Source organism: Chlorocebus sabaeus, chromosome 14 (assembly GCF_047675955.1).
Source record: "Chlorocebus sabaeus isolate Y175 chromosome 14, mChlSab1.0.hap1, whole genome shotgun sequence".
NCBI classification, from domain to species: Eukaryota; Metazoa; Chordata; class Mammalia; order Primates; family Cercopithecidae; genus Chlorocebus; species Chlorocebus sabaeus.
This window is the reverse complement of record NC_132917.1, coordinates 61,322,035-61,610,392: the sequence shown is the minus strand read 5'-3', so window position 1 is coordinate 61,610,392 and position 288,358 is coordinate 61,322,035. Positions and strand designations below refer to the sequence as shown.

Genomic DNA, 288,358 nt, shown 5'->3' with positions numbered 1-288,358 from the left:
GTTTCACCATGTTGACTGGGCTGGTCTCAAACTTCTGACCTCAGGTGATCCACCCACCTCGGCCTCCCAAAGTGCTGGGATTGGAGGCAAAAGCCACTGTGCCTGACCAGACACCTTTTTCTACATCATAGTCTTTCTCCTCTCTGGGACTCTAATAATATACATGAGGCATTTTAGTACTATCCTACAGATCCTCAAGGCTCTGTTCTTCTCTATTTTTTAAATAATTTTTTCTCTCAGTTGTTCAGATCAGTAATTTCTATTATGTATCTTCTAGATCACTGACTCTTTCCTCTGCCATCTCCATTCTGTCCTGACCCCATCTAGTGGGTTTTAAATTTTGGCTATTGTATTTTTCAGTTCTCAAATGGAAAAACTAAATACAATAGGAATAGGAAATCGTGGCAGGGTGTGGTGGCTCACACCTGTAATCTCAGCACTTTGGGAGGCCAAGGTGGGCAACCTCACCTGAGGTCAGGAGTTTGAGACCAGCCTAACATGGTGAAACCCCATCTCTACTAAAATACAAAAATTAGCTGGGCATGGTGGCAGGTGCCTGTAATCCCAGCTACTTGGGAGGCTGAGTCAGGAGAATCACTTGAACCCGGGAGGCAGAGGTTGCAGTGAGCTGAGACTGCACCATTACACTCCAGCCTGGGCAACAAGAGTGAAACTCCATCTCAAAAAAAAAAAAAAAAAAAAAAAAAGAGGAAGTCTTTGCCAAGACTTTCTTTTTTATGTTTTCATTTATTTCAAGGATGTTCTTAGAATATTTTTATAATACCTACTTTAATGTCTTTGTCAGATAATGCCAACATCTGTGTCATCTTAGTGTTAGTGTCTATCAATTATCTTTTTCCAGTTTAGATTTTTCTGGTTTCTCAAATGCTGAGTAATTTTAGATTGTATCCTGGATATTTTGAATACTATGCTACAAGACTAGGTTTTGTTTAAATCCTGGAGTGAATGTTGGTATTTTTGTGTTAGCCATAATCAATCAGGTTGGGATTAGAGTGTAAACTCCAATTAGACTTCTCTAGGTTGTAATTTTAATATCAGTTCTGTTTTCAAAGGCTTTGCAGTGTTATTTGGATCAGTCCTGAATGTTCTCCACCCAGTGGTCAGTCAAGATCTGGGGCAGGAACTTCGTAGTTCAGTTCTCACAGCCTGTGGTAGTGTTGAGGATCAGATCCACACATGCACAGCCTGGGAGTTACCTCAGAAATGATAAACTTTTGCTCCTTCCTCTACTCAGTTTCCAGGTTTTATCCCAATTCCTTGGGGCTCCCTTTTATAGTTCTCTGATCAGAAAACTAGGGTTTTGTTTTTTATTTTTTGAGACAGAGACTCTCTCTGTTGCCCAAGCTGAGGTGTGCAATCTCAGCTCACTGCAGCCTTGACCTCCTGGGCTCAAGAGATCCTCCTACCTCAGCCTCCTGAGTAGCCAGGACTACAGGCATGCACCACCACACCCAACTAATTTTTGTATTTTATGTAGAGACGGTGTCTCACTGTGTTGCCCAGGCTGGTCTCGAACTCAAGGGCTCAGGTGATCCTCCCACCTCAGCCTCCCAAAGTGCTGGGATTATAGGAATGAGCTACTGTGCCCAGCCAAGTACATACACTACTTTGCTGTTCACTTCCCGTAACTATGCTTATGTCTGGAGTGAGGCAGTGGGAGGACAGAGATGAAAAAAGAAAGCAGTGGGGGTTTGCCATTTACCCTACTCTGATTTACCCTACTCTAATCAGAGGAACACAGCACCTCTGATTAGAGAGGAAAGTTCTTTTTTCTCAAAGGTTTTGGCACCTGCCTGCTCCTCTTACCATTTACTGTCACTTTCACTTCTGCTGTTATAGAATTACTTGAGGTTTGGGTGCTAGAGAATGGAGAAAAGAAAAAAAAAAAAAAGAGTGAAACAAATCAAAACAAAAAACAAAGCACATGAGATTTCCCCCACTTTGTCTGTATATTAGGAAACTTTTTTCCCACCCCTCAAGCCAGATCTAGAAGCCTTCTCCTGGAGCTCTTTCTGTCCACACTGATTTGGACCTCAGGCTTTTAGGCTGCACTGAGTCCAGACTGGCGATATCAGAGGGGAAAAAATGGTAAGTTCTCTGCATGTTCAGTGGTACTTCATATTCATGCCTTCTTCTCCAACCTTTCTGTTTCGATTTACTTTTCAGAGTCCTCAAGTTTGGGAGCCATGCATTCTTTCCAGGTTAATAGCTACATTCAGTAGGAAAGACAGGTTGGGATTTGCTCACTCCATCTTACTTGGAACTAGAAACTTCCTAAAGCAGTTATGTTACAAGAAGATAATTTGAATTACAGTTTTCTAGTTTTACAATATTTTAAAGCTGATCGAATATAAATAATTTAAAAAGATATTTCCAGGTCCAAATATTAACATTATAATTTAAACTATTGGATCCATCATTGACCCTTTTAATAATTGGAAGGTTTAAGACTCCCATACTCAATATACTAGAAAAAAAAAGTTCATGTTCATTCTCCCATTTTTTGTGTTTCCCTTGCAATACAGCACATTTACTACTAATGCTCATTTATCTCATCAAAAATGTCTCATAAAAATGGGACTAATTCAGAAATTTGGAGTGGGATTCATTTATGATTCATAAGTTACATGGTAGAATTTGACTTATAAGAAAGCACATTGTGAGGGCCGGACGCAGTGGCTCACACCTGTAATCCCAACACTTTGGGAGGCCAAAGCGGGCAGATCACCTGAGGTCGGGAGTTCGAGACCAGTCTGACCAACACGGAGAAACTCCGTCTCTACTAAAAATACAAAATTAGCTGGGCATGGTGGCACATGCCTGTAATTCCAACTACTCGGGAGGCTGAGGCAGGAGAATCGCTTGAACTTGGGAGGTGGAGGTTGCAGTGAGCCAAGATTACACCATTGGACCCCAGCCTGGACAACAAGACCGAAACTCCGTCTCAAAAAAAAAAACACTAAAACTAAAACAACAACAACAACAACAACAACAAACAGTACATCATGAGGCCAAGTGCAGTAGCTCATGTCTATAATCCCATAACTTTGGGAGGCTGAGGCAGGCAGATTGCTTGAGCTCAGGAGTTTGAGACCAGCCTGGGTAACATGGTGAAACCCTGTCTCTACAAACAAACAAACAAAAAAGAAAATTAACTGGGCATGGTGGTGTGCACTTGTAGTCCCAGCTACTTAGAAGACTGAGGCAAGAAGATCCCTTGAGCCTGGAAGGTCGAGGCTGCAGTGAGCCGTGATCATGCCACTGCACTCCAGGCAGGGTGACAAACTGAAACCCTGTCTAAAAAAATTTTTTTTAAATAAAGTACATAATGAAACATATACAAGTTTTAGTGTTAGCTAAGATTTGGCTCAGCTTTGAATGATGAAAAAAGAAAACCCCAGAATAACAGTAGCTTACATCATATATGTCTATTTTTCTGTAACATAAAGTAGTAAGTAAGTGCCCCAAGGTGGATATAGTGCTTCATTGTGTCAGAAACCCAGGTTCCTTCTTTCTGATGCTCTGCCATGCATGACCTTGATTTCTTCCTAATTCTCTGAAACCCAGGTTCCTTCTTTCTGATGCTCTGCCATGCATGACCTAGATTTCTTTGTAATTCTCTCATGATCTAAAATGGTTGTAACATAGCTCCAGCCATCTCAGGAAGAAGGAAGGGTAAAGGAGAAAGCACACAGTTCCTCTTTTAAGGACACTTCCTGAAAGCTGTACACAATATTTCTGCTTATATCTTTTTGGCCAGAACATACTCACAAGGCTACACCTTGCCACAAGAAAGGCTTGGAGATGTATTTATATTCTGGGCAGTTATACCCACTTAAAAATTGAGGATTATGTTACCATTGAAAGAGGAAGAGTGATTTTGAGGGTCAACCAGTACTCTCTGCCACAAGACTGTGTCCTTAAGCAATCCTTATGTTGTAAATAGCAGAAACTAAATTCAAGTAAGCATAAACAAAAAAGAATATATATATAGTATATATTACAATATATATTGTAAATATATATACATATATATGCTTATTTAACTGAAAAGACCAGAGGTAAAGGAAGCTTTAGAGCTAATTTGATTCAGGGGATTTTTTTTTTTTTTTTTTTGAGATGGAGTCTTGCTCTGTTGTCCAGGCTGGAGTGCAATGGTGTGATCTCAGCTCACTGCAACCTCCGCCTCCCAGGTTCAAGTGATTCTCCTGCCTCAGCCTCCCAAGTAGCTGGGATTATAGACACCTGCCACCATGCCCAGCTAATTTTTGTATTTTTAGTAGCCACAGGGTTTCACCACGTTGGCCAGGCTAGTCTTGAACTCCTGACCTCAGGTGATTGCCCACCTCAGCCTCCCCAAGTGCTGAGATTACAGGCGTGAGCCACCGCACCCGGCCTGATTCAGGGCATTTTTAATGCCATAATGTACTTGATATAGTTTGGGTATTTGTCCCCGTGCAAATCTCATGTTGAGATGTAACCCGTATGTTGGAGATGGGGCCTGGTGGGAGGGGAGGTGTTTGGTCACAGAAGTGGATTCCTCATGGCTTGGTGCTATCTTTGCAACAGTGAGTGAGAAGTCACAAGATCTGGTTGTTTAAGTATGTAGGACTCCCTACCCTGCCACTCCCTTTTGTTCCTGCTTTTGACGTGTGACATGCCTGCTCCCTCTTTACTTTTCACCATGAGTAAAAGCTCCCTGAGGCCTTCCCAGAAGCTGAGCAGATACTGGCACTATGCATCCTGTGAAACCTGCAGAACCATGAGCCAATTAAACTTCTTTTCTTCATAAATTACCCAGTCTCAGGTATTTCTTTATAGCAACACAAGAATGGCCTAATACTGTACGCAATTTCGTTTTTCTAGTAGCTTACTGCTCTGTCAACTTCATTGTAAGACTAGTTTCCTTCTTTATGGCAAAATGTCCTCAGAAGTCACAAGCTTTACATCTGCACATAACACTGCCCAGAAGGAAAGAAAGGGTTCACTTCTGGTAACTATTGGGACAAATTATCACAATTTGCCCAGACTGTCCTGGATTTTGCACTGAAATTTCTATGTTCAGAGAAACGTTGCAGTCCCAGGCAAACCATGATGGGTGGTTATCCACCTGCTGGCTCTCTCAGAGGGATTCAGAACCTTCTTTTTCAGAGTCCTCCAGGTAACCTCTCATATCTCATTGGCTCAATTTGGACATATTCCCCTTCAGCCAGGGGAAGAGTAGGCACTGATTTGCTTAGACCTGGCAATTACTGTGAGAAGAGCCATAGAATTGCCTGATTAAATAAGAAAATCAGAGGTAATCTCTGAAAATAAGAACTCCATCTCTCCTACCCTATAATCACATGGCTGCAACACAAGTGGGGAGACAGCCACAATGTCCATAAGACTGAACTAACATCATACTATAAATGTTTAGCATTTGTAAAGCAGAAGCCCCAGATGACACCAGATGACTTCCTATCTCAAAAGTCAATGAAATTCTATTAAGGGGAAATTGTTCAAGCTGTAGAAAAATGTGTTAATAGAGATTTTTGCTCATTTGTCTAAGCAAATCAGTGCTTAATATTCCCCTCAGTAAAGGGAACACGCTTCAAGTTGAGCCAATAAGACAGAATATCTTGAGGACAGGTTGGCACAAAACTGCCCTCTTATATTCATACAACAGTGGCAGCAGTAGTACTTGATATTATTTCACTTTCTTATGTCCAATGCCGAAGCTGGGGCAGCAAGTAATTTAGTCAAAGTAGTCATGCTGAAATAAGGTTAAATGTAATTTTAAATAATCCCATAAGACTGTAGTCTTTATGAGGTACTCTGTCTACTACTGACTCATATTTGGTACCCTTTCTGTGGTGCCTCTCCTAAACGCTGATTATATATCCCCTTCCTGAGGAAATCAGTCATGTAATTTGCTTTGACCAGTAAAATGCGAGTGAACAGGACATGTGTCAACTCCCTGGCAGGAGTTTGGAGAGCCAGTGGTTCGCTACGTTCTGCTTTCTCTCTGCCATGATGAGCAAGTGTCCCAGTGTAGCACAAGTGAGAAATAAATCTCTGTTCTAAGTCCTTGAGAATTGGAGGGCATTTTTTACTACAGAATCATTAGCCTACCCTGCACATGGTTTGCTTCCTTCAACATTCCTTTCTAGCCTCTTCTCTCTCCTGCTTTTGCTTTTTGTGTGTTTAGTTTCTCCCTTTGTATTTTACCACAGTCTTGCTCTTGAGAATTTGAGTCAATGCAAAGCAGAGAAACAGTTAACTAACCTGGAGCCTTGAAAGATTGTCTTGTCCTACACTGGCCAGACACTTTCAAAAAGAACCTTGGGCATATTATCTCCTAGACAGAAAACTAGAAACCAAAGCATTAAACAAATGCTTACATTTAACTAGCTTTTAATTACTGACTTCATAGTAAACTCTTCATATAAATTTATAAATGTAATTTTTTTTAAAAAACTATATTTATAAATTTAAAATAATTTAAATTTATATTACTCCAGCAATTGTTATTTCTATTCCATATAACAATAATACTAACATAAAATTGGAAATGAAGGCTTTCAAAAATTTTTAACACTCTGGTCACTTGAAGAGAGAGTATCAACAAGGCCGAGCGCAGTGGCTCAGGCCTGTAATCCCAGCACTTTGTGAGGCTGAGGTGGGTGGATTGCCTGAGGTCAGTAGTTCCAGCCAGGCCATACTACCTTGCATTTCTCTTCTGCTTTGCAGTGAACTAAGGGCAGCTAAGCTGCCCAAGCAGGAGGTGACAAATGATGACAAAGAAATAGGATTCTGAGTTTGGCCATGAGAACTGCGAAATGTGAAGAAAATTTAGTCGGCAGTGAGAGAAGCAGGGGAAAATGCCTCCAAGGGTAGTAGTGATCAAGAGAATAGCTGAATCATGTTAAAGTGGAATACCACTCTTAAAGAGTATCCAAACTGCAACTGAAGGATTACCAAAACAATGTAGTTTTAGAGATGGATCCTGTGATTTCTGTCTCCATGGGACTTGTCTGTGCTTTGATTACTGCTCTAGGATTTCTGTGGGATTCTTCTGTCTCTTATTGATTCACACAGTCTTGTAATAAATCTCCATTGAGATAGCCTGAATAAGTCACTATTGCTAACACACTCATATTGTCATTCATTAGGGCCTCCAATTTCTGTGGAACCTTACATTACTCTAAATCTGCAGTATTTCTCAAAGTGTTGTGTGAATCCCCTACTTCATAATGATTCATATTATCAGTAATTTAGAGTTCCAGACACCTCTGAATTATTGAATCCAGGGGAGAAGCACAAGAATACACATACTTTTAAATTAATAAACTTTATTTTTAAATTTTAAATAATTTTTTAAGAGACAGGTTTTCACTATGTTGTCCAGGCTGGCCTTGAACTCTTGGGCTCAAGTGATCCTCCCACCTCAGACTCCCAAGTAGCTGGGATGATAGGTGGGCACCACTATGCCTGGCTAGTAAATTTTATTATTTATTTATTATTATTTTTTGAGATGGAGTCTCACTCTGTCACCTAGGCTGGAGTGGAGTGGTGCGATCTTGCCTCACTACAACCTCCACCTCCTGAGTTCAAGCAATCCTCCTGCTGTAGCCTTCTGAGTAGCCGCCCTCTCGCTCCACTAATTTTTTAATTTTTAGTAGATACAGGGTTTCACCATGTTGGCCAGGCTGGTCTCAAATTCCTGACCTTAGGTGATCTGCCCAGCTTGGCCTCCCAAAGTGCTGGGAATACAGGCGTGAGCCACTGTAACCAGCCACACTTTATTTTTTAGACCAATTTTAGAATTACAGAAAAATTGAGCAGATAGTATAGTTCTCATATCCTTCCCTACCTACTACAGTTCCCCTTACTATTAACATCTTACATTAATGGAACATTCATTACAATTAACCAGTATTGATAAATTCTTATTGACTAAAGTTCATAGTTTATTCAGATTGCCTTTTTACCTAATAACCTTTTCATGTTCCAGGATCCTGTCCAGGGTACCACGTTTATATTTAGGTGGTTGTCTTAGGCTCCTTTGGATGATGCCATTATCTCAAACTTTCCTTGTTTTTGATGATACTGACAGTTTTGAAAAGCCCTGGTCAGGCAGGATTCTCCTTTACTGGAATTTGTCTTTCTCTTGTGATCAGATACGGGTTATAGGGAGGAGGTTCACAGAAATAAAGTGGAAGTATGTATTTTTACAGGCACCCAGGTGACTTACACGTATACACTGTAGTTAGAGGCCCTGTTGTTAACATGTGCATATGTAGGCATTGTGCCTTTGGGCAGCTTTGAGAATTATACTACTATACTGAAATTTTCAAGAACAGGAACCATGTCTTACTCATCTTTGAATCCTTAGGGTTCAGAACAGGGCTCATCATATAGTACATATTTCATAATGTTTAATCAAATGAAAGAAAGGTACAAAGCTAGAAATTTATCCTATGAATTTACTCCTATATCAAGTACTCCTATATCAAGTAGAAACACAGGAGTTTCTACCCTGGGAGTTTGGAAAAACAGTGGAGCAAGAGAAGCTCACTTTAGAGGCCACTTGTCTAACCCTGGATTAATCAATCTTGCTCATTCCCTCTGTAAAGCAAATTCACATAGAACATGCAGCACACTGCAGGCTATAGTAAAGTTGTAGGCTACTTCTTAATAGGACCATGCACTTCTGCTCTTACCAGCTGAGATTTTTGCTTACCAGGAAAGTTTGTTCCTAAATCTGTGTATGTCACTCATACTCGTTATTACAAATATGCAATTTTATTCATATCAGAAAAGTTAGCTAAGTATAAGTGAAAAAGAATGGTTTCTCTAAAAATGAAAATGGTAGGTCACCAAAAATAACTACTATGGATTGAATGTCTGTGCCCCCACCCCCCAATTCACATGCTGAATCCCAATACAGTTTGGATATTTCTCCTCTTCAAATCTCATGTTGAAACTTGATTCCCAACACTGGAGGTGAGGCTTAGTGGGAGTTGTTTGAGTAATGGGGGCAGATCTCTCATGAATGGCTTGGTGCTATCCTTGCAGTAATGAGTTCTCACTCTTAATCTCTGAGAACTGATTGTTAAAAAGAGCCTGGCACCTCCTTTCCTCTTGTTCCCCCTCTTTTCTGTGACACACTGGCTTCCCTTCACCTTTTACCATGAGTGGAAGCTTCCTGAGGTTCTCACCAGAAGCAGATGCCAGTGCTGCTGATGAATATACAGCCTGCAGGCCAGGCTTGGTGGTGCGGTGGCTCATGCCCGTAATCCCAGCACTTTGGGAGGCCGAGGCGGGTGGATCACCTGTGGTCAGGAGTTCAAGACAGCCTGGTCAACATGATGAAACCCTGTCTCTACTAAAAATACAAAAACATTTAGCTGGGCTTGGTGGCAGGTGCTTGTCATCCCAGCTACTTGGGAGGCTGAGGCAGGACAATCACTTGAAGCCAGGAGGTGGCGGTTGCAGCGAGCCGAGATCACGCCATTACACTCCAGCCTGGGCAACAAGAGCTAAACTCCGTCTGGGGGGCGGCGGGCGGGGGGGGGGGTGAGGGAGAAGGCTGGGGGCAGTGGTTCATGCCTGTAATCCCAGCAACTTTGGGAGGCCGAGCGGGTGGATCACCTGAGGTCAGGAGTTCGAGACCAGCCTGGCCAACATGGTGAAACCCCGTCTCTACTAAAAATACAAAAATCAGCCGGGCGTGGTGGCACGTGCCTGTAGTACCAACTACCCGGGAGGCTGAGGCAGGAGAATCGCTTGAACCCGGGAGGCGGAGGTTGGAATAAGCCGAGATCCCGCCACTACACTCCAACCTGGGAGACAGCGAGACTCCATCTCAAAAAATAAAAATAAAACATAAAAAACCTCGCATCAACACTCCTACGCAAATGTCTCTGCTATTCACTCAACAACTGGTCATCAACCTCCACTCCGCAAACACAACCGTCAGGTCTATCTGGTTCCCAAGTAGGCGGGTCGGTGACCCTCAGGAGGAAAGGGAGTGTGTGGGCCTGTCCGTCTCCAAGGCCTCTCCACCCAACAGTCCCTCAGCGGTTTCGCTGTTCTGCGAGGTCTTTACCCCAGGATGTTCCGGGAAGTCAATCCCTCCCCGCCCTAGGCTACAACTGGAGCGGCCAGCAGCTGACCCGAACTTTCTGCCGGGCCTCCTTTCTCATTCCTCGGGTTCGCCAGTGCCACACCCACCAAGGGCTTGGTCTCGTAAGAAGGCCTCGCTGGACTATCTACCGCGACTTGTTACTTATGGGGGAGAATTTACGCGCGTCCTTCCGGAAGCCACACATCACTTCCCTCGCTCCGCCCAGTTTAGAGACCTGCGCACCCGCAAGGGCGTGAGAGAGACTAGCCGGCGCGCGGGGACGCCCCTGCGCACGCCAGTACTTCCGCCCCGTCCAGCCCCATCGTTGCGGAGCCACGGGCCAATCAGATCGTGCCTCGCCTCTACGCCCCCGGCTCCCCCAAACTTCTGTCCTCCTTTGAGGACGACTTTGGGAACACAATAGTCCCCTCGCCGACGTCGCCTTAGACGCGTTGCCATACGTCGTCACCCATAGAAACGGCTTTCCGCGGGGCGGACTCCAAGCCTCTCTTGTGTGAGCGGGCGGGGGTAGCGGGAAAGGCTGTTTTTCATTTCCAAGAGAAAACCGTCACCCAGCCCACCTCGAACCTCCTCCCAACACCTCAGGATAGAAACGCCGCGCTCAGGGGAATGAGAAGTGTTCTGATACAGGAAAAAGGAGTTCGTGTTTCTTTCAGAAGGTGACCGTTTTCCTTCTTCTGAGGTCACGAGCTGTCCGTCCCATGCCCAGAATTCCTGAGGCCCGGCGTGGCGTGTTTCCGGTCGCTGGGCTCCTCCGAGAGCTGTGGGAAGAGGCGCGGGCGACGGGGGGCGTCAGCGAGCCCGGTCTTCACCTGCCTTCGCCGGCGTGGACTCTTCCCAGTGTCCGTCTTCCCCCGCGAAGTAATAGCGTCCTGTATTTCCTGATTGTAAGAATAGTGCGTTTAAAAAAATGCCTGCTCCCTGTAATAGCAGCAGTAGTTCAATAGTACATACATGTTTATAAAAGAAACTTAAACTCTCATTCTTGCCACCATGGATAATACTATTAACATATTGCTACATAAATTTAGAGTTTTCATACATACACGTAAAGATGTTTGGTTTTTTAAAATAGGAAAACGTAAGCGCGTTGTCTCCCAGTAATGTCTTTGCAGATAAATTAAAATAGATTTTATATATACATATATGTATACGTGTGTATACATTATATATAATGTATGTGTGTAATATAATATATGTATAATATATGTATAATATGTAATATATACACATTATATATGTATATGTAAAATCTCTTAAAAATATATATATACACACATGTGTATATATAATATATATATTTTTTATATATATATATATTTTTAAGAGATGGGGTCTTGCCCTGTTGCCCAGGCTGGTCTTGAACTCCTGGGCTCAAGTGATCCTCCCACCTCAGGCTTCCGAAGTGCTGGGATGGTGGGCATGAGCCACCGGTCCAGTCTACAGAATCATTTTTAATGGCTGTATGGATATGATTTGTTCAACCAGTCCCTAAGCTGTTGGACTTTTCAGGTATTGACAGCTTTTCAGGTCTACAATCCTAGATGAATATTCTTATATGTAAATCTGTATATGTCCTTGATTATTTTCTTACAATAAATTCATAGAAGTAAAATTACTGGATCAAGGAAAATGCACGTTTGTAAGATTCTAAATGATGTTACCAGACGCTCCCCTAGAAACCTATTTACTACTTTTCCATTAACAGTATGAGAACGAATATGCTGTCTGCATCTCCTTGCTAATCTTAGATATTGTCAATCTTCCTGATCTTTATCATCTCTTTAAAAAAGGCCTGTTTTAATTTGCATTTTGTTGCCTACGTGTAAAACTGAACATCTTTCATATCATTATTGGCTCTACTTTTGTGAATTGCTAGTTCATGACTTCTGCCTATTTTTAAAATGAAATATTCATATTTTAGAAATTGCAAGTGCTTTTTGTATATTAGAAATATTAACCTTTGAGATATTTACAGATATTTTTCCTGTTTTTTAAATTAATCTTTTAATATCACCTATGGTTTTTTAAATTTTGTTTTTACTGAGGAAAGTTTTTAATTTTTATGTAGTTATGTCTAATGAGTCATTTCCTTTGTTTCTAGCTTTGATGTCATGGTTACCTGTATTTTCTTCTAGCATTTTTAGAGTTTAAAAAAAATAATTTGCCAGGCGCAGTGGCTCACGCCTGTAATTCCAGCACAAATGCTACGCATTTACATTGCGTTTGGTATTATAAGTAATCTAGAGTGATTTGAAGTATACGGGAGGATGGATGTGGGTAGGTTATATGCAAATATTACATTTTATGTAATGGACTTATTATCCACAGGGGTTCCTGGAAACAGTCGCACATAGTTACCATGGGATGACTGTACTAAATGTCCATATGTACTTTTTCTGTTTCACTGATTTATCTGCTACTGGGCAGTAATACTGTTTTAACATACCTTTAGATTATTTAAAAATTTCTGATGGGATAAATCTCTGCTTACTAGTCTTTAAAAATATATTTAACACATGTAAAATATAATTTTGTGATATATGTAAGTTTAAAAGCATAATAATATGAAGCCAACCTCAACTTAACCTAGAACATTACCAATAGTGTATAAATCTGTGTGCTCTTCCCAGGATGGCAGAGGATATCCCTGCCATCCTCTCCAGAGATACATTATTTCTTCCATGGTAACTTTAAACTTTGTCAAATTAAAAAAGAATTGTGGCCGGGTGTGGTGGCTCATGCCTGTAATCCCAGCACTTTGGGAGGCCGAGGCAGGTGGATTACCTGAGGTCGGGAGTTCGAGACCAGCCTCACCAATATGGAGAAACCCCCATCTCTACTAAAAATACCAAATTAGCTGGGCGTGGTGGTGCATGCCTGTAATCCCACCTACTTGGGAGACGGAGGCAGGAGAATCGCTTGAACCCGAGAGTTGGAAGTTGCAGTGAGCCGAGATCACACCATTGCACTCCAGCCTGGGCAACAAGAGCAAAACTCTGTCAAAAAAAAAAAAAAAAAAAAAATTGTAACTTTGATTGCGATTGCAGTTACTTTTATTGATAAATTTAGGGGCAATGGATATCTTTATAAAAGTAATAAATACATAAACTACGAAGTGCCTTATTTGTGTTATGTAATCCACACAACTCTATTATCACCCTCATTTTACAGATGGGATAACCGAGGCATAAAGAAATTGAATAATTTGGCCACACGCGTTGACTCTTGCCTGTAATCCCAGCACTTTGGGAGGCCGAGGTGGGCGGATCAGGAGGTCAGGAGATCAAGACCATCCTGGCTAACATGGTGAAACCCTGTCTCTACTAAAAATACAAAAAATTAGCCAGATGTGGTGGCACCCGCCTGTAGTCCCAGTTACTCGGGAGGCTGAGGCAGGAGAATCGCTTGAACCTGGGAGGTGGAGGTTGCAGTGAGCCAAGACAGCGCCACTGCATTCCCGCCTGGGTGACAGACTCCATCTCAAAAAAAAAAAAAAAAAAAAAGATAAAAAGAAATTGAATAATTTGTCCAAAGTCAAGCTGCTAATAAGTGGCGAGGTCAAAAGTCAAAGCTAGGCAGTTTGACCCCAGAGCCTGTGCTCTTGTCCTGTTGCCTCTCCACAATATGAAACTGCTCATCTGTTTATAATGAACATGCCAGTCAGTTTGCCTCCACCACTCCCCCAGGTCCCAGTTGGCATCCTTATCCTTTATTAACCCGCTTCTCCCTTGCTGTAGCTGATTGGAATAGAGGCAGGTAGAAAACTGATTCAAGCTGGTCCAATCAGATTCTCTTTCCCGGAAATGTGGACTAGGGGTGGGTAGAAAACCGATTCAAGTTGGTCCAATCAGATTCTTTCCTGGAAATGTGCAGTTACATAGTTTTAACTGGTCTCTTGACCTAGAAAGTAAGGGAAAAGGAGGGAGAGATGTTTGATCCACATGTATGTATTACAGAGAAAGCAAGGCTGCAGAAAGAAGCAGATTCACAGAGAAGCAGTTTCGAAGTCCTGTGGCCCCAGAGGGAGATGATGGATTACCTGCCCTGGGTTCTGGGGCTTTCCAGGTCCTAGCTTGTCACTACTAAGTCTCTACTGCCCTATCCACTCTTAGGGATCTCCACAAGGTACCCCTCCTCCTTCAAATAGACCCCTTTTTGCCCAGACTTGGTGGCTCATACCTATAATCCCAGCATTTTGTGAGGCCAAGGCAGGGGATCATGAGGTCAGGAGTTCGAGACCAGCCTGGCCAACATGGTGAAACCCCATCTCTACTAAAAATACAAAAATTAGCCAGGCGTGGTGGCACATGCCTGTAATCCCAGCTACTCGGGAGGCTGAGGCAGAAGAGTCACTTGAACCTGGGAGGTGGAGGTTGCAGTCAGCCGAGATCATAATGTACTCCAGCCTGGGTGACAGAGCAAGACTCCATCTCAAAAACAAAAAAAACTAACCAACCAAACAAAAAAACACCAAAACAAATAGACCCCTCTTTCAATTTAAGCTCACCTGACTGTTCTTTGTTTTGAGACTAAATATGCCACCTGAAAACATGTGGTCCTCCATTTACCCAAGTTTTCTTTTAAAGTTTCCCAGTAGCATTTTCTTCACACAGATCCACACATTTCTTGTTTGGTTCATTCCTAAATATATTTTAGGTGGGTTTTTTTTTTTTCTCTTTGCAATAATTTCAGTTTGTCATTGCCCCCTTCACATCTTAATCTGCAAAAATTAGGCTTTCATCTGTTGAGACTGCCAAATGTCAATGGCTTATAAATGTGACATTAATCTTCCAAATGCATTCCAAAATAATGTTATCCACTAGATATATCTTTTAGTTCTATACTTTGAAATTGTTCTGGCGATGATTCATATGAGGATGACGATGATTCATCTGATGGAAGTGAGCCACAGGGATCCCAAAGAAGTAAAGAATTCCCTATAATCTGATTTAAAAAGAAAGTCTAACATATGAATGGGAACATTGAATTTCCAACACATTTAACTGATATTAAAATAGATAAAATGAAGAAAACTACTTTCAAGACAAATTTTCACATATGAAGCAATAAGATAACAGAGGGCATATTTGGATAAATATTTGGAATACAGTAGATAAATAACAGAGATTAAGAGAAATTCGTATCTCATTCTTAGCATAGGCACATAATCCTGTATCCAAATTCTTTCTTGCCAGATGTGTTTCAGAACTGAGAGTTGTCAGGATTTTAGACAGGACTATAATGCATATCCCATATATTCTGTAACAGCCCAGCAGGATCTGGAGCAGTATCTTTCTATCAAACCAAAATATGCATGCAAAAAATGCATTAGTATTAACCATACGTAGGATAAACAAAGGCTAGAAACATATACACATCTGTGTAGCTCAGATCTTGCTGCTAAATGAGTTTGCCACTAACTTATGAAAAACTTTAGGTTTCTAGAGTTTTTTTCTTTATTTTGAAATTTTAGACAATGGTTTGTAGACCTCTACAAGCAAATATGTTCAGATTTCAACATCTGGCCAGGTGTGAGTCAAAGAGTTGTTTTCAAGACTTGGTTGTGTTAGATACTCTTGTGGTTTGGGGTGTTTAGTCTGAAGGCAAAGAGTGCACTTTTTTTTTTTTTTCTTTTTTTTTGAGACAGAGTATTGCTCCGTTGCACAGGCTGGAGTGCAATGGCACAGTCTCAACTCACTGCAACCTCTGCCTCCCGGGTTTAAGCGATTCACCTGCCTCAGCCTCCCAAGTAGCTGGAATTACAAGCACCCGCCACCATGCCTGGAAAATTTTTGTATTTTTAGTAGAGACAGGGTTTTATCAGTTTGGCCGGGCTGGTCTCTAACTCCTGACCTCAGGTGATCCACCCACCTCAGCCTCCCAAAGTGCTGGGATTATAGCTGTGAGCCATCACGCCCAGCAAGACTGCACTTTTAGTAGAACAAAATACAGACTTTGAAGCAATTATTGAAAAAATAATAGGTCAAGTTTTTTTTTGTTTGTTTTTTGTTTTTTAATCAACTTGCATTCTTGACCTTTGTTGTCCATCATTATTTCAGTCTGGTGTTTTTGTTGAAATGAATTGCAACAAACACAAAAACTTCCCAGCAAATCTTAACTAAAAAAACCTTGATGTATTTTTCCTTAAACCTATCAATCAAGAGATCCTTGCCTTGATGTTTTCATTTTTTATTTCTAGTACATAGGAGCATTTTCTTCTAAATAATGTATGGCTGTACAGATATTGCTTCAGTTGAATCTATTAAAGTGTCAAAATTAAGGAATTTATTCAGTCATCATATAAATTGAGTGCCTGTTCTGTGCCAGACTCTGTGCTAGGTGTTGAGGATATAGTCTGGTGAGCAAGAAACACTTATTAATAAGATTTTACAGTAGAGTATGATAGATGATAAGGTAAGTACAGTGTGCCATGGAACACCATGTATTGAGCTGAGGGAAGGACTACAGGTTAAGTAATAAGTCAGGCAGGTGAAGATGAGGAGGGAAATTTTAAAATGTTCTAAGACAGTTATTTTCAAAGTGTGGTCCTTGAATCAGCAGCATCAGCATCATCAGGGAACTAGTCAGAAATTCAGATTCTCGACCCTTACCCCAGACCTACTGAATCCATAACTCTGGAGATGGAGCCCAGGAATCTGTGGTATTGTGGGTTTTTTTTGAGGCGGATCTTGCTCTGTCGCCCAGGCTAGAGTTCAGCGGTGTGATCTCTGCTCACTGCAACCTCCGCCTCCCGGGTTCAAGTGATTCTCCTACCTCAACCTCCCGAGTAGCTGGGATTATAGGCTCGTGGCCACTATGCCTGGCTAATTTTTGTATTTTTAGTAGAGATAGGGTTTCACCGTGTTGGCCAGGCTGGTCTTGAATTCCTGACCTCAAGTGATCCGCCCACCTCCGCCTCCCAAAGTGCTGTGATTACAAAAGTGAGCTACTGTGCCTGGGCTATATAACATTCTTTTTTTTTTTCTTTTCTTTTTTTTTTTTTTTTTTTGAGATGGGGTCTCACTCTGTCGCCCAGGCTGGAGTGCAGTCGCCGGATCTCAGCTCACTGCAAGCTCTGCCTCCCGGGTTCACGCCATTCTCCTGCCTCAGCCTCCCGAGTAGCTGGGACTACAGGCGCCCGCCACCGCGCCCGGCTAGTTTTTTGTATTTTTTAGTAGAGACGGGGTTTCACCGTGTTAGCCAGGATGGTCTCGATCTCCTGACCTCGTGATCCGCCCTTCTTGGCCTCCCAAAGTGCTGGGCTTACAGGCTTGAGCCACCGCACCCGGCCATAACATTCTTGAAGTAACAAAATGATAGAAATAGAGAACAGATTAGTGGTTGTCAGGGGTTAAGAAGGGGATGGGGGTTGAAGGGAAGTGGATGTGGCTATAAAAGGGCAGCACGAAGGATTCTGAGGTGGTGGAATTGTGGAAATACTCTGTATCTTGACTGTAGCAATGTCAATTTCTTAGTCGTGATAGTTCACTACAGTTTTGTAAAATGTGACCATTGTGGGAAACTGAATAAAGGGTACACAGAATCTTTGTATAATTTTTTACAACTACGTATGACTCTATAATTATTTAAAAATGAAACATTTTAAAATAATGCTATGAAGAATAATAAATTAAGATATTCGAAGATGTCCTGAGGCAGCTAATTAAAAAAAAAAAAATCAGGATAAGGGGACAGAGAGAGATGAGAAAATTTATTTTATATGGGGGTAGTTAGGAAAGGCCTAGCTATTAAGGAAGTTAGGGTATTACCTATGAATGTCTGGAGAATATTAAAAGTACAAAGATTTGGAGATGGGGTGTGCTTGGCGTAACTGAGGAATAGCAAGGATACCATTGTGGATAGAGTAGGGTGAACACTGGAGAGCTATAGGAAATGAGATAAGAGTGGGTGGAGATCCTGGTGGTAGACGCACATCATAGAAGAGCTTGTTTCACCCTGAGTAGAATGGGAAACCACAGGAGAGTTTCAAACAGAAAACGAACATGATCTAACTTGAATATTAAAAGTATCACTTCACTGGATAAAAAAATCGAGTGAGGGGGACGTGGATAGAAGTGGAGCACCAATTGTGAGGCTACCGCAATGATTCAGGCAAGCAATGATGGTGGTTTGGACTAAACTGGCAGAGCAGGAATAATAAGAAGCAGTCCGACTATGAGTAAGTTATGCAGGAATGGCTTACTGGGTATTCTAATGGAGTGCATGTGGGACGTGAGAGGAGGAGTAAGAGTCAAGATAGATTCCCAGATTTGGGCCTGAACAAGTGGAAGAATGAAGTTACTACTTTGATGAAATGGTGAGCTGAATGAAGAGCAATATGAGGCTCTTCAGAAGATCAGGAGTTTTGTTTTTGGCTTGTTTAGATGCCTGTAGACATCCAAATGGAGATGTCACATAGCCTGCTGGATAAATGCATATTTCTAGAATTTGGGTAAGAAGTTGGGCTAGTGCTATTGTTTGAATGTATGTGTCCCTCCAAAATTCATATGTGTGGAATTTAAACCCCAAGGAGATGGCATTAAGAGGTGGGGTCTTTGGGAGGTGATTAGGCCATGAGGGCTGTGCCCTCTTGAATGGGATTAATGCCTTTGTAAAAGCTGCCTGGCCCTTTCGTCTCTTCTTCCATGTAAAGACACAGCATTTGTCTCTTGTAAAGGACACAGCAACAAGACAGCATCTTGGAAGCAGATAGAGCCCTTTATCATACACTGAATCTTTCAGCACCTTGAGCTGGGACTTCCCAGCTCCCAAAATTGTGAGAAATAAATTTCTATTATTTATAAATTACCCAGTCAGTGCTATTTTGTTATAGCAGCCAAAACAGACGAAGACAGCTAGATATATGAATTTGGGAGGCAATAACATATAAATGGTCTGGTTGAGAACAGCGAGGAGTGAGGATATGTAGATAGAGAAGAGAAAAGGTCTGTGGAATGTGACCCAGGTACACCAGTTTTTAAAGGTTAGGAAAATAAAGAAGACCTCAACAAAGAATGCAGAGAAGGAATGCAATTGAGGTATGAGGAGAACCATGGAGGGTGGTGTCTTGGAGACAAGGTGAAGAAAGGGTCTCAAGTAGAAGAGACCAACCAGCTGGGCGTGGTGGCTCAAGCCTGTAATCCCAGCACTTTGGGAGGCCGAGGCGGGCTGATCACGAGGTCAGGAGATCGAGATCATCCTGGTTAACACGGTGAAACCCTGTCTCTACTAAAAATATAAAACAAAACAAAACAAAAATTAACCAGGTGTGGCGCCTGTAGTCCCAGCTACTTGAGAGGCTGAGACAGGAGAATGGCGTGAACCAGGGAGGTGGAGCTTGCAGTTAGCCGAGACCACAGCACTGCACTCCAGCCTGGACGACAGAGCGAGACTCTGTCTCAAAAAAAAAAGAAAAAGAAGAGACCAACTGGTAAGACAAATGCTACTGATAGGCAGAACAAGATAAGAACTGAGATTTGTCCTTTAGATTTGACTGCATGGAGGTCATTGGTGATTTTCATAAGTGCAGTTTCAGTGAAACAGTGGAAGGAAGACTTGATTGGAGTGGGTTCGAGAGAGGAGAGAAAACAGAAATTAAGTATAGACAAGGCCAGGTGCGGTGGTCACGCCTATAGTTCCAGCACTTTGGGAGGCCAAGGCTGGTGGATCACTTGAGGCCAGGAGTTCAAAACCAGCCTGGCCAACATGGTGAAACCCCATCTCTACTGAAAATACAAAAATTAGCTGGGCCTGGTGGCGGGCACCTGTAATCCCAGCTACTTGGGAGGCTGAGGCAGCAGAATTGCTTGAATTCTGGAGGCAGAGGTTGTAGTGAGCCAAGATCGTGCCACTGTACATCAGCCTGGGTGACAGAGCAAGACTCTGTCTCAAAAAAAAAAAAAAAAAATCTGAATATTATAACGAAAGATTCTCCTAGTGTCCCTATTGACAATGGTTTTAAGAGCTCTATGTCAGGACCTGGGGCAAAGACCAATATACATATTTCATATTATTTCATAGTTATTTATACCTTGATAAAGCTGTTTAGAATGTTTATAGAGTGACATAACTCTATATGGGCTGTCAACACTGGGCTAGGCATCCAGGTCACAAACAGGACATAGGCAGGACCAGCTCTCAAAGAGCTTCTAGCCCAGTGTGGGGCCCTGATGTAGACGCACGCAACTCACAGCACAACAGAGATTCCTCCATATAGAGATGCTGAACTGTGAGAATCCAATGTGGCCTTACCCTGGGGCAGTGACTGCCTCTCTCAGCACCTCAATTTCCTATTCTATAACATCTGCCTACCTACCTCAGAGGATGTGGTAAAAATCCAATGAAAACACTTTGTGACAAATGCTGTACAAACGTAATGGGGTGGTTTTCAAAACAAGATGGTTGCTGTTAAGCATCTGATTTAGAGTCCTTAATGAGCTAATTTCAGATAATGGTGATGTAAAATAATTATTGAGGGTGTTATATCTATTTACAAAGTGATGAAAAATTGTCAGCTTGGGTTTGAATCTGACTTTGCCATTATTATTACAACGATGTCATTTGTGTGACTTTGGGTTAATAACCTCTCTAAGACTCCTCTACAAAATGGAAATATTAAAACTGACTTCAAGGGTTGCTGTGAGGGTAACATGGTATAATGTATTTTAAGTGTTTTTTTTACAGAGTAATACCAAAAGGTGCAACTGATTTGAATTTTTTAAAAGCAGAAACTATTAATTCCTTTTGAATGAACTAGTTGACATCTGATATTTCCTCTTATCTCTTGTGCCATGGTTTAAATAGGTCCCCCAAAGTTCATGTGCTGGAAACTTAATTGCCATTATGATAGTATTAAATAAGAGTTGGAGCCTTTAAGAGGTGATTAAAGAGCCCTAATTAATGGATTAGTGCCATTATTTCAAGAGTAGGTTCATTGTCCTGGGAGTGGGCTCCTGCTAAAAGGATAAGTTTGGCCCCCATCTTGTCTCCCTGTCTAATGTGCTCACTTCCCCTTTCCACTCTTCTGCCATGGGATGACTCTTGTCAGATGCTTATGCTATGCTCTTGGACTTCCCAGTCTCTAGAACCACAAGTCAAATAAATGTCTGTTCTTTATAAATTACCCAGTCTATGGTATTCTGTTATAGAAACGGAAAATGAACTAAGACATCCTGTTTAAACTATTTTTACATATAGGAAGTTTTCAATTAAAATGTTAATCTCTATAGCAATTGTCACAATAATTCCAAATGGCATTCCTATTTTATTGCAGTTATATGTTTAGATTTTTATGATTTGAAGCATGGAAAAAGATGAAGGGTCAGATCAGATTGGTTGTCACCCTCCAGTCAGAGTAATTCAACTTACTTTTATCCCACTTTTATAGCCCCAAATCATTCTGGACTAATATTTTGACCTGCAGAGAAGGGCTTTATTTGTTCCCTTTTTTTGTTGCCTTTGCTAGTGGAAGAAATACAGATAGGGTCAATAGAGGTGAAGGAAAAAATGTATACTCAACCTATCCCAGTTCGTTCTTTTTCCTGTTTCAGTTTGTGTGTCCATAAACTAAGGTAGGGAATGCGATTTGGGGATATTTACAGAAGGTTATCTAAGTGGGTGGCTCTATGAAGTACCCCTAAAGACAATTAAAGAGAGAGTATTATTATTATTATTATTATTTGAGACAGAATCTTGCTCTCTCACCCAGGCTGGAGTGCAGTGGTGCAATATCTGCTCACTGCAAGCTCCACATCCCGGGTTCACACCATTCTCCTGCCTCAGCCTCCTGAGTAGCTGGGACTACAGACGCCTGCCACCATGCCTGGCTAATTTTTTGTATTTTTTAGTCAAGATGGGGTTTCACCGTGTTAGCCAGGATGGTCTTGATCTCCTGACCTCATGATCCGCCCGCCTTGGCCTTCCAAAGTCCTAGGGATTACAGGCGTGAGCCACCGTACCAGCCATTATTTTTGGGACGGAGTCTCACTCTGTCGCCAGGCTGGAATGCAGTGGCGTGATCTTGGCGCACTGCAACCTCCACCTCCCGGGTTCAAGCGATTCTCCTGCCTCAGCCTCCCAAGTAGCTGGGACTACAGGCTTATGCCACCACACCCAGCTAATTTTTGTATTTTTAGTAGAGATGGGTTTTCACCATGTTGGCCAGGATGGTCTCTATCTCTTGACCTTGTGATCTGCTCGCCTCGGCCTCCCAAAGTAATGAGATTACAGACATGAGCCACCGCGTGCAGTCTAGGTTTTTTTTTGGGGGACAGAGTGTCTCTCTGTCGCCCAGGCTGGAATTCAGTGGCATGATCTCAGCTCACTGCAACCTTCGCCTCCCGGGTTCCAGTGATTCTCCTGCCTCAGCCTCCTGAGTAACTGCAATTACAGGTGCTCACCACCACGCCAGGCTGATTTTTGTATTTTTAGTAGAGATGGGGTTTCACCATGTTGGTCAGGCTGGTCTTGAACTCCTGACCTCATGATCCTCCCACCTTGGCCTCCCAAAGTGCTGGGATTACAGGCATGAGCCACCGTGCCCAGCCAAGAGAGAATATTATTAATACTTTATTTCCACACCCCAAATCCTAAGGATCTTATCATATCTCGCTTTTGAATTGTGATAAAAGTTTAAATCTAGGCAGATATTGTGTGCTTTTCTAGTGCTGATGTGAATTTAACAAAGCGGCTTTAAGAATTTCTCAGAATAAAGCCTTGAGTTTTATTTCCATTTTAAGACCTACTAAGAACTGTGCTAACATGCCTGGAATTCCATCAAGTACATCTTCATAATCCTTCTCTTGTCAACTTCAGTCACGAGTCATAGAAATATACAGACAGTCCTCAACTTACAATGGTTCAACTTACGATTTTTTGACTTTCCAATGGTGCGAAAGCAATATGCATGCAGTTGAAACCATACTTCAAGTGCCCATGCAGCCATTCTGTTTTTCACTTTCAGTGCATTATTCAGTAAGTTATATGAGATATCCAACACTTTATTATAAAATAGGCTTTGTGTTAGATGATTTTGCCCAACTAATGTAACGTTGGGCTAATGTAAGTGTTCTGAGCATATTTAAGGTAGGCTAAACTAAGCTATGATGTTTGGTAGGTTAAGTGTATTAAATGCATTTTTGACTTACAGTATTTCCAACTTAAAATGTTTTTTTTTGTTTGTTTGTTTGTTTTGAGATGGATCTCACTCTGTCGCTCAGGCTGGAGTACAGTGGCACGATCTCAGTTTACTGCAAGCTCCACCTCCTGAGTTCACACCATTCTACTGTCTCAGCCTCCCGAGTAGCTGGGACTATAAGCGCCCACCACCGCGCCTGGCTAATTTTTTTTTTTTGTAGTTTTAGTAGAGACGGGGTTTCACCGTGTTAGCCAGGATGGTCTCGATCTCCTGACCTTGTGATCTGTCTGCCTTGGACTTCCAAAGTGCTGGGATTACAGGTATTAGCCACCGCACCTGGCCCCAATTTAAGATGGTTTTATTGGGACTTACGCCCATTGTAAATCAAGGAGCACCTGTATGAGAACACATGGACGCATAGAGGGGAACGACACACACTGGGGCCTATCAGAGGGTGGAGGGTGGGAGGAAGAAGAGGATCAGGGAAAGTAACTAATGGGTACTAGGCTTAATACCTGGGTGATGAAAAAACCTGTACAACAAACCCCCATGACACAAGTCTACCTATGTAACAAACCTGCACATGTACCCCTGAACTTAAAATAAAACTTAAAAAAAAGAAATGCCAAATCTGAGCCAGAATTGAAGGACAAATATTTTTATTTATTTTGCCCTGTCTTCAAATAAAGAGGTTGATTAACTTGAAAAAAAAAACAAAAGCATATGTAGTGTCTTGCTTAGGGAATATATTTCCCTTTAGTTACACCCATATTACTAGAATTATTCTGTTTATTTTTTTTTAAATTATATAAACTACAAACTCCTTATCATTGCTTCTGAGGCCCGGCATAATCTGGCTGAGTCCCTGTCAATTTTTCCAGCCTCATCTTTTCCGACTCTTGTCCCTCCTTGATCACTTTGCTCCAGCCACACTGATCTTTTTCAAGTCCTCAAACATTCCAAGTTCTTCTCCACTTCAGAGATTTTGTATGTGCTGTTTTCTCTGGCTGGAATGCTCTTCTCTTTGAATGGTTGCCAATCTTGGGTTTCAGCTTATGTGTTATCTCCTTACTCATATATTGAGTGCCTAGTGTTCCAGGCATGTTCTACGTGCCACTCACAGAGCAGTGATCCGGGATGATCCCTGCCCTTGAGACCTTCCCCAAGCACCCTGATGGAAGCTTCCTTGCTCCCGCCCCTGCTATTGTACATCTTTCTTCCTTTTTTGTGCCCCTTCTTGTACTCACGGTAGTTTGTAATTATTTTACTTCTTTGCCTTACCTTCCCCCAATGGAAATGTAAGCTCCGTGATGGCTGGGGCCTTATCTGTCTGTTTGCTATTATGTCCCCAGAATCTAGCAGAGTGACTGGGATAGAACAGATCTCAATATATATTGAATGAATGAATGAGTAATCAGCATCTGAAGAAATTTGAACATGTCATCTGTAAAGAACTAAAGCTAAAGAAGATGCAAATTATGTTCATTGCAGATTCAACATAGAAAATGAGTAGTTAATCTCTAGCAAAGTGCCTAGCTCATAATAGATGCTCATCAAAATAGATTTTGAATGTATAAAGAAGTGAATACATTTGAATTTATTTTCCTATGCCCTGTAAGGAAGATTTTTAATAACTAGTATACCAACCAGTATCTCAGCGGATTCTATCTCATTTAAAGTTAAAAGTCCTGGCCAAGGATTCAGAAAGTGAAATCATTTCCCTAAAAAGTCATACATTTATGTTTTATGTATTTTTTTTTTTTTTTTTGAGATGGAGTCTCGCTCTGTCACCTAGGCTGGAGTGCAGTGGTGTGATCTTGGCTCACTGCAACCTCCGTTTCCTGGGTTCAAGTGATTCTCCTGTCTCAGCCTACCGAGTAGCTGAGAATACAGGCATGCACCACCACGCCCGGCTAATTTTTTGTATATTTTTAGTAGAGACAGGGTTTTACCATGTTGGCCAGGCTGGTCTTGAACTCCTGGCCTTAGGTGATCCGCCCACCTTGGCCTCCCAAAGTGCTGAGATTACAGGCATGAGCCACCACGCCCAGGCTTTTATGTATTTTCTTAAAGCATTATTGTCATGATGCTAGCAGCTGACCTTACAAGCTCTACAAAGCTACTTTGTCATAGAATGCTTAAATGAATACATTATCCTTTATTTAAATAATATGAAAAATATTTATATAACTATAAACTTTAGCATTGGAAGGAAATCCATATTGACTGAACATGTACTACATCCCAGACACTTCCCTAAATTATTATCTTCTTTCATCCTCTCAATAATTGAGAGAGGTATTATTATTCTGATTTTACTGCTGCTGCAGGAAATGAGGATCAGGGAGGTTGATCAAATTGCTCCAGAAAAACTAGTAAGTAGGTGGTATAGTGAAGATTCGACCCGTATCTTTGTATTTCATGAACAGGGTACTTTCTGTCTCTTTGGGCCTATCAAGTCCCAGGCATTAGAAACATAAAGATGACTATGGCACAGTTCCTGTCCTCTAGAAGTTTAGAATTCAGCCCATCACTTAGAAATGTAAACCAATAATTGAAATAGGTTCTAAACTTCTTCGTGTATTGGAGAGGCAGTCATTCGGTCTCCCTGGAGTGGATACCACATTCCAGGTCTCTTCCTCACCTTAGGATATTTATTTTATCTTTTCAAGTACTTACATAATATTTACTATATTTTAATTCCTTTATAGGTTTTAACGTGTATAATTCTCATTTAACAACCCTATGAGGTAGTTACTATTATAGTCCCATTTTATAAATGAGAAAATAAGGAACAGATAGGTTAAATAACTTAACCCAAATTACGCAGCTAGTAGCAGAGCTGTGATTCAACTCCAAGCAGTCTGGCGCTAGAATCTATATTTTAACCACTAGATTATGTTGGCTCAAGGCCTTTCTAGGTTCAGAAAATTCAATATTAGCTAGCATTCACCAAAGTGATCTGATTTTAGAGCATTGACAACTTATTGCTTAACAATGAACAAAACAAGTATTGACTATACTGGATATTCTCGTTCATTACTTACTCTCTTTCTAGGCAATTCTACCTGGGTAGGCAATTTATAATCAGAGGCTCCTTGGTGCCCTAGGAATTAGATCAAGGGAAATTAGCTGGCTGATCTTAAAGACTTAGTGATTCCATTTCCACTACAGGATTATGTCTGCGACAGCCATTCTCCTGGACAATACTGAAGGTACACTGCTTTTCAGAGCTGTGAGATTACAATGCTGACCAATCCTCCTCAAAGTTGAAATAGTCTTCCTTTAGACATTGTATTAGTCAGGACTCTTCTAGTTGTACGTTATAGAGTCCCAGCTCAAATAAGCTTAAACACAAATGGCAATTGTTTGACCTGTGTCTCTGGAAAGTTCAAAGGTGAACTTGGCTGCCATATCTAGTGGTTCAAATGCAATTGCCCTCCAGGTTTCTCTTTGTCTATCTACATCCCTTATCCTCCACAAGTCTGGCTCAGCCTATTCGTGTGTTGACTTCTTTCACTCCTGCAGAAGGAGACTTATTGGACCATGTCGGGTTACCTATTCTTTTTTGTATCAGTAAATATGGCCATGAAAATAAGATATTACTGTTTGGTTAGGCTTGGGTCACCGGTCCCTACATGTGGTCTCAGGGCCTGGGTTTATTTGATAACCCTACCAGAAACACATGTGTTGGGGGGAAGAAGGATACGTTCTTCAAAAGACATAGGAATGGGCTGAGTACAGTAACTCATGCCTGTAATCCCAGCACTTTGAAAGGCCGAGGTGGGCGGATCGCTTGAGCCCAGGAGTTCAGGATCAGTCTGGGCAGTACAGTGAGACCTTGTCTCTACAAATAATTAAAAAATTAGCTGGGCATAGTGGCATGCACCTGTGGTCCCAGCTACTCTGGAGGCTGAGGCAGGAGGATCGCCTGAGCCCAGGAGGTAGAGGCTACAGTAAGCCATTATCACGCCACTGTGTTCCACCCTGGGTGAAAGAGTGAGACTTTGTCTCAAATAAATAAATAAATAAATAAATAAAAGAAATAGGAATGATGTACAGACAAGAAGAACAACAGAAAAAACATAACACTTACGCATTAATTCTTTTTTAAAATTTTACCATTTATTTATTTATTCATTTATTTATTTTTAACTTGTAAATTCAGGGGTACAAGTGCAGGTTTGTTACATAGGTAAACTTGTGTCATGGGTTGTGTGTGTGTGTGTGTATGTGTGTGTGTGTTTTTTGAGACGGTCTCACTCTGTCGCCCAGACTGGAGTGCAGTGTTGCCATCTCGGCTCACTGTAAACTCTGCCTCCTGGGTTCAAGCAATTCTTGTGCCTCAGCCTCCCTAATACCTGGGACTACAGGGGTGTGTCACCATGCCAAAGGAATTTATATTCCTTTGGGTATATACTCAGTAATGGGATTGCTGAGTTGAATGGTATTTCTGTTTTTACATCTTCGAGGAATTACCACACTGTCTTCCACAATGGTTGAACTAATTTACACTCCCACTAACAGGGTATAAGTGTTCCTTTTTCTTTGCAATCTCACGAGCATCAGTTATTTTTTGACTTTTTTTTTTTCGTGATGGATTCTTGCTCTGTTGCCCAGGCTGGAGTGCAATGGTGCGATCTCAGCTCACTGCAACCTCCACCTCCCCAGTTCAAGCGGTTCTCCTGCTTCAGCCTCTCAAATAGCTGAGATTACAGGGACCTGCCACGACGCCCAGCTAATTTTTCTATTTTTAGTAGAGATGGGGTTTCACCATGTTGGTCAGGCTGGTCTTGAACTCCTGACCTCAGGTGATCCACCCTCCTTGGCCTCCCAAAGTGCTGGGACTAGAGGCATGAACTACTGTGCCCAGCCTATTTTTTGACTTTTTGGTAATAGCCATTCTGACTGGGGAGAGATGGTATCTCATTATAGTTTTGATTTGCATTTCTCTAATGATCAGTGATGTTGAGCTTTTTTTATACGATTGATTGTTGGCTGCATGTATGTCTTCTTTTGAAAAGTGTTCATGTTCTTTGCCCACTTTTTAATGTTTTTTTTTGTAAATTTCTTTGTAAGTTCCTTATAGATGTCTTTTTCTCCTTTCTTCCCTCCTTCTTCCTCCTCCCTCTTTCCTCCCTCCTCCTCCTCCTCCTTCTTCTTCTTCTTCTTCTTCTTCTTTTTTCATAAAATAGGGATGTGGGGGTCTCATTATGTTGCCTAGGCTGCTCTCAAACTCCTGGGCTCAAGTGATCCTCCTGCCTCAGCCTCCCAAAGTGCTGAGATTTATAGGTGTGAGCCACTGTGTCCAGCCTATACATTCATTTTTTATGAATTCAAAATATACAGTACTTATTGAATACCTACTATATCCTCAGGACTGTTGACATTTCTACATGCTACACACACACACACACACACACACACACACACACACACACATAAATACAGATCCCAATTTATAACAGCTTAAAAAGCAAGAAAGGGCTTTACCAGAAATGTTGCAACGTGCCTGAGAGATAGATATCTAACAGGATCAGATATATAGGAACAGTACTGAAAGAAACTACAGTCCAAAACACTTGCAGAAGACAGCAATCCAGGTAGGAGCTCAGTGTCATCCCAACTCTAGAATCAACCAGTAAGAAAAGCGAGCGGGACGAGCCCTGGACATTTGTCATAGAGATTCATTGAGGGGTTAGATAAGAAGTAAAAATGGGACAGGCTCAATGGCTCACACCTATAATCCCAGCACTTTGGGAGGCCGAGGAGGGAGGATCACTTGAGGTCAGGAGTTTGAAGCCCACCTGGCCAACATGGTGAAAGCTCATTTCTACAAAAATACAAAAATTAGCCAGACATGGTGGCATGTGCCTGTAATCCTAGCTACTCGGGAGGCTGAGGCACAAGAATTGCTTGAACCTGGGAGGTGGAGTTTGCAGTGAGCCGAGTTCGCGCCACGGCACTCCAGCCTGGGCGACAGAGGGAGACTCCGTCTCAAAAAACAAAAAAAGAAAGAGAGAAAGGAGAGAATGTAGAGGAGAAATCATTAAAGCAATGATAGAAGTAAATTTCTCCAAATTTCAGAAAGATACAAAGTCTTCTTATTGGAAATGTTAACCAAGATGAATGAAATGGAAACCAACACCTGGACACGTCATGGTAAAATGTTAGAACACTGGGCACGAAGGTAAAATCCTAAAAGCTTCCAAGGAGATAAACAGGTTAAGCTCAAAGTAATGGGAATCAGTGTGGCATCAGGTTTCTCATTGGCAACACTGCTGGAAGACAACAATCTGAGGAAAAATCAGACTGAGAAAAACTATCTTTCAAATGAGAGTACAGAATATGGTTATTTTTGTATATTCAAAGATTCTGAAATTGTGCCATCCACAGATCTTTACTGAAATAATTTTTGGGATTGAACTAGCAATGGGAACAATGAATCCAAGAAAAAAGAAGATATGGGATTTTGGAACTAATGTGAGGGAGACATGAGGTAGACCTGAGGCCCTGTATTCTGTGTGACTTCTAATTACCTGGTATCCAGGAGATCCGAGGCTGTGTCCCACCAGGACCCATTCCAATCCCATAAGGTACTTAGGAATTTCCTCAATAAGCTTCTCTTCAATAGAGATCATCAGAAGTTTTGTTGGATACAAAGGACTCATCCAACTTAGAACTAAACTCTGGAATATGGCTTTATTCTATTGTTTCTCTTTTTTTATTTTTTATTTTATTATATTTTTGAAACAGGGTCCCACTCCTGTCATCCAGGCTGGAGTGCAGTGGCACCATCACGGCTCATTGCAGCCTGGAATTCCGGGCTCAGGTGATCCACCCACCTCAGCCTCCTGAGCAGCTGTGACTACAGGCCTGTCCCACCACTCCCAGCTAATTTTTTGCGTTTGTTGTAGAGACATAGAGATGGCGTTTTGCCATGTTGCCCAGGCTGGTCTCAAACTCCTGGACACAGTTGAGGTGTGAGCCACCTCTCCTGGCCTATTCTTTTGCTTCTTAAAGGATCAAAATTAAGGTCACATTGGCCATGAAAATTTCATGATATTTTGTTCATCACTGCATTTTGCCTTGGAATGAAAAAGTTTGTTCTTTCTCAGAGAGGCACATAAAGATTGGAACTGGTATAGCAAAGCAGCCTGTGAAGTCAACCTAGTGTGGGTTTGAATTATGACTCTGTGATTTCCTCTTGAGTAAAATCTTTAACCTCTCTGAGCCTCAGTTTATTCATATACTTGAATATGGATAAGAGGACCTATTTTCCAGGTTTGTGTAAGGCGTTAAGAAGCTAACATGTAAAGTAGCATTGTGCGCTGAGAGTTTCAACTCCAGTTGCATGTTAGAATCATCTGGGAGCTCTTAAAAACTACAGATACTCAAGCCCCACCCCTAGAGATTTGTCTTCGATTGGTCTTAGGTTGGTATATTTTAAAAAGCTTTCCATGTGTTTTTAATGTTGACAAAAACTATGCATATATGTGGTTGGCACAAAGCAGGACCCAATAAATAGTAATTTCAAAAAATGTAAAAAAATTACAATAGAAGGCTTCCAGACAGAGGCAGATTTTACTTGAAGCAAACAAGGCGTAAGCTTCAGGACCCTCACTTGCCTAGGATCCTTCGAAGGCTCAGTGAGTTCTCCTCCGGCCTGAGCAGAGGGCACCAGTGGCCCCTCCACCTGGGGTCCCCTGCCTGTGCTATCTAATCCTCTTTCACTTCACTATTTCTCCAGCTGCAAAAGGAACTTTAGATAATGGAAGAGATCAGCCAAATTTCAGAACAAGGATTCAAATTATTTCCATGGAAAATAATTACCCACAAATAGGTAATTCTTGTGATTCTCATTTTACTAGTGTTGAAACCAACCCCTAGAGATTATATGATCTGCCTCAAGTCACAAATCAGCAAATAGTAGCCACAGCAGCACCGTAATAGAATCCATGCGTCTTGTCTTACGCTCCTTGCCTGAGCACATGAGCCCATCTCCTGAGCGACGGGGCAGGTCTGTGTTGGTGATCATGCATAAACTGCAGAGGATGGTGCCACTGACCTTTCAAAACTTGCCCCGTTCCTTGTGTAATGGATACATCCTAGGGCCTCACTAGCTTGTGACCTCAGAACAAGGCCATGCAGCTTAATGTCCAAACTACAGCTCTGAGCCCCTGGAGCGGAGAAGTCCATTCCACTGCTGGGTCTATACCCTTATATCCCTTCCTCCTCCAAACCCAGGGAGTGCTTAAGAGGTCATCTGCATCGGTCCCGCACTCACACAGGCCTCCTCCAAGACCCTGGAAAAAGCCCTTGCTGTGTATACAAATGAGTGTATGTTTTTGTAAAATTTGTAAATATTTTCTCTTTTTTCCTTTCTTTCTCACTTTAGAGACTGGGTCTTGCTCTGTCGTCCAGGCTGGAGTGAGGTGGTGTAATCAAAGCTCATAGAAGCCTGGAACTCCTGGGCTCAAGTGATCCTCCTGCCTCAACCTCCCAAAGAGCTGAGACTACAGGCTCACCTGCACCTGCACTCAATTAATTTTGTTAAATTATTTTTTATAAAGACAGAGCCTGTTTGTGTTGCCCAGGCTGGCCTCGAACTCCTGGGCTAAGTGATCCTCTGGCCTTGGCTTCCCCCCAAAATTTTAATATTTAAAGAGCAATCAGTTAAGACTTCTGCTACTTTTACTTCTTCATACTCTCCCTGTCTCACTGGAGTGGCTGTGGGCCTTTTATAGGATCTGGTTAAGAGGAAAGTGAATACTGTATATGTTAGATCTAAACAAACAAACAAACAAAAAAACCTTAAAAAATTAAAAATATACATATTTTGTAGAGACAAGGTTTTGTTATGTTGCCCAGGCTAGTCTCAAACTCCTGGCCCTAACTGGTTCTCCTGCCTCAGCCTCCCAAAGTGCTGGGATTACAGGTATAAGCACCATGCCAGGCCAAAAACATTTTTTTAAGAGAAAGTAAAGTTGGAAATAGTCTACATAGTTTTTGTTTTGTTATTTTTTATTTTATTTTTATTTATTTATTTTTTTGAGATAGAGTCTTGCTCTGTCACCCAGGTTGGAGTACAGTGATGCAATCTCAGCTCACTGCAACCTCCACCTCCCAGGTTTAAGCGATTCTCCTGCCAGCCTACTGAGTAGCTGGGATTACAGGCACGTGCCATGACGCCCAGCTAATTTTCCTATTTTTAGTAGAGACAGGGTTTCGCCATGTTGGCCAGGCTGATCGTGAACTCCTGACCTCAGGTGATCCACCTGCCTTGGCCTCTCAAAGGGAAATACGGTATTTTTAACAGCTTTACTCGGATATTCTTTTTTGATTTTATTTATTTATTTATGAATCCCCAGTTCTTTTCCATCCAAACACTGTTGAAGTAAGAGACCGATCTGAACACGCTGCCTACTCAGGTATTATTGATACATAAAACGGCATTTTTTTTTTTTTTTTTGAAACAGGCTCTTGCTCTGTCACCCAGGCAGGAGTGCAGTGGCACAAACATTGCTCACGGCAGGCACCATCTCCGGAGCTCAAGTGATCCTCCTGCCTCAATCTCTCATGTAGACCATAGGTATGCACCAGGTATGCACCATGATGACTGGCTAATTTTTTGATGTTTTTGTAGGGACAGAGTCTCATTTTGTTGCCTAGGCTGGTCTTCAACTCCCGGGCCCAAGCAATTCTCCTACCTCAGCCTCCCAAAGTGCTGGGATTAGAGGCATGAGCCAGCCGGGCACGGTGGCCAGGCCACCAGCCTGGCCAACATGGTGAAACACCAGTCTCCACTAAAAATACAAAACTTAGCCAGGCATAGTCCCAGCTACTCGGGAGACTGAGGCAGGAGAATCACTTGAACCTGGGAGGCGGAGGTTGCAGTGAGCTGAGATCATGCCACTACACTCCAGCCTGGGTGACAGAACGAGATTCTGACTCTGTCTCAATAAATAAATAAATAAATAAATAAGGGCGTGAGCCACCATGCTTAGCCTTAAACACGCGTATATTTGAAGTGTACGGTTTGAGGCCGGGCACTGTGGCTCACGCCTGTAATCCCAGCACTGTGGGAGGCCGAGGCCGGCTGATCGCGAGGTCAGGAGATCGAGACCATCCTGGCTAACACGGTGAAACCTCATCTCTACTAAAAATACAAAAAAAAATTCGGGCGTCTTGGTGAGCGCCTGTAGTCCCAGCTACTCGGGAGGCTGAGGCAGGAGAATGGTGTGAACCCGGGAGGCGGAACTTGCAGTGAGCCGAGATTGTGCCACTGCACTCCAGCCTGGGTGACAGAGCGAGACTCTGTCCCCAAAAATAATAAAAATAAAAATAAAAAAATAAAGTGTACAGTTTGAAATATTTTGACTTATGTTCAGTGTAGCCTGAGATAACATTACTAAGTCAAGATAATGTACATATTCATCACCCTCAAAAGTTTTTTCATACTTCTTAGTAACCCCTCTCTCCTGCCCTCACCCCCATCCCCAGGCCACCACTGATCTGCTTTCTTTCAATATAGATTAATTTGCGTTTTGTATAATTTTCAATAAACAGAATGATATAATATATACTCCATGTTGTCTGTGTTTTTTCACTCAGCATAATTATTTTGAGATTCATTCATGTTATTACGTCTGTCAATAGTTCATTCCTGGCTGGGCATGGTGGCTCATGCCTGCACTCCCAGAACTTTGAGAGGCTGAGGCAAGAGGATCCCTTGAGGCCAGAAGTTTGCAACTAGCCTGGGCAATACAGGTAGATCTTGTCTCTAGAAAAAAATTTAAAAAATAGTTCATTTTTAAATAGTTCATTCCTTTTCATTGCTAACTAGCATCCGATTTTATGGATATGCCATAATTTGCTTATCTATTCAACTGTCAAGAGACATTTGAATTGTTTCCAGCCCTGGGTCATTACAAATGAACTGCTATGAACATGGTTGTATATGCCTGTATTATATGACTCGTGCTTTCATTTCTCTTGGGTGAATACATGGAAGAAGAATGGCTGGGTCATGTGGTAGATGTATATTTAATTTTTAAGAAACTTCCAGGTTTTCCAAAGTAGTTGTATCATTTTGCATTCCCACTAGCAATGTACAAAAGTACCGGTTAATCCATATCCTTCTTGATACTTAATATGGTCAGTTTTCATTTTAGCTATTCTAGTAAGTGTGGTAGAATTTTATTGTAATTTGAATTTACCTTTCCCTAATAACTAATGATGTAAAGTATCTTTTCATGTCCTTATTGGCTATCTCTATATTTTCTCTATAAAATGTTTTTTCAGACTGGGCGCAGTGGCTCACGCCTGTAATCTCAGCACTTTGGGAGGCCGAGACAGGTGGATTACAAGGTCAGGAGATCAAGACCATCCTGGCTAACACGGTGAAACCTCGTCTCTACTAAAAATACAAAAAATTAGCCAGGCGTGGTGGCGGGCGCCTGTAGTCCCAGCTACTCGGGAGGCTGAGGCAGGAGAATGGTGTGAACCCAGGAGGCAGAGCTTGCACTGACCCCAGATCGTCCCATTGCACTCCAGCCTGGGTGACAGAGCAAGACTCTGTCTCAAAAAAAAAAAAAAGTTTTTTGAAACATTTTGCCCATTTTTTAAAAATATTGGGTTGCTTATCTTCTTCTTATTGGGTTTTGAGAGTTCTTTATGTATTTAGGATACCATCAAACACAGTCTGGCTCCATATGGCCAAGATAATATTTCCAAAGCTGATTGCTCAGTCTCAAATAATGCCAAGTGTGGGATGCCGCACTCTCACCCCACGCTGCAATATATTCCATATAGTACCCGGCCAAATCAGTCTAAGTCCTTTTTGCTAGCATAGGAGGAAGGAGCTTTTCTCTTAGCGCAGGAGGAACACTAGTTCAGACCTACACATAATCCTGCCTACGGTCTAGTCTTACAATCTCCCATGAGCAAATGCTTTAACAAAAATACACCTACATCTTCCAAGAACCATCACTTTCAGAGACACTCCAGCCTACACTGGCAATTAGAAAAGCAAAAAAAAAAAAAAAAAAACAACTTTTTAAAGTCTCTCACTCTAAAAGCACATAGTCCTGCTAATGATACTCCTAACTTATATCCCTGAATGGAAGGCTGAACATTTTAAACCTTCAGATGCTTTACAACTGCCTGCGGTTGTCTTCACAGTTGTCTCCAAGAACAATTGATGGATTCCTGTGTGTGATTTGCATTTTGTGGATTTTGTTTTGGCAACTTTTCTCCGAAGCAGAGATTTTCATCTCTGTCTCACTCTGTCGCCCAGGCTGGAGTGCAATGTCAAGATCTCAGTTCAGTGCAACCTCCGCCTGCCGGGTTCAAGTGATTCTCATGCCTCAGCCACCCAAGTAGCTGGGATTACAGGTGTGCACCACCACGCCCAGCTAATTTTTGTATTTTTAGTAGAGATGGGATTTCACCACATTGACCAGACTGGTCTGGAACACCTGCTCTCAAGTGATCCACCCACTTCGGCCTACAGGAGTGAGCCACCGCACCAGACCACCTTATGATTTTGTTAATAACATTTTCTTTTCACTAGCTTACTTTATTGTAAGAAGATAGTATATAATGCATATAACATACAAAATCTGTGTTAATCGACTATGTTATAGATAAGGCTTCTGGTTAACAGTAGTCTATTAATAGTTAAATTTTGGGAGAGTCAAAAGTTATACACAGATTATCAACTGTGCTGGGGGTTGGTGTCTGAAGTCTCTCGTTGTTCAAGGGTCAACTGTAGCTATATTGCTGGATCCTGGGACTATGAAAATATTTCCTGAAGTTTTGCCATTTTTTTCTGCCTTGACTCTTTGTTTGTTTGTGGTACTTCTCTACTCAAAATAGAATATTTTTTAATGGGGGGGATAGGCAGGGCAGGCAGGGTCTTGCTCTGTTGCCCAGGCTGGAGTGCACTGGCTCACTGCAGCCTCAACTTCCAAGGCTAAGGTGATCCTCTCACCTCAGCCTCCAGAATAGCTGGGACTACAGGTGCACACCACCATACCTGGCTTTTTTTTTTATTTTTTATTTTTTAATAGGGACAAGGTCTTGCTATGTTGCCCAAGGCTATTCTTAAACTCCTGGCCTCAAGTGATCCTCCTGCCTTGGCCTCCCAAAGTGCTGGGATTACAGGTGTGAGCCACTGTACCCAGCCTAGAAACTTCTTTAAGTCATTTTTCTGCCAGATTTTATTGCAGAATCATGAAAATTTTGGAAACAAAAACCAAGTCAAAGGAACTCAAAAGTCACAGTTGTTTGGGAACATTATTATAGCATCAAAAACTATTCAACCCCTCAACAGCCCTTGAGAATTTATCATATTCGATACAGCACAGTCGTCATCATCATCTTCACATAAGTATTGCCCTTATTTTTAACACACTTTATATATTACATCTTTTAATAACTCAGAACAGCCCTATGTGATAAATATTATTATCCCCTTTTCACAGATTGAAAAACTGAGGCACAGAGAAAATAATTTGCTAATAGCTAGTAAATGGTGGAATTAAAAATAAAACACAGATTCATTTAACTCTGGAGCCGTACTCATGATTGCCTCACCGTATTCACTCCTTCATTCAATAAATGATATGTGTAGGAGCAGATTTACCATGAAGCTAGTAAAGCTCAGGCCTCTTGACTTGTCCAAGTTCCTTCCAAAGCTTGGGAGTGGGGCTCCCTCATGATGTGTTCATGCAGCCGTGTGTGTCTGTAAAACTGGCAATCAGTTAAGACTGTGGTCTCGTCACTCTGGCTCCTCCTCCATCACACGTACCCTCCCATCAAGTGGCACTGGAGTGACTGTGGACATTTTTGGGATAATGCTGAGTTGGGGATTGGGGGCTACATCTGATTTGGGTTAGTTCACAATCTCTCTTGTGTAAAGTTAAACTATCACTGCCTGTGTTGCTGTAGGAATGGCTTTTAGTAATATTCTTACCATTCACTGAGAGAACTCATCTGGTGGTGTTACAGTTCAACCAAAGGAGTTAACAAATGGTGGAGAAGAAAAGAAAATATTTGGGAGGCTGAGGCGAGTGGATCACTTGAGGTCAGGAGTTCGAGACCAGCCTGGCCAAAATGGCAAATCCCCGTCTCTACTAAAAACTCAAGAATTGGCCGGGCGCGGTGGCTCAAGCCTGTAATCCCAGCACTTTGGGAGGCCGAGACGGGCGGATCACGAGGTCAGGAGATCGAGACCATCCTGGCTAACACGGTGAAACCCCGTCTCTACTAAAAATACAAAAAACTAGCCGGGCGAGGTGGCGGGCGCCTGTAGTCCCAGCTACTCCGGAGGCTGAGGCAGGAGAATGGCGTAAACCCGGGAGGCGGAGCTTGCAGTGAGCTGAGATCCGGCCACTGCAGTCCAGCCCGGGCTACAGAGCAAGACTCCGTCTCAAAAAAAAAAAAAAAAAAAAAACTCAAGAATTAGCCGGGTGTGGTGGTGCATGCCCATAATCCCAGCTACTTGGGAGGCTGAAGCATAAGAATTGTGTGAACCCAGGAGGCGGAGGTTGCAGTGAGCCAAGATCACACCACTGCACTCCAGCCCGGGCGACAGAGCAAGACTCTGTACCCCACCGCCCCCACCTTGCAGAAAAGTAGAAGCAATTAGAGCAAAAATTACATTTTGGACATTTTAAATTAAACTTGCATAAGAATTCATAAAATTTAAATAAAAGTAGGCTCCTTTTAGAATTAATTAAACCATTAATGAAATTAGGTACAATATAGTATTTAAACATCTTAGAGAGATTTTTATTAAATGGTTTATATAAATGAACATAATTTTTCTGGGTAATGCGCTTATAGGAAGCAGTTTATTCCCCTGTGGTGAATGATGAATCATGAATTTGATGAAGAACCCTGGCATATGATGACATACAATGGGTGATAAATTTGGGACTCTCTCAGCTTGAATTGTCAGATGAGCAGTGACGGCCAGATCTCTACCTTCCTGGTACATAGTTACTGAAGCATTTGTCAAATTAATGATCAAATCAATGAGTGAATGAATCATCAGATTTATATACAATCCTCTAGATCAAGACCCCTTGGTTCAGAGAGGCTGGGTGATTTATCTCCCATTGATCAGTGGCAGGATGAGACAAGGACCTGGGTTGCCTCACTTTCAATCCTGCGTTCTTTAATAAGATTTCAAATTGCGAATATTTTCTAGAAGGCTTTAAATAAGTCTCCACAATTTCCAACAACAATAGTACTAAAAGTATATCGGACTGTTGTCCTATAGTTAAGGATGCCTCCTTAGAAAATCCAGGAAACAAGGCAGTGATTGCTTTACACATGCTTTCATATTATCCGATCTGGTTGATCAACAATATGCCAACAAAGTGTTGGGGGGAGGGAGGAATCTCTCTAGATCAAGTGTTTTTAAACTGAGGGTCTTGACCCCTTAGTGGTTAATGAAATCAATTTAGTAACTGACTTTTAAAAATAGAATAAAAAAGAAAATAATCAGATTGCATGGCCACATGGTAAGGGATTAAGTATTATTCAGGGAAAACTTTATACCTTGTCACAAAGTAAAATATATACATATATTTTACCGTGGATCATAGTCAAAACTTTTCTTAAAAAAAAAAAACTAGAGTTGGTGAGGCCGGGCGCGGTGGCTCATGCCTGTAATCCCAGCACTTGGGGATCAGATCACGAGGTCAGGAGATGGAGACCATCCTGCCTAACATGGTGAAACCCAGTCTCTACTGAAAATACAAAAAAATTAGCCGGGCGTGGTGGCAGGCGCCTGTAGTCCCAGCTACTCGGGAGGCTGAGGCGAGAATGGCGTGAACCCGGGAGGCGGAGCTTGCAGTGAGCTGAGATCCCGCCACTGCACTCCAGCCTGGGCATCAGAGCGAGACTCCGTCTCAAAAAAAAAAAAAAAAAAAACCCGCTAGAGTTGGTGATTGAGTGCCTAGCACAGAATAAGAGGGTAACGTTCAGCATAATATGTATTTAGGAAAAGTAATCCTAGGTATAAATGTAACTGGAGTTGAGGGGGAAAGGAGGAAGAACTACCACAGTTGGGTGGGCTCTTAAATCAAGCACAGAGGAGAAAAAGCTCAGGGCCCATGTGCTGAGGCCAGAGTTCAGGGTTAGAGGTTTCAGCAGACTGGGCTGGATCCTCTAACCTTCTCAGGATCCTGAGAAGCCTCTCACTAGGTGGAGATTCAGCCGAAGTTCAGGTCTGTGATGGAATCCAGCTGGAGTTCAATTGCGAGGGGCCAAGGCCAAGCTGAGGTGTCACTGGGCATGGACGAGGATTAAGGTGTTGACTTTAAGGTGCGTTGAGCCCAAGTTTCAGGTGTAGTTGGTTTTATTCAGTGCTGGGTTCTGAAGGAAAGACTTGAAGAATGGACTCTGGATGTGTTCAGCGTCCATTGGAAGTGTATGTAAGAGTACTGAGGAAACTGGAACTGGGAGCCTATTGAATTGTGTGGGATGCAGTAGCCAATGGGGAGGGGATAAGGCAAGGGTCATACAGTGGGCTTAGAAAATCCTATTACCTGTTTTTTTTTTCTTTCTCGGATTACTCAGTCCATAAAACAGCTATCTATGAATGATACTGTAATGCTGCTATATTAAATATTATCCAAGTAGAATAATGAGTATAAAAGTGCTATATGTGCCTTTTCATTAGCATTTTCCTACTGAATCTTTTTCCATTCCTTTATTTTTAACTTTTTCCTTGACTTTTTTTTTTTTTTTTTGGAAACCGAGTCTCGCTCTGTCACCCAGGCTGGAGTGCAATGGCACGACTGGCTCACTGCAACCTCTGCCTCCCGGGTTCAAGTGATTCTCCTGCCTCAGCCTCCCAAGCAGCTGAGATATTTTGGGCTCCCACCACCATGCCCGGCTAATTTTTTGTTTGTTTGTTTTGCTTTGTTTTTGAGACAGAGTCTCAGTCTGTCACTCCGACTGGAGTGCAATGGCGCTATCTCAGCCCACTGCAACCTCCACTTCCAGAGTTCAAGCAATTCTCCTGCCTCAGCCTCCTGGGTAGCTGGGATTTTGGGTGCCCGCCACCATGCCCGGCTAATTTTTTTTTTTGAGACAGAGTCTTGGTCTGTCACCCAGGCTGGAGTGCAATGGCGCTATCTCAGCCCACTGCAACCTCTGCTTCCAGAGTTCAAGCAATTCTCCTGCCTCACAGCCTCCCAAGTAGCTGGGGGTTATAGGCATGTGCCACTATGCCGGGCTAATTTTTGTATTTTCAGTAGAGACGGGGTTTCATCATGTTATCCAGGCTGGTCTCAAACTCCTGACCTCAAGTGATCCACCCGCCTTGGCCTCCCAAAGTGCTGGGATTACAGGCGTGAGCCACCGCCCCTGGCTGGCATTTTGTTTTATTTGTGTCTCTTGTAAATAGGATGTAGGTATTTTTAGTTAAAATATATCAAAATGTGAAACAGTTTTTTGCTAGGAAGGTAACTGTCAAGATCCAAAAAGTTTGAAGTAGCAATTACAAAAGAAAAATACTTTAAAATGCTAATTATCTAACTAGATGGATTAAAACGTGGATTAAAATGAATAATTTGCCAACTGGCGGCCGGGCGCGGTGGCTCAAGCCTGTAATCCCAGCACTTTGGGAGGCCGAGACGGGTGGATCACGAGGTCAGGAGATCGAGACCATCCTGGCTAACACGGTGAAACCCCGTCTCTACTAAAAATACAAAAAACTAGCCGGGCGAGGTGGCGGGCGCCTGTAGTCCCAGCTACTCCGGAGGCTGAGGCAGGAGAATGGCGTAAACCCGGGAGGTGGAGCTTGCAGTGAGCTGAGATCCGGCCACTGCAGTCCAGCCCGGGCTACAGAGCAAGACTCCGTCTCAAAAAAAAAAAAAAAAAAAAAAAAAAAAAAAAAAAAAAAAAAAAAATTTGCCAACTGGCTCAAAATACAACTCAGTAAATCTTAATCTATGAAATTATACTTTAGAGTAAGTGACCACAAAAAAAGGACTGTGGGGAGCAAATAGTGCTATCAGATCATATTAAACCAATTCCAGAGTACTGGCAATTTGACATCCACCAACTACAACCAGGAGGAAAAAAATGATTAAAAAAATATATTTTGTTGTATTTTATTTATTTTTCAAGACAGAGTCTTGCTCTGTTACCCAGGCTAGAGTGTAGTGCCGCCGTCTTGGCTCACTGCAACCTCTATCTCCCAGGCTCAAGCAATTCTCCTGCCTCAGCCTCCAGAGTAGCTGGGATTACATGCGCCCACCACCACGCCTAGTTAATTTTTGTATTTTTAGTAGAGATGGGGTTTCATCATGTTGGCCAGGCTGGTCTGAAACTCCTGACCTCAGGTGATCCACCCACCTCAGTCTCCCAAAGTGCTGGGATCACAGGCATGAGCCACCATACCTGGCCAAAACATATATTTTAAAATCCTATCTACTTTTAAAATCCTTTGAGACTTTAGAAAAGGGTCAGAATTTAACTTGAAATGTTTTATTTATTTTTTGAAGGAGTGTATAGGCTGTAATTGATGGATAGACTGTGGAATTAAACTGGGTACAGCCTCAAACCCCATCTTTACCTTGTGCAGTGACTCATGCCTGTAATCTCAGCACTTTCGCAGGCTGAGGTGGGCGGATTGTCTGAGCCAGGAATTTGAGACCAGCCAGGGCAAAATAGTGAGACTCCTGTCTCTACAAAAAGTAAAAAAAAAGAAGTAAGAAAACGATTTGGGTTTTTCCACTCTTTTAAATTTTACTTTTATTTATTTATTTTTTTCCACAAAACTAGTTCAGAAGGAATTTTTTATTATATATATTATATATAGCATATAATAAAATATATAATATACAATAAAGATATATATTACATATAATAAAAATACATTTTGTATATGTATCATTATATATATGATTGTATCATATATATATATTTGAGACAGGGTCTTCCTCTGTCTCCCAGGTTGGAGTGTAGTGATGCAATCATGGTTCATTGTAACTTTGACCTCCCCAGCTCAAACGATCCTCCCACCTCAACCTCCCAAAAAAGTGGCACTACAGGCACATACCACCATACCCAGCTAATGTTTTTTTTTGTTCTTTTTAGAGATGGGGACTCAGTCTGTTGCCTGGGCTGGTTTCAAATTTCTGGACTCAAGCAATCCTCCTGCCTTGGCCTCCCAAAGTGTGGAGATTACAGGCATAAGCCACTGCACCTAGCTACTCTTTTACTTCTCTAGAAGAAAAATTATGTTTTTAAATGACAGGTTACAAAAGAAGTGACTGATACTGCAATTAATATAACTGGCCTCTACCACAAATTGGGTTCATATCTTTGCACCAATTTTTGTGTATATATGTGTGGGCTAGAATGTTTATGATATATGGTAAGTTTGAGTGAATGTTTTTGGAAGTACATATCACAATGTAAATATAAATAGACATTCTTATTCCTTTTGAAAATGACAGGTGACCGTTGTCATTGAGGCTGATAGAGGGCAGCACGGTCTTGTCATTCTAGCAACAGATTCTGAGATATGGGCTGCGATCCCAGTTTTGCTAACTAAAAGAAGCAGACCAGCTCAGCCATTATTTAAGTGACAGTCATTAAGAGTTCAACACCTTACTGGAACAATGTGACATAATGGCTGGAATCCTGACTTTGTTATTTATCAGCTGTGTGACCTTGGGCAAATATTACGCAGCCAGGCTCAGTTTCCTCTTCTGTAAATGGGAACAAGAATACCTAGTTCAAAGAGCTGTTATAAGGATAAAATAATATATAGTTCATTAAATATCTAGGATGAAATACATTTCATTAAGTATTTAGAACAGCATCTGGCATGTGGCAGCATCTGGCATGTGGTATGTGCAATAAATGGTAGTGTTATTATTACTGTCTGCCCCAGTAAGCATAATAATACTGTCTCCAAAGTGGTAAGTAGACAATAGAAATATTCATAGCAATAAGTAGAATATAGAAATATTCACGGTGGTAAGTGAAATATAGAAATTGAATTTTTATCTTGCACTAGGCATCCCAAGCTAGCCATAAGCAAGACAACCTAACTCTTGACATGGGCAGCATTATCCAGATACGGTTTCCTTGGGCAGCATGTCAGGGTCCTTGACTTTTGAGGATCTAACATCTAAGATTCCCTTTGCCTCCTGGGGCTGGCATTTTGAGGACTTGAGCCAGTAGGAAGCTGGCCTGCCAAAGCCTGTGCTGTCCTCTCACCTGGCATCTCCACTGCTAGACTCCTCTTCCAGGTGCCCTTACTTCCAATTTGTCTGACTCCAGGGAGACCCCTGTCACCATGAAAATTGCCCAGAGTTCCCAAAGTCAGACGCTACCAGCCCTATCCTTTGCGTGCCATTGCCTGTGTGGAGTTTGGCCACTCTCCCTAGGACTGGGTGTGAAGACTTCTAGTCTTCCCAGCTAAGAGAGAGTCTACCTTTTCTAATGATGGCTTTCCCACTGCAGCCTTCTCCCAGGTTCTATGTCCTACCCACCCCCAACCTATCCTAGCATGCTGCATGAAAAGTGTAAGTATCTAGCATATAGAAGATAGTCTGTACATTTTGTTCAATAAATGATGTTTATGCTCATGATGATGAGGGTGGGAGGATATCATTTGGAAGGGACATGGCCGTGGGTGTGGAAACCACATAGTCAGAATGGACACCAGCCACAGGGCTGGAGAAAAGTCCTGAATGCCCCCCTACAGTACTATGTATTAATGTTTTAATGTGTGGGCTTCTTGAGGATCTCTAGAGAAGGGCTGGGCAGCAGCAGGGCCCTTAGGGGATCAGGTTAGAGGCCATTCCCAACCAGTATGAGAGATGGTATTTCAAGACAACAATCTAGATGCTAAGGATGCTTATTGCTTCTAGGGTGTTCAGTGTTTTTAGGCCTTTTCAGTAGACAGGCCTTGGAATTGTATATCTAGTTTTTAAAGATAAAGCATCTCAAAAATTCATGCAGACACACACTTCCAATTCAAATTAAGGACTCAGCGTTTTTACTTACCCTCTTCTATATCATATTTGCATCTTCTTTCTTTCACACCAAGAATCCTGATTCTCAAGAACACAAGGAATGATAGAATTAGAATAACTCATAGTTTCAATGCTATTAGCAACATTAACAGTACCACCACTGATGTGTTTACTGAAAACAGCTACATTTTTTTGCCTATGCTATCTCCATTTCCCCCACTTAAAAGCATCTGTTCTTTAACTTCACTAAACAGAGCATGTAGCCATTACATGCTATACTCTCTCTTTCTATGCTCATTTGTCTTAGTTCTATAAGTAATTGTATATTTAATGTTCACCCCCACCCCCCAGTCCTTATGTTGATGTCTTCCTAGTCATTTTGATGGACTGAAGCCCATTCTTTAACATATTCCTGAGGAAAGGCACAGGACAACATATTTCCTGAGAGTAGTTTGTTTGTGTCCTTTATATTTGAGTCCATTTTGCTAGATATAAAATCCTTGGCTTCACTCTCAAGCAGGCTTTCTATAGGTAGAGATAAGATGTCTATCAGTGGCTCCAGAATTATACCTTTCTAGCTTAATAACCCCAGAAGACAGAGAGTTTTGCTTTTTAAATAATTCCAGCAAGTCTTGGGATGAGTTCTGATTGCACTGTCTTGAGTCATGTTCTCATCTTGAAGCCAGTCACTATCGCCAAGTGGATGAAATGCAAAGATGAGCCAGGCATGAATTGCACACCCATTCTGGATCTAAGGAGTGGGATAGCCCCACCCAAGCTAAATGGACCAAGAGTGGGAAGGGATGGATTCCCAAAGGACTATCAGTGTGCTGTCAGTGGAAGAGGCAGGAATCAAGGTTAGATAGGCAAAAGCAATAGGTTGATGCCCACTATAGTTTCACATATATGGACAGATTTTCCTCAAATTATTTGCCAGTTATTTCAGGGACTTATCCTCCATCTGTCCAACTAGGAATGGAACAGGCCTACTTTTGTGATTGTGACAGCACCTAACAAGAAGCCAGATATTTACTTAGTTGGGCAAAGCTACCTCAACACCCCAATACTTAGATGAATCTGCTCTAACATTGTAATAGTATGAATCCTGTGGCCAGATGTATTGTCATGATCAGTTATTAGGATAAATACTTAACTGAAAAGACATTCAGACATATCAGTTGACAACAAATATGTGAAACAAAGAGACCAGCAAATAGAAAAACACATTAAGAGAAGGCTCTGACCTTTTGAAATATAATCAGAAATAGAATTTGCTTTTAATGCTGCAAATGGAAACTTCTAATGATAGAATTGGTTAAAATTACATATTAAATCTAAATAAAATTCCATTTCTAGTAGCAGAAGAAGAGAATGTTATGTGTCACTATCAAATGCAACAAATTAATTTGGCAAAAGAATCTTTTGAAGTCAGGGGCTTGAAAAAGTCCAGTTTCATGGACTGGGTTCCAATTGGGTATCAATATTTTAGATGACAGAAATGAAGCAGCAGTTACTCCATTAGATGGGGAGGGGGTAGGTCTTTTGTAGATAAAGCATTTAGATAACAGAATACAAAGTCATTTTTAAAAATTCTAACATTTGTCACATGCGTTTTCCCTTTTGATTTTCCATGTTGCTTGGGCTTGAGCTATGGAATGATTGAACCCTGCCTTTTTCCAGTGATTTCTTACTGCATCTCCCTTAGTACCCATGGGGAGCAGTTACATTAAAATTTAAACATTCCGTTAAAAAAATCTCCCAAATACAATTTACCTACATTGGTATCTCCTTTCATAAGTGCTTTAGCTATAAGATGTGTACTTCTAAAATAATTAAGGTAACACAAGAAAATGTGACCTAAGATTACTTCTGAAAAAATAATTAAATAAAACAAGTTCCTTATTGATAATGGTTTGGATTTATGTACCCGCCCAAGTCTCAGGTCAAATTGTAATCCCCAGTGTTGAAGGAGGGGGCTCCTGGGAGGTGATTGGATCATGGGGGCAGATTTCCTCCTTGCTGTTCTCATGATAGTGAGTGAGTTCTCACAAGATCTGGTTGTTCTTCTTCTTCTTCTTTTTTTTTTTTTTTTAATAGAGATGGGTTTTGCCATCTTGCCTAGGCTGGTCTTGAATTCCTGACCTCAAGCAATCCACCCACCTGGGCCTCCCAAAGTGCTGGGATTACAGGCATGAGCCACCACGCCGGAGATCTAGTTGTTTATAAGTATGTAGCACCTCCCTCTGCTCTCTCTCCTGCTCCAGCCATGTAAGACATACCTGCTTCCCCTTCGCCTTCTGCCAAGATTGTAAGTTTCCTGAGGCCTCCCCAGCCACGCTTCCTGTCAGCCTGAAGAACTGTGAGCCAATTAAACCACCTTTCTTTATAAATTACCCAGTCTCGGGTAGTTCTTTATGCAATGCGAGAACAGACTAATACAATCATCTTTTATATTGTCAGTAAAAGCTAAATATTGATTCTGTTTTTCTCTTTACCCCTTTTTAATCTTCATACCACTCATTTAAAAACAATCAGATAACTGGATTTCTCAATTTATGAAGCACAGTAGATTTTGTCAAGGGGACATAACTCCCCACAAACTCGGATAATGTATCTCCTCAAGATACAGTTGAATATGCCTAGAGTTTTAATTATAAGGCACTTTCAGACTTCTCGTCTCAAGTTCAGGTTAAATTGGAATTTGTTAGGATGTAAGAAGATGGAGTAATTTATATACACACACACCAATTTAGACATTCCAGATCCATTCTGATGGACCAAAAAAGTACTGAAAGATAATTTTGGCTTTATAAAATTGTTGCAGAATATATGATTATTATAATTTTGCTCTATTCCAATTTGTCCTTACGTTTGTGCCCTTCACACACGAATACACACTTCTTCAATTTTTTCCCATTTCTCAAAAATCCAAGGATTCTATACATGTGGTACAGTTTGTCCCTGGATTTTCTGACTTCATTTTTGCATAATACTTTAGTCTCCATGAATACATTTCTCTATCAGTTGAAGATCACTAAACTTTTCTTCCCTGAGCAGTATGGAGAAAAAACTCTTTTGTTCAACAGGAACATGGACAATTAGGCTTTTATTAGGTGGAGCATGGGAAATTCATTATGTTCAGTAAGTGTTTCATTCTATCAATTAGGTACTTTTAAAGACCTTTCATGATAGTCACTGGTCCACTAGGGAAATATAACAGTTCATATCATTATCATCATGGAAATGTCTGCTGCTAAATGTCTCAGTTCAAATGACTCATCACTCTCCACGCCAGTGATTTCCAACTTTAACTTCTCAAATCTCTGACCACCCCCTCTTACCCTCTCACTGGCAACAGCTAACCTCACCTCCTACGTTGTAGAGGAAATAGAAGCCACATCTTCTCAATATAAGACATATAAGCCTACCTTTCCTCCTTCCTGTTGTTACAATAGAGAATTTATACTGATTGCTCTTTAATGTTAATCCTTTCTTCCTGATTTAGAGTCCATTCCCTCCCTGCTTCTAAGGAGCACTACTTTATCAGTTATCCTTTTCTGCTCTTGTACATTCAATCTCTCCCCACCCATCTTGATTAGATCCTCCTAATGGAGCTCTAAATACATTTAAGTCATTCCCATTTTTATTTTCACTTATTTTATTTTATTTTGAGACAGAGTTTTGCTCTTGTTGCCCAGGCTGGAATGCAATGGCACAATCTCGGCTCAGTGCAACCTCCACCTCCCGGGTTCAAGTGATTCTCCTGCCTCAGCCTCCTGAGTACCTGAATACCTGGGATTACAGGTGCCCACCACCACGCCAGCTAATTTTGTATTTATAGTAGAGATGGGGTTTCACCATGTTGGCCAGCCTGGTCTCAAACTCCTGATCTCAGGTGATCTGCCTGCCTCGGCCTCCCAAAGTGCTGGGATTACAGGTGTGAACCACCACACCAGCCTCATTCCCGTTTTTAAAGAAGTCACTCAGTCCCACATCCCCTTCCAACTATAATCTCATCTTTCTCCTTCCCTTTATGGACACACTTTTTGAATGTGTGATTTGTACTTGCTGTTTAGCTGCTGTAGTTACCTTCCCCAAATCCACTTCCCCTTCTTTCTAACAAAAACTGATTTGTGGGAGGGGAGCAGCAATGGGTCCAGCTAAAGAACTACATTTCCCAGCCTCCTTTGCAGCTAGGAGTGGCCATGTGACACAGTTTTGGCCAATGATGTGTGAGCTGAAGTCAGCTGGGAATGTATAGCGAATGTTTGCTTTCCTGATATAGCACCAGACCTTTCCCCCTTGATGTTTCTTCCTTCTTCCTATCTGAAACACTGATTTGAGGATTAGCAGCCTTCTTGCATTCACAATGGAAAAAAAAAAAAAAGAAGAAGAAGCCACATACTGAGGATGACAGTGCAGAAAGACAGAAGGATTCTAGAACATTGATGACATTGTGTAATCACTGCACCAGCATGAACCGTCAACCTCTGTCATTCTTGTTATATGAGAGAAATAACCCAATATAGTAAAGCTATCGTCAGCAGATTCCATTACATGTGGCCAAGTGCAATTCCTAATCAATGCTCTTGATCTCTACATTTGCTCATCCTCCACTCACTCTCAAGCCATGTCATTCTGGCTTCTGGCCTGTCATTCCACTGAGCTCACCAATAACCTACATGTTGTGAAATCCAGGGGACATTTTTAGGTTCTCATATTAACCTCTCAGCAGCATTTGCCTCTGCTGTCCATGTCCTCCTTTTTGAAACCATCTCCTCCCATGGCCTCCATGTCCAGTCCTCTCTGGGTTTGCTCGTTCACCTCCAGCTGCTCCCTCTCTGTCTCCTCCATGGGTTCATCTTCCTCTTCTAGCCACACTAACCGTCTTGCAGCCTCTAGGACATACCATGGCCTTTGCCACATGCTGTTCCCTCTGTCCAGAATGCTCTCTTCTCCTTCCCTTTGCCTAACTAACTCTTCCTCATCCTTCAGTTCTCCATTGATTCTCCATGTCTTCAGGGAAGCCTCCCTTGACCTCCTTGTGAGATTTCATTTCCTTGTTGAATACTTCTTCATAGCTCTTAGCCTAGGTGCAACTTCACCTTCTCTAGCATGGCTCCTTGAGTAAATCATCTCTTCCTTCAGACAATAAACACTATGAAGAGAGGGGCCAGTCTATTTTTGCTCTTTATTGTATTCCCAAACCCACATAATATGTGCTCAATAATTATTTCGTGAATGAGTAGACGGATCAATGTGTAATTATATAGTGATCTACTTGCTTACTTGCTTATTATCTGTCCTTCTCCATGACAGCAGGAAACAAAACTGTTTAGTACATACAGTTCCTAGCACATCGCACATGGCACACAGCAGGAAACATTTTTGAATCAATGAATAAGGAGGACTCCAAAGGAGACATTCTAGTAGTTCTACCCATAGTATGTCAGTGTTTTGAGGTTTTTATTTTTATTTTTTTACTGTCTTTTGATATAGTTTCTGGTTACAATAGAGCACCAAATACCTTTATTGCCTGTAGAGAAGAGTTATTTGGAAAATGTTACCAAATAGTTTGTTCTCACAATATGTGATGTATAAAATAGACTGTCTATGAAGATCTTGAATCTATACACTTCTCCCTCTCTTCATGGCCACCACCTTACTTGAAATTACTATCATATTTCCCCTGGACTACATTGAACCACACACCTTTCCTTAAGTGTGATTTATTGAACTATATATAAACTTGGATGGCTCAGAGTTTTGATTGAATCTTAAAACCAAGAATCATATCTAATTATATTATCCCCAAAGAAAACTAGGCACATATGGGTGCATAAATAGTTTTTTATTTTGTTGCGGCAGATTATTTCCATTCTGCATTTGACAAAGTGTTTAATTCAGTTAAAGAAAATAAGTATTTTTAAACTAGCAGCAAATTTTTGTTTTCAAATGACCAAACTGAAAATATTCAGTTAAAATAAAACATCAGTCATCAGGTGTGGTGGCTCATGCCTGTAATCCCAGCACTTTGGGAGGGTGAGGTGGGAGGATCGCTTGAGGCCAGGAGTTCGAGACCAGCCTGGACAACATAGTGAGACCTTGTCTCTACAAAAAAAAAAAAAAAAAAAAAAATGTTTTTTAAATTGCCATGGTGCGACCCATGTCTGCAGTCCTAGCTACTCAGGAGGCTGATGCGAGAGAATTGCTTGAGCCCAGGCAGTTGAGGCTACAGTGAGCCATGATCACACCACTGTACTCCAGCATGGGTGACAGAGTGAGATGGTATCTCAAAAAAACAATAATAGGCCAGGCGCAGTGGCTCACACCTGTAATCCCAGCAATTTGGGAGGCCAAGGTGGACAGACCACTTGAGGTCGGGAGTTTGAGACCAGCCTGGCCAACATGGTGAAACCCAGTCCCCACTAAAAAATACAAAAAATTAGCAGGGCTTGGTGACATCTGCCTGTAATCCCTGCTATTTGGGAGGCTGAGGCATGAGAATCGCTTGAACCTGAGAGGCAGAGGTTGCGGTGAGCCGAGATTGCACCACTGCACTCCAGACTGGGCAAAAGAGCGAGACTCTGTCTCAAAATAAATAAATTAATTAAATAATAATAATAATAAAAAGAAAAAAATCAGTCAATGACTTTTTAAGTCCTCCCCCTCTTTCCTGCCCCATGAATTCTTAGCCATTAAGGTACCTGTGACGTTCAATGAAGCTGACCAGAAGAATCATTTATGCAACTATGACAGCCCTGAGCACGCCCTCTGCCTGTGGTCAGCTCATCTGGCTCCTGCTTCTCTTCTAAGGCCAAGCTCCTGTCTGTCTCCTTGACAGGCCTTCCTTGACTCCTCGTCCTCTCACACACGTGCCACGTCACTTATTACATGTTTACATAAACATACGTGTGGATATTTCCTTTCTCCCCAACCACCCAGGGAAGGGTGAAACAAGTATCTTATACATTGTTTGGCCACAGGGCCTATGACAGAAAATGTTCCACTCCTGCCAATGCTTGTTTTCTTTTTAGCTAATACAGTTTAACAATCATTTACTATCTGCTGGGCACTGTTACACTCAATAGGTGCTGCTGTTGTTCCCTTCCCACAGATGAGAGTCTAACCAACTTGCGCAAGCCTCACAGTTAGTGAGTAGTGTGCCCCAGACTGAAAACCCAGCTCACCAGATTCCAGAGCTAAGGCTCTAACCATCAGACTACCCTGCTCCTCATCGATATTCCAAGGTGCCAAACTCCAACCAGGCTGCACTTGCTCTAGACTAACTTTGAAGGCATCAGGTGACCAGTTTTGTTCACAACTAGTCGGAGACATTTCACATTGTTCTCAAATGAAATCCTAAGTCTGCAAATAATTAAGAAAGAAATCATTTTGGAAACAGCAGGAAGGGGTGATCTGTAGAAACCCACTTTGACGTTGGGATGTGCATTTAGACACACAGCTCAGGGCTATAAAAAACCATTATACTAAAATTGCAAAAGCATTAAAAATAAAATTGCCTTATAATTTTTTAGAGAACTGTAAATGGCACCATATCATCTCTGAGGAAATCTTTCCCTAAAGCTCCAATCCTCTTGGTCACTCAGATGAATAAATTGGCCTGCTTCCTTTTCACCTCTCCATTCTCTGCCCCATCAGGTCAAAAGGAAACCATCTCATTTTAAGACTTGTTGAAGTTTCTAGCTAGTTAAGCTGAAAGCAAGAAAAGTCACTTTGGCCAGGTGTGGTGGCTCCCACCTGTAATCCCAGCACTTTGGGAGGCTGAGGTGGGCGGACCACCTGAGGTTGGGAGTTCGAGACCTGATCAATGTGGAGAAATCCTGTCTCTACTAAAAATACAAAATTGGCCAGACATGGTGGTGCATGCCTGTAATCCCAGCTACTCGGGAGGCTGAGGCAGGAGAATCGCTTGAACCCGGGAGGCGGAGGTTGTGGTGAGCTAAGATGGAGCCATTGCACTCCAGCCTGGGCAACGGGAGCGAAACTCCGTCTCAAACCAAAAAATAAGAAAGAAAGAAAGAAAGAAAGAAAGAAAGAAAGAAAGAAAGAAAGAAAGAAAGAAAGAAAGAAAGAAAGAAAGAAAGAAAGAAAGAAAGAAAGAAAGAAAGGAAGGAAGAGAAAAGTCATTTCATGTTGGCATGATAGTAGAAAGCATTTAGCCACATTTTAATTTAATAATGGAAGATTATTAAGATTTAGCCTCCCCATTTAACTCATAAGGTCGGTTAATACCTTTTCTTTTAAGAAGAAGAAGAAGAAAAAAAAAAAGCTTTGCAATGTCTTAATTATAGATATTTTAACCAGATTACTCTTTTGTATTTTGAGTGTAAGGCACTATATCATGGACCACTGAGTTCCTCGAAAGCTCAAGAGACTTTAACATTTGGGGAAAAGTCCAGGGGTAAGATAAGTCAGAGGCATAAACCTGCAGCAAAACGGAATTTCTTCAAGTTAGGCATCAGGAGAAGCAACAGATAAAAGCAACTGGCAACTGGAGATATCCTTTTTATTCTCTGGGCTAGAAGCATGCTGGCAGAGGCTTTAACTAACTAAATTTACTTGCAAGTTCTCCGAAGGGAGCGATCATATTGCACGAGGGTAACTTTTCAGAACATTTTACTTTGCAAACAAGTTCCTAGGGCCTTGTAAAATACTCCATTCTGAACCTCAATATAAGTATAAAAATGCCAGCATGGGCCGGGCGCGGTGGCTCAAGCCTGTAATCCCAGCACTTTGGGAGGCCGAGACGGGCGGATCACGAGGTCAGGAGATCGAGACCATCCTGGCTAACCCGGTGAAACCCCGTCTCTACTAAAAAATACAAAAAACTAGCCGGGCGAGGTGGCGGGCGTCTGTGGTCCCAGCTACTCCGGAGGCTGAGGCAGGAGAATGGCGTAAACCCGGGAGGCGGAGCTTGCAGTGAGCTGAGATCCGGCCACTGCACTCCAACCTGGGTGACAGAACGAGACTCTGTCTCAAAAAAAAAAAAAAAAAAAAATGCCAGCATGTCCATTGCATATGCCAACTACAAAAAACATGAGTTTAACTCTTTGCTGAAAATGGAAACTTCAGTAATATTTATGATTTACTAGAGCATGCAATCTTCATTTTGAAAGACTTAAAGCATCAAGGAGGTATTTATCCAAAATTAGCATCCAGTAATAGCACCTTGGGATATCCCTGTTTGGCAGCATCTGTACCCAGATCTGGTTACAGCTCAATCAAATGCTGGAGCCACTGACCTCAGGAAGACAGGTGTCCTCTCCAATAGCAGGTCCACATTCTGGGCAATGAGAAATGTGCTTGATCTAATTGCCTGGAGGCCTGGCCTGTTTGCTCAGGTGTCTGGCCAGCACAGTAGCCCCTTCACAAAGAATGAAGTTTTCATCTCTTCCTCAAATTAATTGCTCTGTAATTAATTTAGCATTATATTCCCCCCCACCCCCCCCAAAAAAAGGTTTGCTTGACTGAATACAATACAATACAATACAATACAATACAATACAATACAATACCATTTATTGACTTATCTATTAATGAATCCAAAGTTTATTGAATGTCCATTATGTACCAAGCACTTGGCAGGCCATGGAGATAAAAATATTAAACGACAAGGAATTTCTTTCATTAACAAGCTCAACATAGTAGCTCAATAATTGTTCAAAGGACCCAGAATAGATTTTCTATCTATATTTTATCCTTCCAGCTCAATCTTTTTTTTTTTTTTTTGAGATGGAGTCTCGCTCTGTCACTCAGGCTGGAGTACAGTGGCGCCATCTCGGCTCACTGCAACCTCTGCCTCCCGGGTTCAAGCAGTTCTCCTGCCTCAGCCTCCTGAGTAGCTGGGATTATAGGTGCGCACCACCACACCTGGCTAATTTTTGGATTTTTAGTAGAGATGGGGTTTCACCATGTTGTTTAGGCTGGTCTCGAACTCCTGATCTTGTGATCTGCCCACCTCGGCCTCCCTAAGTGCTGGGAGTGAGCCACCTCATCCGCTCACTTCCATCTCAATCTTAAAGGCCCAGTTCAGGTCTTATCTCCTTGTTCATTTATTTAGGAAATCTCTATTATGTTCCCAAAACGGTGTTGGGCACTGGAACTGCAAAGATATGGAGATTGCAATCCCCATCACTAGGAGCTTTTAGCATTGCAGGCAGAAGGTAAATGAGGCAGACAGGATCGGATCATGGCAGGTATAAGCCAGGCTAACCAAGGAGTATGGGCTTTATCCTACAACAGTGAGGAGGTATTAGACAATCTAAGGAAGAGAAGCCTGATTACATTTTCATTTTGGAAAGATCAATTTGAGAATGATAATAAAGATGGGTGGTAAGGAAATGTGGCTGAAGGGAGGGAGACCAGAGGGGAGGAAAAATCAGATTCCAAAGCTATGGAAGATTTAGCTAACAAGATTTAGCAACAAATCGAATGTGAAGACAAAGGGAAAACATAAAATCTAGGATGACTCTTAAGATTCTGGCATGAGTAGCATTAGCAGAAGGAGAAGGAGGAACAGGCTAGTAGAAAAAATGAGTTCAAATGTGACTGTGTATTGTTGGGCCCCTTTGTAACATCCAGATGTCACCATCAAGTTTGCTGTTTAAAATATTTGCCTGAAACTCATGAAAGAGGTAAGGATTCATGAATCGTCGCCTTGTAAATGGCAGCTGAAACATGATTGCGAATGACATTGCCAGTTCTGTAGCCAGCCCATACCACTCCCTGGTTCCAAATACCTTGTACTCATCCCCACTGTGTAACAGGAGCCCTGCCTCCACCTGCTGATCAGGGACAATGACCTCTGCCAAGAGGTCTGCTTGCCTCCTGGCTCCTGGACACAAGGACTCCAAAGTATCCATAGGACACTCCAAGGACTCCAAAGGTGGCAGCCATAGCTTGTAGTTCACTGCATCCCCTGGCAGGAACGCACTCCCTTACCAGGCCCTTCAGCCATGCGGAGCCCAGAGTTGCAGGGGTGGAAAGAAAATCCTCCAGTGGGGTTTTCAGAGCGATGATAAGTCAAGGAAAAAAAAATGTTTTATGAAGTCTTGACTTGATATTTTAACCAGTTTACCCTGTTATATTTTAAGTGAAAGGCACTATATTACTTAAATACAAAAGGGTAAGCTAGTTAAAATATCAATAGTCATATCAATGACTCACCCAGCATTCATTTTTTCATTCATTTATTATTCATTAATTAATTCCTTTTTGGTCAACTAATACAAATGGAACTTCTATCTCATATCCTAGGTAATGTGAAAGACTATGGTGGACATGGATGAGTAAGCTTTGACTCCCTACCCTAAAATATCACGTAACCTGGTTTATGATGTTTAGGAAGTTAGGTGTCTTTTTTTTTTTTTGAGATGGAGTTTCACTCTGTCACCCAGTCTGGAGTACATTGACCTGGTCTTGGCTCACTGCAACCTCCACCTCCCAAGTTCAAGTGATTCTCATGCCTCAGCCTCCCAAGTAGTTGGGACTACAGGCGCCCACCACGACACCTGGCTAATTTTTGTATTTTTAATAGAGACAGGGTTTCACTATGTTGGCCAGGCTGGTCTCAAACTCCTGACCTCATGATCCGCCTCCCTCGGCCTCCTAAAGTGCTGGGATTACAGGCGTGAGCCACCGCGTCCAGCCTAGGTTAAGTGTCTTAAATGCATTTTCAACTTATTTTCAACATATGATGGGTTTTTCAGGTTATGACCCCATCATAAGTCAGAGAGCATCTGAATTAAATTATCATCATAAAAAAAGAAACATTAAATATTAAAAAGATAAAGAAAATAACAATCGTTTTAAATATACTGTCCAAAGATAAGCACTATTCATATTTTATGTAGAATACTCAGTCTTTCTTCTAACTATAAAAACATCTTTTTAAACATTTTTGGTAAAATGGATCATATTAAGCATATATTTGTGCTTTCTTTTCATTTATTCATGTTATATCATGAACATACTCCCATGTCATGAAATATAGATTCTCATCATTATTTTCAACTGTTTCACTGTATCCCACTGTATTGCATCCCATGATTCATTCAGCAGTTTCTGTACTGATGGAAACTTATGATATTTCCAAATGTTCACTACTATAAACAATGTAATAATGAACATCTTTGTACTTAAGACTTTATACATTGTGTGGCTTATTCCATATAATAAACTCATAGAAATTGGCTTATATATTTCTAAGACCCTTTGGGTACATCACCAATTTGTTTTGTTGTTGTTGCTTTGAGATGGAGTCTTGCTCTGTCACCCAGGCTGGAGTGCAATGGCACGATCTCGGCTCACTGCGACCTCTGCCTCCTGGGTTCAAGCGATTCTCCTACCTCAGCCTCTCCAGTAGCTGGGAATACAGGCATGTGCCACCTAATGGCCAGCTAATTTTTGTATTTTTAGTAGAAACAGGGTTTCACCATGTTGGCCAGGTGGGTCTTGAACTCCTGACCTCAGGTGATCCACCCTCCTCAGCCTCCCAGAGTGCTGGTATTACAGGAGTGAGCCACCACGCCTGGCCACAAATTTGTTTTTTCAATACAAGACTATCCCCACCTAGAGTCTGGGTTTCAAAATCCTAATTAAGGTTCTTTATTAAGGCTATTTGGAAGCCAAAGGCAGAGATTCATGACTTTTTTTAAAAAATGAAATATAGCATACATAAAGTTCACATGTCAAAAATGAGCTTGATAAAAATTTATAAAATAAACACACACATAAAACCCAGATTAAGAAACAGATCATTACTCTAAACCCTCTCCTGCCTCCATCTAGTCCCTACACACCATATCCATTTTCTTCCCAGAAAGCTCGCAGCCAGTGTCTGAGCACAGTCCAGCATGGCACTCCTCTAGGATTTTCTCAGAGCTACACCTTAGCCTGGGGCTCTTCCTGTTCAACCCTCTTTCCTTTCTCCTCTGCTTTCACAGGTGTCAGACCTGCACCATGGCCTAGAGACTTTCCCTGACTACTGCTGCTCCTTTTCCCTCTTGTCCTTTACCAGAAATTACCCACAACGAATCTCTTGCCCTTCTAACTTTGCCTTGATGTCTGCTTCCTAAGGACTCATCAGCACAGTTGGTCCTGAAGGCAGTCAGAAACAACAAGCTCTGTTTGGGAACTGGACTGCGTGCCTCCCAGCTGGCAAGGAGAACCACATCCCAAGTGGTATGTGGACAGGGATAGTCCCAGTCACAAGGGCTAGCCCAGTTGCTAAAAATACTATCGGTAGTGATAGTATTTTTGATAGTATTTTTGAGAGTGATATCCCAGTGGAGAAAACGCTGGCTGGTGATAGGATTCAAGCCCTGGAAAGCATGGGGGCCTGGGGGAGGGGAAGCACCTCACACAGGAGCCATGGAGTGAGCTGATTGCTCAAAAGCTGCATTGACATCCTACAGAACAGCAGTCCCCCACCTTTTTGGCACCAGTGACCAGTTTTGTGAAAGACCATTTTTCCACAGACTGGGGTGGGGTAGGGGAAGGTTTTGGGATGATTCAAGTGCATTACATTTATTGGGCACTTTATTTCTATTATTATTACATTGTAATATATAATGAAATAATTATACGACTCACCATAATGTAGAATCAGTGGGAGCCCTGAGCTTGTTTTCCTACAACTAGCTGTCCCATCTGGGGTGATGGGAGACAGTGATAGATCATCAGGCGTTAAATTCTCATAAGGAGTGCGCAACCTAGATCCCTCGCATGCATGGTTCACATTGGGATTTGCATTACTGTGAGTATCTAATCCTGCTGACCTGACAGGAGGCAGAACTGGTGGTAATGATAACTCGCCTGCCATTCACCTCCTTCTGTGCAGCCCACGGGTCCGTGGCCCAGGAGTTGGGGATCCCTGCTACAGAGGAAGCATTGCAAATAGAGGGCAGTCAACAGTTACGGCTAAGTGTGAGAACCAGAGTGTCTCTTCAGTAGTTTACAGGGTGAAAGAGCTACCACAACTAAGGAACAAACTCAGGATCTGAGAGTCAGGGACAAAGTTATCCAAAATGGCTGAATGCTCAGTCAAGACAGGTCTGTTGTGCCCCAGTCGGGAACTTCTGGGGCCCTGAAACATAGGATGGGAAAATCTGGGTGGATGACCTGAAAGATGGCGTATCTGCAGACTCCCTGGTACCCCCAGAATGTGCATAGGTGGCCCACCTCTCCCTGTGCAGAAATACACCGCAGAGGCCTCTTCCCTCCAGGCAACTGGTGTCCCCCTGAGAAGCTGTGCCCACTTCCTCTCCTGGCTGCCAGGTCGGTAATTCGGGGTAATCCCAGCATAACTTGACTGGGGACACCTGGGACTGACAAGGGCACTAGTGTCCCTACCTCAGCTCACACCCGTGGCCCTGGGGAACATCATGACCAACTGATGGAGGAAGAAACTCCTATGCTTGGTTTACCGGTGGGTCAGCTCAATGTACAGGTACAAGCTTTGTCATTGGAACGGGTACAATGGTCAGGTGAAGGGGTGGCCACAGTGGCAGAGACAGAGGCTACGTGTGGACCCAAAAGCATGGACTCCACTGACCAAATCTGACTTTGCCATTGCTGCCTCCAAATACCCAACCCGGCAGCGACAGAGAGCAACGTTCAGCCTCTGATGCAGCTCCATTCCTTGAGGATACCCCCTCGCAATACATTGACTAATTGGGCCCCTTCTGTCCTGGAGAGGCAGATGTCATTCTCAGATAAACAGACACTGATTTGAATACGGATTTGCTTTCTCTGTCCTCAGAGCTGCAGCCATTACCACTATCCAGGGGTTTACAGGGTGCTTGATCCACGGGCATGGAATCTCATACAATATAGCATCTGACCAGGGGATCCAGGTGCTGTGGGCTGAATGTTTGTGTTCTCCCAAATTCCTATGTTGAAACCCTAACCCCCAATGTGATGGTGTTAGGGGGTGGGGCCTTTGGGAGGTGGTTAGATCATGAGGGCAGAGCTCCCAGAGCTCTCATGAATGGGCACAAGGAGTGGCTCGTGGCAACCACAGAGAGGTGCACTGTTTGCATTTCCCTTCAAGAAAGAACTGAAGGGCCCCTAAACTGACAACTCACAAACCTGCACCTCCAGCTCCCACATCAGGCCCAATTCACAGCTCCCCACTAGTCTTGCCTCCTGCATGACCCACCTCTGAATTAATCCTTATTCCCTTCAAACCACTCAGGTCCTCACTTGCTGTAAGTGGGGGAAGAGAACACACAAGTAGCTACAAGTGCCTGTGTGCCCTTCCTTTGCCAAGAACTTCATTTAACCTTTGCAATGACTCTGAGAGGAAGGAATAACGGTCTCCAGTTTCCACCTGGAAAAGACAAGACTCAGAAGAGGAAGAAACCCAAATCCAGGTCCAAGCGTGTTGGCTCACACCTGTAATCCCAGCACTTTGGGAGGCCAAGGTGGGTGGATCACTTGATGTCAGTAGTTTGAGACCAGCCTGGCCAACATGGTGAAACCCCGTCTCTACTAAAAATACAAAAATTTGCTGGGCGTGGTGGCGCGTGCCTGTAATCCCAGCTACTTGGGAGGCTAAGGCAGGAGAATCGCTTGAACCCAGGAGGCAGAGGTTGCAGTGAGCCAAGATTGTGCCACTGCACTCCAGCCTGGGCAACAAGAGTGAGACTCTGTCTCAAAAATAAAGGAAAGAAAAAAAAAAGTAAAGAAAAGAAAGAAAATGAGTTTAGGAAGCTTTGAAAGGCAGCTCTCCTGAAAGCTTCTACCAGAAAAGCACCTGCTGCTGAAGTTCCAGCAAAAAAGATGATCACTGCAGGCAAGAAGGCTCCAGTCCAGAAGATTCCTGCCCAGAAAGCCACAGGCCAAAAGGCAGCACCTCTTCCGAAAGCTCAGAAGGGTCAAAAAGTGCTGGCCCAGGGGGCACCTGCTACAAAAGCATCTGGCAAGGAAGCATAAGAGGTTACTATCAAAGCAATAAAGGCTCTTTTTGACATGTTAAAAAACAGGGGAAAAACCCTTTAAAAATTTCATCAAAGAAATACATGCAAAGGGTTCAAAAAAGCAACAGTCCTGAGCCACCCTGAAGAGGCAAGCACTCTGAACTGCTTCTATGTTGTAGTAACCTCCAGATCACTAATTTACCCCTGGCCTAACTATTTCTTGATTTATCAGCCTTAGACATTCTCTATTAACTTCCTGATATGCTGGATGAGAATTTAGTTCACTTACACTCCTTTCGTTCCCTCTCCTCCAAAGTGGTTGCATCACCATTCTCAATCTCTCCACTGGCCCTCTTTGCAACCTTCTTACGATGGCTTTTTCATTCTATTTATCATGGATAGTGTCTCTTGACTCCCTACTTCTACGATAAGGACATTAATAGGCTATTCTTCCTCTAAAGAGAGAAGGTTTGTTTTGGTATGGTTTGGTTTGGTTTATTTTATTTCTAAAATGTGGAGATTCTTAAATAGGCTTAATGGGAAGGAATCAATGGCAGTAAATAATTGAAAATAGATGACAAAACAGTTGTTGGCGTGAGATCCCCGAAGAGGCATAAGAGGACGAGGTAGCGCCCAGTGTGGGACACCTCCTCCACAGCAGCACACAGTTTCCTAACACACATTGAGGAATCTTCTGAGACCTATGGAACTCCTTTCCATCCTGGATCCAATCAGCTATACAATTTCATAGATTTGCTTCTTCAATTTCTCTCTTTCTATTCACTTCTCTCCTGCTCATGGCTTTAGTTCAGGCTTTCATTATTTCTGACTTGGACAATGGCCTTGATTTTTTTTTTTTTTGAAGGCAAGTTTATTAGGAAAGTAAAGGAATAAAAGAATGGCTATTCCATAGGCAGAGCAGCTGACAAAAGACTTCTTTTTTGTTTGTTTGTTTTGAGACGGAGTCTTGCTCTGTAGCCCAGGCTGGAGTGCAATGGCGTCATCTTGGCTCACTGCAAACTTTGCCTCCTGGGTTCAAGTGATTCTCCTGCCTCAGCCTCCCGAGTAGCTGGGATTATAGATGCCTGCCACCTCACCCGGCTAATTTTTGTAATTTTAATAGAGACAGGGTTTCGCCATGTTGGCCAGGCTAGTCTTGAACTCCTGACCTCAGGTGATCCGCCCGCCTTGGCCTACCCAAAGTGCTGGGATTACAGGTGTGAACCATTGCACCCAGCCAACAAAAGACTTCTAACTGATCTCTTTCCCTACCCACTTTTCCCTGTCAAGTCTCTTACACTGATGCTGGGTTAATCTCTTACAGCAGAACTCTCATCATCCTACTCCCTTCTTCAACCTCCGCAGGCTGGCTTTCAAGGCCTTCCATAATGAGGTCCCAGCCCAGCATTGGGATAATAAAAGGTTCAATCTGGGAAGAGTGAGGCACACATCAGGGGCAAATGGAGCGTGTTCCTTAGGCACAAACACAGCTCCTCAGGCCCACATATTTCAATAAGAGCTTCAGGGCCAAAGGAGGTAGTGAATAGGCACCCAGATGTGTCTACTGCAAAGTCAAATGGCCATAGCATGGGCTCTGGTTCAGAAATGCTCTTAATATTTCCTTTGGAAATTCACAAAAGAAATACAAAAAGCCAATAAACATATTTAAAAGTTCAACATCACTGATCTAGAAGGGCAACCATGAGTGTGTCCCATTTTGTAAAGAGTTTCCTCTGTATCTGTTCTTAAATGAAATCAGTTGCTGGACATCTAAGCTGGCAGCTGCCTTCCCCTCCTTCTCTGAGTCATTTGGGAACTGGATATGCCTGACTTAGGGCACTAACTGTGGAGAGCATGTGAGGTATGTACCTCTGTGTCACAGAAGCTCTAACCCTGAGCAAGATTATTTTTAGAGGTGACCTTCTAGGTTCCACGGAAAAGTAAACAGACAGATGCACATGATTTCCTCTGAGAGACTCACAGTAAACAAACCAGCACACATGCAGTCACTATTATCCTGTGTCAGGTGAAAAGCTTTATTGAAAGCTGGAAATCAACCAGAATGAAGAGGGGATAACTGAGTGAAAGATCGCAGCATCCAGCTACTCAATCAGAACACTGCAGGTGGAACAACTTATCCATTCTAAATTCTTGGAAAACATGTTGTTTTCAATAAATTTTCAATACTTCCCCATGAAAATATTTGTAAAATGTATTATTTAATTTCTTGCCTTTCATTTTGTGTTATTCTTTTTGTTATTACCTTCATTATTTTTCTTGTGTAATGTGTTTATTACTTTTAAATGAACATTAAAAAAATAGAAAAGTCTCCATAATCCTGCCCCTTGTTAATAGTTTGTTGGCCACTGGGGTGGCTCACACCTGTCATCCCAGTACTGTAAGAGGCTGAGGCAGAGGGATCGTTTGAGTCCAGGAGTTTGAGGCCAGCCTGGGCAATATGGTAAAACCCCATCTCTACTAAAAATGCAAAAATTAGCCAGGCATGCACCTGTAATCCCAGCTACTTGGGAGACTGAGGTGGGAGGATCGCTTGAGCCCAGGAGGCAGAGGTTGCAGTGAGCTGAGATTGCACCACTGCACTCCAGCCCAGGCAACAAACCTGTCTCAAACAAAAGAAAAGAAAAAAAAAAGAAAAAAGAAAAAAATTGTATATGCCTCCAGATATTGTATACAAATACTCATATCTATATATATCAACAAAATAAAAAATACAGTCTTACAACTTTCTTCAGTCATGTAGCAGTATATGTTGGGCATCTTTTCATGTTAGTGTATATAGGTCTCATTCTTTTGTTGGATGTTTTGGTCATTTCCAGTGTTTCACTGTTACAAACCACGCAGAAGTAAGCATCTTTGAAAGATATCTTTGGGCACTTGCACTCATCCAGCAAAAACTTGGACAACTTCTGGGAGGGAGAATTCTGGATCAAAATATTTACATATTTTAACAGTTTTAATGTGGTTACTGCCAAATTGCTTTCCACCTGTCTCCTGAAACATATAAAAATAAATTTATTTCTCATGAAGACTTAGTACCTGATGCAGTGCCTGGCACACAAGAGCTGTTTATTAATTGCTGTTTAGATTAAATCATCATAAATATTCGTTATTGTTCTGGTTATGAAAAACGATGCCTCTGACACGATTGAAGTGCTTACCCTGTCTGCCTCACTCCTAATTGTCCCAGACATCGGAGGTATTTAAGTGCTGGTAAAGCACTAGAGTAGTAGTCGTGGTAGTAGCAAATATAATTTTCAAGAAATAGTACAAAGGCCAGGCTCAGTGGCTCATGCCTATAATCCCAACATTGTGAGAGAACTTGAGCGCAGGAGTTCAAGACCAGCCTGGGCAACATGGCAAGATCCTGTCTCTACAAAAAATTTTTAGAATTAGCCAGCCATGTTAAAAATTGGACCTGCAGTCCCATCTACCCAGGAAGCTGAGATGGGAGGATCGTCACCTGAGCCCAGGAGGTTGAGGCTGCAGTGAGCCGTGATCGCACCAGTGCACTCCAGCCTGGGCAACAGAATGAGACCCTGTCTCAAAAAAATAAAAGTCCATATCACAATACTCCTGATTGACTGCTTGCTGGCAAGCTATTTGTTGTCACCTAAAATCACAGAATTCTACAGTAAACAGGAGCCTAAACATTAAATTATCTAAATGTTTCTTTTTTTATATGAATAAGTAAAAGTCCAGAGAGGTAGTGGTTGGTCAAAGGTTTGAGAATTGTAGATTTTACTTAAAGTACCTCTTCTTTCCCACCTTCCTTTTTTGACTTAAATGCACAGATTTAGTATATGTTTATTGCACTTGACTATATCATATAAATAAGGCACATTATTGACTAGAAGATGTTTCCTCAAGTCTTTTTAGGTCTGTCAATTTATCTGCCTAGATCTTCCCTTCTTGGCTTCCTGATTTTCTACTTCAAGTCAGCCAAGGATTGAAAATCTGATAACCAAGCTTATTAGAACTGTATGTCAAGCGTGAAACTATTAGAACTACATGTGAAGAGGTGGAATCACTGTGTGGTCTAAGGTTTTCCTATGAGTGAAACACAGGATCTCAATACCTTTTTGTCAGCTGTTTTGGCCACTCAGGACAGCTCGTGTGTGTGCAGGCACATCCAAGGCTTTAGCAGTGTTGCCATGTTCTGGATTGTAGGGCAGATGCACCTGACAGTAATAACTTAACTTGCGCATACCCTGAGAATGACCCTTCTGGAAGATGCACCTGACAGCAATAATTTAACTTAAGCATACCCTGAATGGCAGATGCACCTGGCAGCAGCAATAACTTAAGAAATGAGCATTGCCGGCTGGGTGCAATGGTTCACGCCTATAATCCTGGCACTTTGGGAGGCCGAGGAGGGTAGATCACTTGAGGTCAAAAGTTCAAGACCAGCCTAACCAATATGGTGAAACCCCATCTCTACTAAAACTACAAAAATTAGCCAGGTGTTGTGGCAGGTGCTTGTTATCCCAGCTACTTGGGAGGCTGAGGCAGGAGAATTGCTTGAACCCAGGAAGCAGAGGTTGCAGTGAGCCGAGATCGTGCCACTGCACTCCAACCTGGGCAACAGAGGGAGACTCTATCTCAAAAAAAAAAAAAAAAAGGAAAGAAAGAAATGAGGTTTGGCACATGGAGGTTGCTGGGGGGAGGGTGCTGAGTGAGGGTGCTACATACACTGCATACCTTTTGCAAGTGGTTGCAGTTCTTCTGTCCAGCCAGCCACCGCTTGACTGTCCCTGTATGTAAGTTCCTCCAAATAAAACCCTATGTCTTGTTTGCTGGCGCTGGGTCTCTTCTTCAGCCTCTTGAACCTGGTGTGATCCTGGTTAAAGTTAATTGGCATCTAGCATAGCATAGATAGATGAGATTATGTATTATATAGGGTGAAATCTTAGAAGGTATTCAGAACCCTTTAGATTTCAAAACTTCCCAAATTCTAAGAAAACAAGTAGCTAAAGAGTTTGTCTTCAAATGCTGTTAGCTTTTGGCCAAGGTCTAAAGTACAGTGAAATAAGAATGCTTTCTCCATCCCTTTGCAGAGATATAATACCAACTTTGGTTTCATTATTAGGAATTTCAGAAATAGTGTCCACAACAGACAGAATAATGAGTGAAAATGATCATGTTCTAATTCTTGAAATCTGTGAATATGTCACCTTACATGGCAAAAGGGAGTTTGCAGATGGGATTAAGTTAAGGATCTTGAGATGGGGAAATGACCCTGGATCTTCCAGGTGGGCCCAATGTAATAACAAGCATTTTTAAAAGTGAAAGAGAGAGGCAGGAGAGTCAGAGTCCAGGGAGATATGACAACAAAAGCAGGGGTCAGGGTGGAGAGGAATGCCAGAGGAGAGACCCTGAGCCAAGGAATGGAGGCAGCCTCTGGAACCTGGGAAATGCAAGGAAATGGATTCACCCCCAGAGTCTCCTGAAAGGTATGCAGGCCGCTACTGACATCCTGATCTCAGCCTCACAAGACCACTTTGGGTTTCTGACTCCAGAACTGTAAGATGATACGCCTGTGTTGTGTTTAAGTCACTAAGTTTTTGGTAATTTGTTCTAGCAGCAATAGGAAACTAACACAGTGTTTTACCATAAAGCAGTTCAAATCTGCATTTTGACTGAAGGACAACTGTTCTTTTGCATATTAATCAGGGCAAACATCTCTTAAATATAAGTGGTAATTTAGGCCAACATATTTATCAGTATCCAGTGAGAATTTACTAGAATCCCCTGGTTTTATTTCCTTTCCAAAGAATCGCTGCTGATATCTGGTAAGTGTAAATTATCTGTAGAAATACAAAGCAGTGCTTTTTTTTTTTTTTTTTTTTTTGGAGCAACAGGGTTTCACTATGTTGGCTAGGCTGCTCTTGAACCCCTGGCCTCAAGCAATCCTACTCCCTCAGCCTCCCAAGTAGCTGGGATGACAGGCATGACACCATGCCCAGCTCTGCTTATTATTTTGAAGAACATGATCATGATTATTAATACTGCACCCCAAAAGTAATAAGAAATAAAACTGGCTGGGTGCGTTGGCTCATGCCTTTAATCCCAGCACTTCGGGAGACCGAGGCAGGTGGATCACCTGAGGTCAGGAGTTCGAGAACAGCCTCAACATGGAGAAACTCTGTCTCTACTAAAAATACAAAAATTGACATAGTGGTGGGCACCTGTAGTCCCAACTACTCAAGAGGGTGAGACAGGGAGAATCGCTTGAACCCGGGAGGCGGAGGTTGCAGTGAGCCAAGATCATGCCACTGTACTCCAGCCTGGGCAACGGAGCAAGACTCCCTCTTAAAAAAAAAAAAAAAAGAAATGAAATAAAATGTATATAACCTATGTTTATCATGTTTCACATTTTAATATACATTATGCCAAAAAACTATTAAATATGATTTTTATCATTTCAATTATGAACTTTATTACAAACTATCGCCATTTATTTATTTATAGCCTGCCACCCAGGCTGGAGTGCCACAGTGCAATCATAGCTCCCAGCTTCCAACTCCTTGGCTTAAGCAATCCTCTGGCTTCAGCCTATCAGCTAGCTAAGACTACAGGTGTGCACCACCACACCCAGCTAATTTTTTATAGAGACAGCATTTCACTTTGTGCCCCAGGCTTGTCCTCAGACAAACCATCTCAGGAGAGCAGAAAAATATTAAGCAACTAGCAAATTCACATAATTCTGTACCTTAGTTGAAGCTGGAAATGCTTTGATAAACTTTTTTTTCAGGATGCCCCACCTAACTGAACATAGCAGAAGCCTCATAACTTGCATGGACTTGGGTATAAAGCATTCTGGGGCCTCAGGCAGGAACAGGACTAGAGTGAGGTGAGAAAAGCACAAAATTTAAGGAGACACCCAAAATTTTAGTAATCAAGATAAGTGATATTTATTTATTTATTTATTTATTTATTTATTTATTTAGAGACAGGGTCAAATTCTGTCACCTAGGCTGGGGTGCAGTGGCACAATCTCAGCTCACTGCAGCCTCCGCCTCCTGGGCTCAGGCAATCCTCCCACCTCAGCCTCCTGAGTAGCTGGTCTACAGGTGCACACCACCACACCCAGCTAATTGTTGTACTTTTTGTACAGATGTGGTTTTGCCATGTTGCCCAGGCTGGTCTTGAACGCCTAGGCTCAAGTGATCCTCCCATCTTAGCCTCCCAAAGTGCTGAGATTACAGGCATGAGCCACTGAGCCCAGCCAAGATTAATGGTATATTAATGTAATATTCTGAAAAATCGAATCAACAAACCATGGCCTATGGGCCAACTGCCTGATTTTTTTGTAAGTAAATAAAGTTTTATCAGCAGCTTTAAGTGGGCCAGGAGAGGAGAAATAGGGGCCAAGAAAACTGAAGTTAGCTATAGTACCACCTAAAAGACAACCGAGAAAACAAATGCACCTACTGAAAAATGCATAGTAATGTGCCAGAAAGCAGCAGGAAAAGAGAACAATGACCACAACAACTTAGGAAACCATATCAGTCACAAATATATCAAAAAGGTAATATTCTTAATGTGTACATAGTTAACAGTCAATAAGAAAAATCGTACTACACAACTATACAACTGAGCTAAGAACAAATAGATAAAAAACAAATTGGCAATAAAGGCACCAAAAAAGTCCAACCTCATTAGTAAATAATACCTGCAAGTAAAATAGAGATGACATTTCAACTATCAAATTAATTTGCTTTTAAAAGATAGTGCAGGCAGACAAATCTCAAGGACAGTATAAATGGTAAAACTTTTTGGAGGGAAATTTCACGATCTGTATTAAGAGCCCAAAATGTTTTGTACTTTTAGACACAGTAATATCATCTCTGGGAATCCATTCTGAGAAAATATTGCACAGTGTTGTGAAGGAGTTCCATACAAGGTTGTTCCCCAAAGCATTAAATTTTCATTTATTAAATATTTATTGGTTGCTTATTTACTAGAAAAAAACCTATTTACTTTGGAGACTGAAATGAACTCAGTTATGAAAACATCTGTCTCTGACAAGCTGCAAGTCAAGATATTCATTTTCCCTATGGGTCTGTTGTGCAGTATTCTTTTAACATTCATAATGATTGGTCTTGAATGTGTGATCAAAGGATAGTAAATAGATGATACTCATTTGCTGAAAGTCCTACCATTCCTTGAAAGAAATGGAATTTGACATATGTTTCCAATTGAGTTTAACTTAATTACAAACTCACAGGGGAAATATGTATTCATACACTCTAGGCAGAAATATACAATGGTAAAACTTTATTAGAAGGCTTTTTAGTATCTGCTATATTTAAAAATACTCTTTCCCTTTGACCTAGTAATTCTACTTCTAGGAATACATTCTATGAAAACACTCACATCCACAGAAGTATAAAAAAATATATGCACAAAGATGTTCATTGAAGTACTCTTTGTAATTTTAGGCCAGGTACAGTGGCTCACACCTATAATCCCAGCACTTTGGGAGGCTGAGACGGGTGGATCACTGGAGGTCAGGAGTTCAAGAACAGCCTGGCAAATATGGTGAAACACTGTCCTACTAAAAACAAAAAAATTAGCTAGATGTGGTCGCGCATGCCTGTAATCCCAGCTACTTGAGAGGCTGAGGCAGGAGACTCTCTTGAACCAGGAGGTGGAAGTTGCAGTGAGCTGAGATTATGCCACTATACTCCAGCCTAGGCAATAGAGTGAGACTCTGTTTAAAAAAAAAAAAAAAATTATAATTAAAAAAAATTAGAGACAATTCAATTTTCCAATATGGGGGCTGGATAAATAAATTATGGTGCTCCCATTCAACAGAATAGTATTAATATTAACAATTAGCCAGTTGGGCATGGTGGCTCACACCTGTAATCCCTGCACTTTGGGAGGCCGAGGCGGGTGGATCACTGAGGTCAGGAGTTCGAGACCAGCCTGCCCAACATGATGAAACCACGTGTCTACTAAAAATACAAAAAATTAGCTGCGCGTGGTGGTGGGCGCCTGTAAACCCAGCTACTCTGGAACCTGAGATAGGAAAATCACTGAAGCCTGGGAGGTGTAGGTTGCAGTGAGCCGAGATCGTGCCACTGCCCTCCAGCCTCGGTGACAAGAGTGAAACTCCGTCTCAAAAATAAATAAATAATAATTAGCCAGTGGGAGTGCCGGTAAGTTGTCCAAAAACAAAACTTTGATTTATAGTGTTTTACAATTTTCAGGGTACATGTTCTCTCACCACGGCCCTATTTATTTACTTAAGAGACCATGTCTCACTATGCCCAGACTGTTTCAAGTGATCCTCCCACTTCAGCCTCCCAAAGTGTTGAGATTACAGGCATGAGCCATCATGCCTGGTGCCATGGTCCATTTTGAGCTACCAAGGTAAGGTGATGTTACTTGAAGTTTTAAAGAGATGTGCATATTTGGCTCTTTCAAGCCTGTACAAGAAGGTTCTAGCATACTACTGACTCAGTAGAAAGATAGTAGGGAGGAAGGAAGGAGAAAAAAAATGAGATAGATCTAATTATACTGACATAAAAAGATGTCCAAGATGTATGTTTAATTGAAAAAAAAAAGAAGTATTAGCATATGGTTTTGTAGAATAATTTTTATTTTTCTCTATTTATATAATTTTTGAGACAGTGTTTTACTCTGCTACCTGGGCTAGAGTGCAGTGGGACAATCACAGCTTACTATAGCCTTGACCTACCAGGCTCAAGCAATCCTCCCACCTCCGCCTCCCAGGTGGCTAGTACTACAGGCTCACACCACCATGCCCAGCTATTTTTTATTTTTTGCAGAGACTGGAATCTCGCTGTATGTCTCAGGCTGTTCCCAAACTCCTAGGCTCAAGCGATTCTCCTGCCTCGGCTTCCCAAAGTGCTAGGATTACAGGTGTGAGCCACCACGCCTAGCCATATATTTGTTAATATTTGAATTTGTATAATCCATGTGTTATTACTGTAATCAGAAAAATGAATACAGTATTTAAAATCTACAGCCAAAGGCCTTAAACTGTGAACAAGGGAACCATGTTTAAATAGCACAAATAGTGCTTTCTCACACTCTGTTGCTGACAGTATAAATTGGAGCAATCTGGCCAGGCGTGTGGTGTCTCACACCCGTAATCTCAGTACTTTGGGAGACTGAGGTGGGTGGATCACCTGAGGTCAGGAGTTCAAGACCAGCCTGCCCAACATGGTGAAACCTGTCTCTACTAAAAATATAAAAATTAGCCAGGCGTGGTGGCAGGCGCCTGTAATCCCAACTACTAGGGAGGCTGAGACAGGAGAATTGCTTGAACCCAGGAGGCGAAGGTTGCAGTGAGCCAAAATCATGCCATTGCACTCTAGGCTGGGCAACAAAAGTGAAACTCCATCTCCAAAAAAAAAAAAAAAAAAAAAAAGGAGCAATCTTTCTGGAGAGTAATTTGTAATATGAACCTAAGCTCTAAAAATGTATTTATCTGTTGACCCAGTGATTCCACTTCTGGGGATTTATCCTGGAAAAAATGGTTAAGGATGCAAGCAAAAATTCAGCTACAAGAATATTCTTTGTCTGTCAAATAATCTAAGTGTTCAATAATAAGGAACATTATTAAATGTTCCTCAAAAAGGAAAAAAAAAATTATTGTAGATTCATATAGAAGTATTCAGCCATTAACAACAATATAGAAGTCTACTGATGTAAAAAGGTGCTTACTTATTTAAAAATGTATAAAAATAAAAACGGATTACAGGTCGGGCGTGATGTGGCTCACACCTGTAATCCTAACACTTCGGGAGGCTGAGGTGGGCAGATCACTTGAGGTCAGGAGTTCGAGACCAGCCTGGCCAACATGGTGAAACCCATCTCTACCAAAAATACATAAAATTAGCCGGGTGTGGTGGCACACGCCTATAGTCTCAGCTACTAGGAGGCTGAGGCAGGAGAATTGTTTTAACCCAGGAGGAGGAGGTTGCAGTCATCTGAGATCATGCCACTGCACTCCAGCCTGGATGACAGAGCAAGACCCTATCTCAAAAAATAAATAATAAAAGCAGATCACAAAGCCATACGTACGGTATATTCCCCACTTTTATAAATCTAAAGCTACAGATCTTACGACTTCACTAAGTCCCTGGCTCACATTCAGGTATATGATTTGAGAGGGGAATGAGGCTAGATGTAAACTATGACTTTTCCCAAAGCAATTCAGTAACTTGGGTTGTATGATTTTCACTGCCTGGAATGGCCTTCTCTGCCCTGTGTGAGGAATTCTATTCAGGCTGTTTATCTCTTTAAATATTATTTATTATGCTCCTAACCAATGCCCTTTCAGTGCTCAGGAGGACTCCTACAGGAATACTCAGTCTGTAAGTGCTCAGGACTGGGCTGAGAATGGGGCAAGGTGATTTACAGAGTACAGTATCAATCTGCTTTGGTACAGGCATGAAGCACCTGGGACCATCAGTTACAGCAATGTGTGGATTTGACATATTTAAGGGAATTTAATAAATGAAGTTTATAAACTGTTTTAATATGTAAGAGAATTTGATTTGTTAAATCTGTATGCTTTTATAACTTTACAATGCTTAAGAAAATTCTATTATCTTTATAAATAGTGTTTAAATGGGAAATTTAATATGTCAAATTAATAAGCTCACTGAACATTAATCAAAGCACAAGTGAAAGTGTTTTGTTTTAAAATGAATTGACAGGCCAGGCGCCCTGGCTCACGCCTGTAATCCTAGCACTTTGGGAGCCAAGGCGGGTGGATCACCTGAAGTCAGGAGTTCGAGACCAGCCTGGCCAACATGGCAAATCCCTGTCTCTAAAATTAGGTGTGGTGGCGGGTGCCTGTAATCCCAGCTACTGGAGAGGCTGAGGCAGGAGAATCACTTGAACCCCGGGAGCGGAGGTTGCAATGAGCTGAGATTACACCACTTCACTCCAGCCTGGACAAAAGAGCAAAACTCGGTCTCAAAAAAATAAATAAATAAATTGATAGATTTACACGTAAATTTCAGAAATATGGTTAAACGTTTTAATACAATTAGGCTTAACATTTACTTCCGTAATAAATTAAATATCAACTGAGATGCAAGCAGCTTTATGAGTTCCTTCCCATGCACAAAAAGTACTCTCAGCCATTTAAAATCTCAATTGGCAATTGGTACAGACATGGTGCCATTTTGCAGAGGGGGAAACTGAGGTGAAGATAACCTCCCAAGGTGATGGAACTAGGAAGTGGTGGACCCTGCATTCCAGCTCAGGTGACACCAGATTGCTAGAGTCAGAACACTCCACCACTTTCCTCTACCACCTCCAGTATATGCAGAGAGATTCCATTTCTATAGAAAACAATGTTAGTTATGAATACATAACCTGGAAGAATATATGCCAATATGACAACATTGGTCTTTCCTGGAGTGGGAATTACAAAGGACTGGCTTTTTTTTTTTTTTTTTTTCCTGTAATGTTTATGATTTGAGTAAAAGGAATTCTCTACCTCTTCACCCCATTTTTCAACTAATCTCTTTGCTGCCAATTTAAAATTAAGGTAATGGCCAGGCACAGCAACTCATGCCTGTAATCCCAGCACTTTGGGAAACAGGAGGATCGCTTGAGCCCGGGAGTCGGAAACTAGCTTGGGTAACATATCCAGACCCCTCTCTAGAAATTTTTGTTTTTTTTTCTGAGAGGGAGTCTCGCTCTGTCTCCCAGGCTGGAGTGCAGTGGCGCAATCTCGGCTCACCGCAACCTCCGCCTCCCGGGTTCAAACAATTATCTTGCCTCAGCCTCCCCAGTAGCCGGGATTACAGGTGTGTGCCACCACACCCAGCTAATTTTTCGTATTTTTAGTAGAGACGGGGTTTCACCGTGTTAGCCAGGATAGTCACGATCTCCTGACTTCGTGACCCGCCCGCCTCAGCCTCCCAAAGTGCTGGGATTACAGGCGTGAGCCACTGCGCCCGGTCTAATTTTTAATTATTTTTATTTTTATTTTTTTGTCTGCTTTTGAGACGGAGTCTGGCTCTGTAGCCCAGGCTGGAGTGCAGTGGCGCGATCTCCTCTCACTGCAAGCTCCGCCTCCCGGGTTCCCGCCATTCTCCTGCCTCAGCCTCCTGAGTAGCTGGGACTACAGGCGCCCGCCACCACGCCCGGCTAATTTTTTCGTATTTTTAGTAGAGATGGCGTTTCACCACGTTAGCGAGGATGGTCTCCATCTCCTGACCTCGTGATCCGCCCGCCTCGGCCTCCCAAAGTACTGGGATTACAGGCGTGAGCCACCGCGCCCAGCCAGAAAAAAATTTTAAATTAGCCAGACGTGGTGGCCCACGCCTGTACACCCAGCTCCTAGGGAGGCTGAGGCAGGAAGATTGCTTGAGCCCTGGAGTTTAAGGCTGCAGGGAACTAAATGATAGTGCCACTACACTCCAACCTGGGTGATAGAACGGGACCTGTGGAAAGAGAAAGAAAGGGAGAAAAAGAAGAAAGATGAGAGAGAAAGAAACACAGAGAAAGAAAGAAAAACAAAGGGAATTCTGCACCTCCTTATGTTTCTTTTCTGTGTTGTCAATCAGCATTCTGTAGTCACTTAGTAGTATCTACTTCTTTTCTTTTTTTTTTGAGACAGAGTCTCGCTCTGTGGCCCAGGCTGGAGTGCAGTGGCGTGATTTCGGCTCACTGCAAGCTCTGCCTCCCGGGTTTACGCCATTCTCCTGCCTCAGCCTCCCGAGTGGCTGGGACTACAGGTGCCCGCCACCACGCCTGGCTAGTTTTTGTATTTTTAGTAGAGATGGGGTTTCACCATGTTGGCCAGGCTGATCTTCATCTCTTGACCTCGCAATCCACCTGCCTTGGCCTCCCGAAGTACTGGAATTACAGGTGTGAGCCACTGCGCCCGGCCAGGGGCTTTCTTTTATTACTTTCCTGTTGGTGCTTCAAACGCCCCCTCAGATGGGCCTCACTACGGGTTGAAACTTTTTGTTTGTTTCTTTGAGACAGAGTCTAGCTTCTTCACCCAGGCTGGAGTGCAATGGCTCGATCTCGACTCACTGCAACCTCCGCCTCCCGGGTTCAAGCAATTCTCCTGCCTTAGCCTCCCCAGTAGCTGGGACTACAGGCACGCCCCACCAACGGGGTTTCACCATGTTGGCCAGCCTGGTCTCGAACTCCTGACCTCAAGTCATCTGCCCACCTCGGCCTCCCAAAGTGCTGGGATTACAGGCGCTAGCCACCGCGCCCGGCCAAAATTTTTTCTTAGGCTCCCATTCCCCACATCTCATGAAATTAGTCACTCCCTCACCTATGGTACCTTTGTATCTACCATATGTTTTTGTTATTAAATGTATAATGCTGGAGTATAGTTACTTTTCTGTGTCATACGTCTTTGTTTTCCCACCGTGTAGCACAAAAGTTGGCTGGTTAAACTGAATACATAAAAATCAATTATATAGTTTTCTTTCTTTCCTCTAAAGGCTTACTCTCCTTTGGTCCTTTAGACTTAACATTGGGGTAGGTGACACAATCAAGACTTAAGCTAAAGTAAAGGAATTCAGTTAAGAGGGTGTCACAAAACTAGAGAAATGGAATAGCCTCTCTGAAAAAATCATGTGCAGGGAGCTGCTGAGAGAGGACCCATGTCACATATGAGCAATTGGGAGGGAGGGAGAACCTTGTCTTCGCTTCCCAGGATGTCTCATGTCCTGCTGCTCACAAGCTAGCCTGGCCGTACGTATTTCTCAGGGTCCAGTTTTCTACTTAAAGCAAAAAACAAAATACAAAAAAAACAAAACAAAACAAAACAAAAAATCAGGTAGGGGGGCAACTAACCCGTTAAGCTGGAAGAATATTTTTAGATAGCTGAGGCCTGGGAATACGTCTATTATTTATCATGACCCCAGCCAGTGTGCACTTTATTGTGGACTGTCTCAGGGGTGGGAACCTCCGTGAGGTTAGGGTGGCACTGCTGAGGGGTAGCCCTGAAGACGCCCTGCCCACACAGCGCAGAACCCCTGCCTGTGCCCCCGCGTGGGAGCCAGCCTGAGGGCGGAGGGGCGAAACGAGGGTCTGCCCTGCCCCTTTCTCCTCTCCAAGTCGGCAGCGGCACTGGAAAGTGAAAATGAAAGCAGAAACCATTCTGAGCACCCTCGCTCAGGCTGGCGACCCACACTGGTCATGTAGGCTGTGGGAGAGAAAGGGAAGCGCGGGGGACTTACAGGCAGGTGACCCTCTCAAGGGAAACCAGGAGGTGCTTTCTCTGGCCGCGGCCCCGCCCCGCCCCGCCCTGCCCTGTCTCCCTTGGACCCCGCCCCCATGAGTCTCCTCCCGCCACGAGGCACCCCCTGGTTCCTGCGCCTCAGCCCGGCCCTTGGCTTTCGTTTCTGAGGCCACGCCCCCTAGGACTTGACCAAGCCCCGTACTGAGGCTTCACAAGGCCTCGGCCTGTGTGGCCACTTCCTCTTCCTCCTGCCTCTCCTCTTTTTTGGGGGAGAGGGGCGCGCCCTGCCGCTGGCCCACAGACCTCGTGGATGCCGCATAGAATGGCCCGAAGTAAACACGGGTTCTTTCCCATAAGGGCCCCGTCCAGGGACGGGGGTTGAGTTACCTTCTCCCCTGTAGTCTTTGCGGTGAGACCTGTTGTGGGGTGCAGACGCTGAAAATCCCTTTGGGTTTCTTCCTCCTGGCTCACCGGCCGGACCCAAGTGATGAGAAGGGGAGTAGGGAGATGAATTGTGGAAAGAAAAGAATGCTGCTGAATTACTGAGTGCCTAACCGAAGAAAAATTGGGGAGCAAGGGCATGACGGGGCACTAAAATTTCTTGAGGAAGATTCGTTGTCAGAAAATAGAAATGGCTAGAATCATCATCAAAGTGTCAGTCATTTCAAACTGCCTTTTAATTACAGTCCTCAGGATTCCTGGTAATTACAGTAGACATCTGACCTCATACTCGCAAACCAAGTTCAGATGGAAATATTTAGAGAAATGCAGGCACAAAGCAGGAAATTGGGGTATTGGTGTTTTCAGAGTTCTCTTTGGGTATCTCTGGGTATTGGGGGGAAAAGCTCCAATGAAATATATCAGACGTGATCAAAAAAAAAAAAATGACATGAAACCACTGTCTGATTTTCCTTAGGCCCGACATCGGGTAGCATTCATAGCAAGTATTCATTGGCTGGTGGAAGCCCTTGTGATCAAAATGAAGTCAGGTGATTTAGCACATACAGTTGTTTGCCTGTGTTCTCCAAAACTGAAGAGCCTTGCATTCACTTTTCTTCTAGGGAGTTTAAAGGAAACAAACCACTCACCTGCTGCAAGTGCTTAGCATTGTGCTAGAATAATTACAGAAGCTATCTCAAGCTGGGCGTGGTGGTGCCGCCTGTAATCCCAGCTACTTCGGAGGCTGAGACGGGAGGATCGCTTGAGCCCAGGAGAGATCACAACACTGCACTCCAGCCTGGGTGACAAGGTGAGACTCTGTCCAAAAAAAAGGGCAAGAATAATTCAGCAGTAGTTGGTTACAGAGTGAAAAGTACTCCCACTTGATTTTTATTTTATTATCCTGGACTCGATTTTATTATCAAGTGGGATTTTTACCTGGGCTTTCAGAAGTTAAGGTAATTTGCCCAAGGTCACATGATTAGTAAACTATCAGTTTAGGATTGAACTCAGGTCACCTGTCTCCCCCAAAGCATACAGAATGCAGGTGTGTACATTTATCTAAGTGTGTCAAACTGTATAGTTAAAATGGGTACATTTAATGTAACTTATAACCCAGTTAAGTTGGTTTTTTTCAATCATGCAGAATGAGTGATGTTATAAAACTCGTCAAATAAACCACATTATGATTTCATACATGAAAGTGTAAAGGCTGGGTGCAGTGGCTCACGCCGGTAATCCCAGCACTTTGGGAAGCTGAGGCAAGTGGATCACCTGAGGCTAGGAGTTCAAGACCAGCCTGGCCAACATGGTGAAACCCCATTTCTACAAAAAATACAAAAATTAGCTGGTCATAGTGGCACATGCCTGTAATCCCAGTTACTCGGGAGGCTGAGGCATAAGAATTGCTTGAACCTGGGAGGCAGAGGTTGCAGTGAGCTGAGATTGTACCACTGCAGTCCATCCTGGGCAAGAGAGTAAGACTGTCTCAAAAAGAAAGTTTATGTATGAAGATATGCCTTTATTTATAATTAACATACATATTGAAAGGTTGGTGACACAACTGTCAAGCATTGTTTATTCAAGTGACCTTTCCAAACTTCAGTACAGATGTATATAAATATCAAGCAGGAAGCTACCATGGGTTAGGGTCATGAAAGTCTGTCTTGGAAATCAACCAAGCATACACAGAATTGGAAACAACATTGGAAGTGTGTGATACCACACCTATCTAACAAAAACATCTTCAAAGTGCAGGGCACTGAACGGATCAGACACTTTTGCTATTGGGTATGCACAAAAGTCACCTTTCATATGTATAATATACTATGTGTGGTACTAAGGATTGTATAATATACTATGTATGGTACTAAGGATGGTGATTACAAGCTGTGCAGCAGAACTTAGAAGTTTTTATTTTCAATTATACCAAGGCTGTGTTTGACTGTTTAAAGACAGTATACTGACGACTGTTTCATTTTATAATGTTCCACTTTGAAGTTTTACCAGTTTCAGAAACATCTTGAATTTAAGGCTTTAATGAAATTTTGTGAATCAAAAATTCATAAAATTGGTATTCTGAACAATCATGATTGTCCACACATATGTAGAAACAGGATACAGTATAACTCAGTTTTTCTCACAAGTGGTAAACTGGCTTTCATAGAATGGTTAAACTGATGCTAGTTGCCACCCCGGCCCAATACACGTATGTTTCTGTCGGTCAATTTAACAGCCCCTCTTATAATAATAAACTCCACAGTCCTCAAAATAGGATGTGACTGATTGGATTTCACTGTTAGGAATTCTGCACAACCTTGTGTTTTCCTAGAAAATATTTTCTTGGCCAGGCGCAGTGGTTCATGCCTGTAATCATTCTCTACGATTGGTCTTCCAGCACTTTGGGAGGCTGAGGCAGGAGGATGACCTGAACCCAGGAGTTTGAGACCAGCCTGGGCAACATGGCAAAACCCCGTCTCTACCAAAAACACAAAAAATTAGCCAGATTTGGTAGCGTGTGCCTATGGTTCAAGCTACTTGGGAGGCTGAGGTGGGAGGATCACTTGAACCTGGGAGGCTGAGGTTGCAGTAAGTGGAGATTGCACCACTGCACTCCAGCCTGGGTGATAGAGTGAGACCTCATCTCAAAAATAAGAAAAACTTAAAATGTAAAAAATTTAACCAAGGCCAGGCATGGTGTCTCACACCTGTAATCCCAGCATTTTGGGAGGCCAAGGCAGGCAAATCACTTGAGGTCAGGAGTTCAAGACCAGCCTGGCCAGCATGGCAAAACCCCCTCTCCACTAAATATACAAAAATTAGCTCGTGTGGTGGCAGGCACCTGTAGTCCCAGCTACTTGGGAGACTGAGAAAGGAGAAACACTTGGACCCGGGAGGCGGAGGTTGCAGTGAGCGAAGATCACACCACTGTACTCCAGCCTGGGCAACAGAGTCTGGGCAAGAGACTCAGTCTCAAAAAATTTCAACCAATATGTATATATAAAAGATATTCACTGCAGTGGCATATATAATGACGAAATTGGAAAACCTAATCTAAATCAACAATAGTAACATAGCATAGATAAGAGACTATAAACAACTACATCAAAATGTTAATTGTGGTTATTGCTCAATAGTAGGATTATGGGCCACTTAAATTTTCTTTATACTTCAACACTTTTTCACATTCTCTACGATTAGCATTTTTTAATAATCAGGTAAATAAATACTATTTTTTAAAAAAGAAAATCCTTGGAGGGCTTAAGAAGCACTTAACTTCTTGATCATAGCTAATAGAATAAAATATTAGTGCTTATACATGGTAAATAGCCAAGAAATAATCCTAAGCAATGACTACTTTAAAAACCAGTCTCACTCTACCACCTGCTTTCATTCTTATCCTCAACTAGTTGTCAGAACTGTTTCCTGTGGTTGAAAGCCTGTTTCTCCCAAAGTAGAATAGTATAAAATGAATATAGTCTAAAAGCTTACTCCTACATAGATCTAAAATGTTAACATTATTAAAAAACAATAACACAAACCCAAAAAATAATTTTATGTTTAATAATGCTTCCTTTTTCCCAAAAAGCCTAAGAGCCCCAGAGCCTGTGCTAAATACTGTTAAAGTGCGCAAAGTGAGGGTCTTTTCAACTAAAACACTCATCTACATATATAATATGTTTCATATGTCCTAGAAAAAGGTCTGGAAAGCTATACATCAAGTTATTAAGTCTCCAATGGTGAAATTATAAATGTTTTCAGAACATTTTTGCTTGTCAATATTTTCAGATTGTTGTATAATGGGCAAATATGGTCTTTTGTCAAAAGAAAAAGGTGTTTTAATGTCATTTTGACAAAAATAAATGCTACCTAGAGCTGTTAGAATTTGTGCCTTTTAAAAGACCTTTCTAACTTGCAAGTGGGAAAACAAGTTACTAATTACAGAATGGAGTTTTGACACACTAAGCAATATAGCTTTATATTTGGTGTCTGCCTAATACTTGGGAAGGAAAAAAAATAAGTCCTTTGAATATGTTTATGAAGCAATTTAGAAAATCTTCTTGGACAACTCAGTTGTGTCCCAACTATTTAAATAAGTAAAATGAATACCTTCCATTGGCAGTTGTATCAGTGGAGTCATACATCAATGAAAGATTTAAAACAAGACAAGTACTCTAGTAGAAAATTGAAGAAACAAAACACCATGTAGAAACGCCAAGTTTCCCAACAGAACAGCATCAAGTTAATAATTAGTCTTTAAATAAAAACAACTGAGACATTTTTGCATGTCACAGATTTCTAAGATGGAACATTACCTGTGGGTCGGTAACCTGGCCCATTTTACAAAGTCTACTGGCCCTCTGTTTTGTATAAAGTAGATGTTCAATATCTTTTTATTTAAAAAGTTTTTGATTCAAACTTATGCAATTGAAAAATGATTCCTAAGTTTAATTTACAAATGAAGATTAATTGCTTACTGGACAAAATTTAATACTAATTTTTTTCCTAAATTTGAGCATCTGGAGGAAAGTCTCAATTAATTTGAGTTCACATGTAATAAAATGAAACAAAACCATCTGACTGAGGCAACATGATGTAGGGAAAAGAGCTTGAACACTGGAATCTCCCAACATTGCAACTATTTTGTAACTTTGGGTTCATTTTCCCCTACTCTAAAAGCAGATGATTAAACCCATCATCTCCAAGATCTTTTCAGGTTTTAAGGGTCTGTGACTTGGGCTGGGAGCCATGGTTCATGCCTGTAATCCCAGCACTTTGGGAAGCTGAGGTGGGGAAGATAACTAGAGCCCAGGAGTTTGAGACCAGCCTGGACAATATCATGAGACCCTGTCTCAATTTTTAAATAAATATAAATAAAAAAGAATCTACCACTTGAAAACAAACATGAAGATTCTAACAGGTGGAGAGAAGGCAGACTGGCTAGGAAACTCAGGGCCTAAGGAACAGCAGTGCATCTTCTAGATCGTCTTTCTGTCTCATCTATACTGCACTTAGAGCTGAATAAGCTGGCAGCTCCCACAGAAGCCTGCTCTCCTTAGCCAAAGGACCTGAAAAAGAGAAGCCTAGTAAGACAGAAAACCTTTAGACAATAACTTCTACACTTGTGCCAAACATGGCAGAAAAAACTGTGGCCGCAACCCATCACCTGAGTGGAAGCCAAGTGGGAAACTTAGATTTCCACCTTTGCCAGACTATAATGAGGTGCCCCGTGCCACCCACCACCACCCTGCCACCACCAGTGTGGTGCCAGAGGAAGCCTAGTGAAGAGGCAGGACTTTGACAACCAATCAGAAAGTCATGAGGTAGAGGCGACACCTCTCTGTGATGTCAGAGCGGTCCACCTCAGGAGCAGACTGAGGCCCTCCCTGTCACGGAGACATTCGTGGAGGCTTAGTGAAGACCTGGAGCGCCCATCTCCACCCAGAAGTGATGAAGAGCACCTCCAACAGAGGCCAAGGAGGCCCGAAGAGTACAGCACCCAACTGGACTTCTACCCCCAGCCAGCAGTAACGTGCTGACCAGCCCCATGCCTCCACCCTCCTTGCTGGAGCATTATCAAAGAAACTAGCTAAAAAAGAATGTTTCAATAAGATCCATGTGCTGTCCTTTAAAGCACAAAAATTTTTTATTTTGGCCAGGCGTGGTGGCTCATGCCTGTAATCCCAGCACTTTGAGAGGCCAGGGTGGGAGGATTGCTTAAGCCCAGGAGTTTGAGACCAGCCTAGGCAACATGGTAAAACCCCATCTCTACAAAAAAAATAGAAAAATTAGCCAGGTGCAGTGGTGCGGGCCTGTAGTCCCAGCTACTCGGAAGGCTGAGGTGGAGCATCACTTGAGCCCTGGAGGCCGAGGCTGTAGTGAACCGAGATCACACCACTGTACTCCAGCCTGGGCAACAGAGTGAGACCTGGTCTCAAAGAAAAAAAAAAAAAAAAAAAGTTTTTTATTTTGAAGTCCAATTTGTCTATTTTTTCTTTTGTTGTTCATATTTTTGTTCTCATATCTGAGAACCCTTTGCCAAATCCAAGATCATGAAGATCCCTGTGTTTTCTTGTTTTCTTTGAAGAATTTTATAATTTTAGCTCTTACCTTTAGGCTTTTCATCCTTTTTAAGTTAATTTTTGTATATGGTGTGAGATGAGTTCAACTTAATTGTTTTGCCTGTAGTTATCCAGTCATCTCAGCACTATTTGTTGAAAAGAATATTCCTTCCCACTGAATGGTCTTGGTACCCTGTCAAAATCAACTGAATATTGACCAGGCACAATGGCTCACATCTGTAACCCCAGCACTTTAGGAAGCCGAGGAGAGCAGATCACCTGAGGTCAGGAGTTCAAGACCAGCCTAGCCAACATGACAAAACCCATCTCTACTAAAAATACAGAAATTAGCAGGGCATGGTGGTGGGCACCTGTAGTCCCAGCTAATCGGGAGGCTGAGGCAGGAGAAAGCACAAACCCAGGAGGCAGAGGTTGCAGTGAGCAGAGGTTGAGCCACTACACTCTAGCCTGGGCGACAGAGTTGACTACAGATGTAAGCGTTTATTTCTGGACTGTTAATTCCAGTCCCATTCATCTGTATGTCTGTCCTTGTGCCAGTATCACACTGTTTTGATTACTACTGATTTGTAGTAAATTTGAAATCAAGAATTGTGAGTTTCAAGTTTTATTCTCCTTTTTCAGGATTAATTCGAATATTCTGGGTCCCTTGCAATCCATATGAATTTTGGAATAAATCTGTCAATTTCTAGGAAGAAGTCAGTGGGGATTCTGGTAGGAATTGCATTAGATCTCTAGATCAGTTTCAAGAGTGTTGCCTTCTTAACAATGTTAAATCTTGTAATCCAAGAACATGGAATTTTTTTTTTGTTTGTTTCTGTAGATCTCCATTAATTCTGTTCAATGATGTTTTGTAGTTTTCAGAGCATAGGTTTTGTACTTTTTTTTTTTTTAACTTCAACCTTTATTTTAGGTTCAGGATGTTCCTGTGCAGGTTTGTTACATTAGTATATTACGTGATGCTGAAGTTTGGGGTACAACTGATCCCATCACCCAGATAGTGAGCATAGTACCCAGTAGGTAGTTTTCCAACCCTTGCCCCCTCTCTTCTTCCCCTTTCTAGTAGTCTGCAGTGCTTACTGTTCCTATCTTTATGTCGATGGGTACCCATGCTATGGGTGACTATTGATGAGAACAATAAGTGCCAGGAACTACTAGCAGGGAGGAGGGTGGGTGCAAGGGATGAAAAAGTGGGAGCTAAACTCTTATTTTTTTTTTTTTTTTTTGGAGATGGAGTTTCACTCTTGTTGCCCAGGCTGGAGTGCAATGGCGTGATCTCGGCTTACTGCACCTCCACTTCCCAGGTTCAAGTGATTCTCCTGCCTCAGCCTCCCAAGTAGCTGGGATTACAGGCACCTGCCACCACGCCTGGCTCATTTTTATATTTTTAGTAGAGATGTTGGGTAGGCTGGTCTTGAACTCCTGGCCTCAAGTGATCTGCCCACCTCAGCCTCCCAAAGTGCTGGGATTACAGACCTGAGCTACTGTGCCCACCTGGGAGCCAAACTCTTAAAAGCGAGAACATGTGGTATTTGGTTTTCCGTTTCTGTGTTAATTCGCTTAAGATAATGACCTCCAGCTGCCTCTATGTTGCTGCAAAGGACATTATTTCATTCTTTTTTATGGATGCATAGTATTGCATGTGTATATGTACCACATTTTCTTTCCTCAATCCACCATTGATGGGCACCTAGGTTGATTCCATGTCTTTGCTATTGTGAATAGTGCTGTGATTAACATATGAGTTGCACTTCTTTTGTTAAATTTATCCCTAAGTATTTTATTCTTTTTAATGCTATTGTGAATGAAATTGTCTTCTTAATTTCATTTTTGGATTGTTCATTGCAAAACTGCAACTGATTTTTGTATATCAATTGCATATTCTGCAACCTCACTGAAATGGGTTTCTATTTCTAGTAGACTTTTAGTGTATTCCTTAGGATTTTCTATATAAAAGATCATGTCATCTGTGAACAGAGATAGTTTTATTTCTTCATTTACAATGTGGATACCTTTTATTTTTCTTTACTAATTGCCTCAGCCAGGATCTCTAGTAAAAAAGGGAATAGAATATTCAAGTGGGGTTTATTCCAGGGATGCAAGGCTGGTTTAATATTCAAAAATCAATCAACATAATTCACCATATAAACAGCCCAAAGAAGAAAAATTACATGATCATATCAATCAATGTAGAAAATGCATTAGAAAAAATTCAGCATTCATTTATGATAAGAACTGTCAGATAACTACAAATAAAGGGGAACTTCCTCAACTTAATCACAAAAATCCCTACCACTAACATTATACTTCATAGTGAAAAACAATGTTTCTCCCCTACTATCGTGAACAAGGCAAGGTTGTTCAGTCTCATCACTCTCATTCAACATAGTGCTGGAAGTCCTAGCCAATGCAATAAGCAAGGAAAGAAAACATACAGATTGGAAGGGATGAAATAAAACTGTTCCTATTTGCAGATGACATGATTGTCTACATAGAAAATCCCAAGGACTCTACAGAAAAAAAAAAAAAAAAAAAAAAAAAACCCTCCTAGAAGTAATAAGTATGTTCAGCAAGATTATAGAATATAAGATAAACACAAAAATCAATTGCATTTCTATATGCTGGCAATAAACATGTGAACACTAAAATTAAAAATGATTTATGGCCTAGCACAGTGGCTCACATCTGTAATCCTAACACTTTGGGAGACCTAGGTGGGCAGATCACCTGAGGTCAGGGGTTCGAGACCAGCCTGGCCAACATGGTGAAACACTGTCTTCACTAAAAATACAAAAATTAGCCAGGCATGGTGGTGCGCACCTGTAATCCCAGCTACTCAGGAGGCTGAGGCAGGAGAATTGCTTGAACCTGGGAGGCAGAAGTTGCAGTGAGCCGAGATCGTGCCAGTGCACTCCAGCCTGGGCAACAAAAGTGAAACTCCATCTCAAAAAAAAAAAAAAGCAAAAAATTATGATTATCCACCAAAAAAATGAAATACTTAGGTGTAAGTCTACAAAACATATAGAAGACTTGTATGATGAAGACTTCAAAATGCTGATGAAAGAAATCAAGAAGATCTAAATCAATGGAGAAATGTACTGTGTTTCTAGGTTGGAAGACTCAGCTTAGTAAAGATGTCAGTTCTCACCCAAATTGATATACAAGTTTAATGCAAATCCTATCAAAATTCTAGTAAGATTTTCTGTAGATAGACAAGATTATTTTAAAATTTAGATTGAAATGCAAAGGACCTAGAATAGCCAAAATTATTCTGGAGAAGAAAAATAAGGTGGGAAGAATCAGTCTACTCAATTTCAAGATTTAATTATATAGCTACAGCAATCAATACCATGTGGCATTGGCAGAGGGATGGAGATATAGATGAATAGAATAGAATAGAATAGAATAGAATAGAATAGAATAGAATAGAATAGAATAGAATAGAAGAACCCAGAAATAGACACACACAATATACCTATCTAAATTTTGACAAATATGCAAAAAAATTCAATGGAGAAAAGACAGCATTTTCAACCAATGGTCCTGGAGTAAATTGAACATTCAAAGGCAAAATAATGAACCTGAGTCTCACACCTTACACAATATACAAAAATTAAAATGGACCATGGACTTAAATGCAAGGCATAAACCAGTAAAACTTTTTAGGAAAAATTATTAGGAGAAAATGTGCAAGATCTAAGGTGAGGGCTGGGCACAGTGGCTCGTGCATGTCATCTCAGCACTTTGGGAGGCCAGAGGGTAGATAACACGGACCCAGGAGTTCAAGACCAGCCTGGACAACGTGATGAAACCCAGTCTCTATAAAAAATACAAAAATTATCCAGGCATGGTGACATGTGCCTGTAGTCCCAGCTACTGGGGTGGCTGAAGTGGGAGGATTGCCTGAGCCCAGGAGGTCAAGGCTGCAGTGCACCAAGATCACGTCACTGCACTCCAACCTGGGTGACAGAGGAGACTCTGTCTCAAAAATAATAAATAAATAAAAATTTAAAAATCAAAAGTGAGGTAAAGAATCTTTTGTTTTTTGTTTTTCTTCATTTTAAGATAGGATCTTGCTCTGTTGCCCAGGCTGGAGTGACTTGACCTCCTGAAGTGCTGGGATTACAGGCCTGAGCCACCATGCCCAGCCTAGCTTTCTAAAGCCAACCTATAAAAGGAAAAATTGGTAAGTGGGACTTCATTAAAATGTAAAGCTTTTGCTCTGCAAAAAAACTCCTTAGAGAAGATGGAAAGGCAAGTTACAGACTGGAAAAAAATATTTGCAAACTACATATTCAACAAAGTACTAGTGTCTTGACTATATAAAGAACTCTCACATCACTGTACTCCAGCCTAGGTGACAGAGCAAAACTCTGTCTCTTAAAGAATAAAGAAAACAAAAACTACAAAGAGATATCACTACATACACATAACAGAATGGCTAAAATTTAAAAAATAGTGACAAGACAATACCAATGCTGACAAGGATGTAGAGAAAATATATCACTCATACATGATGCCACAAATGTAAAATGGTACAGCCACTTTGGAAAAACACTTTGGCAGTTTCTTGAAAAATGAAACATGCAACTACCACAGGACACAGCAATAGCACTCCTAGGCATTTATGTCAGAGAAATGAAAACTGAGCATCCACCCTAAACCCTAGACACAAATGTTTATAGCAGCTTTATGCATTGTCTTAGTCATTTGGGTTGCTATAACAAAATACCTTAGACTGGGTAATTTATAAACAACAGATATTCATTGTCCACAGTTCTGGAGGCTGGGAAGTCCAAAATTAAGGCACCAGCAGATTAGGAATCTGGTGAGGGCTCATTTTTCATTAATGATGCCTTTGTGTGTCCTCACATAGTGGCAGGGGAGAGGGGCTAACAAGCTCCCTAATACCCCTCCTTTTTTTTTCTTTTTTTTTCTCTTTTTGAGACAGGTTCTTGCTCTCTCGCCGAGGCTGGAGTTCAGCAGTGTGATCTCGGCTCACTACAACCTCTGCCTCCCGGGCTCAAGCCTACTAAAGTGGGTGTAGCTATAAAAAGGCAACGTGAGGGATCCTCGTGGTGATGGAAATATTCTATATCAATGTCAGTATCCTGGTTGTGATACTATAGTTTAATTTTGCAAGATATTAACACTTGGGGAGACTAGGTAAAAGGTACATAGGATCTCTGAATTATTTTTTAGAACACCATATGAATCTACAATGATCTCAAAATTAAAAGTTTATTTATTTATTTATTTATTTATTTATTTATTTATTTATTTTAAATAAGGTCTTGGCCGGGCACAGTGGCTCATACCTGTAATCCCAACACTTTGGGAGGCCAAGGTGGGTGGATCATTTGAGGTAAGGAGTTCAAAACCAGCCTGGCCAACATGGTGAAACCCTGTCTCTACTAAAAATACAAAAATTAGCTGGGCATAGTAGCGGGTGCCTGTAATCCCAGCTACTCGGGAGGCTGAGGCAGGAGAATCACTTGAACCCAGGAGACGGAGGTTGCAGTGAGCAGAGATTGTGCCATTGCAATCTAGCCTGGGTGACAGAGCGAGACTCTGTATCAAAACAAAACAAAACAAACAAAAAATGGCCAGGTGCAGTGGCTCATGCCTGTAATCCCAGCACTTTGAGAGGCTGAGTCGGGTGGGTCACCTGAGGTCAGGAGTTCGAGACCAGCCTGGCCAACCTGGTAAAACCCAGTCTCTACTAAAAATACAAAAATTAGTTGGGCATGATGGTGTGAGCCTGTAATCCCAGCTACTCCAGAGGCCGAGGCTGGAGAATCACTTGAACCCTGGAGGTGGAGGTTGCAGTGAGCCGAGATCGCGCTATTGCGTTCCAGCCTGGGCAACAAGAGCGAAACTCTGTCTCAAAAAAAAAAAGAAAAAAAAAGAAAAAAGGAAAAAAAAGAAACAAGGTCTCACTATGTTGCCAGTCTGGAATTCCTGGGCTCAAGTGATGCTCCTGCCTCAGGCTCCCAAGCAGTTGAGACTAGAGGTGTGCACCACCAAGCCCAGCAAAAGTTTAATTTTTAAAAAAAACCTAAAATTTGCTATTTAGGTAAGTGAGAGAAGCTGACAATATGATATCACTGTTGTTAAAAAAAAAAAAAAAAAAAAAAAAAAAAAAACAGTAACTATACCTTTCTAGCCCTCAAAAGCCTCATTTCCTAATACCAGCAACTTAGGGGTTAGGATTTAACATATGAATTTAGGGGGTAGGGGACACAAATGTTCAGATCATAGCACCCACCTTTCCTCCAACCTTATCTCCCACTAGGCACCCCTGGTATATTGAGCTGCATTCTGGCTTCCTTACTTTTTTTTCATACCTGAAGCACATTCACATCTCACAGTCTTTGTACTTGTGGTTCCCTCTGTCCAGAACACCCCTGCCCTAGATATTTGCAAAGCTTCTTCTTGCTTTCAGGTCTTTAATAAAATGTGATGGCTTCTGAGAAACCTGGTTGCCTCGCCACCCTATCTAAAGTAGCAGCGCTATCACTCTCTAGCCCTTGACTCTTTTTCTACAAAGCATCTACTGCCACTATTACATATCTATTTGCTCATTATCTGTCTCCTTCTCTAGAACATAGGTTCCATGAGGGCAGGACTTTGTTTACTGCCCAATCCCCAGAGCCTAGGTCAGCATTTGGAGCATAGAAAATGATCAATAGGCCGGGCGTGGTGACTCATGCCTGTAATCCCAGCACTTTGGGAGGCCAAGGCGGGCAGATTACCTGAGGTCAGGAGTTCGAGACCAGCATGGTGACCAACATGGTGAAACCCCATCTCTACTAAAAGTACAAAAAAATTGGCTAGGCATGATGGTATGTGCCTGTAATCCCAACTCCTCAGGAGGCTGAGGCAGAAGAATTGCTTGAACCCAGGAGACGGAGGTTGCAGTGAGCCAAGATCATGCCACTGCACTCTAGCCTGGCAACAGAGCAGGACTCCGTCTCAAAAAAAAAAAAAAAAAAAAAAGAAAATGATCAATAAATATTTGGCAAATGAATGAATTCCGATAGTAAGGGAAATGAAACATTATGTTGGCCACAGAGATTGCCGAACAGAAAGACAGAAGTGAGAAGAACGTGAAAGAAAAGTCATACTGATATTCATTGAAGGCCTCATAGTAAGCCGGCTCAGTATCCGAGGTCACATTCCTGTTTTACTGAAGATCAGGAATTGACATACAAACGGTGATAATATATTGAATAGAAGTCAGACAATGTGCAGAAGATATTTTGTGACACAAAGTATCTCTGTTCATATTTTAATCAATATTCCTATAGTATTAAAAATGGAGGCCAGGCGCCGTGGCTCATGCCTGTAATCCTAGCACTTTGGGAGGCTGAGGTGAGTGGATCACAAGGTCAGGAGTTCGAGACCAGTCTGGCCAACATAGTGAAACCCCATATCTACTAACAAAACAAAAAAATTAGCTGTGTGTGGTGTGTGTAGTAGCTGTAGTCCCAGTGACTCTGGAGGCTGAGGCAGGAGAATAGCATGAACCCAGGAGGCAGAGGTTGCAGTGAGCTGAGATCATGCCACTGCACTTTCAGCCTGGGCAACCTAAGTGAAACTCTGTCTCAAAAAACAAACAAACAAACAAACAATCAAAAAACAAAAAAAAGGAGAGGTATAGGGAGAAAACTCACTTGGGAATTTTGTAATATTTAATACAATTTTGGGTGATGGTTATGGCTATAGTTTGAGATGAGCTTTGGTCACATTTTTCTGAGAAGCTTTGATTCCTTACTAAAAATTATGAAAGCAAGCTTGGCCTGATTTAGCCAAAGTGACATCAATTTCCGGAAGCAACAGGTAGCTGCCCACTTTATACCAGCATAACCTACTTTCAGACTAATTTCTAGACAGGTGGGTGGTATTAAGGCCCTGTTGCTGGCGATCTGGGGACTTAGGATATTTATGACTATTTCTGATACCACATTCCTGCTCAGAACTGTGAGACTACTTCACATCCTTAAATTCCATGTCTGATCAAACAGTGCAAGTCACAGAACCTGTGTCCAGTACATCCAGAACCAACCTGGCCCAGCCCAGTTTAGGAGTATCAGTGATCCAGGCGGGTCAGCAGCATCTCTGTTTGGAAAGAGGAATTTGGCCTGCCCTGACTGTATCATTCTCCTCTTCTAACCTTTAGCAGTCCATTACTGATGGGTAAAGTACTCATTCCTCCATCCCCAGGCTTGATGGTACCTATTGTACCTTTATTTGTTAGAATTCAGTGGGGAAGCCATCTGGGCACAGGATTTTCTTGGTGATTGGTTTTTTTTGATTATTAATTAAATGTATTTACTTGTTATAGATCTATTCAAATTGTTTATATCTTCTTGAGTTAATTGTTGGTAGGTTTTGTCTTTCTAGGAGTAAATTAATTTGTTGGAACATAATTGTTTATAGGATTTCTCCTCCTCATTTATTGCCCCACTGAATAAATGTTCCTAAATATGACCCCTGCTTTCCTGCCCTTTCACTTTTGTACCTGGAATCCCTTCAACTTAGTCTCTGCTTGCTGAAGTGTATTGAATACCTACTAGAACCAAAATATTCTTTGGAGTTCTGTAGGGAATATATGAACAAATAGATATGGTAAGGTCTTGGCTCTCAAAGAGCTTATTGTCTAGTATAGTGTCTTTTGAAGTGTGTTCTTCAGAACAGAAGTCCTACAAAATGCAACTCAAAAATAAAGTTCTATGATCAAATACCTGAGGGGAATGTGGTACCGTATATCATTTCTTCTGTAGGTGATTCATAATTCTCATTAGCATGTTTATTACTCTGAGAAGTTCTGCCATAGAGAAGCTCAGAGTTTCCCAAAAGTATGTGATCACAAAACTCGTTTGTTATATAGCATCTATTAACAACCTAAAGACTTCTGTTCAATGGAAAATACTTCAGGAAACCATGGACTAGATAAAACACACAACCAAGTAGCTACAGTGCAAGTCAAATGTCCTGAGAGCTAGTCCTGTAGCCCTCATAGGTCCATTGCTCAATGTGCACCGAAAGTCAATACACCGATACTCTGTGTTGCAGCAGAGACAGGTGTTTACTTGTAGTGCTGCCTAACGAGGAAACAGGACAAAACCTCAAATCCATCTTCCTGAGGAGTCTGAGGCTAGGAATAGTAAGAGCTTTCGAGTGGGCTGAAGTGTGGAGATTGTTGATTGGCTGACAAGTACAGGGGAAGTCATGGAAAAGAAAGATGAAGAAATGATATTCTAATGCTGATTTGGTTTTTTTGTGGTGGGGGTGTTTAAGCTGATTGGCATCAGCTGGTCTACTGGAATTCAGGATCTACTTAAGCAATTCTTAAACAAAAGTCATGATTCTATCAGAGATCTTATCTAACTTCAGAAATCCTGTCTATAGGAACAGTGGGAATGCAAACAGTCAGTATCTAGTGTCATCAGTGTCTAGAGACTTTCACTTACAAGGACGTCAGTCAACGTGCAGGCTGATTAGTGCTTAATAATAACTATATTTCTGTCCAGAATTCTTGTTAACCCTGTGAGCATGGCTTTGGTCCTTGAAACATGAGTAGGAAGATGGAGGAAACAAATGAAGGAAAGGCAGAGAAGGAAACATAATAAAGCATCCAGGGAATAGAAAGCAGAGCAGAAGAGGTGGAGACAAGAGTTAAAGAAACTAAAGGAAAAGAGAGTGGATCAACAATGTCAACAAGGTCAACGAGACCAAGAAATGACTCTTGGATTTAATGATCTTGAAGTCAGCATCAACCTTCAGAATAAAAATTCCAGGAAAATGGTGGAAGTAAATAAAAGGAAATAAGGAGTAAGTAGAATAGTTTGTGAGTTCCAAGAAAGCAGAGATTGTTGCCTCTTTTATTTGCTGGTGCTCCCCAAACCCTAGAACCATAACTAGTGTTAAAAGAAAAACCTTTGACACTTAAATTTAATAGAATTTAATTGAGCAAAGAACCACTCATGAGTTGGGAAGCCCCCAAACCAGAATAGGTTCAAAGAGGGTTCGGTGCTACTGCTTGGACAAAGAAGTTTTATGGACAGAAAAAGGAAGGTGAGGTACAGATGAAGTACAGAAACAGATTGGTTACGGCTTGGTGTTTGCCTTATTTGAACCCAGTTTGAAGAGCTGGCCACCTTTGATTGGCCAACATTTGGTGATTGGCACCAGAGTAGGTTATGTAATCACTTGATGGATTCTTCCTACCCATCACACAGGCAAAATCAGTTCACTGAGGCCATGTATTGCTGTAGAGAAAGAGTTTAATTAATGCCAGGCCAGCCACATGGCAGACAGAGTTACTACTCAAATCGGTCTCCACAAAGACTTGGAGATTAGGGTTTTTCAAGGATAGATTGGTGCCCAAAGGACTAGGGAATGGGTGCTGCTGATTGGTTAGGAATGCAATCACAGGGTTGTGGAAAAGAGTCTTTGTGTGCTGAGTCCACCTCAGGGTAGGGGGCCACAGGACCGGTTGGGTCAGGAATCACAAGTCTGGGTGGGGCCAGTCAATTGCCAGAATGCAAAAGTCTGAAATACATCTCAAAAGACCAATCTTAGGTTCGCAATAGTAATGTTATTTCTAGAAGCAATTGGGGAAGTCACATTCCAGCCTAAGCAACAGAGTAAGACCCTATCTTAAACATAAATAAGTAAATAAATATACTAAATTATTTCCACGATTAGCTTGCCCTATGTCCAGGAATGAGCAGAGATAGCCAGCCTGAGGCTAGAAGCAAGATGAAGTCAGCCATGTTAGATTTCTCTCACTGATAATCTTTGCAAAGACAGTTTCAGTTACATTCTGTTTACACATCCAGTTAGATTACAGTTCACTATGTACAAAGAAACCTTTAATATATGTAAATGTGGCTGGGTGTGGTGGCTCATGCCTATAATCCCAGCATTTTGGGAGGTTGAGTTGGGTGGATCCATTGAGCCCAGGAGTGTGAGACCAGCCTGGGCAATATGGCAAAACCCCATCTCTACAAAAAATGAGCCAGGTACAGTGGCATGCACCTGTGGTCCCAGTTACCTGGGAGGCTGAGGTGGGAGGATTACCTAAGCCTAGCAGGTCAAAACTGCAGTGAGCCATGTTGCCACTACTGTACTCCAGTCTGGGTGACAGAGTGAGACCCTGTTTCAAAAAATAAATAAAATATGTAAAGAGACAGCTTTAGGCTAAGCTTAATTTGGTGCTAGCACATTGAAAGCTCTCCATAAATATTTTGTAAATAAGTGAATGAATTAATGTATGATAAGTGGTGGTTTAAAAAAAGTGAGATAGGGGCTGGGCACAGTGGCTCACGCCTGTAATCCCAGCACTTTGGGAGGCCGAGGCGGGCAGATCAAGAGGTCAGGAGATCAAGATCATCCTGGCTAAAATGGTGAAACCCCGTCTCTACTAAAAATACAAAAAATTAGCCAGGCGTGGTGGCAGGCACCTGTAGTCCCAGCTACTTGGGAGGCTGAGGCAGGAGAATGGCGTGAACCCAGGAGGCGGAGCTTGTAGTGAGCTGAAATGGTGCCACTGCACTCCAGCCTGGGTGACAGAGCAAAACTCCATCTCAAAAAAAAAAAAAAAAGTCAAGCAATGGGGGTAATGAAGGAAAGACTACAACAATAATGTAGTTGAGGAAAGGGGCAACTTGAACACACTTCTAGGTGGAGGACTCCAGTGGAAAAGTAAACATCAAAGATACAAAATAGGGAAACTGATGGGACATTATCATAATTAAAGCAAGAGGAAATGAGAACAATGTCACAAGTAGGAGGATAGGAGAAGGTAGGTCTCATTATGGGTTCCATATTTCCATTAACTATATCAAAATCAACTCAACCGGCCTAGCGTGGTGGCTCACACCTGTAATCTCTGCACTTTGGGAGGCCGAGGCAGGTGGATCACGAGGTCAGGAGATCGAGACCATCCTGACTAACACGGTGAAACTCCGTCTCTACTAAAAATACAAAAAATCAGCCGGGTGTGGTGGCGGGCACCTGTAGTCCCAGCTACTCAGGAGGCTGAGGCAGGAGAATGGTGTGAACTTGGGAGATGGAGCTTGCAGTGAGCTGGGATCATGCCACTGTACTTCAGCCTGGGCAACAGAGCCAGACTCCGTCTCCAAAAAAAAAAAAAAAAAAAAAAAAAAAATCCACTCAGCCACCCAAGCTAGTATAAATAAAAATTGCTGGAAGCTGTTGTTTTGGACTAAGCTCCTGTACTAAGCCCCAACAGACCAGGCTAAAAAAAATGGAGTCGCCCATGCTAAAGTTCTAAGTCATCAAACCCACACTAAGTTTTTATCTCACCTTCCTAGAAGGCAGGAGAAAGAGATAACAGCCAATTTCCTCGAACAGGCTAGTTTCAATCTTCAATCCACATGATAATGAAGTTCCCTCTGCTTTAATCTGTATACAAAAGAAATAGCCTGATGTAATCTGACATTAATAAGCTGTTTTTCTGTTGTTTTAGCCTCCTGTTCCCACCTTACAAGAAGAGTTGCTTTGAAATGACTAATATGCTCTGTTCTTTGCTTCTGCTTTCTTCAGCTTTCTTTAGCCCTTATCTGTCTATAAAGCCAACCTCTTCTGCTCAGCTCATCGTGCTACTAAATGCCAGAGGTTTGGTCTAGGTGCTGCTGCTTGGTGTGCAGACAGCCAATCATTGAGGCATTGAGTATTGTCAGGGAAGAAGATGTTAAATCAAGTCCTACAGCTGAGTAGATGGGAGATCAATCTTCAATCCATCTCCCTGACCAACTAAAATCAGGGGTTTCTGTAGCAGGGAAGAAATGTAACTATATGCAAAGCACAGGAATTAGGCAGAGGTAAGGAAAATAAGTTGGTCAACAGGAAGCAGGTGGTCAGTTAAGCAATCATGATGGGTAAGAAGTCTTGAGTCTCTTTGTCCAGATGCAATGATCTGGTAACTTTCAGCTCTCTGGTACTATATGGGAGGCCTGATGGTTGGTTTCCTCAGAAAGGAACTCAGATAAGACAAATGTAACTCTCAAGTTTTAAGACTGTGAGGGTCAATTTCTATGTTTATTCAAAATAAATCATAAACATCAGTTTTATGGAACAATTAGGCCAGTTTCAATCCAAACACCTACTATATTTTATGGAATAAAATATTGCCTGATTCTAGAATCTCAAACAAAGCCTACTGAGATCTTTAAATTTGTAATTTTGTTCCTTGATGCTAGAAACTCAGGTCTTCTTTAACACGTCTTTGACTTTCATCTTCTTGCCTGCTTAAATGGGCACTAAGCTTTCTCAATTCCATACCTGTCATGCTCCATAGCCATTCTCATTTTTTATCCCCATTGGTACTACCCTAAGTAAGGCATTTGCCATTTCTTTCCTGAAAAAATTTAACGATTTTCTGACTATGATAGATTAAATTTAGCCTAAAGCTCCTTAAGTATGTTAAGTTTGGCCAAAAGTTTTCACCATACAGTGAACTTTAACCTACCTAGATGTGTAAATAGACTGCAAATTACACTTGTAAAAAAGAGCCAAGTCTCAACCAATCACAGAAGCCATACTTCAGCCAATCACAGGTGGCCAGCTGTTCAAACAGTGCTCAAGTAAGACAAGCATCCGGCTGTAACCAATCCAGCTGTTTCTGTACCTCACTTCCGTTTTCTGTGTCACTTTCCTCTTTCTGTGCATAAATCCCATCTGAACATGTGGCACCCCAGAAGTCTCTCTAAACATGTTATAGTTGGACGTGGGATGGGCTGCCCAATTTGTGAATCATTTTTTGCTCAATTATACTCTATCAAATAGACTTTGCCTAAAGTTTTTCTTTCAACATTAAACCATGAACTCAGTGGTTTTCTGTTCTCAGCCCTTTCTCTATACTGTCATCAGCACTGCGGTCTAAATCACAGATGTGATCATGCCATTTTTTTCTTCAAAAGTACAGCAATAGATCATTCCTTCATTTATTGAGAGCTTCCTATGTGCTAGCTTCTGGGGATGCACTGGTGAGTTATGATAAAGGGAACATTTCCAACTAGGGGCAAAGAAATCAAATGGTCATCACAAAATGAAAAGATGCTCAATGTTATTTTTCTCCCATGATATTGGCAAAGAATTTTCTTTTTTCTTTTTTGAGAGGGAGCCTTGCTCTGTCGCCCAGGCTGGAGTGCAGTGGCGCAGTCTCAGCTCACTGCAACCTCCACCTCCCAGATTCGAGTGATTCTCCTGCCTCAGCCTCCTGAGTAGTTGGGACTATGGGTGTGAACCACCATGCCCAGCTAATTTTTGTATTTTTAGTGTAGATGGGGTTTCACTATGTTGATCAAGCTGGTCTTGAACACCTGACCTCAGGTGTGATCCACCCACCTCAGCCTCCCAAAGTGCTGAGATTACAGGCATGAGCCACTGCGCCTGGCCAGCAAAGATTTAAAAGAATGAAAATATCCAGTGTTGGCAAATATGTGGGAAAACAAGCAACCTCATCCACTTTTGGTGAGAGTATTAATAGATACAAACTTTTTAGAGGGAAATATAGCAATAATTATTAAAATTCTAAGGCCAGGCACAGTGGCTCATGCCTGTAATCTCAGCACTTTGGGAGGCTGAGGCAGGCAGATCACTTGAAACCAGGAGTTAGAGACGAGCCTGGCCAACATGGCGAAACCCCATCTTTACAAAAAAATACAAAAATTATCTGGGTGTGGTGGTGTGCCTGTAGGCCCAGCTGCTTGGGAGGATAAGATGGGAGAACGGCTTGAGCCCAGGAGGTGGAGGTTGCAGTGAGCCAATATAGTGGCACTGCACTCCGGCCTCAACGACAGAACCAGGCTTTGTCTAAAAAAATAAAATAAAATAAATTTTAGTAATACTCATTTGCCCTAACAATGGTTATCTCTGGAGTTGTGGAATTATATATATATATATATTTTTTTTTTTTTTTAAACAGAGTCTCATTCTGTCACCCGGGCAGGGGTGCAGTGGTGCAATCTCAGCTCACTGTAACCTCCACCTCCCAGGCTCAAGCGATTCTTGTGCCTCAGCCTCCCAAATAGCTGGGATTATAGGTGTATGCCACCATACCTGGCTAATTTTTGTATTTTTAGTAGAGGTGAAGTTTCCCCATGTTGACCAGGCTGGTCTTTAACTCCTGACCTCAGGCAATCTGCCCATCTCAGCCTCCCAAAGTGCTAGGATTATAGGCATGAGCCACTGCGCAAGGCCTGGAATTATTATATAAAAAACTTTTTTATATTCCTAGGAATCTGTAAGGCAAAAATAAAAAATAAAGAGAGAAAAAGAAAAAAAAGTAACTTTTTACTTCTCCCAGTATTTTTCACTACTTTTCATAGTATTTAAATGTTTATGTTTATTATTATTATTATTATTGTTTTGAGATGGAGTCTCACTCTGTTGCCCAGGCTGGAATGCAGTGGCAGGATCTCATCTCACTGCAATCTCCGCCCCCCGGGCTCAAGTTAATCTCCTGCCTCAGCCTCTCGAGTAGCTGGAATTACAGGTGTGTGCCACCATGTCTGGCTAATTTTTTTGCATTTTTGGTAGAGACGGGGTTTTGCTATGTTGCTCAGGCTGGTCTTGAACTCCTGGCCTCGAGTGATCCGCCCACCTCGGCCTCCTGAAGTGCTGGGATTACAGTCATGAGACACCGCACCCAGCCTTATTTATTTATTTTTCAATTTAAAAAATGAAGATACAAAAATGACACCAAAAAAATTTTTTTTCTTTAATGGATTCACGCTTTTTAGGTCAACATTCAAGGCTCTTCAAAATGAGCCCCTAGCCCCACAATTTCACCTCCACCATTCCCATCCACCCTTCCATCACCCAGAATTATCCTAGGTGATACTTCTTGTTCTATTTCACTCCCTCCACCATTCCTCCCACTGGAATGCCTTCCCTCCTCCTGTATTAATCAAAATAATACTCATCTTCCTGGGCAGCCCGGGCATGACTTCCCTTTCTCTGGGATGCTTGTGCTCTCATCTGGATTAAATTGTCCCTCCTTGGTGCTGAGGCGGTAGTTTGTTTACACCTCTAGCAGAGCACAGTTTGGCTTGCACTGTTGTCACTTGTGTCTGGTGTCTCCCTTGCCAGCATTTATTCTCTGCTTTCCTTGCCTTTTCTGGGAAATAAATGTTCATTTCAAAATATTTATTCAGAGCATTGCATGTTCCATACATAAATCCACGCTTAAATTATTCAGCTCCTGGAGATACACAGCTCAGCCATGTGGGCAATTACCTCAAGTCACAAAATCCTATTTTGTATTAATTTGTATTTGAAGAGAGTGCAGGAATGCATTAAACATGTCTATAGCTGCCTGGTGTTTATTCACTGACAATGAGCCGGAATTATTACTTCACTTTAAGCCTTTCTCTGGTGATTTGTTTACGAAGAGTTGTGCTAAATAGCTGAATTGTTGTCATGACCCTTTGCCTAGATCTTTTCAAAACAGTCATTAGATTTGTGTTTTACATAACACACACACACACACACACACACACACACTCACACAAAATCTCATAACCAGGAGGAAAACTGAAAACAATTTAGAATTTTAAACTTGAACATGAGTTAAGACTGGGTTTACGGTAATGGGGATAGCCCATGATTTTGTAACTAGACAATAATTTAATTTGTACCACTTGTAAGTACTAAGTTTCTGTGGTTGCCAAAAGTAAACTATGACAGTGTGTGGAATGAACTAATAACTGTAAATGAACTTGATCAATAGGGCTCCTCCCAGTAAATCAAATAATTAGTCAATTTTTGCTGTGTTGGAGACTACAGTTTCAGGTCCCCAAGTGGGAGTAGCTCTTAAAGCAAAAGTGGCAGCCCATTATCATTTGTAAATTTCCACTAACAAGCCAGCCTGGCTGTGTCTTTTGGCAGCCAGGGCTGTGACCTTTCTAACAGCCCAGTGTTTGTCATTGTTTTGTTTATGAGCATCTATATATGCCATAGAAGTTCTGGGGAGAGAGATTCAGAAAAAGAAAACTAAAACTAAGAAGGAAATCAAAAGCAAAAAGCCAGAAACTACTTCTTTAGCCTTTTCTTTATGATCTCAGGACTTCAGGGACCTTGAAAGATTGATTTCCTTTCACTCAAGTTTCTCATAAAATTAGCTTTGGCTCATACATCTGTTACACAGTAGTTAATTTTACAAGATAAGCAGTACATGGGAAATGTGTCTGAGGGAAAAATCGAGTGCTGGAAGCTCAAGAGACACTTATAAGGTCACAGAACAAAGCTAGTAAGTAAAATGGTCCTACTATAGACCTGCAAATAGCAAAAGGTCTGCCTTGGGTTAATTTCAGTGTATCTTTCATCACATTTCACTTTTCTTCTCCAGCAGCATTAAATATAAGTGGGTTTTACTGAACCTGTTCTGAGAGAGCCTTTTGAATTGCTCAGTCGAAGAGCAATCATGATTCAAGTTCATGAAATGTGAACTTTGTATTTTAGCATCCACTTCCCTGTAATGATCTCAAGACTGTACTAGCCACAGCAATGAATGTATTAACCAGTTATTCATGTTCACAGCTACTTATGACATTCTTAGATACTAAATGTGCTTCCACAAAAGCACCATTGGCTATCCCACTGGTAGGAATTAGTAGTAGTCTTTTAAATTCAATCTTCTTGCCCAATATGAGGAGTCCCAAACGTTGGCCAGGTGCGGTAGCTCACACCTGTAATCCCAATAGTTTGAGAGGCCGAGGCAGGTGGATCACCTGAGGTCAGGAGTTCGAGACCAGCCTGGCCAACATGGTGAAACCCCGTCTCTACCGAAAATACAAAAACATTAGCCAGGCATGGTGGCGAGTGCCTGTCTGCTCAGGAGGCTGAGGCAGGAGAATCGTTTGAAACTGGGAGGTGGAGGTTGCAGTGAGCCAAGATGGCGCCATTGCGCTCCAGCCTGGGCAACAAAAGCAAAACTCTGTCTCAAATGAAAAAGAAGTCCCAGAGGCTCAGAAAGGCTCCTAATGATCTAGCAGGTTGTTTGAGAGCAGAACTGGAATAAGAACCAGGTATCTCAGCTAATCTAGACTCCTAATCTAGAGCTCTTTCTAATCTGGCTGACTAAATGCCAGAATAATTTCTCACTTACACAGTCAGAAAAAGTCTCTGTTAATTAATCTTTTTATTTGGATATGTTAGCCTTTTATTATAATATATGCAAAAGGCTGATTTAACATCAATATATGTCAGCATTGGGGAAATGCTCACAAATAAACTTCCTTATGGAGCATTTTAAGGCCGGGCATAGTGGCTCACACCTGTAATCCCAGCACTTTGAGAGGCTGAGGTGGGAGTTTGAGACCAGCCTGGGCAACATGGTAAAGCCTCATCTCTACTGAAAATATAAAAACCAGCCAGGCGTGGTGGTGCGTGCCTGTGGTCCCAGCTACTAATAGTTAATCTCATTCCTTTTATTATGTTAATTCACATATTTCTTCATTCCAACAAATATTTGTTCAGTGCCTACTGTGTGTCAAGCCCTTTTTAGGTACTTAGGATACAGGGGTGAACAAAAACCACACAAATCCCTGCTCTCAGGGAGCTTACGGACATTATCATGTGGATAGCTTTTGCCTTCTGTTGAAGTAATCCTTAAATTAACACCCTCTTAAGAATTAATTCTTGGCTGGGCACGGTGGCTCATGCCTGTAATCCCAGCACTTTGAGAGGCCAAGGCGGGCAGATCACAAGGTCAGGAGATCGAGACCATCCTGGCTAACATGATGAAACCCCATCTGTACTAAAAATACCAAAAATAATTTAGCCGGGCGTGATGATGGGCGCCTGTAGTCCCAGCTACTCAGGAGGCTGAGGCAGGCGAATGGCGTGAACTGGGGAGGCGGAGCTTGCAGTGAGCCAAGATTGCGCCACTGCACTCCAGCCTGGGCAACAGAGCAAGACTCCATCTCAAAAAAAAAAAAAAAAAAAAAAAAAGAATTAATTCTTAAGTTAAATACCAAAAAATGGGACAAAAAAATGGGTAATTAATAATTTGCAATAATAAGTGCTATGAAGGAAAAATCTAAGGTGTTATGGGAAGATATAATAAGAGTTATTAGAGACTTGTTACCAGAATCCCTTGTAGAGGGGTTACGCACCTTAATGAGATTCTGAGTCTAGCTGTGGATAGGGAGAACTTGGTATTTTGAAACCCCCTTCTGGTGCATCTGGCCCCCTCCCAGCCTCCCTTTCCTTTGTGAAAGCCCTACGCCACACCCTGGATCTCCACTCCTGAGCAAAGCAAAAACTTAGCACAGCAGTTACCATGGCCCTCAGGTGCTGCTTCTCACCTGGATGCATGTTCTGGATGAGCAACAGCAGCAATTACTCCAGGGCTGAAAGCAGAGCAGAAGGGCATGACTCAGGCTCTCAACTTTAAACATGGAGTTCTGGCCAGGCATTATGGTTCATGTCTATAATCCCAGCACTTTGGGAGACTGAGGTGGGAGGATTCCTTAAGGCCAAGAGTTCAAGGCCAACCTGGCCAACATGGCAAGACTCTGTCTTACAAACAACAAAAAAAGAACTAACCAGGTGTGATGGCACACATCTGTGGTCCCAGCTACTTGGGAGGCTGCACCAGGAGGATCCCTTGAGCCCAGCAGTTCAAGGCTACAGGAAGCTATCATCACATCACTGCACTCTAGCCTAGGTGACAGAGCAAGACCTGTTAAAACAAACAAACAAACAAACACTGAGGGTTTCCTCTAAACTTGACATCTAAACAAACTTTTTCCAAATGTTCAAATGTAAAATATTAACTTTCCTGTCAAAAACCATGAAAGTGTTTATACACTTGAACTCAGCAATCCTACTCTTGGATATTTAAGAATTAAGTCAACAGAAGAATGAAACTATGTACACCGATTTGGTCATTGTAGTGTTAAGTATAATAAGGAAAAAAAGCAAAAAGCCTAAATACTCTATAGTTGGGAAACAGTTAAGTAGATTGTGGGATATTAACTTGTCAGGATTACTAACTTATGGCCATCGTGTCACCTGTGGGAAAATACAAATGAAGTAAGTGCACATGTAAAAGCAGAATACAAAATTCAATGTTAACCAATACAAGCTACATAAACAGGAGTATGCAGAACACAGATGACAAGGCAAAAAGGAAAATTGGAATCAATTTGCTAGGGTGGTAGGACAACAGGACAGAAACCCAGACTGAAAGATTGAACTGGCTTAAGCAAAAAGGAGAAAATTCATTTGCTCAGATAACCAAGTGCTTCTGTTGGGCGAGAGAGGCACGGCCTTGGGGATGTTCCGAAAGCGGGACACATTGCCATCAGGACTTCCCATCCCCCTCTCTCTTCACTTCCCTCTCCAGGGAAGTATCTTTCCCTCAACCCAACCTCTTCCCAAGATGACAATTTATCCACTAAACTCACATTCTCCTATCTTCCCACCAGGATGACAGTGCCTACTTAAGTTGTGGCTCTAGTTTAAGAATAACTCTGGGAAAGGTACTGATTGATCTGGTTTGGGTCATGTGCCCATCTCTGGACCATCAATGGCCAGGTTACTGGGCTTGGCACACACCTCGCAACCAACCCTGTAGTCAAGGGATCTGGGCTATTTAAGAAGAAAGTTGGCTGGCTACAGAGGCTCACGCCTGTAATCCCAGTTTGGGAGACTGAGGCGGGAAGATACATTAAGCTCACGAGTTCAAGATCAGCCTGGGCAACATGGCAAAACCCTGTCTTGGCTAATTTATAAAAATTACCCAAGCATTGTGGTGCATGCCTGTAGTCCCAGCTACTCAGGAGGCTGAAGTGGGAGGATCTTCCTGAGCTTAGGAGAGAGAATGTGGCTGCAGTGAGCTGTGATCATGCCGCTGCACTCCAGCCTGAGTGACAGAGACCCTATTTCAAAAGAAAAAAAAAAAGCTATTTAGATATATTTTTTTATTTAAAAAAAAATAAGAAGAGAAGAGAGAAACTTCCACGAGGATCCTATGTTTAGAGGAGGAGAGAAGTGCTGCTCCCAGTTGAGTCAATTTGTCTATTGCCCAACTTAACATTTCAGAAAGATATCTTATTCGCTTAATACAGGTTCCAAGGGCAGATTGAGATTTCCTGGTGCAATGTGCTTTATTAATAAGGCCACTTGGTACAGTAGGAAGAGCGCTACAACGAATGCCAAGAAAATGGATTCTGGTCCTGACTGCCATGAATAAGCGGCATGACGTTGGGCTAGTCCTTAAACTTCTCTGGATTTCAGTTTCTTCACCCCTGCCAGAACAGTATCATTTCCTTGAGGGTTGGAATCAGGTCTGTGTGTATGGAGATTTGCATTTGGGAACAACTCTAGGGGCTTGGATGGGAAAAGGGACAAGTTGAAAATACAGTTGCAACAAAGTCCTCGGCCATCCCATGGGGAGCTCTGGGCCTGGGATGGCCTTTCAGGGTTGTCACAAATTTCAGCAAGTGGGTCTGGCTTTTATATCCCTGCCGTGGTTTGGATGTTTGTCCCCTTCAAACCTCGTGTTGAAATATGATCCCCATAGTTGGAGGTGTTAGGGTCAATACACCCAGCTGCTGGGAGAATGAGTGCCTTCCTCCTGAAGGAGGATATCTGGGCAGCATACTACAGCATCCACTATAGTCAATAGACACAGTGGTTGGGAGGGTAGGTGCTCATTAAATATTTGTTAAATTTAATATGTTATGTAAGATGGAAAGTGTGGATTAGACCCTTTTAGGAGTTGCTCAGAACCTCCTCTCATTCTGGGGGCTGCCAGATTTGCAAATTGTTAAATAAATAAATAGTCCTTTTCAGCACTATTGCATACACCTATTTGTCTCCTGGAGGATTTATGGAAAAGGGAAAATAAAAATCTTTAGTTTTTTTGTTTTTTGTTTTTGGGGGGTTGGGTGGTTTTTTAAATATAGGAGTTGGACTAGGAATAGGAGAAGAATGTCTACTAAAATTAACGTTGACTGACCTGTTCAGCTAGCAAGAATAAGGCATTCTTTGTGGTGGAGTTAACAGTGAAAGTATTAAGGAAGCAATTACTATATATATTACTATATAGTTTACTATATATATTACTATATTATAGTAATATATAATATAGTAATACTATATATATTACTATATATATTACATACAGTCAAGCTGTGCTCTCCAGTACAGTAGCCACTAGCCACAGGAGACTTCGACTTAAAATAGTTAAAATTAAATAAAATTTAAAGTTCAGTTTCTTAATCACACTAGTCACATTTCAAGTCCTACACATAGCCATATGTAGCTACTATATTACAGTGCAGATAAAACTTTTCCATCATCACAGAAAGTTCTATTGGAGAGCTCTGGTCTACACTGAATAGTTGTGTTCTTTACTTTCATTCAATAAAAATCCAGTTTACTGTCATGAATTGTGCTGCTTATTATCGTGAGAGTGCTGGAACGAGAGCCAAAAATTAAAAAGGCTTGGGCAAAAAGGATTGCCCTGAATTCAAGTTTCTTCTTGGAAATCCAAGTAGTACAGGACAATACTCAAATGGAATAAGTCTTTGTTGTCATTTCGTCCTGTCCCTGCTGTCTGGATCATCTGGATGCAACCAGGACAAACCGCCCCGAGCTTCTAAAGTCAGCTCTGCCTGTGGCTCCCCACCGTCCGTGAGGAACAACTGCTCCTTCAAGCCCCAAACCGTCAAGATTTAGACATTCAACACCAGATTTGTGTTGCTTTTAAAAATGCTTCCTGGAATTTCAGCATTAGCTCTGAGTCTGATGTATTGAAGTCCAGGAGCAATGCCGTCTTGCTCTTTTCTATTAATTTTGTTTTCAGCAGGTGAGTTGTTACACAGTCCTTAGTGAATTCTGACGTCCATGGCCACCATCTATTAATTTTTATAAATTTTGACTTGTTAAACTGATGTAAAAGAAGCAGATTCATGGAGCGAATCCCCAAGAACTCATCAAGCAGTCTTAACAATTTTCAATCCATAGGCTATCTTGGTGTCTTTGTCTCCTCTACCCACACTCTCCACCCAGTATTAACTAGACCCAAATTCCAGATATCACGTCATTTCATTTGTAAATATTTCCCTATGTATCTCTAAATGATAGGGATGCTCTTTTAAAATAATATTAAGCATGATACCATAATAACAAATTAAAAATCCAATAATTCCTTAGTATCTTCAAAACTCCAGGCATCCAAATAAGGTCCATACATGCTGGGCACAGTTGTAATAAATGAAGAAAAATAATAGAATTTTTCTATTTTCCCCAGCTGCTGGGGGGTCTGAGGCAAAAGGATCACTGGAGCCCAGGAGTTCAAGACCACACTGGGGAACGTGGTGAAATCCCGTCTAAAAAACAAACAAACAAACAAAAAATTAGCAGGGAATGGTGGCCTGGATGTGTAGTCCCAGCTAGTTGAGAGGATCACTTGAGCCCTGGAGTTTGAGGCTACATTGAGCTATGATAGTGCCACTGTACTGCGGTCTGGGTGACCGTGAGAGACCCTATCCCTAAAAAATACAAATTTTTAAAATGTATAAATTTAAAAACTAGGTCCATACAACACAAATGGTTGATACGTCTTTTTAAGTCTTTAAATCTTTACATCCTCTTCTCTATCTTGTGTTTTTTTTTTTTTTTTTTTATACTTTAAGTTCTAGGGTACATGTGCACACTGTGCAGGTTTGTTACATATGTACACATGTGCCATGTTGGTGTGCACCCATTAACTCGTCATTTACATCAGGTATATCTCCTAATGCTATCCCTCCCCCTCCCCTCTCCCCACAATAGGCCCCAGTGTGTGATGTTCCCCTTCCTGTGTCCAAGTGATCTCATTGTTCAATTCCCACCTATAAGTGAGAACATGTGGTATTTGGTTTTCTGTTCTTGCGATAGTTTGCTGAGAATGATGGTTTCCAGCTGCATCCATGTCCCTACAAAGGACACGAACTCCTCTATCTCGTTTTATTCCTCACAGTTTTTTGTAAAAGAAACCAAGTCTTCTGTCTTGTAATTTCCCAGAGTGTAGACTTTGTTCATTGCATCCCTGTGGTATAAAACAACATGTTCCTCCGTCTCCTTTATTTTCTGTAAATGGAAGTTAGACCTAGAGTCTTGATCAGATTCAGGTTTGACTTTTTCTCTTCTTACAAGACATTTTATACATTGTGTTGTATACTTCTATTCAGTTAAAGTACCAGATAATGATGTCATCAGTCACTGATAATCATTGCCTAGATCTGTTAATGCAATCTAGGTTGCAAAACTGTGATGATTTAATTCTATCATTTTTCTTCATTTATTACCTGGAATGCATCCTTTAAAAAGTCAGTTTCCCTCATTAACTATTCAGTTACACAGAGGTAAAGTTAATGTAGGAAAGGCAAAATAAGTGCTTGATTTTTTTCTCTTTATTGCCAGTTTTCAAAAGAATAAGCTAGTTCCCCACCATCCTCCAGAAGGTTAACTCTGAGTTTTTATTTGCTTGATATCATTATGAGATAAACATACTTGATATGTCTCTATTGCAGTTATTATACAGATTGTTCCATCTTTGGCCAATGGGAACATCTTCAGGCTAGCTCTGGAGTCCTTTTGACATGACCTCAGTAGGTAATGTCAAATACCTTATTATCTGATGTAATAATATGTGCCCATTTTCTAATCTGTTTGCTTTGGTATCATTTCATATTTCCCCTGCAAAGACGCCACTCACTCATGATTGTGCAGTCACAGAACTTGAGATTTTTTTTATATAAAAACTCAAGAATGTGGCTGGGTGCAGTGGCTAACACCTGTAATCCCAGCACTTTGGGAGGCCAAAGTGGGTAGATCACTTAAGGTAAGGAGTTCAAGACCAGCCTGGCCAACATGGAGAAACCCTATCTCTAATAAAAGTTCAAAAATTAGCCGGGCATGGTGGCGAGTGCCTGTAATCCCAGCTACTTGGGAGGCTGAAGCAAGAGAATCTCTTGAACCCAGGAGGTGGAGGCTGCAGTAAGCCAAACCCATGCCACTGTACTCCAGCCTAGGCCACAGAGTGAGACTCCATTTAAAATAAATAAATAAATAAAACAAACAACACCTCAGGAATGCAGTTCTTCTGTCATCAATATATTATGAATACTTTATATTAATTTATATATTTAATGAATAGTTATTGAGAATTGACTATGTATCAGGTACTAGAACAGTTCACAATCCAGCAGGAAAGACAGACAATTGTAAAAAATGGTATAAATGGTTATATTTAAGCATGCTATGGTGAAAAGGACTATAAAAGAAAAGGAGAAGGTACAATGAGAATATGTAACACCTTGTCTGAGGTATTAGGAAAGGTCTTCCTGAGGAAGTGAGTAAGAAGTTGAAATGCAAAGGATAAGTAGGATGAAGTTAGCTAAGCAAAGAGATAGAGAAAGAACCTTTGCACGTGCCAAGTCTGGAGGTGGGAGAAACTTATCATGCTCAGGGAACTGAAAGGCCTTTGTGAGCTGGACTGTGGGAAGGAAGAAAGAGAGGGCACACAATGAAGCTGGAAATGCACGTGGAGGTCAAATCACACAGGGCCTGTGGATCACATTAAGGATTTTAGACTTTCTCCGAAAAGAAATGAGAAGCCACTGAAAAGTTTTAAGAGAGAAACAACATGATCAGATTTTCATTTTTAGGAAAACACTCCAGCTGTTATGTGGAGAATAAACTGGAAAGAACAAGAATGAAAATGAGGCCAGACACAGTGACTCACGCCTGTAATCCCAGAAGTTTGGGAGGTCAAGGAGGGCGGATCACGAAGTCAAGAGATCGAGCCCATCCTGGCCAATATGGTGAAACCCCATCTCTACTAAAAACACAAAAATTAGCTGGGCATGGTGGTGTGCACCTGTAATCCCAGCCATTCAGGAGGCTGAGGCAGGAGAATCGCTTGAACCCTGGAGGCGGAGGTTGCAGTGAGCTGAGATCACGCCACTACACTCCAGCCTGGGCAACAAAGCTAGACTCCGTCTCCAAAAAAAAAAAAAAGCAAATGAAAATTAGAGAGCTATTACATTAGTCCAGGTGAAAGATCATGGTGTCTTGAACTAAGATGACAGCAGTGAAGATAGATATGTACAGATTCAACGTATTTATGCACAACCAAAAACTCAGCTTTATGCCTAAGGGGGAAGCAAGGGAAGCATTCTCACTAAACTTAGGAACAAGACAAGGATGCCCACTATCACCATGTTATTTAACATCTTTCTAGATGTATTAGTCAATGCAATTAGACAAGAGAAGGGAACTCATGGTATCAAAACTGGAAAAAAGTTATCAAGTATCACTATTTACATAGACTGTATTACTATATATTCAGAAAACCCAACAGAATCAAATAGAAAATGCACTATAAACAAAAGAAATATTCAATTAATGTCTATAAACCAATTATCTTTTAGGTATGCAAATAACAATCAATTAGGTATAGTGGGGAAAAGACACTATTTTGAATAGCAACAAAAAAACGTAAATTCCCAGACCAGGCATGGTGGCTCATGACTATAATCCCAGCATTTTACAAGGTTGAAGTGGGAAAATCGCTTGAGTCCAGAGTTCAAGACCAGCATGGGCAACACAGTGAAACCCCATCTCTACAAAAAAAAATACAAAAATTAGCTGGCCGTGGTGGTGCATCCCTACAGTCCCAGCTCAGGAGGCTGAGGTAGAAGGATCGCTTGAGCCGAGGAGGTTGAGGCTGCAGTGAGCCACGATCGTGCCACTGCTCCAGCCTGGGCAACACAGTGAGACCCTGTCTCAAAAATAAAAATTTAAAAATTCCTAGGAGTAGACTTGCCAAGAATTGTTCAAGATCTATATGATGAAAACTTTAAAATGTTCCTCAGGAACACAACAAAGACTTGGAACAAATGGGAAGGTCTCCCATGCTCTTGGATAAGCTAACATTCACAAAACATCAGTTCTCCCTACATGCATCCACACATTTAGAAACAGATACACCTTTGATTACATTGGCAAATGCAGGTTGGGTTGCTTAACAGGTGAAAACAGAAGCCACAAGGTGGTAGAACAATGTTAGTTGAGGGGAAGTGGCTTTTTATGGAGATAGAGACGGAACAGTGGGTGCAAAGACATGGGAAATACTTATCCCATCCAAAGTGTGCGAACACCTGGGGTGGGAAATACTTATCCCATCCAGGGAACTCAAAAGGGGACTGCAGTAGGTGAGGAAGAGAAGAGTATGCATTGAATTTGGAAAGGTAGTGAGTTTAGAAGAAGTGAACAGAAAGTGAGGCAGTGGAGACTAGAGGCTGCAGGCCATACTCCCAGCAAGACTGGCTGCTCTGGAGGCAGGGATAGGATGCTGGCTGATAGCTCCTTAGCAAGGGAGGTATTCAGCCCCACCCCTCCCTCTAAGAGGGCAGGGATTATTCATTGCTATGTTTAGAGTAGTACTGGATACGAACTGGAACCTCATCGATGTCTCCTGAAGTCCCTGAGCTCAGGGACCTTGGTTCTTCCTAGGTCCCATGGCTCTCACTGGAAATTGGTTCTCAACAGTCCATTTTCAGCCCCTCACAGGAGACATATGCACAAGACATCCACTCTTGACTTAATACCAGCAGGGGATGAACTTGGCATTGTTTATCCAGAAGCAGGGAAGGATGAATGAGGGAAGCTCCACTCACCCCAGGGCCACCCTGCTGCAGTGATCTGTGGCACAAAGGCCGGAGAGCCGGCTCCTTACAGAGGTGCAGTTGTGGTTAGGAATGGAAGAGAGCTAACCTGATATCAGGACAGAACCTCTTACCCAGAGTTAACCAATGATATGGCGGTGTAGACTTAGGAAGCCCCAACTTTATGTACCTAATCAATGCCTGATTTCCTGTCCCAAAGAAGCTTGGGCCCTGGGAAGGTGACTTGAAGTCCATTTCCTGGAACAAAGGCACACAGCAGTGCTGCTTCATGAGCTGCCAAGTAAAACTGTCAGAATCTATTTAAGAAAACCAGGTCGGTCTGGCTGTCTGGCTGCATTTACTGAGAATGGCCACTGAGACAAAGAGGAAAAGAGTGTTCATTCAATTCATTCACTGATATTTACTGAGGGCCTACCACGTGCCAAGTCTGTTCTAGGTGATAGGGATACAGAAATGAGCCAAATATACAACCCCTGTCCTCACAAAGCTTACTTTATGGTGGAGGGAGATAGACCAATAAAGATGTAGACAAAATAGTGTTAGTTAGAAGGTGGTGAGTGCTTCAGTTTCAGTTAGCATAGAAAAATATCAATAGGACATTTTTAGGATACAACAAGGTATTAGCAGAGCGTATAGATAAGGTGCAGGACCCTGTATTAATGTGGTAGAGCAGTCAGTGAAGGGCTTTCTAAAAAGGTGACATTTAAGCTGAATCCTGAAAGATAAAGAGCCAGGCATGTGAACAGTGAAGGAGAGGGAGAAATATTACGAAGGCCTGAGTTAGGCAAGAACTTGGAATGTTCAAAAAACAGAAAGAACATCAATTTCTGCAGTGCACAGAGTTGGGGAAGATCCTGAAGGTGAGGCTGGGGAGGCCGGCATGTCTTGAGAATGTGGGTCTTTCCTAACGTGTTGTGCCCGCTACAGTAGGATTATCGATTCGACTGTAACACGGCCCACTCACAGCTCACTGCCTGACTCACCTGTCTGGCCTCAGCTCAGAGAGGCCATCTTAAGAAAGTCCCAAGAATGGTCAAAGTAGAAGTCAAGTTTATGCTCCAAAGTTCATACACAACACTCCTCAGGGAGCTTCTGGGATTTTCATTCAGATCATTTACTTTCATGTTAAATACTCTTTTAATGAATTTCCTTATTGGGTTTCCAAGCCCACAGCAAATTACAAACAACAGATTAGAAGGGGAGGGAAGGGCAGGCACTCTGTTCAAATGACATTTTAATTCAGTGAGTCATTTTGCTTGGACACCACCCTCCTCCGTGACTGGGTTCATGTGACTGCAAGGACTCCCAGGATCACTTGAACACCCTTCTGACATTTATGTTTACTGTGCCATGGTACAGTGAGAAGGACACTGATACACATTAGTAGTCCTAGATACAAGTCCTGATTTCCCCATTCATAGTTTCATGTCCCCATTAGATTGCGAATGACGTAAGGACATGTGTCTTAGTCATTTTTCAGTTCACCCATAACCCATGCCCCTTCTCCAAGCCTAGAATAATGCCAGTCGTGTAATAGTGCCTGATAAATGGATCTTGAATAAATAAATGAAAATATGATCTTGGATAAATGACTCTCTCGGTTCCTCAAATGCCTTATCTGTAAAAGAAAAGAGCATGTGCATCTTAAGGACTTGCTTGGAATAGTAGATAACACAGTATATATAGAAAGAGTAATGTTAAGTAAATGTACAATATAAAAATGAGGTATTTTGCTCCTTGTGGTTGAATCATACAGAAGTGTCCTTCAAAGGGTCAAGGGAACCTTTAGATCTTTGTGCCTATGTCTGGAGTAGTTGCCACTAGATGGCAATATTTTCTTAAGACATGGTTAGCCATTTTTGAGTCTACTCCAGTGGTCTTCAAACTGGGGATTCCCATATTGTTGGGAGTACAAAATGCTTTCCAAGAGGTGCTCAATTATGGATAGCTTTGTGGGAATCTGATCCTCAAGTTCAATGTGTTCTCCTTCCTAAAATCAACCTGCTTGGGAAAGCACCCATATTCACAATAGCTCTTCCCCAACTTTTCAGAAAGGAAAGCATACCCATTATTAACCCGAAATCTTATTTTATGGCACTATCAAATAAATACCCACCAAGGCATCAGACGAAGGAGAAATCTTCAACAATCAAAAAGGAACCAGTCTTTTTCTGTCTTTCACATACTTCTGTTAAGAGTGAAACTTGGCTTTAGGAATGGGGTATTTTGGCTCTTGTTGTTATGGTCTTCATGAATAAAATATATGGTGGTGGGAATAAACCCTTTTCCATCCTCTAAGAATTATCAGCAAATGCCTTGATCTTAAGAAAGCAAAGCAAAGAGAGCATCTGTTTAAAAAATGCTAAAAAATAGCTTTTTCACATATATAAATATAGTAATTTTCAGCCGGGTGCAGTGGCTCACACCTGTAATCCCAGCATTTTGGGAGACTGAGGCAGGCAGATTATGAGGTCAGGAGATCGAGACCATCCTGGCCAACATGGTGAAATCCCGCCTCTACTAAAAATACAAAAACTAGCTGGGCATGGTGGGTGCCTGGAATCCCAGCACTTGGGAGGCTGAGGCAGGAGAATCACTTGAACCCAGGAGGCGAGGTTGCAGTGAGCTGAGATTGTACCACTGCACTTCAGCCTGGCAACAGAGTAAGACTCCGTCTCAAACAAACAAACAAACAAACAAACCCCACAAAACTATATATATATATAGTAATGTTCAGCTATCCTCAATACTCATCTCAAACTCACATCATTAGCAGGAAAGAAATATGTTGGAATGGCAAAAGCAGTTGATTATTTTATTTAATTTATTTACTTTTATTTATTTATTTTTAAAGATGAGGTTTCACCATGTTGGCCAGGCTGCTCTGGAACTCCTGGTCTCAGGTGATCCACATACCTTGGCCTCCCAAAGTGCTGGTGTGAGCCACCACACCTGGCCTACTTATTTATTTTTGAAACAGGATCTCACTGTCACCCAGACTGGAGTGGAGTGGCACGATCAAAGCTCATTGCAGCATTGACCTCCCAGCTCAAGCAATCCTCCCACCTCAGCCTCCCTATTGGTGAGACTACAGGCACGCCCCACCAAGCCAGGCTAATTTTTCTATTTTTTGTAGAGTTAGGAGTTAGGGTTTCACCAATTGTCCAGGCTGATCTTGAACTTCTGGGCTCAAGCCATCCTCCCACCTTGGTCTGCCAAAGTGCTGTGATTACAGGTGTGAGCCACCACACCCAGCTGATTATCTTAAATGTAACTAAAATCTATTTTTAGGATCACCAAACTTTTCATGACACACTAGCTAAAAGAAACCAATAAAACTTTTACATGATTTCTTTCAAATGTGGTGTGTTTTTCAACAAGGTGGTTATAAAATATTTGTATCAAATCATATGATAAATTATTCATACTTTATTTGCATAACAAAATAAAAATTTAGAATATTCCAATATTAGTCAATTCTTATCTTTATTATCTCATTTTATTTAGTATTGTCTATTTCCCACTAATGAAAACACAATTCTATGTTACTTGCCAGATCAATTCATTTTTGCAGCTTATATGTTTTCATTAAATCCATACGAAAAGTTTTCTCATGATATCTAATGAAACTGGCTGGGCGAGGTTGCTCATGCCTATAATCCCAGCACTTTGGGGAGACAAGGCAGGAGGATCACTTGAACTGAGGACAACATAGTGATCTCATGCATGTCTCTATGAAAAAACATTTAGAAATTAGTTGAGCATGGTGGCACTCAACTGCAGTCCTAGCTACTTGGGAAGCTGAGGCAGGAGGATTGCTGGAGGCCAGGAGATTGAGGCTGCAGTGAGCTATGATCGCACCACTGCACTCCAACCTGGGTGACAGAGCAAGGTCTTGTCTCAAGATAAAATTAAATTAAATTGAATTAATGGTTCTATGATTTCCTTAGAGTTTGATACTTGCATATTGATACATTTTACCAAAGGAATATCATTATTTGTTCTATATTCCTTGCTCTATAAATAGTTTATAATTTGGCTACTTATGACATCCCATTACTGTAAATTAGATAATAAAGAACAGTATATTGATTTGTTGATTTGTTTTTATAACTTTAAAAACTAATAAATGGAAAAAATACATAACTGAATTATGCTAAATTTACCTCAACTTAATCTTTCCCACTTTTAATCCTTACAACAACCCTTAAAATAGGTACTATTATTTCCCACACAGAGAGTTAGGTAATTTATCTATATTTACAAAAGAAAAAAAAAAAGCCCTTTGCACAGGCCAATATAGATGTCACAAGAACCATGACATATATAAAGTGTATAAGTAAGTCTTAAGTTACACTTTATATATTCTAACTGAAGTGGTTAAAACATGCTATTCAGGCCAGGTGTAGTAGCACATGCTAGTAATCCCAGCACTTTGGGAGGCCGAGGTGGGTGGATCACCTGAGGTCAGGAGTTCAAGACCGGACTGACCAACATGTTGAAACCCTGTCTCTACTAAACACAAAAAATTAGCTGGGTGTGGTGGCAGGTGCCTGTAATCCCAGCTACTCGGGAGGCTGAGGCAGGAGAATCACTTGAAGCCGGGAGGAGGAGGTTGCAGTGAGCCGAGGTTGTGCCACTGCACTCCAACCTGGGTGACAGAGCGAGACTCTGTCTCAAAACAAACAAACAAAAACCATGCTATTCTGGCATAGTGATTATGTAAGTTAAAGACACTTAAAAATTAACAGGTGTAAGAAGGTCACCTTGACCTTTGTTATCTTAAAAGCAGAAAATGAAGTTCCCGTGGGGAAGACATCCTCTCTATACTGGAAAGATACAACAGCCTCATCATTAAAAACAAGAAAGTTGAGGCTGAAGGAATTCCACACAAACAAAACTTGTTAAACCAACTCTTAACTTCCTAACTACTTCTCTACCCAATTAACTACCCTAGCTGAAACCCCGGTGTCTTATGACATTTTCACAGTTTACTACGCTTTGTTGAATTCAGTATATAAGTAACTGGCTGTTTCTTTTTCTATTATTTATTTATTTATTTATTTATTTATTTATTTATTTATTTATTTTTGTGACAGGGTCTCACTCTGTTACCCAGGCTGGAGTACAGTGGCACAAATACAGCTCACTGCAGCCTCGACCTCCTGGGCTCAAGCAATCCTTCCACCTCAGCCTCCCTAGTAGCTGGGACTACAGGCGTGCACCACCACACCTGGCTAATTTTTGCTTTTTTTTTTTTTGGTAGAGACAGGGGTTTCAGCATGTTGCCCAGGCTGGTCTCAAACTCCTGAGCTCAAGTGATCCACCTGCCTTGGCCTCCTAAAGTGCTGAGATTACAGGTGTGAGCCACCACACCTGGCCTGTAACTGTTTCTTTAGGTCTTTATTTCTTTATGAGGGCTCCCATGCCATGTAAGAGTACAACATTATGTTTTTCTTCTGTTAATCTATGTTATGTCAATTTAATTCTTGGACCCAGCTGGAACCCTAAGAAGATGGAGATGGAATTTTTCCACTCCTCCACTTTCAGACAATGAAGATGTAATCCTCAAATGCTGGGGGCCACCCTACTCACTCCAGAGCCTGCAGATGAGATCCCAAGAGACCTGACAAAAGCTGGCAGAGGTAGGAATTCTTATCAAAGTCAGCTCTCCTGGATCTCTGTAGTGTGCAGTTGAGAGAAAAGGTAAAGTTTTCCTTGTCCCTTTTCCTAAATCTGGATTGGCAGGAGAAAACCATTTGTAAGAATTGGCTCTTTGAAGTGTGACTCTTGTGAATTTAGTTCTGGCTACCCATTGGTTATTGATCCACAGCCTCCCTGGAACAGTCCTTGTTTTCCTTGTCTGTATCTTTTGTGTGATTCTCCTTTTGAATTGTTTTATGCCTTGAGAGCTTGGCTTTGTGACCAGTGAGGATATTCTCTCTAGTCTCTGCCAGCCAGGAGACACAAATTGTTCGGCTTGCACCTGGCAGCTAGCAAGCTGGCCAGGAGCCTGTAACACGAAGTGTCTCTCTGTCCCATCATGCCGTCTCTCAGGGGATTTTGTATTAATTGTCTCAACTTTCATCACCTTGTTAACAGCGAGGGTCTGGCCAGTCGCAGTGGCTCATATCTGTAATTCCAGCACTTTGGGAGACCAGGGCAAGAGAATCCCTGGAAGTCAGGAGTTTGAGATCAGCCTGGGCCACATAGCAAGACCCAGTCTCTACAAAAAAATATAAAAATCAGCCAGAGTAATGCTGCGTACCTGTGGTCCCAGCTACTGAGGAGGCTGAAGTGGGAGGATCACTTGATCCCAGGAGATTAAGGCTGTAGTGAGCTGTATTTGTGCTGCTGCATTCCAATCTGGGTGACAGAACGGACTCTCTCAAAATAAAAATTTATAAAAAAATAATGAAGGTCTTTTCTTTCTTTGGGAGGCTGAGGCAAGTGGATCACCTGAGGTCAGGAGTTCAAGACCAGCCTGTCCAACATGGTGAAACCCTATTTCTACTGAAAATACAAAAATTAGCAGGGCATGGTGGCGGGCTCCTGTAATCCCAGCTACTCAGAAGACCGAGGCAGGAGAATCACTTGAATCCAGGAGGCGGAAGTTGCAGTGAGCTGAGATCACGCCACTGCACTCCAGCCTAGATGACAAGAGTGACACTCTGTCTCAAAATAAGATAAAATAAAATAAGTGTTCCAAGCCAGGCACAGTGGCTCACGCCTGTAATCCCAGCACTTTGCGAGGCCGAAGCAGGTGGATCACCTGAGGTAAGGAGTTCAAGATCAGTCTGGTCAACATAGAGAAACCCTTTCTCTACTAAAAATACAAAAATTAGCTGGGCGTGCTGACACGTTCCTGTAGTCCCAGCTACTCGGGAGACTGAGGCAGGAGAATTGCTTGAATCCAGGAGGTGGAGGTTGCAGTGAGCCAAGATCGTGCCACTGCACTGCAGCTTGGGGGACAGAGCGAGATTCCGTCTCAAAAATAAATAAATAAATAATAAAATTGTTCCAGAAGTTGTATGAAATTCCTAAAAAGTTATATGTCCTAATGTAACACTATCAGTCATAATTCTAGTTATAATCTTAAAATGTTGTATGACACAGAATATAGGCAAATTTCCCTGCCAGTTGATATTATTATAGAAAACTCTCATCAGATCTTTAACCATGGCTACTTTAAGTCTTTTGTCATTTGCAGACAGCAATTGTTTACTTTGATTATTCCTGAAAGCACTTACAATGACTAGTCCAAAATTATTTATCTTCATTTTTTTTCTTGTCTTTTTTTTTTTTCAGTTGTAAAGACAGGGTCTCATTCTCAAACTCCTGGCTTCAAGTGATTCTCCTACCTTAACCTCCCAAAATACTGGGATTGCAGGCACAAGCCATCATGCCCAGCCTAAAGTTGTTTATCTTCAAAAATATTCCTGGAAAAGACTCAGACAAGTTCACTGGAATATAGGTTTCTGATAATTTTAAGATCATACCATTGGACTGGATAAGAACTTTCAGAATTCTAATGGAAAACTTGGATTCATAAAACTGCTCATTCAAGATCAAGCAAAACAAGAATTAATTACATGGGAGTGAATGAATTGATTCCAAAAATATGATTTTTTAGGCTGGGCGCAGTGGCTCACGCCTGTAATCCCAGCACTTTGGGAGGCTGAGGCGGGTGGATCACGAGGTCAGGAGATCGAGACCATCCTGGCTAACATGGTGAAACCTGTCTTTACTAAAAATACAAAAAATTAGCCAGGCGTAGTGGCGGGCACCTGTAGTCCCAGTACTCGAAAGGCTGAGGCGGGAGAATGGTGTGAACCTGGGAGGCGGAGATTGCAGTGAACCGAGATCGTGCCACTGCACTCCAGCCTGGGTGGCAGAGTGAGACTCCGTCTCAAAAAATAAATAAATAAATTAATTAATTAAATTTAATATGATTTTTTTAAAGAAAATTACTTGTCTGAAACATTGCTGATTCTTTAACATTTTGTTTTCCAGATTTAAGAAATCTTTTTTCATTTCTCTTAAACTGTATATAGCTTGCAGCAATTTGGCAAAATATAATATTGTAAGCAGAACTGAAACATGTATTTTTTTTTCCCTGCTTGATCTCTCCAGAATTTAGAAACTATCAGTGAGTATTCTTATTTTCATGGCAAAATGGCTATTTGCATAAGTTCAACAAGAATCTATTCTCTTTATAAAAGGACACGATTTAAAACATTAGTTATATTACCAAAGCTTTGACTGGAATGTCACTTTTTTTTTTTTTTTGAGACAAGGTCTTGCTCTGTCACCTAGGCTGGAGTGCAGTGGTGGCATCACAGCTTACTGCACACTTGAGCTCCCCAGCTTAAGTGATTCTCCCACCTCAGCCTCCCAAGTAGCTGGGGCCACAGGACCACTTCTAGGGAAGTTCCATATTGGGGAGTTGAGGGGATTGAGATATGCTGTCCAGGAATATTGATTATGTAAGCTAAAGGCTCCTGAAAAACAACAGGTGGCTCTCGCTCCTGCTTGGCCATATGATGACACTGCTCCCCTTGGCCTTCCATCATGGCTATAAGCTGCCTGAGGCCTCCCCAGAAGCTGAGCAGATGTCAGCACCATGCTTCCTGTAAAACCTGCAGAACTGTGAGCCAAGAACTGTTTTCTTTATTGAAAACAAAAAAGAAAAACAACAGGTGTAAGAACATAACCTTGACCTTTGTGCTCTTTTTTTTTTTTTTTTTTTTTTTTTTGAGACGGAGTCTGGCTCTGCCACCCAGGCTGGAGTGCAGTGGTACAATCTCGGCTCACTGCAAGCTCCGCCTCTTGGGTTCACACCATTCTCCTGCCTCAGCCTCCCGAGTAGCGGGGACTACAGGTGCCTGACACCACACCCAGCTAATTTTTTGTATTTTTAGTAGAGACGGGGTTTCACATTGTTAGCCAGGATGGTCTCGATCTCCTGACCTCGTGATCCACCCACCTCGGCCTCCCAAAGTGCTGGGATTACAGGCATGAGCCGCTGTGCCCGGCCCTTTGTGCTCTTTCTTAAAAGCAGAAGATAAAATTCCCATGGGAAAGACACCCTCCCTATACTAGAAAGACGCAACAACTTTATCATCAAGGATGAGAAAGTTGAATCTGAAGGAATTCCCTACAAACAAGACTTGTTAAACTAACCCTTATCTTCCTGGCTATTTCTCCACCCAGTTAACTCCCCTAGCGCAAGCTCCTTTGCCTTATCACATTTTCATAGTTTACTGCACTTTGTCCACCTCAGCATGTAAGTAACTGACTTGTTTCTTCGGGTCTTTATTTCTTTGTGAGGGCCCCCATGCCATGTAAAACTTATACAATGTTATGCTTTTCTCCTGTTAATCTACATTGTATCAGTTTAATTCTTGGGCCCAGGCCAGGCATGATGGCTCACACCTGGAATCCCAGCACTTTGGGAGGGCAAGGCAGGAGGATCACTTGAGCTCAGGAGTTCAAGACCAGCCTGGGCAACATAACAAGACATTGTCTCTACAAAAAAATAAAAACATTATCTAGATGTGGTGGTATATGCTTGTGGTGCCAGCTACTCTAGAGGCTGAGGTGAGAGGATCGCTTCAGCCCAGGAGGTTGAGACTGCAGTGAGCTGTGATCGCGCCACTACACTCCAGCCCGAGTGACAGAGCAAGAACCTGTCTCAAAAATAAAATAAAATAAACACAAAAATATTTATTGGGCCCAGCTGGGACCCAAGAGGTTGGAGGTGGAATTTTTCCACCCCTACACAATTTTAAACAATAAAATAAGCTTGACCATCTGGTTTCCACGTTCGTAGCAGAAGAGAAAGAGAAAACTAGATGTGGGAAGGAGGATACTTCCACCATGGACAAACATACTGACGCTGCTAAAACTGAATAACCAACAACCTAATCGCAATGAACAGCCACAAATCTACATAAAGCAATCCTAAAGATAAAAAATGGAACTGTTTTAGGCAAAGTGCTAAAATCCCTATCCTGTATTACTGTTTTTAATTAATATTAATGTCTACTTTTTGGAGGTTGTAGGGGGACAAGGTTTTGCTCTGTCACCCAGACTGGAGTGTAGTGGTGTGATCCCAGTACACTGCAGCCTTGACCTCCCAGGTTCAGGTGATCCCCCCATTTTAGCCTCCTAAGCAGCTGAGACCACAGACACGCTACCATGCCTGGCTTTTTTTTTTTTTTTAGTGGTAGAGATGGGGTCTTGCTATTTTGCCCAGGTTGGTCTCAAACTCCTGGGCTCCAACAATCCTTGCACCTCGGCCTCCCAAAATGCTGGGAAGTGTGAGCCACCACACTTGGCTTTTTTTTTTTTTTTTTTGGTTTTGTTTTTGTTTTTTGTTTTTTTTGAGATAGGGCCTCACTCTGTCACCCAGGCTAGAGTACAGAGGCTTGATCATGACTCACTGCAGCCTCAACCTCCTAGGCTCAAGCAATCCTCCCACCTCAGCTTCCTGAGTAACTGGGACGACGGGCATGCATCACCATGCCTGGCCAATTTTTGTATTTTTTGCAGAGACAGGGTCCCCCTATGTTGCCTAGGCTGATGTTGAACTCCTGACCTCAAGGGATTCTCCTGCCTCAGCCTCCCAAAGTGCTGGGATTACAGGCGTAAGCCACCATGCCCAGCCAAAAGTTTTTAGTGTTTGATGAAGTCTGTGTAGTGATTTGAATAGTGTCCCCACAAGGTTCATGTCCATCCTGAACCTCAGAAAGTAACCTTATTTGGAAATAGGGCATTTGCAGGTATAATTAAGGTAAGGATTGAAATGAGATCATTGGTCTGGGCACAGTGGCTCATGCCTGTAATCCCAGCACTTTAGGAAGCCAGGGCAGGAGGATTGCTTAAGACCAGGAGTTCGAGACCAGCCTGGGCAACATAGCCAGACTCTGTCTCTACAAAAAATTTAAATAAAAAGAGAGGGGCTGCTCTGCCCATTGGGTAGCCATTCTTTTATTCCTTTACTTTCTTAATAAATTTTCTCTCACTTTAAAAGAGAGAGAGAGAGAGAGAGAGAGAGAGAGAGAGAGAGAGAGAGAGAGAGATGAGGTCTTAGGAAACTGACCCTCAGGCAAGGGAGTGAAACTCACCAGATCACCACATCCAGACTGTGAGACACCAGACCCCTCATTCATCATGATTGCTTCCTTACCTCTCCCCAGCAACAATTCCTTAGTTATATCCACACCCTTCTCTGTAAACCTCCCAATTTTAGTCAGTTGGGAGATGGAGTTAAGACTGATCCCCTATTCTCAGCTGTAGCACCCAAATAAAAGCCTTCATCCCTGGCAATAACTCATCTCAATGATGGGCTGTTTGTGCTTTAAGCAATGAGACATAGACCAAACCCCTGACATTTCAGTAACACCTATAAGAGTCAGAAAAGGAAACACAGAAACACAGGGCAAAGGATCATGTGAATGTTGCCAGAAAGGGGTCCTGATCCAGACCCCAAGAGAGGGTTCTTGGATCTCATCCGAGAAAGAATTCAGGGCAAGTCCACAGAGTAAAGTGAAAGCAAGTTTATTACAGAAGTAAAGGAACAAAAGAATGCCTACTCCATAGGCAGAGCAGCAGGATGGGCTGCTTGACTGAGTATACTTACAGTTATTTCTTGACTATATGCTAAATAAGGGGTAGATTATTCATGCATTTTCTGGGAAAGGGGTGGGGAGTTTCCAGGACTGAGAGTTTCTCCCTTTTATTAGACCATATAGGGTAACTTCCCGAAGTTGCCATGGCATTTATAAACTGTCATGGTGCTGGTGGGAGTGTCTTTTAGCACGTTAATGTATTATAATTAGCATATAATGAGCAGTGAAAATGACCAGAGATCGCTTTCATGGCTATCTTGCTTTTGGTGGGTTTGGCTGGCTTCTTTACTGCATTCCATTTTATCAGTGAGGTCTTTGTGTCCTGTACCTTGCAAAACCAATCCTGAAGATTCCTGGCTCACCTATTCAAGATGGAGTCACTCTGGTTCTAATGCCTGTAACATGAAGACAGAGGCAGAGATTGCAATTGTGCTGTCACAAGCCAAGGAACACCAGGAGCAACCAGAAGCTGGAAGAAGCAAGGAAAGATTCTCCCCTGGAGCCTTCAAAGGGGATGTGGCCTTGCCCACACCTTGGTTTTGGACTTCTGGCCTCTGTAACTCTGAGAGAGCACATATCTGTTGCTTTAAGACTCCCTGTGTTTTAGAATAATTTGTTGCAGTAGCCCTAGGAAACTACTACAGTTCAATTTATCTTTTTTCTTTTATAATTCTTGCTTTTTGCATTTTATTTAAGAAACTTTTGCCTTATACAAAGTCACTAGGATGATTTCTTTTCTCTTGAAGTTTTGCCGATTTTTTTTTTTTTTTTTTTTTTTTTTTTTTTTTTTTTTTGAGATACTGTCTCTCTCTGTTGCCCAGGCTGGAGTGCGGTGGAGCAATCATGGCTCACTGCAGGCTCAAACTCCTGGGTTCAAGCAATCCTTCTGCCTCAGCCTCCCAAGTAACTGGGACTACAAGCACATGCCACCACTCCCAGATAATTTTTGTATTTTTTGTAGAGACAGGATTTCACCATGTTGACCAGGCTAGTCTTGAACTCGTGAACTCAAGTGATCCACCTGCCTTAGCTTCCCAAAGTACTGGGATTACAAGTGTGCACCACCAGCCCTGCCTAAACCAGTAGTTTTTAACTAAGCATAATGTTATGCCTAAGGAGATATTAGGCGATATATGGAGAAATTTTTAGTTTTCACAACTGGGAGTTGCTACTGGCATCTAGTGGGTAGAGGCCACAGATGCTGCTCAACATCCTACAATGCACGGGACAGCCTTTCTCAACAAAGAAAAGAACCATCTATCCCAAAATGTCACTTGTGCTGCTGCTGAGAAATCTTATATTGAATATACAGATCATTTGGAAGAGAAATGATGTCTTAAATATATGAAGCCTTTTGATACATATGTATGGTGAAAATCTCTGTTTAGTTCTTTAATTTCTCTCAGCAGTATTTTATAGCTTTCAGTATACAAGCCTTGCACATTTTATGTTAAGTATATCCCTATCAACCATGATCACTATCTAGTCCCAGAACATTTTTTTTTTCATTTTAAATTTGTATTTATTTATTTATTTTTGCTGTACTTCATGCCAAACAGAACATTTTCATTATCCCCAAAACTGCTGGATGTTGGGAGCTGAAAGCCTGAGGGTCGTGACCAACTCAGCATTGCACTGGAGGCTATATGATCAAACAGCATACTGTTTATCATGAATGCAGGATGTGGGAAAACTCATACCTGCGCCTGCTGCCAGAAGGTATGCTGAGGGCAATCACTCCCTGGTGCTGTGCTCCTTGAGGTTATCTACTGGAACATCTGGAGCCTACTGTTCAAAGAAAGCAATCATGCAGGCCTGCACTAAATCAAGCAGCTGACCTACATCCACCTCCTCCTCTCTATTTCTTTTACTCAATAAATACGAAGGGCTATAGAAGCTCAGGGCCCTTATTCACTAGAAGCAAGGAGCCCCCCGACCCCTTCTTTTAAAACAGATCTTTTTGTCTTTGTCTTTATTCCTGCATTTGTCCTCCTTTGTTCAGTCCACAAGGGTCTGTGGCAATGTGGCGCCCAAACAGGGACATGAACCCTGGACCCTCAGATCGAAAGCCTGAGGGTTGTGACCAACTGCCTTCCAAACAAAGTCACTCCTCATACCCATTCCCTCCTCCTTCTGGCAACCAATAGTCTGCTTTTTGTTGCTATAGATTTGACTATTCTGGATATTTTTACTTTTTATTTATTTATGTGTTTATTTATTTATTGAGACAGGGTCTCACTTTGTCACCCAAGCTGGACTACAGTGGTGCAATCATGGCTCACTGCAGCCTCGACTTCCTGGGCTCAGGTGATTCTCCCACCTCAGCCTCCCAAGAAGCTGGGACTACAGGTACATGCTACCACAGCTAATCTTTTCTATTTTTTTGTAGAGACAGGGTTTTGCCATGTTGCCCAGGCTGGTCTTGAACTCCTGGGCTCAAGTGATCCTCCTGCCTTGACCTCCCACAGTGCTGGGATTACAGGCATGAGTCACCACACACAGCCTGAGTATTTTATATAAATGGAATCACATAATATGTGGTCTTCTGTGTCTGGTCGCTTTCACTTAGCATAATGTTTTCCAGGTTTATCCATGTTGTAGTATACATTAGTACTTCATTCCTTTTATGGCTGAATAACATCCCATTGTGTGTGTGTGTGTGTGTGTGTGTCACACACCACATTTTGTTTACCCGTTCATTAGATTCTTTACATTTGGGTTGTTTCCACCTTTTGGCTATTGTGAATGGTGCTGCTATAAATATTCATCTCTAAGTTTTTGTTTGGACAGCTGTTTTCAATTCTTTGGGGTATATACCAGGAGTGGAATTGCTAGGTCATATGGTAATTCTATTTTTAACTTTTTGAGGAACTGGTTGTGCCATTTATTTCTTGTACTTTCATATAAGCAGTGTACAAAAGTTCCATCTTTTCCACATCCTCACCAACATTTGCTAATTTTCATTTCATTTTGCTTTGTTTTAAATTATGGTCATCCTATTTGGTATAAAGTGGTACCTTGTTGTTGTGGTTTTGGTTTGCATTTGCCTAATGACTAATAATGTTGAACATCTTTTCATTGCTTCTTGGCCATTTGTATACTTTTTTTGGAAAAATGTCTATTCAAATCCTTTGCCCATTTTTTTTACCCACAAAAGATATCAAATAACTTTGCCAATTTTTATTTATTTTATCTTATTTTATTTTATTTTTTTTTATTTTGAGACAGGGTCTCACTGTGGTGCCCAGGCTGGAGTGCAATGATGTCATCTCAGCTCACTGCAACCTCTGCCTCTTGGATTCAAGCAATTCTCGTGCCTCAACCTCCCGAGTAGTTGGGATTACAGGTGTGCACCACCACACCCAGCTAATTTTAGTATTTTTTGTAGAGAGGTTTCACCATGTTGGCCAGGCAGGTCTCAAACTCCTGGCCTCAAGTGTTCCACCCGCCTCAGCCTCTCAAAATGCTGGGACTACAGGAGTGAGCCACCATGCCTGGCCCCATTTTAAAATTGAGTTGTTTGGCCAGCTGCGGGGGCTCACGTCTATAATCTCAGCACTTTGAGAGGCTGAGGCGGGCAGATCATGAGGTCAGGAGTTTGAGACCAGCCTGGCCAATATGGTGAAGCCCTGTCTCTACTAAAAATACAAAAATTGGCTGGGTGTGGTGGCTCAAGCCTGTAATCCCAGCACTTTGGGAGGCTGAGGCAGGCAGATCACAAGGTCAGGAGATCAAGACCATCCTGGCGAACACGGTGAAACCCCGTCTCTACTGAAAATACAAAAAAATTAGCCAGGTGTGGTGGCGGGCACCTGTAGTCCCAGCTTCTCGGGAGGCTGAGGCAGGAGAATGGCATGGACTCGGGAGGCGACAGAACTTGCAGTGAGCAGAGATCGCGCCACTGCACTCCAGCCTGGGCGACAGAGTGAGACTCCGTCTCAAAAAAAAAAAAAAGGCCATTGGGATTTAATAGGGATTACATAGATTCTGTAGATTTCTTTGGGTAGTATTGCCATCTTAATATTAAGTCTTCCAATCCAAGAATACAAGATGTCTTTCTATTTGTGTCTACTTTACTTTCTCTAAGCAATGTATTGTAGTTTTCAATGTACAAGTCTTGAACATATATTAAATTTATAACTAAATAGTTCATGTTTTTATGCTATTGTATATATTTTTTCCGTTTTAACTTCTTACTGTTTATTGCTAGTATATAGAAATATGATAGCTTATTGAATTAGCCAGTGTGGTGGCACACACCTGTAATCCCAGCCACTCAGGAGGCTGAGGCAGGAGAATTGCTTGAACCCAGGAGGTGGAGGTTGCGGTGAGCCAAGATTGCACCACTACACTACCGCTGGGTGACAAAGCAAGACTCCATCTAAAAAAAAAAAAAAAGCTTACTGGCCTTATAACCTGTGAACTTACTAAACCCATTTATTCTAGTATTCAACTACTTCTGGGCTCAAGGAATCCTCCCAAATCAGCCTCCCAAAGTGCTGAGATTACAGGCATGAGCCACCGTACCTGGCTTGTTTCTCCTTAATTTTTAATTTTTTGCCTTTCTAGACTGTGTAGGACGTCTAGCACAATATTCAATAGAAATGGTTAGAGTGGGCATTCTTGCATTGTTCTTCATCTTAGGGGAAAAGCATTCACTCTCACACCATTAAGTATGATGTTAGCTGTAGGTTTATCATCTGTGATAAACCTTTATCAGGTTGAGAAGGCTCTCTCCTATTTTTAGCTTAAGTTGATTGGCAAAAATTTGTTTATAATACTACCTTATGATCATTTTAACGTCTACAGAATGTGTGATGATATCTTCTCTACTTCCTGATATGTTTTCTTACTCTCCATCTCCCTCCCTGTCTCTCCCCTGATGAATTTGACTAGAGGTTTATCAATTTTATTGATCCCCTCAAAGAACCAACTTTTTATTTTACTTTTCTAAATTAATTAATCAATTTATTTATTTTGAGACAGAGTCTCCCTCTGTCACCCAGGCTGGAGTGCAGTGGCATGATCTCTGCTTACTGCAACCTCAGCCTCCTGGGTTCAAGCAATTCTCCTGCCTCAGTCTCCCAAGTAGCTGGGATTACAGGCACACACCACCACGCGTGACTAATATTTTTATTTTTAGTGAAGACGGGGTTTCACCATGTTGACAAGGCTGATCTTGAACTCCTGACAAGTGATCCACCCATCTCGGCCTCCCAAAGTGCTGGGATTACAGGTGTGAGCCACCACGCCAGCCAGAACCAACTTTTTAAATTGAAACAGGGCCTTTTTTTTTTTTTTTTTTTTTTTTTTTTTTGAGACGGAGTCTCGCTCTGTCGCCCAGGCTGGAGTGCAGTGGCGCAATCTCGGCTCACTGCAAGCTCCGCCTCCCGGGTTCACGCCATTCTCCTGCCTCAGCCTCCCGAGTAGCTGGGACTACAGGCGCCCGCCACTGCACCCGGCTAATTTTTTCTATTTTTAGTAGAGACGGGGTTTCACCATGGTCTCGATCTCCTGACCTTGTGATCCGCCCGCCTCAGCCTCCCAAAGTGCTGGGATTACAGGGGTGAGCCACCGCGCCCGGCCAGAAACAGGGTCTTTTCTATGTTGCCCAGGTTGGTGTCGAATTGCTCACCTCAAGTGATGCTCCTGCCTCAGCCAAAAAGTGCTGGGATTTCAGGTGTGAGCCACTGCACTAGCCCAGAAAACAGTTTGTATGACTTTCTTACTTTTAAATTTATGGCGACTTAGACCAGGCACTGTGGCTCATGCCTATAATCCCAGCACTTTGGGAGGCCAAGGAGGGTAGATCATGTGAGGTCAGGAGTTCGAGACCAGCCTGGCCAACATGGTGAAACCCCATCTCTACTAAAAATACAAAAATTAGCATGGTGGCGCATGCCTGTAGTTCCAGCTACTCAGGAGGTTGAGGCAGGAGAATCACTTGAGCCCAGGAAGCAGAGGTTACAGTGAGCTGAGATCACACCACTGCAGTTCAGCCTGGGCGACAGAGTGAGACCCTTTCTCTAAATGAATAAATAAATAAATTTATGTAGACTTGTGTTATGGCCCAGAAGATGGCTAGAAATATAATTCACCAGCCAGGCGCAGTGACTCACACCTGTAATCCCAGCACTTTGGGAGGCTGAGGTGGGTGGATCACTTGAGGTCAGGAGTTCAAGATCAGCCTTGCCAACATGGTGAAACCCCGTCTCCACTAAAAATACAAAAATTAGCCAGGTGTGCTGGCATATGCCTGTAATCCCAGCTACTGGGGAGGCTGAGGCAGGAGAATCACTTGAACCTGGGAGGCAGAGGTTGCAGTGAGCTGAGATCACGCCATTGCACTCCAGCCTGGCGAAAGAGCAAGACTCCATCTCAAAAAAAAAGAAAAGAAAAGAAATATAATTCATCTACTGAGAGAAAATGCAGTCATTATTATGTTAATACATGGACTCAGGTCTGAGCAACAATATGTTTGTCACCATAGATCCATATATTGGAGTTTGGATTTTATACATCAGTCTGATGAGCTGAGGGAATGTGAGTTCCCTCCTGAGAGAACAAGCTGTCTCTTTTATTTGTTTTGAAACGGAGTATCGATCCGTCGCCCAGTCTGGAGTGCAGTGGCACAATCTCGGCTCACTGCAACCTCCGCCTCCCGGGTTCAAGTGATTCTCCTGCCTCAGCCTCCTGAGTAGCTGGGATTACAGGCGCCCGCCACCATGCCCGGCTAATTTTTGTATTTTTAGTAGAGACGGGGTCTCACCACGTTGGCCAGCCTTGTCTTGAACTCCTGACCTCGTGATCCACCCACTTCAGCCTCCCAAAGTGCTGGGATTACAGGCCTGAGCCACTGCGCCCAGCCACAAGCTGTCTCTTCATGTTCTCTACATACAATGGCAAAGATCTTAATTGGAAATCGAACCTTCTAATCTTCCAGGTATTTTCAAATATCCATATGTTTGTATCTATATATTTGTTTTAGCTTTAGAACATGAATGAAGATCCTAGGTCTCTGAATAAATTGTCCTTTCTTGGTTACTTTGTTTCCTGGGTTACTTTGTTTACCATCTGAAAATTAAAAATTAACTCAACGAAATGTAACTTACTATTTTATACAGGAATGTATTTTGAGGGGAAGTGTGGTCCATATTGCTCAATATCGCGGAATTTAACAGTTTCAATGGCTGCTTAATGTGTAGAATTTGAGCCTTATTAACCACAAATCTGGAGGCACAAGACTAAATTAACTGTTGCATTTTATAACATTTCAATGATAGTTCAATTCTTCTTACCTTGTGTTTTTCAACTAAACATTCTTGGCATACCATGGTAGGTTTTATTTAAAAAGAGAAAAAGAAGCATTACTAAGTTCGGCCTTATATTTAAAGCAGGGAAGTGAAAGAAATATCCTTTGTTTCACCAACAAGTCTATGACAAGGTAGGCAGCCAGTCTACTCAAAAGGAAAATTTTTTGTGGAATTCCTCAAAAGCTTTAAAAATAAAATCTACACACTTGTTAGTAATTCCCTTCACATTCAGTGATGTCACCTTGTGGACATTATTCAAAGGGAAAAGAAGAACTAACATAATAATAAATATAATTTAAGAATTTTTTGGTGAGAGTTAATGAAGTTAGGAAGCAAACTCCCACAAACAGAATACTTCAGAGTTTCTCCGATTTAACTTTTCCCTGCTCCAAGGGAAATAAGAAAGAGATCACCTACATAAGATGTAAGAGAGAAACAGAGTTAAGAACATTGGATGAAGAGTCAGAAAACATGAATATTAGTCTGGGCTTTGTTACTAACTTACTGGGTGACTTGGAATTAAACCCCTTAGCCTTTCTGCTCTGGAATTCCTCATCTTTAAAGTTAGGAGATTTAGCCAGGCACGGTGGCTCACACCTGTAATCCCAGCACTTTGGGAAGCCAGGGTGGACAGATCACTTGAGATCAGGAGTTGGAGATCAGCCTGGGCAACATGGTGAAACTCATCTCTACTAAAAATACAAAAATTAGCCGGGCATGGTGGAGCACGCCTGTAGTCCCAGCTACTCAGGAGGCTGAAGCATGAGAATCACTTGAATCCAGCAGGCAGAGTTTGCAGTGAGTCGAGATTTGTGCCACTGCACTCCAGCCTGGGCGACAAAGTGAGACTCTGCCTTAATAAAAAATAAAAATAAAATAAAGTTAGAAGATTGCATTAAGAAACTCCAGGCTTCCTGTGGACTTCTCCCATCAGCTTCCTTGTGTCCCAAGGCTTCTGCTCACTTTGTTCTCTCTCTGGCATCTCTTGTACTAGCAATTCTTCTTCCTATTGTGACATACATGCAGGAGTTTCTCCAGTGAACTGTCTTTGATCCCTTTTCTCACTAATCCTTTATTGAATTTTACTTATACTCTCTGAGGTGGACACTGGGGCATCACCCAGACTCCTGCTTCAGCACTGAAGCTTTCCTCACCTCAGCTGCTGGGAAGGTTGGAGGATGACAGCTGTAAGCTGAGTTCTTTCACAAAATTGCCCCCTGCAAATATAATCACCTCAGCCAAGGCCAGTCACAGTCCCTCCTGGGGACAGCCCACATGTAGCCATCCTTCAGTGTAGGATGACAGGGGCCAGCTCCCTCGCTTCAGGGTGGTGTAGGGGCAAAGGGAATTTCTCCCTCTGGCTCTGAAAGTTTGAGGCTTTTCAAACTTATTTTTATTATTTTTAAAAATCTTTTGTAGCCATGGGTTCTCTGTATGTTGCCAGGCTGGTCTCAAACTCCTGTGCTCAAATAATCCTCCTGCCTTGGCCTCCCAAAGTGCTAAGATTACAAGCATAAGCCACCACACCCATCCTTTTATCTATTTATTTATGTATTTTTATTTATTTATTTACTTATTTGAGACAGGGTCTCACTCTGTCACCCAGGCTGGAGTGCAGTGGTGTGGTCTCAGCTCACTGCAGCCTCTGCCTCCTGGCTCAAGTGATCTTCCCACCTCAGCCCCCCAAGCATCTGGGACTCCAGGCGTGTGCCACCACACCCGGCTAAGATTTATATTTTTCATAGAGAAGGGGTTTCACCATGTTGGGCAGGCTGGTCTTGAACTCCTGAGCTCAAGTGATCTACTCGTCTCAACCAAAGTGCTGGGATTACAGGTATGAGCCACCGTGCCTGGCTATTTTTTAAATTTTTTAGTTTGAGTCTTAAAATCTACTGAAATAAACTGGTAGCAGACAGATTAACAGGAGAAAAGGTATACAAATGTATCATATGCACAGGAGCCACACAAAATGTGAAACTGAAAGAAGGACCAAATGACTGATGTTTTTATACTAGACAGAAAGGACGAGAGGCTTGGAGCTCCTGGTGGGAGGTGGTGACAGGTTTATTGGGGGAAGAAGGGAGGAAACTCATGGGTGAACAAAGGCTGTCTTGTTATATGGATGAATTCTCTCGAGTAGCAGCCCTCAGAGAGAATAGATGTACCTGTGGTAAAGTTTTGCTGTCAGAACTTTAAAAACGCCAGAGATTTAGTCTCCTTTTCCTGTGAGTTAATCTTTCCTAGATCCTGATAAGGGCACCTCAGAGAGAGCCTTTGTTTGCATCTCTTGCTTACTTCACTAATATAGATTTCCTCTATAGATGCAAATCTCTCCCCCCAAAGGACAACTTTACAGAGTTATTCCTGTGTCTGCAGCCCCTCTGAAGAGTCACCTTGAAATATGCCAAAGAAGTATATTTGGGGATGGCATACTTTGATTTCCCACAGTGGGATAACCCTGAAGGGTCACAGCTGCTCCAGAATGACCCTGGTGTTTGCTATGACTGCATTGCCTCCTTCTGCCCAGTTCTACAGGTAGTTGTTTGTTTGTTTGTTTGTTTGTTTGTTTTTGAGATGGAGTCTCACTCTGTCACCCAGGCTGGAGTGTAGTGACATGATCTCGGCTCACTGCAACCTCTGTATCCCAGGTTCAAGCTATTCTCCTGCCTCAGCCTCCCGAGTAACTGGGACTACAGGTGTGTGCCACCATGCCCAGCTAATTTTTCTATTTTTAGTAGAGACAGGGTTACACCATGTTGACCAGGCTGGTCTCGAACTCCTGACCTCAGGTGATCCACCCTCCTCGGTCTCCCAAAGTGAGGTGTTGACTCTAAGAACATTCCTCAATGAACCACCTGCACAAAAACCTTCATCTCAGAGTCTGTTTCCTGGAGAACCCAACCTAAGCCAGGGCCAGGAGTGGTTTGTGGAAACAGACTCTACAGTGGGATTCGGAACTGGATTACCTATCTGCCAGCTGGCAATGAAGACCCCATTGCTGGTGGTAGGAGTCGCACTGCCAGCTCCTGGCATGCAGTGCAGTTGTTAAACTTTCACTAGCGGTGATCTTGGGTGGAATACTCCTGGAAGAGAATGCACCAGCCACTGCAATATCTAAGGTTTTGAGAAACTGGAAAAAGTGCTAACCATAAAGGACAATTGAACCAGATGGCTCTTTCTGAGGATCCTTGATGCATTTTAAAAAGACATCAAAAGAGGGAAGGTGATGAATCACCAACTGAAGGCCCAGTGTGAAAACAAAGAGAGGCTCCTTGGCAGCTTATCCAGGGACTCTCATCTCCAGAGGGCAGAAAAAGCTTGAGATGGGGCCCTGAACTTACTTCTAAGGGTGGCAGAACTCCAAAGAAATTTGAATTCTTAGTCTCAGCAAGTCTGTTACATCAAGATTAGGAAGAAGTGAAATCCTGAGACTTGGGACAGAGATATTTGGATTGATACACTTAAAAACCTTGAGACTATAGATCCCTCTAAACCACGTGGGCCTGCAGAAATGGCCCACTGCTCCTGTTAAGGGTGAGTGTTCCCTACTTGCTTAAAATAGTGCAGAAGCCTCTCAGTCTAGACAAGACATCAAAGAAAGATGATCAAGAGCATCCCTGCTACTTGGGTAACATGAACCAGCAAACAGTGTGGTATTAAAAATATCAGTGTTAGCCAGGCATGGTGGTGGCTCACATCTATAATCCCAGCACTTTGGGAGGCTGAAGTGGGTGGATCACTTGAGGTCAGGAGTTTGAGACCAGCCTGGCCAACATGGTGAAACCCCATCTCTACTAAAAATACAAAAACTAGCCCGGTGTGGTGGCGCACACCTGTAATCCCAGCTACTCAGAAAGTTGAGGCAGGAGAATCGCTTGAACCCCAGGAGGCAGAAGTTGCAGTGAGCCCAGATCGCGCCACTACACTCCAGCCTCCAGCATGGGTGACAGAGTGAGACTCTGTCTCAAAAAAAAAAAAAAAAAAAAAAAATCTTGGAAGGATACGCAAAGATTAATGAATTGCTGCCCCAGATAGGACACCTACGGGACAAGGTAGCCGATAAACTAACTTCCTGCTGTATACCTGTTTGAATCTTTGATTTGTATACTATCTGCAAAGGGCTGCCACTGTATAATGCAAAGTGGACTCTTCATATTCTAATCTGCAAATGGCACCCCTGGAGTTGTGCTGTATGTGTCAGGTGCAGCTGTATATTTCAATTCTGGTATGTGTGTTTTACATACTCAAAAAAGTTTAGGAAATTATATATATACTCTTTGCTCTTTGGTTTGGACAGAATAGCTATTCTCTGAAATCATCTCAGTTAAAATATCCTAGGATTTCAACAAATCTCTGACTGAATTGTTATTTACATCTCTGTTACCAGCCATTGATTTTACATGAGATTTTTATTATTATTTTAAAAGATTCACCACTTTTTTTAGGAAATTCCTTCAGTGCTGAAATGACCAGCAGCTTTTTCCCCTAAGAACTCCACGTGGCAATCATTAAAAAGTCAGGAAACAACAGGTGCTGGAGAGGATGTGGAGAAATAGGAACACTTTTACACTGTTGTTGGGATTGTAAACTAGTTCAACCATTATGGAAAACAGTATGGCGATTCCTCAAGGATCTAGAACTAGGAGTACCATATGACCCAGCCATCCCATTACTGGGTATATACCCAAAGGATTATAAATCATGCTGCTATAAAGACACATGCACACGTATGTTTATTGCGGCACTATTCACAGTAGCAAAGACTTGGAATCAACCCAAATGTCCATCAGGGACAGACTGGATTAAGAAAATGTGGCACATATACACCATGGAATACTATGCAGTCATAAAAAAGGATGACTTTGTGTCCTTTGTAGGGACATGGATGCAGCAGGAAACCATCATTCTCAGCAAACTATCACAAGAATAGAAAACCAAACACCACATGTTTTCACTCATAGGTGGGAACTAAACAATGAGATCACTTGGACTCGCGAAGGGGAACATCACACACTGGGGCCTATTATGGGGAGCGGGGAGTGGGGAGGGATTGCACTGGAAGTTATACCTGATGTAAAGGATGAGTTGATGGGTGCTGACGGGTTGATGGGTGCAGCACGCCAACATGGCACAAGTGTACATATGTAACAAACCTGCACTTTATGCACATGTACCCTAGAACTTAAAAGTATAATAAAAATAAATAAATAAATAAATAAATAAATAAATAAATACAACTCCGCAGGGAGATTGGAGTAGGGGCAACACTAAAACCAGCCCAAGGGCTTTAACCCCCGCAGTTGACCTTCTCCTGGGCATTGTTATCAGTTATTTGACTGGTGACATGACTCAAGCCCGTAATCCCAGCGCTTTGGGATACCAAGGTGGGAGGATCACATAGTGAGACCCTGTGTATATTTTATTTATTTAAAATTGTTAAAAAAAAAAGGCCTACGCAGTGGCTCACACCTGTAATCCCAGCACTTTGGGAGGCCAAGGTGGGTGGATCACCTGAGGTCAGGAGTTCGAGACCAGCCTGGCCAACATTGTGAAACCCCGTCTCTACTAAAAATACAAAAATTAGCCAGGCGTGGTGGCAGGCACCTGTAATCCCAGCTACTCAGGAGGCTGAGGCAGGAGAGTCACTTCAGCCTGGGAGGTGGAGGTTGCAGTGAGCCGAGATCGCACCATTGCTCTCCAGCCTAGGTGACAGAGCGAGACTCCGTCTCAAAAAAATAAACAAATAAAATTAAGTGTTAATGCTGCCTCTGTTGAGCTTGTTATGGATTACTTTTATTTCTTCGTGCTTGCCTGCATTTTCCAAAATTACTACAATTAACATGTTTTCTTTTATAATAAAAAAAAAATGTTACCCTCACGCAAAATTCAATTTGGAGAGTTCTAGAAGCACATAAATTTGCTCCTCATTAGTCTCCTGTAGTACTTTGAGGATATATATGAATTAAATGGGAAACATCAATCATGGGTTACCTAGAACATTCTTCCAACCTGATTATGTACTAGAAGGAGGCAGGTAGGAATAGAGGGGTGGCAGATGGCAAAGGCAGCACAAAACAGTTGGAATGACTTCGTTACCTTTGTTAATTTTTTCTTGGAGGAAGAGTCATTTAATGATTTTCTAGCTAAATGAGATATTTTACATTTGTAGAGATGACGAACTTCACTATTCAGCAGGATCATATATACCTTCTTTGATATTCATAAAGGCTTTGAAGTACAAAATACACACTGTTTAGCAATCTTAGTCTAGACTAAAGAATAATAGCTCTCCCCTAAATAATATATACATATCTTTTAAAATTAGTCTTGGACATGAGGAAATTTTAAAAATAGATGGTATGTGTCAGAATCAAGTTCTGTAACTCAGTTCTTTCCTTATAAAACATGTATGGGTTTCATTGAAGGATTATTCTAGACATGTTTGTGTACAGCATAAATACTAGTTAAATGTAAAAAAAAAAATTAATAATGAAAAAGTGAGTCCTAAGAAGACCAGCAGATGGCATAAATAATTTATTTAATCAAAACTGCCAATATGTATATTGTAAAAGATACTTTCCCTGAAGTTTCTCCGATGAAATCTTTTGAATATTTAGGCCAAAATTCCCAATTAAAGCATCATTAAAGAAGACTTAACTTAGTTATAAGCACAAAAATTTAAAATGCAGGAGAGATTGATCTCATGGATGACAACTCAAAGCTGATTGTAAACTGTATGCCTAGAAACCCAAAAGACAAAGTGTAATCTAGACGCTCCATGCAGCACATGTCCATGAACATCTCTGACATGGGAGGTGATGGGCACCGACATCAGAAATTTAGGAACAATGTCTTCAAAACTACGTGGGTGTGTACCTGCTCCAGTAATTTCCTCCTAAGAGCAACATGAAACCGCCTCTCTCTTCAAATATAACTGGAATGTTGGTCTCAACATTTAATCTTTCCTGGACTAAGGCTCCAAGATGCTAAGTCAGCAGTCCCCAACCTTTTTGGCACCAGGGACAGCTTTCATGGAAGACTATTTTTCCTGGATGAGGCGGGAAGTGGTTTCGATATGAAACTGTTCTCATGCATTAAATTCTTAAAAGGAACGCACAGAGATCCCTCGCGTACACAGTTCACAATAGGGTTAGCGCTCCTGTGAGAATCGAATGCCACGCTGATCTGACAGGAAGAGGAGCTCAGGTGGTGATGCTCACTCACCCAGCACTTGCCCACCTTTCACCTCCTGCTGTGCAGCCCGTTCCTAACAGGCTACTCACGGGTACTGGTCTGCAGTGGTGGTTGGGGACCCCTGAACTAAGTGATCAAATACCTGTTGGCTGCCCGGGATCTGAAATAGGATATTTTCCCCCATTCTCCACCATCTGATTAAATGGACAGCAGGAAACGTTTGTCCTCCCTTGCTTTTGTACGGGCTCTTATGAAGACAGCTCCCATCACGACGGGGTGTGGTGCCAAAGAAGGACTAGACTCTGTAGTGGCATGGCCTTGAATTCCACTGCAAGAGACTTTTCTCAAGGGTGGTCATGCAGATTCTTTTATTGTTGTTTTTCCTTTGAGACAGGGTCTCGCTCTGTTGCCCAGGCTGGAATACAGTGGTGTGATTAGAGCTCACTGCAGCCTCAAACTCCTGTGCTCAAGCAACCCTTCCACCTTAGCCTTCCAAGTAGCGAGGACTACAGGCACATGCCACCATGTGGGACTAATTTTTTGTAGAGACAGAGTCTCACTATGTTGCCCAGGCTGGTCTCCAACTCCTGGACTCAAGTCATCCTCCTACCTCAGCCTCCCAAAGTGCTGGGATTACAGACATGAGCCACCACACCTGGACTCATGGAGGTTCTTGACTATCAGTAACAAGTAGTGCAGAGGCAGAAGTCTGTGAAGCCAAACCTCTCATCTAACACCTCCAGAGCAGTGGTTCCTAACTTAGGACCCTCCAAAGGAGGGTCAGGGCCACAGACTTATCATCCTGAGTTAGAATCCAGACATGTGCAAGGTCTAGAACAAACTTCACCAAAGTATTAATAATGCTTTTTCCAGAAGGTGAGCTTCTAGGAGATTATCTATTTTATGCTCACTATTACATCTCTAGGGCTTAGTCCAGGATCTTATAGGTAGTAGGTGCTAAATAAATAGTTGTTGAATGAATGAATACTTTTCTATAATGTTTAACTTTTTTAACTGAACATTATTACTTTTGAAACCATAAAGATCTTCTGGAATTCTCATACTCAAAAAGGTAAATAATCACTCTTGTAGAGAATTTTTTTCCACTGGATGAAAACCTAATTATTTTTCTTCCACAGTCTTTATTTGAATGAATTTAATTTTTGAGTGCAAGTATTACTCAATATATATAAGTCTGGCAAAACCCACCTAACTTAAAGAGTGTGTAAATCAGATAACTGATTCAATTTTATAAATCACCAATGCCTGGACTGGGCATGATGGCTCACACCTGTCATCCCAGCACTTTTTGAGGCCCAGGTGGGAGAATCTCTTGAGCCCAGGTGTTCAAGACCAGCCTGGGAAACATGGAGAAAACCCTGTCTCTACAAAAAAATAGAAAAGTTAGCCAGGCGTGATGGCGCACGCCTATAGTTCCAGCTATTCCCGAGACTGAAGCAGGAGGATCGCTTGAGCCTGGGTGGTGGAGGATGCAGTGAGTAAGCCGTGATCGTGCCACTGCACTCCAGCCTAGGCAACAGAGCAAGACCTTGTCTCAAAAAATATATATTAAAAAAATAAATAATAAAAAATAAATTACCTGTGACTCATTTCAGAGACTTTCCAGGTGTCTCTGCCGCCTGTTTCAGTAAACACACTCCACTAGTACTGCACTGTTTACTTTCCTGTGGATGCCTTACGTACAGCTGCATTTTAAAACATCACCTTGAATGTTCTTGGTCCCTTCCCCCACGTTGTTCAGGAAGCAATAATGAAAGTCAGCAGCTTTTTCTCAAGTAAGATACACACTGTGCTACCTGTGTTCCCTGCAAACAATCTTTAGCTTGCATACCAGCTAGGCCAAATATTAATTGGAAGACACTTTGGGAGGAGAGATGTAAAACAAATTTTTCTTTAAAATCATGTTATAGGCCAGGCACGGTGGCTCACACCTGTAAATCCCAGCACTTTGGGAGGCTGAGGCGGACAGATCACGAGGTCAGGAGATGGAGACCATCCTGGCCAACATGGTGAAACCCTGTCTCAACTAAAAATACAAAGATTAGCTGGGTGTGGTGGTGCACACCTGTAATCCCAGCTACTTGGGAGACTGAGGCAGGAGAATGGCATGAACCCGGGAGGCGGAGGTTGCAGTGAGCAGAGATCACACCACTGCACTCCAGCCTGACAACAGAGTGAGACTCTGTCTCAAAAAAAAAAAAATTATTTTATAAATATTGGTTGGAGGTTACAGCCACCCCCACAAATTTGGATTCACACATATAGTTTCAACTACTCTAATTTTGGTATATAGATATAGTAGGCATTCAACAGGTATTTGTTAGATGAATGGATATTATGGATATTGATAGTGCTTTTTTTTTTGAGACAGAGTCTCGCTCTGTTGCCCAGGCTGGAGTACAGTGGCATGACCTTGGCTCACTGCAGGTTCCGCCTTCCAGGTTGACACCATTCTCCTGCCTCAGCCTCCCAAGTAGCTGGGACTACAGGCGCCTGCCACCATGTCCACCTAATTTTTTGTATTTTTAATAGAGACAGGGTTTCACCGTGTTAGCCAGGATGGACTAGATCTCCTTACCTTGTGATCCGCCTGCCTTGGCCTCCCAAAGTTACGGGATTAGAGGTGTGAGCCACCTCGGCCCTTTTCCTTTGTTTAGACATAGTCTCACTCTGTCGCCCAGGCTGGAGTGCAGTAATGTGACCTCGGCTCACTGCAAACTCTGCCTCCCAGGTTCAGGTGATTCTCCTGCCTCGGTCTCCCGAGTAGCTGGGATTACAAGTGCACACCACCACACCTGGCTAATTTTTGTATTTTTATAGAGACAGGGTTTTACCATGTTGGCTGGTCTCGAACTCCTGGCTTTAGGTGATTCACCCACCTCAGCCTCCCAAAGTGCTGGGATTACAGGTGTTAGGATAGTGCTTCTTAGCAAGAGGAATTTGTAGACTGAGACCAGTCTCCCTCCCCATCTGACCCAGGAGGCACCTACTCCATTCCTAGCACCTGACAGTTGTTTGTACCTGCAGGTACTCACAAGTTGGGTGGTGGTAACTCAGGAGATGCCTGTACTGGTGTCTTTTTTTTTTTTTTTTTTTTTGAGACAGACTCTCGCTCTGCTGGCTAGGCTGGAGTGCAGTGGCATGATCTCGGCTCACTGCAACCTCCGCCTCGTGGGCTCAAGCAATTATCCTGCCTCAGCCTCCCGAGTAGCTGGGATTACAGGTGTGTGCCACCATGCCCAGTTAATTTTTGTATTTTTAGTAGAGACAGGGTTTCACCATGTTGGCCAGGCTGGTCTTGAACTCCTGACCTCAGGTGATCCACCGCCTCAGCCTCCCAAAGTGCTGGGATTACAGGTGTGAGCCACCGCACCTGGCCACCTGTACTGATGTCTTAGACAAAGATCTTCTGGTTGAAAGAACTTCAGGGAATCCTTATTATAAAAGCACCAGCCTGGTGGTGTTCATACCTTCAAGTGGGGCAGTTCTCAGAAAAGAAAGTCGTGGGCTAGAAACATAAACTGTGTCCATTAATATTTGGTGTTTTAGAACTTATAGACCATTTTACTTTAGACTCTTTTGGTTGTAAGGAATTGAGGTTCACTGCAGTTAGCTAACATAAAGAAGTTTTATTATAAGGCATAATAATGAGACTCTCAGATTAATCCAAGAGGAGCTGTCCCTGAGCTTCCTGTGGCTGGAGTAGTGGGTGGTGTTGGGCTCAAAGTTGCCGAGGGACTTTCAACTGCAGGGCTCCTCCTGATGCTCTTCCATTAATATGCCATGAATACACACATCTACATCATTCTCCCCTACTCCTCACCCTGCCTCCACTTCAAACTGGTGGAAGCTATTGCACCAGGCACAGGGCAAAGGTTATTGGTTAGCCTGAAGATTGACAACATGCCCTGGTGAGTCAGCTGTGATCTAAAAGGACAGGGTGCTCACCAGGAACAGATCATTACTGTCTAGCAAAAAGTACCATGGGAGGTTGGGCGCAGTGGCCCACACCTGTAATCCCCAAACTTTGGGCGGCCAAGGCGGGAGGATCACTTGAGGTCAGGAGTCCAGGACCAGCCTGGCCAACATGGTGAAACCCCATTTCTACTAAAAATACAAAAATTAGCCGGTCAAGGTGGCGTGCACTTATAATCCTAGCTACTCGGGAGGCTGAGGCACTAGAATTTCTTGAACCCAGGAGGCGGAGGTTGCAGTAAGCCAAGATGGCACCACTGCACTCCAGCCTGGGCAACAGAGCAAGACTCCATCTCAAAAAAAAAGTACTGTGGGAGACTATTAAATATGTTTAGTATATTTTGACATCTCTTTTAAAAGCTAAGTTCAGGCTGGGTATGGTGGCACGTGCCTATAATCCCAGATACTCATGAAGCTGGGGTGGGAGGATAGCTTGAGCCCAGGATGTCCAGGCTGCAGTGAACTGTGATAGTGTTAATGTTCTCCAGCCTGGGTGACAGAGCAAGACCCTGTCGATAAAAAAGAGAAAGTGGGGGAAAGAGAGCAAGAAAGAGAGAAAGAAAGAAAAAGAAAAGGAAGGAGGGAAGGAAGGACAGAAGAAAAGAAAGAAGGAAGGAAGAAAGGAAGCTGGGTGCTATTGCAGGATACTATGGTTGACCTGAATAAATAATAAGTTTGGGCACAGGGAGGGAAGCAGGGGGTGGAGAAAAAGTGAGGAGGGGCCTCATCTCAGATCATCAACAACTCCCGACCAGAAGGCTGGCTTCTTTGCCCTCTTCATTCAACTAGCTTTGCCATTGGGCACGGTGGCTCATGCCTGTAATCCCAATACATTGAAAGGTCAAAGCAAGAAGATTGCTTGTGGCCGGTCGTGGTGTCCCACACCTGTAATCCCAGCACACTGGGAGGTCGAGGCGGGCAAATGCCCTGAGGTTGGGAGTTCGCCACCAGCCTGACCAACGCAGAGAAACCCCGTCTCTACTAAAAATACAAAATTAGCCTGACATGGTGGCGCATGTCTGTAATCCCAGCTACTCAGGAGGCTGAGGCAGGAGAATCGCCTGAACCTGGGAGGCAGAGGTTGTGGTGAGCCGAGTCCACACCATTGCACTCCAGCCTGGGCAACAAGAGTGAAGTTCTGTCTAAAAAAAAAAAAAAGATTGCTTGAGCCCAGGTGTTGGAGACCAGCCTGGGAAACATGGTGAGCTCTCATCTCTACCAAAAAAAAAAAAAATTAGTGGAGTGTGGTGGCATGCACCTGCAGTCCCAGCTACTCAGGAGGCTGAGATGGGAGGACTGCTTGTGCACAGCAGGTCAAGGCTGCAGTGAGCCATGATTGCACCACTACACTTCAGACTGGGCAAGAGTCCACAAAACAAAAACAAAACTAGCCTTCCCTTTTCTGTGAGTCTTTAATTTATTTTTTATTTTTATTTTTTTGAGATGAAGTCTCACTCTGTCACCCAGGCTGGAGTGGAGTAGCACAATGTCAATTCACTGCAACCTCCACCTCCCTGGTTCAAGTGATTCTGCTGCCTCAGCCTCCCAAATAGTGGGGATTACAGGTGTGTGCCACCACACCTGGCTAATTTTTGTATTTTAGTAGAGACAGGATTTCACCACATTGGCCAGACTGGTCTCAAACTCCTGACCTCAGGTGATCCACCCGCCTCAGCTTCCCAAACTGCTGGGATTACAGGTGTGAGCCACTGTGCCACCTGGTCAAAATGACTTTTTTTTTTTTTGAGACGGTGTCTCGCTCTGTTGCTCAGGCTGGAATGCAGTGGCATGATCTCAGCTCACTGCAACCTCCACCTCACAGGTTCAAGCAATTTTTGTGCCTCTGCCTCCTGAGTAGCTGGGATTACAGGCATGTGCCACCGCGCCTGACTAATTTTTGTATTTTCAGGAGAGACGGGATTTCACCATGTTGGCCAGGCTGGTCTCGAACTCCTGACCTCAACTGATCCAGCCACCTCGACCTCCCAAAGCGCTGGGATTACAGGTGTGAGCCACCACGCTTGACCCAGTCACTGATCTTGAATGACAAGAATTTCATTTCATTGGAGTTAGGGAAGAGAACAAACTGTAGAGGCTCTTAAAGTCTCTTCCAAGGACAATAGAATGCACTTATGATCAGATATTAGCAGGTGTACAAAATTAACATTGGAAGAGCTGGAGAAGCAGGTTCTAGGCGGAGCTTCTAGGAACAATCCTCAACCCCAGAATCCCACAGCTTCTTCTGTGGGGGAACATCATAGCTGCCCCACAGGAAGCTGCTGACCAGGCGCACATTGCCACCTCTTCTACAATCCATGCCGATAATCAGATGACTCCTCCACCCAATTTTACTCAATTCTGAATTCAAATCTCAAATGGGAGCATCTGCTTGGCAGAATCTACGTTCTATTTGTAATCTAACTGAAAGGAGCTCTGGGAAATGTCTGGTTAGTGTTCCAGTTTTGGCCATAGAGCAAGACATACTAGAAGAAGGTTGCAATGAATATTGACTAAGCCAATCAACAGTGCCTATGGGGAGAACATTTCCAACGATGCTGATGTGAGAAAAAGAGTATGGCTGCTTCAGTAAGGCTGGAGCATAATAACTTGATGAGAGAAATGGAGGTATCTAGACTCAACATGGATGAACCTTGAAAACCTGATGCTAAGTGAAAGAAGCCATCAAAAAGGACCACATAGTGTGTGATTCCTTTCATATGAAATGTTCAGAATAGGCAAATCTATAGTGACAGAATGTAGATTAATGGTTTCCTAGGGCTGAGGGAATGATGAGTAGGTTGGTGGACAGTGGATAAGGGTTTCTCTTTGGGATAATAAAATGTTATAAAATTGATGGTGGTAATGGGTGCATAACTGTAAATATTCTAAAAGCTATTGAATTGTATACTTTATTTTTTATTCTATTTATTTATTTATCTGAGACAGGGTCCTGCTCTGTCACCCAGGCTGGAGAGCAGTGGTGCAATCTCAGCTCACTGCAGCCTCAATCTCCCAGACTCAAGGGATCTTCCCACTTCAGCTTCCTGAGTAGCTGGGACTACAGGCACATGCCACCATGTCTGGCTAATTTTTTTTATTATTATTTTTAATAGGGACAAAGTTTCACCATCTCACCCAAGCGGTCTCAAACTCCTGGGCTGTCAAAGTGCTAGAATTACAGGAATGAGCCACTGTACCTGGCCAAATTGCATACTTTATTATTTTATTTTATTTTATTTTACTTTATTTTATTTTATTTTATTACTTTTTGAGACAGAGTCTCAATCTGTCACCCAGGCTGGAATGCAGTGGCACGATCTTGCAACCTCTACCTCCCGGCTTCAAGGGATTCTCCTGCCTCAGCCTCGTGAGTAACTAGGATTATAGGTGTATGCCACCACGCCCAGCTAATTCTTTTTTTTTTTTTTTTTTAGATGGAGTTTTACCCTTGTCACCCAGGCTGGAGTGCAATGGCACGATCTCAGCTCACTGAAACTTCCACCTCCAGGGTTCAAGTGATTCTCCTGCCTCAGCCTCCCAAGTAGCTGGGATTACAGGTGCCTGCCACCATGCCCAGCTAATTTTTGTATTCTTAGTAGAGACGGGATCTCACCATGCTGGCCATGCTGGTTTCAAACTCCTAACCTCAGGTGATCCACCCGCCTAAGCCTCCCAAAGTGCTGGGATGACAGGCATGAGCCACCGAGCCCCGCCAAATTGCATACTTTAAATGGGTGAACTGTATGGTATGTTAATTATATTTTGGGAGTTTTTTATTTTTATTTTATTTTATTTTATTTTGGTGTGTGTGTGTGAGAGAGAGAGAGAGGAAGTCTCACTCTGTTGCACAAGCTGGAGTGCAGTGGCACGATCTCGGCTCACTACAACCTCTGCCTCCCAGGTTCAAGCAATTCTCCCACCTCAGCCTCCAGAGTAGGTGGGATTACAGGCACGCGCCACCACACTCAGCCAGTTTTTATATTTTTTAGTAGAGACAGGGTTTCACCAGGTTGGCCAGATTGGGCTTGAACTCCTGACCTCAAGTGATCTGCCCACCTTGGCCTCCCAAATGCCGAGATTACAGGCGTGAGCCACTGTGCCTGGCCTATATTTTGTTTTTGTTTGTGTTTTGAGACAAGGTCTCATTCTGTTGCCCAGGTTGGAGTGTAGTGGCATGATTACAGCTCACAGTAGCCTCGACCTCCTGGATTCAATCAGTCCTCATCTTCCTGCATAGCTAAGACTACAGACACATGTCACTACACCTGGTTAATTTTTGTAATTTTTTTGTAAACATCAATTTTCACCATGTTGCCCAGGCTGGTCTCCAGCTCCTGAGCTCAAGTGATCCACTTGCCTGGGCTGCACAAAATGTTGGCCACCATACCTGGCCTGAATTATACTTCAAAAAGTTGTTAAAAATAATAAATAAATAAGGACTCTGCTGCTTGGGCAACATAGTGAGACCTCATCTCTACAAAAAATAAGCAAAATTAGCTGGACATGGTGGCACATACCTCTAGTCCCAGCTACTTGGGAAACTGAAATGGGAGGATCGCTTCAGCACAGGAGGTCAAGGCTGCAGTGAGCTATAATCACACCACTGCACTCCAGCCTGGGCAACAGAGTGAGACCCTGTCTCAAAAACAAACAAACAAACAAACAAAACAGACTCCGATGTTCCTGAAGGGAACAACCAAGTGATTGAAGGTACAATTTATTGGGATAAGGACTTCTATTTCCAGTAACACAGCAAGCTATGTAACCAACACTGACCCTCTTGTTGAAAACAACTAATTATTGGTTTAAATATCGAAAGCATCTTTTAAAAAAAGCAGTTTGCAATATAGTAAGGAAAACATCATGCCAAAATCTAAGAGAAGGCATGAACCCTAAGTGGAGTATTGAAGCTACTTTCCAAACTTGGCAAACTTGAACTTCAGTTTTCACGGAAGACAAAGTTCAGGACCCATCCAAGATGGGAGACTATTAGGAGATGCTGCCCTCATAAAGACTGGACCATGGCCGGGCGCGGCAGCTCACACCTGTAATCCCAGCACTTTGGGAGGCTGAGGCGGGTGGATCACCTGAGGTCAGGAGTTTGAAACCATCCTGGCATGCCTGGCCAACCTGGTGAAATCCCCATCTCTACTAAAAATACAAAAATTAGCTGGGCATGGTGGCAGGCACCTGTAATCCCAGCTATTTGGGAGGCTGAGGCAGGAGAATCACTTAAACCTGGCAGGTGGAGGTTTCAGTGAGCCGAGACCACACCATTGCACTCCCGTTCCAGACTGGGTAGCAAGAGTGAGACTCTGTCTCAAGAAAAAAAAAAAAAAAAGACGGAACCCAAAGTAAATCATCCCCACCCCTGCCCACAGTGGACAGTAAGGAAAATTGCTGAGCTGAGCAGTAGGAGGAACTGTCCCAAAAGTTGTAACTGCAAAACGTTCCTAGTGTAGATTTGCATACCAAATTTAAATTACTTGGGTCATTCTACAGCCCTCAAGCTAGGGATTAAGTTTAAAGCAGAAAGTGGTGAATGATGCTGCGTGCCTTTTTCTTTTTCTTTTTCTTTTTTTTTTTTTTTTTGAGATGAAATCTTGCTCTGTAGCCCAGGCTGGAGTGCAGTGGCGAGATCTTGGCTCACTGCAACCGCAGCCTCCAGAGTTCAAGCAATTCTCCTGCTTCAGCCTCCCAAATAGCCAGGATTACAGGTGCACACCACCACACCAGGCTAATTTTTGTGTTGTATTTTTAGTAGAGATGGGGTTTCACCATGTTGGCCAGGCTGGTCTTGAACTCCTGACCTCAGGTGATACACCTGCCTCGTCCTCCCAAAGTGCTGGGATTACCGGTGTGAGCCACCACACCTGGCCAGATGCTGCATGACTTCTGGCAATAGGTCAGAAAAGGCCAGGGAGCTTCCAGCTGGTTCTATTGGAAAGCTTGCTTTCAGGAGACTCCATCTCAGATCAGCAGCCTTTCTGTGAGAAGCGCAAACCACATGTGGGTGCTCCAGTTACAGACCCAGCTGAGCCTAGTGTCTGAGACAGTCTGGTCCAGGCACTGGATACATAATGGAGAAGTCTCCAGATGACTTCATCCCCCAGCCAAATGACTCATTCTCTGTGTTCGACTCTTCTCCTCTGAGGACTCAAACACTGTGGAGCAGTGACAAACCATCACTGTTGTTCTCTATTCATGTAAGTTAAATAAAATAGGTATTGCTTTATACCACTAATTTTGAGGTGGTTTGTGATGCACCAATCATAATGTTATTACCTGGAAATGGGGCGTTGCTGTAAGAAAAGCCTAAAACATGTGGCTTTAGCTTTGGGACTAGGTGGCAGGTGGAAGCTGGAAGAACTGTGCTATAAGAAGCCCTCAAGCCACATGGAGAAGCTGTAAGTAGGTTCTCTGGTCAACAGTTCCAGCTGAGGTCAGCCTGTGTGCAGATGAGTCATGAAGCTTTCAGACTATCACAACTCCCAGCCAGTCAAGTCACCTCCAGCATTTGAGTCTTTCCAGCTGAGGCCCCAGACATGACACCATGGAGCGGAAGCAAGGTATCTCCACTGTGCCCTGCACAAATTCCTAACCCACAGGGTTTGAGTATAAAAAGAGAGTTATTATTATTATTATTATTATTATTATTATTATTTTTATTTTTGAGATGGAGTCTCGCTCTGTCGCCCAGGCTGGAGTGCAGTGGCCGGATCTCGGCTCACTGCAAGCTCCGCCTCCCGGGTTTACGCCATTCTCCTGCCTCAGCCTCCTGAGTAGCTGGGACTACAAGCACCCACCACCTCGCCTGGCTAGGTTTTTGTATTTTTTAGTAGAGACGGGGTTTCACCGTGTTAGCCAGGATGGTCTCGATCTCCTGACCTCGTGATTCGCCTGTTTCAGCCTCCCAAAGTGCTGGGATTACAGGCTTGAGCCACCATGCATGGCCTGAGAGTTATTTTTTTTTACACCACTAAATTTGAAGTCATTTCATATACAGCAATAGAAACCAGAATAGGAATCATGACACATTGAAAGAACCAAAAAAAAGGTGGTATGGCAGATAAAAGTATGCTACTACTGTATACTTGAGGTAACAACCATCTCTGTGGTTTTCTACCATCAGAAATCAAAATTAAGATAAAGAAGGAAAAAAACAAGATCATCTGAGACAGGTATGGTTGGGAAAATTATGAAGATAAGGCTTACACCTCTGTATAATCCCTAAACCAAGCAGACTACATAACTGGCTTTCTGTCTTTCGTATGCACTGTAGAGGTCAATACAGAGGTCTCTGGTCCTTCCCAGGTTTGCTTTATGTCAGGCTTCCTTACACAGCAGGGCCCAATCAGGACAACTCTCACTTCACCTTGGACAACAATCCAGGAGACATTGAGACTGGCCCTCCACATGTCCTGTTATGCTTTATTATTTTATTTTATTTTATTTTATCTATTTATTTTTTGAGACAAGGTCTTGCTCTGTCACCCAGGCTGGAGTGAAGTGGTGCAACCTAGGCTCACTGCAACCTCCGCCTCCCAGGTTCAAGCAATTCTCATGCTTCAGCCCCCCCAGTAACTGGGATTACAGGCACACACCACCACGCCTGGCTAATTTTTGTATTTTTGTAGAGATGGGGTTTCACCATGTTGCCCAGGCTGCTTTTGAACTCCTGGACTCAACCAATCTGCCTGTCCTGGGCCCCCAAAGAGCTGGGATTACAGGCACAAATCATAGCACCTGCCCTGTTATGCTTCTTGTGAAAGCCAGGCAACTGCTGCAAACCCCGGGACCTGCTGTTTCATCCCACCTACAGCAAAACCATCTCTCTTCTAGCGGCCCTAATGGTTTGATCATTGGAAATGAAGAAGTAGGAAATTGTATATAGTTTTATGTTGGCCCAAATGTGATTCCCCTATCTCCTGAGCCTTCTCCCACATGGGCATCAATTTCAAGGACACACTGCCATGGCCCCCTCTGCCCTATGTTATTGCATAACTATTAATTTGAAATCAGGAGGCATTAGATCTTTAGGTCATTTGCACATGGTTTTAACTTTGGAATGCACTCCGGGTGCAGGACAAATGCCTGCTGACCCTGTGTTTATTTTTTCAGCTGGTGATTGAAGTTCTGGTCCAGTTATAATAGATGGGAATGCCAATGTCTTGTCCATTTTCAGCTTTAGTGAAAATCTTGCATTGCATAGGGGTCATATTTCTACTCTCAGCATGTAAAATAAAAGTAATTTTCATGTCTGTGTTTCCAAAGTAAATATCATTGTGTTTACCACCCCCACCTCCACCTCATAGAACTATTTAAAAATGAAAAGACATGAATATGGAAAAATAATAGTCCAAGCTTCTTGGGGAATGTTATTTATATTAGAGGCATTTTGTAATTATAAAGTCTTTTAAAAAAATATTCTGTTTTATAATCTGTCACCACTGTTCTGCCTATAGTATCTAATACTTCCCTTACTGAATAACAGTACTTTTTCTATGTATTTTTTCAATCATTTAATAAATATTGATTGAGTGCCTATTGTCAACCAGATACTGGGGATACAAGAGTGATTGAGATATGCTTGAACCTGAGAGGTCGAGGCTACAGTGCATCGTAATCACACCACCGCACTCCAGCCTGGGCAACAGAGCAAGACCCTATCTCAAATTTAAAAAAAAAAAAGTGATCAAGATAAATAAAAAGAGGTTCTTGCTTTCCTTGCACCTATATTAAATTTTAGGGACACAGATAATAAACAAGTAAATAAATTGATACGGAAATGTCACACTGAGAGAAATGCTTTGAGAAAAATAAGCAGAAGTAATGAGCAACTAAGAGAGGTCACTTCAGGCTGAGTGTTTGATTTGTGCCTAGAAGTGAATTAATTAATTTTTAGAGACAGGGTCTCGCTATGTTGTCCAGGCTAGAGTGCAGTCACTATTCACAGGAGCAATCATAGCACTCTACAGCCTTGAACTCCTGGGCTCATGCAGTCCTCTTCCTCTACCTCCCAAGTAGCTGGGATTACAAGGTGCATGCCACCATGCCTGACCCAGATCTTTATTTATTTATTAATATTGTGTGTGTGTGTGTGTGTGTGTGTGTGTGTGTGTGTGTGTGTGTGTAGATGGGGTCTGGCTATGTTGCCCAGGCTGGTCTTGAATTCAGGCATCAAGTGATCCTCCCCTGAGCTTCCCAAAGTGCTGAGACTACAAGTGTGAGCCACTGTGCTTGGCCCTCATATGTTAATTTATAAAAGTGACTAGTGACAACATGGGGGAGAGGCTAGTGCCACCAAAGAAGAATTTATTACTAACAGTTCCTGAGAGAAGGGGACATGCCGCCACGCAGAGTCACATGGGGAAGCACTAGGTTTGGTCAGGAGAGAGAAATAGAAAGGAGGGGAGAGCCTTTATCATGTTCCAGGGAAAGGCAAGGCAGGGAAGGCTAAACAGCATTGTTTAGTTTGAATAACGTCAATGAGCTCTGAGCTATAGGGATGGTCTCTAGTTGTCTAGAACCTGGCCCTGAGCTGGTTTAGGGAGTGGAAAATATTGGTCTGGTGTGTGAGAGTTAGAGAAAGAAAGTAGTTGGAGATTTGGATTGGTTGAAGGGTTGGTTTGTTAGAGAGAGGGTCTTGCTGTGTTATCCAGGCTGGTCTTGAATCCCTGGTTTCAAGTGATCTCAAGTAATCCTCCTGCCTCAGCCTCCCAAAGTGTTAGTATCACAGGTGTGAGCCCCCACACCTGGCCTGGGTAGAGGGTTTGTTATGTGATTTTTTTTTTTCGTCTGTGAAAGTGGATTACAGAGGAGATGTAAACCACTTTGTTTGGCCCTGTGATTAATGGATGCCAAATAGATAAAAACACAATCTAACAAAACACAGAACAGTATTATGGGAAGGCCTTTCTGAGGAGCAACATTTAAGAAAAGACTTAGAAGCTATAAAGGAGCCAGCCATGCAAAGAGCCTGGAATAGGAGATACAAGTAGAGGGAACAGCAATTGCAGAAGCCCTAGCACAGAATGGAGCTGGAGCGGTGGGCAAAGGACAGATCACACAGGCCTTATGGGCTTCCCAGCTACAAAGATTTTTGCCAAGGGAGTGACATAATCAGGTTGGTATTTTTCTTCTTCTTCCTTTTTTTTTTCTTTTTTTTTTTTTTTTTTCAGAGACAGGGTCTTGCTTTGTCACCCAGGTTGGAGTGCGTGGCCCAATCTTGGCTCACTGTAACCTCCACCTCCTGGGCTCAGGTGATCCTCGCACCTCACCCTCCCAAGCAGCTGGGACTACAGGTGTGAGCCACAACACCCGGCTAATTTTTGTATTTTTTGTAGAGAGAAGGTTTCACTATATTGCCCAGGCTGGTCTCAAACTCCTGAACTCCAGCAGTCCACCTGCCAGTCCACCTGCCTCAGCCCCCGCCAAAATGCTGCGATTACAGGCGTGAGCCACCATGCCTAGCCCAGGTTTATATTTTTATTTTTTCTCTTTTTTACCTGAGACTTAATCAGGTATGTATTTTTAAAGTATCGTAGCTTACTTTGGCTGAGAGAGTAGATGGAGGTAGGCTTGGAGGGTAAGACTGGAAGCTGGAGAACGGTTAGAAGACTGTTACAGTTCATGAAAAGTAGTTGCTTCTCTTGTGCCATCAGCAAGATGTAGGTTTTGAGTGGTTTTTTTTCCAGGCAATGGTCACAGGTTTGCATTAATTCACATCCATTGTAACATAGTTGGCTAATAGGTAATGAACAATTTTTTTTAAAACAAATGTTATATCCTTCTGTTGACATCTTTGGTTCTGTGTTCCACCAGCTGAATGAAACACCGCCTTCAAACTTTGAAAGCGCAATAAATGCATCAATTCAATACAACAAATGTTTTTGAGCTCCTGATATGTGTAAGGCCCTGTGTTAAGATTTGGATATTCGGGCCGGGCACAGTGACTCACGCCTGTAATCCCAGCACTTTGGGAGGCCGAGGTGAGTGCATCACCTGAGGTCAGGAGTTTGAGACCAGCCTAACCAACATGGCGAAACCCTGTCTCTACTAAAAATACAAAAATTAGCTGGACACGGTGGTGTGTGCCTGTAGTCGCAGCTACTCAGGAGGCTGAGGCAGAATTGCTTGAACACGGGAAGCAGAGGTTGCAGTGAGCTGAGATTGCACCGCTGCCCTCCAGCCTGGGCAACAGAGCAAGACTATCTCAAAAAAAAAAAAAAAAAAGATTTGGATATTCAAAAATAAGTGATACTTGGTTCCAGCTCTCTAGGAAATCACAGTCTGAGAACAAGCAAGCAGCCTGCCAAGGGTGAGCAGATCAGTTCCAACATGGTCCTTTGCTTTCCCCGTGGACGTGGAATAACCCTGCAGAGCCCTGGGAGTAGAATGGTTCCATAGACCCTACAGGGGCTGCAGAGAGAAGAAAAATCAGAAAGATTCAATGTCAGACATGAAAAGAGAATTTTTATCTTCAACTTCATTTAAGCCCTGCAGCCCTACCCCAGGAGTTAGGGCCCTGGTAACTGATTAGCTAGTGGGATATTGTTTTTACTTCCTGATAGCTGGAATGGAGAAGTCAGTTAAAAAAAAAAAAAAGAGGTCCTCTGGCTTCAAGGAGGGTTTAGAGTCAGTTCATTCATTAAAAAATGGCTTCTATACCAGATGCAGTGGCTCACACCTGTAATCCTAGCACTTTGGGAGGCCAAGCTGAAAGAATTGCTTGAGGCCAGGAGATAGAGACCAGCCTAGGCAACATAGCAAGACCCCATCACTACCAAAAAGAAAATATTTCCCACAATGGAATACCACTCCCCTTTCCTTGTCAAATAAAAACAACTTCCACAAATCATGACATTTAAAATTACTTTAAATGGCTGGACACAATGTAATGCCTATAATCCCAGCACTTTGGGAGGTTGAAGTGGGAGGATCGCTTGAGCCCAGGAGTTCAAGACCAGCCTGGGCAACATAATGGGGCCCTCTCTGCAAAAATTTTGAAAATTAGCCAAGCGTGGTGGCATGCACCTGCAGTCTCAGCTACTTGGGAGACTAAGGTGGGAGGATTGCTTGAGCCCAGGAGTTCCAGGCTGCAGTGGGCTAGGATGGTGCCACTGCACTCCAACCTGGGTGATAGAGCCAGACCCTGTTTAAAAAAAAAAAAAAAAAAAAAAAGGTTCTATTTAATTGCTCTGAGGGCACTAGTATTTTTTAAAGGTGCTTTCTAGATGATTCTAATGCACAGTCAAGATTGGAAACTACTGGTCTTGCTAGCCCCTTAAAGAGCTGCACTTGGAGCCATGGAGCAAACCATAGAGTCAAAATATAGCAACTTGTTTCCACAGATTAGATAGGGTTTCCTAACCATGCACTCCCATAGTTGCCTTTACTTTTCCTTCATAGAATTTAAAGAGTTTGGCCAGGCACAGTGGCTCACGCCTGTAATCCCAACACTTCGGGAGGCCAAGGCAGGCGGATCACTTGAGGTCAGGAGTTCAAGGCCAGCCTGGCCAACATAGTGAAACCTCATCTTTACTAAAAATATAAAAATTAACCGGGTGTGGTGGCGGGCACCTGTAGTCCCAGCTACTTGAGAGGCTGAGACAGGAGAATCACTTGAACCCAGGAGGTGAAGGTTGCAGTGAGCCAAGATCATGCAACTGTACTCCAGCCTGAGTAACAGAGCAAGACTCCATCTCAATAAAAAATAAAAATAAAATAAAAAGAGTCCGTGGTGGGGCATGGTGGATCACGCCTGTAATCCCAGCACTTTGGGAGGCCAAGGCAGGAGGATCGCCTGAATCTGGGAGTTTGAGACCAATCTGGGCAACACAGTGAGACTCCATCTCAAAAAGAAAAGTCTGTAATTGTGTGTGTGTGTGTGTGTGTGTGTGTGTGTGTGTGTGTGTGTATAAGGTTGCTTACTAATGTAATTCTCCCCATTCGAGTAGAAGCTTCACAACCACCAGGCACCTGAGTACTAATGCATAGCACTGTGGTTAAGAACACAACTTCTAGGGTCAGTCTGCGTTTGGAATCCCAATTTCATCACTTGTTAGCTGTGAGACCTTGGATAAATTTTGTAACCATTATAGGGATGGGAACATCACACACCGGGGCCTGTCAGGGGGTGGGGGGTAAGGGGAGGGAGAGCAATAGGACAAATACCTAATGCATGCAGGGCTTAAAACCTAGATTACAGGTTGATAGATGCAGCAAACCACCATGGCACATGTATACCTATGTAATAAACCTGCACATTCTGCACATGTATCCCAGAACTTAAACTAGAAATAAAAAATAAAAGGTCATAAAAAAAATTTGTAACCATCTGTTTCTCAGTTTCCTCAACTGCAAAATGGAGATTGTTGCAAAATTAGGGTAGTTATGAGAATTATATGAGATGTGATGATTCTAAAATATGTCTGCAAATTCTTCAGTGCTGGCCGGGTGCGGTGGCTCACGCCTGTAATCCCAGCACTTCGGGAGGCCAAGGCGGGTGGATCATGAGGTCAGGACATCCAGACTAGCCTGGCCAACATGGTGAAACTCCGTCTCTACTAAAAATACAAAAATTAGCCAGGCATAGTGGCAGGTGCCTATAGTCCCAGCTACTCAGGAAGCTGAGGCAGGAGAATCGCTTGAACCCAGGAGGCGGAGGTTGCAGTGAGCCAAGATTATGCCACTGCACTCCAGCCTGGGCAACGGAGTGAGACTCCATAAAAAAAAAAAAAAAAAAAAAAAATTCTTCAGTGCTTTTCCCCCCAAAATATGGACCTGAATATCCCTTGAATATGAGTGGACTTAGTGACTAATAAAGAGAATATTACAGAGGTAATCATGTCTTTGAGATTAGGATATAAAAGCCACTGTGGCTTTGGAATACTTGCTGTGGGGAAGTCAGCTGCCCTGCTGTGAAGACAGTCAATCAGCCTATGGAGAGGCTCACGTGGTGAGGAACTGAGGCCTCCTGCCAATAGCCCTTTGAGGGGGGCCCTCTTAGAAGTGTACCCTCCAGGCTGGGTGCAGTGGCTCATGCCTGTAATCCCAGCACTTTTGGAGGCTGAGGCAGGCAGATCACCTGAGGTCGGGAGTTCAAGACCAGCCTGACCAACAAGGAGAAATCCTGTCTCTACTAAAAATACAAAATTAGCCAGGTGTGGTGGCACATGCCTGTAATCCCAGCTATTCAGGAGGCTGAGGCAGGAGAACCACTTGAATCTGGGAGGCAGAGGTTTTGGTGAGCCAAGATCGCCCCATTGCACTCTAGCCTAGGCAACAAGAGCAAAACTCCATCTCAAAAAAAAAAAAAAAGGTTGGGGGGACCCTCCAGTCCCAGTCAGACATTCAGATGACAGCAATCCCTGCTGACATCCTGACAGCAACCTCCTGAGAGACCCTGAACCAGAACCAACCTGCTAAAGCACTCCAGAATTCCTTACACATAGAAGCTTAGGTCATAAATGCTTGCTGTTAAGTCATTACATTTTAGGGTAATTTGTTGCTCAGAAATCGATAACTAATACAAGATGATAATGTAAAAGTACTTAAAACATAAAGAGAAAGCACTCAGTAAATGTTGATCAACTGTTGTTACTGCAGTGTTCCACTTTGTATCCTTAGCACCTAATACTTGACACCCAGTAGGAGCCCAATATACAGCATGCAAGAAAGAATAAATGAATGTACACACAAAGTAAGAGTGAAGGATTGAGGCAATGGTCCATGGTAGTTGTTTCTGAAGTTATTTGAGCAAGGACATTTTCTTTTTTTTTTTTTTTTTTGAGACAGAATCTCCCTCTGTTGCCCAGGCTGGAGTGCAGTGGCATAATCTTGGCTCACTGCAACCTCTGCCTTCTGAGTTCAAGTGATTCTTCTGCCTCAGCCTCCCGAGTAGCTGGGATTACAGGCATGCGCCACCACACACAGGTGCGTGCCACCACGCCCGGCTAATTTTTTATTCTTTAGGAGAGACAGGATTTCACCATATTGGCCAGGCTGGTCTCAAACTCCTGACCTCGTGATCTGCCCGCCTTGGCCTCCCAAAGTGCTGGGATTACAGGCGTGAGCCACCGTGCCCGGCCGAGCAAGGAAATTTTCAAACAAAATCTTACCTCTTGTTATTGGCCAGAGTTGACTCAAGAAAAGAAAACTTGGTATTTCAAATGGATAGAATTTAATACTAGGAATTGGTTACATAGACAATGGAAGTCCTAGGAAGTCAAATAGAGAAGTGTGAGGAAATTTAGAGATTAGGGACAAGCACAGTGGCTCACGGCTGTAATCCCAGCACTTTGGGAGGCTGGCGTGGGAAGATTGCCTGAGCCCAGAACCTTGAGACCAGCCTGGGCAATACAGTGAGACTCCATCTGTATATAAAAAGAAATTTTTTTGGCCAGGTGTGGTGGCTCACGCCAGTAATCGCAGTACTTTGGGAGGCCGAGGAAGGTGGATCACTTGAGGTCAGGAGTTTAAGACCTGCTTGGCCAACACAGCAAAACCCCGTCTCTACTAAAATTACAAAAATTAGCTGGGCGTGGTGGCACACACCTGTAGTCCCAGCTACTTGGGAGGCTGAGGCATGAAAATCACTTGAACCCGGGAGGCAGAGGTTGCAGTGCACAGAGATTGCACTGCTGCACTCCAGCCTGGGCAACACAGAGAGATTCTGTCTCAAAAACAAAAAAAAAAAAGAAGAAAGAAAGAAAAAAAAAATTAATAAAAAAAAAAAATGGAGGGCCAGGTGCAGTGGCTTATGCCTGTAATCCCAGCATTTTGGGAGGCCGAGGCGAGCAGATCACCTGAGGTCAGAAGTTCAAGACCAGCCTGACCAACATAGAGAAACCCCCATCTCTACTAAAAATACAAAATTAGTCTGGTATGGTGGCACATGCCCGTAATCCCAGCTACTCAAGAGGCTGAGGCAGGAGAATCGCTTGAACCCAGGAGGCGGAGGTTGCAGTGAGCCGAGATCGCACCACTGCACACTAGCCTGGGCAACAAGAGTGACACTCCATCTCAAAAAACAAAAAACAAAAAAAGGAAACCTATAGATTAGCTATAGCGAGATCCTGAATTATTCCTAGAGCAGGAGGGGCAATGAGAAGAGGTTGAACTGCCAGAGTATAGACGCTGGACAAGCTGGCCCAGAAGAGGGTTGTTGGGCCAGAGCCATGAAAGAGAAGCCATCTGAGGCAGAGACAGAAACATCTTGCCTTCTTCCTTTCTCTTATCTTTTCTCTTCCACCAGTGCATCCCACTGGGCAAATCTCCCTAGAAGCCAGCTAGCAAGGGAGCCTGGGAGATGAGTGAAACATGTGAAATATGAAATAGAGGAGAGCAGGAGAAGGGTGAGGAGTGGGTCTTAGTGGAAAATATATGTACATAATTAATATATGTAATTAGATACATATGTCCATGTATATGTGTATATCGATATAGAAATATACAGATAGAGAAAATGATAAAGCAGATGTGGAAAATGACCAGCACACACCAATAACAAAAACAAATAAAAGCATTATTTATTTTATACGTTTAAATGGAAAGCATTTATACTTTTGGTACATATGACAAGAGTACTTGTCAATATATTAGTAGTCTCCAGCATGAATTTAATATGTTGCATATTTGAATGTGTATATTGTTTTTATTTAGTTTAGTTTTGTTTGTTTGTTTTTGAAACAGAGCCTCACTCTGGCCCCCAGGCTGGAGTGCAGTAGCGTGATCTTGGCTCACTGCAACCTTCACCTCCCAAGCCCAAGCAATTCTTGTGCATCAGCCTCCCAAGTAGCTGGGTTTACAGGTGTGCACCACCACCTCCGGCTAATTTTTGTAGCTTTTAGTAAAGATAGGGTTTCACCACACTGGCCAGGCTGGTCTCAAACTCCTGACCTCAAGTGATTCGCCTGCTTCAGCCTTTGTTTTTATTTTTAATTTGTAAATGAAATCTTTCATTTGGGTAACTGTAAATCTGTGTGATCAAACAAAACATCTTATTTTATTTCTTTTTTGAGGCTAGTTAAGTGAAGCAGTGGGGATAAACAATTTTACTCTCAAAAGATGTTTTATGGGTTTTTTATTTATTTATTTATTTATTTATTTTTTGAGACAAGAGTCTTACTCTACCAGGCTAGAGTGCAGTGGTGTTCTCTCAGGTTACTGCAACTTCCTCCTGCAGGGCTCAAGTGATCCTCCCACATCAGCCTCCCAAGTAGCTGAGAATACAAGTGTGTGCTGCCACACTCAGCTGATCTTTGTATTTTTTGTAGAGACGGAGATCTTACCATGTTGACCAGGCTGATCTTGAACTCTTGGACTCAAGCCATCTGCCCGCCTAGGCTTCCCAAAGTCCTGGGATTATAGGTATGAGCCACTGCATCCAATCCATAAATGACTATACTAAGATCCTTGGCTGGGCCCAGTGGCTCACACCTGTAATCCCAGCACTTTGGGAGGCCAAGGTGGGCAGATCGCCTGAGGTCAGGAGTTCGAGACCAGCCTGGCCAATATGGTGAAACCCCATCTCTACTAAAAATACAAAAATTATCCAGGCGAGGTGGCGGGTGCCCGTAGTCTCAGCTACTTGGGAGGCTGAGACAGGAGAATCACTTGAACCTGGGAGGTGGAGGTTGCAGTGGGCCGAGACCACTCCATTACACTCCAGCCTGGGCAACAAGAACAAAACTCTGTCTCAAAAAAAAAGTCCTTGATGAAATTTTAAGAAACTCTTAATTAAAATAATATTATTGTATGCATTTTAAATTTCTGTTTTTTAAAATACTACTGTGATTGTGTAAGAGAATAACCTTGCTTTTTAGGCACTACATACTAAAGTGGTTAGGGATAAAGGGGCATCATTTACTATACATGTCAAATTGTTCAGAAAAGAATTATATATACATATATGAAGAGAGAGAAAAAAACAATACAGCAAATATGGTAAATATTAATTTTGGGGGAATCTGGGTGAAGAGAATTTTTTTTTTTTCTTTTTCTGAGACTGAGTCTCACTCTGTCACCCAGGCTGGAGCATGGTGGCATGATCATGGCTCATTGCAGACTCAACCTCCCAGGCTCTAGTTACCCTCCCACCTTAGCCTCTCAGGTAGCTGGGACCACAGGTCCATGCCACCATGCTCAGCAAATTTTTATATTTTATAGAGATAAGAACTCCCTATGTTGGCCGGGCGCGGTGGCTCAAGCCTGTAATCCCAGCACTTTGGGAGGCCGAGACGGGTGGATCACGAGGTCAGGAGATTGAGACCATCCTGGCTAACAGGGTGAAACCCCGTCTCTACTAAAAAATACAAAAAAATAGCCGGGCGAGGTGGCGGGCACCTGTAGTCCCAGTTACTCGGGAGGCTGAGGCGGGAGAATGGTGTGACCCCGGGAGGCGGAGCTTGCTGTGAGCTGAGATCCGGCCACTGCACTCCAGCCTGGGCGACAGAGCGAGACTCCGTCTCAGAAAAAAAAAAAAAAAAAAAAAGAACTCCCTATGTTGTCCAGGCTGGTCTCAAACTCCTGAGTTCAAGCGATCCTCCCACCCCAGCCTCCCAAAGTTCTGGGGTTACAGGTGTGAGCCACCACACCTGGCTGGTGATTCTTTATAGTATTCTTGCAACATTGATCTAAGTCTGAAATTCTTTCAAAATTAAAAGTTAGGCCAGACTTGGTAGCTCATACCTTTAATCCCAGCACTTTAGAAGGCTAAAGCAGGTGGATCACTTGAGGTCAGGAGTTCAAGACCAGCCTGGATAACATGGCAAAACCCTATCTCTCCTAAAAATGCAAAAATTAGCTGCACATGGTGGCGTGCCCCTGTAATCCCAGCTACTCGGGAGGCTGATGTGGGAGAATTGCTTGAGGCTACAGTGAAACTCCATCTCAAAAAAAAAAAGGATGATGAGGTTTCGCCATGTTGGCAAGGCTGTTGAATTCCTGGCCTCAAGTGATCTGCCCACCTCAGCATCCCAAAGTGCTGGGATTATAGGTGTGAGCTACCATGCCTGGCCAAATCTAAATTTCTTTCTTTCTTTTTCTTTTTTTTTTTTTGAGACGGAGTCTTGCTCTGTTGCCCAGGCTGGAGTGCAGTGGCACGATCTCGGCTCACTGCAACCTCCGTCTCCCAGGTTCGTTATTTTTAGAATAAACTAAAAATTTATCTCTCATCCATGTCTCCAATCACCAATAACTAGCCTTTATTACTTGTTCTTATGTAACTTTCCAGAGTTTCTTTATGCCTGTGCTTATCAGCAAATACGTATTCCTTTTTATTTTTTATTTTATTTTTGTTTAGAGATAGGGTCTTGCTGTGTCATCCAGGTTGAAGTGCAATGGGGCAATCATAGCTCACTGAAGCCTTGAACTTCTGGGCTCAAGCAATCCTCCTGCCTTAGCCTAGGAGTACAGGCACACACCACCACACCTGGCTAATATTTTGTTTGTTTGTTTGTTTAGAGATGGGGGTCTCCCTATGTCAGGCTTAATTTTATTTCTTTAAATCCCCACATAAGGACATGTTTAAGATCTGCCTTTTTTTTTTTTTTGAGATGAAATCTGGCTCTGTCACCCAGGCTAGAGCGCAGTGGTGCAATCTAGGCTCACTGCAACTTCTGCCTCCCAGGTTCAAGTGATTCTCCTGCCTCAGCCTCCCAAGGAGATGGGATTACAGGTGTGTGCCACCACGCCTGGCTAATTTTTGTATTTTTAGTTGAGACAGGGGTTTCACCATGTTGGCCAGGCTGGTCTCAAACTCCTGACCTCAAGTGATCCGCCTGCCTCAGCCTCCCAAAGTGCTGGGATTTACAGGCGTGAACCACTGAGTCCAGCCTAATTTTTTTTTTTTTTTTAATAGAGACAGCATCTTACCATGTGGGCCAGGTTGATCTTGAACTCTTGCCTGAAGCAATCCTCCCACCTCTGCCCCTCAAAGTGCTAGGATTACAGGTGTGAGCCACCTCGCCCAGGCTGCTTCTCTTTTTTCAGGCTAAATAACATTCCATTGCATGCACATACCACATTTTGTTTATCCATTCATCCACAGATGGACATTTGGTTTGCTTCCATTTCTTTCTTGACTATTGTGAATAGGCAAGAACTTGACAACTCTATGAGGTTAGGTAAAAACTAAACCTGAGAGAATTAAAGTAATACTCAAGAGTACACACAGCTGGTCATCATCAGATCTAGGATTAGATTCCAGAAGTTGTGTCTCTTCTTCTCTGCTGTATCACCTCCTAGTTAATCACAGGTGCTCTACTTTTCAGTACTATCTACTTGAGGGGCCCTCTCTCACATGATGTTAGTAAACAGATAAATAGGTACAGTTGCCATGGAGGGCAATTTGGCAATGTTTGTCAAAATGATATATGTACATCTGCAATTATAGTGCACTTAATACTGAACTGTACATATAAAAATGGTTAAGATAGTAAATTTTGTGATACATGTTTTTTTACCACAATGTAAAACAAATCATTTTTTAAATGACGTATAGACATACCCTTTGACTCAACATTGTAACTAGATATCTATCCTATTAATATATACATGTGTGGAAAATGATGTGTCTTCAAGAATATTAATTGCAATATTTTTGTATTAACAAAAGGTTAGACTCACATGTTCATCAGAAGGAGGCCAGTGAAATAAATTATGCTCCACTATACAATGGAATACCGGTCAGTCCTTTAAAAGGAAGATATTTACACTGACAGGGAAAATTGCCTTGATATATTGGAAAGTGTAAAAGGCAAGCAATTGTGTAAAATACAAGTGGGAGATAGTGGGTAGGAGGAGAGGGGAAGAAAAATTATATATATATTTGCTTGTATATTGATAGGCTATCTCTGAAAAGAAACCCAAGAAATTCATAACATTAGGCTGGGCCCAGTGGCTCACACCTTTAATCCCAGCAAAAACTTTGGAAGGCTAAGGCAGGAGGATTGCTTGGGCCCAGGAATTTGGGGCTGTGCTCTATGACCATGCCTGTGAATAGCCACTGCATTCCAGCCTGGGCAACACAGTGAAACCCTGTCTCTAAAAAACAAACAAAAAGTTTTACTTGTTTTTTTATTTTATTTTAACCTTCCAAATTCTTGAAGGCGCCCTATTTTAACCTTCCAAATGCTTAAAGTCATTTGTGACCACCACCCGCCCCCCTGCCACCCCCACCCCCACCCCTGGCTCCCAGCCTTCCCTTTTACCGGTGCAACAGCACCAACCTTTAACCTTCTCTCATATACCAATATAGCACCTGTTTAATCATTCTGACTTCTCTGAGCTCTCCAAATCTTTCTTAAAATGTAGATTGACAATTGGTTCATGATATTTTAGTAAGGATTAGACATATCAAATACTGTAGAAGGATTACTGATTGACTACATTTACACGTGTCCTCCCATTAACACTTTCTCATGTTAGCTTTTCCAAGAATACTTTTTTTTTTTTTTTCCTCTGAGGCAAGGTCTCACTCTGTCACCCAGGATGGAGTGCAGTGGCACGATCTCAGCTCACTGCAACCTCCACCTCCTCAAGCTCAAGTGATCCTCCCACTTCAGCCTCCCAAGTATTTGGGAATACAGGTACACACCACTACACCTGGCTAATATTTTGTATTTTTATTAGAGACAGGGTTTCACCACATTGCCCAGGCTGATCTTGAACTCCTAGGCTCAAGTCATCTACCCGCCTTGGCCCCACAAAGTGATAGGATTACAGGTATAAGCCACCATGCCTGGCCAATATCTCTGTTCTGAACCATCTTTATGGGAACGAAATAATGTGGCTGATGTCAATTAAGGTGTGGCCCACATCCCAGAGTTGATATGGCTTGTTTGTTTCTAATTTTTTTCTTTTTAGATGGAGTCTCCCTCTGTTGCCCAGGCTGGAGTGCAGTGGTGTGATCCTCCTGCCTCAGCCTCCTGAGTAGCTGGGATTACAGGCACCCACCACCAAGCCTGGCTATTTCTTTTTTTTTTTTTTTTTTTTTTTTTTTGTATTTTAAGTAGAGGTAGGGGTTTCACCATGTTGGCCAGGGTAGTCTTGAACTCCTGGCCTCAAGTGATCCACCCGCCTCAGCCTTCCAAAGTGTTAGGATTATAGGCGTGAGCCATCGTGCCCGGCCAGTTGTTTCTAATTGGAAAAATGTGGAACGCTTCATGAATTTGCATGTCATCCTTGTGCAGGGGCCATGCTAATCTTCTTTGCATCATTCCAATTTTAGTATATGTGCTGCCAAAGCGAGCACCAGAGCTGATGTTTTTTACGACAAAAAGAGATCCATGGATTGCAGACCCACCCATCTGTGGCATGGGGAATGCTGCCAGGATACCCTCCTTTAACAGAACCCAAAGGTGAAGAGGTGAGAGACGAACAGTGGCCCCACGTCACTGGGGAATGACAGAGCAATTTAGTCAATTCGGCAGAATATTCAGTCAATCCATATATCTGATACACTAATGATCTGCAATGCATACTGAACACCATGTCTAAGACCAGAGTTTTCAAACTACAGTACTGCCTAACTAAAAAGGGGTTTTCTCTGCCAGTCTATTAATTTACTGAGTGTTCAAGACTTTAGTTATAAAGATGAGGGATGGAGGCAACCCCACCCATCAGCAGCCAATCAAGAGACATTTTTCTGAGAACAAAGGTGAAAGAAGGTCAATGGAGGAGCCGGTACCCAGTTCCAGATTCTAGAGGTCACAACCACTTTCAATTGTTTCCTCCCAGAAGCCCTTGTTTTCTGACCCCTGGATGGCCTTGCTGTTTTACCAACAGATAGAAACCTAGGTGGATTGAATTAATTTTGCTAGCATCAATCCATCAATCACAGGCTTGTTAAATATTAATGCATCAGGCCAAAATGACCTCAGGTTCTCCAAGAGGTATCCAGGTAACATAATTCAACTGCATTAGCAACTAGATCTAACCTAAATACAAACACACACACACAGACACATAGACACACACACACACACACACACACACACACATACACAGAGAGAGAGAGCGCTACATTGCCGGAGGATTAATCGTGTTAGGGCAATAAGATTATTTTATCCTATTTTTCAAAATACTGCTTTTGAATTTTTTTTTAAAAATGGGGTTTTAGTAAATACAGATCACCTCTAAGTATTGTGTGATTAATTTGTATCTTAAAACTCCATGAAGAAGAAACAACTATTCTATAAAGGATTTTTTTTAATTTCAGTGCATCAATGTAACATGTAGCCATTAAGATATCAGTAGACTGGTGAGTGACCCAGAAAATATTCAGGACATATTGTAAAATGAAAAAACAGTGGGTACCATACAATGCCATTAAATATATAATATTTTCTTCTTCTTTTTTTTGAGATGAAATTTCGCTCTTGTCACCCAGGCTGGAGTGCAATGGCTCACTCTCAGCTCACTGCTACCTTCGCCTCCCAGGTTCAACTTATTCTCCTGCCTCAGCCTCCCCAGTAACTGGGATTACAGGCACTTGCCACCACACCCAGCTAATTTTTGTATGTTCAGTAGAGACGGAGTTTCACTATGTTGGCCAGGCTGGTCTCGAACTCCTGACTTCAGGTGATTTACCCACCTCAGCCTCCCAAAGTGCTGGAATTACAGGCATGAGCCACCATGCCCAGTCCCATCTCTTCTATTTTAAAGAGCTTGGGCAACATGGTGAAAACCTGTCTCTACCAAAATACAAAAATAGCTGGGTGTGATGGTGTATGCCTGTAGTCCCAGTTACTCGGGGAGCTGAGGCAGGAGGATCGCTTGAGCCCAGGAGGTCAGCACTGCAGTGAGACAAAATCTCGCCACTGCACTCCAGCCTAGGTGACAGAGTGAGAACCTGTGTCAAAAAGAATAAAATAAAAAATTAGCTGGGCATCGTGGCACATGCCTATAGTCCCAGCTACTCGGGAGACTGAAGTTAGGAGGACTGTTTAAACCCAGGAGGTTGTGGCTGCAGAGAGCCATGATCGTGCCACTGCACTGCAGCTCAGGTAACAGAACAAGATCCTATCTCAAAAAAACTAATAAAAATAAAATGGGGTACTCCTGTTCAACGTTACTTCTTCAGAACTAAGCCCCCTCCTTATTCACTCACCCCCACGTCCACAACATGCCTTTTTCCTATCTTCCTGTCTGCATCTAAATAAGAATACCAGATTCAGCAACCCTATATCAATTGCAATATTTGAGACAAGTATATTGAAATAATTATTTGGTTTTTGTATATTTGTTGTGTTGTTGTTTGAGACAGAGTCTCACTATTTTGCCCAGGCTGGAGTGCAGTAGCATGATCTCAGCTCACTGCAGCTTCTACCTCCCAGGTTCGAGCAATATTTGTGCCTCAGCCTCACAAGTAGCTGGGATTACAGGCGCGCACCACCAAACCCAACTAATTTTTGTATTTTTAGTAGAGATAAGTTTTCACCATGTTGGCCAGGCTGGTCTTAAACTCCTGACCTCAAGTGATCCACCCGTCTCGCCTCCCAAAGTGCTGGGATTACAGGCATGAGCCACTGCACCAGCCTAAAAAATTTATTTGTTATTTACCTGGAATTCAAATATAACCAAGTGTCTTGTATTTTAGGCAACCCTATATATATAGATTCTCAGCTGTCTTTCATTCTAAGAGAATATCAAAATTCATCTTCATTCCCACCTCCAACTATTCATCACTCAGCCACCCAGAAGATATCTATCATGTCTGCCATACCATATCTCCTGTTGCCCTTGACAGCCCTGTTCCGGCCTGGAGTGATCTGGCCTCCTTTTCTCCCCACCACCTTCGCAGCTGATTGGAGGCTGGCCTAGGGGATTACTAGAACCTCCATCTCAGAACTCAGCACCTATTCACTAGTCAGCCAAATTCCAGCTGCCCCTGAGTTGCAGCAGTGTCAGTGCACTAGGAGAACCCTGGTCATAGGAGATTCGGCACCATCACCCTTGGTTACCCTCCAGAAGTGTCAAATGCAGCCTCTGCCTAACAGTGCCAGTGCTCCTCCCCATAGCCTTGATGCTCACAGTCCCCTGGGAAAGGAACCTAGTGCCGGGCTCACTGCCACTGTCAGTGAGGTGGGGAATGTGTAATATCTCAGGAAGAACTGGGGCATGGTAGATATTCCTGGAACACTGAGGTTCATCTCGATTATATATAACTGTACTATACTTGTTTTCCACATCTGTCTCTCCTAGACTATATATTCCTTGAGAGCAAGAGCTATAACTTCTATGTCCGCATGCTGAGAATGAGCACAAAGCCTGGGTAGTTTTACCACGAATTAATGAATGAACCAACAAACGAACGGCCTACAATAAGGGATAACTAAGCAAACTGTAGTGCCTCAGCTATGTGGGACACTACATACCTATTTTTTTTAAGTATATGTAGTATCTTAATACATATAAATTTTGGTTGGGCACCGTAGCTCATGCTTGTAATCCCAACACTTTGGGAGGCAGAGGTGGTGGATCATCTGAGGTCAGGAGTTCGAGACCAGCCTGGCCAACATGGTGAAATCCTGTCTCTACTAATAATACAAAAATTAGCTGGCCGGGCAAGGTGGCTTATGCTTGTAATCCCAGCACTTTGGGAGGCTGAGGCGGGCAGATCAGGAGGTCAGGAGATCAAGACCATCCTGCCCAAAACCCTGTCTCTACTAAAAATACAAAAATTAGCTGGGCGTGGTGGTGTGCCCCTGTAGTCCCAGCTACTCAGGAGGCTGAGGCAGGAGAATCGCTTGAACCCGGGAGGCGGAGGTTGCAGTGAGCTGAAATCATGCCACTGCACTCCAGCCTGGTGATAGAGTGAGACTCTATCTCAAAAAAAAAAAAAAAAAAAAAAAAAAAAAAAAAAAAAAAAAAAAAATTTTGGCCTGGCACAGTGGCTTACGCCTGTAATCCCAGCACTTTGGGAGGCTGAGGCAGGCGGATCACGAGGTCAGGAGATCAAGACCATCCTGGCTAACACGGTGAAACCCCGTCTCTACTAAAAATACAAAAAACTAGCCGGGCGAGGTGGCGGGCACCTGTAGTCCCAGCTACTCAGAAGGCTGAGGCAGGAGAATGGAGTGAACTGGTAGGCAGAGCTTGCAGTGAGCCAAGATGGCGCCACTGCACTGCAGCCTGGGCAACAGAGCGAAACTCTGTCTAAGAAAAAAAAAAAAAAAAAATTAGCTGGGTGTGGTAGCACATGCCTATAATCCCAACTACTCGGGAGGCTGAGGCAAGAGAATCACTTGAACCTGGGAGGCGGAGGTTGCAGTGAGCCGAGATTGCACCATTGCACTCCAGCCTGGGCAACAAGAGCGAAACTCTGTCTCCAAAAAATAAATAAATAAATAACGAGTAGATAAAATAAAATCTATGGTCAGACCACAATCAAGACTGGCAGAAAATTTGGAGTCATAAATAATTTAGAGACTACTACTCAGCACAAGATTTTTCTACAAATTTGCTCAATTTCAAAATAAATATTTTTGTGCAGCTAAGAATCCAGAGGGACTTTAGCCTCTGAAGCACTGGAATAAGTAAACCTGCAGGCCTCAGAATTTGAGCTCCTTTTAAAATTGGCTCAGCACAGGTCATCAGAACCTCCTGAGACTATGTCACAGTGCATCCTTAACCTTTAAATTTAAAAAAAAAAAAAAAAATTCCGGGCGCGGTGGCTCACGCCTATAATCCCAGCACTTTGGGAGGCTGAGGTGGGTGGATCACCTGAGGTCAGGAGTTCGAGACCAGCCTGGCCAACATGGCAAAATCCTGTCTTTACTAAAAATACAAAAATTAGCCAGATGTGGTGGTGCACTCCTGTAGTCCCAGCTACTCAGGAGGCTGAGGCAGGAGAATTGCTTGAACCTGGAAGGCGGCAGTTGTAGTAAGCTGAGATCACGCCATTGCACTCCAGCCTGGGTGACAAAGTGAGACTCTGTCTCAAAAAATAAGTAAATAAATAATAAAAATAAATTGACTCAAGCTAAAAGATTTTCTTTTTCAGAGGGCACTGTTTGCTGTCATGCTCTTCACACTGTAATGTGACAGAAATCCTATCTATTCAACACAAATTGAGAGGAATATCTAGCCATGACACGGTTTGAGCAATAAAGACCAAAAGTATGTCTTTCATTCCCCCAGATAATCCCTATTGTCTTTTTGCATTTCATGTTCGAATTCAGACTGTATTTAAGTGCTAGCCTAGTTCACAAAACTGTAACCCCATAGATCTAGGTGAGTATCTCCCCAAACTGTTTTCATTGTGATCCTTCCCTAAAACCTTTGTTAGCTCCTGGTTGCCCAATCCAAATTCCTCAACCATCACATTCCCACAGGAGATAATTTCAATCTGCCCTTCCAATCTTTTATTAATCTCTTCTGCTTTAACTGCATTTGCCTCTGGTGTTTTACTCGTGTAAATGCCTAATTCAAGTCCTCCTTCCCTTGCAAACTCCTCAGGTCCTATCAGAAGACTTTGGGAGCTCTCCTTCAAATTTCTCTGAATAGCTTTTACTCTGCACTTTTATTTGGCCCTTACCATTTTTCTGGCTTGTATTGTTAATATCCTTTACATGTGTTCGTCTGGCATTTGGTATTCGCAAGTAGAAAATGTCATCGCTGAAGGTGGAACGAACCAGCCAGCTGATCTTCACAAGATAGGTCAACGTCCCACCCGGCAGGGTCAGAAATTCAATTTGGTACATTCCCATTACCTGAGTGGCATCTTACAATTTCCAGAAATAACACCATGCTCAGACTTAAGGGACTGAATCATGTTAACCAAAACCTCCCAAGGATCATTTATAAACCAGAATATGTTCTTATTTTGCAGTGGGAGTAGCCATTTATATATGCTACTATCCTTCTAATGAAAACCAAATTGCAGGTAAAGACGTTTCTAGTAAGCAGAGACAAGAAGGTAGAAAGGAATTGGCTCCATAACCATGTGCCCGTGATCTATTGCTGCTGTAACAAATTACTATAACCTTAGTGGCTAACAACAAACAAATTTACTTTTTTCTTCTTCTTGTTTTCCTCAGACCTCGCAAGCCTGGATAAATTTACTCTCATATAGTCATGTAGGTTAGAAGTCTGATTTTAGTCTCACTGGACTAAAATCAAGATGTTGGTAGGGCTGTGTTCCTTTCTGGAGGCTCTCAGCTTCTTTCTCTCCCAGCTTCTCAGGCCCTCACACTCCCTAGCTCATGGTCTCTTCCCCTATCTTCAAAGCCACCCTTGAGTCCTTCTTCTTATACATCACATCTCTCCGATCTCCACTGTAACTTAATACGCCCACTTTTAAAAACCCTTGTTACGGCCGGGTGTGGTGGCTCACACCTGTAATCCCAGTACTGTGGGAGGCAGAGGCGGGTGGATTACTTGAGTTCAGGAGTTCAAGACCAGCCTGGCCAACATGGTGAAACCCCATCTCTACTAAAAATAGAAAAATTCGCTGGGTGTGGTGGTACACACCTGTAGTCCCAGCTACTTGGGAAGCTGAGGCAGGAGAATCGCTTGAACCCGGGAGGCGGAGGTTGCAGTGAGCCAAAATCATGCCACTGAACTCCAGCCTGGGCGACAGAACAAGACCCTATCTTAAAACAAACAAACAAACAAAACCCTTGTTATGGGCCGGGCGCGGTGGCTCATGCCTGTAATCCCAGCACTTTGGGAGGCCGAGGTGGGCGGATCACAAGGTCAGGAGATCGAGACCATGGTGAAACCCTGTCTCTACTAAAAATAGAAAAAAATTAGCCGGGCGCAGTGGCGGGCGCCTGTAGTCCCAGCTACTCGGGAGGCTGAGGCAGGAGAATGGCGTGAACCCGGGAGGCGGAGCTTGCAGTGAGCCGAGATTGCGCCACTGCACTCCAGCCTGGGCGACAGAGCGAGACTCCGTCTCAAAAAAAAAAAAAAAAAAAAAAAAAAAACCCTTGTTATTAAATTATTCTTACTGGAATGATATAGGATAATCCCCTCCCCATCTTGAATTCATATATATATGTGTATATATAGAGATATATGTATATATGAATCCACACATATATGAATCATATACATATGAATCCACAGACACATACTTGCCTTTATTTATTAATTTTAATTTTTTTTGTTTTAGAGATGAGTCTCATTATGTTGCCCAGGCTAGTCTCAAACTCCTGGGCTCAAGGGATCGTCCTGCTTCAGCCTCCCAAGTAGCTGGAACTACAGGCTTAAGCCCACTGCTCTTACTTATTATTTTGCTTTGTTTTTGTTTTTCGAGACAGAGTCTCGCCTTGTTACCCAGACTGGAGTGCAATCGTGCGATCTCAGCTCACTGCAACCTCCACCTCCTGGGTTCAAGCGTTTCTCGTGCTGCCTCAGCCTCCGGAGCAGCTGGGATCGCAGGTGCACACACCACCGCGCCCAGCTAATTTTTTTGTATTTTCAGTAGAGATGGGGTTTCACCATGTTGGCCAGGCTGGTCTTGAACTCCTGACCTCAGATGATCCACTCGCCTCTGCCTCCCAAAGTGCTGGGATTACGGGCATAAGCCACCGTGCCCAGCCTTTGTTTATATATATATTTGGCAGGTCACGGGGCGTTGCGGAAAGGCAGGGTCTGGCTCTGTTGTCTAGGCTGGAGTGTAATGGCACCATCATAGTTGACTGCAGCCTCGATTTCCTGGGCTCTCAAGCATTCCTTCCACCTCAACCTTCAGAATAGCTGGGACTACAGGCACACACCCACCTAATTGTTAAAAATTTTGGTAGAGACAAGATTTTGCTGTGTTGCCCAGGCTGGTCTTGAACTTCCTGAGCTCAAGTGATCCTCCCCACTCAGCCTCCCAAAGTGCTGGGATGAGCCACCACACCCAGCCGTTAATATTTATTTTTATTGCATGTATTTATAATGTACAACATGATGTTTCGATATACATATGCATAATAAAAAAGATTACAGTAGTCAAGCTGATGAATATATTCGTCATCTCACATACCTACCTTTTTTTTTGTGCGTGTGTGGTAAGGTCACCTAAAATCTATCGCTTACCAGCCTTCCAGTATACAATATTATTTACTACAGTCTTCATGCTGTATATTAGATCTCTAGATTTATCATCCCATATAACTGCAGCTTTGTACCCTTTGAACCATATCTCCCCATTAAGACCACTAAGATTCTTAATCCCGTCTGTAAAATCTCTTTACCATTGTTAGATATGAGTTCTAAATATCTCTTCGAAGAATTGATATGTCGGTATTTTCAATTCTTTGCTTTCTACTTTTAAACTTAACTTCCTCATAAAGCAACCTTTTTGGATTACCTGCTCCACCCTGACTCATTCTGATTACCTGCTCCGCCCTGACTCATTCTCCACCCTGACTCGTTCCGATTTCCTCTTCTGCCATAACCATTTTTCCCACCAATCCACTCACCCCGTCACTCTCTTTAAATTAGCCAGTCAGAATTAGTTTAGCCTGTGCTGTCTAACCCTAGCCAATAGGGGAACAACACAGCAGCAGGGGCCACCACGTGCATCAGGGATAAGAACCCCTTCCTCTCCCTTGTCCAAGTGTGCACTCACCATTGCTCCATCTGTAAGGGTGCACCCTTCCATAGAAGTACATTGCCTTGCTGAGAATTAAAAATAAAATTTTATATTCGAGTGCTATTTCTTTTGCGGCACCAAAACTTTATTTATAATACCATGTAAAGTAGCATATCTACATATTCTAGGAACCTCTTTGGGAGGCCATTATTCTGCCTACTACAATCAAATTTCCAAAAAGGTATTTATAGGAAACTAATATATTGAGTATGAATATTAGCACATACGTAAAATAGAAAATATTACTTTTATTCCCAAATTTGGGCTCCCATCCAACTAAAGTGACAGGAATTTAGTAATCACTGTCGAGGGCACCTTATGTGGTACCTGGGGTACCAGGAGTAGAGCTCACATTTCTAGCTTGTAATGCCCAAAACTCCCAGCCTCAGGCCACGTGGTCCCTACCACGCAATAGTACTCTACTCCGTGGGGTGTGGGCTTTTTTGCCCAAGCAGAACACCATGAGGTCTTAAACACCCCAATCCTCTCTAGAGTCTTTACCCCTCCCTGGGCCCCCAAAATAGTAATAAAGTTCATGAGACTCTAAGACCCTTCCTTGTCTTCCCCACTCCCACTCCATTCGTCTCCCAGGCAGATACCTCTCTCTTTCTTCCCTCCCTTTCTCCACTGATTTTACACTTCTGCAAAAGAGCAGAAGAGCACTTGGCTTTAAGCGGCTATTGGCTTTCCCTCTTACAAAATTCCTAGGAAGCGAATTACAAAAGACCTGGACACAAAGGACCCGTGTAGAGTGGGGTGAGTGGGGTTGTGTGGGGGCTGAGAAATACTGTAGTGAGCAAAACACACTGCTCCAGTTAATAAATTAACATCACAAAAAACTATCCTGTCACATAAATATAGCCTACTATTTTATCTTTTTCTACCAGGATCTATTTTTGTTTTTTACATTTTTAGTAGAGACGAGGTTTCGCCATGTTGGCCAGGATGGTCTCAAACTCCTGGCCTCAAGTCATCCACCTGCCTTAGCCTCCCAAAGTACTGAGATTACAGGTGTGAGCCACCAGACCCAGCCATGATCTATTTCCATTTCGATGACTTCTTTCCTCTTCTGTACAAATAGAACTGGTAAATTCTGACTCTTGCATAGTCTTTTTTTGTTTGTTTGTTTAAGGTTCTGTATAAACCTTGAAACTTCTGTTTACATTTGTCATATACCTGTGGATTTTTTTTTTCTTTTTTGGTGGGTGGGGAGTGGCGGATAAGGCAGGCTCTCCGTCTGTTGCCCAGGCTACAGGGCAGTGGCTCACTGCGGCCTCAGACCTCCTAGGCTTAAGCCATCTGCCTGCCTCAGCCTCCCAAAGTGCTGGGATTACAGGTGTCAGCCACTGTGCCCAGCCCTTGTGAATGTTTCTAATACTAAGTTTTATCTATACTAGCTAATTTAACCTGGCTGCTCTCTTAAGAGATTTGTGGACACACCTTAATCTATTAGTGAGATATTTACAAAATAATAGATTAGGCTAGGATGGATTCTTTCTGTCTGAATATAACAAAACCTTATTTTTGTATGTGCTCACTGCAACCTCTGCCTCCCAAGCTCCAGTGATTCTCATGCCTCAACCTCCCAAGTAGCTGGGATCACAGGCATGCACCACCAGGCCTGGCTAATTTTTTGTATTTTTAGCAGAGACAGAGTTTCACCATGTTGGCCAGCCTGGTATTGAGCTCCTGGCCTCAGGTGATCTGCCTGCCTTGGCCTCTAAAAGTGCTGGGATTACAGGTATGAACCATGGTGACCGGCCCTTTGTGCACTTATTTTTAGTTATTATTTTTAGTATTATTATTGTGGCAAAATGTACATAAAATAGAGTTTGCCATTTTAAAGTGTACAACTTAGTGGCTTTAAATACAGTGTTGTCCAACCATCACTATCTAGTTCCAGAAATTTTTTTATCACCCCAACTGGAATCCTGGTACTCATTTTTTTGTTGCTTATTTTTATTTATTTATTCATTTTAAGAGATGAGGTCCTGCTCTGTCAACCAGGCTGGAGTGCAGAGGCACTATCATAGCTCACTGCAGCCTCAAACTCATTGGCTCAAGCAATCCTCCCGCCTCAGCCTCCCAAGTAGCTGGAATTACAGGTGTGCACCACGATGCTCAGCTATTTTTTAAGCAGTCATTCCTTGATGTCCCCCTCAATCTTGTCTTTGTAGAGTTTCTCTATTAATTTTTTCATCCAATATAATACATTCACAATCTAAAATACATAAGGCCAGGCACGATGGCTCACGCCTGTAATCCCAACACTGTGGAGGGCCAAGGAGGGTGGATCACTTGAGGTCAGGAGTTCAAGACAAGCCTGGCCAACATGGTAAAACCCTGCCTCTACAAAAAATACAAACTTTAGGTGGGCATGGTGTGCATGCCTGTAATCCTAGCTACTGGGGAGAGTGAGGCCTGAGAATTGCTTGAACCTGGGAGGCGGAGGTTGGAGTGAGCCGAGATCATGCCACTGCACTCCCGCCTGGGCAACAGAGCAAGACTCCATCTCAAAAAATAAAACTAAAACAAAATACATAAATTTCCAACCAGGCCTGTAATCCCAGCACTTTGGGAGGCCGAGATGTTCAGATTGCTTGAGCTCAGGAGTTTGAGACCAGCCTGGCCAACATGGTAAGACCCTGTGTCTACTAAAATACAAAAATTAGCCTGGCGTGGTGGCGGGTGCCTGTAGTCCCAGCTACTCAGGAGGCTGAGGCAGGAGAATTGCTTGAACCCAGGAAGAAGAGGTTGCAGTGAGCCAAGATCGTGCCACTGCACTCCCGCCTGGGTGACAGAGGGTGATTCCATCTCAAAAAAGAAAAAAAAAAAAGATTTCCCACTATTTCCCACTCTACCTTGTTTCTTTGGAGTGTGCTTCCACAGTTCCTTTATGCAGATGTAAGCAAAGTTCTCCTCATTTTTACACAGAAAATACCATCTTAAAAGCTTTTGAACTTTGCTTCTTTTTTCACTTAAAAATACATCCTTGGCCAGGTACAGTGGCTCAAGCTTGTAATCCCAGCATTTTGGGAAGCCGAGACGGGGGGATTGCTTAAACCTGGGAGTTTGAGATCAGCCCATACAACATGGCAAGACCCTGTCTCTACAAAAGCAAGAAAAATTATTCAGGTTTGGTGGTGCACACCTGTAATCCTATTTACTCAGGAGACTGAGGTGGGAGGATCACTTGAGCCCAAGAGGTGGAGGTTGCAGCGAGCTCTGACTGTGCCACTGAACTCCAGTCTGGGTGACAGAACAAGACCCTATCTCTAAAAAGTATATAAGGTAACCGTAAGTCCTGTTTTGTTTGGGAAAGACCCTGTTATGTGTTACCTGCTTTTTAAATGTTTGGATGAGAAATTGTATGATCACTCTTTTTTTTGTTTGTTTCTTTATTTTACTTTAAGTTCTGGGATACAAGTACAGAATGTACAGGTTTGTTACATAGGTATACATGTGCCATGGTGGTTTGCTGCACCTGTCAAGCCATCCTCTAGGTTTAAAGCCCTGCATGCATTAGGTATTTGTCTTAATGCTCTCCCTCCCCTTGCTCCCTACCCTCTAACCTGTGTGTGATGTTCCCCTCCCTGTGATCATGTGTTCTCATTGTTCAACTCCCACTTGTTTACTGACTTTTTAATAATCACCATTCTAACTGGCATGAGATGGCATCTCATTGTGGTTTTGATTTGCATTTCTCTAATGACAAGTGATGATGAACTTTTTTTCACATGTTTGTTGGCTGCATAAATGTCTTCTTTTGAGAAGTGTCTCTTCATATCCTTCGCCTACTTTTTGATAAGGTTGTTTGTTTTTTTCTTGTAAATTTGTTTAAGTTCCTTATAGAGTCTGGATATTGGACCTTTGTCAGATAGGTAGATTGCAAAAATTTATCCCATTCTATAGGTTGCCTGTTCACTCTGATGATAGTTTCTTTGTTGTGCAGAACCTCTTTAGTTTAATTAGACTCCTTTGTCAATTTTAGCTTCTGTTGCGATTGCTTTTGATGTTTTAATCATGAAGTCTTTGCCCATGCCTGTGTCCTGAATGGTATTGCCTAGGTTTTCTTCTAGGGTTTTTATGGTTTTGGGTTTTACATTTAAGTCTTTAATCCATCTTGAGTTAATTTTTGTATAAAGTGTAAGGAAGAGGAGGTCCAGTTTCTGTTTTCTGCATATGGCTAGCCAGTTTTCACAGCACTGTTTCTTAAACAGGGACTCTTTCCCCCATTGCTTGTTTTTGTTAGGTTTATCAAAGATCAGATGGTTGCAGATGTGTGGTGTTATTTCTGAGGTCTGTGTTTTTTTCCATTGGTCTATATATCTGTTTTGGTATCAGTACCATGCTGTTTTGGTTACTGTAGCCTTGTAGTATAGTTTGAAGTCAGGTAACATGATGCCTCCAGCTTCGTTCTTTTTGCTTAGAATTGTCTTGGCTATACAGGTTCTTTTTTGGTTCCATATGAAATTTAAAGTAGTTTTTTCTAATTTTGCAAGGAAAATCAATGGTAGCTTGATGGGAATAGCATTGAATCTATAAATTACTTTAGGCAGTATGGCTATTTTTTTTATCTTTAGTAGAGAAGGAGTTTCACCATCTTGGCCAGGCTGGTCTCAAACACGTGACCTCATAATGTACCCACCTCGGCCTCCCAAAGTACTGGGATTACAGACATGAGCCACTGCACACAGCCTGAAAATTCTTTTCTTTAGGAATCTTGAATATTGGCCCCCACTCTCTTCTGGCTTGTAGGGTTTCTGCAGAGAGATCTGCTGTTAGTCTGATGGGCTTCCCTTTGTAGGTAACCTGACTTTTCTGGCTGCCCTTAATATTTTTTCCTTCATTTCAACCTTGGAGAATCTGACTATTGCGTGTCTTGGGGTTGCTCTTCTTCAGGAGTATTTTAGTGATGTTTCTGTATTTCCTGAATTTGAATGTTGGCCTGTCTTGCTAGGCTGGGGAAGTTCTCCTGGATAATATCCTGAAGTGTGTTTTCCAACTTGGCTCCATTCTTCCCTTCACTTTCAGGTACCCCAGTCAATCGTAGGTTTGGTTTTTTCACATAGTTCCATATTGCTTGGAGGCTTTGTTCGTTCCTTTTCATTCTTTTTTCTCTAATCTTGTCTTCACACCTTATTTCAGTAAGGTGAGCTTCAATCTCTGATATCCTTTCTTCCACTTGATCAAGTCGGCTATTGATATTTGTGTATGCTTCATGAAGTTCTCATGCTGTGTTTTCCAGCTCCATAAGGTCATTTATGTTCTTCTCTAAACTGGTTATTCTAGTTAGCAGTTCCTGTAACCTTTTATCAAGGTTCTTAGCTTCCTTGCATTGGGTTAGAATATGCTCCTTTAGCTCAGAGGAGTTTGTTATTACCAACCTTCTGAAGCTTACTTCTATCAATTTGTCAATCTCATTCTTGGTCCAGTTTTGTGCCCTTGCTAGAGAGGAGAGGAGTTGCGATCATTTGGAGAAGAGGCATTCTAGTTTTTGGAATTTTCAGCGTTTTGGGGCTGGTTTTTCCTCATCTTCGTGGATTTATCTACCTTTGATCTTTGAGGCTGATGACCTTTGGATGGGGTTTTCGTGTGAGGGTCTTTTTTGTTGATGTTGGTGTTGTGCTTTCTGTTTGTTAGCTTTTCTTCTAATAGTCAGGCCCCTGTTCTGCAGGTCTGCTACAGTTTGCTAGAGGTCCACTCCAGACCCTGTTCACCTGGGTGTCACCACTGGAGGCTGCAGAACAGCAAAGATTGCTGACTGCACCTTCCTCCAGAAGTAGTTTCTTCTGGAGGGGCACTGGCCTGAGGCCAGACGGAGCTTTCCTGTATGAAATGTCTGTCAACCCCTGTTGGGAGGTGTCTCCCAGTCAGGAGGCACTGGGGTCAGGGACCCACTTGAGGAGGCAGTCTGTCCCAGTCTGTCCCTTAGCAGAGCTGGTGCATTGTGTTTTTTTGTTTTGTTTTGTTTTTGTGACAGAGTCTCACTCTGTCACCCAGGCTAGAGTGCAATAGCACAGTCTTGGCTCACTGCAACCTCTGCCTCCTGGTTTCAAGCGATTCTCCTATCTCAGCCTCCTGAGTAGCTGGGATTACAGGCATGTGCCACCATGCCTGGCTAATTTTTGTATTTTTAGTAGAGACGGGGTTTTGCAATGTTGGCCAGGCTGGTCTCTAACTCCTGACCCCAGGTGATCCGCGTGCCTCGGCCTCCCAAAGTAATGGAATTACAGGTGTGCGCCACTGCACCCAGGCAATTATATGATCACTCTATATGGGATCTGTAGTCCACTTTTTTTTTTTTTTTTTGAGACGGGGTTACACTCTGTTGCCTGGGCTGGAGTGCAATGGTGCGATCTCTGTTGCCCACTTTTTATTGAATACAAATTATAGGAAGTTTTAGAAGCTGTGTCCACAGTTGACTAGTTGATAAATATTTCTTGATTGAGCCACTATGGGTCTCAGGTTACAGTGAAATATATAATAATGTACAAGTGGTCCCTAGCCTATTGTTAATCTTGAAAATTAACTGGAATGTGTTATCTATCCACCTCACAGAAGTGCTCAGAAATAAATAATAAATTATCAATTATATTTGAAGGTGCTACTTTGTTTTGGAAAACAAGTTGGCTACAACAATTTATTTTTTGTTTTTTTAGAGATAAGGTCTCACATTCACAGGCCAGTATGCAGGGGCATGTGGAATGAGTATAACTCACTGCAGCCTGGAACTTCTGAGCTCAAACCATTCTCCTGCCTCAGTCTCTGGAGTAGCTGGTACTAGAGCATGCACCATCATGCTCAGCTAATGTCCTCCTCCTCCTCCTCCTCCTCCTCCTCCTCCTCCTCCTCCTCCTCCTCCTCCTCCTCCTCCTCCTCCTCCTCCTCCTCCTTCTTCTTCTTCTTCTTCTTCTTCTTCTTCTTCTTCTTCTTCTTCTTCTTCTTTCCTCTTCTTCCTCTTCTTCTTTTTCTTCTTCTTCCTCTTTTATTATCCCCATTGTTAAGCACACTCAGCTAATTTAAAATATATTTTTGTAAAGAGAGGGTCTCACTACTATGCTCAGACTCCTCTTGAATTCCTGGTATCAAGCAATCCTCCTGCCTTTGTCTCCCAAGGTGCTGGAATTACAGGCATGAGTCATTGCACAGGGCCAAGAAATTTATTCCACATATATATTTACACAGATATTCAAATAGGATTATTAGAAGCTATCCATTGTAACATTTAATAGCAAAAACCGGAAAAAAAAAAATGAATGTTCATTAAGAGGGGGCTGGTTAAATAAGGCACCCAGTGAAATGCTATGCACCCATTGAAAAGAATAGGGCATCAAGAGAACAAGAAGATGAGCCACATACTGGGAGAGAATATTTGCAAAAGACATGTTTCATGGCTTTCCTTTTATCTCGTTGCACTTCTGAGAGCAAGATGGGTCACCAGCAGCTGTACCAGAGCCACCTGCAAAAATTCAGCCAGGGTTCTCGCTCTCATGGCATCTGTTCAGACCTGCACAGTCTGATCCAGAAATATGGCCACAATATGTGCCTCCAGTGTTTCCACTGGTATGCAAAGGATATAGATTTCATTAAGTTGGACTAAGTGATCTTCCTTGAATGGATTATCCAAGGCATCCACCCAATAAAAAACCATGATTGCTCTTTGTACATAAAATAAATATTTAAAAACTACAACAACAAAAAAGATATGTTTCATAAAGGACTGTTATCCAAGCTATACAAAGAACCCTGAAAACTCAACAATCAGAAAATGAACAACTGGATTTTAAAAGTGGGCAAAAAAACCTGAACAAACATCTCACCTAGGAAGAAATACAGATGACAAGTAAGCATATTAAAAGATGTCCAGGCCGGGCACGGTGGCTCACGCCTGTAATCCCAGCACTTTGGGAGGCCAAAGCAGGTGGATCACGAGGTCAGAAGTTCGAGACCAGCCTGATCAACATGGTGAAACCCTGTCTCTATTAAAAATACAAAAATTAACCAGGCGTGGTGGCGGGCACCTGTAATCCCAGCTAATCAGGAGGCCGAGGCAGGAGAATCGCGTGAACCTGGGAGGCAGAGGTTGCAGTGAGCAGAGATCGCACCACTGCCCTCCAGCCTGGGCGACAGAGTGAGAATCCCTCTCAAAAATAAATAAATAAATAAATAAATAAATAAATAAATAAAATAAAGATGTCTAATATCCTAAGTCATTAGGGTATTGCAAATTAAAACAAGATACCTCCACACACCTATTAGCATGGCCAAAATCCAGAACACTGACAGCACCAAATACTACCATGGAAGTGAAACAAAAGCTCTCATTCACTGCTGGTGGGATGCAAAATGGCACAGCCTCTTCGGAAGAGAGTTGGCAGTTTCTCACAAAATGAACATACTCTGTCCTGAGTTACCAGGAGTAAAAATGAAAAAATAAATAAATAAATAACTCTAACCATATGATCCACCAATCACACTCCTCTATATTTACCCAAATTAATTGAGAACTTATGTCTATATGAAAACTTGTTTATATTTTTAGCAGCTTTATTCATAATTGCCAAAACTCGGAAGTAATCAAGATGCCCTGAAGTAAATGAATGGATAAATAAACTGTGGTACATCAGACAATGGAATATTATTCAGCACTGAAAGGAAATGAGCTATTGAGCCATGAAAAGCCAGAGAGGAACTTTAAATGCATACTCCCAAGTGAAAGAAGCCAATGCCAAAAGCTTACATACTGTATAATTTCAGCTATATGACATTCTGGAGAATGCAAAACTATGGAGACAGTAAAACGATTAGTGGTTGCAGAAGCCGGGCGCGGTGGCTCACGCCTGTAATCCCAGCACTTTGGGAGGCCAGAGCGGGCGGATCACGAGGTCAGGAGATCGAGACCATCTTGGCTAACAAGGCGAAACCCCGTCTCTACTAAAAATGCAAAAAAAATCAGGCATGGTGGCAGACACCTGTGGTCCCAGCTACTCCGGAGGCTGAGGCAGGAGAATGGCGTGAACCCAGGAGGCAGAGCTTGCAGTGAGCTGAGATTGCGCCACTGCACTCCAGCCTGGGCGACAGAGCGAGACTCCGTCTCAAAAATAAATAAATAAATACATACATAAATACATACATAAATAAAAAGGATTAGTGGTTGCCAAGGGCTAAGTGGAAGGAGGGTTGAATAGGCAGAGCACAGGGGATCATTAGGGCAGTGAACTACTCTGAATGATGCTACGATGATGGACAAATGTCGTTTCTTTGTTTTTGGCCTTGGGGTTTTTTTTTTTTTTTGAGACAGAGTCTCGCTCTGTTGCCCAGGCTGGAGGGCAGCAGTGTGATCTCAGCTCACTGCAACCTCAAGCTTCCAGGTTCAAGCAATTCTCCTGTCTCAGCCTCCCAAGTAGCTGGGACTACAGGCATACACCACCACACCTGGCTAATTTTTGTATTTTTAGTAGAGATGCGGTTTCACCATATTGATCTGACTAGTCTCGAACTCCTGACCTCAGGTGATCCACCCACCTTGGCTTCCCAAAGTGCTGGGATTACAGGCATGAGCCACTGTGCCCGGCCAAATGTGTTTATTATACGTTTGTCCAAACGTATGAATGCACAACACCAAGAGTGAACCCTAATGTAAAGTATAGACTTTGGATGACAATAATATGTCAATGTAAGTTCATCAATTGTAACAAATATACCACTATGCTGGGGGATGTTGATACTGGGGAAGGTTGTGCATGTTTGGGGATAGAGGTTATAATATTAATAGGAACTCTGTACTTTTTGCTGTGAACCAAAAATTGCTCTAAAAAATAAAAGTTTATGGCCGAGTGTGGTGGCTCACACCTGTAATCGCAACACTTTGGGAGGCTGAGAAGGGTGGATCCCTTGAGGACAGGAGTTTGAGACCAGCCTGGCCAACATGGCAAAACCCTGTCTCTACTAAAACCACAAAAATTAACCAGGCATGGTGGCACATTCCTGCAACCCCAGGTGCTTGGGAGGCTGAGGCAGGAGAATGACTTGAACCCAGGAGACAAAGGTTGCAGTGATCTGAGATCGTGCCATTGCACTCCAACCTGGGCAATAGAGACTCTGCTTTTTTTGTTTTGTTTTGTTTTGTTTTGTTTTTAAAAAAAGAAGGCCAGTCTGGCCAACATGGTGAGAAAACCCTATCTCCACTAAAAATACAAAAATTAGCTGGGCATGGTGGCACACCCCTGTAATCCCAGCTACTCAGGAAGCTGAGGCAGGAGAATCGCTTGAATTCAGGAGGTGGAGGTTGCAGTGAACCGAGATTGTGCCACTGCACTCCAGCCTGGGCAACAGAGCAAGACTCTGTATCATAAATAAATAAATAAATAAATAAATAAATGTGTGTTTTATTATTATTTTTTGAGACAGGGTCTTGGTCTGTTGCCCAAGCTGGAGTGCAGTGGCACAATCAGGGCTCACTGCAGCCTCGAACCCCTGGGTTCAAGTGACCCTCCTGCCTCAGCCACCTGAGTAGCTGGGACTACAGTTGTGCCACCATGCCTGGCTAGTTTTCAATTTTCTTTTTTTTTTTTTGTAGAAACAGGGTATTCCTATGTTAACCAGGCTGAAGAATTAGAACTAAAATTAAAAATTTTATTTTTAAAAAGAGAGAGAGCACGTTGCTAAGAGCCATCCCACCCAAGAGATAATAAATGTTGGGTGAATAAAGGAAACTCAAAACCATGCTTTGTGATTCTACTTTGTAGAAAGACTGAGAGAAATAATTGGGTTGTGTAAATATGCTTAGCACATTAATGGAAGGGCATAAAAACACTTCCCAACAGAGGCTTCTTCTGGGGAGTGGGTTAGAGAATCAGCAGTGGGCAACTTTTACTTTCTTTGCTGTATAGATTAAAATTTTAATATGAGCATGCAGTTCTCCCATTTTTTCCATGATTCCTTGCTTTAATTATTTAAGTGATACATTGATATATTTTCTTTGCAAAATATTCTTTTTCCCTTCTTTCCTTTTTCTGAGACAGAGTCTCGCCCTGTTGCCCAGGCTGGAGTGCTGTGGTGCGATCACAGCTCACTGCAGACTTGATCTCCTGGGATCAGGAGGTCCTCATGCCTCAGCCTCCCAAGTAGCTTGGACGACTGCAGGCGTGTGCCACCATGCCTGGCTAAATTTTTAGTTTTGTTTGTTGTACAGATGAGGTCTTGCTATGTTGCCCACGGCAACTCCTGGGCTCAAGTGACCCTCCTGCCACCGCCTCCCAAAGTGCTGGGATTACAGGCGTGAGCCACCATGCCCGCCTCTGCAAAACATTCTAATAATTCAGATAAGATTAAGTTGTCCTTGACCTCCCTCCACCCAGTCCCACTCCCCTCCCAGGAGATGACCACTACTGGCCGTTTATTTGTGTCTTTCTCTCATCATTGTTAAAAAGTATATGTGAATCCCTTTGAGCTGCTCGAATCTGTGTTTATTATTAGTTGTAAAAGTCCCCAGTGACCACAGAAATGCTTCTTATGGGGAAAGGGAAGTTTTAAAATAGGGGAGCAACAGTATTTGTCATAAACTTGCCCAGCGGCAGGGAAAACCCCAGGTCTTTTTTAGATCTCAAAGAGTAGGAGAAAGATGGCTTAATGTGACTGTTTAGAGGCTGGGAGTGGACAAAGAAAGGAAGCCCAGAACAATAGGGTCCTTCCATGTCTGCCCTTCTGGAGGTGGGGCTGCGGCAGTAAGTGTGGAATTAGTGTAAATCACTATAATTTAGGGATTAGGAAGTCACCAGAGCTAAACTTTTAAATCTTTACTTTGAACTCTTTTATTTTATTTTTACTTTTTTTTTCTTTTGAGATGGGGTCTCGCTCTGTCACCCAGGCTGGAGTGCACTGGTGAGATCACAGCTCACTGCAGCCTTGACCTCCTAGGCTCAGGCAGTCCTCCTGCCTCAGCCTCCCAAGTAGCTACAAAGGTGTGTCACCATGCCCTGTTGCCCAAGGCTGGTCTCTAGCTCCTGGGCTCAAGGGATCCTCCCACCTTGGCCTCCCAAAGTGCTAGGATTACAGGCATGAGCTACCATGCCCAGCCTTTTACTCCTCTTACTCTCATCCCCAATTTTTTGTATTATATATGTATTTATTTATTTATTTATTATTTTTACTTTTTTTTTTTTTGAGACAGAGTCTCGCTCTTGTTGCCCAGGCTGGAGTGCAATGGTGTGATCTTGGCTCACTGCAATCCTGCCTCCAGGTTCAAAAAATTCTCCTGCCTCAGCCTCCCAAGTAGCTGGAATTACAGGCATGCGCCACCATGCCTAGCTAATTTTTTTTTTTAAAGTAGAGACGGGGTTTCATCTTGTTGGTCAGGCTGGTTTTGAACTCCTGACCTGAGGTAATCGACCTGCCTTGGCCACCCAAAGTGCTGGGATTACAGGCGTGAGCCACCGTGTCCGCCCTATTTTTACTTTTAATTATAGGATAGGATACGGTAAGAAGAGTGGGAAAGTCTGAGTGTCAGATGCTTCTTTATTTTATTTTATTTTATTTTTATTCTTATTTTTGTGATGGAGTCTCACTGTGTCACCAGGCTGGAGTGCAGTGGCACAATCTTGGCTCACTACAACCTCTGCTTTCCAGGTTCAAGCGATTCTCCTGCCTCAGCTTCCTGAGTAGCTGAGACTACAGGTCCATGCCACCATGCCCAACTAATTTTTTGTATTTTCAGTAAAGACGGGGTTTCACCATGTTGGCCAGGATGGTCTCGATATCTTTTTTTTTTTTTTTTTTTGAGACGGAGTCTCGCTCTGTCGCCCAGGCTGGAGTGCAGTGGCCGGATCTCAGCTCACTGCAAGCTCCACTTCCCGGGTTTATGCCACTCTCCTGCCTCAGCCTCCTGAGTAGCTGGGACTACAGGCGCCCGCCACCTCGCTCGGCTAGTTTTTTGTATTTTTTAGTGGAGACGGGGTTTCACCATGTTAGCCAGGATGGTCTTGATCTCCTGACCTCGTGATCTGCCCGTCTCGGCCTCCCAAAGTGCTGGGATTACAGGCTTGAGCCACCGCACCCGGCCTGGTTTCGATATCTTGACCTCATGATCAGCCCGCCTTGGCCTCCCGAGGTGCTGGGATTACAGGGGTGAGCCACTGCACCTGGCCTATTTATTTATTTATTGAGATAGAGTCTTGCTCTGTACCCAGGCTGGAGTGGAGTGGTGAGATCTTGGCTCACTGCAGCCTCCGCCTCCCAGGTTCAAGCAATTCTCCTGCCTCAGCCTCCCAAGTAGCTGGAACTACAGGCTTGCACCACCATTTCTGGCTAATTTTTTTTTGTTTTTAATTTTGCATTTTTAGTAGAGACAGGGTTTTGCCATGTTGACCAGGCTGGTCTTGAACTCCTGGCCTCAAGTGATCCACCCCCCACCCTTGGCCTCCCAACATGCTAGGCTTACAGGCATGAGCTACCACACCTGAGCTACCAGATACTTTTTTTTTTTTTTTTTTTTTTGAGATGTAGTCTTGCTCTGTTGCCCAGGCTGGAGTGCAATGGCACGATCTCGGCTCACTGCAATCTCTGTCTTCCCGGTTCAAGTGATTCTCCTGCCTCAGCCTCCTGAGTAGCTGGGATTACAGGCGCGTGCCACCACGCCCAGCTAATTTTTGTATTTTTAGTAGAAACGGGGTTTCAGCACTTTGGTCAGGCTGGTCTCGAACTCCTGACCTCATGATCCACCTGCTTCGGCCTCCCAAAGTCCTGGGATTACAGGCATGAGCCACCATGCGCGGCCTCAGATGTTTCTTTAGATCCAAACTTTCTAATGTACTGGAGCTAGAAAGGAGCACTGAAGATGGTGGCATTTAAGTTATTTTGCTGCTTAACAATTGCTATAGGGTGAATGTTATAGAATTTTTTTTTGTCTGTTCGTTTGTAGAGACAGGGTCTCACTATGTTCCTCAGGCTGATCTGGAACACCTAGCCTCAAGCGATCCTCCCACTTCGGGCTCCTCAAGTCCTGGGATTACGAGTGTAAACCACCATACCTGGTCTGTTATAGAATCTTTTCACTAAGAAAGTTGCTTTAGGCCGGGCGCGGTGGCTCAAGCCTGTAATCCCAGCACTTTGGGTGGCTGAGACGGGCGGATCACGAGGTCAGGAGATTGAGACCATCCTGACCAATGCGGTGAAACCCCGTCTCTATTAAAAAAAAAAATACACAAAAAACTAGCCGGGCGAGGTGGCGGGCGCCTGTAGTCCCAGCTACTCTGGAGGCTGAGGCAGGAGAATGGTGTAAACCCGGAAGGCGGAGCTTGCAGTGAGGCGAGATCGCGCCACTGCACTCCAGCCTGGGCGACAGAGCGAGACTCCATCTCAAAAAAAAAAGGGCCAGGCGCGGTGGCTCAAGCCTGTAATCCCAGCACTTTGGGAGGCCGAGATGGGTGGATCACGAGGTCAGGAGATCGAGACCATCCTGGCTAACACGGTGAAACCCCATCTCTACTAAAAAATACAAAAAACTAGCCGGGCGAGGTGGCGGGCGCCTGCAGTCCCAGCTCCTCGGGAGGCTGAGGCAGGAGAATGGCGTAAACCCGGGAGGCGGAGCTTGCAGTGAGCTGAGATCCGGCCACTGCAGTCCAGCCCGGGCTACAGAGCAAGACTCCGTCTCAAAAAAAAAAAAAAAAGAAAGAAAAGAAAGTTGCTTTATGCCAGGCGCAGTGGCCTGTGCCAGTAATCCCAGCACCTTGGGAGGCCAAGGTGGGCAGATTGTTCAAGCCCAGGAGTTCAAGACCAGCCTGGGCAACATAGCAAAACCCTGCCATTACAAAAAAATACAAAAATTAGCTGGGTGTGGTGTTGCACATCTGTAGACCAAGCTACTGGGAAGGCTGAGGTGGGAGGATAACTTGAGCTGAGGAGGCTGAGGCTGCAGGGGACTGTGATGGTGCCACTGCATTCCAGCCTGGGTGACGGCAAGACCCTGTCTCAAAAAAAAAAAAAAAAAAAAAAAAGCTGCTTTTTATGTCATTTTTAGATTACCAGGCTATTTTTACAAGATATTAATTCATTCCTTTAATTATACAAAAAAAAGCCGGGCACGGTGGCTCACGCCTGTAATCCCAGCACTTTGGGAGGCCGAGACGGGTGGATCACGAGGTCAGGAGATCGAGACCATCCTGGCCAACACGGTGAAACCCCGTCTCTACTAAAAATACAAAAAATTAGCCGGGCGAGGTGGCGGGCGCCTGTAGTCCCAGCTACTCGGGAGGCTGAGGCAGGAGAATGGTGTGAACCCGGGAGGTCGAGCTTGCAGCGAGCGCCACTGCTCCCCAGCCTGGGCGACAGTGAGACTCCACCTCAAATAATAATAATAATAATAATAATAATAATAAATAATACTGAGTTTTACCCACCTAAGGCCAGATATATCTAGAGAATTGGGAAATTCCTAATCCGGGCCTCTGATTAAATGGCAAAAGCCAAAGACTGGGACGCTCATCCCGCCACTGAACGGTGTGTGATTGCTCCCTTAATTGCATGATGGTTCATTTGCCTCATCTGTAAAATGAAAGTGTTGGTACAAACGATTTCTAAGGTACTAAGATTCAAAAATCTATTAGTTGAATCCATCTAGTTAATGTAAGACTGTCAGACTGAATCATACACTCAAAATGAAGTGAAGAGTTGGATCAATTGTATAGATCATTCTAGAATTTTTAAAAAAATTAATAGACCTCTATTAGATATATTTCAGGCCACATGGTTTAGTCTATTTTATTTTTCTGGGGCTGTAAGACCAGAACACTACCTGACAGATCCAGGTAACTCTCTTGTTCTCAGCTCCATTTCACCTATACAGGCCCCTCAGAGATTCAAGCACTTATACCTAACAATGCCAGGCTCCAAATACACTGAAAAAACTGACATTCTTTCAGCCCCAGTCCCAACCAGATCCTACATGTAGTGTCTACCACCGTTTAGCTAACCAGCCCTTTGCAAATTGGAAAGTGCCAATGAGTCACCTGGAGACCTTTTTAAAATGCACATTCTGATTCAGTAGATCTAGGGTGAGGCTCAAGAGTCTACATTTCTAACAAGTTCCTGGTGGATGGTCTCTGTTTCACACTTAAAGTGGCAAGGGGGCTAAACAACTAGCAGCTCACTGTCTTCTTTTTCAAACGCACGCTATTTTTGATTTAAAAAAAAAAAAAAAAACACTCTTTAACTGATAAAGCTAATGCTGCTTTCAAATAACACTTGTGAAATACAGTCAGAATTAAGGTCCTTCCTAAAATAAATGTGTTGGAGGTGGAGGCATTACACTTTGCTAAAGGTTAGGAAACTTAGAAGTGTGTTTCTTTTTCTTTAAATCTGTAGACAGATACCTTATACAGTAGCAAAGACTCATTAACATGTATAAATATCTTGCTCTAAAAAAGGACTCAACACAGTAGAGTGTAAGGATTCATAATATAACCTATGCAAAATCCTTTAGCCTCCATGCCTGTACTTACAAAAGGCTTAAACAAAAGGTATATAACCAAGTAAGGCAAAAGATATAAAGAGGCATTTCATAGAAGAGACTTGAATGGTCAATAAACATATGAAAAAATGCACACAACTTTATTAGTAATCAGATAACTGAAAATTTAAACCAAAACACCACTTTATAACCTTTACATAGTCAGAAAGGAAAAAAAATTATATAATAACACATGCTGATAAGGATATGTTATACACTGCTGGTGGGATTTAAGTTGGTGCAATTTATTTATATTTATTTATTTATTATTTTTTCTTTGATAATTTATTATTTTTTATTTTTGACATTTGTTATTTTTAACTTTGTCGTCCAGGCTAAAGTGCAGTGGTGCAATCACAGCTTGCTGCAACCACTACCTCTAGGGCTCAATTGATCCTCCCACCTCAATTTCCTGAGTAGCTGAGACTATAGCATATGCCACAATGCCTGGCTAATTTTTTTTTTTTTTTTTTTTTTTTTTGAGATGGAGTTTTGCTCCTATTGCCAGGCTAGAGTGCAATGACACAATCTCAGTTCACCACAACCTCCGCCTCCCAGGTTCAAGCGATTCTCCTGCCTCAGCCTCCTGAGTAGCTGGGATTACAGGCATATGCCACCACACCAGGCTAATTTTGTATTTTTAGTAGAGACGGGGGTTTCTCCATGTTGGTCAGGCTGGTCTTGAACTCCCGACCTCAGGTGATCCGCCTGCCTTGGCCTCCTAAAGTGCTGGGATTACAGGCATGAACCACCGTGCCCGGCCGCCTGGCTAATTTTTGTATCTTTTTGTAGAGATGGGGTTTTGCTATGTGGCCCAGGCTGGTTTGGAATTTCTGGCCTCAAGTGATCCACCGCCCTCAGCCTCCCAGATTTAGCCAAGGACTGGGATTTGCAAAGAGCTGGGATTACAGGCATTAGTCACTGCACCCGGCCCATAACTATATTTTGATAGTTACATAATAATCTATTATATCATATCAAGCAGATAATTTACTTAGCTGTATTCATACTATTGACAATTAGATTGTTTCCTTTTTTATTATTCTGCTTTTCCAGTTTTCCTTCTCTTTTGGGTAATTTCCATATGAAAAACTTCTAACAGAATAATTATAAGGTCAAAGGGTTGGAACATGTATACAAGTCTTCAGACATGCACATAAAATAATTTCTGCAGCCAAAAATGTATCTCCATTCAGATGTATTTCTATCACTTCAAATTCAGACTTTCTAAAATAGAAGTAGCCACTGCACTCCAGCCTAGGCAACAGAGTGAGACCCTGTCTCAAAAATAAAATAAAATAGAACAGCTCCCTGTTATCACCCTTTCTAAACTGTTTTCCTTCTGCTCTTAATTCTGTTACAGGCAATAGAAATATCTGGAACCCAGGTTGGCCAAATTCCTGCTCCTAATTCCTAGAAATATCCTCCTAGAAGAAAGACTGTCCCAGAGGAGACAGATCTCCCTCGAGGGCCTATATGTTCTGTGAAGTGCTTTTGGAAACTCTACTAATATCTTTAAGGATTTATTCAGCAGGAGATGAACCACCACACCCAGCCGCCTAATTTTTGTATTTTTTTGTAGAGACAGGGTCTCACTATGTTGCCCAGGCTGGTCTCAAACTCATGAGCTCAAGTGATCCGTCCACCTTGACCTCCCAAAGTGCTGAGAGTACAGGCATGAGCCACTGCGCCCATCCTTGTCTCTAATTTTTTAAAAAAGGAGGAAAAAATCACCAATCTGGCTGTATGGAGAGGTTGGATTCGGTGGTTGTTTAGAAGCCCGGCCCTGGGAGGCAAACTACCTGGGCTCAAACCCTAGCTCTGTGGCCCTGGTGCTAGGTGAGTTACTGATCTTCTCTGTGCATCATCTCCTTATCTGTAAAATAGAGATGATAATTATACACACACACACACACACACGTATGTGTATAAACCTTAGCATTTTTCAAGCCTCTCTAAGCAAGATCTTACTCCTCCATGATTCAATTCCCATGTATACCACATGAATTCCAAATCTCTGACTCTATGGCACCCTGTTGAAGTTCAGACCTGTTTGTTTCTTTTCTTTCTTTCTGTTTTCACATTGAAGGCCATGTTAGTTATTATCCTCACCTATCAATTGACATTTCTTTCCTATTGTCCCAAGGTAGGCACTTTGTCATCATTCTTCACTTCAACCTCTGCCCATACCATACCAGTTTTTTGCGTTACCTATCTCAGCTACTGGCACCATTAATCCCATCATCCAAACCAGAATGGGAGCATCACCTTTGATTCCTTATCTTCATCTCTACTACCAAACCCCTTTGTAAGTTCTCTCATCTCTCATCCAAACATTTCCCGGATCTCTGCTGTCATCTCCAACCCTGTCACCACTAATATATGTTAGATCCTCAAACCCTGACTATTGGGATCACCTTTCTTTTTTTTCTTTTTCTTTTTGAGACAGGATCTGGCTCTGTCACCCAGGCTAGAGTGGCACAATCACAGCTCACTGCAGCCTCGACCTCCTGGGCTCAATAAATCCTCCCACCTCAGCCTCCAGAGTACCTGGAACCACAGGTGTGCACTACCATCCTTGGGTAATTTTTAAATTTTTTGTAGAGATGGAGTCTCACTTTGTCTCCAGGCTGGTCTCAAACCCCTGGCCTCAAGTGATCCTCCCTCGCAAACTCCTCCTCCCAAAGTGCTGAGACTACAGGTATGAGCCACTGTGCCCAGCCTACCTTTGAATTATTCTTCCCATCTTCAATCTCTCTTTCTCTGTTCTTCCCCCTCTATCCTGTTCTGTAGCCAATAATCTTTCTAGAATGAAATCCAATCATGTTCCTTCCCTAGAAATCCTAAATGGCTCCCTGTTGTTTTCAAGATAAAAAGTATACAGATGAAGGTATTTAACATTTTAATAAACAATACTGGCTGGGCGCAGTGGTTCACCCCTATAATCCCAACATTTTGGAAAGCCGAGGTGGGCAGATCGCCTGAGTTCAAGACCAGCCTGACCAACATGGAGAAATTCGGTTCTCTACTAAAAATACAAAAAAGAAAAAATTAGCCGGGCATTGTGGCGCATACCTGTTATCCCAGCTACTCAGGAGGCTGAGGCAGAAGAGTCGCTTGCACTCGGGAGGCGGAGATTGCAGTGAGCCGAGTTCACACTATTGCACTCCAGCCTAGGCAACAAGAGCGAAACTCCATTTCAAATAAATAAATAAACAAACAAACAATACTAATAACTAAGAATTAGTCAGCACTTACTGTGGGTCAGGCAGCATTCAAGACGCTTTTTTTTTTTTTTTTTTTGGGGGGGGGACAGAGTCTCGCTCTGTCACCAGGCTAGAGTGCAATGGCTAGATCTCGGCTCACTGCAACCTCCGCCTCCTGGGTTCAAGCTATTCTCCTGCCTCAGCCTCCCAAGTACCTAGCACTACAGGCACGTACCACCATGCCCTGCTGATTTTTGTTGTTGTTTTTTGTTTGTTTTGTTTTGTGTTTTTGAGATGGAGTCTCGCTCTGTCACCCAGGCTGGAGTGCGGTGGCGCCATCTCGGCTCACTTCTAGCTCCTACTCCTGGGTTCACGTCATTCTCCTGCCTCAGCCTCCTGAGTAGCCGGGACTACAGGCGCCCGCCACCACACCCGACTAATCTTTTCTATTTTTTAGTAGAGACGGGGTTTCACCATGTTAGCCAGGATGGTCTCCATCTCCTCACCTCCTGATCCACCCGCCCAGCCTCCCAAAGTGCTGGGGTTACAGGCGTGAACCACTGCGCCTGGCCTCAAGATGCTTTTTATTTATTAACTTGTCCTCACAACAACCCTATAAAGTAGCATTATTATCATTATGTGCTTGGCCCATAGTAGATACTCTCAATGAATACTATTAAATGAGTGCATTCCTCTTTTAGAGTTGGGAAATGTGACTTAGGACATTAAGTTATCCAAGATTTCATAGCTAGTAAATGGCAAAGAAGTTACACAGGACAGTCTGTCTCCAGGGCCTACAAACATTTTCCATGAAACCTCAAGGCTCTTTAAAATCATATCACACCATAACCTACTTTTCTTCTTTCTTTGTTTCTTTCTTTTCTTTTTTTTTTTTTTTGTGAGACAGAATCTCACTCTGTCACCCAGGCTAGAGTGCAGTGGTGCCATCACAGCTCACTGTAACCTTGACCTCAACCTCCTGGTCTCAAGCGATTCTCCTGCCTCAGCCTCCCAAGTAGCTGGGACTACAGGCGCACGCCACTGCTCCTGGCTAATTTTTTTTCCTTTTTTTTTTTTTTTAAGATGGAGTCTTACTCAGTCACCCAGGCTGGAATGCAGTGGTGTGATCTCAACTCACTGCAACCTCCGCCTCCCGGGTTTGAGCGATTCTCCTGCCTCAGTCTCCTGAGTAGCTGGGATTACAGGCATGCACCACCACACCTGGCTAATTTTTGTATTTTTGTAGAGATGGGGTTTCACTATGTTGCCCAGACTGGTCTTGAACTCCTGACCTCAGGTGATCCGCCCGCCTTAGCTTCCCAAAGTGCTGGGGTTACAGGCGTGAGCCCACTCATCTGGCCCTAACCTACTGTTCTGGCCTCATGTCTGGATACTTTTGTCCATTTTCTATCCTAGTGACTGTTCTCTGAATTTACCAGTCTAGTTCATACTTGTTCATCTTTATTCTGGCTCTCAGGCTTGGAATGCCTTTCTCTCCTTCCCTCTTGGTTAGGTAACCTCTTCTCAATCTTCAGTTTACAGGCTGGAGTGCAGTCGCTTGATCTCGGCTTACTACAACCTCTGCCTCTTGGGTTCAAGCAACTCTTCTGCCTCAGCCTCCCAAGTAGGTGGAACTACAGGCGCATGCCACCACACCCAGCTAATTTTTGTATTTTTGTGGAGATGGGGTTTCACCATGTTGGTCAGACCGGTCTCGAGCTCCTGACCGCAAGTGATCTGCACCCCTTCGGCCTCCCAAAATGCTGGGATTACAGGCGAGAGCCACCACGCCCGGCCTGTTTTTATTTTTACTTTTATTATTTTTTTAAGAAGGAGTCTCGCTCTGTCGCCCAGGCTGGAGTGCAGTGGTACAATCTTGGCTCGCTGCAACCTCCGCCTCCTGGGTTCAAGCAATTATCTTGCCTTAGTCTCCTGAGGAGCTGAGATTACAGGCATGTGCCACCACTCCTAATTTTTGTATATTTAGTAGAGATGGGGTTTCACCATATTGGCCAGGCTGGTCTTGAACTCCCGACCTCAGGTGATCCGCCCACATTGGCCTCCCAAAGTGCTGGGATTACAGGTGTGAGCTACCGTGCCTGGCCTGTTTTTATTATTATTATTATTATTTTGAGACCCACTTTCACTCTTGTTGCCCAGGCTGAAGTACAATGGTGCAATCTCGGCTCACTGCAACTCCACCTCCCCGGTTCAAGTGATTCTCTTGCCTCCCGAGTAGCTGGGATTACAGGTGTGCACCACCACACCCAGCTAATTTTTGTATTTTTAGTAGAGATGGGGTTTCACCATATTGGCCAGGCCAGTCCCGAACTCCTGACCTCAAGTGATCCACCCGCCTCGGCCTCCCAAAGTGCTGGGATTACAGGTGTGAGCTACCAGGCTCGGCCATCAACCTTTTTATGAAACCTATGAGAAGTGTCCTCTACCCTGAGGAAGAACTACTCACTCCCTCTTCTTTGCTCCCATATCACTTTATTTATGCCTCTAATTACAGACAGTCTAACGCTATATCATGATTTATTTAGGTGTCTGCTTCTCACCAGGTTGTGCTCTCCTTCAGGGCAAGAGCTAAGTTTCATTCATGTTTGTATCCCCAGCCTGGCATGTAATCAGGATTCAATAAATATTTGCTAAGTGAATGAATAAATGGATGTCTGTGATGTGACTTTGCAAAAGATAGAGGAAACATTTATTTGAAAGAAATTTTTTTTTTTTTTTGAGACGGAGTTTTGCTCTTGTTGCCCAGGTTGGAGTGCAATGGCGAGATCTCGGCTCACTGCAACCTCTGCCTCCCAGGTTCAAGTGATTCTCCTGCCTCAGCCCCCTAGTCGCTGGGATTACAGGTGCCCACCATCATGCCCGGCTAATTTTTGTTACTTTTAATAGAGACTTTTAGTAGAGACGGGGTTTTGCCATGTTGGCCGGACTGGTCTTGAACTCCTGACCTCAGGTGATCCACCACCTTCCAAAGTGCTGGAATTATAGGCATGAGCCACCGCGCCCAGCCAAAAGGACATTTTTTATAATCACCTTTGTATAGAAGCTAAGGTCATAAGATTAAATCTTAACTTAGCAAGGGCCTTTGGCAGGAGACTAGTTCAATATCAACAAGGTATCTTGCTTTCCAACATTACTTATTACACAGGTGTCAAGGAATAGTTACAAAGACAAATCTTAAGTGCATTTAAATGGAGGAAACAGTTAGTGAATATGAATAGTTTGCTAATATGAGCAATCTAGGGAATGAAACCTAGGGAACTTAAAGGCCAGAAAGGCCTTAAATATTTTCATTTATCAGCTGGGCACGGTGGCTCATGCCTGTAATTCCGGCACTTTGGGAGTCCAAGGCAGGTGGATCACCTGAGGTGGAATTCAAGACCAGCCCGGCCAACATAGTGAAACCCCATCTCTACTAAAAATACAAAAATTAGCCGGGCATGGTGGCATGTACCTGTAGTCCCAGCTACCCAGAAGGCTGAGGCAGGAGAATCACTTGAACTAGGGAGGCGGAGGTTACAGTGAGCTGAAATCATGCCACTGTCCTCCAGTCTGGGCAACAGAGTGAGAATCCGTCTCAAAAAAAAAAAAAAAAAAAAAAATTAATTTATCTTTTAAATTTTGGACAAAGGAGTTGAGAATAGAGGGAAAACATTACCAGGCACCTGTACTAAGTCGATTTTTATGGATTCTAGTTTGAATGCCTTCTCAAAAAGATTAAGATCATCAAGGTCCTCACTGGAGATCATGTATCATCTCTTCTTTGACTATATAAGATGTTGCTAATTGCAAGTTCAGTTTCTGAGCCCTGTCATTTGGTAGGTTCTTTGGATCCTGGGGTCTCTGGAAATTGTTCCTTCTTGCCGACTGGTCTTACTAATTATGAGCTTCGAGAGAGATGCATCTGACTCATCAACAAATCTAGAAAGTGAACCCATCTTCTCCATTGTCATCCTGGCATAATACTTGACAATTATTCCAATATTATTTTCAGTGACTTGATTAAGTCTTTCTACCTTTTCCCTCCACACCTTTCCCTGTATAACCAAAAACATCAGTTGAAAAATTATCAAGAATCTTTTCTTACTTCCATTCCACAAATATGGCCCAAAGCATCAACTCCATGGTGACAAAAAAAAAAAAAAAAGCTTGCAAAGAACTATATGCTAGAAACTTCTAGCTATTTGTCATTGCTTATTCAGTAAACTTTATCTTCTTGCCAAAGAGGAGCCAGGATAACAAGAAAAACAGCTGGATCTTGAGTACAGGAGCATCACAGAAGTGCTTGGGTATAGTACAGGAGCCTTTGTACTGACCCGATCGAACTGCTAAGTTATAAACTGATTGTTTAAAGACTAGTGAACCAGAGAGGTTCAAGATTCTGAGCGAGAATGATTAATTGCACAGAGCCCAAGAGGACGGGGGTGGAGAGAGTGTGATCCACAGCATAGGTAGAAAAAATAGCCTTAATAGGTGGAAAGGAAGGGTGTTATTTTGGAGGCAGGAAGTTGGGGGAGTTCCTTTCAAAGACTTCTGTTTTCTGTAAAGTTGGAGGTGAGGTCATTCTTGGAGGGAGGGGTGGGTGGGTCAGAGGTTTGTGGAGATTTGAAATGGCTGTTGTGGATAATGGGAAGCACTGGCTTAGCCTGGGCCCCTTTACAGGTGAAAAGGCAAAGGAATGAGCAAGGTGATGGGCCAAGAGCTACAGGATGGAGAAGGAAGAGATAAAGGCAGAAGGGACTTCAAAGGGAGAAAGGAGAAGGGCCCAAACACTCGAGTACAGAGAGCAATTGAGGAAAGGGCTGAGTGGGAGAAAGTTTGGGAAAAGGATGGGATGTCCAAATTCTGCTTGTCATTTTAAGTTCAACAAACAGTATCAGCTTAAAACAAAATTAAATATAATGCAATTTTTTTTGTTTTGTTTTGTTTTTGGAGACAGGGTCTCCCACTGTTGCCCAGGCTGGAGTACAGTGGCCTAATCACTGCTCACTGCAGCCTTGACCTCCCCAGGCTCAGGTGATCCTCCCACCTCAGCCTCCTAAGTAGCTGGGAATACAGGCCTACCTATGCTACCATGCTCGGCTAATTTTCGTATTTTTCGTTTTCTGTGGGGTTTTTGTTGTTGTTGTTGCTGTTGTTGTTTTTCTGAGACAGAGTCTTGCTCTGTCACCCAGCCTGGAGTGCAATGGCACAATCTCGGCTCACTGCAACTTCTGTCTCCCAGGTTCAAGCGATTCTCCTGCCTCAGCCTTCTGAGTAGCTAGGACTACAGGTGTGTGCCACCATGCCCAGCTAATTTTTGTATTTTTAATAGAGACGGGGTTTCGCCATGTTGGCCAGGCTGGTCTCGAACTCCTGACCTCAAGTGATCTGCCTGCCTCAGCCTCCCAAAGTGTTGGGATTACAGATGTGAGCCACCATGCCTGACCCAGTTTTTGTATTTTTTGTAGAGACAGGGTCTTACTATGTGTATATATGTAAATATATGTGTGTATAATATATGTAAATATATGTATATATAATATACATATATGACATATATAGGCATATACATATATAATATATGTAGGTATATATAATATATACACATGTGTATATATTATATATAATATATATACATAAAATATTTTTAAGAGATGGAGTCTTGTTATATTGCCCTCCAACTCCTGGCCTAAAGCAGTCTTCCTGCCTCAGACTCCCAAGTAGGTGGGACACCAACTACTCTAGTATTGTACTCTTAATATAATATATAAAGATAAGACAGAAAACTTACTTTAGTTCTGGGACTGTACACCACCATACCTAGCATTCTTTTTCTTCTTGGACTTCTGAGTTGGGCAGCTGCTTAGGTTTCTCTAACCACAAGTTGATATAAAAATTTTTTGCCTGTAACCCTAGCACTTTGTGAGGGTGAAGGGTGAGGAGTGCTTCAGGCTAGGAGTTCAAGACCAGCCTGGGCAACAGACTGAGACCCCATTTCTTTCTTTCTTATTCTTTTTTTTTTTTTTTTTTGAGACAGCATCTTGTTCTGACACCCAGACTGGAGTGCAGTGGCACAGTCATGCCTCACTGCAGCCTCGAAGTCTTAGGCTCAGGTGATCCTCTGCTTCAGTCTCCTGAGTAGCTGGGATTACAGGCATGAGCCGCCGTGCTTGGCCTAATTTTCTTTATGTTTTGTAGAGATGGAGGTCTTGCTATGTTTCCCAGGCTGGTCTCGAACTCCTGGGCTCAAGCAATCGTACCTTGGCCTCCCAAAGTGCTGGGATTACAGGTGTGAGCCTGTACAGTGCTGGGATTACAGGTGTGAGCCACTGCTGATTATCATGCTGCTTTTTAACAACAACAACAACAACAAATATATATATAATATATGTACATATGTATATTATATATTAATATATTATATGTATATATATTTTGATTTATATTTATATATACACACATACATAAGTATACATACATATATAACATATATGTGTATATACACACATAATATGTATGTCTATACATGCATATATGTGTATATGTAGGTATATATAATATATATGTATGTATGTATATGTATACATATATGTATATATTATGTTGTACATAATATATGTATATGTATATATACATATAATATATGTATATATATGTTGTACATATATACCTACATATATGTATATATTATGTTGTACATATATTATATGTATAATACATATATACATCTGTATTATGTATAACATTATATGTGTGTATATATACATACATAACGTGTATATATACATATATACATATATAATGTATATACACACTTATGTATGTGTATATATGTATGTATATATAAATATAAATCAAAATATATATACATATATTAATATGTAATATAATATACATATATTATATACATATTTTTTGTTGTTGTTGTTGTTAAAAAGCAGCATGATAGTCAGCAGTGGCTCACACCTGTAATCCCAGCACTGTACAGGCTCACACCTGTAATCCCAGCACTTTGGGAGGCCAAGGTACGATTGCTTGAGCCCAGGAGTTCGAGACCAGCCTGGGAAACATAGCAAGACCTCCATCTCTACAAAACATAAAGAAAATTAGGCCAAGCACGGCGGCTCATGCCTATAATCCCAGCTACTCAGGAGACTGAAGCAGAGGATCACCTGAGCCTAAGACTTCGAGGCTGCAGTGAGGCATGATTGTGCCACTGCACTCCAGTCTGGGTGTCAGAACAAGATGCTGTCTCAAAAAAAAAAAAAAAAAAGAATAAGAAAGAAAGAAATGGGGTCTCAGTCTGTTGCCCAGGCTGGTCTTGAACTCCTAGCCTGAAGCACTCCTCACCCTTCACCCTCACAAAGTGCTAGGGTTACAGGCAAAAAATTTTTATATCAACTTGTGGTTAGAGAAACCTAAGCAGCTGCCCAACTCAGAAGTCCAAGAAGAAAAAGAATGCTAGGTATGGTGGTGTACAGTCCCAGAACTAAAGTAAGTTTTCTGTCTTATCTTTATATATTATATTAAGAGTACAATACTAGAGTAGTTGGTGTCCCACCTACTTGGGAGTCTGAGGCAGGAAGACTGCTTTAGGCCAGGAGTTGGAGGGCAATATAACAAGACTCCATCTCTTAAAAATAATTTTTTAAGATTTAATTGGGCTGGGCACGGTGGCTCACGCTTGTAATCCCTGCACTTTGGGAGGCTGAGGTGGGCAGATCTCTCGAGGTCAGGAGTTCAAGACCAACCTTCAACATGGTGAAACCCCACCTCTACTAAAAATACAAAAATTAGATGGGCATAGTGGTATGGTGGTGGGCACCTGTAATCCCAGCTACTCGAGAGGCTGAGGCAAGAGAATTGCTTGAACTTGGGAGGTGGAGGTTGCAGTGAGCCAAGATCACGCCATTGCACTCCAGCTTGGGCAACAAGAGCAAAACTTCGTCTCAAAAAAAAAAAGAAAGAAAGAAAGAGAAAGATTTAATTGGCAGGGCATGGTGGCTCACGCCTGTAATCCCAGCATTCTGGGAGGCCAAGATGGGTGGATCACAAGGTCAGGAGATTGAGACCATCCTGGCCATCATGATGAAACCCCGTCTCTACTAAAAATACAAAAGTTAGCTGGGCATGGTGTCACGTGCCTGTAATCCCAGCTACTGAGGAGTCTGAGACACTTAAACCTGGGAGGCAGAGGTTGCAGTGAGCTGAGATCAAGCTATTGCACTCCAGCCTGGTGACAGAGTAAGACTCCGCTTCAAAAAAAAAAAAAAAAAAAAAAAGACAAGTAAAGCAAGAGAAGGAGGCAAAGAATATGAACAGAAGAGGAAACATAGCCACAAGAGAGGAAATCCAAGTGATCAGCAAATATATGAAAACAGTAGTCAGGAAAATAAAAATAAAAATAACAACCCATGCTGGAGGGAGAATTATGGAAATGGGTATTTTAATTTTTTTTTTCAGAGTTTCGCTCTTGTCACCCAGGCTGGAGTGCAGTGGTGCGATCTCAGCTCACTGCAACCTCCACCTCCTGGGTTCAAGTGATTCTCCTGCCTCAGCCTCCCAAGTAGCTGGAATTACACCCACTCACCACCACACCCAGCTATTTTTTGTATTTTTTAGTAGAGATGGAGTTTCACCACTTTGGTCAGGCTGGTCTTGAACTCCTGACCTCAGGTAATCCACCTGCCTCAGCCTACCAAAGTGCTAGGATTACAGGCGTGAGTCACCTTGACCAGCCCGGGCACTGTAAAATTTCTTGTGTGTGCGTGTGTGTGCATGCATGTGTGTGCGTGTATGTGTGTATTACTAGAGCCTTCTAAAAGTAATCTAACAATATCTATAAAATAGAAAAGTTAGTAAGATTAAAATAAAAGTACACATATGCTTTGTCTTTTGATGTTGTTTTGAGACAGGGTCTCCTTTGTTGCCCAGGCTGGAGTGCAGTGGTGAGATTATAGCTCTCTATAGCCTCAAACTTTTGGGCTCACACGATCTTCCTACCTCAGCTTCCCAAGTAGTCAGCATTACAAGTGTGTGGCTCCCACATCTGGCTAATTTTTAAAAATTTTTTTGTACAGATGGAGTCTCACTAGTTGCCCAGGCTAGCCGCAAACTCCTGGCCTCAAGCGATCCTCACACCTGCCCCTCCCAAAGCCACCATGCTCAGCATATCTTTTAACCTTTAAAAACTTTTCATCAGGTACGGTGGCTCATGCCTGTAATCCCAGCACTTTGGGAGGCCAAGGCGGGCAGATCTCCTGAGGTCAGGAGTTTGAGACCAGCCCGACCAACATGGTGAAACCCCCTGTCTACTAAAAATACAAAAAAATTAGCCAGACGTGGTGGCACATGCCTGTAATTCCAGCTACTCTGGAGGCTGAGGCAGGAGAATCGCTTGAACCAGGAGGCGGAGGTTGCAGTGAGCTGAGACTGTGCCATTGCACTCCACCCTGGGCTACAAGAGCAAAACTCTGTCTCAAAAAAAAAGTTTAAATCTATGGTAAAGTTGCAAGAATAATACACTGAATAACCATATACCTTTCACAGATAGTCACCAGTTAACATTGTGTTACATTTACTTTCTCTCTCTATATATATATATAAACACACACACACATATAATACATAAATATGCCTATATAAAAAATACTTTTAACATACAAACAAGAAAATGCTTAAACAAAGATATTTTTATCCTGAGGTCTAGGTCTGTCAGTGTCAACTAAAAAATTAAATGTAATCAAGTTGTATGCTCTGCGCAAAACAAACTATTAAGACAAGTGGTTGTATTTTTGCAGTAGGAATTAGGCAGATGGGATGACATTCTAGTCAGAGGAAGCAGCATTCATTCATTCCAACATTTACAGTGCTTACCATGTACCAGTTAGTGTTCTAGGACCTGGAGATATAATAGTGAACAAGACAGAAAAGGCTGTGCCCTCCTAGGGGAACAGATAACAGATAAGTAAACAGGGAAGCAGGATAAGGGGTGAGAGGAGGTCTGGAGTGGTGTGTGTCATTTTAGATAAGGTGGAGAATGGAAGGACTCTCTGAAGAGACAGCATTTGAGCTTTAGCAGACGTTTGAGTGAAGTAAGGGAGGAACCATGGAAGGAGGAACAGCGAGTGGAAAGGCCCTGAGGTTGGCAGTGGGTCCAGAAATGAGAGAGTGGGAGAGCAATTCATCAGGAGATTAAATCAGAGAGCCATTCAGAAGAGGTCATGGAGAGCCTGGGACTCATCATCATGGGACTCTGATGCAATCAGCGAGGAAATAAGCGTAGAGCTACAAGAGCAGCCTCAGAACCAATATTTAGCAGTCTGGGAAAAGAGAAGGATCCAGAAAAGAAAACCAACGTAGGAGGAAAGCCAGGCATGAATGATGCTCTGGAAGGGAAGTGAGATTTGTGTTTTAAAATAGAGGTTAAGCCTATAATCCCAGGACTTTGGGAGGCTGAGCCAAGAGGAATGATTGAGGCCAGGAGTTTAAGGTCAGCCTGGGCAACAAAGTGAGACTCTGTCTCTACAAAAAAAAATTTTTAAACTTAGCGGGGCATGGTGACCCGCACCTGCAGTCCCAGCTACTTGAGAGGCTGATGTGAATGGACTGCTTGAGCCCAGGAGATCGAGCCTATGTGAGCTACGATCATGTCGCTGTACTCCAGCTGGGGTGACCAAGCAGACCTTGTCTCTAAAGACTAAAAAAGGAAAAATTGGGCTGGGCACGGTGACTCACGCCTGTAATCCCAACACTTTGGGAGGCTGAGGTGGGTGGATCACGAGGTCAGGAGTTTGAGACCAGCCTGGCCAACATGGCAAAACCCCGTCTCTACTAAAAATACAAAAATTAGCCAGGCATGGTGGCACGCGCCTTTAATCCCAGTTACTCGGGAGGCTGAGGCAGGAGAATCACTTGAACCTGGGAGGCAGAGGTTGCAGTGAGCCGAGATCGTGCCATTGCACTCCAGGCTGGGCGATAAGAGCAAGACTCCATCTCAAAAAAAAAAAAGAGAAGAAAAGAAAAGAAAAGAAAAAATTGGCCAGGTGTGGTGGCTCACGCCTGTAATCCGGGCACTTTGGGAGACCAAGGCAGGTGGGTCACTCAAGCCCAGGAGTTTGAGACCAGCCTGCCCAACATGCAGAAACCCCATGTCTACTAAAAATACAAAAATTAGCTGGGCATGGTGGCACGCACCTGTAATCCCAGCTACTCGGGAGGCTGAGACAGGAGAATCGCTTGAACCCGGGAGGCGGAAGTTGCAGTGAGCTGAGACTATGCCACTGTACTCCAGCCTGAGAGCAGAGTGAGACTCCATCTGGAAAAAAAAAAAAAATTAGCCAGGCATGATGGTGCCTGTAGTCCCAGCTACTCAGAAGGCTGAGGCAGGAGAATCACTTGAGCCCAGGAGGTGGAGGTTACAGTGAGCCAAGATTATGCCACTGCACTCTAACCTGGGTGACAGAGTGAGACTCTCTCAAAAAAAAAAAAAAAAGAGGAAAAATTAAAACAAAAAAAAATTTAAGAGAAATTTCTACCCCACAACTGAATACATATATGGGGTGTCTTTTTCATTTCAGATTTTAATTTTAACTATAACTACTGTACTGTCCAGACCCAGGCCGGAGGTTTTTTGTTTTTGTTTTTGTTTTTTTGTTTTGAGACAGGGTCTCACCGTGTGTCCCAGGCTGGAGTGCACTGGCACGATCTCAGCTCACTGCAGCCTCCGCCTCCTGCTCTCAAGCTGTCCTCCCACCTCAGCCTTCCGAGTAGCTGGGATTACAGACCTACGCCACCATGCCCAGATAATTGTTGTATTTATTTATGTATTCATTTATTTATTTATTTTTGTAGAGACAGGGAAGTAACAGAGTACAGCTTAAAATAAACCATTACATCTGTAGTCTTAACGATTTGTAATTAGAACTACTAGTTACAATTTGTAAAAAGGAAAAAAATAAGAATATAGGAAAAGAATACTATAATGATGCATATTTGTTTTGTTTTTTGTTTTTTCCAGACAGAGTCTTGCTCTGTCACCCAGGCTGGAGTGCAGTGGCATGATCTCAGCTCACTGCAGCCTCTACCTCCCAGGTTCAAGTGATTCTATTCTCCCTGCCTCAGCCTCCTGAGTAGCTGGGGCTACAGGCATGAGCCACTACACCCAGCTAATTTTTGAATTTTTTGTAGAGACAGGGTTTTGCCATGTTGGCCAGGCTAATCTCAAACTCCTGACCTCAACTGATCCACCCGCCTCGGCCTCCAAAGTGCTGGGATTACAGGTGTGAGCCACTATCCGCTCCCCCATCTCCATTTTTCATCATATTTTCTAATTGCTAGTATCAAAATGGTCTTAAAGAGTGTATTATCTTGCATCTTCTTATTGGACCCAGCAATATTTTTCATTTATCTGGAGGTATTTCAATTAATTCTATTAATTTGAATCAATTTTAAATAATCTAGCTATATAATCAGTTTTGAATAATGATATTATTGCCTTCTCCGTTTTACTTTAATTTTTTAAATTTAATTTAATTTTTTCATTTTTTAAAAAAAGTAGAGGCCAGGCGCGGTGGCTCACACCTGTGATCCCAGAACTTTGGGAGGCCGAGGCGGGCGGATCACGAGGTCAGGAGGTCGAGACCATTCTGGCTAACAGGGCGAAACCCCGTCTCTACTAAAAATACAAAAAATTAGCCGGGCCTGATGGCGGGCGCCTGTAGTCCCAGCTGCTCGCCTATAGTCCCAGCTACTCGGGAGGCTGAGGCCGGGGAATGGCGTGAACCCGGGAGGCGGAGCTTGCAGTGAGCCGAGATACCGACAGTGCACTCTAGCCTGGGTGACAGAGCGAGACTCCGCCTCAAAAAATAAATAAATAAAATAAAATAATAAAAAAAATAGAGACGGGGTTTCACCATGTTGCCCAGACTGGTCTCTTAACTCCTGAGCTGAAGCGATCTCGCCTCAGCCTCCCAAAGTGTTAGGATGACAGGCGTGAGCCCCAGCACCCAGCCTGGGTTGTTTGGTTTTGTTTTGCACCATTGGTTTTGATCGCACCATTGCACTCCAGCCTGGGGGATTAGAGCAACACTTCGTCTCAAAAAAATAAAATAAAGTGAGAATTGAAGGTAAACAAAATTACTGTAGCCAAGATTATGAAGAAAGTGTTGCAGGCAGAGGCAACTGCCTACCCAAACAACAGGCTTCATACCTTTGGAGAGCCACAAGGCCTGCATGGTTGACCCCTAGGAATGAGGGGACTAACGTCTGCAGTTTGAAGTCTGACTTGACAAAACTTATTAACGTGGGTGGGCTTGATAAGAACAATGGGTTTCCCACTGAAGGGTTTTAGGTAGGATAAATTATTGATTAGATTGGATTTCTTAAAATCTTTCTGAGCCTGGCGCTTTGACTCGTGCCTGTAATCCCAGCAATTCGGGAGGCTAAGGAGAGAGGATCCCTTGATTTCAAGAGCTTGAAACCATCCTGGGCAATATAGTGAGATCCCATCTCTATAAAAAAAAAAAAAAAATTCACCAGGTGTGGTGGCATGTGCCTTGTAGTCCTAGATACTTAGGAGACTGAGGTGGGAGAACCTGGGAGTTTGAGGCTGCAGTTGACCCATGATGGTGCCGTTGCACTCCAGCCTGGGCAACAGAGCAAGATCCTGTCTCAAAAGAAAAGAAGAAAGAAAAGAGGTTTTCTAGTTGCTCTAGAAAGGTTAGGAGACTTTTGTAATAGTTTCAGATAATGATGGTGAATAGATAAACCCCAAACAGTTCATCACCAATTGTCTTCAAGCAGTCTATAATACAAATTTACTTAGTTGGCACATTCCTTTATATTTCCCTGAGACTATATCCTCTTTACTTTAGATCTAGGAATTTTTACTTTAGATCTAGGAATTCACAGATTGCTTCAACTACAGATTATTAACTATTTTTAGGATGATTACATCCAATTACCTGTAGATATCATTATGCTGTAGAGGACAATCCGATCTCGAAGCCCTGGAAAGACTTCTCCATCATACACATGCAGGTAGACCACACAGTCTTCATTCCACCCCTACCCCAACTGCTGCAACATGGCTCACTGCTCAAACATCACATAGTTACTCTACTTAGGAGAAGCATTTAAGAACTTTACCAAAAAATATGCAAGTATGTGATTCTGGCAGGGAGCAAAAGCAAATATGGAAACTGGGAAATACCAGAATAAAGTTAGTTTTCATCTTTGTTTTTTATTTATTTATTTTTTATTCCTGGGATGAAGACTAACATAGTTTTTGTTTTGTTTTGTTTTTTGTTTTTAATTTTTTTTGAGACAGAGTCTCACTCTGTCGCCCAGGCTGGAGTGCAGTGGCACCATCTCGGCTCACTGCAACCTCCACCTCCCAGGTTCAAGCAATTCTCCTGCCTCAGTCTCCCAAGTAGCTGGGATTACAGGCGCCCACCACCATGCCTGGCTAATTTTTGTATTTTTAGTAGAGACGGGGTTTCGCCATGTTGGCCAGGCTGGTCTTGAACTCCTGACCTCAAGTGATCTGCCCACCTTGGCCTCCCAAAGTGCTGGCCAAGAAGACTGACATAGTTTTTGTCTTAATTAGTATCATTACAACAGTAACTCCTTGCCTGCTTTAAGCCTCTAGAAATCAATTTGGGTGACAGTTCAGAAAGCGGTGCTCTTGGAATTATCACACCATTAGGGAGTTTCTAGTCCATCAATAGCTATTTAATATAGTTGGCCAAAGTTAAGAGAATTAAAATGATAGGCCAGGCTCGATGGCTCACGCAGGTAATCCTAACGCTTTGGAAGATTGGAGAGGGAGGATTGCTTGAGGCCAGGAGTTTGAGACTATCCTGGGCAACATAGGGAGACCTCATCTCTACAAAAATAAATAAATGAAATGATATAACAACAGATTTTGTTATCTCACCAAAATAAAAATAACAGTACGAATACACAACTTAAAACTCTGGATTTACTTTTAGTCTGTTCTTCATCTTGTAAAGAATTTAGGCCAGGCATGGTGGCTTACGCCTGTAATCCCAACACTTTGGGAGGCTGAAACAGGTGGATCACGAGGTCAGGAGTTTGAGACCAGCCTGGCCAACACGGTGAAACCCCGTCTCTACTAAAAACACAAAAATTAGCCGGGCATGGTGGCACATGCCTGTAGTCCCAGCTACTGTCTCACTAGCAAAGTGAGACTCCATCTCAAAAAAAAAAAAATAGAATTTAACAGTATTGCTGATACAGGTACTGAGTAATAAAGTTCTGAATCTCTGATTAGAAGGTTATGACTTTAGAGGAAAAATACTTTTTTTTCTTCCTGTGACATTCTAAAAAAGGGAAAGAGGCTGGGCGCGGTAGCTCAAGCCTGTAATCCCAGCACTTTGGGAGGCCGAGACGGGCAAATCACGAGGTCAGGAGATCGAGACCATCCTGGCTAACACAGTGAAACCCCGTCTCTACTAAAAAAAATACAAAAAACTAGCCGGGCGAGGTGGCGGGCACCTGTAGTCCCAGCTACTCGGGAGGCTGAGGCAGGAGAATGGCGTAAACCCGGGAGGCGGAGCTTGCAGTGAGCTGAGATCTGGCCACTGCACTCCAGCCTGGGCAACAGAGCGAGACTCCGTCTCAAAAAAATAAAAAATAAAAAAGGGAAAGAAGCCATTGTTTTATAATATAATTAGTGCTGTAGTTATCAAATGTGGTGCTTCAAGCTGTGTAAATCTGAATCAATAAAAATTCTAAAGACAATGATCAAGATTTTAAATGTCTTCTTAAAACACATTTCCTCAACAGAGGGACTGTAAACACCATCTGAAAATGAATCTCAAATACTAGGATCTCCTTTCAGAGTGACTTTTTGAGAATGATAAGCACTCCCAATGACAAATTATTCTTTGACCTTGAGGGATAGTTATTTAGTAATCTTTTTTTTAATTTTTTTTTTTTTTTTTTTTTTTAAGACAGTCTCACTATCACCCAGGCAGGAATGCACTGGCACAATCATGGCTCACCACAGCCTCAACTTCCTGGACTCAGGAGGTGATCCTCCCACCTCAGCCTCCTGAATAGCTAGGACTACAGGCACCCACCACCATGGGTGTATTTTTGTATTTTTGTAGAGACAAGGTTTTGCCATGTTGCCCAGGCTGGTCTCGAACTGCTGGGCTCAAGAAATGCACCTGCCTCAGCCTCCCAAAGTGCTGAGATTACAGGCATGAGCCACCTTGCCCCACCTATTTGGTAATTATATGGAACTTCATGTTCTTGTTTTGTTTGTTTGTTTTTTATTTTGCTTCTTTCTTTTATAGGTTCTTAGATTTTTTGTTGTTGTTGTTTTTAAACCAAGGAAAACACTGTGCATATTGGTCAAGTGACAAATATAATATTTTGTTAATATCTGAATAGTTTGTCATGGTTATTATTTATCAGTCAAATAAAAGCCGAATCGTGAAAGCAGCATGTCTCTGGAATGCCTGAGAGTGCCTGGTACCATGGACATAGACATAGACCACCAAAAAACACTTAGTGACTGATAAATAGTGTTAATAACAATACTTAATATTGGGTGCTTACCAAGTAGTAGTCAGTTTCATATAAGCAATACCAGTATTACATGTGTTAACTAAGAATCCTCACAACAGTACTATGAAATAGGTCATGTTGTTATCCTCATTTTACAGATGGGGAGGCTGGGCCAAAAGAGGGTGGATAATTTGCACAAGGTCATAGAGCAAGGAATACGGGAGTTGGGACTCAAAATCACATACTGACCTCCAGAGGTTTTGTTTGTTTGTTTGAGATGGAGTCTTGCTCTGTTGTCCAGGCTGGAGTGCAGTGGTGCAATCTCAGCTCACTGCAACCTCCACCTCCCGGGTTCAAGCGATTCTCCTGCCTCAGCCTCCCAAGTAGCTGGGATTACCAGCACCTGCCACCATGCCCGGATACTTTTTTGTATTTTTAGTAGAGACAGGGTTTCACCATGTTAGCCAGGATGGTCTCGATCTGCTGACCTCATGATCCACCCACCTCGGCCTCCCAAAGTGCTGGGATTACAGGCATAAGCCATCTTGCCCGGCCTGATCTCCAGAGTTTTAAATCACGATGCTGCTGCTGCTGCTGCTGCTGCTTCTTGAAGTGTTATCTTGCCCAACCTGGGTGACACAGGGAGACCCTGTCTCTACAAAAAATAAAAAATAAATTAGCCAGATGTGGCAGCACATGCCTGTGGTCGCAGCTACTCAGGAGGCTGAGGTGGGAGGATAGCTGGAGCCCAGGAGATCAAGGCTGCAGTGAGCTCTGATCCAGCCACTACACTCCAGGCTGAGCAATAGAGAACTACCCTGTCTCAAAAAAAAAAAAAAAAAGTTATCTCACTATGTTGCTCAGGCTGTTCTCAAATTCCTGGGCTAAAGTGATCCTCCCACCTCAGCCTCCTGAGTACCTGGGAGGATTTTTAATGTTCTCACCACAAAGAAACAATAAGTATTTGAGGTGAGAGATATGCTAATTACCCTGATATTACCATTATACAATGTATATATGTATCAAAACATCACACTGTTCTCCATAAATATGTATAATCATGTGTCAATTAAAAATAAAATAAAATTGGCCGGTCATGGTGGCTCACGCCTGTAATCCCAGCACTTTGGGAGGCTGAGGCTGGTGGATCACCTGAGGTCAGGAGTTCAAGACCAGCCTGGCCAACATGGTGAAATCCCGTCTCTACTAAAAATACAAAAATTAGGCCGGGCGCGGTGGCTCAAGCCTGTAATCCCAGCACTTTGGGAGGCCGAGACGGGCGGATCATGAGGTCAGGAGATCGAGACCATCCTGGCTAACCCGGTGAAACTCCATCTCTACTAAAAAAATACAAAAAACTAGCCGGGCGAGGTGGCGGGCGCCTGTAGTCCCAGCTACTCAGGAGGCTGAGGCAGGAGAATGGCGTGAACCCGGGAGGCTGAGCTTGCAGTGAGCTGAGATCCGGCCACTGTGCTTCAGCCTGGGCGACAGAGTGAGATTCCGTCTCAAAAAAAAAAAAAAAAAAAAAAACCAAAAATTAGTCAGGCATGGTGGCACACGCCTGTAATCCCAGCTACTCAGGAGACTGAGGCAGGAGAATGGCTTGAACCCGGGAGGCAGAGGTTGCAGTGAGCCAAGATTGCGCCATTGCACTCCAGCCTGAGCAACAGAGTGAGACTCTGTCTCAGAAAAAAAAAAAAAAAAAAAATTAAATTTAAATATCATAGTTTAAAATTGTTTCCATCTTTGGTTCTTCTTGTGACTTTCAATATTTTCAAGAAAGCACAAGCCAAGAGCAGTGGCTCACACCTGCAATTCAGCACTGTGGGAGGCTGAGGTGGGAGGACTGAGACCAGGAGACTGAGACCAGCCTGGGATACAAAGGGAGACCCCATCTTTACAAAAATTAAAAATTAGCTGAGTGTAGTGGCTTGTACCTGTGGTCCTAGCTACATGGGAGGGTGAGGCACGAGGATCCCTTGACACCAGGAGGTCAAGGCTGCAGTAAGCCACCATGTTTATGCCACTGCACTCCAACCAGGGCAACAGAGCAAGACTCTGTCTCAAAAAAATAATAATGGCCAGACGTGGTGGTGCATGCATGTAGTTCCAGTTTTTGAGAGGCTGAGGTGGGAGGATCACTTGCTCCCAGGAGCTCAAGGTTACAGTGAATTGTGATTGAGCCACTGCACTCTGCACTCCAGCACAAGACCTTGTCTCTAAACAACAACTAAAATAATAATAATCATAATGATACTCCTTTCCCAGTTTACTACCAAGAGTTATGCAAATGGAAGATGAATTAGTCTTCAGGATTTTGTTTCTTTTCTGTGTATATGATTAATCATGACCTTGTTTGAAGATGTTTTGACAGGATATTGAATTTCAAAATTTAAGATTTTGCCATCACTTCTTTGATTGTGGAAATAATTAAGTAAAAGTTGAAGAATGAATCAAAGCATTCATTATGTAGGCTAAATGTGTTTATTATGTTAACTGTTAAGATTATTGCTGGTTTTCACTAATGGGTTATTGATTAACTATAATGACCTCCTCCACCATACCTGGCACATCTTTTTGTGGGTTAGTTAGCCCTATAACTTCAGGAATCACAGTTCAATATATTATGAGTTACAAGATTTGCAGAGGGAATCTGAAAAGCATACAGAATTTTTCTGTACAGAAAGCACAGAACACTTCTTCTGACATTTCTGACATATCTAAGTGACAAGATTTCTCAAAACATACATACTATATACTTTTATATTGCACGCCAGGCACGTGACTCATGCCTGTAATCCCAGCACTTTGGGAAGCCCTGGGCAGGTGGATCACTTGAGGCCAGGAGATTGAGACCAGCCTGGCCAACACAGTGAAACCCAGTCTCTACTAAAAATAGAAAAAATTTGCCAGGCGTGGTGGTACATGCCTGTAATCCCAGCTACTTGGGAAGCTGAGGCATGAGAATGGCTTGAACCCAGGAGACAGGGGTTGCAGTGAGCCAAGATCGCACCACTGCACTCCAGCCAGAGTGACAGAGTGAGACTCTGTCTCCAAATATATATATATGTATGTATTTTAATATATGTACTTGTAAATATATATACTTTTCTGTATTTATAACATATAATATATTTTAAAATATATTTTTAAAATATATATACTTTTATATTGAATTGTACAAGGGATCTCTACATAACATAATTCTAAGTGGCTGGTTGTATAGACTTTTCTCTTTGTACAAATTGTGTGAAATAGGATCCATTTAAGCATTTAGTTTATAATAAAAGTCTTTTTTCCTCCAAAGATGGAGCCTTGCGCTATTCCCCAGGCTAAAGTACAGTGACACAATCTTGGCTCACTGTAACCTCCTCCTCCCGGGTTCAAGTGATTCTCCTGCCTCAGCCTCCTGAGTAGCTGGGACTACAGGCACGTGCCACCATGCCTGGCTAATTTTTGTATTTTTATATTTTTAGTAGAGACAGGGTTTCACCATGTTGGCCAGGCTGGTCTTGAACTCCTGACCTCAAGTGATCTGCCTGCCTCGGCCTCCCAAAGTGTTAGGATTACAGGCGTGAGTCACCCTACCTAACCTGGAAAAAATATTTTTAAGTTGTTTTTCTTTTAGAGACAGGGTTTTGCTCTGTTGCCCAGGCTGGAGAGCAATGATGTGATTATAGCTCATTGTAACCTCGAATTCCTAGGCTCAAAGGATCCTTCTGCCTCAGCCTCCCAAGTAGCCAGGAGTACAGGTGCACACCACCATGGTTGGCTAATTTTTTTATGTTTGGGTAGAGATGGGGGTCTCACTATGTTGCCAGGCTGGTCTTGAACTCCTGGGTTCAAGTGATCCTCGTTCCTTGGCCTCCGAAAGTGCTGGGATTACAGGCATCAACCACTGCGTCCATTTGTTTTATTTATTCATTTATTTATTTATTTATTTTAGAGACAGAGAGTCTTGCTCTGTTGCCCAGGCTGGAGTGCAGTGATTTCTGCTCACTGCAACCTCTGCTTCCTGGGTTCAAGTGATTCTCCTGCCTCAGCCTCCCAAGTAGCTAGGACTACAGGCGTGCACCACCATGCCTGGCTAATTTTTGTATTTTTAGCAGAGACGGGTTTTCCATGTTGGCCAAGCTGGTCTTGAACTCCTGGCCTCAAGTGATCTGCCCACCTCAGCCTCCCAAAGTGCTTGGATTACAGACGTGAGTCACCACACCCTGTCAGTTTTATTTTTAAGAGAAGAATTTATCAGATGTCTTGCATGTAGCCATAAGTTTCATTCATTCAGGAATTCAACAAATATTTATTGAATACCTTATCTATAGGTAGGCCCTGTAGGTAACTCAGTAGAATACAAAGACATAAATTGCAGAATTTCTGCTCTTCAAAAGTTTATCACTCAACTGGGGAGGTAAGGGCTGGGCTGGGTGGCTCATGCCTGTAATCCCAGCACTTTGGGAGGCCGAGGCAGGTGGATCACAAGATCAAGAGATTGAGACCATCCTGGCTAACACAGTGAAACCCCATCTCTACTAAAAATACAAAAAATTAGCCAGGCAAGGTGGCGGGCGTCTGTAGTCCCTGTTACTTGTGGGGCTGAGGCAGGAGAATCGTTTGAAGCTGGGAGGTGGAGGTTGCAGTGAGCCGATATCGTGCCACTGCACTCCAGCCTGAGCGACAGAGCGAGACTCAATCTAAAAAAAGAAAAAAAACCCAAAAAACTGGGAGGGAAGATGCACAGCCAATGAACCACCAAGTTCTGACAATTCTGATCCCTTAACATTTCTTCAATCTTTCCACTTCCTGCCATCCTCAAGGCTGCTTTATTACTTCAATCCAGCCCCAGCTCTCCCTTGGTTTTCCGTAATAGTCACTATAACATATCTCCTTGTCCTCAGTCTTATTTGCTTCAAACCTGTTCTTCAGAATGGTTTTTGTTTGTTTGTTTGTTTCCCCCTTAACATGAGACAGGGTTTGCTCTGTCACCCAGGCTGGAGTGCAGTGGTATGGTCGCAAACTGCACCCTGGACCTCCCAGACTCAAGCAATCTTCCCACCTCAGCCTCCCAATTAGCCAGGACTACTGCTGCACACCACCACACCCGGCCCAGAATGTTCTTTCTAAAATGCTAATCTAAAGCCCTTTAATAAATCACCATTGTCCTCAGGATGAAGTCTAAGTTGTCTAACTGACTGAAAGTATTCTTGCTTCTCCTTTTTGTCGCATCTCTGAATGTCCCCAGCCATTCTGTATTCCTTTTAGAGTCCCCAGTTCACCTTGCTTGCCTTCCCTCATGCTGTTCACCCTGCTTGGAGTGTTATCTGAAGAAATATATTCATTACTTCATTTATTTCCTCAAAACATCTTTTATTAAAGGCATCTTCATGTTAGGTCCTATGCACCACCCTGGAACTTCTCCATGTAGTCAGGAGATGGATGTTTAAGTAGGCCATTGCACTGCAGCAGGCAAGTCCCAGGATGGATGTAGGCACAGTAACAGTGAGGGTCATGGATGAATCAAGTCCAGGTAATCAGCAAAGACACTGGAGGGATGGGGTGAAGAACATTCTGGATTGAGGGAGCTGAATGCATAAAGGCCCAGAGCTGGAGAGCATGTTACTCTGGGAAACAGCAATCAGTGTGGCCTAAGTGGACAGCACGAGCAGGACTGAGGGAGCCAGTGCCCAGTCACCAAGCACCTTGTCTGATTTGTTAGGGAGTTGGGGTTTCTTTTCTTTTAAGGTAATGAGTAGCCACTGAAGGATTTTTTTATTTTTATTTATTTATTTTTTTATTTTTTGAGACAGAGTTTCGTTCTGTCTCTACGCTGGAGTGCAGTGGGGTGATCTCGGCTCACTGCAACTTCTGCCTCCCAGTTCAAGTGATTCTCCTGCCTCAGCCTCCCGAATAGCTGGGACTACAGGCACGTGCCACCACACCAGCTAAGTTTTTGTATTTTTAGTAGAGGCCAGGATGTATCTTTAGTAGAGGCCAGGATGGTCTCAATCTCTTGACCTCGTGATCCGCCCACCTTGGCCTCCTGGGAGTGCTGGGATTACAGGCGTGAGCCACCACGCCTGACCGGGATTATTTTTTAAGATGGGGTCTCTGTTGCCCAGGCTGGAGTGCAGTGGCACAATCATAGCTCACTGCAGCCTCCTGGGATTCTGGGGCTCAAGTGATCCTCCTGCCTCAGCCTCTCCAGTAGCTGGCTACAGGCACACCATTACACCCAGCTAATTTTTGTATTTTTTGTAGAAATGGGGGTCTTGCTATGCTGCCCAGGCTGGTCTTGAACTCTTGGCCTCAAGTGATCCATCCACCTCAGCCTCCAAAAGTGCTGGGATTACAGGCATGAGCCACCATGCCTGGAAGAAGGATTTTTTTTTTTTTTTTTTTTTTTTTGGCAGGGGGTAGTGGGAGGGAGGGATGAAGAGCTGGGGAAGAGAAGAGAAAATGGCATGGTCACATTCATTTTCTTAAAATGAACACTAACAGCAGTGCTAGAAAAAGTGGCGATTTGTCACAAATTGTTTAAATAAAAAAAAAGTCTTAAATTATTTTTAAAAATCACTTTTAAAATTTCAGACCCATCTTATGAAGCTTGGGCAATTGACTAGCATGCTACAGAATTTTAATTGCATAAATGCATACTAGTTTAAAATTATCATATTTTAATGGACCCAAAAGTATGAGTTCTTGGAGGGCAGGAGCTCTGCCTGACTTATTTCCTACCCTATCCTCACCACCTACAACAGAGCATGGCACGGAGTGGATTATCAATACATATTTTTAACCAAGTGATTCTGAACTCTCTTCAAAGACTTCTTTCAAGATTATTCAGTGAAAAAACTCCCTGGTGGCTAGGCATGGTGGCTCATGCCTGTAATCCCAGCACTTTGGGAGGTCAAGGTGGAAGGATCCTTTAAGCTCAGAAGCTGAAGACCAACCTGGGTAATACAATGAGACCTCATCTCTACACATAATTTTTTAAATTAGCCAGGCGTGGTGGTGCACATTTGTGGTCCTAGCTACTTGGGAGGCTGAGGCTGGAAGATGGCTTGAGCCCAGATAGTCAAGGCTGCAGTGTGTCATGATCATACCACTGCACTCCAGCCTGGGAGACCAAGCAAGACCCTGTCCCACTACCCACCACCCAAAAACAAAAACAAAAACAAATAACAAAAAACAAAAAAACAAAAAAAAAACACAACAGGCCAGGTGTGGTGGCTCATGCCTGTAATCCCAGCACTTTGGGAGGCCAAGGTGGGTGGATCAATTGAGTTCAGAAGTTTTGAGACCAGCCTGGCCAAGGTCGATGGATCACTTGAGGTCAGGAGTTCAAGACCAGCCTGGCCAACACAGTGAGACCCTGTCTCTACCAAAAATTAAAACACTTGGCTGGGTGTGGTGGTTCAAACCTGTAATCCCAGCACTTTGGGAGGCCGAGGCAGGTGGATCACCTGAGGTCAGGAGTTCAAGACCAGCCTGTCCAACATGGCGAAACCCCATCTCTACTAAAAATACAAAAATTACCCCGTGTGGTGGCATGTGCCTGTAATCCTAGCTACTGAAGAAGCTGAGGCAGGAGAATCGCTGGAACCCTGGGGGCAGAGACTGCAGTGAGCCAAGATTGTGCCACTGCATTCCAGCCTAGGCAACAGAGCAAGACTCCATCTCAAAAAAAAAAAAAAAAGAAAATTAGCCAGGTGTGGTGGTGAACACCTGCAATCCCAGCTACTTGAGAGGCTGAGGCATGAGAATCCCTTGAACCCAGGAGGCAGAGAATGTGGTGAGCCAAGATCATGCTACTGCACTCCAGCTGGGAGACAGAGTGAGACCTTGTCTCAAAGAATAAATAAATAAATAATAATTCCCAGGTATTTAACAACAAAAAATCCAACAATACAACTAAATGAACCCCCCACTTGTTAAGGATAAAACTTTAAAATTTAAACAATTAAATTTTAACAAATCTAAACATTAAATGTATAAAACAATGTGTGATTACTTTATTATAGATCCAATTATTGGAAAAACATTACTATTGTTCGGTCCTTTTCTGCCTACGGAAATAATCATTGTCTTCCCAACCCCAGCACAGCACATAAAACATGGTGGGACTCAAAAAAATATTATTTAAGTGAATAATTGACTGAATTAGTATGGAAAATGCTTCCTTAAACTTCCTTAAGCTTCACATTCACAAATTCTCAGTAGAAAAAAAAAAGTCTACACTTCTCTTTATATACTTTCATCTTTAAGAAGAAAAGAATACACAGAAGTTAAGTATTATCATTGAGCCAGAAAAGATCTTAGGAACCTTCTAGTGGTTTGATCATAAAAGGCAAAGATCTCTAATAAGGGCAGAACTGGGAGGAGAATCCAGATCTTCTGATTCCAAACATTTTTCTCTGTCCCATTTTACTACTACAATTTTTTTAAAATGTGGCAACATTTATAAAAATATTGTTTGGTCCTGTGAAATTCACTTTTTCTGGTACAGCTCAAACCCCTCTCTCCACATTGTGGAGTTATTGCACAGTCATATGTCTCCTGTAGGAGCAGAATTTGAAATATAGATGTGGAATTCATAAATAAAGGTGTTCTTGTCCTCTGAGTAAATCTTGTGTGTTTTTCTGTAATTCAGTTATTTCCACAGTATAAGTTGTTTGGTTGCAGCCTTCAACAACCAATGAAGTTATGTTATGCATAAGACCTTGCGCATTTCATGTTTGCTGGGGCCAATAAAAGCAAATTCTCTCATGCTCTCCTACCGAGAACCTCATTATGATGTCCGGCTGGTTGCCTTTTTAGATCTGCATGTGATTCTACTTCTTTCTCTAGATTCCAGGACAGGCAGAGTTTGTCTTGGAAGCTCCGTTTACTCTGTCCTCCTTACTGGCTCTCTTTTTGACCCTTTAGGTCCTTTAGGGGTCCTCTCTTCCTCCCCTAGCTACCCTTCCCCTAACCCCCACCCTCACCTGGCAATGTATCTTTCACTTGCAAATTTTTCAGTCCCACTCAAGCTTAAATGTCTGAAAGCACTCTTCTCACCCACACCATTCATCCGTGAGAAAAACTAAAAGGGAGAAAAAACACTGGCTTCATCCTCAGTTTTGCTTCCCTAAAGGAAGCGACCAGAAGATAATTCTTCTAGGAGTTGCCCCTGATGGCCTTAGGGCTGCCTACAGTCCTCTGGGTCCTCTCTGGAGAGAACTGCTTTGGAATGTGAAAAGACCATGGCAGAAAGGAAAGGGAAGGCTTGTTCTTCCTTTCTTGGTTCCAGTCCATGGAAGGGCACTCACATCACTCACAACAAGGATTCAGCCAGAGTGTCCAGATAGCTGTGCTGAGCTCTGTAACAGGATAATAGGAACGTGGAAGCCCCAAAAGGCCACATTCCACATTTTCAATGAGGTTTTAGGAACAAGTAAACTCTTTTGATGGAAAGGTGATGAAGAGTTGTTTAAACGTCCAACGACCCCTTGCTGGTCTTTCCCAGGCTTACTTATTTCAAGGACTACCTTTTGTCTCTTTGTATCTTTCTCTAGCATCAGAGCTGACCCTACTAGAAAATAAGATTGTACACGACTGGGTGAAGAATTCCATTGAGCTGCCTCCAGTCTTTTCTAGCCATGGAGTGGAAGCATGAACTTACAAAACAGGCCATTGTGGACCATCCTGGATTTTGAAAATGCTGGAAAGAGTCAGTGGATGGAAGCTCTCTAAACCTTTGGACTGATCTGTGTACAGCATTGGTTTCTTGGCCTCCTGGAAATCTGAGAAGTTTGCATGTGATGGGGAGGTTTGTATCCCGGTAAGAGAGGAAGGGAGGAAGACGCTGAAACTGTTTATACTGCTGTATATCTTCTTACAAAATCTTCTTACTTCTTCTCCATAGCTTCCTTGGTTGAGCCCACTGGTCTATCACAACCATGATGCTTCTGCCTGGAGGAATGCAAATACCACCTGGGTAATTAAGTCTGTGATCTTAATTATCTCCCACTTAATTGCCTCTGAAGGACAACCCTGCGCTGTTTTCTATTTCCTCAGCCTGGCATGTCTGCTTGTTTTGACTCAGCCTTCTGGATAGCACATGGCTTCCACTAAGCCTGAGCCGCCCAGCCTGCAATTACACAGCCCCTCCAGCTGCAGAGGTGGCCCAGTTGTTTCAGTGTTGCCATTCTGCCCCAGCCTCAGCTTCATGCACACTTGCCCATCTTACATGCTCATTTTGTGCTCTCGTTTTCTCAAATTCACTGTCAAACCCTTTTTTTTTTTTTTTTTTTTTTTTGAGACGGAGTCTGTCACCCAGGCTGGAGTATGGTGGTGCAATCTCAGTTCACTGCAACCTCCGCCTCCCTGGTTCAAGTGATTCTCCTGCCTCAGCCTCCCAAGTAGCTGGGACTACAGGCCCGTGCTACCACACCCAGCTAATTTTTTTAGTAGAGACAGGGTTTGGGGTTTCACCATGTTAGCCAGGATGGTCTCGATCTCCAGACCTCATGATCTGCCCGCCTGGGCCTCCCAAAGTGCTGGGATTACAGGCATGAGCCACCACGCCCGGCCCACTGTCAAACTCTTGTTGGGGAATTGTTCTTACCTCGTAAAGAGAAAGAAGCGCTGCTTGTCATGATGTAAACACAATCTGGAAAGAAAAGACTATGTAGGACATTAGTAATTATATTTAGGTTCTATAGAAAACTTATAGTTAAATTATTAGGCAAATTACTTTCAATGTGTTCTTTGGTATAATTTGATATACATAGGAAAAACTTATGAAATATTTTCAAATACTTCAGCCTTCAATCTCAGAGTAGGTTTAAAAATAATTAAAATATATTAAAATACTTTTATTAAGGGTCCAATGAACTGGATTTTGGTAGGCAAAGAAAAATGTCATGAGCCCGGGCATGGTGGCTCACACCTGTAATCCCACTACTTTGGGAGGCCGAGGTGGGCAGATTGGTGAGCTCAGGAGTTCGAGACCAGTCTGGACAATATGGTCTCTAACAAGAAGTTGTTTGAGACTAGCCTGGGCAACATAGTGAAACCACATCTCTACAAGAAATACAAAAATTAGCCGGGCATGGTGATGCATATCTGTGGTCCCAACTACTTGGGAGGCTGAGGTGGGAGGACTACCTGAGCCCAGGGAGGTTGAGGCCGCAGTAAGCCATGTTCGTACCACTGCACTCCAGCCTGAGTGATAATGTGAGACCCTGTCTCCAAACAAACAAACAAAAAAACCCAAAAAACAAAAAGGCCGGGCACCAGTGGCTCATGCCTGTAATCCCAGCACTTTGGAGGCCAAGGTGGGCGGAACACCTGAGGTCAAGAGTTCAAAACCAGCCTGGCCAACATGGTGAAACCCTGTCTCCTCCAAAAATACAAAACCTAGCCGGGCATGGCTGGACGCAGTGGCTCACGCCTGTAATCCCAACACTTTGGGAGGCCAAGGTGGGCAGAGATCACGAGATCAGGAGCTCGAGACCATCCTAGCTAACACGGTGAAACTCTGTCTCTACTAAAAATACAAAAAAATTAGCCGGGCGTGGTGGCAGGCGCCTGTAGTCCCAGCTACTCGGGAGGCTGAGGCAGGAAAATGGTGTGAACCCGGGAGGCGGAGCTTGCAGTGAGCTGAGGTCACTCCACTGCACTCCAGCCTGGGCAAGAGAGGGAGATGCCATCTCAAAAATAAAAAAATAAATAATAAAAACTAGCCAGGCATGGTGGCACACGCCTGTAATCCCAGCTACCTGGGAGACTAAGGGCAGGAGAATGGCTTGAACCTGGGAGGCAGAGGTTACAGTGAACCGAGACCATGCCATTGTACTATAGCCTGGGCAACAGAGCGAGTCTCTGCCTCAGGAAAAAAAAAAAAAAAAAAAAAAAGGTGCCATGAAATACTTATCTGGATAAATCAGGAAAATATTTTAGTTTAAATTTATAAAATCATACATTCTCTGGATTCATGGTGTTATGGCATAAGCAAGATTTCACTGTAAACAAGATTTTTAAAATCTCACTTTTAATTTTATTAGACATTCAAACATTTAGAAATTTTAAATGACTTTGGCCCTATTTCTGAGTTATTTATGACTCTCTCTCTTTCTCTCTCTCTCTCTCTATATATATACACAAAGCATCTGGCAAGTAGTAGATACTGATAAATGGTAAATTCAGTTGTTTTCTTACAAGCAACAACTACTACTACTTGATATCCAGCAGATTATTGTATTCATCTAGAAAAGAGTAAGTATCCAAGATTCAAAGCCTAGTTTTAAAAAAAGCCCCTTTGACAACCTTCACAATGTTTTTTGGGGAAGTGTTTAGTGAGAAGAGAATTTTCCTTGATTTCTTCAATTCCAAGAGCCCTCCTTTTTTCTTTTTTAATATTACCAAGTGAAAAGAAAGAGGGAAGCTGGGCATGGTGGCTCACACCTGTAATTCCATCACTTTGGGAAGCTGAGGTGAGTGGATCACTTGAGGCCAGAAGTTCTAGACCAGCCTAGGTAACATGGCGAAACCCTGTCTCTACCAAAAATACAAAAATTAGCCAGGCGTGGTGATGGGTGCTTGTAATCCCAGCTACTCTGGAGGCTAAGGCACGAGAATCAGGACCTTGAACCCAGGAGGCAGAGGTTGTATTGAGCCAAGATCATGCCACTGCACTCCAGCCTGGGTGACAGACTAAGACTCTGTATTAAAAAAAAAAAGAAGAAGAAGAAAAAAAAAAAGGAGAAAAGAAAAGAAAAAGGAGAAGAGGAATGAATGTATTCATAAACAAAAAATGTTTTACATACCCATGGAATTGAATAAATATTATAAAAAGAGCTGGTAAATAAGGATATTATGATCTTATGCTTATACAAATGCTCCTGGACTTAAATGATGGGTTACATCCCAATAAAACCATTTCAACTTAGGAGCTGAAAATTTTACTTTTTTGAAACAGAGTTTCACTCTGTTGTCCAGGCTGTAGTGCAGTGGTGCAATCTCGGCTCGCTGCAACCTCTGCCTCCCAGGTTCAAACGATTCTCCTGCCTCAGCCTCCTGAGTAGCTGGGATTACAGGCATGTGCCACCACGCCTAGCTCATTTTTGTATTTTCAGTAGAGACGGGTTTTTACCATGTTGGCCAGGCTGGTCTCGAACTCCTGACCTTGTGATCCACACACATCAGCCTCCCAAAATGCAGGGATTACAGGCGTGAGCCACCGCACCCGGCCAAGTAACTTGAAAATGTATTTAACACACATAACCAGGCCGGGCGCGGTGGCTCACGTCTATAATCTCAGCACTTTGGGAGGCCGAGGTGGACAGATCACCTGAGGTCAGGAGTTCGAGACAAGCCTGCCCAACATGGTGAAAACCTGTCTCTACTAAAAATACAAAAAATTAGCCAGGCATGGTTGCAGGCGCCTGTAATCCCAGCTACTTGGGAGGCTAAGACAGGAGAATCGCTCGAACCCAGGAGACGGAGGTGACAGTGGGCCAAGACCCCACCATTGCACTCCAGCCTGGGCTACAAGAGCAAAACTCTGTCTCAAAAAAAAAAAAAAAGAAATACACATAATCTACCAAACATCATAGCTTAGGCTGGCCTACAGTAAAGGCACTCAGAACACTTACAATAGCCTATAGTTGGGCAAGATCATCTAACACAAAGCCTATTTTATAATAAAGTGTTGGATATATCAGCCGGCTGCGGTGGCTTATGCCTGTAATCCCAGCACTTTGGGAGGCCGAGGCAGGTGGATCACGAGGTCAGGAGTTCAAGACCAGCATGACTAATATGGTGAAACCCCATCTCTACTAAACATACAAAAATTAGCCGGGCAGTAGTGGCGCATGCGTGTAATTCCAGCTACTCAGGAGACTGAGGCAGGAGAGTCGCTTGAACCCAGGAGGTGGAGGTTTCAGTGAGCCAAGATTATGCCATTGAACTCCAGCCTGGGTGACAGAGCAAGACTCCGTCTGAAAAAAAAAAAAAAAAACAGTGTGGAATATGTCATGTAATTTATTGAACACTGTATGGGGACTCAAAGTACAGTTTCTACTGAATGGAAATTACTTCTATACCCCATCATAGAGGTGAAAAATTGTGTCACACCATCCAAAGTTAGGGTCAGGGATCCTTTATACATATATATCATTTTACTTTTTTTTTTAGCTAACTGGCATACACTTTCATCTACGGGGATTCAACTGCTGAAATTACGACTGTAATGGCTCATATATTTATGTAATATTTTTCATTTCACTTTTCATGTTAAAAGTGTTTTAAATATTGAAAATCTTCAGATTCTAGTAACATTACGAATAAAGAGTTGTACTGCCAAATAATGCTATACCACTCTTAAGAAAATATTTCATGAACTGTGGCAATTTTCAGTGCCTGGGCAAATGTTATACCAGTTATTGAAATAAATTTTTTACTTTTGCATTTCCCTAGGTAAAGATAATAGGATTGAGCACGACGACTCATGCCTGTAATCCCAGCACTTTGGGAGGCCCAAGCAGGTGAACTGCTTGAGCCCAGGAGTTCGAGGCCAGTCTGGGCAACATGGCAAAACCCTGTCTCTACAAAAAATACAAAAATTAGCTGGGTGTAATTGCATGCACCTGTAGTCCCAGCTACTTGGGAGGCTGATGGGGAAGGATTGCTTGAGCCTGGGAGGTTGAGGCTGCAGTAAGCTGTGGTTGTGTCACAGCACTCCCAGCCTGGTTGATAGAGTGAGAGCCCTATCTCAAAAAAAGAAAAAGAAAAAAAGACAATAGCATGGTTAAATAAATATTAAATAAATAAGTAGTAGTGAATCGAATTTCTTTTACTTAATATTCTGGAATTTATATTTGAATAGAAAGGAAGGGAAAGAAATAAAAACTAAAAGTTTATTCCTTCTAGGAAACTACTTCACATTTCATTCATTCAATTAGGTTATTAATTATTTTCTGGGATATCCTTGAATTCTTTTCATTTTATTCTCAAATACCTTAACTTTCTGTATTTATTTCCTCATCTTAAAATGGCAATAATAATGACTACGTCATTGGACTGTTGTGAAAATTAAATGAATAGATATTATAACATGTTTAGAAAAGTTCCTGGCACAGGACGGGCGTGGTGGCTCACACCTGTAATCCCAGCAGTTTGGGAGGCCGAGGTGGGTGTATCACGAGGTCAGGAGATCAAGACCATCCTGGCTAACGCGGTGAAATCCTGTCTCTACTAAAAAAATACAAAAAATTAGCCAGGCGTGGTGGCAGGTGCCTGTAGTCCCATCTACTCGGGAGGCTGAGGCAGGAGAAAAGCGTGAACCCAGGAGGCAGAACTTACAGTGAGCCAAGATCGCGCCACTGCACTCCAGCCTGGGTGACAGAGCGAGATTCCATCTCAAAAGAAAAAAGAAGAAGAAAAGAAAAAAAAAAAAAGAAAAAAAAGAAAGTTCCTGGCACATAATAAGTGCCCAATAAATGTTAGCTATTATAATTACCTTCACCTCCTCATCTGTCTGGGCTTATAGTCTATCTGCTATTTGATCTGACATTCTCAATAAGCACGTAGAAACCAGCTTGAAATGGTTTAAACATAATACCACCTGAAAGCAGGGAAAGTACTGAGAATTTGCTATTAATGCATTTATGATGATGATTTGATCTCTTCAGAGAGGAATTTCTTCAGCTCTAAAAATACATTTTAAAACATCTCCCAGGGCTGGGCCCTGGGGCTCATGCCTATAATCCCAGCACTTTGGGAGGCCAAGGCTGGAGGATTGCTTGAACTCACAAGTTTGAGACCAGCCTCAGCAACATGGTGAGACCCTGTTGCTACAGAAAATAAAACAAATTATCTGGGTGCAGTGGTGCACACCTGCAGTCTCAGCTACTCAGGAGGCTGAAGCAGGAGGACCACTTGGAGCCAGGGAGGTTGAGGCTTCAGTGAATTGTGATTGTGCCACTGTACTCCAGCCTGGGTGACAGAACGAGCCCCTGCCTCAAAAATAAATATATAAAAATAAAAATAAAAGCAGCACTGACCTTGTTGAGGTACAGTGTACTTGCTCATGTACTCGTTTTCTCTCGCTCTCTCTTCTCCCCTTTATTGGGCTAGGATAATTTAAAATATTTATAAATAGATCAGAGTTTCTCAATCTCTGCATATTGACATCGTAGGCTTCTCATTCTTTGACATAGGGGGCTATCCTATGCATTGCAGTATGTTTCACAGCACTCCTGGCCTCTGCCACTAGATGTCTATGGCACCCCCTCCCCAACCAGCTGCAAGAACCAAAAGTGTTTCCATGTTAGCTGTTATTATACTTCTGATATACTTCACCTTCTGATCTACCTGTAGTGTGCTCTCATTCTGACATTAGCTGACAGTGTTGTTTTGATAGACAACACTTAATTGCTAAATGTCTTCGGCAGGGGGGAACTGCCCTCAGTTTGAGAACTACTGAAATAGATTCACTGACTTTGCTGTAGATTCTTCATTTTTTTCTAGTCAGAGCACCTGATAAGACAGGGTTTTTTCTGATTTTTCTCTTTTTTTCTTTTATTTTTCACATTTTTCCATGACTCCCTATACCATTTTTCTTTTTTTTAAAGACAGTCTTGCTCTGCTGCACAGGCTGGAGTGCAGTGGCTTGATTATAGCTCATCGTAGCCTGACTCCTGGGCTCAGGGGATCCCCCTGCCTCAGTCTCTTGAGTAGCTAAGACACAGGTATGCGTCATCATGCCTGGGTTAATTTTTTTAGTTTTGTAGAGCCAAAGTCTTATTTATGTTGCCCAGGCTGGTCTTGAACTCCTGGCCTCAAATGATCTCCCATAATAGTCTCCCAAAGCACTGATATTACAGGCATGTGCCACCACATCTGGCTAATTTTTTGTATTTTTGTAGAGATGGGATTTCACCATGTTGGCCAGGCTGGTCTCAAACTTCTGACCTCAGGTAATCTGCCCACCTCAGCCTCCCAAAGTCCTGGGATCACAGGCCTGAGCCACCTCACCCAGCTCATTTTATTTTTATTTATTTATTTATTTATTTATTTTATTTATTTTATTATTATTATTTTTTGAGACAGAGTCTCACTCCGTCACCAGGCCGCAGTGCAGTGGCATGATCTCAGCTTACTGCAACCTCTGACTCCCTGGTTCAAGCGATTCTCCTGCCTCAGCGTCCCGAGTAGCTGGGATTACAGGCACGCACCACCACGCCCAGCTACTTTTTGTATTTTTAGTAAAGACAGGGTTTCACCATGTTGGCCAGGATGGTCTTGAACTCCTGACCTCGTGAGCCACCCGCCTTGGTCTCCCAAAGTGCTGGGATTACAGGCCTGAGCCACCACCATGCCTGGCCCATAATGAGATGTTTTTGTGCAAGAAAGAAATGGCGTATCTTTTCAACCCACAGGTATCAACTTTAGTTTCCCTACTCTATTTTGCTTCTTATATATTGCAATGGACTGAATGTTTGTGTTCCCTGAAAACTAGTATGTTGAAATCCTAAACCCTAATGTGATGGTATTAGGAGATATGGCCTTTGGGAGATCAGTAGATCATGAGGGTGGGGTCCTCATGAATGAGGTTAGCGCTCTTTTATAAAAGAGACCCCCGAAAGCTCTCTAGCCATTTTTTTCCCCTTCACAAGAAAGTATAGGAAGAAGTCACCGGTCTGCAACCCTGAAAAGGGCCTTTGCCAGAACCTAAACCATGCTGACACTCTGGCCTCACACTTCCAGCCTCCAGTATTGTGAGAAATAAATGTTGTTTAAGCTACCCAGACTATGGTACTTTGTTACAGCAGCCTAAACTGACAGTTGCAGCAGACATATAACCCCATGTCATTATTTTTATTTTTGGCCTAGAAGTACTTCAAACAAAACAGCTATAGCTTCCTCTGTCCTGTCTGAGAATGGTCCAAGTTAAGTGATATACTTCTCTCATTTCTCCATGAGTAAGAGAATCTTGGGATCCATTGTTGAATGTCACCTCGTAGAAGAACTGTACAGATTTCTCAGACTATCAAACTGTATCTCCTAGATTTAGCAGCTTTGTCACATACTTTTTCACTATGTTCTCAAAAGGCAGCAACTCACCTGCAGACAACTGCTAATTCTGCTCCTGATTGACTTGAGGCTTCACAGACTGTACGTAGATTATTCACTGACAGAATACTCATAATTTTCTATAAACATTCTCCACACTAAATTGAGCTTGATAGAAATAGGGGTGCAACCCAGACTTTATCTTCCCAGGTCAAGTTTTTCTTGAAATGAGTATCCTGACTGGGCAAGGTGGCTCAGGCCTACAATCCCAGCACTCTGTGAGGCTGAAGCAGGAGGATCGCTTGCCTACAGGAGTTTGAGATCAGCCTGGGTAACATGGGAAAACCCCTTTTCTACAAAAAAAAAAAAAAAAAAATACACACACATATATATACACACAAAACTAGCTAGGCATGTTGGCATGTGTCTATAGTCCCAGCTACTCAGATGGCTGAGTCAGGGAGGATCCTTTCAGCCTGGGAGAGACACAGTGAGACACTTTTTCCAAAAAAAAAAAAGGGGGGGATCCTTTCTCTCTCACCCTGTTTTAGCATCATACACAATCATACTTTTGCCGGCGTTAGATTGGTAATTTTTTTTTGAGACAGGGTCTCGCTCTATCACCCAGGCTGGAGTGTACAGTGGCATGATGGCATCATCACAGCTCACGCAGCCTCAAACTCTCGGGCTCAAGTGATCCTTTCACCTCAGCCTCCTGAGTAGCTGAGATTACAGGCGCATGCCACTATGCCCAGCTAATTATTGTATTTTTGGTAGAGACCACGTTTAGCCATGTTGCCTAGGCTGGTCTTGAACTTCTGGGCTCAAGCGATCCTCCCACCTTGGCCTCCCAAAATGCTGGGATTACAGGCCTATGGTAAAATTGATTTTGTTATATGTCCTTCTAGGGTTTTTTTGTTGTTTGTTTTGAGGAGTCCCATTCTGTTGTCCAGGCTGAACTGCAGTAGCGTGATCTTGGCTCACTGCAGCCTCTGCCTCCCAGGTTCCAGCCATTCTCCTGCCTTAACCTCCCGAGTAGCTGGGATTACAAGTACCCACCACCACGCCAGGTTAATTTTTGTTATCTTCAGTAGAGAGGGGTTTCACCATGTTGGCCAGGCTGGTCTTGAACTCCTGACCTCAAGTGATCTGCCCAGCTCCGCCTCCCAAAGTGCTGGGATAACAGGCATGAACCACCATGCCTGGCCTATCCTTGTGTTTAAAGTCGCAGTTTCCAAGATCCTCTCCATGACCATGTTAAGTGAAGATTTACTGTATTTGCATATGCTGTATTTGTAAACTTCCCGTTACACTTCAGTCTCTAGATTGCTTATAATAGCTTATATGATGTAAACTTTAAATCATCTCTACATTGCTTATAATGCCTTATACAATGTAAATGCTATATAAATATACTGCATTGCATTTTATTTTGTATTATTTTTATTGTATTATTTTTTAAATATTTTCCACCCAGGGCTGGTTGAAATTGGGATGGGGAACCCACGGATAGAGGGCCAACTGTACATCACTTATCATACATAGTACTTCATATATGAATGTATATATGTATATAAAATGGCTTGATATTATTCATTTATGTAATGAATAAAAACTTAGGTCTGAAAATCATCCAAAATCATTCTGGTGCATCTAAACATTGAGTTGTTGGGTTTTTCTTTATTGGAGGGGGAGTTAGAATAAGTGGTGCTTTGAAGTTAGTCATAGTCCATCGTGAACGAACATTTGCTAAAGAAAATTGTATTACTTCAATAAACCATTTATCTACCTCTTGGTGGCACAAACGGCCTAGTAAATTTTGGTGGGCTATTTGCTCTTAAGCAAAGAACAATCTGTAAAGCTGATTTGGAGGACGCTTGGGAACAAACAAGAGACGCAACCACGTGAAAGACAACGTGCATGTGACTTTCACAGAAAATACTATTTGGTGATGATTTAGTACGTGAAGTGCCGCTAGGGTGAAAGGAAAATCTGAGTGTTGCAGATCAAGGGCACCAGGTGGGATGTAGTTGGCATGCAAGCTCACCCAGCCAAAACATGCGCTGTCAAACCAATCACCTGGAATTACAATGTTTTGGTTTTCAGGAAAGGTTGGTTGTCGAAGCGGCCAAATTCCAGCCTGGGGAGACAGAGTTGAAATTTTAAGACTTTCCCAAGAAATATTTCGATATATTTTCCGAGACCCTGAGAAGATCACGAGGCGCCAAGAATGCACGCCCTGCGCCTCAACCCAACCTCTCTCTCAGCTACCTGGCACAACCCAGGCCTCTAAAACGGATTAGAGGTCTGGGGCCTACAATTGGCCTCGGAAGTGTTCCTTTCCCTCCTTTCTCCACCCCTCCGAGAGTTCAAAACAACTGGGTGTGCCATCCCTTTTCCGAACGCATCCCCCATTTGAGGGGCGGATCCTAATTCCCGCGGGCTCAGGCCCCCGCAGCTTGGCGGGAGCCGGTGGGGGCGGGCCGGCCGAGTCCGGGAAAAGCAGATCGAACACCGCCGCGCGCCGCGATCAAACTCGCGCCGCCACTAGCTCACGAGCTGCGCCCCACCCTCTCCGTCACCGAAGGCGCCCAGCCAATGAGCGGGCGGGAAAGGCCGGGCCTGCGAACTAGGCACTGGGAGGGTGAGGGCCGCAGGGGGAAGGGAAGTCGAGAGCTCGAGGGCGGGCTGCCCTTGATTGACAGCTCGTTCGAACGAATCCTCCACGCGGCTTTCCTTCGCTCTCTTTTCTACTCAGCCCTGCTCTTCGTCCCACCTCCTCCTCCTCCACCCCTCTCCTCTTGCCTTTCGACCCTCCCCACTTCCCCTCCCCCACTCTGCGGGCAAATCGCTGCTGAAAAGAGGCGGGGGCCGAAGCGGCGGGCTCGTGTGGAGCCTTGAGGTGGGATTGACTGGCGCTCAGGCCAATGAGAGATAGGCTCATGGCACGGCTGTAGCTGGAACTGACCAATAGGAGGGCGGGCTGGGGGCGGAGGCCCAGGTTCCAAACGCTCCGCGGCGCCATGGGCTGAAAACTCAACCGAGATGGAATCTCCCAGTCTGAACCGGTTTCAACCGGTTCCGAGTTTGAGGCACTAGGAGGAGGGGGAGAAGCGGCTGCAGCGGCCGCGGCAGGAGCAGCGGGAGCTACAGCATCAGCAAGAGCAACAGTAGCTACAGCCCCGGCGGCGGTGCCTGTTCCAGTCTTTGCTGCTGCAGTCCGTGCAACCACCCAGAGGGGGAGGGGGGAACCACCAGTCGCTGAGGAGCGAGAGAAGGGGGGAAAGTTTAGGCGAGCCTGGGGGGGGCCCAGCGCCGGAGCCGCGTGAGAGAGGGAGCCGTGTTTTGGTAGGGGGGAGTCGGACTGCAACTGGCAGCAGAGCGTCCCCCCGGCCGTGTGGACTCTACACCCCCTACTCCTGCCGCTTCTGCTGCTGCCTGTGGCTGGAGGGTCCCCCTGGGGCTGAATCTTTGGGACTTGACCCGGTTCCCTCCCCCTTCCCTCACTCCCCAGCCGGGCGGGAGCATTTATTCCCCAGATTAATTCCCCTTCTTTTTTGGGGGGCGGGTGGGTGTGTGTGTTGGGGGGAAGCGTCCCTGAAATAGTAAATATTATTGAGCTCTTTTTGCCCTTTTCCTCTCCGTTTTTTTAATTTCCTTTTTTAAGGTGGGAAAACTGTGAAACCCACCTTGATTCGTCCCCTCTCCCCCTCCCCACCTTCCCTGGCCCTAATCCCCCGACAAGGAAGGAAGGAGCAGTTGGTTCAATCTCTGGGTAAGTCGACTGTGTCTTTGGGGCCGAGGGTCGGGCGGCGGCGCGGCCGGGCGGGAGGAGGCCAGCGTGGGGCGCGGCGGTCGCGGGAAGCGAGCCCAGGAGGCGGCGGGCGGGCCGGGGGCGCGCCGGGCCCACAGCGGAGCCTGCGATTGAATGGAGCCGCTTTTGCCGCTGGGGGATGGAGGCGGGGAGGCGGCCGCGGGAGGGGAGCGCTTGCTGGGTCATTCGCGTGTGCGGGTGGCGGTGGAGGAAGGCGAGGAGCGTGATAGTGAAGCGGGGCCCCGCGCGGGGTGGAAGGGCTTCCCCAGCCCCACGGGCTGGGGAGAAGTTGGGGTGATTTCAGGAACATCTCTGTAAATTATTAGGAGTGGAAGTTTCCAGAAATATTTAGTGCAGCAGCATTGAAACGTCCGCCTGCATCACGTGGCCCCCTCGGTGGAGAGCTTGGGATGGGGGAGGGAGGGGCTGCCGACTCCCTGTTCCTCCAGCAAGGAAACTCGAAAGCTCTCCGGTTTTTTGCAGAGTGGCATGTGAAGTAGGAAAGATGAATTTTTCAGGGGCCTGCACATGGGATTCCGTCTTGTAGTTCCTTTTCAGGGGTTTGAGTGTGATAAGTTGGTTAAACCATTTACTGCTGGCCTCGTACAGTGGAGGATGCCCTGATTCTCCTTCATTCCGATATCTGAGTTTGGGTTGGGTGGGGGGAAGTGGTGTAGTAGAGGAAGCATTCAGTACTGGCTCAGCCCGGACCTCCTCTGATCACGCCGAGGCCATGCTGCATAGAGAAAGGGGCGTTGAACTTAAGGCGCCTGGTCTAAATGCCTCCTCCGAGTATGGGCGGGGTGAGTGCGTGCTCCCGTGTGCTATAGTTAGAAGGGCTGCAAATCGGTTCGGGTGGGAAGCCAGGGGAGGGCGGGCCCTAGTGAGGTGTGTTTCTCCTGAATGAAGCAGGCGGTTGCCCACACACCTAAGGAGCAGTCAGTCTTTCGCCTTGTAGCGACTTGTTTTTTTTTTCACCTAGTGTGAAGTTATTAAGCAACGGTTGTGATTTCCTGGGTTTTGGATAGGAACTGGCATTGGGGGTCACTTGTAGAGTCACAACATTATCCATTAAGCTGGATAATCCCTAGTGTATGTTATCCAGTGAGTGGATTTTAGGATTGAAGAGCCCAACGGGAATGAGCGTTCGTGGTTACACCTCTCCCTCTTTGACTTGTTTGCTGTCTGATTGTGTATCTTAAGTGTGGGACGCTGCTGTTAGTGGAAAGAATGTTTTGGAAGCGGCTTGATTTGGGGGACTAAATGTGCTTGGCATTGACCACAAAGCCGCCATTTCTGTACTATGTACAGTTCAAGAATAGGTAGGTCATTTCGAAGACAGCCGCTAGTTCTAAGGATGGCAAACTACTGTATTTAAATCCTTCTATTCTAAATCTCGTTTTTCACATCAGTCTAGTTCGGAGAATTCTATAAGGACAGTGTATTTGAAAGTGAAACTTGGAAGAGTCATTTTCTTAATCCTTTTTTGTTTTGGCATTAAACTATTGTAGGAGTAAATAGGTGAAAAGTTTGTTCAATATTTAACCGAAATATTTGAAAACTTCTGATACGTAGATCTTGATGCTTTGTGGACATTGCTTTTAAGCCTCAAATAATTAAGATTGTTCTGATCTTTTAAATTTTATAGTAGTTGAAGGTGGAGAGTTTACACATTCATTTGTGGAATATATATTTCCTCTCAGTTTTTAGATCTTAAAGGGTTTTTTTTGTGGTGTGTAACAAGTATCCTGCTGTTTAAAAAAGTTTGTTTAATGCCTACTACAAAATATTTTGAAGTCTAATAATGGACCAATTCTTGAACTCCTAATTTCTTGAGTTTCACATTATTTTTACATCATGTCAGTCATAGGTGACTCATTTTTTGGAGTTCTAATCTGTTGTAACAGACGTTATATTTAAATAATACATTTGCATTAAAATTGAAATTGCTGCCATTATTGTTATGGACATTTTTAAGCTGTTATAAAATAGCCAGGAATTAACGCCTTTTTTTCCCCCCTGCCAAGCTAGTTTGTCCAAATACAGTGTAAAGAAATTAGCTACTCATTTTCTGGTCCACGAAAGTTCCTAAAATGGGAAGAAGCGGAGATCTGACCTTGTTAGTTCTAAATACACTAAACCGGGGGTGCCATGGATGGCTTTCAGGATGTCCTGAATCCTCTATAATTGTATACAAAATCATGAGTTTTTAAAAACTAGGTTAGAGCTATTGGTTCCTCAGAGTCTCAGGCATCTTAGACCCCAAAAAAGGTTAAGGACTACTGGCTTAACCAGTTAGGTTTGAGTGGCATTGGCTTTGAAGAAAAGCAGAGGAAAGATATTTTTTATAATTCTGGGCAACAAAAAGTTGGATGTGTGCCAGCATCTTAGAGTAGAATCCTCTTAAAAGAATAGCATTGCATATGAACTAGTAGGTTTTAACCAGTACATATTTTGGCGAAGTAGCTCATTTTTCTCTTAGAATTCTTTTTTATTTGGGAATGGGCAGGCTTTTACAGCTTTTAACTTGCCAGTGAATCTTGTCAGGCATATTGCCCGTAAAGTTTTTTTTCCTAGATTATATATTCAGTAAATATGTTTGTAGATGTAATTTCAATCCCCCCAATTCATTGAGGGTTGAAACAATTTGAATGGTTTGAGTGTAGAAACTAAGTTATTTCTGTAGAGGCTAAGGGGATTTATACCAAGATATGTTAGACTTCTGGTTCCTGCTAACCATTGCTGTAGACGATAGGAATTACTGTATATCCATATTTTGATTTTTAACGTCATTCTGTCTTTGTTTGTTTGTTTGTTTTTTGAGATGGAGTCTCAATTCTGTTGCCCAGGCTGGAGTGGGGTGACGCATCTTGGCTCACTGCAACCTCCATCTCCTGGGTTCAAGCAGTTCTCCTGCCTCAGCCTCCCGAGTAGCTGGGATTACAGGCGCCTGCCTCCACGCCTGACTAATTTTTGTATTTTTAGTAGAGATGGGGTTTTGCCATTGTTGGCCAGGCTGGTCTGGAACTCTTGACCTCGGTGATCCGCCCACCTCGGCCTCCCAAAGTGCTGGGATTACAGGTGTGAGCCACTGCACTCAGCCCATTCTGTCTTTATAGAATTATTTTTATAAAGTTAAGATATTGTGAAGTGAGCTTTTACTGAGTTATCCAGAAGATCCTAGTTGGGAAGAAAAGAAAAACACATTCACTTGAACTTAATCCTACTTGCTTAAGAAGTTTGGATATCAAGATACTGAACTGTATCATGTTTTAGGACCATAAAATCCTAATAGTGGATGCATTTAAATAATAGGTTAGCATACTTTATAAATGTTAGTAGAATAGAAGAGTCTTTCTGGTGTATAAACAAAACACTAGAAAAGTTGAATGGACCGTAATAATTTATGTAATTATCAAATAGCTAAGTAATTTCAGCTTATGTTACTTGCTTTTACTATCTGTTTTTTGTAATTAAAGTCTCTAAAGTATTCATTAAAATATTTGTAATAACATGATTGAAGTAAAATAACTTGTAGGAAGTTTTTGATAATTCCAGAACTTCATAGGCAGCTTCAATGTTTTTTCTTTATTTTCAGTAATCTATGCCAGCAATTATGACAATGTTAGCAGACCATGCAGCTCGTCAGCTGCTCGATTTCAGCCAAAAACTGGATATCAACTTATTAGATAATGTGGTGAATTGCTTATACCATGGAGAAGGAGCCCAGGTAAAGTAGCCAACGAAAACTTTATAACATTTTGACAGTGTAACAGAGTTGTTGGGTTTAGAATAAAATTTTAAATTATCACCTTTAAAAAAGATATTCCATAGTTTATGTTAATTTGGAATTCTATATTAACCATAATAAGAATTGGTTTGGAGAAAAAAATTGCATAATGTTTGATATGGTTACATTGGGTTGTTTTGGAATACTATTCTTATACTTGTTCTGTCCTTAAGAGCCGAATGTTATTAAATACTTTGTAGGTATTAAAGGTTCTCTGTACTTTTATATATACTTAATATGTTTGGAGCTAATATGATTCTTCTACTTTTAAAACATTTACAGAGGTACTTCACAGATAATGTTTGTTTAATTAAAAACAGGAACACCAAGTATTTTTATGTTAGTTGAATTTCGTACACTTTTCTAAGTGGTACTGTTAATGTAGGGAATTATCTTGAACATAAACCATGCTTTGATCAGTTAAAGTTTTTCGCTTTTTTGAACCCAACTAAAAGGTGAAACAGAAATGTGTGTAAAATTTTAAATTGTATGTGTCACAAGAAAAAAAAACTTGATTTTTTACCTGTGGGGCCAAACTTTTTTTGTTGTTTTTTTTTTTTGAGACAGAGTCTTGCTCTGTGTCCCAGGCAGGAGTGCAGTGGCATGATCTCGGCTCACTGCAACCCCTGCCTCCTGGGTTCAAGTGATTGTCTTGCCTCAGCCTCCCTGGTAGCTGGGATTACAGACACACACCACTATGCCTGGCTAATTTTTGTATTTTTAGTAGAGACAGGGTTTCACCATGTTGGCCAGGCTAGTCTTGGAACTCCTGACCTCAGGTGATCCACCTGCCTCGGCCTCCCAAAGTGCTGGGATTACAGGCATGAGCCACCTTGCGCCAGCTCAAACATGTTTTTGAATGAGTAAAAAGTTCTGCAGTTGGGTCAGAGATCTTGTGGGGTTTTTTTGTTTTTTTTTCCTAAGATGGAGTCTCGTACTGTCACCAGGTTTGAGTGCAGTGGCACAATCTTGGTTCACTGCAACCTCCGCTTCCCAGATTCAAGCAGTTCTCCTGCCTCGGCCTCCCGAGTAGCTGGGACTACCGGCGCACTACCACGTCCAGCTAATTTTTTGTATTTTGGTAGAGATGGGTTTCATATTGGCCAGGATGGTCTCCATCTCCTGACCTCGTGATCCGCCTGCCTTGCCCTCCCAAAGTGTGGGGATTACAGGCGTGAGCCACCACACCTGTCCAGAAATCTTTTAAGGTAGTTTTGTTGCCAGAACAGTAGATTTCTGGTTAGATGAATGTTCAGCTAATAGATACGAGGTTACTTACATTGTCAAGATATTTGTATTTGCGTAATTAAGAAACTGAGTGCCATTACACTTTTTGAAAACATGTAAGATGGATATAGTACTATCTTTTATAGGTAGTCCAAAAAGCATCATGTATAAATGTTTCCATTCCCTTGTGAAATCTAACAGTACTGCTTTCACTATAGTGGAAACTTGAAAAAGGGCTGTGGAAGCTCTAAAAGCAGAAAACATTACTCTGCAGTGATTCTGTAAGCTTGTTAGTCCGGGTTTATACTCTTAGGGCATTTTGATCAGTACTTTATCTCCAAAAGCATTCTTGAAAAAATTATCCGTCAGTATTTATTATCCCTGTCATTTAGTTGTTACTCATGCTGTACATTCAATATGAAGCTTTAAGCTTCATTTCTTCTAGCATGGGTGCATAGAAAACAGCTGCTTTTGGAGGAAGCTATGAAAGTAAGGTTGGGTTCAATTTTGAGTATAATATTGGAAGCACAGGTCTGTAGCCATTGGGGAAAAAGGCATGTAATTTTTTCCACATAGATTCAGCTACTAATACTATTTAATCTTTGCACTAAGCTAGTTCACTACATCTAAAGATATGATAAATAAACCAACAGAGCAGTGTTCTTCATGGCTTATAACAGAATTAGTGGTAATTTTTATAATTGAGAATATATTACAGTAATACTGCTTTTAATAATGTTTCATAAGTATTAAGAAATTTAATGGTTTGTTTTAAAATTGACTTCTTAATAAAAAGTAGATTAAGAAAAGTGTTTCTGGCTGGGCACGGTGGCTCAAGCCTGTAATCCCAGCACTTTGGGAGGCCGAGATGGGCGGATCAGGAGGTCAGGAGATCGAGACCATCTTGGCTAACCCGGTGAAACCCCGTCTCTACTAAAAAATACAAAAAACTAGCCGGGCGCGGTGGCGGGCGCATATAGTCCCAGCTACTTGGGAGGCTGGGGCAGGAGAATGACGTGAACCCGGGAGGCGGAGCTTGCAGTGAGCTGAGATCTGGCCACTGTACTCTAGCCTGGGCGACAGAGCAAGACTCTGTCTCAAAAAAAAAAAAAAGTGTTTCTAAATTTTTTTTTGTTTGTTTATAAGGACAATAGTTTAACTTTCCTTTTTTTGTTTATAAGGACAATAGGTTAACTTTCCCAAAGTAAAAGGATTTTGTCTGCAGTAGTTAATATATCATGTGACAATCAGTTGCGTAAAAATAACTAGCAAACTTATATTGTATTATAAATGAAGAAACAGATTTAGAGCTTAAAGCTGGTTAAGGAGTCCTTTTGGTCTCTAAAAGTCCTGTGTTGTTAGTTCAGTCTACTTTTTGTTTACCACCTCCTTGGGGGTCTTATTTCAAAGGAAAAGGAGTAGTAGCAGAGAGCTGCTGTGGTGGAAAACATGTTTTTAGTGTTAGATGTCTTAATTTGTTTCCTGGAAGCTCTCTCTAGTCATTGCTTAAGTCCCATGTACAAATGTGACCTGCCCTACAAGAGATTGGAGGGTTAGTAATGATGAGGTTTATAAAGCACCTATTACAGTGCTTGGTAGGTAGAAGACACTTTGTTTAAAGGATACATTTAGCAGTATAATGAAAATGATTTAGCATATGTGATACTCATTGCTTGAAATTAAAAAAAATTTTTGCTACTCATAAAATATGCACTAATAATGACAAGAAAAATTTATTATACTAATTAAGCTTTTAAAGTCAACTGGGAAGAAAGCTGTAGGTAGCCTTTTTTGTTTTTTTTTTTTAAGGAATGTGTAACTTGGGGAGGAGAAGAAATTATTTACAAGGGTGACTTTTAATCTGTAGACAACTTTTGCATACATGATTAGTATAGTAGGCTATTTAGCACTGTTACATTAGGACTACTCTCTGTTATAAGTATTTTTCTATTTTTAGCCAAGTAGACACCTAGAAAAAAGATACAGAAAGAGTTGGATGTTGTCTCCAATATTGTGTTCTGTTAAAGATCTTGAACTCTATTGCTTAGCAACTAAAATGCTTTCACCACTCAGTAGCACAAGGGAGATGCTAGGTTTTCTCTCTCTTTAGTTTGCTTTTGTGTCTTTTTTTTTAAACCTCTACTGGGGTTTTAAGTTTATAAAGAACATTATGTAAGAATGGTGGGATTAGAATACATTAGAATGCAAATACTAGAAGTAACATCGGAGAGTAAAATTACAACTAACAGGAAAGAAATGATTTATGTAGAGATTGAAGTGAGTGGTGATAGTGTGGGAAGTATTTGATTCTGTGTAGAATGCTTATCACTTCAAAGCATCTGACAAAATGGCAACTTGACCAAGTAACTTTTACTGTGTGAGGATCTTTGATACAACTTTTCCTCTAGTTAGATAAGGTTATCTAGCTAGATATTCTCAGGGAGAAGATCAAAACACTGCTAGAATGTGCTTTGGCCCTAGATAACTCAGATCATTATTCTTTCTGCCTTCTATAATTTCTCATATGACACATTATACCCATCAGTCCTTTAATGAAATCAAATAAAAATGTGTATAATTGTATTTTAAAATATACACATTAACTCTTCTAACCACAGACTCACAATGGAAGCAGGCATCTGATCTTTTCAGGTGACCACAGTGGTTCTGGTGGGTTTCTGGGTAGAGAACAACCATATAAGTTATTGAGTGTGTAGCGGTGTGTTTTGCTGATTGTGTATGGGATAGTCATGAATGTGGTATTATGTTTACTACCTGAGGAAAAGATCGTGGTTAAAATAAAGCATCAACGCCAGGATAAGCATATGATTTCTCTCTCTCTTTCTTTTTTTAAATGAGACAGAATCTTACTCTGTAGCCCAGGCTGGAGTGCAGTGGTGTGATCTCAGCTCACCACAACCTCTGCCTTCTGGGTCCTGGTTCAAGCAGTTCTCCTGCCTAGCCTCTCGAGTAACTGGGATTACAGGCACGCCCCACCATACCCAGCTAATTTTTGAATTTTTAGTAGAGATGGTGTTTCACCATGTTGGCCAGGCTGGTCTAAAACTCCTGACCTTATGATCCTCCCACTCGGCTTCCCAAAGTGCTAGGATTACAGGTCTGAGCCATGGTGCCCTACCAAGCATACGATTTTTTTAAAAAGACTAGAATAAAAGTCAGGCTAAAGATTATAAGGTATCTTTGTCGGAAATGGTTGTAAGAGTGCTTCCTACCCTGTTTTTGATGCTTTGTTGTTTATAACCACATAATTAAACCCATGATAAAGTATAAGAGAAAGGTAATTAACAGATTTTAAAGTCATCAAACCTTTTTCTTGCTCTGTCATACAGGCTGGAGCACAATGGCATGATCACAGCTCACTGCAGCCTTGACCTCCCAGGCTCAATCTTCCCACCTCAGCCTCCTGAGTAGCTGGGACCATAAGTGTATGTCCCACCACACCTGGCTCATTATTTTTTCTTTATTTCCCAAGCTGATCTTGAACTCCTGGGATTACAGACATGAGCCACCACACCTGGCCCAAACTTTTTGCTTACAACTTTTAATAGAAATAGGTAATAGGAAGGATCTAATTGAGTTATAAAAAAACCTTTAAAGATATAAAAATGAAAAGGATTAAGCCATTGCTTTTTGTCAGTAGAATTAAAAGCTGTTTGGTAAAAATACGTTAATGTTGTATGAAAAACTTATTGAAATGAAAAAACTATATAAAATGTTGACATGGCTGGATCTTAAAAACTGTCAAATGGAAAAAACTAATTGCAGAAAAGTTTCTTTTGTTTTGTTTTGTTTTTTTGGAGAGGGAGTCTCAGTCACCCAGGTTGGAGTGCACTGGGGCAATCTTGGCTCACTGCAACCTCCGCTCCTGGGTTCAAGCGATTCTCCTGCCTCAGCCTCCCGAGTAGCTGGGACTATAGGCACACACCACCATGCCCGGCTAATTTTTGTGTTTTCAGTAGAGATGGGGTTTCGCCATTTTGGTCAGGCTGGTCTCGAACTCCTGACCTCGTGATCCGCCCACCTCGGCCTCCCAAAGTGCAGGGATTACAGGCGTGAGCCACTGTGCCCAGCCTGAAAGATTTTTTAAGTATAAACATAAAATTTGGTAGCCATACAACCGTATTCATGAAATTTACACACATGCCATGAAAATGAGGACAGGAAAAGACAGACCAAGTTTATGAAAGTCATTACTTTTTAAAGAAGGAACAAAGGTGTACTCCCAGCAGTTTGGGAGGCTGAGGCGGGCAGATCACGAGGTGAGGAGTTTGAGACCAGCCTGGCCAACAGGGTGAAACCCTGTCTCTACTGAAAATACAAAAATTAGCCAGGCGTGCTGGCACGTGCCTGTAGTCCCAGCTACTCGAGAGGCTGAGGCAGGGGAATTGCTTGAACCCTGGAGGTGGAGGTTGCAGTGAGTTGAGATCCTGCCACTGCACTCCAGCCTCGGTGACAGAGTGAGACTTCAAGTAAAAAAAAAGAGAGAGTAAAAAGAAGGAACAAAGGAAGGAAATGGCACTAGGGAAAGGCACAAAGATGACTTTCATAAACTTTAGTTATTTTATGTTCAAAGAAAAACTGATACAAGCACAAGGTGATGGCTACATAGATTAGTATTTCTGCGTTTGCATGTTAAAAATATGAAAATAAAAACGGAAATCGTTTCCAAAACAAATATTTTATATATGAAATTAGTGAAATTTCAAAATGGAGAAAGGATGGTTACAATAAATTTTAAGAGCCCTTTTTAAAGAGCTCAAAGGGTATGTAAGTATTTGGGATTTGTGGTCTGTCTTAGACCTAGTTTTCAGTAGTCTTTCTATGAAATGTATTTTTGTAGTTAGAGAGCTCTTGGTAACTCTTCTAAAGCGGAGTGTCCTGCTACATTACATAACTTATCTAAGTAGATGTGCTTTTTTTGTTTTTCTAGAGGCAGAGTCTCTGCTCTGTCACCAGGCTGAAGTGCAGTGGCACCATGATAGCTCAATGCAGCCTTGATTTTCAGGGCTCAGGTGATCCTCCCACCTCAGCCTCCTGAGTAGCTAGGACTACAGGTGCAAGCCACCATGTGCAGCTTTTTTTTTTTTTTCCATTTTTGGAGAGTCATGGCCTCATTACATTGCCTGTCTCCTAGGCTGGCCAGCTGGTCTTGAACTCCTGACCTCAAGTGATCCTCCTGCCTCAGTCTCCCAAAGTATTGAGAGTACAGGCATGAACCACTGCAGCCGGCCTAGATAAGAATTTTTATGTTGTTTTTGGTTGATTTAAATGCTGATAACTCATTTGCTTCAGAATAGATCTTTGGTTGAAATCCAGTGCCGTTTTGAGACTAAAGAATAAACCAGATTTACTCCCAAAAATGTTACTCTGTTTCAAAAAAGTAAAATATTTGCACCTTTAAAGATTAGGAGTTGGCTGGGCGTGGTGACTCACTCCTGTAATCGCAGCACTTTGGGAGGCCGAGGCATGCGGATCACCTGAGGTCAGGAGTTCAAGACCAGCCTGGCCAACATGGTGAAACCCCAGCTCTACTAAAAATACAAAAATTAGCTGGCTGTGGTGGCACCCGCCTGTAATCCCAGCTACTCGGGAAGCTGAGGTAGGAGAATCGCTTGAACTCAGGAGGCAGAGGCTGCAGTGAGCTGAGATCGTACCACTGCAGTCCAGCCTGGGCGATAGAGCAAGACTGTCTCAAAAAAAAAAAAAAAAAAAAAAAGATTAGGAGTCATATTTAAATAATTTTATTTCTATTTCTGTAAAGTCTAATTTTTGAATGTTTCTGAACATTGATGATAGAATCTCTGTCCAATTAGAATTTGTGCCTTGCTCAGTAGTTTTCATTTTAATGAATGATTCAAAAGAACACATTAGCTTAATTTTTTTTTTATAATATTTTAGCAAAGAATGGCTCAAGAAGTACTGACACATTTAAAGGAGCATCCTGATGCTTGGACAAGAGTCGACACAATTTTGGAATTTTCTCAGAATATGAATACGAAAGTAAGCAAGTGGTGGTTTTAAAATCTGTTATTTCTTTTCTTCCAGTCATAAACTTTGAGGAAGGTATCTCATTTTTAGTATTAGCATTTGTTATCTCAAATCATTTTATATTGTTAATTTGTTTCAAAATTTAGTCTTAAGCATATAATTAATTCTTGCAAATAGTCCTAAGAATTATGAATGAAGTTTTGTAATGGGACTAGTATGCAAGGTGGCTTTTTTGGTTGTCTGATTTTGTTTTTTTCTTTTTAGAATATGTATACAGGTCTAAGTAGCATAAATTCTGAATGTTATTCAGAGATGAAACATAACATTAAAGAATTATTTTGGGCAAGTAATCAATATAATACAGGCCAGGCACCTCTGACACCAAGTTGTGTGGACAGCTTAAAACCCTACTCCATGGCATTGGGCTTCTAATGGGACAGCACTCAGTTTTTATTTACAATGGAAAATGTTATAATTCGGGTCCTTTTTTAAGTTTGAACAGAAGGGTTGATCAAAATGTGTTTTGTCTGTTTTAGGCTTGATGATTCACGCTTCTCTTTAAACTGCCTTAAAGTAATAAAATACTATGGCATTCTGTTTAATACACGAAAGGTTTCCACTTGATATACATTGTGTTAAAACAGAAGATAGCCATATTCACATGTTTCTGAAACCAGACTTTGTTAATTAACAGTTTTAAAATATTAATTAGTTTTGACAGCTTGTAAATTTTAGGTCAAAAATACAGTCCAGAACTTCCTCAAAGTGCTAACCTTAAGTAACATAACAGTGTTTGCCTGTTTGCTTGCCTGGTAAATTTTGCTTTTTATACTGACAGACATTACTAATGTTTAAGTTGATTTATCAACAGTATTTTTAAAAACTCAAATTTGTCTTGTGAAAAATGAGATGATTAGAGGAACAGAAAGAAAGCAACAGGTAAAGAATTCTTCAATTTACATAAATTACAAATGATTTGGTGCTAAATTTATGCACTATGACATTTGGCTTTTATGCAATCATTTTTTTTTCTTTAAAGATGTTAACACTACCTGATATTAATCATAATGTTCCATTATGTTGATTGCTTGTAATAGGAAGAAAAGGGGTGTCTTCCTGTGCAACTGACACAGCTAGGCTTTGACGGCAGGCCTCCACAAGGTCTACCCTTTTGATTCCCTTTAACTGAATTCTGTTCATCAATTGTTTTTGTTTCATGGGCGGTGGGAGGGGAAAGGGGAATTCGATGCATAAAATAAGTATTTCTAAGGGCTCAGTAGAAATTTCTACCATAGGGATCATTTCATGCATTTATCTTTTCATTTAGTCTTTGCTGTTATCTGTCCCTCATCTTCATAACTCAGCAGTGGATTTCTCAAGTTCTGAGATGTAATGCAAAAGTATAATTCTTTAGAATGTTTGGATCATAGTGATTTATCATTTGCTTTCAGATTTGACTGTCACTTCAGATTCTGAGCAAAAATACTAAAAAAAAAAAAAAAAAAAATTCTTTGAAGAGACATGACCTCTGTTGCCCAGGCTGGAGTGGAGTGGTGTGATTATAGCTCACCGTAACCTCAAACTCCTGGGCTTAAGTGACATTCTGCCTAGCTTTCTAAGTAGCTAGGGCTACAGGTGCATGCCACCATGCCTCGCTAACTTACCAATTTTTTTTATAGAGGCGGGGTCTCCTGTGTTGCTCAGGCTGATCTTGAGCTCCTGGCCCTCCCACCTTGGCCTCCCCAAAGTGTTGGGATTACAGGCGAGGGGCCACTTTGCCTGGCACCAAATAACATTTTTTCAAAGGAATGTAAGTTTTCTTTGTTTCAGTTTCATAGGCCAAGTCTTTATGTCTGGGAGAGATTGGATTTTAGGATATTATGGTAACAGATGTATTCCTCTGACCTAACCTGGGCAAAGCTTTTATTGGGCTCCCTGCTTCAACTTGGCAGAAAGATGAATTGTATCTTCATCAAGCTTATGCTACCTTTATACAGTTGTAGAAAATAACTACAGGTTAGTAAATAGTAACTTTAGGTGACAGTGTCTTTCCAATAAATATGTAAACAAAAAGTTTGGTTAAATAAGATGAAGTTATCTTTACGATTTTTATTTCTAACTATATGGTGGGTTTTGTTTCTTAGTGTTTTAAAGGCTTTTTAATTGATTTTTGGCAAGAGGATACATTGTAAGCAGTGCGTTACTTTGACTTATTGAGTCTTGACAATCTGATTTTGTGCCTATAAAATTGTTCAGGGTAGTATGTTTTTAAAAGCTAATTAAGAATTTCAGGCATTTGGAAAATTCTCTTTTTTGCTTATTTACGTATTTCTCAGACCTAGACATAATAAATAGATGTGTTTTTAAAAATGAACAGGTTAGAAAAATCGCTATTTACTGCTGATTATGAAACATTGTAATAGCATCAAATTTGTAATTTTAGAATTTTGCTTTGGCCTTGTTTTGATTTTGAAAGTTTTTAAGGAATGTTCTGCAAATGTAGTACTTTAGTTGAAATGGCAAAATTTTCCTGAAAAGTGTGAAATGTTAAAATGAAAGAAAACAGCAAAAACATTCACTGAGCACAATGTAGTTTGGGACAGTCTATATTGTGCTTTGGATAAAATGAGCATTCACATGATCCCTTTGGTTGAAATACTAATGCTCCTATTTTATTGTGTAATGACTAACCATTTTAAAGATGAACTCTTATTCTCAGCCAAAACTTGCAATCTGAGGTTATATGTCTTTATATGAATGAGTTTACCTTTCAGGTATTATAGCTGATTCTTCCCTAATTCTCTCAGTTGAAATGTACCACAACAGTTTTGTCCCTTTTCTTCCTCCTGCCTATCCACACTAATTGGTCATAGTAATTCAGGTAGTAACTCCTGGAGCTTTATAAATTATTATAAATATTGTTGACTATTTAGAGTGAGTAATCAGCAGGAGGGACAAAATGACTTGAAAGTGGTATCTCTTTTTTAATTTTTTATACTTTTAGTTATAACTTTCAGTATTTAGGAAGAAATACCTGAAAGGTAGATACAGATTGCAACATGCATTTGTGATTATTTTGACTGTGCACAAAAGTTTATCTTTAAATTAGTAGAAATAGCAACTATAAGGGTGGGGTTAAAATATAAAATAAACCCATGGGTTGTCTTGCTGCTCCTTAAGTAACACACCAGTGATGCTTGTAAACACTTTTTATAGAAAGTATCTGTGACAATACTTTAATATTTGGCCAAAAGCTTGTAACTCCTAGAGGATGGTAGGAAGCTTGATAGCATCCAAACTGCTAAATTCTTAGGAGCCTGTTCGTGTTAAAGTACGTGAGCCTATGAACAGTCATTTATGCTGTGAATTCGTATCTGGCTGCTACTTTTCCTTCGACAGATAAGCCTATTTGGCTGCTAAAGGGCTTTTTATTTGGTTCTTCCTCCTGGTGTGAGCATGTATAAACAGCAGGACGTTATATAGTGTAGTAAACAATAAAATGAGGAAAATGCATGAAAACTCAGTATATGGGTGAATAGATACTTGTTTAATATATGTAATTAAACTTGGTAGCATAATGTTTTTGAAACTTTAGACGTAAATGTGTGAATGTCTGTCCATTTGTGAATCCTGAGAGTTGCCAGTCCTATATAGCAATATATTCACATGCTTCTATTCTCCAATTTTCAGTATTATGGACTACAAATTTTGGAAAATGTGATAAAAACAAGGTGGAAGATTCTTCCAAGGAACCAGTGTGAAGGTAGGAAAATATATTAAAGAATTATAAATTCAGAATTTTGTTATTCCTGGCATTTTTATTACAGTTGTTTGAGGGGGCATATAATGAATATTTAGTATATTTTGCTCTAATGGAGCTTATTGCTTTTATCATGAAGCAAAGCAGGTTCTGTTTGTATTGGTGGGTACAGGAAGGCCACTTAGGTTATCTTTTGGGAGAAGAGGAGACTGGACTGTTAAATTCTTGACTATAAATATTCTAGTTAAAAATATGGACTATGGCACAATGGCTCACGCCTGTAATCCCAGCACTTCAGGAGGCTGAGGTAAGTGGATCACTTGAGCCCAGGAGTTCCAGACCAGCCTAGGCAGCATAACGAGACCTCGTCTGGACAAAAATTTAAAAAATTTTCCGGGTATGGTGGTACATGCCTGTGGTCCCAGGTATGTAGGAGTGTTGCTTGAGCTCAAAAGGTCGAGACTGCAGTGAGCTGCAGTGGGCCATGATCCTGCCACTGCACTCCAGCCTGGATGACAAGAGTAAGACCCTGTCTCCGAAAAAACAAACACACAAATAAAATATGGGCTGGGCACAGTGGCTGAAGCCTGTAATCCCAGGACTTTGTGAGGCTGAGGTGGGAAGGTCGTTTAAGGCCAGAAGTTTGAGACCATCCTGGGTAACATAGTGAGACCCTGTGTTTACGAAAAATTTAAAAATTAGCCAGGTGTTGTGGTGCAGGTAGTGGGGAACAGGGGTATCGGTGGGGTGAGGTAGGAGGATCCCTTGAGCCAGGAGGTTGAGACTGCAGTGAGCCATCATTGTGCCACTGTACTCTAGCCTGGGCAACGAGCGAAACTCCATCTCAAATATATATGTGTGTGTGTGTGTGTGTGTGTGTGTGTGTGTGTGTGTGTGTGTATATATATATATATATGGTTAACCCAGGGATGGAAAAGCCAAGTACTAAAAAATCACAAAGCTTTTTTTTTTTTTTTTTTTTTTTTTTTTTTTAAACCTTTTTGTGGTTCTGGGAATGCCTTGTTAGAGGTTGGCTTCTGAAAGGAAGAAAGATCAGAAAATGAAGGTGTAGTGATACCTGTTAATTAATTTAACTTTTCTGTCTGTGGTACCTTGAGGAATGTAGTAATATTTTGAGAAACTTGAGGCAAGGTTAGTCTCTTACGATTCTTTGATATAGCTAATTTCAGTTACGATACACTGCATTTATACCTACTCTATTTCTTTATCTCTGAACAATAGAAATTTTTTTTCTTGACTTTATTATGGGGCACATGATACTTCTAGTAGCATTTTCATTTAAAATATGTCTCATTTCTTTGATTACTTGTCTGTAAGTATTTCCTTCACCTGCGTTCTCTTATCATTATGGTAGAATAGTGACGTGGATTTACTTATTTAATCTAACTTAAACCTTGACAAAGTTTGAGCACATTTAGAGTTGGATATGATGAAATTTTAATGCCAGTATCTTTTTTTAAGAATATTAAGGATAATCAATGGCAATATCTTTAATACATCATAAATCATAGATTAAGAGTGATAGTGCAGGAGCAAATAGTGTGCCTGCCCTAAAAGAGGTTCTCATTTTTTTAAATGTTTAATTATGGTTTGAAACTATTTTAGATCATGTTCTATGATGGACTGAGAAATTAATAAGCACAATTTGACTATGTGGTCCAAGTAAGTCCTAAATACTTTATCTCTATTCTTCAGGGATCTTTAGTGTAGTCATTCTTTGTTTCTTTACTACTATTTATTGTTTTACTCATGTGTTACGAGCCCCAGATTTAATTTCGGCCATGGTCTGCCATACCACCAAAAGGTGTTCTACTTCTGTTCCTTTTTACTGTTGTATAATTTTAAATCCTCATTTTGTTCTTAACTCTGCGTCTCTGTTTTTTAATCACATTTGATTGTTCTGGAAGATCTTTTCCAGGTTTGAAATATATATGATTATACTAGTTTATCAACATCATAGTTACATTTGTTATAGAAAAAAGTAATTTAAAAAATTTTTCTTTCTTTCTTTCTTTTTTGTTGAGACAGGTTCTAAGTCTGTTCCCCAGGCTGGAGTACATTGGCAGGCACCATCTCTGCAACTTCAAATAGCTGGGGTCAAGCAATCCTCCCACCTCAGCTTCCCAAGTAGCTGGGAACACAGGCATGCCCTACTAATTTTTTTTTTTTTTTTCCCAATGTTTTGTAGGGATGGGGTCTCGCTGTGTTGCCCATGCTGCTGGCTGTTAGGCTTGAGCAATCATCCCACCTTGGCCTGCCAGAGTGCTGGGATTGTAAGCATGAGCCACCACACCTAGTCAACATGATTAGCTTTTTAATTTTAACTGGGAGGCTTCTGTAACCTGAAGATTTATTTCACAAAATACACTATAACTTCTGAACATTAATTTTCCTTCATCTTTAAGTAACTTTGGTATTGGAAATTACATAAATTAGTTTTAAAATATTTTATTTCCTTTGTCCGTAAGTGTCCTGTGTTTTAAAGGTGGTATTCTTGCTTGTTAGCTATAGCTATACCCTTTGTCCAACTACCATAGCATATATATTTATTTACCTGGGGTACATATTGTGCATTTCCTTTGTACCAATTACTACTAAATATTAAGGTTATAAAAATACTTGTACATCAGGCCGGGCGCGGTGGCTCAAGCCTGTAATCCCAGCACTTTGGGAGGCTGAGACGGGTGGATCACAAGGTCAGGAGATCGAGACCATCCTGGCTAACATGGTGAAACCCCGTCTCTACTAAAAAAATACAAAAAAAAAAAAAAACTAGCCGGGCGAGGTGGCGGGTGCCTGTAGTCCCAGCTACTAGGGAGGCTGAGGCAGGAGAATGGCGTGAACCCGGGGAGGTGGAGCTTGCAGAGCTGAGATCCGGCCACTGCACTCCAGCTTGGGTGACAGAGCGAGACTCCGTCTCAAAAAAAAAAAAATACTTGTACATCAAAGTGCTGTATGTCATAGTTACAATTAGGAAAGACAAAACACATATAAAAGAGGAATCATAAATCAGCAGTAAATTAGGTGTATATAATGAGTGCTTCACAAGCTAAAGGAACAGAATGATGTCTAAGGTCCGGCCTTTTAAGCCAAGTTTCATTCACATGATTGGAAAGAAGTGCCTGGTGTATTTTAAAGGAAGGAAAGGTTTCACTGCATAAGAGTATACAAAAACTAGATTCCTGTGTTTGTTTGTTTGTTTTTCTGATCTAGAATTTCTTGTATCTGCTTTTAGGTTCTTTCCCACAGCATATGTTAAGTTTTATTTATTTGTTTGTTTTTTATTTTTGAGATGGAGTCTCACTCTGTCGCCCAGGCTAGAGTACAGTGGCGTGATCTCAGCTCACTGCAAGCTCCGCCTCCCGGGTTCACGCCATTCTCCTGCCTCGGCCTCCTGAGTAGCTGGGGCTAGGCGCCTGCCATCACACCTGACTAATTTTTTTTTTTTTAAAGTAGTAGTAGAGACGGGGTTTCACCATGTTAGCCAGGGTGGTCTCCATCTCCTGACCTTGTGATCCTCCCGCCTCGGCCTCCCAAAGTGCTGAGATGACAGGCGTGAGCCACCACACCTGGCCAACATGTTCTTTTAAATTAATAGCATTTTCAATTTAGGCCTCTTGTGTAAATACTGTCAGGAAAATCTCATGATTCTTGAGTCGGTTAGATGTCTCTTGCTGTGTTATACTTTACTGTATCCTGTACCAGTGGGTCACAGAAGAATAAAATTTTAAAGAGCAAAAGAGAAGTCCGGCACAGTGGCTAACGCCTGTAATCCCAGCATTTTGGGAGGCCAAGGCAGGCAAATCACGAGGTCAGGAGTTCAAGACCAGCCTTACCAACATGGAGAAACCCCATCTCTACTAAAAATACAAAAATTAGCCGAGCTTGGTGGCGCATGCCTGTAATTCCAGCTACTCAGGAGGCTGAGGCGGGAAAACTGCTTGAACCTGGGAGGCAGAAGTTGCAGTGAGCTGAGATCACACCATTGCATTCCAGCCTGGGCAGCAGAGCAAGACTTCGTCTCAAAAAAAAGAGCAAAAGATAGACATAATTAGAAAGTAAGGATGTTTAAAAGAACATTTAATTTTCCATAAGATATTTCTATAGCAAGAGAAAGGGAGAGATAATAAAACATTTAAATAGGTTGAGATTTGTGTTATGTAAAATTTATTACGTTTCTCTGGATTTTCATTTAGCTTTAGGCCATTAAGTATGTGTGTGTCTGTGTGTGTTTTATGTGTTTTGTCCTTTGCACTCCGCATTACACTTGGCTGTTTTAGTCACTTTTTTCCCCATCCTCCGAACTGTAAGCTCCTTGATAGTGGAGCTCAGAGTGTCTTTTTTTTCTTTGGTTGGTTGTTTTTGTTTTGTTTTTTGTTTTAGACGGAGTCCGTCGCCCAGGCTGGAGTGCAGTGGCGTGATATTGGCTCACTGCAAGCTCTGCCTCCCGGGTTCATGCCATTCTCCTGCCTCAGCCTCCTGAGTAGCTGAGACTACAGGCGCCCACCGCCACACCTGGCTAATTTTTTGTTTTTTGTTTGTTTTTTTGTTTTTAGTAGTAGAGACGAGCTTTCACCGTCTTAGCCAGGATGATATCGATCTCCTTACCTCGTGATCCACCCGCGTTGGCCTCCCAAAGTGCTGGGATTACAGGTGTGAGCCACTGTGCCTGGGTTTTTCTTTGTTTTTTAAAGATGTAGGGGTTCACTCTGTTCCTCAGGCTGGAGTACAGTGGTGCAATCATGGTTCACTGCAGCCTGGGCTCCAGTGATCTTCTTGCCTCAGGCTTTTTTTCTTTTTCTTCTTTTTTTTTGAGACGGAGTCTCACTCTGTCACCCAGGCTGGAGTGCAGTGGTGCAATCTTGGCTCACTTCACCCTCTGCCTCCTGGATTCAAGTGGTTCTCCTGCATCAGCCTCCTAAGTAGCTGGGATTACAGGTGCACACCACCATGCATGGCTAATTTTTGTATTTTTTTTTACTAAGGACGGGATTTTGCCATGTTGACCAGGCTGGTGTCAAACTCCCGACTTCAGGTGATCCTCAGCCTCCCAGAGTGCTGGGATTATAGGTGTGAGCCATTGTACCCTGCCCTCTTGCCTCAGCCTTGTCTGTGGGTCCACACCACCATGCCCAGCTAATTAAATTTTTTTTTTTTTTTTTTTTTTTGTTAGAGACAGAGTCTCACTGTGAAGCCCAGGCTGGTTTTTTATTTATTTATTTATTTATTTATTTATTTATTTATTTATTTATTGAGACGGAGCCTCGCTTTGTTGTCCAAGCTGGAGTGCAGTGACACGATCTCGGGTCACTGCAAGCTCCGCTTCCCAGGTTCATACCATTCTCCTGCCTCTGCCTCCCCAGTAGCTGGGACTACAAGCGCCCGCCACCGCACCCGGCTAATTTTTTTTGTATTTTTAGTAGAGCCGGGGTTTCACCGTGTTAGCCAGGATGGTCTCGATCTCCCGACCTCGTGATCCGCCCGCCTCGGCCTCCCAAAGTGCTGAGATTACAGGCTTGAGCCACTGCACCTGGCCCCAGGCTGGTTTTAAACTCCTGGGCTTAAAGCAGTCTTCCTACTTTGCTGTCCCAAATTGCCACCATGCCTGGCTGGGAAATTTTAATAGGTGAAATGGAAGAATTTCCTAATAAAGAGTGGTTGCTATTTATGGTAGTCTTTCATTTATTCATCTGTTTTGAGACAAGATCTCACTGTATCACCCATGCTGGAGTACAGTGGCACAGTCATAGCACACTGCAGCCTCAAACTCCTGAGCTCAGGCAGTTACGCCTGCCTTAGCCTGCCAAAATAGCTAGAACTACAGGCATGCGCCACCACACCCAGCTAAGTTTTTCTAATTTTGATAGAGACACAGTTTGCCCATGTTGTCCAGGCTGGTCTTGAACTCCTGGCCTCAAGTGATGCTCCAACCTCAGCCTCCCAAAGTGCTGGAGTTACAGGTATATCACCACCCCTAGCCATCACTGAAGTCTTAAAGGTCCTCTAGGACTACCAGTGGTGGTGATTCTCTGTCAGAGTCATGATCCAGATAATTCCCTATCGCTTTTTATTTTTTTTATTTTTTTTTATTTTTTTTTTTGAGGCGGAGTCTTCACTCTGTCGCCCAGGCTGGAGTGCAGTGGCACGATCTCGGCTCACTGCAAGCTCTGCCTCCCGGGTTCGCGCCATTCTCCTGCCTCAGCCTCCCGAGTAGCTGGGACTACAGGCACCCACCACCACGCCCGGCTAATTTTTTTATTTTAGTAGAGACGGGGTTTCACCGTGTTAGCCAGGATGGTCTCGATCTCCTGACCTCGTGATCCGCCCGCCTCGGCCTCCCAAAGTGCTGGGATTACAGGCGTGAGCCACCGCGCCCGGCGCCCTATCGCTTTTTAAAGGAGGCATTTAGGCTGGGTGTGGTGGCTCACACCTGTAATCCCAGCACTTTGGGAGACTGAGGCAGACAGATCACCTGAGATCAGTAGTTCAAGACCAGCCTGGCCAACGTGGTAAAACCCTGTCTCTACTAAAAATACCAAAATTAGCTGAGTGTGGTAATGGGCGCATTTAATTCCAGCTAATTGGGAGGCTGAGGCATGAGAATTGCTTGAACCTGGGAGGTGGAGGTTGCAGTGAGCCAAGACAGCACCACTATACTCCAACCTGGGCAACAAGAGTGAGACTCTAAAATAAATAAGTAAATAAATTAATTAAAAATGGCATTTAGATAATTCAAATCATAAAAAAGAGAAAGCCTCCTTTGTCTGTTCCTGGCGGGGGAAAAGATCATGCTATATAAAGGTATTTCTGTACTTTTTATTTAAACCAAGAGATTGTCTTAATCAGTTAATGTGTATGGCTTATAGATCATTTCATTGATTGATAAAAACTTGCTTACAGGCGGGGCGTGGTGGCTCATGCCTGTAAACCCAGCACTTTGGGAGGCCGAGGGAGGTAGATCACCTGAGGTCCGGAGTTCGAGACCAGCCTGACCAACATGGAGAAACCCTGTCTCTACTCCAAATACAAAATTAGCCAGGTGTGGTGGTGCATGCCTGTAATCCCAGCTATTGGGGAAGCTGAGGCAGGAGAATTGCTTGAACCTGGAAGACGGAGGTCGCGGTGAGCTGAGATCGTACCATTGCACTATGGCCTGGGCACCAAGAGCGACAACTCCGTCTCAAAAAAAAAACCCACACTTGCACACATTGAATAGAGAAGAAGCGAATTTATGAAAAAAATAGTCCAAAGTGGAAAGATCATAATTACAAGGTTTGATTCTGTTTTGTTTCGTTTTGGTTTTTTCGAGGTGGAGTTTCGCTCTTGTTGCCCAGGCTAGAGTGCAGTGGCTCAATCTCCACTCACTGTAACCTCCAACTCCTGGGTTCAAGTGATTCTCCTGCTTCGCCTCCCAAGTAGCTGGAATTACAGGCATGCGCCACCCCGCAAGTTTGGATTTTTGTTGTTGTTGTTGTTTTTGTTTTAATTTATTTTGAGACAGAGTCTCGCTCTGTCACCCAGGCTGGAGTGTAGTGGCGAGATCTCGGCTCACTGGACACTCTGCCTCCCAGGTTCATTCCATTCTCCTGCCTCAGCCTCCTGAGTAGCTGGGACTACAGGTGTCCGCCACCACACCTGGCTAATGTTTTGTGGGGTTTTTTTTGTTAGTGGAGATGAGGTTTCACCGCGTTAGCCAGGATGGTCTCGATCTCCTGACCTCATGATCCGCCTGCCTCAGCCTCCCAAAGTGCTGGGATTATAGGCGTGAGCCACCGTGCCTGGCCAGGTTGGACTTTATAAGTAGTTAGGCCCCTAAAATTTCTGAGTTGTTCAATTTCATGTCTTTAGTTGGCAGACGAAAGCTGATCCACTCAAAAAATGTTATTTAGTGCTTTCCTTTGAAGTGAGACACGTGGTATATTTATTGGCACCGTAATACTGGCTATATTATTTGACCTTGTATTTCAGCTTATGTTGCAGGGTTTGGGGGATTAGAGCTAATGTATAGGAAGCCCTGTACTTATATATGCTGAGTATGAATAAGTAGTGGGTTAGCAACCTTTTTTCATGAAATAGCTGCATTTCACCAAATCGCCATATACCAGTCTCAAAATACCCTGAAATTTCTGAAATACCTTCCTAAGTGAGCAAACACCTGCTTTTCTGTGTCCTTTACAATTTTTTCACCACAAAGTCTCAAAATTTCAGAAACGGAACTAATTGGGTCACTCCTGCTTAATAGTATTGAAGATATTTAACATGTTTCCTTTAATTGATACTGACCTTTGAGAGTTTTCCTGTTTGCCTTATTACGTTTAAAGTGTACAGTTGGATAAGTTTTGTCTTGTACATGCTCCCATGAAACTATCTCTGTATAATTAAGGTCTACCTCTATCCAATTAGTTTCACCTTCTCTGCCCCTCTCCACATGTGCTTGTTGTCACTCGTTTGGTAACAATGAAAATGGCTGGATTAGACGGGCGGATCACGAGGTTAGGAGATCGAGATCATCCTGGCTAACAGTGAAACCCCGTCTCTACTAAAAAAATACAAAAAACTAGCCGGGCGAGGTGGCAGGCGCCTGTAGTCCCAGCCACTCGGGAGGCTGAGGTAGGAGAATGGCGTAAAACCCGGGAGGCGGAGCTTGCAGTGAGCTGAGATCTGGCCACTGCACTTCAGCCTGGGGGACAGAGCGAGACTCCGTCTCAGAAAAATAAAAAAATAAAAAAAAAAAAAAAAGAAAGAAAGAAAATGGCTGGATTGTATGGATTTTTTTTTTTTTTTTTTTAAAGACAATCACACTACTCTGTCGCCCAGGCTGGAGTGCAGTGTCATGATCTTGGCTCATTGCAACCTCTGGCTCTAGGGTTCAAGCGATTCTTGTGCCTCAGCCTCTTGAGTAGCTGGGGTTACAAGCATGCACCACCACACCAGCATAATTTTTGTTTTTGCAATAGAGATGGAGTTTTCGTCATGTTGGCCTGGCTGGTCTCAAACTCCGACCTCAGGTATTCTGCCCACTTCAGCCTCCCACAGTGCTGAGATTGTAGTTCGAGACCAGCCTGGTCAACAAGGTGAAACCCCATCTCTACTAAAGATACAAAAATTAGCCGAGTATGGTGGTGAATTGCTTGAACTGGGGAGGCAGAGACTGCAGTAAACCTAGATCACACCACTGCCCTCCAGCCTGGCTGACAGAGTGAGACCCTATCTCAAACAAAAAAAGATGTTCTGTAAGTTTTCTTACAGAACCTTTATAGTTTTAGCGCTTGCATTAAGATCTGTGATTTGACTGGCACAGTAGCTCACAATTGTAATCCCAACACTGGGAGGCCAAGGCAGGCGGAAACAATACAAGCAAATTAGCCAGGTGTGGTGGCATGTACCTGTAGTCCTGACTGCTGGGAAGCTGAGGTGGGAGGAATGCTTGAGTTCAGGAGGTGGAGGTTGCAGTGAGCTGAGATCATGCCACTGCACTCCAGCCTGGGCGACAGAGACCCTGTCTGAAAAAAGCATTCTGTGATTCATTTTACTCAATTTTTGTATATGAGGTGAGGTAAGGGTCAAGGTTTGTTTGTTTGTTTATTTATTTATTTGAGACAGAGTCATGCTCTGTCACCCGGCCAGAGTGCAGTGGCGCGATCTTGGCTCACTGCAAATTCCACCTCCTGGATTACAGGCACACGCTACCACACCCGGCTAAGTTTTGCATTTTTAGTAGAGATGGGTTTTCCCCGTGTTGGCCAGGCTGGTCTCGAACTCGTGACTTCAAGTGATCCGCCCGTCTCAGCCTCCCAAAGTTTGTTTCCAAAAGTTTTGACTATTGTTGGTTCTTTGTTGTTCCATAATAATTTTAGAGTGAAATCTGGCAGATTTCAACAAAAACTGTCCTGAAATTTTTATTGAGATTGCTATGAATCTATGGATGCATTTGGAGAGAATGAACATCTTTAATATCAATTCCTGATTATTTCTTGTTAATATAGGGAACTGTCATTGTTCACTTATCTCTGGAACATGTAATTTAATCCAGCTAATCAAAGCCCAGTTTAAACTCACTTTCCCTTCCTGTTGTGAGAAAACACCTCAATTCTGCAAAAGCTCTTGGAATTTAATATTTCTGCTGCTTTTCCCTATGCATGTGGTGTTTAGTCGTTTCATAGTTCCTTGACTATGGGATTCAGAGCAGAAACCCTATTTCCTGATTTCCTTGAGAAATTTTCAGAACTAGGTGATAATGTAAGTTTCTAGTAAGTTGATAGTGTTGCTCAGAGGTGATTGTTTCATTTGTGATTTTGAGAAGAAAATGTAAATTTTTAGACTTAAGCCCTTGCATCTAAAACAAATTCATGAGAAATCCCACAAAATACAATGTTAGAGACGAGCAAAAATAATCAGTCTAATCTCAGAGAGTTGACAGGCATTCCAAATCATTTTTGTCAGTATTCAACCATGGTAGGATAATGTAAGAAATCTACTTAAGGCCAGGTGTGGTGTCTCACGCCTGTAATCCCAGCACTTTGAGAGGCCTAGGCGGGCAATTGTCTGAGGTCAGGAGTTTGAGACCAGTCTGGCCAACATGGTGAAACCCCGTCTCTACTAAAAGTACAGAAAAATTAGCTGGACGTGGTGGCGCATTCTTGTAATCCCAGCTACTCTGAAGGCTGAGGCAGGAGAATTGCTTGAACCTGGGAGGTGGAGGTTGCAGTGAGCTGAGATCGCGCCATTGCACTCCAGCCTGGGCAACAGGAGCAAAACTCTGTCTCAGAAAAGAAAAGAAAGCAGTATTTCCAGGTACATTGTATATGATTGACAGGAATAATATTTCCACTTCTGATTAATGTAACAATTTGCCCCATCCCAAGTATTTTTGATTACAGGCCTCCATAAAAGGCCTATACTTGATACCTAACAGTGTTTGATCCCTAGCTTACATCCATGTAACTTTTTTTTTTTTTTTAGATAGGGTCTCACTGTGTTGCCCAAGCTAGAGTGCAGTGGTGGGATCATGGCTTACTGCATGATCAGCTTCCAGGGCTCAAGCAATCCTCCTGTGTCAGTCTCCTGCATAACTGGGAGTATGTGCGCATGAATCATACCCGGCTCACTGTTTCTATTTTTTGTAGAGATGGGGTCTCACTATGTTGCCTTGGCTGGTCCTGAGCTCTTGGGGTCAAGCGATCCTTCTGCCTCAGCTTCCCAAAGTGTTTAGATTACAGTCAAGAACTGCTGTACCCGACCTGCTTTCACCTTTTGGCTCTCATGAGTGATGCTCCTGTAAATTTTAATAAAATTTTAGTCTTTTAGATTTTTTGCTCACTATGAGGTCATAAACATCCATTTAAGAATGGTGGATGTTCATATAGATCCATTTCTCTTAACATTATCAAAGCAGGTTAAATTCTAGATTATCTGTGGGAACCCTAACTTAAGAACTCCTGCTTTAGAATTATTGTTAGCTGTTTGTCTTCCATCTGGCATTGTTCTCAACTATTAATATTTCATTGAGAGAGCAGTAGTAACAATATCCTGTATACCCTTGTATAAGTAAAGAGAGCAGATCACTATCTTATTGACCATCTTTCCAAAGATCGATTTTGTGGGTTTTTTTGTTTGTTTTTGAGATTGAAATCAGTTGAAGGGATTCTTGTGCCTCAACCTCCCGAGTAGCTGGTAGTACAGATGCGCACCACCCACCATGCCTGGCTATTTTTTGTGTTTTAGTAGAGACAGGTTTCACTGTGTTGGCCAGGCTGGTCTCAAACTCCTGGCGTCAAGCGATCCACCCACCTCGGCCTCCCACAGTGCTAGGGTTACAGGTGTGAGCCACCACATCCAGCCAATTTTGATGTTTTCATGGAGTAATACTTGTAATAAACATTTCAATTATATATAGCATTGATGTAGAAATGTATCAAATTTACGTTTTTTTAGCTTATGGAATGAATAAATGTTTAAACTGAAATTGATTCGAAACTGGAATGAACTTTTTCTTTTTCCTGTTTGTAATTTACATTTTTAACAGTGTGTTGAAAGCCTTAAACCATTTTCTGTGGTGCAGGTTGACTGCCTCTTACTGGAAATGCTTGGGATGAGAAGTGTTCCAGTCTTCGGGCTGTTTCAGATTTTGGAATATTTGCATTATGCCTACTAGTTAAGCATCCCAAATCTGAAACACCCTAATGAGCATTTGATTGATTATGTTTTTGTTTTTGTTTTTTTTTTGAGATGGAGTTTCGCTCTTGTTGCCCAGGCTGGAGTGCGATGGCATAATCTCAACTCACTGCAACTGCTGCCTCCTGGGTTGAAGCTCCCAAGTAGTTGGGATTACAGGCATGTGGCACCACACCTGGCTAATTTGGTAGTTTTAGTAGAGACAGGGTTTCTTCACGTTGGTCAGGCTGGTCTCAAACTCCAGACCTCAGGTGATCCACCCGCCTTGTATTGAGATTACAGGCGAGAGCCACCTCACTCGACTTGAGCATTTCCTTTTAGTGCCATGTTGGTGCTTTAAAACTTGCAGATTTGGGGTTGGGCGTGGTGGCTCACACCTATAATCCTAGCACTTTGGGAGGTTGAGGTGGGTGGGTTGCCTGAGATCAGGAGTTGGAGAACAACCTGGACAACATAGTGAAACCTTGTCTTTACTTAAAAACAAAACAAAACAAAAATTAGCTGGGTGTGGTGGCAGGCACCTGTAATCCCAGGCCAAGATTGCACCATTGCACTCCAGCCTGGGCCACAAGAGTGAAACTCCATGTCAATCAGTCAATCAAAAGAGTTTTTCTAGGAATGCATCTTTCTCTTAATAAGTCAGATCCTTATTTGGTTGAAAATGTTTACTGTATGACTATCACTGACATATGTAAGATGCTGATGTACAACTGTATGACTTGAAGGTTGTTTTGCTTCTATGGGAATATGACACCATTTGAATTGTTCTCAATATTTTAAAGAGTTTTAGTGAATTCTGTTCATATAAAAATCAGGTTCAATAATGCGTGCTTTTTACACTATCATTGAGTATCCAGTGTTTTTTTGTTTTTTTGTTTTTTTTGAGACGGAGTCTCGCTCTGTCGCCCAGGCTGGAGTGCAGTGGCGCGATCTCAGCTCACTGCAAGCTCCGCCTCCCGGGTTCACGCCATTCTCCTGCCTCAGCCTCCTGAGCAGCTGGGACTACAGGCGCCCGCCACCTCGCCCGGCTAGTTTTTTTGTATTTTTTAGTAGAGATGGGGTTTCACCGGGTTAGCAAGGATGGTTTCGATCTCCTGACCTCATGATCTGCCCGTCTCGGCCTCCCAAAGTGCTGGGATTACAGGCTTGAGCCACCGCGCCCGGCCGAGTATCCAGTGTTTACAAGGTGTTTCTGAGGGATAAGATTATTATTGCTGTGTAAATTAGATGGTGTGTACCTTCTAAGTTAGCATGAGATTTATTTAAATCTCATCTTTTTAGCTTGCTGAAGTTGATACTATGCAGTTGCAAGTTTATATTGACCATTTAATATTGCTCTGTTTTTATTTGAAATGGGACCGTTAAACACATTTTTCTTTATATTGAGACAATAGAGCTGGAATATTAAAGATGTATGCATTAACCCTTGCATTTGGAACATTTACATGTCATAAGCTGCCTTTCAGTGAGTGGTGAGGCATTTCTACAGGTGTGTATTATATTTTGAATAAATTTTATATGGCTTTCCAAGAAACAGAGCCTTTGACCCACCAACTTTGTTTTTTATTTTTATTTTTTTGAGACAGAGCCTCCCACAGTAGCGACGGGGTTTCACTATGTTGGCCAGGCTGGTCTTAAATTCCATCTCAGGTGATCCACCTGCCTTGGCCTCCCGCAGTGCTGGAATTACAGGTGTGAACCACTATGCCCAACCTGTCCTACCAGCTTTGGATGTGAATTTTTTTCATTTATATTGAGAAGAATAGGGTCTTGGGGCACTATGATTGTACGAGTGCTAAGTCAGTGTTTGAATCCATTGAAAATCCTGACGGCAACATCAGGACTTATCAAAGACACACAACTTCAATGAGAACCTTTCTTTGAAATTCATTAATTAATGATATGGAGTCTTGATCTGTCACTCAGGCTGGAGTGCAGTGGCACAATTTCAGCTCACTAGGAATGCATCTTTCTCTTCTCTTTCTCCGCCCCCCAGGTTTAAGCACTTCTCCTGCCTCAGCCTCCCGAGTAGCTGGGACTGCAGGCATGAGCCACCATGTCGAGCTAATTTTTGTATTTTTAGCAGAGACGAGGTTTTGCCATGTTGGCCAGGCTGGTCTCGAACTCCTGGCCTTGTGATCTGCCCACCTCAGCCTCCCAAAGTGCTGGGATTACAGGCTTGAGCCACTGTGCCCGCCTGCCTTTTTTGATTTTTTTAAAGAGACAGAGACCCCCTCTGTTGCCCAGGCTGAAGTGCAGTGGCACAATCATAGCTCATTGTAACTTCAATCTCCTGGGTGATGTGTAGAATTCTGCCACAGCCCAAGTAGCTAGGAGTGTAGGACGAACCACTGTGCCCAGCTAGTTGTTTTATTTTTTGTGGAAATGGGGCCTTGCCGTGTTGCCCAAGCTGCTCTCAAACTCGTTTCCTCAAACCCTCCTCCCATGCCATCCTTCCAGAGTTCTAGGATTACAGGTGTGAGCCATCATGCGTGACTTGTTTTTGATTTTTAGATCATTTTCTTCCTTGTTTTTTTTGTTTGTTTGTTTTTTGTTTTGTTTTTTTAATGGAGTCTTCCTCTGTCACCCAAGCTGGAGTGCAGTGGCGCGATCTTGGCTCACTGCAACCTTTGCCTCTTGGGTTCAAGCGATTCTCCTGCCTCAGTGTCCCCAAGTAGATGGGACTATAGGCACGTGCCACCACGCCCAGCTAATTTTTTTTTTTGTTTTTACTTTTTGTATTTCTAGTAGAGACGAGGTTTCACCATATTGGCCAGGCTGGTCTCAAACTCTTGACCTCAGGTGATCTGCCCGTCTCAGTCTCCCACAGTGCTGGGATTACAGGTGTGAGCCACCACGCCCAGCCTTCTTCACCTTTTATATCAAACTTTTTAAGGAAGAGCTTAGAAAGCCAATTTAAAGAAATTGAAATGTGTTATGTAAATGTCTATTTTCCAACTGAGACACACTAATTTATTTAGCACAAAAAGTCAGAGACCATTAATGGGTCATTTTCTGTCAAACCTCAAGCTGAGCTGTTTAAGTGCAGTTTACACTTGGATTGATTGGTTGGTTGGGTTTTATTTGTTTTTTGTTTATTTATTTATTTATTTTTTTTGAGATGGAGTCTTGCTCTGTCGCCCAGACTGGAGTGCAGTAACACGATCTTGGCTCAGTGTAACCTCTAGCTCCCGGGTTCAAGCGTTTGTCCTGCCTCAGCTTCCCAAGTAGCTGGGATTACAGGTGTGAGCCACTGTTCCTGGCCTACAATTGGAATTTTTTGTTGTTGTTTTTGAGACGGAGTCTCGCTCTGTCACCCAGGCTTGATTGCAGTGGCGCGATCTCAGCTCACTCCATTGTCCACTTCCTGGGTTCAAACGGTTCTCATACTTCAGTCTCCTGAGTAGCTGGGATTACAAGCGCGTGCCACCATGGCTGGCCAATTTTGTTGTATTTTTATTAGAGACAGGGCTTCACCATGTTGGCCAGGCTGGTCTAGAGCTCCTGACCTCAAGTGATCTGCCTGCCTCGGCCTTCCAGAGTGTTGGGATTACAGGCGTGAGCTACTGCGCCTGACTGGAATGCTATTTTTAATTGAGCTGCTTTTATTTATTTATTTATTTATTTATTTATTTATTTATTTATTTGGCAAGCCTTGAGGGAGGGATTTGGGGAATGAACAATGGTACTTGACCAAGTAATCCTTGCACTAGGCAATCAGAGCTTCTAGGACCACTGTACCTGGCCATGGGGGGTTTTATTGATAATAATCTGTAAGGAACAAAAGGGTCGGTACTATCGGAATTATTGATTAGATGTAGGGAGCATTAAGGACATATGGAAAGTAGTTTGAAGTGAAATATTACTATAAGAGAATCGGCCAGGCGCAGTGGCTCATACCTGTAATCCCAGCACTTCGGGACGCCGAGGTGGGCGGATCACCTGAAGTCAGGAGTTCGAGACAGCCTGGCCAAAATGGTGAAACCCCATCTCTACTGAAAATACCCAAAAAAGCCAGGTGCAGTGGCTCACGCCTGTAATCCTAGCACTTTGGGATGCTGAGGCAGGGTAATCGCTTAAACCCGGGAGGCAGAGGTTGCAGTGAGCTGAGGTCGCGTCACTGCACTCCAGTCTGGGGGACGGAGTCAGGCTCTGACTCCAAAAAAACAAATACAAAAAAAGTAGCCGGATGTAGTGGCACGCACCTATAGTCCAGGCTACTCAGGAGGCTGAGGCAGGAGAATCGCTTGAACCCGGAAGGCAGCCGTTGTCAGTGAGCTGAGATCATGCCACTGCACTCCAGCCTGGATGACAGGGAGACTCCGTCTCAAAAAAAAAAAAAGTGAGAATGTTGCATAGATTACCCAAGTTAATTCTTATAATTAGTGTTCATTTTAAAGGAAAATTGATTTCCTACTTTTTGTTTTTAAAAGTAGTATTAGGCCGGGTATGGTGAGTCAGGCCTGTAATCCTAACATAAAATGTGGCCAAGGTAGGAGGATTGCTTGAGGTGTGGAGTTCAAGGCCAGCCCCAGTAACGGTGAGACCAGGAAGAATTAGCTAGGCATGGTGCTAAGCACCTGTGGTCCCAGCTACTCAGCTATTTGAGGCAGGAGGATCGCTTGAGCCCAGGAGTTCAAGGCTGCAGTGAGCTGTGATGGCACCACTGCATTCTAGTGTGGGCAACAGAGCAAGGCCCTGTCTCTAAAACAAAATGTAAAAAATGTATTTTCCATTTCCCTATTCATTTTATGTATTTGTAGCATAAATGTTACTGTGCCTATTGACACTTGACAGCATTAGATTTGTGTTACATGTATTATGTTGCTTTACTGTGTTAGTAATAATTAGGAAAATCTTTCCATAATTACTTTTAACAGAATTTTTTTATTTGGGGTATTGTGGGAAATGGCTAGTTTTGTCATAGTTAATAAAAATTATATAATTAAGTGCCAGTGAAGAACCATAGTTTGAAAGTGAATTTAATACATTAACTCATAGTTATGCAGTCTCACAAGCATTTTGCTGCCTTCAAGTTGTCTGTTTCCAGCTAATTCTAATGACTAAATTTTGTATTTTCCTTCTCAACAAAAATTTCACTCAGTTCTATATATATATTAGATGAGACTTGGAACATACAGCTCTACAACCTTAAACTCCTTTTCCAAAAATCTGAAAGCTTATGAAAACAAAAAATCTTCATAGTTTAACTGATTTGGTGACAAAGCCTAAATTGAACAGATGTGGGAGTATTTATAATTGTTAATTTTACATAGCAGGAAATAGTAATTTGTTCAATTAGGGTTGCTATTTCATATCCTTTTAGTGTTTCAATATAGGTGTACCACACTACTTTTCCTTTAAAAATGTTCTAAGAATTTAATATTCTGAAACACTCTTGAACCCTGTGATTTTGGAGAATGGAACCTATAGTAGATGCTCAGCAAATTCTACATGATGCAAATTAAAATCAAGGATATGAGTATGAGTATCAGGTCTTAACTGTTTAAAGAGTAGGTTTTACTATGGAGAGATCCATAAGAGCATTTGAAATGAAAACTTTTTCCTAAACTTCCCTCTTTTTTAAAAAAAATTGTGTGAAGTTAATGTTGTATTTCTAATATAAGCTTAATGTTGCAATTAATGTGTAGTGGAAAATAATAACACTTACATTGATTTTTGAGACAAGAGCTCGCTCTGTTGCCCAGGCTGGAGTGCAGTGGCACGATCTCAGCTCGCTATAGCCTCCACCTCTAGGCCTCAAGCGATCCACCCACTTCATCCTCCCAAAGTGCTAGGATTATAAGAGTAAGCCACTGTGCCCAAGCCATCGATAAATTTTTATGGGTTAGAAGTTTGGGCCAGGCGTGGTGGCTCATACCTGTAATCCCAGCAGTCTGGGAGGCTGAAGCAGGCAGATACTTGAGGTCAGGAGTTCCAGATCAGCCTGGCCAACATGGTGAAAACATGTCTCTACAAAAATACAAAAAGTAGCTGGGTGTACCAGGCACGGTGGCTCACGCCTGTAATCCCAGCACTTCGGGAGGCCGAGGCAGGGGATCACGAGGTCAGGAGATCGAGACCATCCTGGCTAACACGGTGAAACCCCATCTCTACTAAAAATACAAAAAATTAGCCAGGCGTGATGGCAGGCACCTGTAGTCCCAGCTACTCCGGAGGCTGAGGCAGGAGAGTGGCGTGAACCCGGGAGGCAGAGCTTTCAGTGAGCCAAGATCTCGCCACTGCACTCCAGCCTGGGCGACAGAGTGAGACGGTCTAAAAAAAAAAAAAAAGGTAGCTGGGTGTGGTGATGCATGCCTATAATCCCAGCTGCTCAGGATGCTGAGACAGGACAATCGCTTGAACCTAGGAGGTAGAGGCGGAGGTTGCAGTGAGCCAGGAACGCGCCTCTGTAATCCAGCCTGGGCAACAGAGCAAGACTGTCTCCAAAAAACAGAAAGAAAGGGCCGGGTGCAATAGCTCACGCCTGTAATCCCAGCAATTTGGGAGGCTGAGGAGAGCGAATCACTTGAGGTCAGGAGTTCAAGATCAGCTTGGCCAACATGGTGAAACCCTGTCTCTTATTAAGAATACAAAAATTAGTCAGGCATGGTGGCGGATGCCTGTACTCGGGAGCCTGAGGCAGGAGAATCACTTGAACCTGGGAGGCGGAGGTTGCAGTGAGCCAAGATTGTGCTGCTGCACTCCAGCGTGGGTGACATAGCAGGACTCCATCTCGAAAAAAAGACACGTGAAACCAAATGATGATGAGAGAAACTGAAATAGCAGTTTGTTACAGGCTGGGCGTGTTGGCTTGCTCCTGTAAATTTCAGCACAGAGGGAGGCCCAGGCAGGAGGATCACTTGAGCCTTCGAGTTTAAAACCAACCTGGGCAACAATGCCAGATCCCATCTTTAAAAGTATGAATAGCACATTAAATTCATTGGATTTTTTTTTTTTTTTCTACGAGTCTCACTCTGTTGCCCAGGTTGGAGTGCAATGACGTGATCTCTGCTCATTGCAACCTCTGCCTCCTAGATTCAAGCGATTCTCCTGCCTCAGCCTCCTGAGTAGCTGGGGTTATACAGGTGCCCGCCACCACGCCCAGTTAATTTTTGTATTTTTAGTAGAGACAGGGTTTCACCATGTTGGTCAGGCTGGCCCTAAACTCCTGACCTCAAGTGATTCACCCACCTCAGCCTCCCGAAGAATTGCTGGGATTACAAGCATGAGCCACTACACCTGGCCAGAATTTTTTTTTAATGCCAATACTGGTGATGGGATTAGAGTATATTAATTGATTTTACTTAGTCCCTCCATTCCCACATTAATTAGTTCTCAAAATTTATTTGCATGCTACAAAAGAGCTCAACAATTTTCTTACTATGTGCAATTTTTTTAATAGGAATAAAAAAATACGTTGTTGGCCTCATTATCAAGACGTCATCTGACCCAACTTGTGTAGAGGTAAGAGTTTATTTTGGAGATTATTGGGAGAGCATAAAATCATTAAGATATTGAGTCTTTGACTACAACCTAATTCTGTCAAGACACATAGTCACACATACGCACAGTCAGTCATTTGCAGTAGACTGTAATCATTTGTTTCTTAGGAGGATTGTCTATGGTTATATTCTTATTTATTATACTTACCTCAGGCTCTCACTGAATCTTTTATTTTTTCTTAGAAAGAAAAGGTGTATATCGGAAAATTAAATATGATCCTTGTTCAGGTAAGCTTTAACTTAACTGTTTTCCTCAGAAGAATTATGCTTACTATTTGAACAAAATGTTTGACCTACTTAGGAAATAAAGTATACTAATATTTGCAGAAGTAGTTATAGTATTCTTACAGTATTAGATGACCTACTGTCTAGTACTTGAATGTTAAATTTTGCTGTGGCAGGAATCATCAAATAACATTAAAGCCATCATTTATGTGGCTGCGATGTGGACTGGACTTTATGTTGAATTCTTATTTATTTATTTATTAATTTTTTTTGGAGACTGTCTCACTCTGTTGCCCAGGCTGGAGTGCAGTGGCACTATCTCAGCTCACTGCTGTCTCCGCCTCCTGAATGGCTGGAATTACAGGTGTCTGCCGCCATGTTTGGCTAATTTTTTGTATTTTTAGTAGAGACAGGGTTTCACCATGTTGTCCAGGCTGATCTCAAACTCTTGACCTCAGGTGAACCACCCACCTCGACCTCCCAAAGTGCTGGGATTATAGGTGTGAGCCAGCACCCAGTCGGATTGTTTTTTAATTTTCTGATATGCCTGTGCATGTTCCTTTGCACGTTATCTCTCTCAGTCCTTTGATTTCCTCGTCCTTCTAATTGATTTCCATGCTTAGTCCTTAAACTATCTATGTAGACTACATTTATAATTTTTGTATTTATCTGTTTTCTGTAGTAATATAGAGAACTCTGGTATGTGTGGGAGGAAAAAACTAATTTCTATTTAAATAAGATTTAGAAACATCCAAGTTTCCAAAAATTTTAGTGTATTCAGTAATTAACTCCAGCTTTTATTATACTTTAGAGCTTTCTGTCAGCCTGTCTCTGATTGGGGAGAGGGAGGAGAGAATATAAAGAAGGTTAACATGTATTTTTATAATCTGGGAAATCCCTTGTATGTAATATAAAGAGTCCAGACTTGCATACAAATATAATGCAGTTGATGAGGCTTTTGGTTAAAAGTTTTTTCAGGCCTGGATTGCAGTGCCTCCTTTCTTCTAAATTCATATATCCAAACCCTACTACATTTCAAGGCTCAAATTTCATCCAATAATAAACTCTCTTAACCTGTCACTTTTTACCAGCAGTCGTTAGTTAGATCCTTGAATCTCCTAGGATAATTTATTTTTTCCTTTTTTGAAACGGAGTGTCGCTCTGTCACCCATGCTAGAGTGCAGTGGCGCCATCTTGGTTCCCTGCAACCTCCGCCTCCCAGTTTCAAACAATTCTTCTGCCTTGGCCTCCTGAGTAGCTGAGACTACAGACCTGTGCCACCACCCCCGGCTAATTTTTGTACTTTTAGTAGAGTCAGGGTTTCACCATGCTGGCCAGGCTGTTCTGTTCTTTCTTTTTTTTTTTTTTTTTTTTTGAGACGGAATCTCGCCCTGTTGCCCAGGCTGGAGTGCAGTGGCCTGATCTTGGCTCACTGCAACCTCCGCCTCCAGGTTCAAGAGATTCTCCTGCCTCAGTCTCCTGAGTAGCTGGGATTACAGGCACCCGTCACCATGCCTCACTAATTTTTGTATTTTTAGTAGAGACAGGGTTTCACCATGTTGGCCAGGCTGGTCTCGAACTCCTGACCTCGTGATCGTCCCACCTCAGCCTCCCAAAGTGCTGGGATTACAGACATGAGCCACCACGCCCTGCCTGACCAGGCTGTTCTCAAACTCCTGGCCTCAAGTGATCTGCCCACCTTGGCTCCCCACAAAGTGCTGGGGTTACAGGCGTGAGCAACCGCAGCCGGCCTCCTAGAATAATTTCTACATATCTCTCAGGCAGATATTAATACAGAGACAGACCCATTAGACAGATTGGAGCTTTCATTAGGATAATCGAAAAGGGTCCTGGGGTGATTAAGATAAAAGACTTTATCTGTGTTTTGTTTTCTACCTAGTGTGGGGAAGGGGGTGGCACATGCCTTCCTTTAATAAAGGAGGAGAAAATGAAAAGTGGTTTATCCTTACTCCTGCTTTTATCCATTACATAGTTTCTTTGAAGGTTGTTTTATTTGCCTTTGAGAAATGAAGTGCTGTTAACGTTTCGTGTCTTATTTTAGATACTGAAACAAGAATGGCCCAAACATTGGCCAACTTTTATCAGTGATATTGTTGGAGCAAGTAGGACCAGCGAAAGTCTCTGTCAAAATAATATGGTGATTCTTAAACTCCTGAGCGAAGAAGTATTTGATTTCTCTAGTGGACAGATAACCCAAGTCAAATCTAAGCATTTAAAAGACAGGCAAGTAATAATTATGTTTTAGAAGTTTAAAGTAATTTCTCAAACAATTTCAAGCAATTTGGACGTAAATTGTAGATATTTTAAGGAACTGTGATCAGTAATACGTTAAATTGCTTGTAGTGGTTTTCAACTACAAATTAAGAAATAGTCCTAGACAGGGCCTAATAATTTGCCTCTGGAGGTTGAAAAGTGAATTGTTCAAGGTACACTTTAGGAATTGTTTTGTATGGTAACTAGTTAATAGGTTCTAAGCAAATCATTTGTGCCCAAACATACATATTAGTTATTTTATTTTGTTTTGAGACAAATCTTGCTCTGTTGCCTGGGGTGTAGTGCAGCGGTGCAATCTTGGCTCACCGCAAACCCCGCCTCCTGGGTTGAGGTGATTTTCTTGCCTCAGTCTCCCAAATAGCTGCAACTGCAGGTGGGTGCCACAGCGCCTGGCCTCAAATCAGTTATTATCTCTGCTTCTTGTCATTTCCCCAATTATTATCAATAGTGTTCTTTTTAAAACAAAATAAAACAAAAAACTAGACTTGCCTCTAATAGTAAGCAACCAGTATAAACTATAGGTACACTTCCATTAAGTTTTACATATTTGTTGTAGTCATTAGGAACACGGGAAAATTTTTCTCCCAGTTTGGTGTATAAGCTCATTTAGGATTTCCGCTGTATGTAATGCCATTTGTCTTATTTTGGAGAGTTTTCAGTATCTTAATTAAAGATACTAGCTTAATTGTATCTATCACCATTAAATCTACAGTCACCATTTAATCTACATTAAATCACTAGAGTGAATGTAGATTTAATACCTGGGTAACTTTTAATGAAGTTATTGGTATTTTAAATGTGTTTAAATAAACGATACAATTTTGCTGAGGGAGAGCATATAAATCGAACATAGTCACATCTTTAATTACCAGATTGCTGAAGTTTTGGTCTTTTTTTCCCCTTGGGTTGCCCAGGCTGGTCTCAAACTCTTGATTGAGCTCAAGCAATCCTTCCACCATGGCATCCCAAAGTTCTGCGATTACAGACCTGAGCCACTGTACTGGACTTAAATCATTTTTATTATTATAAATAACTGATATTTATTTCTGTGTCTTCTAAATCTGATATTTTTGTGGGTTTTGTTTTTTTTTTAGCATGTGCAATGAATTCTCACAGATATTTCAACTGTGTCAGTTTGTAATGGTAAGTGCTTTAAATTTCATGTTTAAAAATAATAATAGGAAAGCAATTATTTACAAGTGTGTTTTATTTTAGGAAAATTCTCAAAATGCTCCACTTGTACATGCAACCTTGGAAACGTTGCTCAGATTTCTGAACTGGATTCCCCTGGGATATATTTTTGAGACCAAGTTAATCAGCACATTAATTTATAAGGTACAGTGAATACATTTCAGTTATTTGTCACTGTATAGCTGCATATGTTCTTTTCACATGTAAAGCTCTCATCTCTGCATTCTAAACCATTTTCAACCTTGTTTCTAACATGAGGAAACTGCTCAGAAGAAATTTCCCATGTTTACACCTACTAAATTATTTAAAGTGAGTCTCAAGTCTGATTCTGCCAGTTATACCATGTAATTTTATGAATTCATTTTGAACAGTGTATTCGATTATATTGCCATGTTTTAGTTGAGTATGTAAGTTACAGTGAGGTAAGTCAAGTGCTATTTCTGAAAAATGAAAAGTTCATCTTTTAACTGATAATTTAAAATTATACCATGTTCTTTAAGTTCTACTATGGTTTAGCCTGGGCAACATGGTGAACCCCCGTCTCTACTGAAAATACAAAACTTAGCCAGGCGTGGTGTGGTGCATGCCTGTAGTCCCAAACATTGGCCCAACCTACTTGGGAGGCTGTGGCAGGAGAATCTCAAACCCAGGAGGCAGAAGGTGCAGTGAGCCAAGATCATGCCATTGCACTCAAGCCTGGGCAACAGAGCAAGACCCTGTCTCAAAATAAATAAATAGTCGGGCGTGGTGACTCACATCTGTAATTCCAGCATTTTGGGAGGCCGAGACGGGTGGATCACGAGGTCAGGAGATCGAGACCATCCTGGCTAACACGGTGAAATCCCGTCTCTACTAAAAAAAAAAAAAAAAAAAATACAGGCCGGGCGCGGTGGCTCAAGCCTGTAATCCCAGCACTTTGGGAGGCCGAGACGGGCGGATCACGAGGTCAGGAGATCGAGACCATCCTGGCTAACCCAGTGAAACCCCGTCTCTACTAAAAAATACAAAAAAACTAGCCGGGCGAGGTGGCGGGCGCCTGTAGTCCCAACTCGGGAGGCTGAGGCAGGAGAATGGCATAAACCCAGGAGGCGGAGCTTGCAGTGAGCTGAGATCCGGCCACCGCACTCCAGTCTGGGCGACAGAGCGAGACTCCGTCTCAAAAAAAAAAAATAAATAAATAAATAAAATAAAACATTAGACGGGCGTGGTGGCGGGCGCCTATATTCCCAGATACTTGGGAGGACGAGGCAGGAGAACGTGAACCCGGGAGGCAGAGCTGGCAGTGAGGTGACAGAGCGAGACTCCGTCTCAAAAAAAAAAAAAAAAAGTGTATATATACACATATATAATAAATAAAGTTCTACAGTGGTTTATCCAGAGATAATCACTGTTAACGGTTGTATTATATTATATTTTCAGTTGTTTTCTTGACTGATGTAATGAATAAATTAAGTATCTAATTGGAACATTATAACTTAACCTCTTCAACTTCGTAGAGTTTGGTAACATAATATGGATTTATGGTATTTGAACGATGAGTTTATTGCTTAAGTTATGTAAAAACCTTTCTATTGTCAACAGTCCTATAGAGAGCATTCTCAGACATAAGATATTATGCAATTGTTGAAACATTTACTTTCTTTAAATATTTTAATGTTTAATTAACAGATTATTAAGGTTTTAATGCCCCCTGAATTCCCAGCCCCAGACGATAGCTGTTTATCTTCTCAACAATAGAATATGTAAGCCGATTTTCCCATATTCTTATTACTTTTAGATATATTGACCATTTCCCCAAATCCTAAGCAATCACAAATTTTAGGTCCTGTGTAATTACACAGAAAGTACAACATTCCTAAAAGTCATATCACAGATTCTAGGAAAGTTGTTACGGAGCCTTGTTATTTTAGATGTCTAAGGACACATCAAAAGAAAACAGTTTAGGCCAGGCGTGAGTGGCTCATGCCTGTAATCCCAGCACTTTGGGAGGCCGAGGTGAGTAGATCACGAGGTCAGGAGATCGAGACCAGCCTGGCCCAACATGACGAAACCCTATCTCTATTAAAAATACAAAAATTAGCCAGGTATGGTGGCATGCGCCTGTAGTCCCGGCTACTCGGGAGGCTGAAGCAGGAGAATCACTTGAACCCGGGAGGTGGAGATTGCAGTGAGCCGAGATCAAGCCCCTGCATTCCAGCCTGGGCAACAGAGCAAGACTCTGTCTCAAAAAAAAAAAAAAGTAGTTTGCTCCTAAAGCATTTACTGTATATTGGGTAGGCAATAAAATTTCCTCTCAGTATATCTGCAAGATAAAATATGTTCATTCACTTGGCTGTTTTTGACATCTACGCCTATATTTAATTGTTAAAGCTTTTTCCTTTTAATTGTGAATTTTAAGTAAAGTGTGTGTCAGGCCAATTAATTTTATGGTTCCCTCCCCCCTTTTAAATAGTTCCTGAATGTTCCAATGTTTCGAAATGTCTCTCTGAAGTGCCTCACTGAGATTGCTGGTGTGAGTGTAAGCCAATATGAAGAACAATTTGTAACGCTATTTACTCTGACAATGATGCAACTAAAGCAGGTAATACAATACTATCTTGAAAATTGACTGGATAATTTTAGTGCCTTAGAAAATACTGAATTCCAAATGAGTTATTTTAGAGCAACATATCATAGATCAGCCATAATCTTATCTTATATTTATTACATAAAATTTGTAGTAAGCTACAAATTTGGATGTTTCCAAAAATTTCTTAAAACTTGGATTTGGGGTGTGTTGTGGTAATTTATTTTTGCACAGTTTTGGAGCTTGGTCTTTTGGGAGATATCTGACCAGACAATGGGAAACCTGGGAGTTGTTCCTAACATTGTGTCTGAAGGAATTCTTTTCAGCCCTAGTTTGATTGGTTATCTATTAAATGATCTAGAAAGTTATTTATAATACTGTGTTCATGGCCAGGTGTAGTGATTAACACTGTAATCCCAGAACTATGAGAGGACCAGTTGATGCCAGGAGTTCGAGACCAACCTGGACAACATAACCAGACCATCTCTACAAAAGATTTTAAAAATAGCTAGCTGTGGTGTTGCATACCTGTAGTTCCAACTACTCTGGAGGCTGAGGCAATAGGATCGCTTGAGCCCATGAGTTCAAAGTTAAAATGAGCTATGGTCACACTACTGCACTCCAGCCTGGATGACAGGACAAGTCCCTGTCTCTTAGAAAACAAGGAAAGATAGATTACTCTGTGTGTTTGTGATCTGAATGAATTAATTCATTATTTTTACATTTTCAGTGTCAGTGAGAAAGGGATTAAGTTCAATACTAGAAAAAATGTAAAGGCTGTGATAGCGGCCTTACTAGTTGCAATGTAATTTATTTGAGAAGAGTCAAAATCTAGGTCTTAGAGATATAAGAATAGGTATACCGGACCTAGGAGTTCTATATGTGGTTTAATATTAGCAAAAGGGTGTTGGGATCTTAGGGCTTAAAAATAATAGTGTTGGCTGGGTGCAGTAGCTTACACTTTTAATCCCAGCACTTTGGGAGGCTAAGTTGGGAGGATTGCTTGAGCCAGGAGTTCAAGACCAGCCTGGACAATATAATAAGATACGGTCTCTACAAAAACTTGTTTAAAAATTAGCTGGGTGTGATGGCACAAGCCTGTGTTTCCAGCTATTTGGGAGGCGCTGAGACTGATTGAGCCTAGGAGGTGGAGGCTGCAATATGCTGTGATCATACTACTGCACTCTAGCCTGGACAGAGTGAGACCTTGTCTCAAAAAAAATAATAATAAAATATAAATGTCTTTTGTTGTTTTATGAAATGCAAACTGATCATCCCTTTTTAAATTTGCAGATGCTTCCTTTAAATACCAATATTCGACTTGCATACTCAAATGGAAAAGATGATGAACAGAACTTCATTCAAAATCTCAGTTTGTTTCTCTGCACCTTTCTTAAGGAACATGATCAACTTATAGAAAAAAGATTAAATCTCAGGGAAACTCTTATGGAGGTAAGCTGTGTGGAGCCTTTGCTCCTAAAATTCTGCTCTACCTTTAACTAATAACTCTTAAAAGTGCCTTTTTTCTAAAATGTATGTACCTTTTGAGATTTCTTATTACTTAATACTTGACCTGTGCATGATATATATTCTTAATTCCGAATTACAGTCATAAGCCCAGTTTTCTGATTTTATGTTCTCCATAAAGCCTAGGACTAAACATTTATAATCAGAATTAAATTACTAATTATTATATCATTTCTAAGGTTAAAATTCCAAAGACCTTATTTTAAAATTTCACTTTTAATTCAAATAACATACATTTGTTCATTTAAAGATACACAATTCAGCATGTAATCCCAGCACTTTGGGAGGCAGAGGCAGGTGGATCACTTGAGGCAGGAGTTCGAGACCATCCTGGCCTACATGGTGAAACTCCATCTCTATTAAAAATACAAAAAAATTAGCTGGGCGTGGTGTCAGGTGCCTGTAATCTCAGCTACTCAGGAGGCTGAGGCACAAGAATTGCTTGAGCCCAACAGACTGAGGTTGCAGTGAGCCAAGATCACAGTACTGCACTCCAGCCTGGGTGACAGAGCAAGATTCTGTCTGAAGGAAGAAAATACATACATATATATGTATAACATAAATATACACACACACACACACTCTTCAGTGGTGTATTAGTATATATACAATGTTATACCACCATTAATACCTAGATCCAAAACATTTTCATCACTCGAAGATGACCCTTTACCTATAAAACAGTCACTTTCTCCTTTGTTCTCTCCCCAACTTCTGGCAACCATTATTTTGGTTTCTGTCTCTGTAGATGTATCTATTCTGATTATACCATATAAAGGGAATCATACATGTGACCTTTTTGTGTCTGGTTTCTTTTATTTGGCATTGTGTTTTCAATGTTCTTCCATGTTGTAACCTGTATCAATACCTCACTTTTTATCATGGCTGAGTAATTTTTTCATTGTATGAATATTCCGTATTTTGTTTGTTCTCTCCTCTGTAATGGTACATTTGTGTTGTTGATACCACTTGCCTATTGGCACTCAAAGCCTTTTAAATAAATGTCATTCCATTAGGAGACATGATAAAAATACGTATTGATCAACAACTATGTGAGAGATTTTTGAAGTGCTTTAGGGCATGTCAGAAGAAGCAGAGTTACTCCAGAGTTTACTGTCTGTTTGATAAGTATTGAAATCTGAGTTGTGATGAATAAAACATGAATTTTTATTTTCCCTTAAGGTGTAACAAGGGAAAAGCAATTTGAAGTTGGTAATGTTTAAGAATTATTTTAATAGTTTTGGTCTTCTCTGTAGGCACTTCATTATATGTTGTTGGTATCTGAAGTAGAAGAAACTGAAATCTTTAAAATTTGTCTTGAATACTGGAATCATTTGGCTGCTGAACTCTATAGAGAGAGTCCATTCTCTACATCTGCCTCTCCGTTGCTATCTGGAAGTCAACATTTTGATGTTCCTCCCAGGAGACAGCTATATTTGCCCATGTTATTCAAGGTAACAGAGTGGTTGGTTGAGTGTTCTTCCTGTTGCTGTGGTTTTGAGGTCTGAATGCAAATACTTCTAATCTATCTAAATAAATTAGCTACGAAAAGAGAGCCCAACAACTTCTCCATGAGTGTGGAAAACTAGAACATGAAAGGAATTGAGTCTAGAACCTTGGTTCTCAAGAGTGTGATCCTTCTCTCAGTATCAACGTCGCTTGTGATTTTGTTAGGCAAAATTCATTGGCCACCTGCCAATCTACTGAACCAGAGTCTAGAAATGAGACACAGGAAACTCCAGTAACAAAAGTTGGCTTAAAAAAAAATCACATTAAAACACAAATAATTGTAAAGCCATTTTTGTAGAATTACAGTGAAAAATTTTTCTTCTTTTGGAGACAGGGTCTTGCTCTGTGGCTCAGGTTGGAGTGCAGTGGCATGGTCATAGCTCACTACAATCTTGAAATCCTAGGCTGAAGCAATTCTCTTGCATCAGCATCCCAAGTAACTGGTTGCAGGCACGCACCACCATCCCCAGCTAATTTTAAATTTCTTAGTTTTACTTTATTTATATTTACATAGTTTTTTCTGTTGTGCTTTAAGCCCCAGTATTTTTATTGTTTTAAAGATTGGGTGTCACTGTGTTGCTCAGGCTCCTCTCAAATTCCTGGCCACAACAGGTCTAGAAAGAACTGCCTCCGGAATAGTTAGAATTATAGGCATGAATCCCTACACATGGCTGGCCTGTGGGTTTTTTTGGTTTTGTTTTTAACTAAACTTCTACACTAATGATTTCAGTGATCTAATGATTTTTTCTTGATTGATTTATTGTTGAATATAGGTCCGTTTATTAATGGTTAGTCGAATGGCTAAACCAGAGGAAGTATTGGTTGTAGAGAATGATCAAGGAGAAGTTGTGAGAGAATTCATGAAGGATACAGATTCTATAAATTTGTATAAGAATATGAGGGAAACATTAGGTAAGTTAATAAATACTGTTAATCTTTACCTTTATAAATTTATTCTGGGGTGGAAATATATTTTAGAAAATGTACTGTAGTTTCTAAATATTTTCTAAACATGTTGTTATTCATTGGTAAAACTCTTTGCTCATTATTTGCATTTGAAACAATTTTTTTTTTTTGTAGTTTATCTTACTCATCTGGATTATGTAGATACAGAAAGAATAATGACAGAGAAGCTTCACAATCAAGTGAATGGTACAGAATGGTCATGGAAAAATTTGAATACATTGTGTTGGGCAATAGGCTCCATTAGTGGAGCAATGCATGAAGAGGATGAAAAACGATTTCTTGTTACTGTTATAAAGGTATGCAAGGGATAGGTATGAGTTAGAATTGCTAAATAAGTATTATGTTGTTACAATAAATGATATAAATCTGTCTTATTTACAGGATCTATTAGGATTATGTGAACAGAAAAGAGGCAAAGATAATAAAGCTATTATTGCATCAAATATCATGTACATAGTAGGTCAATATCCACGATTTTTGAGAGCTCACTGGAAATTTTTGAAGACTGTAGTTAACAAGCTGTTCGAATTCATGCATGGTAAATCTCTTTCTTTACTATATTTTGTTTTTATTTTTATTGAACAAAATAAATGAATGTTTTTGTCTCGTTAGAGACCCATGATGGAGTCCAGGACATGGCTTGTGATACTTTCATTAAAATAGCCCAAAAATGCCGCAGGCATTTCGTTCAGGTTCAGGTTGGAGAAGTGATGCCATTTATTGATGAAATTTTGAACAACATTAACACTATTATTTGTGATCTTCAGCCTCAACAGGTATGTTAAGCACTGAGCATATGTTATTTTTAGAAAGTAACACCTGTATCAATCTGTATGTATCAGTGGAAATAGGAAGGCAACTGTTGGATCCAATAGAAGTGTTTCTGATTAAACTTTTTTTTTCTTTGAGAACAGGGTATTACTCTGTTGCCCAGGCTCAAGTGCAATGGCACGATTACGACTCACTGCAGCCTTGAACTCCCAGGCTCAGGTGATCCTCCCACCTCAGCCTCGTGGGTAGCTGGGACTACAGGCATGCACCGCCTTCACACCCAGCTAGCCTTTTTCTCCCCCCTTGGTAGAGATGGGGTTTTGCCAAGTTGCCCAGGCTTGTCTTGAACTCCTAGCTTCAAGCGATACGCTAGCCTCGGCCTCCCAAAATTATTTTATATGTGTGAGCCACGATGCCCGGCCTGATTAAATTTTCATAGTGAGACAGATTCTTGTTTTTGTTTTTGGGGTGGGTGGGGGTGTGGGTGTGTGTGTGTGTTGGGGGGAGTGTGTGTGTGTGTGTGTGTGTGTGTGATGGAGTCTCCCTCTATCATAGAGTCCAGGCTGGAGTGCAGTGGCACAATCTCTGCTCACTGCACCCTCCTGGGGTTAAGTGATTCTCTTCAGTGGCTGGGATTAACAGGTGTGTGCCACCACGCCCAGTTGACTTTTGCCTTTTTAGTAGAGACGGGGTTTCTCCATGTTGGTCAGGCTGGTCTCAAACTCCTGACCTTGTGATCCGCCCGCCTCGGCCTCCCAAAGTATTGGGATTACAGGCATGAGCCACCACCATGCCTGACTGGTTTGGGTTTTGTTTGTTTGTTTGTTTTGTTTTGAGATGGAGTCTACCTGTGTCACCCAGGTTGAGTGCTGTGGTATAATCTCGGCTCACTGCAACCTCTGCCTCCCAGGTTCAAGCAATTCAAGCCTCCCAAGTAACTGGAATTATAGGCACTTGCCACCAGGCCTGGCTAATTTCTTTGTATTTGTAGAAGAGATGGTGTTTCACCACGTTGGTCAGGTTGGTCTGCAACTCCTGACCTCAAGTGATTGGCCTGCCTCAGCTTCTCAAAGTACTGGGATTACAGGAGTGATCCACCGCACCTGGGCCAAAATCAGTTTCAAGATATTTGAATTGCTTGTGTGTGAATTGCTTGTGTGTGGTTTTCCTTGTTAGGGTGTATAAGAACATAAAAGTTAAAATGTCTGCTTTTTAAAATAGGTTCATACGTTTTATGAAGCTGTGGGGTACATGATTGGTGCACAAACAGATCAAACAGTACAAGAACACTTGATAGAAAAGTACATGTTACTCCCTAATCAAGTGTGGGATAGTATAATCCAGCAGGCAACCAAAGTAAGTATTCTACTTTTTCTTAAAGTTTTCATGGGATTTAAGAAGACTGTGTTCCTTACAAATATATTGAATTCAAGCCTTTAAACATGTATGTGTGATCCGTAAGTGCTTTTATGTGTGGCTTTGTACATTTTATTATCTGGGCCAGGCGTGGTGGCTTACGCCTGTAATCCTAGCACTTTGGGAGGCTGAGGCGGGCGGATCACCTGAGGCCAGAAGTTCGAGATCAGCCTAGCCAGCATGGCGAAACCCCATCTCTACTAAAAATACAGAAATTAGCCGGGCTTGGTGGCACATACCTGTAATCCCAGCTACTCAGGAGGCTGAGGCAGGAGAATCACTTGAACCCAAGAGGCAGAGGTTGCAGTGAACCGAGATTGAGCCACTGTACTCTAGCCTAGTCGACAGAGCAAGACTCCATCTCAAAGAAAAACCAGAAAATCTGGGCCGGGCGCAGTGGTTCACGCCTGTAATCCCAGCACTTTGGGAGGCCGAGTCAGGCAGATCACAAGGTCAGGAGCTCCAGACCATCCTGGCTAACACAGTGAAACTCCGTCTCTACTAAAAGCACAAAAATTAGCTGGGCGTGGCAGCGGGCACCTGTAAGTCCCAGCTGTGCTCAGGAGGCTGAGACAGAATGGCGTGAACCCAAGAGGCAGAGCTTGCAGTGAGCCAAGATCACGCCACTACACTCCAGCCCGGGCGAAAAAACGAGACTCTGTCTCAAAAAATATTTTACTTCATTCTTAGGTAGATATGGACAAAAAGGCTTTTGTGTTCGTTTTTACTATTTGGGATTATAAATATGATTTAGGGTAAGGGAAATGTAATGGCTTTTGTTTTAGTAATTATGTGGATTTTTTTTTTTTTTTTTTTTTTTTTTTTTTTTTTTTTTTGAGACGGAGTTTCACTCTTGGTGCCCAGGCTGTAGTGCAGTGGCATGATCTCGGCTCGCTGCAGCCTCTGCCTCCCAGGCTCAAGCAATTCTCCTGCCTCAGCCTTCCGAGTAGCTGGGATTACAAACAAGTGCCACCATGCCTGGCTGATTTTGTATTTTTAGTAGAGAGAGGGTTTCTCCATGTTGGTCAGGCTGGTCTTGAACTCCCGACCTCAGGGTGATGCACCTGACTCAGCCTCCGAAAGTGCTGGAATTATAGGTGTGAGCCACCTCACCTGGCCATTATGTGGATAATTCTTACATGATAAATGGAATTTGCTTTTTTTCCTCCAAGAATGTGGATATACTGAAAGATCCTGAAACAGTCAAGCAGCTTGGTAGCATTTTGAAGACAAATGTGAGAGCCTGCAAAGCTGTTGGACACCCCTTTGTAATTCAGCTTGGAAGAATTTATTTAGATATGCTTAATGTATACAAGTGCCTCAGTGAAAATATTTCTGCAGCTATCCAAGCTAATGGTAGGTGATTCTGATTTCTTATACGATGCAGTATAAACACTTCTCTTCTACTGCCTCAAGTCAAACATTTGATATTTTTCACACATTTAAATCAGACCTCCCATTTCCCAGATGACCCCTAGACATATTTAAAATAGTTATGTGTATCTTTCCCTTTTAAAATTAGTCTTAAAGCTTATTTTCCCAATAAATCTTGTGTAGTTTTGGCTTTAAACTTTTTAATGGTAAAATGAAATTGCATCTAATGTACACCTGAGTACCGCTGTATAATTTTTTTGGTAAAATTAGATTCCATTTGATTCTATTTTGTAGGTGAAATGGTTACAAAGCAACCATTGATTAGAAGTATGCGAACTGTAAAAAGGGAAACTTTAAAGTTAATATCTGGTTGGGTGAGCCGATCAAATGATCCACAAATGGTAAGTGAGAGATGCTTTGCTTTTGGTTTTTAGTTGCTGTGTTTTATGGAGTGTGCTATACTCTATTATGTGCATTTTGCTAATTTAAAGCATATCAACTTTGTAGTTATTTTATGGCATTTTATTTATTGTAGTCCTTAATGTTAATATACTGTATTCCATCTTCAAAAGAAACTGCTGTTAATCAATAGCGAAGGGTGGTGATATATAACAAGATAGCTAAGAAAATTGGGTCATTTTATGTTTCCATAGATAGGTCAGGAGGATTTAGTTAATGGAGTACGGGTGCAGTTTTTGCATTCCTCTTGATTTTTGGAACAGTTACTAGAGCTACAAAGTTGTCATTACTTTACCTCTTTGGCAAAGTGATTGCTTCCCAGATTAAAGGCTTGAAAGTCTTTTTTACACTCTTTCTTTTTCTTAAATGATTTGCAGAAAAGGAAATCATTTTCAGTAATAAAAACCAGCTGCGTATGCTTCAACTTGTAAAATTGTGAATTACTTTTAGGTATTAACTGTATGGTTTCATTCTTTTTATTCATTTGAGCCTTGGGAGATTCCAAAAAATTCTATTCTGATACTACTACTAGTTGGAATAGTGGTTTTTTTTGTTTTTCTTTTAACAAGTGTGCTAGTTATTTTAATAATTTTGGAATTTCAGTATTGTTTCTTGTTAAGGAAATACTTTTCAGTAAACTTGTTCTGAATATAATTCTCATGGAATACTTAAGTTGGCTAACCTAAATATCGAAAGGTTCTGAACATGTGTATTATGTGATCAGAACTGTATTTAAAATGTGAAAGCAGAATGTAAGATGTATTGAAGGAATTGTGATGCTTGTAGTTTACAAGAAGCTTGGACACATGTCAGGACCACAGTGGGAATAATACAAAGGGGTATCATATTTTATAAGTAACATTAATGATAAAGTTTGGGATATTTGTTCACATGAAACATTACATTTATTTTTCTTGTCTTGGCTTGTCACGGTGACTCATGCTTGTAATCCCAGCATTTTGGGAGGCCGAGGTCGGTGGATCCCTTGAGGTCAGGAGGCTGAGGCAGGAGAATCGCTTGAACCCAGGAAGGTGGTGGCAGTGAGCCTAGATTGCACCATTGCACTCCAGTCTGGGCAACAAGTGCAAAACTTCATCTCAAAAAAAAAAAAAAAGAAGTTACTCATTAAATATAACTCAGTTTACTTAGAACCATGAAAATCCTACTGGGCATCGTAGCATGCACCTGTAATCCCAACCACTAGGGAGGCTGAGGCAAGAGAATCGCTCCAGCTCTTCAAGTCCAGTTTAGGCAACACGGCAATATTCAGTTTCAAAAAAATAATAGAAATCCATAGTCTTTCTTATTTACTGAGAGTAATTGATTGATGTTATTTCTGCTTGTGAAAATACAGTTAGCATTCATTAGATTAAAACATTATTCTGAGTTGGGCAGATCATGAGGTCAGGAGATGGAGACCACTCTGGCTAACCTCGTGAAACACTCTGTCTCCACTAAAAATACAAAAAATTAGCTGGGCATGGTGGCAGGTGCCTGTAGTCCCAGCTACTCGATAGGCTGAGGCAGGAAAATGGCGTGAACCCGGGAGGTGGAGCTTGCAGTGAGCTGAGATGGCACCACTGCACTCCAGCCTCGGCGACAGAGCGAGACTCCCTCTTAAAAAAAAAAAAAAAAAAAAAAAGACATTATTGAGGGCTCGCTTGCTGCCGTCTTACATATACAGTATACATTGAATCCTGATTGTGCCACACTAGCTTGGAGCCACCAATTGAATTTTGAGCCTCACTTTCCTTATTATAAGAGTTTTGTAGCTGGGCATGATGCTATACCTGTAGTCCCAGCTACTCAGGAGACTGAGGCACAAGAATTGCTTACACCTGGGAGGTGGAGGTTGCAGTGAGCAGAGATTTACCACTGCACTCTGGTCTGAGTGACAGTAAGACTGTCTCAAAAAAAAAAGTTTTGAATGACACTGCTTCCATGAGACTTCCCAGCCCATTGTGATTTCCTGCTTTCTTTTGCTAAAAACTGTTTTAACGTAGGAAAACCTAATACAAACACAAGATTTTCCTATTTTCAGTAGATAATCATGCTACATCTTACAGACACGAATAACTTTGTTGTTTAAAATAGTCACCACGTACCTAGATTAAAACATAACTTTTTTTTTTTTTCCCCTCCTCAACAGGTAGCTGAAAATTTTGTTCCCCCTCTGTTGGATGCAGTTCTCATTGATTATCAGAGAAATGTTCCAGCTGCTAGAGAACCAGAAGTGCTTAGTACTATGGCCATAATTGTCAACAAGTTAGGGGGACATATAACAGCTGAAATACCTCAAATATTTGATGCTGTTTTTGAATGCACATTGAATATGATAAATAAGGTGTGTAATATTTCAGTTATGTACGGGGAAAATTCTAGCGGATAGCCTTAATTCTTGAAAGCTAAAGTGTATCTATGGATATAACATAATTTTAATGCCATGGAGCTTAAATATTTATACTTGTATATTGGGGAAATACTTTTTTGGTTTTCAAGAACTTCCCAGGAGTTTGAAACCAACCTGGGCAATATAGTGAGACTTCATCTCTACAAAAAGTTAAAAAATTAACCAGTCATGGTGGCATGTGCCTGTAGTCCCAGCTACTGAAGTGGCTGAGCGACAGTGAGACTGAAGTGGGAGGATTACTTGAGCCTGGGAGTTCAACGTGGCAGTGCGCTGAGATCATGCTACTGTACTCTAACATGGGCAACAGAGTGAGACCATTTCTTAAAAAAGAAGAATTTACTACACAGAATCTTGATTGGTAAAAAGTAAATGTGGAAAATAGATTTTAACATTCACATGGTATGTAGCATTTATTGAAACCTCATAGCAGGTCGGGGCATCCTTTTATGAACGTAGTTTGTTTGAATAAATGAGAAAGTCTGCATGATTCAATTATAAAAGTGTAGTATATGCTTATAAGAAACCGAAAAATGTATTAATCAACAAGAGAAAATAGGCTGGGCATGGTGGCTCACACCTGTCATCCCAGCACTTCAGAAGGCCAAGGCAGGCAGATGACCTGAGGTCAGGAGTTCAAGACCAGTGTGGCCAACATGGCAAAATCCCATCTCTATTAAAAATACAAGGCCAGGCGCGGTGGCTCAAGCCTGTAATCCCAGCACTTTGGGAGGCCGAGACGGGCGGATCACGAGGTCAGGAGATCAAGACCATCCTGGCTAACACGGTGAAACCGTGTCTCTACTAAAAAAAAATACAAAAAACTAGCCGGGCGAGGTGGCGGGCGCCTGTAGTCCCAGCTATTCGGGAGGCTGAGGCAGGAGAATGGCGTGAACCCGGGAGGCGGAGCTTGCAGTGAGCTGAGATCGCGCCACTGCACTCCAGCCTGGGCGACAGAGCGAGACTGCGTCTCAAAAAAAAAAAAATACAAAAATGGCCAGGCGCAGTGGACCATACCTGTAATCCCAACAGTTGGGAGGCCAAGGCCGGTGGATTGCCTGAGATCAGGAGTTCAAGACCACCCTGATCAACATGGTGAAACCCCGTCTCTACTAAAAAACAAAAATTAGCTACTCGGGAGGCTGAGGCAGGAGAATCGCTTGAACCCAGGAGGCGGAAGTTGTGGTGAGCCGAAATTGCACCACTGCACTGTAGCCTGGGCGACAGAGCAAGACTCTGTCTCCAAAAAAAAAAAAAAAGCGAGAGATAAAAGAAATGGTAAGTGGACACATTCACATGGTAACTTAAGTTTTTTCGTAATCTGTAGTGGTGGTTTCAAATTAAAAACAAAAGTGATAGTAGTAGTGTTACGGTAATAATGGTTTTGATGAGTTCTCTATTAATAAGGATAGCTTTCTCTTTCAATTTGATAACTCATGTGTGTAACAGGGAACAGTTTCATTTTCCATGGGAGGTGGATTGTATTTTGTTTGGGTTTACCTTTCAGGAGGCATTATATCTTCTGTGGTTTATTGAAAACTCCAAACATTTTTACTGGATTAAGCCTTGCTTTTCCCCTCCTGTCTAGCACAGCAAAGACACCGAAACATTATTTTGTTTCCACCACTTATTTTTAGGACTTTGAAGAATATCCTGAACACAGAACGAACTTTTTCTTACTACTTCAGGCTGTCAATTCTCATTGTTTCCCAGCATTCCTTGCTATTCCACCTACACAGTTTAAACTTGTTTTGGATTCCATCATTTGGGCCTTCAAACATACTATGAGGAATGTCGCAGATACGGGTAAATAAATTTAAAAGATGTTATTTTATTCATTTGCCTGTCAATCCAAAAATACAAATATAGATAATTATATACTTGTACATAGGAAGGTATTACTTGTTCAGAGTTTTGAATGCATGAATTACATATATGAACATCTGAGAAAATCCTATAAGCAGTTTAATCAACCGTTCCACTGCACTCCAGGTGAGTCCATAGGCAGAATTGAGTTATGGGAGAGGGGCCTAGTAATAATTGGTTTATGTAATACCAACTTCTACTGAGTAGTGATGTTGTAGAAGTTCATACAGAATCAGCTAAGCTTTCAGAAATGGTGAAAGGGTGGTAATGGTCGTAACTTAGATTATAATTTTTCTCCATAGGCTTTTTTTTTTTAATATTCACAGTTTTTTTTTAAATTATTATTTCAGTAGTTTTGGGGCAAGAGGTGATTACATGAATAAATTCTTTAATGGTGATTTCTGAGATTTTGGTGCATCCATCAGCCGAGCAGTATGAACTCTTACCTTATGTGTAGTCTTATCCCTCAGCCCCTCCCACGCTTCCCCACAAGTCCCCAAAGTCCATTATATGATCTTTATGCCTTTCCATCTTCATAGTTTAGCTCTCACATAACTTAGATTATAATTTATAAGTAAGCCAGCATTGGATATAGTTGTACTCCATTATCAATTTAAGAAACCTTAGGCAAGTAATTATTAGTCATCATCCCCCAAAAAAGGGAGAATAGGGTTAGATTCAGAATACTTTGATAAGAGCTAAATACTATCATGAGTGCTGTCAGTCTGTAGTAACTTTCCATTGGTATTCTTTGTCTTTTAGGCTTACAGATACTTTTTACACTCTTACAAAATGTTGCACAAGAAGAAGCTGCAGCTCAGAGTTTTTATCAAACTTATTTTTGTGATATTCTCCAGCATATCTTTTCTGTTGTGACAGACACTTCACATACTGCTGGTAAGAATTTAATACGTTTAAGATTTAAATGTTAAGTGCCGGCCAGGCACGATGGCGCATGCCTGTAATCCCAGCACTTTGGGAGGTCGAGGCGGGGAGATCATGAGGTCAGGAGTTCGAGAACAGCCTGGCCACCATGGTGAAACCATCTATAAAAAAAATTAGCCAGGCATGGTGGCGTGCGATTGCAATCCCACCTACTCGGGAGGCTGAGGCAGGAGAATGGCTTGGTTCCGGGAGGCAGAGGTTGCAGTGAACTAAGATTGCACCACTGCACTCCAGCCTGGGTGACAGAGTGAGACTCTGCTCAAAAAAAAAAAAAAAACACTAAGATCTATGGTTATATTACATTTTGGAGTTAATAATTTTCTTCTTATCAACAGGTTTAACAATGCATGCATCAATTCTTGCATATATGTTTAATTTGGTTGAAGAAGGAAAAATAAGTACATCATTAAATCCTGGAAATCCAGTTAACAACCAAATCTTTCTTCAGGAATATGTGGCTAATCTCCTTAAGTCGGCCTTCCCTCACCTACAAGAGTAAATATGCTTTTAATAAACATAGAATGTTCCTGGTCGGGCACAGTGGCTCACACCTATAATCCCAGCACTTTGGGAAGCCTAAGGTGGGAGGATTGCTTGGGCCCAAGAGTTGGAGACCAATCTAGACAACAAAACAAGATCCCGTCTGTACAAAAAAATGAGTCAGATGTGGTGGTGTGCATCTGTAGGGCCAGCTACTTGAGAGGCTGAGGCGAGAGGGTTGTTTGCATCCTGGAGTTTAAGACTACAGTGAGCTATGACCACGCCACTGCACACCAGTCCGGGTGACAGAGCGAGACCATGCCTCTTTAAAAAAGCAAAAAGAAAATAAGGCCACACACAGTGGCTCATGCCTGTAGTCCCAGCACTTTGGGAGGCTGAGGTGGGTGAATCACAAGGTCAGGAGTTCAAGACCAGCCTGGCCAAGATGGTGAAACCCGTCTCTACTAAAAATATAAAAAAATTAGTCGGGCATGGCGGCGGGCGCCTGTAATCCCAGCTACTTGGGAGGCTGAGGGAGAGAATTGCTTGAACCCAGGAGGCAGAGGTTGCAGTGAGCCGAGAGCACACCACTGCACCCCAGCGTGGGCAACAGAGCAAGACTTTGTCTCAAAAAAAAAAAAGTAAAAATAGGCCAGGCGCGGTGGCTCACGCCTGTAATCCCAGCACTTCGGGAGGCCGAAATGGGCGGATCACGAGGTCAGGATATCGAAACCATCCTGGCTTACACAGTGAAACCCCATCTCTACTAAAAATACAAAAAAATTAGCCAGGCATAGTGGCGGGTTCCTGTAGTCCCAGCTACTCAGGAAGCTGAGGCAGGAGAATGGCGTGAACCTGGGAGGCGGAGCTTGCAGTGAGCTGAGATCCTGTCACTGCACTCCAACCTGGGCGACTGAGCGAGACTCCATCTCCAAAAATAAAATAAAAATAAAAAGGCTAGGCACGGTATCTCACACTTGTAATCCGGGCACTTTGGGAGGCCTAGGCGGGCAGATCACCTGAGGTCAGGAGTTCAGGATTAGCCTGACCAACATGGAGAAACCCTGTCTCTATGAAAAATACAATTTAGCTGGGCATGGTGGTGCATACCTGTAATCCCAGCTACTCGGGAGGCTGAGGCAGGAGAATAGCTTCAACCCGGGAGGCAGAGGTTATGGTGAGCCACGATTATGGCATTGTACTCCAATCTGATAAACGAGCAAAACTCTGTCTCAAAAATAAATTCTTGATTTAAAAATCCATTATTGGGAGGCTGAGGCAGGAGAATGGCTTGAACCCAGGAGGCAGAGATTACAGTGAGCCAAGATCGCGCCACTGTACTCCAGCCTGGTGACAGAGCAAGACTGTCTCAGAAAAAAAAAAAAGGTTATTTAATAATTGTGTTTTGATTTGCAGTGCTCAAGTAAAGCTCTTTGTGACAGGGCTTTTCAGCTTAAATCAAGATATTCCTGCTTTCAAGGAACATTTAAGAGATTTCCTAGTTCAAATAAAGGTATGTATTTATTTGCTCTTGCAGAAATATTAGGGGTAAATGTGACCACTTAATTGTTACATTGTAGAATTTTTATCACTTGATTTGACATGCCAAATGAATGAGGTGTCAAGAGAATACGTTTATACAGTCTCTCTAATCAAAAAACCTGAGACTGGTAATAGAGTGAAAAACTAAAGTCCAATAAGGATAGATGAGTTTGAGATGTTATTTGGATAAACTTGTTACTAATGTAATTAATTTTAGGTTACTAATGTAATTAATTCTTAAATATATAATGGAATATTGGGTAAGAAAAACATTGGTAGTTCTTTTTATAATTTTATACCAATTTTGTTAGTTGAGAGAACTATGAAAGTTACTAGATAGAATGTCTTCTGTTATACAGTGCTTTATTCATACTTTTGGGAAGGGTTTTTCTTTGAACATCTTGCTTTAAAGAAATGTGGAAGTACTGTGAAATCCTAAGTAGCTGATGAATAGTTTATCCATGATTGTTGAATAAGAATTAGTCTCGTAAGCTCTTAAATATTTTCTCCAAAATACAAAGGTTTTATTTTCTTTAACTGTAAAAATATTAACCAATTTTTTAAAAACTAATGAAAGTTACCTAGGCTTGGCGCAGTTGCTCATGCGTGTAATCCCAGCACTTTGGGAGGCCAAGGTGGGTGGATCACCTGAGGTCGGGAGTTTGAGACTAGTGTGGCCGACAAGGTGAAACCCCTGTCTGTACTAATTATACAAAAATTAGCTGGGCGTGGTGGTGCACAGCTGTAATCGCAGCTACTTGAGAGGCTGAGGCAAGAGAATTGTTTGAACCCAGGAGGCAAAGGTTGCAGTGAGCCAAGATTGCGTCATTGTACTCCAATGTGGGTGACAAGAGTGAAACTCCATCTCAAAAAAAAAAAAAGACCAGGCGCAGTGGCTCACGCCTGTAATCCCAGCACTTTGGGAGGCCGAAGCAGACGGATCATGAGGTCAGGAGATCGAGACCATCCTGGCTAACACGGTGAAACCTCTACTAAAAATACAAAAAATTAGCTAGGTGTGGTGGCGGGCACCTGTAGTCCCAGGTACTCGGGAGGCTGAGGCAGGAGAATGGTGTGAACCCGGGAGGTGGAGGTTGCAGTGAGCCGAGATCGCGCCACTGAACTCCAGCTTGGGCAACAGAGCGAGACTCCATCTCAAAAAAAAAAAAAAAGTTACCTGATAGCTACGAAGACAATAATAATATAACTAAACTTGATTTAATGACAGTCATTAGCCTTAGGAGAAACATCTTTCTTGATATCTTGGCATATGAAGAATTTTTAGCTGGGCGCGGTGGCTCACACCTGTAATCCCAGCACTGTGGGAGGCCGAGGCAGACGGATCAATTGAGGTCAGGAGTTGAAGATCAGCCCAGCCAACATGGTGAAACCTCATCTCTACTAAAAACACAAAAATTAGCCAGGTCTGGTGGCGGGCACCTGTAATCCCAGCAACTCAGGAGGCTGAGGTTTCAGTGAGCTGAGGTCGTAACACTGCACTCCAGCCTGGGCAACAACAAGACTGCCTCTCAAAAGAGAAAAAAGTGTCTCGGTGCAGTGGCTCATGCCTGCTAATCCCAGCACTTTGGGATTGCCTGAGTTCAGGAGTTTGAGATCAACCTGGGCAACATGGTGAAACCCTGTCTCTACGAAAAATGCAAAAGATGAGCCAGATGTGGTGGCGCACACCTGTAATCCCAGCTACTGGGGAGGCTGAGGCAGGAGAATCGCTTGTGCCTTGGAGGCAGAGGTTGAGATAATGTGCTGGGGCTATAAAACAAGACTTACCACGAAAAGAACAAAAATTTGTGTGAATACATAGTAGGTGTATATACTTAGGGGATGGGACGCATGAGATTCTTTGGTGGAAGCATACAACACATCATAATCACATTGAAGAATATTTACTGTATGGTATCACACCATGATATTTTTTTTCTTTATTTTTGAGACAGTCTCGCTCTTATCACCCAGGCTGGAGAGCAGTGGCATGATCTTGGCTTACTGTAACCTCCGCCACACAGGTTCAAGTGATTCTCCTGCCTCAGCCTCCCAAGTAGCTGGGATTACAGGCACCTGCCACCACGCCCGCCTAATTTTAGTAATGACAGGGTTTCACCATGTTGGCCAGGGTGGTCTCAAACTCCTGACCTCAAGTGATCTTCCTGTCTCTGCCTCCCAGAGTGTTGGGATTACAGGCGCCTGAGCCACCGTGCCTGGGGCCCATGATTCTTTTGTAACCTTTTTCCCCCCAGCTAACAGGTTTGGTTCATTCAGCTATGTACTATACTGTATCACTATCCTATAATTTAAAACCCAACCAGTTTATGGATAATTTATATTCCTTCTCTAAAAAGAAAATTACTCATCTGTGATTTCTTTCTTTGCAAGTTGAAGTTTATTGTGTTGACATTTCAACTATCTGTCTTCACAGGAATTTGCAGGTGAAGACACTTCTGATTTGTTTTTGGAAGAAAGAGAAATAGCCCTACGACAGGCTGATGAAGAGAAACATAAACGTCAAATGTCTGTCCCTGGCATCTTTAATCCACATGAGATTCCAGAAGAAATGTGTGATTAAAATCCAAATTCATGCTGTTTTTTTTCTCTGCAACTCTTGTTGGCAGAGGAAAACAGCATGTGGATATTTGTCGACCAAAATGATGCCAATTTGTAAATTAAAATGTCACCTAGTGGCCCTTTTTCTTATGTGTTTTTTTGTATAAGAAATTTTCTGTGAAATATCCTTCCATTGTTTAAGCTTTTGTTTTGGTCATCTTTATTTAGTTTGCATGAAGTTGAAAATTAAGGCATTTTTAAAAATTTTACTTCATGCCCATTTTTGTGGCTGGGCTGGGGGGAGGAGGCAAATTCGATTTGAACATATACTTGTAATTCTAATGCAAAATTATACAATTTTTCCTGTAAACAATACCAATTTTTAATTAGGGAGCATTTTCTTTCTAGTCTATTTCAGTCTAGAAGAAAAGATAATGAGTAAAACAAATTGCGTTGTTTAAAGGATTATAGTGCTGCATTGTCTGAAGTTAGCACCTCTTGGACTGAATTGTTTGTCTAGACTACATGTATTACAAAGTCTCTTTGGCAAGATTGCAGCAAGATCATGTGCATATCATCCCATTGTAAAGCGACTTCAAAAATATGGGAACACAGTTAGTTATTTTTACACAGTTCTTTTTGTTTTTGTGTGTGTGTGCTGTCGCTTGTCGACAACAGCTTTTTGTTTTCCTCAATGAGGAGTGTTGCTCATTTGTGAGCCTTCATTAACTCGAAGTGAAATGGTTAAAAATATTTATCCTGTTAGAATAGGCTGCATCTTTTTAACAACTCATTAAAAAACAAAACAAAACAACTCTGGCTTTTGAGATGACTTATACTAATTTACATTGTTTACCAAGCTGTAGTGCTTTAAGAACACTACTTAAAAAGCAAAATAAACTTGGTTTACATTTATTTTTCCTTTATTGACTCAGATTTATTCCTATATTAATGATAGTGGGTATTTGTGTTTAAGCATCAAGTAACATTTTAAATGAAGTTGGACCCCTTGATTTACAAATAAGATTTCTAAGGTTATTGTTACTAGTAACTGCAGCAGGTGTGTAAAATGAATATGTTCCTAAGACACCTTTTGTTCCCAAGAAACAAATTCCTCCGGTGGCATTTTGACTCATTTTATCTTTATTTGAGATTAGAGGGTACTTCTTGTCTAAACTCTAGTTAGCATCTAAGTGTAACAAAGAATA

At 42.4% G+C, this 288,358-nt stretch overlaps 2 protein-coding genes, 2 long non-coding RNA genes and 1 other non-coding gene across 8 annotated transcripts; 3 read left to right on the top strand and 2 right to left on the bottom strand.

The window, feature by feature from the left end:
* Nucleotides 1-3,015: 3,015 nt before the first annotated feature.
* On the bottom strand, nt 3,016-10,492 carry LOC119627244 (uncharacterized). The gene is made up of 2 exons (XR_005243350.2): nt 10,182-10,492; nt 3,016-9,338 (listed from the first exon to the last, which is right to left on the bottom strand). It is a non-coding gene; the product is annotated as an uncharacterized lncRNA (long non-coding RNA).
* A 65,189-nt stretch (nt 10,493-75,681) lies between these two features.
* On the top strand, nt 75,682-221,572 carry LOC103220189 (uncharacterized). Its single transcript, XR_492276.3, has 5 exons — nt 75,682-75,804; nt 76,534-76,721; nt 216,250-216,515; nt 216,600-216,671; nt 221,156-221,572. It is a non-coding gene; the product is annotated as an uncharacterized lncRNA (long non-coding RNA).
* LOC119627493 (U6 spliceosomal RNA) lies at nt 162,000-162,106 on the bottom strand. The gene has a single exon (XR_005243679.1). It is a non-coding gene; the product is annotated as a U6 spliceosomal RNA (small nuclear RNA).
* On the top strand, nt 177,876-178,046 carry LOC119627114 (small ribosomal subunit protein uS14-like). Its single transcript, XM_038006328.2, has one exon. It carries the CDS (start codon nt 177,876-177,878, stop codon nt 178,044-178,046), a length of 171 nt encoding a protein of 56 aa, XP_037862256.1.
* A 6,172-nt stretch (nt 221,573-227,744) lies between the features above and the next one.
* XPO1 (exportin 1) lies at nt 227,745-288,065 on the top strand. Of its 4 annotated transcripts, XM_073023029.1 has the most exons (26): nt 227,746-228,527; nt 232,165-232,296; nt 239,503-239,604; nt 240,690-240,753; nt 243,283-243,355; nt 262,953-263,014; nt 263,236-263,280; nt 265,340-265,521; nt 266,667-266,715; nt 266,788-266,907; nt 269,216-269,344; nt 270,623-270,781; nt 272,113-272,310; nt 273,139-273,277; nt 273,446-273,627; nt 273,713-273,869; nt 273,944-274,107; nt 275,324-275,458; nt 276,691-276,874; nt 277,187-277,293; nt 279,501-279,695; nt 281,396-281,564; nt 282,387-282,521; nt 282,905-283,064; nt 284,466-284,562; nt 287,026-288,065. In XM_073023029.1, exons 7-26 carry the CDS (start codon nt 263,266-263,268, stop codon nt 287,170-287,172), a joined length of 2,823 nt encoding a protein of 940 aa, XP_072879130.1. In that variant the 5' UTR covers nt 227,746-228,527; nt 232,165-232,296; nt 239,503-239,604; nt 240,690-240,753; nt 243,283-243,355; nt 262,953-263,014; nt 263,236-263,265; the 3' UTR covers nt 287,173-288,065. The 4 variants fall into 4 exon arrangements, with proteins under 4 accessions (XP_007968690.1, XP_037862934.1, XP_072879130.1 ...); XM_007970499.3 differs by lacking the exon at nt 240,690-240,753 and having other exon boundaries at nt 227,745-228,527; XM_038007006.2 differs by lacking the exons at nt 240,690-240,753; nt 263,236-263,280 and having other exon boundaries at nt 227,745-228,527.
* Nucleotides 288,066-288,358: the final 293 nt, after the last annotated feature.

Excerpts from the sequence above, each read along its gene's own strand:
- LOC119627114 (XM_038006328.2), top strand. The coding sequence starts at position 177,876 with ATGGGTCACCAGCAGCTGTACCAGAGCCACCTGCAAAAATTCAGCCAG.
- XPO1 (XM_007970499.3), top strand. The coding sequence starts at position 232,171 with ATGCCAGCAATTATGACAATGTTAGCAGACCATGCAGCTCGTCAGCTG. Across the intron at positions 239,605-243,282 it reads CTCAGAATATGAATACGAAA|TATTATGGACTACAAATTTT; the intron begins GTAAGCAAGTGG and ends TCCAATTTTCAG. Across the intron at positions 283,065-284,465 it reads GCCTTCCCTCACCTACAAGA|TGCTCAAGTAAAGCTCTTTG; the intron begins GTAAATATGCTT and ends TTTGATTTGCAG.